Source organism: Urocitellus parryii, chromosome 16 (genome assembly GCF_045843805.1).
Source record: "Urocitellus parryii isolate mUroPar1 chromosome 16, mUroPar1.hap1, whole genome shotgun sequence".
Lineage (NCBI taxonomy): Eukaryota > Metazoa > Chordata > Mammalia > Rodentia > Sciuridae > Urocitellus > Urocitellus parryii.
In genome coordinates, this window is record NC_135546.1 from 4,872,791 (window position 1) to 5,161,148 (window position 288,358).

Here is a 288,358-nt window from a genome sequence, read left to right on the forward strand (position 1 = left end):
AATGGATTAGAGAGACCTGGCATGGAAATGAGGAACCATTTCCAGATTTCAGGCCAGACATATGGAGACTCTTACTCAAACAATGAGAGTAAAGAGGAAATATGGGGGGAGGAGTTGCCAGGCATCCAGAAGGCAATGATTTCAAGATAACCTGGTGGTGACATGAGCACGGGATATTGACATGGAGGGATCTATCAGGGATATGGAAGGGAGCGTCATGTACTCCAAGAGCAGGGAAGGGACAGTCAAGAAGTTGTTTTCAGTTGGAGATGCCCATGGACCAGCCAAGAGTGGGTCTCAGAAGTACACAGCCTCTCTCTCTACATCTGAGGTTCAGAAAAGTTGACTGAACTTCAAACCATGGTAGTCATTGATGTCTGCAGAGGAAAGAGCAGAGCAGCTAGGCTTTCAAGTCAAAGGCTTGGGGACAGGACCAAAGAGATAGGAATCCCTGAGGAAAGACTTTTCTGTCCAGCCCTGGAACTTCCTTTTAAAAAATGATTGTCTGGTTCTCATCTATGAGTACCAATACAATAAGCTTAGTTTTACGGTTGTCTTGGGCTATACCTTGAAACCAAGAGAAATAAAGAGAATGGATTTCCATTTAGCTCTGACCAGATGACTGAGAGCAGGCTAGATAAGGAGGCTAAACTCAACAGGATCAATAATCAAAACAAACACTAGCTCAATTTTGCTTTGGAGAATATAATTTTTTTTACTCAAATTGCTTGGCATCCCAGTGAATAATTTTTTAGCATATCTGTATAAAAAATGTCTCTGATTGTAGCAACAATCAGCATTACAGCAATGTCATAACCTAATCAGTTTGTTCCAAGGATCTCATTGGCAGAGCTATAAATTCTATCTATGGAAACAGGAACCTCATGGTAATTCAAAGCCATAAGCAAAATTCTCAGACTATCAACCCAACACCAAAACAATCCATTTCATGCTAAGAAATCATTCTACATCATGTATATGTACACAGACCTCATTTTCTCTTGTATGTCCTAGTCTGTGAGGGATCCTATCCTTTGTCTCAGGGTGAGGACAGTCTCAACAAAATCATGTTAGGAACAGAGTATGTTAATGTAAATTGCTGAACTGACCACAGCTAAAGAACATGTTTCTCCACTATGGAAAATAATTTTCCTTATACCTTAATATACTAGAGATATACTATTCACCACCTATGATAATAAATTATTTGCAGTGCAATATAATTTAATTCTTAACATTTTCAGAGTCAGTCATTATATATATATATATATACACATATATATGTGTGTGTGTGTGTGTGTGTATAAAGAAACTCATAAATATAACATATATACATATTATGTAATTATAACAAATATACATTTAGTAGCTAAGTTGTATTATATATAGAATACATAGTTGCATATTTAAATTTTCAAGTGAAGGTTAATCCAGCTGCTGAGAATCATTTCAGATACCTGAACCATATGAGGTATGAACCCCAACCAGAGTCCCTCATAATAAAACTGTGGATATTTTTCAGAATCATTGTTATCTTCACAAAAATTTCACAATCTCATGAGATTTCACAAAATTCATGACAATTGTTTATCCCTGAAGGAACTGAAGATTTAAATTAAGAACCAAAATCAAAATCTGAAAGGCCACCTCCAAAAATGCTTTAGTGCCTGGCCTTTGGTATGTGGAACTTAGGTAGCTTGGTCTCCCAATATAGAATCATTTTCTCAGACTGACAACTACTGAGAAATACATCAACGTGTTCAGCAGCAGCAGCAGCAGCAGCTACTTGCAGTGAAATACTTGTCTTTAAAAATGATCGGTTCTCCCAGATCTTCACTTCATTTTCCAACTGTAAATTATTCAGGAAAAGCATCACCCATGCAATTCTAATAAATCCCACGGACTATTTCTCACTGTATTTATATGAGAATGTAAAAATCACCACCTTCTCTCTCTTTTGAGTCCAGATAAAATATAGCAATGCTGCTGAAAACTTGTATTAAAGCACTGGAGCTATGTTTCCAAGAATAATCAAGAAATATTCAAATACAGTCTCTTTGTACATCCGCAAAGCTGATTAACAGCCTAGCTTCCATTTGCAAGCCAATAGGAACGGCTAGTCTATCCACACACATGACAGACCTCAGAGTGTGAGTCTAACCTGTTCCCAGGTAGAAATCCTGCCACTCACTGTGTGCATATTATTTTAATGCACAGCTCTTCCTTGATAAGTGCTGGGTCATAAAAGGAGAATTATATTGGAAATTTCATATGGAGTTATGTCATGCTATGAAGGGGGCTTGGATAAGGTTTCCCATCTATCCAGGGGTGAAGGGTGTAACTTAGTGAAAAACCTGGATATTAACGCCTCCTATATCAGGATCCAAGAGCCTCGGCTATGAATGAAAATTTCACTGAGAGTCTAAAATGTTTTTCTCAGAAGATACTGGGAGAAAAACACACGCAGACATGCTAACATGGTTAGAATCTTTTGTTTTTATGTTTTGATTAGTGAATTATACTTGAAATAATAGTGGGGTTCATTTTGATGACTGATGCATGCACAGAATATCATGTTATGGTTTGGAGATGAGGTGTCCTCGCAAAGCTCACCTGTGAGACAGTGCAAGAAGGTTCAGAGGAGAAATGACTGGGTTGTAAGAGTCTTAATCCAATTAGTGATTTAATCCCCTGATAGGGATTAACTGAGTGGTAACTGAAGTGGTAGGTGTGGCTGGAGGAGGTGGGCATTGGGGTGTGGCCTTGGGTATATTCTGTATCTGGAGGGTAGACTCTTCCTCTTTCTGTCTCCTGATCACAATGTGAGATGCTTCCCTCTGCCACTCTCTCCTGCCATGATGTCCTGACTCACCTGGAGCCCTAAGGAATGGAAACGGCCTTCTATGGACTGAGATCTCTGAAACTGTGAGCACCCTAGTACACTTTTCCTCCTTTAAAATTGTGCTGGTCAGATCTTCTAGTCACAGCAGCAAAGAAGCCGACTAAAATGTATCATTGGCTCCACTCCTGTCCCCAGCATTTTCCCTTGCCCTCTCCCTCCCTCCCCCTAGTCTCCTTTCTTTACTCAACTGGTCCTCCTATATATTAATTGCTCTTTTTTTTCCATTGCTTTTATAGATATAAAGGTGGAATTCACTGAGGCATAGTCACAAGTATACATATAGAATTACATATAGAATTTGGTCACTTTAGTTCCATTGTCCCTCCCTTTTCCAGTCCCTCCTCCTTCCCCTTCCAACTCCTTCCTCTGCTCTACTGATTGCCCTTTATTTTCATAGGATCCCCCCCCCTCTCTCTTTTTATTTCTCTCTACCTTCTGCATAGGAGGAAATTCATTCAAACTTTGGTTTTCTAAGTCTGGCTTATTTCACTTAGTATTATGTTGTCCAGTTCCATTAATTTATCAAAAAATGTCATAATTTTAGTCTTCTTTATGGCTTAGTAATACTCCACCAGAAAAAAAAAATATATATATATATATAAATCACATTTTCTTTATCCATTCATCTATTGAAGGTCATCTACATTGGTTCCATAGATTAGCTATTATGAATTGTGCTGCTATGAACATTGATGTGGTTGTGTCTCTGTGGCATGCTGATTTTAAATTTTAAATTCTAAATTTAATGTTTAAATCAAACATTAAGGTCCTTTCCACTTGGCTGGAGATTGATGAACTGATTGGCAGCACCTCCTACATGACTCTTAACATGGCCTGGCTCTCCCTCTCCCCTTCAGAAGTAGTTCAGGCCTAAAGTCCTCAAATGCAAGTGGGCATGGTAGGGGTCCAGGTGGGGACCAAGGGCACAGGAGGGACCATCAGTAAGTTTGGGTTAGTGTGGAGGGTCGCCTGCTAGCAATGTCAGAGTTAAGCACACTGTGGAAGACTCACATTGGAGCCCACCAGGGTGTGCAGGCCATTCATGTGGAGGACAGTCTATCCGAGGGTACCTGAGCTTAAGCAGGGTACATGCAGGACTGTGTGACTACTTCACTCTACTGTCTTCTTTTTTTTTTTTTTTGAGTTTTTACTGTAAATTAATTTATCAATAAAACGGTGTTAAATAAGCGAAGTGTTAGTGGGTTGAAGGCTTTTTAAAACTCAGAAAAGAAATAAGGGAAACAGTGGAGTAATGAACCAGAAGAATGACTCTAAGGAAACAGTGACAATATGTACAAAAATGTTCTTTTGGGGACAAACTCATTGTCATCAGTAGATGTAATACTGGGGATCAAACCCTGGCCTTGTGTGTGCTAGGCAAGTACTCCACCACTGAGCTACATCTTCACCCCTGATTTTATTACCTTGTATATCTGATATATACCAATAAACGGTTACAAATTTAGCAGTGAAACATTGGGGGTGTCTCCTCATGGAATATTGGCCAAATAGATTAGTTCCTTTTTGCTGGCTCTTCTGTACTTATTTTTTTTTTTAATTTTTATTAATTTTTTTAGTCATACATGACAGTAGAATGCATTTTGATATATAATACATACATGGAATGTACATACATCAATCATATTGTCTATTCTATTCTGCTGCCCTTCCTATCCTCCCTACTCCTCCCCTCCTCTCCCATCCTTTCTCTCTATCCAATCTAATGTGACACACTTTTTTTTTCTTTTTCTCATTACAACATCATATATGTATTCTGTATAACAATGAGGTTCTCCTTCCATCTTCTGTGCAACTCCCCTTCTCCCTCTTTTTCCCTCCCACCTCTCTTCTCTATTTAGTGGTAGTCTTCTTCACTCTACTGTCTTCTGACAAATGAGTCCGTAGAGTTCTCTCACACCTGGTAGACACTCAGTTTTAAAAGCCCAAGTATAAGGCCTAACATGCCCACCTGGAGATTGGCTATTTATCACCCTATACAAGGTGAATGCACAGGATAAATCAGACTAACTTACAATGATGGAGGTAGTGGATCCTCCTTAAAACACAGAGGAGTAAATTACCCCATTTAATGGAGCTAGATCAGGAAAAGGAGGAATGGGTGCTACAGCCAACAGGAACCCAGATATATGGTAAGCTGTGTGACAAATACATGTTTTGGTCTACAATTACACAGCAACTCAATATACAGACATCATAAGACCAATTTCAAACAAACATACAAAGCTTAAAGACATTACTTATTGCAACCTTGGGCAAGTATATCACAAGATTACATATCTTTGTCTAATTTCAAGTCCCCAAACCTAAATAAAATAAAAAATAGTCCCTTGAGGATAGTAGCCTCTTTGATAATGGTTCTACTCTCAAACTTATATTATTATAAGTGCCATATTAAGAAGCCAAGTGTTTTCTTAGGCATTGGGCTGCTACTGTCCTCCTAATGATGACAACTCATACATTTTATATGTCAGATGACTTAAATTGCTCTGTCATTTTTTCTGGCTTTAGTTTGGGATGTCTTAATTACTCAGGTGGCCACTGAGCTTTGACTACCTGTTGCCCATTTACCTTCAGAAGAGGGAGATTTGCTACTGGTCCTAGCAGCAGTCTTCAACATAGGGCTACTTAAATCTCCATTTCTCACTGTGGAAGTTTCTAGACTGACCATGTAGTAGGAATTCATGTTAGAAACCTGTTCACATGTCACCTTGTGGTAACATATTTTAAGGGGAGTATTTTCCTCCTTTGGGCAGTACCAAATTTGGAGGAATTTCCATGTTTTCTGGGCCATACTTATTTTGAATTCACCCTTACATGGATAGTTTAATATGTTGGAGTCCCAATGATAAGAGGATCTTTGATTTGACTTTCCCAATTTGACTCAGCCTTAGAATTCCCCCCGCCCCGCCCCAATACTTAGCCTCTATACCGAGAAATGTCAAAAAACATTATAGTTGGGACAACTGTGATTTGCATATGCCCTCCAGGCAAAAGCTGGCTTCCTGTTCAGTCTATTCTGTTTCTTTCCATGACTCTACTATTGGCCTCAGCTTGGTGTTTTCTTGCTAGACTACATATGCATTTCTTTACTTCTGTTTATTTTTTATTCTTTTCAACAGAAGGGTTGGTTCTAGCTCATCTGCCACATTGCTCGAAACTGAACCCAGAAGGATCCGTTTTACCTTATTTGTTTCTTGAGCTAAAATCTGAAGTTGATAGCAGACATTGCTAAAATTAATTTAAGGGAAAAGGATTAGAGATGACGTGGATCATCCTAAAATTTACACTTGAAGAAGAAATTTAGGCTTACAGGCGCCTCTCCTTCTTCATGTATATTTCCTTTTTATTGAATGAAGATCAATGCTTTTGTTTTCATATTTTTAGGAACTAATGATTTATTGACAGGCCCAGATGGAGACATATATTTCCTGCTAGCTTTGAGACTAAAAGACTCTGAAACTGACAGTTTCTGAGATGTTGCAGTCTCTCTGGATTACAGTTGCAACCCATTTGTGACATGAAGAAAGAAAGTTGTGTGTTTCTTATCACTACTTAATTATGCACAGGAGCAGGCCATGGATGTGACAATGAAGTCACACAGAAGGCAGTTCCGGGGCTGGAATCTCATTTGTAACCATCTCTTGAGTGTACTGATTTTAAATCAGTGCCTCGCTCCACAACAGATCCTCTCCTACTTGTAATTCAGGTGTCACTTGGTCTCAGCAAGACCTGAACCAAAGTTGGTAATGCTTATTATGTTAAAAATTACGGATGCCACTTGGAAAAATTAAACTGTTAATTTAAATATGCCTTATTTAATGTGGTGCTCCAGATTATCACAGATACTTGACAGGTGTAAGAGGGATTGAGTCACTTGTTTTAGAAAATCAGTGAGTGGAAAACAGCTTCCGTTGTAGTCTTTTATGTAATTACCTTGCAACTCACTGAAAAAATACATTGGCATGTAACGTGAGTGACTCCACAGTGTATTTTGACTTTTCCTTGCTTTGTATGAAATATAGTTTCTAAATAATTACATAATCAAATCTTCTTTCAGCCCTGATAAAAGTAAGAAACAAATTTCCTCTTATTTGGTTAAGTCCTGATAAGACCAGAAGGGATTGACATGTGGCAAATGCACAAATGTTTGATACTGAATTTCACAGAAATACTGAACCTCATTTTAGAGGGTCTAGTGATTGGTTTTAAGATGAAACTCACATTAAATAATTACATAAAATTATTTTTAGAGTAATGGCAATGTCCAACACAGTACTGATCATATAACAACACTAAAATTCAATCACCTATGTGGTGAATAAATCAATGAATCACTGGATGAATATACTATATAATGGATTGATAATTTTCAAATATCTTAATAAATATCTAATAGCATATAATCCTTAATTCTATTGAGTCATCAAGCATTCTGGTTCCAGTGAAAGCCTTTAGACTGGCGCAATCCATGTGCACAATTCGGAGACTTAAATGTATTTTTCTCTCCTGGGTAAGGAATTTTGCTTACATGAGATCCTTAAAGTGTCTGAGATGAATGCAGGTTAAATATCACTCATCTTCAGCAAGAGTGGATTTATTATTTTGGATCAAGGTATTTCTCTGGACGTGATGGTCTTACTAACCAGAACAATAAGAGAAAAGATATTCTGACAGTACCAAGTATGAGTATCTCAAAGCAAAAGAAGTACTAATATATTCAAATGCTGTACTTTATAATATAACAAAACCTCACAAAACTCCCCAAGTACTAGACAGACTTTCTTCTGCCTCCCTTACCAGCTGTTTTTCCTAGTTCCTATATTTCTCCTCAGAGTTGTACCTCCTATATAGAAGGTGGTCAAATTTTGTTGTGTGAATGAGCTAAAATTCAAAGGAACATTGCCTTTTTTTTTTAATTCCAGAAAACATTAAAAAGGTAAAAAGTAAAATTCAAGAGGTAGACTTCTTGGTTACAGTTCAACAACTTAGTCATCTATCATTATAAAGACTTAATAACCTTAGAGAAGAATATATAAATTCGATATCTTCTAAAAATGTCAAGCTATACACATTTTATACTGGAGTTATTGTGTATGCTCAGAATTTGGATATATTCTTAAAGACTACACCCAGCAATCTCTGTTAACAATTTTTTAAGCTCTTCCTGGGGTATGGTGAAAAATATGAAGAATCTTGGCAAAACCGCTCTGTATTTATAACATCAGTGATGTTCCATTTAGGTTAGAAATCAGAACTTGAATAATACCCTTGTTTGCTGTTTTACATGTTTTCATCCATACAAAGTAAAGCTGAGAGTCACATGCTGTATTTCCTTCATCCATCAAAAATGAAGTATGTGCTCTGATCAGTATGTTGAAGAGCATATGTATAGCAATGGAGTTTTCCCTCAACAGGGGACCACAGAGAAATCAGGCCTATGATGTACGTTGCCTTCTCAAAGGTTTAAATACAAATTATTGGACAATTGTAAAAATCAAAATTAAGAGTTAACAATGAGCAATTTTTTATTTGTTAAGTTCCTAATCAAGACGTAGGCATAGTCTGTACTAATTTTGTTTTTGTTTCTGTTTTTTGGTACCAAGGATGGGACCCAGGGGTGCTCAACCACTGAGCCACATCCTCAGCCCTCTATTGTTGTTATTATTTTTGAGACAGAGTTTTGCTAAACTGCTTAGGCCCTCACTAAGTTTATGAGGCTGTATTCAAACTCACAATGCTTCTACCTCAGCCTCCTGAGCCACTGGGATTACAGGAGTGTGTCACCATACCCAGCTGTTGAGAGAACATTAATAACCAAGGATGCTAATGCTTCTCATTAAAGACATATCGAAATAAAAACTACACCTTGGGGAAATGGTTATCCTGGTAAAACGTGGCTGAGAATATACTGTTATAACCATTTTGGAATGCTTTGTAGCAATTCCTATCAAAATAAAGATGTTGGGGCTGGGGATGTGGCTCAGTGGTAAAACACTTGCCTAGCATGTGTGAGGCCTTGAGTTTGATCCCCAGCACTGCCAAAAAAAATAAATAAATAAAAAATAAAGATGTCTGCCTTTTGACCTTGCAATCTCATTATTCTGGAACATTTGCCTATAGATATGCATAGATACTAACTAGGACACTTACAAAAGTGATGCTTTTCATAGGGAGGGGAACAAGACAAATTATTACAGTTATTTGATGTTTAGGATTACAGAGAAGTGATGGTTTTTAAATTTCCTGTGAATTTAAAAAACTTATATAGCATCTAGGATGGTGTCCAGTAAGATTAGTGTAATTCTTCAAAGGCTCAGAAACTGCTACAGCACCTTATCCACACAACATCAATAAATACATCTGATCAAGCCATTCTAGCTCAAATGTAAGCTCTCAACCTATTAATAATCACCACACAGTAATGGCGGAGGGCAGACATTGGTGTTCAATGTCAAATATCTGATTACTTATCTAATATCTCAACCTAATATCTAATATCTAATAGCTCAACCTAATCTCCCCCCCACTTTTTTTTTTTTTTAAAAAAAGCAGGTATAACAGCACCAAACTCAGGTGGATATTTTATGCAATTGTTCCAACATCAGGGATGGGGTAAATGGCCATCTTCATCTGTACATCCCTGTAAAGTAGTGTACTCCAAATATTATTATTATTATTATTTTTTTTGGAATAAATTATTGTCTTCATTTTGTCGGGTAGCAACAATGCCCAAGGTAACATTGCCTGTGATAGTCCTATGTTTCACATTATAAAGTAGAATTATTTTATAATATTTTAATACTAATGCTGAAAATTCCTAATTGAAGTATAGAACTAAATACTAGTCATATTGCACCAGATAGTAATAATGCTACCAAAGGACAGAGTTGTTAGTAACTACCTATTTTTTTAAAAAATATACCCACATACACTAGAACATATCACATGCCTACTGTGGTGTAATTCCAGAACTATCATAGGTTATTGAATTAAAAGCTAAAATTCCTTCCTTTCTCCTCAACTAAAAACATGTATTGTACTGGGTGTATTTCTGAGGTATATGCAACCATTGACTAATGGGATTTACATTTTAAAAAAGAAAATGCATAACTTGCTTTGCAAATTGACTTTCATATTCAAACATTTTGGTTTTGATGAAGTATAGATGTCAACTAGCCAACATTTTTGTGACTGTATAATCTCAGAAGTGACAGAGACCCTGTTTTTACTTAGATCAGGAACTGTCCAATTTTTTTTTTCTTTCTGTGAGGGACAAAAAAAACAAAAAAACTTTCAACTTTAAAGCCCTCTGTTGGAACTATTTAGTTCTGCCATTGAAGCACAAATGTAAACAAATGGCCATGGATGTGTGCCAATAAAACTTTATCTACAAAAAGTAAATGGTGGGCCACGTTGTGTGAGGGCCACAGTTTTCTGAGTTTTGCTTTATATTACATTTTATCGCCCAAAACTAGAGCCATAGCTTTCGAAGCCAGACAGTATTTAAATAAATTTTACAATCTTGGGCAAACTCATGCAAATGAGAGATTTTATGCATGATCTTTAATTTTTAAAGGCACACAATTGTCAAATGGTGAGTTAACCACTGTTGTAGGGCAAATGAAAGGCATCTTGGATACAACTGATCCCCATAGGCTGAAGTCTATTAGAGAGAGTTACTTTATAAAAAGAGAAATGCCACATTAGTTATTCTTCATTAAGTGAAAAAACAAAAGCTGCTTAGGAAATATTAAAAGCACGTGGAGATTGAGTGAAAAGAGAAATAGATGAGCTATGGCAACAAAAAGAACCATTTCAGTGCATTTTATTGATCATTAACCTTTTGCTTTGGGAGGCATTTGAAAACAACACAGAAGTATGTTATTGGGTTTGGCATGAAATCTCTAATGATGCTTGAGAATACATGCTCCAAATGCCAAAGGTCGCTTGTGGAATTGCATATTGGCAGATATAATATTTTTGACATAGTGTTATATAGAAGTGAAAGGGCAGTAAGCTATTACTTCTACATGTAATGCTGACTTGTGGAACTTTTTTGGTATTTAGTCAAGTTAAAACTGAATGTGGTTCAATAGTATGCTGCCCTTCTCTTTGCCAGACACCATCAGATAAAACTTTTGATAAAATGTCAATGTCACAGACAGAAATCTTACCAAGTAAGCTTTCTAAAATGTTAAGATTAGTTTAAATCACTATTTTAATGACTGTTCAATACTTTGCCAAAATAAACTGGTATGGATGGTTGGTTGAAAATTGGGGAATTTCAGAAACCAGCACCTCCCGCAACCCTCTGGGTTTTACTCATTCTGTGACTGCAAATGCCTAACCTATCTCTATGAGTGGGATCTTCATTATTAGAAAGATTAGGATAAGCCAGGCACAGTGGCCTACACCTGTAATCTCAGCAGCTCAGGAGACTGAGGCAGGAGGATCTTGAGTTCAAAGCCAGCCTTAGCATTTAGTGAAGCACTAAGCAACTCAGTGAGACCCTGTCTCTAAATAAAGTGCAAACTAAGGTTGGGGATTGTGGCTCAGTAGTCTAGCGCCCCTGAGTTCAATCCCCAGTAACTCCCTGCCAAAAAAAGATTAGGATAAATTTATTGAGCCTATTTTTTTCCAAAACAAAAAAAGTCTGCTAATAAATTAGAAGAACTTGAAAAATCTACAAAATTCAATAGGACCATGCACCTTTTATATATAACCAAAAAGCACTGGTATGCTGAAAAATACTACCAGTCTTAGAAACACTACACAGTTAAAAACTCATCTGGGTTTCCTAAGGTGCTATGATTTGGAACATAATTTGATACTGCCTTTTTAAGATAAACTCAATTTAAAAAATTAAGCTTTGTAGGTATTTTATCTTATAATGAGGGTAAAAATGAACATTAGAACAAAAATAATTAATTTGCTTAAAGAGCAAGATGCATTTCTGGATTTTTGTTGACACTGGTATACAATTTATCTGAAGAGAATATGCTAATCACTTGTGGTACAAATAAAAAGACCAAGAACCCAAGGAAAGAAAAAATTGGGTTATTCTATAGGGAATTTTTTTGGAATGATCTAAAATGTGTTGTCCTTTGAGTTTTACTTTGGATCATTAAGCAAAAACAAGAGGAAAACAATTTTAACAGTCACGCTTTATTTCTGTCTTCTCATTTCTTCCATCAAATTCTTTAATATAACACTAAACTGAACCCCCATTCTGGAAAGTGACTTCATTCCTGTCCATCACAGTTTCTTCACTTGAGCCCTGCCCAGAACAGGTTCCCCGCGGAACGATCACAAGAAACCCCTGGCAGGTCTCCCCAACTCAATCCATGTGCCAATAGGCAGCCAGGAGGATGTTTTTAAAACGCCAATTACGTCGGGCACAGTGGCACGCACCTATAATCCCAGCAGCTTGGGAGGCTGTGGCAGGAGGATTTAGAGTTCCAAGCCAGCATCAGCAAATTTAGCAAGGCCCTAAGCAACACAGCGAGACCCTGTATCTACATAAAAATATTTTTTAAAAAGGCTGGGGATGTATCTAAATGCCCCTGGTTCAATCCCTGGTGCCAAAAAAAAAAAAAAAAATTACCATTCTGCATAAAATGTTATATTGCTTCCTGTTTCATTGGGCCATAAAACCCAACTTCTTTCTCATAGTCTGTAAGGCCCTAGACACTCTCTGGATTCTCATCTATTTAATCTGGTCTATTTTCCCCATCCAATCTTTATTCTTGCCTCAAAGCCTTTGTGTTGATAAGTCAGCTTCTATTTAGAGACTCTCTCTCTCTCTCTCTCTCTCTCTCTCTCTCTCTCTCTCTCTCTGGTACTAGGGATTGAACCCAGGAGTGCTTAACCACTAAGCCACATCCCCACCTCTCTTTTATATTTTATTTAGAGACCAAGTCTTGCTAAGTTACTTAGGGCCTACTAAGTTACTGAGGCTGGCACTGAACTTTCAATCCTCCTGCCTCAGCCTCCCAAGTTGCTAAGCATAAGTCCTTCTTTCCTCCTATTGCCCACACATCCATTTGTTTCCTTCCCTGTCTGGTGTTTTCAATTCATCTTCAGCTCACTGGCCTCCTGCCTCCTACTCCTCACAGAACAGAAGCTCTGTGAGGACACAGCTATAGTTTCCCTGGCTAAGGGCTACATTCCAGCCCCAGCATGAAGAGCCATATAATAGACACAGGAGGCACACTCAAGAGGAATAAGACAATAACATAAATCACACACACAAACACTAGATGTTGCATTACGTCCCATGTCCCCATTAAGCATTTCTTTTAAATATACTATTTTTAGTGGGAGAGTACATATAGATGGACAAGGTAAGGAAAATATGGCAATCATCCAAGAGGAAAGGAAAAAAAACAAACTATTGTTTATGTTAAGAAAGTCTAGGCGAGTTGAAGAACAGAATGATTTAGTTTACACAACTGATTTCCTGTCCCCAAATTCAATAGGAGCCTGATCTGAAGCACCCTGCAGCACAAGGTCAAGTCACTGTGAATCACGACTGTTTATTGAACTCCTGTGTATGCACACTGCACTTGGATTGTGACCTCATTCTCATAACAACCTTATTGAGTAGCTGGGATGGTTACAGTCTCATTTTTACATATTAGGGAATCTAGCGTCTTTTATCCCAATAGGCATTAGACACAAGAACACTTCAGCAAATCGTCTGGGCTGATGAGAGAAGGCATGGCACATTTAACCCCCACTGTGCTTGATCACTTGTGATTCTGAGTTCAGCGTCTGTCTTTGACTGGAGGAAAAGAGAAACTCTGCAGTGTTTGGTTAATTAAGAGAATAGACATTTCATGTCTTTTCCCATGATTCATGCATGGATGTCAGCTAGAAGGGAATAGGAATAAGGAGATTACCTCTGATTGAAAGATGGAAGAAAATGATCCGGAACTCCCATTCTCGGATTCATTTTAATAATGCTTTTATTTATTGATTGCCTACCAATTACCAAGCTGCATGCAATATGCCAAAAACACAAAGCCCAAAGCAAACAAATGAATTCCCTGCCCTAGAGACACTGGCTGTTATGTGAGTAGACAAGTAAACCAATAATAAACAAACTCTTGTAACTCCTGTAAGTGATGGTATTTATGGAACTCTTTTCAAGATTCAGACACATACCCAATTTCTAAGTAAATAAAGTAGTTTGAAATAAGCCAGCGTCAGATGCTTTTATAAGCCAGTAGCAAAATGTTAAAGGCACACTTCATTGAAAAAATAAACACTACCCATCTTAGGATATGGATATGTAACAGAAAAGATTTTTTTTAACTTGGAAATAGGAAAATACATAATACTGTGAAGGAAGAAAATATATCTTATTAAGGGTTCATTATGTAAACCTCTCACGCTTCCCCAATTCATATCATATTGTTATTTATTTTAGACATGAAGCTGTCATATTAATGCTTTCTTTGTCATCCCAAACCTCACCCATGATTGTCTAGAATCAATTCCTAAGTACCAATGACAGATTGTTCTGAAGTTTGCATTCCCAAAAGGTTTACCCTTTTCCAGAAAACTATCTAAACTATCTATCTATGATTTTCAATAATTTTTAAGGATGAAATTAGATTCTAGACTAGACAGCTATCCAATGCCCAGTGTATCTACAGAATATATTTGACAGTCATTTGTCTTGCAAGTTAAGTGATATTTTTATACTGACAATTTTTTTAATCACAGCTTTATAGTTACATAATAGTAGTTGGGTTCATCCCAACAAAATCATGCCTGCCTGGAATTTGAATTCAGTTCATGATTCTCCCTCCTGTCCTCTTCCCCTCCCCTGTTTTCTTTACTCTGTTAACTTCCTTTTCCTCTGCTTATTTATATTTGGTTGGCACATTTTACTTATAAACGTGAAGTATACTTACAAATGCACAGAAAATGGTTGTTTAAGAATTCATTCCATGTTGCCTCCCCTTTCCCATTCCTCCACTCTGCCTCTCTGCCTCCTACCAGATTACTGATCTTCCCTGTATCTTAATGTTATCCTGTCCTTCCCCCTCCTCTCCTTCATTTTACTCCAGCTTCCCTATATGAGAGAAAACATTCAACCTTTGAGTTTCTGAGTTTGGTTATTTCACCTAGCCAGGTAGTCTCCATTTCCATCCATTTACAAGCAAATGCCACAAATTCAATCTTTATGGTAAATGAGAAGTCCATTGTGTATCTCCACCACATTTTCTTAATCCATTCATCTATTGAACATCAACTGGGTTGATTCCATAATTTAGCTATTGTGAGGTAGCTGTATTGCTCTCGCATACTGATTTTAGGGTTTCGCTTCTTTTTAAATACCAACGAATGGGGAGCTGTCATATGGTAGTTCCACCCCGATTTTTTGAGGAATTTCCCTACTTCTTTCCTAGTGGTTATACTAGTTTACAGTCTCACCAACAATGTACAATTGTACATTTTTCCCCACATTCTCCCCACAATGTGCTATTGTTTGTATTCTTGATCATTGCCATTCTGAATGGAGGTGAAATCTTAACGTAGTTTGATTTGCATTCCCCTGAGGGCTAGAGATGTTGACTTTTTTTTTCATAAATTTTATTGGCCATTTGTGTTTAATCTTTGAGAAGTTTCTATTTAGTTCTTTTGCCTATTTATTGACTGGGTTACTTCTGTATTTTTTGGTGTTCAGTTTTTTGAGTTCTTTGTGTATTCTGGATATTAGTCCCCTGTCAGAGGAGTAGCCAACCCAGATTTTGTCCTGTTCAGCAGGCTCTTTTCACAACTCTCATTCTGTGCAGACGGTTTTTAGTTTGATGGCACCCCACTTACTGATTCTTGGTTTTATTTCTTATGCTCTGGGGGTCTTGTTAAGGAAGTGGTGCCTGCATCTCTATGTTGGAGTGTTAACCCTATATTTTCTTCTAGCAGATGCAAGGTTTTGGGTCTAATTCCTCATCTTTGTTCCATTTTGAGTTTTGTGCAGGGTAAGAGATACGGATCTAGTTTCATTTTTTTTTTTTCCTACATATAGCTGTTCAGTTTTCTCTCAACACCAGTTGATGAATAGGAGGTCTTCTCTCCCACATAGATTTTTGGCACCTTTGTCAAGTATCGCATGAGTGTAGGTTTTGTGTTCTATTCTGTTACATTGGTCTTCAGGTCTGTTTTGGTGACCCTACCATGCTGCTTTTTTTTTTTAAATCTTTTTTTTTTTTTTTCCACTACAGGTCTGTGATATAATTTCAGACCAGGTACTGCTTCTCTGTACCTGTTCGGATTCCTTTGGCTATTCTTGGGTCACTTCTGCATGGACTTAAGGAATTTTTTTTTTTTTTTTTTTCCTAGTTTTGTGAAGAATGTCACTTATTTGGTAGGGGACTGCATGGCATCTGCCTAGTGCTTTTGCTGATGTAAATTCTACCTCCCAAGCCCCAGGGCGTCTTCCCACCTGCGAAGGGCTGGGATTTCTGGGCCGAGGAGGGCTCCCACCGGCCACCCCCCCCCCCGGGACTCCTGGGGGACCCCTGGGGACCCCTGGGGACCCCTGGGGCCTGCTTTCCTAAGCCCCTTCCCCAGAGGCCCCCGCCCGCCTCAGCCTGGCTCCAGGGAGGTCTGGGCCGCGCTGGCCTCTGGTCCCCTGCCCTCTCGCTGCCCGCCCTGGCTCCTCTGCGGGCTCCGGGCCCCTCGCCGGCCCCTGGGCCTCTCTGGCTTATTTTCATTTATTATTATTATTATTATTATTATTATGTTTTAGTCGTAAAAGGGCCCGATACCTCATTTATTTTTCTCGGTGCTGAGGTGGACGGGCCGGCGAGCGCTCACTGAGCTCACCTCACCACGAGCCACGCCCCGGCCCCTCCGTCGGTGTTTTTTTTTTGTTGTTGTTGTTGTTTATTTATTTGTTTGTTTGTTTTACCATTTAGGACGTTTCTGTCAGGTTCCTTGGCCACTCACCTGGCTGAGGTGCAGTTTTCTCCTCAGCCAGCGGCGGCCGCTGAGGAGCCCCAGCCCGCTTCCTCCCGCCGCTCCAGCATCTTTCTCCCTCGGTGGGGGGTGGGGGTGGGGTGGGGGCTGCGCGCGCATGCGTGCGCTTGTGCGCTGGGGGATCGAAGCCCAGGCTGGGTGCAAGCTGCGTGCACACCTCCCAGCCCTGGTTACGTCCCAGCCCAGCCCTCACATTATTTTTAATGATCACAACAACCAAGGCAGGAGCATCTCAGCTCCATTTTATAGGCCAGGAAAAGAAACGTAAAGTGATTAAATTTATGTGGAAGCATGAAAAAAAAAAAAAAAAAAAAAAACCCTGAAATAGCCAAAGCTGTTTTGAGTACTAAGAAGGAAACAGGAGGTATCAAAATACCTGATTTCAAAACACAGTCTAAATATGAAGTGATCCAAACAGCGGGGGACCGGCACAAAGGACACAAAGACGGAAGCGATGGAATAGCCCAGAAGTCAACCACACATCCGCAGAGGGCTGACTTTTGACAAAGCTGCTGAATAGAAGCATTGGACAAAGATCTTCACGGGAAAGGAGTTGCAGGCTTGAAGAGCTGGATATGTTTAACCTGATTTGAACACTACCTAATATATTCTCCTGTTACCATTGCATCCTACCTCATTAATACATTCAATTCATATATATGGCTTTGTATCTGATAAAAATATATTTACCAAAAACAGGGTTTTAAAATTACCCTCACTTTTGTTGTTAGGGAGCACCAGTCTCTTGATAGGTTTTAATAACAAATTATCTTACCTGTGCATTCAAGTCCAAAACGCTGTAAAATATTTGTATCACGGGGAAAGAAATAAGGAAGAAAGAAATTCGGCAACTTACTCTAAGTGCTCCAGGCAGTTGAGTGACAGTTCCAGAACTTACTTGCTGGCTGGCTGATTCCAAAGCCCAGAATCATTTCTCAAACTCTCTTCTATCATAACTTCAAGAGGGCACTTTATATATAACATACCAAGAGGAGACTGCAGACCTCAAAGCGCTGCATAACTTCCTTCCTACCAACCCTGTTGCTCAGATCTGGAAAATCTTTGCCTGGCAAGTTCCTGTCTGCGGTGTGTCACAGGCAGCTTCATGGGAGGATGCTAAGTTCCAGTGTCTATGCTTACCCAGGAGACTCCACCACCTTGAGCAACACCTGTAGCCTGTTACCTGCTTTTAAAGAGCACGGGGGTTGCAAACAGGATTCCTTCTGTGATACCTAATGAATCTCATGGGTGAACATAGGGAGCTGTGCATTAAAAAAAAAAATTCTCTTTGACTTCTGCAGAAGGTAAATGCCAGTTGAAAGTGAGTGACATATTTTCAATCACTAGTACATTGGAAAATAGACTTACCACTCATTCTCCCCTTATCCTTCACTTGAGAAGGTTCAAATCTTGACTCATGCCCATTATTCTCTCCTTGTTGAGATTTACTTTATTACAGTGAATTGAATCTTTCAAAGTATGGAATGAGGCAATTATATTTTTGCACACCAACCCCATTCTTTATGCGTTTTATAGCATTTTCCCTTACAGAAGAGGAGAATTACAAGGAGAAGCTGGCGTTCTTTTACACAAAAAGGGCCTAGTCAGAGGCTGCACAGAGGCAGCTGTTGAATTGCTGAAGGAGGAGGCTAAAGACGTTGGCCTTTGCAGCTTCTATGCCTGGGGCGGGGGGGGGGGGGCTTCTCTGTCCCTCGTGGGTGGTGGTCCCAGCAGTTTGAGGGAGTCTGTCCCAGGTAAGAGCACAAGAACAGCAAGGTCTTCTTAAAAGGGGCCTCTGTGAGGTGCTCTCCAAAGGCTTCAAGCGACTAGATCCTTTTCCTCAATCTCATTCCTCTGTGCCAAGACTGTTAATGCTCCCAGGTCATCAGGCTTTCAGGACTAATGTACAGGACTTCTCTGTGGACTAGACCAGCCCTTCCAGGTCGAGTGGCGCTTGTTTAGCTCAATTACTATAATTTATGAGGCACATATCGAGTTATATGTTGGCTCTATTTACTTAAAAGCAGAGGCATTCTTAAAGCACAAGTAAAGCTTTTAGTTTCCTATTCATCATTTTTCTGGGTCACATTGCTGGTCTTGTCGGTGGCCACATCATGAGCTATGGCCGTCTGGGTGCTGCCTTGAGGGACGAAGGACAACAAGCTGGAGAGGCTGAGTTCTGGGCATGCTCCCACCCCTGTGTTAGAAGCTATGGAAACACCATCTCCGTCTTCCCAAACACCAGTATCTTCTGCACTTTTATTACTGAAGGTAGCTCCCCGAGAGGAACTCCATCATTAGTTCCTAGTTCACCTGCAACTTAGGATGATGGAATGGAACGTGCTTTAAGGGAGATACTTCAATGGTTGGTCTTTAAAGACTCATCCAGAATTTAAACCTTAACAATAATGACAATGATGTTATTAACTTACTAGAGTGTGTTCTTGATTACCCATGAGACAATGATAAATCAGCTCAGGTGACAGTCTTACAAGACAGGTCTGTCCATTAGTGCCATTTCAGAGATGAAGATTCTTTCCTTGTAGGGATTCACCTACTTGCTTATGGTCACACACTTATGGAAGGACATGATTAGGATTCTAACTAGACATCTGGAAACAACTGTTATTAACCACTGGGACCCACTGCCTTGACAAATCTGTTGACTTCCTCAGTACAGATGGTCTGTTTGCCACTGTTTCCAATATGGTATATAATAACTCTTCTTCTCCAATTGATCAACATTTATAATCTCCAGGGCCAGCAAGGGAGACAAGAAAAAAGTGAAGAAAATAGGAGAGGGTAAGAAGAAATGGTGAGAAATTTACTGGTTTCATTCCACAAGTAGGTACTGAGCCCATGAAGATGAACTTTGTACCAGGAGAGTACTGTGCCTCAGACAGAGACCCTAGTGAGTGCATCTTGGTGTCATCCTCCAATGTCGTCTTGGGTGGAAAGCCGTTTTTACCTGGATACTTTGGAAATGCCAATGCAGTGATGACATCGCAATGGGGTTTCCATGAGATGCACTCCTTATTAGCTGGCATCTGTCACATTCTACTGTCTGATGCCAAAGTACATCTGCTAATTTGCCATCCTTATCATTTCCCTGTTTTTCTTTTGAAATTTCCAAGGTAATACCCAATTATACAGTATCTAGTTCTTTTTCTTTCCCACTTACTAATGATCAAGGCTCTAAGATAATTTCAACAGGCAGAGAGCGGGAGTAAAGAATGAACACTGACGAATAAGAGAAGCATTCTTCTCTTACAAGTTTAATTCTCTTATCAGTGCATTAATTCTGTGCAAGTTCACAAGGTAATTACTTCCTCCATGTAAGCAAGACATGTTAAATTAGGGCACTGGGTTTACATTTGAACAGCAGATAAACCTAACAGTTTAAATGAGCGGTGTTCCAATCTGTTTACATATTTTCTTTAGAAAGAATGGTACAATTTACTAATTGCTAATTTTGTAATTGCTGTTGTGAGTTGATTACCTCCAATATTTGCTGAAATGTATCCAAATTACAATGAATAATAACAGGGCAATTTTCAGTTTTTAAAAGGATAAAATACTTTAGAAAAAAAAACCCAATTAGGATTCATTTTAATAAAAATGCTGGCATTATAAGAGTACAAAATGGCAGGGGGGATTTAAAATTTAAAAAAAAATTGATACAGTCCTCTCATTTTAACATTTTCTTTATGTTTGTTATACTGTTTGGTTTTCATTGGAAATGGAGAATTTTTTTGAAAAACAGCAGAAGCCATCTCCAAAATGTTTTTTAAATGTATAATGAAAACTGAGGATACCCAAGTTCCCTAATTTGAACTGTGATCCATAATAGAAGACAAAGTACACCACAAATTCATCCTGAAGATTCTTACTTAGAGTCTATAGCTTATGGATTTGATTTCAAGAGGGACTAACAGCCTACCCATGTTAAGAGCTTATGGGTTGCACCAAATCTTCTTTGAACCCCATTTTACTATGATCTTCACTTAATCTTCCTCAGCCTGTTTCTTGCTGTGTACAATGGGCTATGAGAACCTCCCCAGTGAGATCAGAGGCAGATAACTTAGCACAGGTAAAGGCTTAGCTCTGAGTCTGGCACACACAGTACAAATATGTTACTTAACATTATCAACCTTGCATCTTAACAAAAAAAAAAAAATAATCTGATCCCAGAATCGCTTTACTCCATCCTCTAGAAATTCTTGGAATCACAGCTCTCTTCTCGGTAAACAGACATTGAAGGAGAGCTCAAAAGAGTAAAGTAAAACCAGGTTCTGCCATCCTTGTTGCTCATTTCCTATTGGTGGGAAGAATGAGGCTGAGCTCCAGTGCACAGACTTGCTCATCTCATTCCATTTCCTACCTCCCAGCCCAGTAAGAGGAAGGGTCCATAATTTCAATTCATTGGCTAAAGATCTCATGACCACATGAGTGTAACATTACCATGGTCCCCATTCTGCATGTAGGGAAAGTGAAGCTCAGAGAAGCAAAGAAACTTGTATAAGGTTGCACAATCAGGACTGGTGAAGTTGTTACCACGATCCAGGAAGCATGACTCAGGCTGAACTTGTGATTTTGCATGTCCATCAGCCCTGGACAGGACTGGAGATATCCTGTCTGCATATTTTCTAATTATTTCCCCTTCAACAGGTAGATAAATGTACCCATTGCAACTCTCCTTAAATTTAAACACACACACACACACACACACACACACACACACACACACACACCCCCCTACAGTTTCCTCACTGGATTCTACACAAATTCAATCCTCAAGAAAGAAAATGATTGAATTAGAATTTTAGTTATCATTCTCCTTATATTAAAAATAACATTTAGAATGCTTACTGATTAAAAACTAAAATCTTTTTACAGTACTAAAATCAATGTTATAGTACTATAACATTGATACCAAAGAGACAGTCTGTGAACAGTGTCATGAATTGATAACAATTTGAGGAAAAAACTGTTTCATTAAAGAAAAAAAAGAAATTAGATATCTTAACTATATAAAGTAAATTTTATTCTTTCTTTCTCTTCACCTTACAGCTGAAATAGAGATCACTGTTCCAAATTGCTCATTTTACTGAATCAGTAGGGTATAAAATAATTAAACGATGTTAAAAGATGAAAAGTTAATGCTGGTTGAAAATACAAGAAAGGATAGCATCAGTGTAGCTATTATAGTTTGTTATGATTTAGATACAAGATGTCTCCCCCAAAACTCATATGTGAGACAATGCAAGAATGTTCAGAGGTGAAATGATGAGATTATGAGAGCTGTAACCTTGTCAGTGCATCAATCCACTTGAATGGATTAATTGGGTGGTGACTGTAGATAGGTAGGATACAGCTGGAGGAGATGGGTCACAGGGCACACCCTTGGGGTTTATGTTTTATCCCTTTTGAATAGAGCTTCCTGGTTGTTCTGAGCTGCTTGCCTATTCCATTGTCTTCCGCCATGATGTTCTGCCTCACTTCAGTTCACACCTATGGAGTCCACCCACCTTAGACTAAATCTCTGAAACCTTGAGCCAAAATAAACTTTTCCTTCTCTAAGTTGTTCTTACCAGATCTTTAGGTCACAGCAACAAAATGCTTTTCCAGGTAGTTATTCTTCTTTTACCACAATGAATAATGCAGGAGCACTTGAAGGTTATAAATTTTATTAGAATAATAGAAAATAATACATACAGATAACCATAGGATACACACACAGGAATTTAAAGATCAATTTCATCCTTTTCAATATGAAACAATGTCCAAATCTCATGGAGATATACTGCTAGAAATAACACGGAACAAGAGTCATCATCTTGAAAATGAAAAGTATAGGAGCATATTATAGGAATTACTAGATAATAAAAAGGTACAACTCCATTACATGTAGAATAAAATACAAGTATTGGAGAACGTTTCCCCACTTTTTGACTGGAAATAACAATGGTCATATGAAATCTACTCGTCATTCAGATTTTTTTCTAGATATATACAGTATATACAGACACTACAGAGAAAGTTATACTTTTCTCCTTTGTATATAATGAGTTTATCTTAAATGTAATCTAAATATAAAATGGTATCAGAAGTTTGCTAATTTGTAATCTTTCTTGAACGATGAACTGTTTGTTGGTTTTAAATTCTGATATCTCTGGAAAGACGAACAAGTTATAGCAAAATGTGAAATTGGTAGGAAAGAGGTAAAAAAAAACCTGATTTTGAATGACTAACACTCATCTGCTGATTTTCATATATTCTTTACATATTGCTATGAAGCCGTGTCTCCAACGATGCTTTGAAAACCACATATTGAAAGACTGAGTCATACACATCAAAGCCAGCAACATCGCTGTGGTTCTATTACCAATTTAACTCAGGAACTAAAATGCCTGCCTGACTCACTGCAATAGGCAGTGAGATTTCATTAAAAAAAAAAAAAATCTCCGCCATCCAAAAGAGAGAGGGTCCTTTAATGGAATCAGAAATTGGAAAGGAAGAATCTTGTGGATTTTGTTTAACATTTGGGTTGACATTCAGGGTGCTACTTATTTTCTCCACTGCATTTTAATAAAGCCTGAAAGTTTATTCTCAGGTGTGAAGAAAACAATTCCTGTTCTAGTTTTGTTTTAAATTTTGAGAAAGGATAAAATGTGCTTATTTCCGTTTTCTATCATTGAAGGAAAAAGCATACTGGAATGCATGTTTAGAAAATGACTTTCAAATGCTCAGGGAAATTCATGCCAGTATTTCGCAAAGGGACATGGCATTTGGGGTGACAAAGCCCTTTCGTGGGTCCTTCTTTATCTTTTAACCATTAATTCATGGGGCAGAGGCAGATCAGATGGTTATTATTACCTCCACATTTTGTAGATGAATAATTGAGAGGTACAGAGAGCAGAGTTATTTCTAAAGTCTCACAGCCATTTAGTAGTGAGTACACTGAACCAGGTCACCCTCCTCTGCTCCAGAGCAGCATTTTCCAAAAACACTCCTGAATCATAAACACCACCCCCTTCCAGCAGGGTAAGTGTTTAAATGCATTTTTTAACCTGTGGGGTTTAAATCATTTAAATCTTTAAAATGATACTTATTAACTCTTCAAACATTGCTTTCATAACTGGAAAAGAGTTTTTGGAATAAATGAAGAGTTTTCCAATGCAAATAAGAAACTGTGTGTGTGTGTGTGTGTGTGTGTGTGTGTGTGTCAGGGCGGAGGTTTTTATCCATAGGCAGTGCTTAAACTCATAGCTTAAGAACATTTGTATCAAAAGTTTGCAGTATGTAACATGTAAATTCCTTTGGTTTATCAAGTAAATATTAAGGCATTTCAGATTCCTCTAAAAGGATTTACTGTTGTTTTATTATACTCTTATTTTGCCTATAATGAAGTAGAAAGTTAAAAACACAAAGTTGGAAAAAAAACATGCATAATCACTGTGTTTCATGAGAGCACTTATTATGGTAACCAATGAACTTTTCAGTAAATAATAAAAAAGAATAAATATCACCACAGGGCATTTACAAGGAAAAACAGTACCATAGGTATATAACTTGACAAGGGGTGAACATTCGAGATGGCTGATGTGGATCCTCTTGCATCCATATCTGTCAAAGATGATAAATAGCTCATTAAGAAGGACTATACCTCTGATAAGTAGATGCTGATCCATAGTCGGCGGGGGGGGGGGCATGGGAAAAATGGAGGAACTGTGATTGGGCCAAGGGGAGGGAGGGTAGGGATGGTGCATGGGGGCAGGAAAGATGGTGGAATGAGATGGACATCATTACCCTAGGTACATGTATTACTGCACATATGGTGAGATGCTACATCATGTACAACCAGAGAAATGAAAAGTTGTGCTGCAATTGTATACAATGGATCAAATTGCATTCTGCTGTCAAATAGACTTCATTAGAATAAATAAAAAAATAAAGGAGGACTGTATTAACAGGTAGTCAGGGTGGTAGAGAATGCATGCATATGTCCTCCCGAAAATCACACATTGACATCCTAGCTCCAGTGTTGTGACATTAGGAAATGAGCTCTTGACAACTGACACAGAACTAGCTGCATCTTGACATAAGAGTTCCTAGCCTCCAGAACCGTGAAAAGTTAAACTTCTGTAGTTATAAGACACCCTGTCCAGGGTGTATTCTTACAGCATTCTGAAGGACTAAGATGCAGACAAAAGTGATGCGTTTCCTGTCAAAATCAAATCACGGCATGAACCTAACCTGGGACTACAAGTCCTTATTTTATCTATCAGTGCAACACATAGGTGTTACCAAGGGTATCCATAAAACACCAACGTGTTTAGGATTTCTTAAATGAATCTACACTTTGTTTATCTAGTATTATTTAACTTTAATTGAAATTGAAAAAAATCCAAGTTACTCATTTTGCCATTAATGATACCTGATCACAGATAATTTCAGATAACTTGATGGTTTAATGAAAGAAAACGTCATTGGATAAATGTCTGGAAAATCTACTTGTTTCTATTTTATGCAGATGAATTATTGTACTTAATACAAGACATCATCTTTTAAAATGCAATCGATGAAAGCTCCATTTTCAGAGACGGCCTTGTGCAGGCACTGGTCTGTGCAAGCTCAGCAAGTCTACAGACGTCAGACGAAAAGGCTGCTCTTGACTCAGCAGCCTGAAAATGCCACGGTGGCGACTGTCCCTGCAAAAGCACAGAAGCTGCTTCTTCGAACAGAGCTCCTCTGTCCAAGCTGTCATGCTAACTCAGACACCCTGCACAATGCAAGAAGCAAGGAGCATTCCCTACTGTAAAGCCTCAGCAAATAACAATTAGCAACCTGATTCCTGTTTGGGTCTCCTGAAGCACACACAGATATACAAATCTCTGCAGTCTGAAATAGTTGTTTACATACTTATTTACAGACAGGTAGCCCCCATTTTCTTATTACTTTTAGTTCAAGTGTGGCCGGTTATGATTTCATAGAAAGAGAGAATTCCTGCAAGGGTTGATCTCTCCCATTTTCTTCAGTCATTTTCTTTTTCAAGATTAAAGAAACTTGCTTCAGTCTTGGTCACCTGCTACTATATAGACTAAACCACAGTCAATAAATGAAAACAGGGAACAAAGTTATTTACGTCACTGAGGATTGTAGAGTAGACTATGAAGACAGGGTAGGCTCCGTGTTACTTAAATTGAGGCCTGAAAACTCCAGACACAGGATTTCAAAGTGAAGATACAAGTTCTCTTCCATGGTCACTGATCAAAATATGTATGCTGGGGTTTGTTCCTCTTCACTCTAAAAGTCTACTTTCTTTCTTTTTTTAAAAAATATTTTTTAGTTGTCAATGAACCTTTATTCTTTCTATCATCTATCTATCTATCTATCTATCTATCTATCTATCTATCTATCTATCTATCTATCTATCTATCTATCTATCTATCTACAGTGCTGAGAATGGAACCCAGTGCCTCAACACATGCCAGGCAAGTTCTCTTACCACTGAACATAACCCCAGCCCCCTAAAAGTGTACTTTTGGTGGTGAAATAGCTTTCATTAGGATTTTAAGAGGAAAGAGCATGAAATTCTTCTGAAACTTGGAACAGATTTCTTTAAAAATGTCATCTTTTTTTTGTGTGGCACGTGTAAAAGTTTCATGACTTTGCCAATGCTAATTTTCCTACTGAAAGAATTGATAAGATCCATCTATAATTTTTAGGAGGCACACAACTGGAATATCAGAGGTCTTAAAAACAGGGCATGGGGTCAGGCTTGCCCATGAGAACTGCTTTGGGAATTCTATTCTAGGCAATCTACAGGTGCATTAAATAAGGGAAATAATTCAAATGAATGAAGTTTTTAACTACTTTTCCATGTCTTTCCTTTCTGTGCTCATATTTTTCCCTGTTCTGCACCACTCTAGAGGTTTTCTTCCTGGTTTTACTTGCTCATGTTGCAAAATCACCTTGTGTTCACATGAAGGGCATGCTGGGAGGAAAGGGTGGGTGGAGGGAGGGGCAGTGGCTGATGGGCTCCTGGTGGCTAACAACACTGATGCAGGTCAAGGGGAAGCTGAGTCCAACCAACTTACTGGTTATTCTTGGAATCCTGATCTGCTCACTGCTGGTGCCATCCCCTCCATCTGTGGTGGCCTTGACTTCAATAATGTAGTCCTCTTGAAAGGGCAGCACAAGTTCAGCTGAAGTTTTGTTTGTGTTCAGCACTTGCACGCTATTTTGACTGCTAGTCCTATAGAATACCTAAAACGCATGAACAAATACACTTCATTCTTACATTACCTTCTTTTACTTTCTTCACATACTCTCGTTGCTCTGAAATTATTTTTGTCATTCTCTCCACAACAGAATACAAAAACACATTCCCAGCTCCATGCATAGGTCTTGGATTATGGATTAGCAGACACTAGGATCATTATGCTCTCAAAATCAAGGAGGTGGGGAAGAGCAGCTTTCTCCCCTGGAGGAGTTTAGCTGGAAATACAGAAAGCTGAATAACACAATGCACAAACATCGTGTCCACAATTCCCATGTGAGCAGCATTATTTCATGTAAGTCTATACTTAACAATTCAGAGAGTTTGGTAGTATATCCTTTTATGAAAAACTTGATGTTCATGTTAAAATTAGATTACTGAAATGATATCAAAATTTTTAAAGATTTGCAAAGTATAAGTGAAAAAGGAAAAATACAGTGTTGCAAATGATTCAACTTACTTTATAGCCGGTTACTTCTGATTCATTCTCCATTGCTTTTACTTGCTCCCAATTAAGTAACACTTTAGTGTCTGTAGCATTCCAAACCACATTCCCAGGAGGCTGACTGGGAGCTTGCAATGCAAAAAGGAGAAATTAAAACTGATTTGAGCATGGAGTACTGTTTTACATGGAGCAGATACATGCCGAGCACCAAGGCAACTGCAGGGACTCTCCGGTAAGGCATGGTATGTAGATGGAATCAGGAAAAAGAAAAATTAACAGAATAGAAAAACTTCCTTTACAAGGGGCATTTCAATTAAACTGTGGGAAATCGCATGTTATCATATTCAACACATACTTTATTTATTTTACTTTAATTTTTTGGTACCAGGGGTTGAACCCAGGGGCGCTTCACCAGTGAGCCATATCCCCATCTCCTGATTTTATTTTTTATCTTGAGACAAAGTCTCATTTAGTTGCTTAGGACCTCTCTAAGTTGCTCAGGCTTTGAACTTGCAATCTTCCTGCTGCAGCCTCCCAAGCTGCTGGGACTACAGGCTTTTGCCACCACACCTGGCTTAACACATACTTTAAGGATTTAATGCACTTGAAGTCTCCCAGAAGACAAACTGACAATACAGAGACGCAAGTTCCTTTATCCACCACTAGAGGGATGCTTGTGGGTGAGCCAGGAAAGGCAGGCATTTGGACTTGTTTTGACACACAGAGAGGCTGAGAGAAATTGCCAAAGGAGCAGATTAAAGTCACACGAAATGAAGTGTGGATGATTTTCAAGCCAGTGTTGTAAGATGAGATGGGCAAAATGAGAGGCAATCAAAAATAAGAATTACTTAGATTTATTCTCGTGAAGTAATAGCTACACATGTGAAAAATTGCCACAGAGAATCCATATTTTAAAGTCTTTTTTCTGAGTTCAAATCAATTTTTGAGAAAAATAAGGCAAAACACTAAAAATTTAATGAGAATTCCATTAGAGGATTAATGAAACTCTCATAGGTTTATAAACATGGACCCACAGCTTAGCAACCCTGGAGAGGAAATTGGTTCTGGGGGACTCGGGTGGACATGGTCAGAAGCACTCCCTAATATGGATGGATGGGACATTAGGGATTCAGTTCCTTGTCAATCAAAAAACAGCAAACATATTACTCATTTTTCAACAGCATCACAACTGCCCAAAACATGCTGAAATATCTTATTCTTGTGGATTTAAGCACAGAATGTGATTTGGTTAACTGAATTTGTAATGGGAAAGTGATATAAACAATTACCTCTCCAGAGGAATTTCTAAACATCATTGACTCATGCCAGGATGGAAATACAGCTGGACTTACAGATGGGAAAAGCTCTCATGTGCAGTTATGTGGCTAATAACACCGTTCAAGACTGTCCTCCTGGTGGGTTCTTTGGTTGATTGTGTCCTCTTTAACACTGTTCTGTTGCCTTTAAATTTTTGTGATGTGATACTAACAGATCAGCTCAGATTGTCTACACTGCAATGCTGTGATAAGACATCTGTAAGAATGTATATGGGCAATTGCTTAGGACTGAAATACTAGAGAGAATGTTCTGGTTGCCCAGTCCAGATGCTATGAACCCACACTTGTTAGAACACTTTCCCAGCGCCTGTGATTCCCTGTGGCTGACAGCACCTTAAAAGGACAGCTTGATTTGAAAACATCCTTCATTCAGCATGGTTTGGCCTACCAAAATATGGGTGCTTACAGGTTATAGAGAGTTTGAGTAATTTTGGGTAAATACACTGACCCCCAACAGCAGGCTGGCAGAACATATGACTGAAAATTGGGATTTGTCTTGTGTGAGTCCCAAAATAGATGACTTGAATGAGTTCAGCCTGAAATGAATACTCTTTGATATGACAAAAAGAAAAAAAAATCTGAAAAATGAAAGAGGAAAAATAGAGGGTTTCAAAGCTCTTTTCAAATCATATCAGTGTTTCCTGAGCACCAGAGAAACATGTTCTATTTTGACCATTTTAATATTTTTGAAAAATGCACTTGTTTAAAAGCATAAACATTTATTTCAGCCTCATTCTAAACATTAACATTCACATAATAATGAGCTGGATGTGCTAGTTACATTGTTTGATAGTATTTAAAGTAAATTAGACTAATATTTCACTTAGAATTTTGTAATCACATGAATAATCATCTGCCTTATTATGACAGGGAAGAATGACACTATGTGGGAGATTCTGGGCCAGATGAACTTTCTTCCATTTTCAAGATTCCATTGTTGCTAGTAACAAACGCATAGTAAATGTCCATAATGTGTTAGGAATTCCAGAATGTTCTTTTTTAAAATTTCCTGCATTGTCATGGTGCCTATTTGTAAAACTCAGAGTTAATAAACAAAGATGCATACTTGTCACTCATGTTCATTTACAACAATGAAAAGGTTAACACAATCATTTTCACAATCTATCAGCACATGAATGGATAAACAAAAAGGGGGCTATATGCATATGCCTTTAAAAGGAATGAAGATCTAGGCATGGTGGCCCATGCCTGTAATCCCAGTGGCTTCAGATGCTGAGACAGGAGGACTGAAGATTCAAAGCCAATCTCAGCAACTCAGCAAGGCTATAAGCAACCTATTGAGAACCAGTCTCAAAAAAAAAAAAAAAAGTAGGAAGGGTTGGGGATGTTGCTCAGTGGGTAAGTACCCCAGGGTTTAATCCCTGGTACCAAAAAACAAAAACAAAACAAAAGGAATGACATCATGACATGTGCTATAACATGGATGGACCTGGAAGACATTATGTTAGGTGAGATAAGCCAATCATACAAAGAAATACTGTGTGATTCTGTTTATATGTGATAACATGGAATAGTAAAATTCAGAGATGGAAAGTAGGATGGCAGTTGCCCGGAGCTGGGGAAGGGAATGGAGCCTGGTCTCATGGATGGAGAGCTTCAGTTCTGTGTAGTGGAGAAGGTCTTGACCATCTCACACAGCTGCATCAGTGCCCTTCACCCTATTTTAACCCTATTGCAAATGTGCATTAAAAAATGGCCAAGATGGTAAATTCCAACTTATGAATATACTTCAGTACAATGAAAAATTTTAACACACTCCTAAGATAGTTAACTAGGAAGGGGTGTTATGTGGATTCAAAACAGCTCTGTTTAATTCTGGACCCTGATGACCTTATGCTTTTCTACCTGGCATTAGGTGGGGCTGTGGGGCTCCTGCTGCCCTCTCTGGGGAGAGGACGCACCACCCTGCTCCTTGGCATCATGGGGACTTCAGGCTTCATTACCGGATATGCTTCCACCAGTGAAATATGAGCAAATAAGAAACAGGTGGTTTCAATGAGGGAGTTTTAAGAAAAACGTGGCTGGCCTTTCTTCTTTCTGTTTTTTTTTTTTGGTGCTGGGAACTGAACTGGCCTTTCTTCTTTCTGCCATGAGACCAGCACATCAGTGAGGGTGGCTGTTCCTGCAGTCTGGGTCATGGAGTAAAGATGGAACAGATCAGGTCTGAATCTCACTCATGATCAACATTTGGTGACTAGTAGGAAAGAGACACTCTTTTAGTTGTAAGCCACTGAGGAGTGGGGACCTGTAGAATTGCACTGAACTGGCCCTATGTGACTGATACGGCCAGTAGGCTATAGAGCTTTGAAGGTGCACTGTGAACTTCAAAGGCACAGAGCAGGTGTGAAGTGGGAATGGGCAGGGGATCTCGACAGTGCATCCCTCCTAAGACTTCTCATTTTACTGTTCTATTCTGTGCAGAAACACAACCCAGAAGAGGCTGACTCAATTCCAAATGTTTTGGGGCCTAACTCGATGTGTGGTCTACATTTTGAATGTTTTTGGGAATTATTTGTCAACAATCATATCCTATAGATTTTTTTTCTCTGTCAGTTCAATTTCTATTATTGGCAGTATGCTAAGACAGAAAATGTGGCAACAAATGAATTTATTTTGTATAAAGGCAGCATCTCCTAAGATTTGTAGAATAACACTGAGTGGCAGGCTATAAGATTATGTGGATACTTTTAAATGTTACATAACAAAATAGTTTTATCTTGGAGGGTTTTTCTTAGGTCCTCTGGGTTGACTGTCACTCCTCAATATCAGCCCTATCAATTTACTTATTCTGTAAACTCAGCCTGCAAAAAGTGGCCACTATGATATTTCTAAGACCGAATAAAGTGAGGATTATAAGACATTCCTACAATAGGAAAATGACTAAATAATTTGTGGGGTGTTATCACAAAAGAATAAGATATAGTACTATGATACACAGGTAACTAAATACACAGCATAATCTTCAAGAGATGTTTTGTGTAAGAGAAATAATCCATGGAACACAAGTCTGAGAGGAAAAGACAAATTATTTTAATGATTTTATTTCTGCACAATAGGATAGGATTGTGGGTGATTTTATTTTCTCCCCCACCAAAATTTTCTATAGTAAATATGTTTTCCTCCATATAATAAAAAATAGAGGTTGTTCATCTGAAGAACATTGTTGTGTGGAGTTTTCAGGGATAATGTCTCCATACTGGTGACTGTACCTGGCATTTCCTTTAAAAATATGGGATTTCAAGAACATATGCTTGCAGAGATTAATTATACAAAACTCAGTATGTTTCTCAGCTCCTTCTCTTGGACACCTGATGGTAATAAGATGACTTTCATGAAAGGGAATGCTGTCAGCAGTAGCTGAAAAATACACTCGGCACGGACTTCCCTTGAGATGATCATCAACATTAGTAAGCAAGCTGCCCAAAAATGTGGCACTGGGCAGAAATCAAGTAATCAAAAGCTACTTTCTGTCCAACAGGGAGAAAGATTAATTTCAGAATCACTTAAAGTATTATAAATGGACTTAAATCTTTGGATCACAGGAAATGGATACCACGTTTTGAAACAGAAACATCTACTTTATGACTCATCCAAAACTCAGAAACTAAGATTCCCACTCTCCCCAGAGTGTTCGGATGATAGAAAACAGTCCTTAAGGTTCTGGTAGGAATATTGCTACCCTGAAGAGGGAACTAAACTAAACTGATTCCACCAGGAAGAGAAACAGACCTGGAGAGAGTCACTGTTGAACAGATACTCATTGGGCAGCAGCTCTGATTACTTGGGAGAACTCAGGAGTTAAATAATGATCAAACCTGGCAATGTCTATGCCTCATGGAGATGAGACTCCAGCAAAGGGGGGGGGCAGCAATCAGATGACCACATGCAAGATGTGGTATGCACGTGGCTCTAAGTGGTGCCCCAGAACATAGCAGGATAAGGGGATATCAGGAGACGCAGGGCTGCTGATTAAATATGGACTCAGGGGGCACTGAGGACATACTGCAGGGAGGGCCTAAGAGAGGTAGGAGTGTCTCCTGGCCATCTGGACAGCAAAGGTCAAGGACCCGCAGGAAAAGTGGAATGGCAAGTGGGCTCAGGAGAAAATGAGCAGGAACAGGAAGTGGGGGACAGATTGTGGAAGACCTTTTTGGGTATTTTAAGGATTTATATAAAGAGTGGACGGAAAGGGACTGGAGGGGTCTGAGCAACAGTGTGACACCTTTAGGATCACTCTGACCCAGGGCAGAACATCTGGACAGTAAAGGCCAATACCCTGATCCATGGGAGAGATGGGGTAGTGTGTTCTAGGGTGAATGCAGTAAGTGGTAGATTCTCAGCAAATTTAAAGTCAGATACTGCATCCATTGTAGGGTATGAGAGAAAGAGCATTAATGACGACTGGGATCCACTGGCCCAAGGGACTGAAATAATGGGGGTTGCTTTTGCTGAAATTGTAGAAGACACAGGTTTGTAAAGGCTGGGAGTGCAATCGAGAGCTCAATTTAAGAAATGTTCAATTTGAGATCTTATTAGATAATTCTTGAGGATGTCCAGGGCCTGGATCCATCCACATTGACAACCACAGTTACCTCTTGAATTTTCGGTTATGCAAAGCAAAATATTGGTCCTACAGATTCTTTCTTGTGAATTCTGGATGTGAAACTCTGACAAAGTCTCCTTTTAGAAAGTAACGACATTTCACCATTTTGAAGCCATCTGCCACTATTCCTCATCAGCCTCACTGATGACGATGTTGTCAAGAGCTCACTCTCTGGGTTGCATATGACAGAAACACAACTTAGATTACTTCAAGAGGCTAATCAATGTTAACTTAAAAATGCTTTTAAAAAGCCCAAGTATTTGGATATCAAAAAAATTAAGTGTTTAATGGAAGCTACAGTACTTTCCTTGAGAATCCTTGTGTTATTTTACGTTAATCAGAAATATCACCTATGCTCTGTGCTGATATAAGCCTTGCATATAGAATTCCAGGATTCTGAGTAGGTGACAGTTGCACCTTGGAAGCAAGGTGGTAAAAGGCTGCAGTGTGTGTTCCGAATTTGCAATGTGTCGACAAGAAGAAGCTCATCCGATTAATGATAGTACTTCCAGGTTGACCTAGGTTTTGAGGATTCATCCACTCAGCCTTTCCACAGATAATGAGTGCTAGGTTTGGACTGGTGAGTGAGTTTGGAAGGACTCTTTCCCTTCAAAGGTGACACATCGAAGGGGGAGAAAGAGAGCAAGTGAAAAAAAAAATGCCATCTTAATTCTTTATGCACCAGGGATACAGATCATTTTCTTCCTAATAATATTCACAAGCGCATTACTATAATTCTTAAACAGGATTCAGAGCTGGACCATGTCAAAGGTTAGGATGATTAGTAGAAATAGTTTTAAAAGAGTCGGTTTTACTTCTACTTTGGCACATGTTTGAACAATTGTTAACATAAAATTTAGAAATTAAATGTACAGTTTAATATGCCCAGGGATTTTAATGATCTTTTATGGATTTCCCACACATTGTAGCAAACTTTTCCTTAATAACATCTGCAGGTCACCATGTAGAGTGTAGGCAAATTGAAGCACCAGGAGGGCATAATTTTGAAGAGATTTTATTCAGTTGTTGAAATTCCTATCAGAGGACTGATCTGTCAGCACAGAAACCCTGTCTATCTGTGATTACCTTACCAAGCTCCTAAGCACAGAGCAAACTCAAAATAGATACTAGCACCACATGAGTCATGAATATTTTAATCATATGGTTAGAGGAGTGGTTAAGAGTGTTTTTGGGTCTGTATGGCTGTCCTGCCACTTTCTCTGCTATTTCTGTAAAGTCATCTAGCCCTTTGTGCCACAGCCCTTTCATCTCTAGAGTGAGGATCCTCACCACTTCCAAGCCATGCAGTCACTGTGAGAATTAAGAATCAATACAGGAAAAGTACTTGGAACTGTGACTGGAAATTGCTCACTAAGTATTAGTCATTCATAGTATAATTATCATTATCACTATTACAGACAAATTTCTACTTTAAATTGGTTATTTATATGCTATATCTAAATTATAAAAGGTTTTTTCCTTTTTGCAATTTTATTTCATTCATTGTATGTTATTGTTACATTCTCACTAACTTATAATCGGCCTCTTCCTTTGTGAACTGTCTTCCCAATTCACTGTTTTTCACCAATTCCATCATGACATTAAACCATCTTGTTCGACCATATTTCCCAATGAGTAATCACATCGATTATCAAGTCTGAAGAAAGAGCTCAACAAAGCTGTCTGCATACATCTTCACAATCAGAATTTCAATATATAAATAATGGTGTATTTATATGTTTTACTAATTCAGAACTGTTACTGGGAAAGACAAACATATTTAGTAAAAAGTTGTAAATACAGAACATTTTCAGTGTATGTATTTCCAAACCAATGTTCTCCTTTTTTCTAAGAGCAGCCACAGGATATGCATGATATTGGTTAGCCTTCCCTCATGATTGCCATATGAGCTGTTGCTTATGAAGGTACTAAAATGTTTTGTTGCTAAACTTTTGCTCTGTGATATTCATTATGCTGGTAAGCTACCAGCCATGCTCTTTTCCCCCTTATACATAATGCAAAGATAAATGTGCAAACTTCCCTGATAAAATTGATGCTTATTTATTAACATCATCTAAAGCAGTAGGATTATGTTTATATATATATTTTAAACTATCAATAACAATGCTGGCCCATTATATCCAACTTCATGTAATTAAAGTTGTTAGACATTTTAGCCAGTAAATGTATGCTTTCAAATAAATTTGGAAATAATATATGAACGAAAGTAAGAAGGAACTGAGCATGGACAGCTTGGCTCATGAATGCTCTCAGTCATTTTTGGCTATAAAAGAATAAACAGCACACTCATATAGGTGCGCTGTGATAGAGCAGCAATAAGACACCATGATCAGCTGGGCATCATGAGAACATTCCAACTGAAATTTCCGTGGGACACTCCAAAATGTAAACCGATGATTTCTCATAGGCTACTTAAATCATAACTGCTCATTACTGCAGGTGAGTTTACCTGTGAACACACAGCCAACAGAAACTCAGCTTTGAAGGTGACACAGCTATCTCTGATTCAGTTTTCAAAGTATCAATATCTACGTGTGCACCAGAATCTCCTGAGCATGACCTGTTAAAAGTATACTGCCATCTTTTGAATAATGTGAGAAAGAAAATTAAAGAACGAAGAAAAAAAATACCACTTCCAAGTCGTTGGCATTAAGCTTATTTCTGCTTATCAATAACACCCAAGATTTGAGGGAACTAAAATTTAATGGAAATGAGCCCATTGAAATGCATCCCATTTAAAAAGAACAGTGCACCATAAGATTTTTCAAAAGGTGCTTATTCATTTTCATATGGAGCTTCCATGTAAATATTCAGGGCTATCATGAAGACTAGACTATGTGGGGCTTGAGTAAGGGTTTGGACCAGGTTTATATCACTCAGTGGGATTAATGATCTAACTAGTCCACTGAAAATGCTGAAGGATGCCATCATTTTTAATACAGACTATTTTCCTAGATATTCAAAAGGTGGGAAAATACATACGGGTTTTCTTGGTGGTCGCGTTAACTGTGGCACTGAAGGGGCCGGTGCCTGCACTGTTGTATGCCCGGACAGCCGCGTAATAGGCAAGGTTGCTCTTCAGTCCCCGGAGCCTGGCTGAGGTCTCGTTTCCGGCCACTCTCACCTTGCTTGAGGACTCCTGCTCTTCCCCACTGACCCAGTACCGCACCTGGTGAGGAAGATGCACCAGATGAGAAGGCTGGACCCAGCACCACCTTCCTCATTCTGTGGTTTTCATTAAAATGAGGACTGCGATTTACTTTCTTCTTTATTTGACAAATACTTCCAGAGGACCTACTTGTGCCAGGTGCTGCATTAGGCTCTGTGGCACAGTAGTGTACACACAGGAAAGGAACCCTAGGAGGAGAATGAGGACAAACATGTACACAGACAGAGCAGATAAATTCAGAGTGCTGAGCATGATCAGACTACGATATCACAGTGGAAGAAGGAAGGGGAAATCTGCCTGCCTTCTCAACCCTTAACCAACTGAGCCCAAGGTCAAGTCCAGAACACTGGCAGAAAGGCATGAACTCTATGGACAGCTGAGGTTCCTTCCTAGAAGAAAGTGAACTGTCAGAGGAAAACATTATTAGATTGACTGTCCTGCAGTGCCAGCCACTGTCAGGTGACTAACAGTGCACGCAGAGCTGCACCCCAGAGGGAGTAAAAGCAGTTAAAAGGGCTGATTTTCAATAGGAATGGGTATTAAAATATTTTTCATATATTATCCTGGGCCATGCAAAGTGATCTTAGACATACCAGGACATATAAAGAACTCAAAATACTTAACACCAACCAACCAAGCAACCAATCAATAAATGGGCTAAGGACCTGAATAGACACTTCTCAGAAGAAGATATGCATTCAATCAACAAATATAGGAAAAAATGTTCAACATGTCTTGTAATTAGAGAAATGCAAATCAAAACTACTCTAACATTTCATCTTATTCCAGTCAGAATGGCAGCTATTAAGAATACAGAAAACAATAGTGTTGGCGAGGATGTGGGGGAAAAGGCACACTCATACATTGCTGGTGGGACTGCAAGTTGGTGCAACCCATCTGGAAAGCAGTATGGAGATTCCTTAGAAAATGTGGAATGGAACCACCATTTGACCCAGCTATCCCACTCCTTGGTTTATACCCAAAGGACTTAAAAACAGCATACTATAGGGACACAGCCATATCAATGTTTATGGCAGCACAATTCACAATAGCTAAATTGTGGAACCAAACCAGATTCCCTTCAATAGATGAATGAAGAAAGAAACTGTGGTATATATACCCAATGGAATATTACACAACATTAAAAGAGAATAAAATTGTGGCATTTGCAGGTAACTGGATGGAGTTGGAGAATATCATGCTAAGTGAGGTAAGCCAATCCCAAAAAACCTAAGGCTAAATGTTCTAATAAGTGGATTCTGATCCATAACAGGGAGGGGAAGGCATGGGAAAAATGGAGGAACTTTGGTCCTGCAAAAGGGAGAGAGGGTAGGGATGGTGCATGGGGGCAGGAAAGATGGTGGAATGAGATGAACATCATTACCCTAGGTACATGTATGACTGCACATATGGTGTGATGCTACATGGTGTACAACCAGAGAAATGAAAAGTTGTGCTGCAATTGTGGACAATGAATCAAAATGCCTTCTGCTGTCATTTATACCTGATTAAAATAAATTAATTAATTAAGAGAAAGATATACAAACATATGGTGAAAAAATATGAATATAAGAGAATATTTGCTGAAGGGAGGAAAAAGGTAGAGAATAAAATAAAAATACATTTTTAAGTACTTACAATTCACACTATAAAGTATTTTACTATAAAGTTTTGTGTGCTTTCTTTTTTTTGAACATACAGATTATCTATAAGTAAACAAAGCAAAAACAAAAATTTATGCAAATAAATGGTTTAGGAAAGTGTACATATTCTTTGTGTAGATAAGATCTGGTATTACCATCTGCTGATCTAAAGCAGGGGCCACATAGTTAACACGACAGCAGATCTACCAGGTTCTCACAAGGGCATAAGCACATTTCTTACTTTTATAAATATAGACAATCTCTGCACTCTCTCTCTTCTTCTTCTCTCTCTCTCTCTCTCTCTCTCTCTCTCTCCTTTTTTTTTTTTTTTTTTTGGTGTTGGGGATTGAACTCAGGGACACTCAACCAGTGAGCCACATCCCAAGCCCTATTTTGTATTTTATTTAGAGACAGGGTCTCACTAAGTTGCCAAGTGCCTTGTAGTCCCTAAGTCTGGCTCTGAACTGGCGATCTTCCTGCCTCAGCCTCCCGAGCTGCTGGGACTACAGGTGTGCCCACCACGCCCAGCTCTACTCTCTTCATTGAAGTATATGGCCACCTTGTTCTGGCCTTTATGTTTTACTGTTGAAGGCAAAATATAAAAATAGGAAATAATTATTATAACTTATACAACTAAAAAGCAATTTGAGCTCAATGAAACTGGCAATAATTGATTCTGAGTGCACAGAATGTTGGAAATGGTAAAGGCTTGTGACCACAAGAAACAAAAACAAAAACTTAAAGACTAAGAACATAGCTCAGTGGCCAAAAAGGAAAAAAGAAGAAAGAAAAAGGAAAGGAAAGAAGGCTTAAGGGACTGGGAAGCTGGACATAGGACAGAGCAGATTTTTAATAATGGAGCTACTCAGCTTTGCCTGATTGGAGGAGGATAGACTTTCTATTTAATTAATTAATTATTTTTTTTTTAAAAAAGCAGAGTTCTAATTTTCATGTAAAATGTCCTAAATTTAGGGTTGGCTCAAAACCAATACTGTGTTGATCAAACAAAATGTGCTTATGGGCCACAGCTGATTACAAGTGTCAGTCCTCTGTACAAAACACACTACAACTTATTCTCTCTTAAAACACCACTGGGTGAGTGTTAAGGTCCTAAATGATAAGTGAAAGCAAATTATATATTGTGCTAGATCAAAATCTCCCTATGTATGTGCACATGGAAGGATAAGCACCCTTATATCCACACAAAATGCTGATCTTATGGATGCATTTATGTGAATTTCTCTCAGAGAAGGGTTATTAGTTTTAATAAGAATCTCAAAGGGAGGACGTGAGCCCAAACAAATAGCATTGAAGTGGATACATGGTTTCTTTTCTAACGCCATAGCCAAATAGCCTGTTAATGGATACTAAAAGCTTTTATATATGGTAGACTCACCCAGAGAAAACATTGTGTGTTGTTAGGTCTAGATGAGCCCTAAATGATAAGAAGGTTTCCCTGCTCCTAAGAGCATTGTCTAGTTACTAACTAAGAATGATACAGATCAATAATTATAATAAAATGTACCAGACACAAAACCTGAAGCTTGGGATAGAGCACAGATGGGGGTAGCATATAAGTATGACTGTAAGACGGCAGCAGGGAGGATTCAGGCGGTAAAATCAGGGCCGCCCAAGCTTCCCGCCCCTGTCAGGTTCCAGTGCCAGGGTTGTTCCTTTTCTGATATATCAAACTGGTCGAACACAAGTTGCCTAAGAAAATGTTCTTAGGAGACTGATTTAAAGAAGACATAAAAATAATTTATAATTGGTAATGTGGAATCTCTTTTTATAAATCCGTTTATAGAAAGTACTTGAAAGTTCTTGATAGCGGCATGTTTTAAAGTACTTTAACCAATCTCCATGCATCAGAAGGAGAGCTTTATTTTTAGATCTTAGTTGCTGAGAGGTATTAGAAACATTTAGACACAGAGAAAAATTGTGACAAAGTTGAACATGATACTAGTTAGTGAAGACTGATTATATAATCTTCTTAAACAGCTTTCTTTAAAGAGCTGAATAAATATTCATGTAACTAAAACATAAGGAAACAGAGACGTGCCACTAATATTGCCAATTTTCTGAAAGAATTCCATTATGTTCCAAGAAATTTTGTTCAAAAATGCTTCTATAAGGCTAGATCATTTTTTTTAATAAGGTGGAATAGTTAAAAAAGAAATAAGAAAGACAAATATCCCATTTTCCTCTCAGTTGTGTTCTGGATTTAAATAATAAAAGTACTCCAACTGAGAGAAGAGAATATTTCTATGCTAATTTGGATTTTTATGGGCACAATCACAATACAGGGATGGGGAAGGAAAGATGTCTATGTTGGAGGAACAAACTTTGAAAATGTAATTGTGCAGAAAAGGGTGAATATAAAGTTGACAGAATATGAAGGTGGCATCTGCAAAGGATGACCAGAGAGATGCACATTACCAAACACAAGACACACCCTGTTAATAAAACAGCCAGTGTAGATACTACTAGAGGCAGGCCAGCTAAACACACTGATGAGTAATGGATTATAAAATAACTATACCTAAAATGTCCAAGTCTGTTTGACAAGAGATTGAATCTATTATGCAAGAATAGGAGATAAAGAAAAAAGATCAGCCCAATTTGAAAAACAATAAGTAGGATTTGTAGATCTGAAAAAAATGCAATGATTAAAAAATTAAGGAAATCAGTAATAAGAATAAAGCTATAGACTAATGGTGGAAGGGTGAATTAATGAGCCCAGGACATAGCCTGAATAAAGAAATGAAAATTACCAAAGTGAAGCTGTGGCATTGAGAACAGAATGCAAAGTTCCAAACAGAGTTCCCAAAGGAGAGATGAAGGAAAAGGCAACGCTCAGAGGAAAAAATGGCTGAGATCTTCCCAGAGCTGAAGATATGGGCATTTTCATGGTGCAATCTCTGAATTTAGTGAGGGAACAATAAAAGGCACAGGAGAGGTTGGTTAAGACTGCCTTGGGTTCTCAACCATGCTTCATCCCTAAGAATCTGATCCAGTCTGCTTCTCTGAGCCGTTCCGGAGCCCCTGAGTTGGGGGTTTGCAGGTGAGGCTGGGGCCTGGGAGGGAAGGACTTCATTTCCTGACAGAGTAGACAGCAATAATGCAGGCCGTGATGGGCAGGGGCCTCTAGGTTCTGGTCATTACTGCTGACAGTGGACCTGTACACACAGCTGTCCCCCTGATCCATGGGTTTTCCCTCTGTGGTCTCAGCTGCCCTCTTTCAAAATGGGCAAGAAGGGTAACAACATACACAAAGATACTTTGAGAGACTACTTTCATAAAATCTTTATTATAGTATATTGTTATAGTTGTTTTATTTTATTATTAATTATTGCCATTAATCTCTTTATTGTGCCAAATTTACAAGTTGAACTTTACTGTTTGTGGTTTCAGGCAACCACTGGGGGTCCTGGATCATGTCTCCTATGGATGAATGGTGGCTAGGGATAGAACCCTCCATATTGTGGAATTACTAAATGACTTAAACGGCTTCAGTCTTAACAGTTTAAAAATATTTCCCTCCTCTGACCATGGAGATCCACCAAACTCAGTATTCAAGTTCTCAAATTTTCTGCATCTACAAACACTGGTAATGCAATTTTCTGATGAGATAATATGGTATTTTTTTTCCTTCAGAAAAATAAAACCATTTCACAAGTCAATATATTTTTATCTGGATAAATAAACAGAAACAAACTTGAAGAATGTCAAAACTAAAAATATAATTTCAGTTTCTGTGAGTAATTTGGTTATTCCCAAAACTAATGTTCCTGCTCCAAGTACTCCTTAATATCCCTGCATCAGATCTTTCATTTAATTTAAACATAAAATGAAATATAGTTTATAAAACTAATGTATTTAAAAGTAGAACCTTTTTTTAGGCTTGAAGGAAACAGGTATTAAGTTGGAAATATTCTTTTAATAGACTAAAATAATTGTATGTGTATTTACAGATTTCTAGAGAGATGAACACTTTAACTTAGCTATTAGATTGGGCACATTTAAATCAGCAGAAGCCAGAGGGGGAAATGCATTTGAATGTCTTTTAGGGAGATAAGTCCAGGTCTGTCCTCCCTCTGCCCTCAGCCCGGGGGGAGAGGTATTGTGTATGTCCTTGCCCTCTGACTTCTCTTTGGGTTTAATCAGTAGGACTCAGGAGAGACTGGGATGTTTACTCCCCCCCATTTATAGTGCTGTGCCAGGGTTTAGTAGGGACCTTCTAACAAAGAACCCAGCAGCACATGGGCAGTGAGGGTCATTCCCAGAATCTCCCACAGAGTGAAGCCTGCTACACACTGGACTCTCTCCTCTCTGCTTGTCTCCATGGTATTGGAAACCACTCCTGCTGCATCACCAAGCTTCTGTCCCTCCCAAGGTCTGCCTTTTATTCAGCTAAACACATTTTACTTTTTTGATATTGATGTAAGAATATCTCAACTGTCTGTATCCAATTTTCCTATGTATATTCAACTCATGCCACAGTGAATTGAACTCACTGCAAGACAGCAGGAGATGAGACCCCGGGCACATAGCTTTTCTTCAAGTGGAATTTCATATCCTCAAAAGAAAAAAAAAAGGTACTCAAATATTTAACATCTTTTTCTATTTTGATTAAAATATTAGGCCCTGTGCATATTCCATACAGCTGTGGGAACAGGAGGCTGGAGGAAGGCATCTAGAAAGTTTTGGTTTGGCATTCTGATATATTACATTTCTTAAGTTCCTCTGCCACACTTAAAAAATAATCCTATGCGGTTCCCCCCAAATATGCAACTCTTACTATTTTGCAAATGTTGACTTGTTTCATTTGCTTATTAAATTTGTTCTTCCCAAGGTTTATTCTTTCTTCATGTTTGACTTTTATTACCATGTAGTAATGGTACATATTTAGGGAGTGCAGCATTATACTCCAATGCCTGCATGTACCTCACATAGATCAATCAGAGTAATTATCTTTTCCATCTTGTTATCATTTCTTTTTGTTTGGAACCTTGGAGTTCTTCATAGAAACAGCGAATAGATTATTGTGAACCAGAGTTTATTTTTTTCAAAGCACAAAACGACTTTAAAGCCATTCCAGGTAGGAACTCTAGCGCTCTCTCCTCTTGGTGCCCACTCTCCATGAACTTAATGGCTCTGGATCCTCTTTTGCGGGTCTGCCTCTCTTATTCCTATCCAAAAGGGCACCAGGAAAGATCTGAGCCTGAGTTTAAAGGCACAGCAGATGAAATAAATTGGAGTCTAGGGAAATGAGCTCAACTACTGGTTGGTCAAATCAGAAAGAAAATTAGTCTAGATGCTAATGATGATGTGTGCTCAGCATGTTGTGAGGCACACGATCAACTCACGCCAAGATGAGAGAAAGGCAGGAGATATTAACGATTTTAAAGCCAAACTGGGAAAACTGCAACCCACAAAGTTAGCCACAGGACTGATAATTAAATACTCTGCTAAGTCATTTATTTTTCTAGGTTAATTTTTAAATTATTACTGAAACGAACAAAAGACATATTTTTAACTTGGTGGAATTATATAAATTATTTGAGATGTTTTTCTATTTAGTACATCTTTCTCTTAGCTTGTTGTCTTTCTCTTCATATATTCTACCAAGCACTTGGGGAAGAAATTTTTAATCCTTGTTTTTCCTTTCAATACAGTGTACATGTTATATTTGGATATTTTGTCTGCTACTCTTTATACAAATAGATAATATGTGATAGATAATAAGTGATGCATTTTTTTAAAAAAAGTATTTATTTTTTAGTTGTAGTTGGACATAATAACTTTATTTCACTTATTTATTTTTATGTGGTGCTGAGAGTCGAACCCAGGGTCTCCCATGTGCAAGGTGAGTGCTCTACTGCTGAGCCACAATCCCAGCCCCAAGATGCGATGCATTTTAACCCATAATTGATACCAAGAAAAGTTCCATTTCCTTCTCATCTTTTGCCTCCGACCCTAGTGGCAACAGGCATGAGAGCCACTCGGGGAGTGTATTTTCCTTGTGAAAAGTAGAAAGTATTCTTCTGCTCTTTGCTGCTTTTAAGTTTTCTTTTTCTTTCAATGAAATCTCACCCTCAAGCCCAATATCTAAACAGAAAAAAAGCAGAAGCTGCAAGTCTCTCAGGGTGGTTTTAACAATGGCTGCTTTATCTCTTGCAATTCTCAAATGATGCTATGAGTTATGGACGACTGTTACTCTATTCTAACTGAGCCTTGGAGAGCTTTAATAACTTGCTTAAGAACATGCAGCAGTGAGATAGCAAAGCCCAAACTTCATTTTTTCCATCAACACATAGTTTGTGCATGTCACTCATGTGCCAGATATTGGTCTATGAACTTGGGAGATATCATTAAACAAACACACAGAGTCCCTGTCCCTTGTGGAATTTATATAGTAACCTACTAGTTTTGAATGCAGAACTGTCTAATTCCAAAATGGTAGAGCCTTAACTAGAAAATATGAGTTTCCACTAGCATTCTTTGATGTTCTTCAGTCAAATACTCTTTCCTGACATGGCTAAGAGATACCATTCCATTTTCATATAGAATATTTTTACCTTGATGAGTCCTTATCAGTTTAAATCGATACGGAAAAAAAATTAGCATCTCTTTGCCCTCATGCTCTCCATTAACTACCATCAACTCTCAAGACCCCTACAATGCGTATAAGCCCATAGTTCTCTCCTTCATTTCTCTCCAGTATTTCACAAGGTACAACCAGATTGGGGATATGATCCTGCCATTGTGGCTCATAAAGGGCAATTATCCATAGTGGGCACGTGTCTCAGTCCAACTCCTTCACTGAGGAGAATCACATGTGTTCATTTCTTTAAATTCCCTTTTCTCTTTCACATGAGAGATCACACTGGACCCTTGACTTTCTAGATCTGGCTCATTTCACTTCGCACGATATTCTCCAGTTCCATCCATCTACCAGAAAATGCTGTAATTTCAATCTTCTTTAAGGCTGAGTACTCCATTGAATATGTATTCCACATTCTCCTTATCCATTCATTTGCTGATGGACACCTGGGCTGCTGCCATGTCTTGTCTGTTATGAATCAAACTACTATAAACGTTAATGTGGCTGTATCATTAGAGTATACTGATTTTAGTTCTTTTGGATAAATACCAAGGAGTGGGATATCTGGGTCACATGATGGATCTATTCCTAGTTTATTGAGAAATCTCCATACTGCTTTCCAAATTGGTTAGTAGTAATTTGTAGTGCTACTGACGATATATGAGTGTACCTTTCCCCCACATCCTTGCCAGCATTTATTATTTGTATTCTTGATGATTGCCACTCTAATTGGAGTGAGATGAATTCTCAATGTAGTTTTGATTTTCATTTCTCTGCTTGTTAAGATGTTGAACATTCTTAATATTTTTCATATTTTCATATTGTTAGCCATTTGCATTTCTTCTGAGAAATGTCTGTTTAGTCAATTTTCCCATTTTTTGATTGGGTCATTCCTTTTTTTTTTCTGGTGTTAAGTTTTTTGAGTTATTTATATATTTTTGTTATTAATCCCATGTTAGAGAAGTAGCTGGCAAAGACTTTCTCCCACCTCTCCATGTTTTTAGTTACTTCCTTTGCCATACAGAAGTCTATGTCTCATCCTGCACAAAAATCCACTCAAAGTGGAATAAAGACTTAGGAATAAGACAGGAACAATGCAACTTCCAGAAGAAAACACACAGTCAACACTCTACAATATGTGTACAGGCATTCATTTCGTTAATAAGATTCCCAAAGCTCAAGAAACAAAGCCAAGAACCAACAACTGGGAGCTCAATTTCAATTACAAATTCAGGTATTGCCCCTGAATGGCCTGTATGCAGAGTCTCACTGCTCCAGTGCTGTCTCTGTTTCATTTGATAATATTTATTCAGACCAATGCTATGTGGTTGTAGGGAACAGAAACTCGCTTGAAGCTGCTCAGATAGAAAGGGGGTTCACTGTCAAGAAGGACAAAGCACTATGAAAAAGGATGTAAGAAGTCCACTTGAGAATTGGGCAGTTGTCAAAGAGCTCTTCTATTTTACTCTTCTAAGGTTGTAGGGACCTTGTTTCTCTCCTTGTGAGGGTGAAGTGGGGAGATATCTGCTCTATCTCATCTTTGCAGACCTACTTTTTCATACATGCCAATGGCCAAAGAAGTGTGAACTTGGCTACAAATCTGACATATGACCACATGACCCTCACTAACTATAACCTCTGTATTCCTTACTTAAATATCTCACACAAGAATCTGACTGGGTCAGCTCACTGTGCAGACCAGTTGACTTTGATCACGTGGTCACTGGGATACAACCACTGGAGACTGTATTGGGGAGTGGTGGGGTACGTGGCTGTGTCATGCTAATATGGCTATGTTAGTCTGCCACTGAATCAGCAGTTACACATGAGGGCAGTTTCCTAAGAAGCCAGCAGTGGGTGGTGGGGATGAAGTCACAACCATGACCTCTATAACAGCATTGCTAGATAAATCTTAAAATGTGTTTATCTTACCACTTCCTAATTCCACTGTTCCCTATGAAATATGGGGTCCGGTTCAAGGAGTTCCTCTTACATTCAAAGCCATCTGTGACCTGCTCTCCTATGCCTTGGTGGGCATCATCTTCAGTGTAACCTTGGTTTTGTACGCAGCCTCTACTCCTTTACTCCTCCAAAATGCTGTGCTCAATCTGGAATGTTCTCAGTATACCTCTACATTCATTTCCTTTCCCTCCAAAGTCCTGGTTAAACCTTCCTACCATCTGGAAGTCTGTAAAGCCTGGTCATCCTTCTTCCTCAAACACTTCTTGCTCAGGTGAACTATTCCTACTTTATTATATTAGGTCTTATGATGCCCTCTCTTTTGGATATTTCATCTTATTTCACCATACATCAAGGTCTCTGGAAACACAAGTTATATTATGGGCAGCTGAATTCTCTAGAATTCAGAAGAGAATCTCACAACCAAGGACAGAAGACCATAGCCAGAGGAAGGTTACTTTCTACTGACATAGCCATCCAATGAATAAGACCACAGCCTTTCAATCTCACCCTCGGTTTTCAGTCAATCCATCATAAGATCTGGCTGACAGTGCCCCTGACTGCCTTTCATACTCACTGTTTTGTTCCTTTTCCATCCGGACTAAGGTGGTACTCATGCCCCTGGCAGGGTTAAATCAGGTATGTACTAATAATCAGATGGCACAATGTGTGGGTAAGAAAAGAGCAACCCAGAAAAGAATTCATATAAGCTGTCATTGTTCAGAAGAAGTTTTAGTGAAAGAAGCAAAGTAGCGTGGTAACATACAAACACAAGTCAGTTTACCTCATAGCCAAGCAAATGTCCATTGCTCAACTTCCAAGGAATGGTGTTCCACAAAACTTCAATTTCTGAAGAAGACAGGCTATGGGCAGAGACTTCAGATGGGGCCATTGTAGGCTCTGTTTAGGAATAGAAATTGAAAAACAATGAACATTTCTGCAGTTGATTAAAACAATCCTTTGACGTCCTTATTTTTGAGAAAGCACTTTAACGTAAGTGAAACTTTTATAATCATCCTATAAAAATATCTGAAAACATGCACCATGTCTTGAAAACACAGACACTGATCTATTGCTGAGGACGAGGTGGCCACAGTGCCACAGGGGTTTTCCTTGCTCAGCGCCCACAGCAACCTGTACCTTCCTCCCTTGCACCTCTTTCTCAGTATTTTCTTCTTCCCTCTGTTCTCTCTACCCCTTTTTCCCCTCTCTTTCACCCCACACCAGCTGCTTGGGAACTCCTATACTACTTTCTTATTTTGGTCAAACAAAGTCAAAGTCAAGTTCAAGTAAAGTTCATTTACTCAGCAAGCACTGAGTGCCTAATTCCACACAAGGGGCAGTGTGAATTTGGATACTGACTCTTTTGATGGAGTAGGTAGACATGCCCATGTGATCTCCAGTAAGGACACCCCCTTATAATGAATATTTTTGGGGAATTCATGGGAATATCATAAGGCTCAATGATAAAGTCTTCCTCTGATTCACTGAAATGTCTGAGTGTATTTCCAACAAGCCCCTCATTTTTTTCTTAGGCGACTAAATATCTTTCTTATGTGTGAACAGACAGCCCTTTGACCAACTCCTCAGAGTGATAAGGATGATTCAGGAGAAGGGAGGTGAGGGGCACAAGAATGGGCCAAAGGCTGAGTCTGTTCCCACTTCCCAGAGCCAGTTCTCAGGCCCTAGATGCTGAGGGCAGACAGTGTCTGAAGTCCCTCCACTGGCTAATTTCCATCACTTCCCAGACCCACAACCTGCCCTTGTAATTCCTGGAAGCTCTTGGAAATGGGGTCTGGTTATGAACGCAAGACTCTTTCTTTTGCAAAGATGCCTATAATACCTGTTTTTATCCTTTTCAGAACTCAATGGGAAATGAGAAGACAAGAATAAGGGTGGCTGTCCTCCGTCCTCAGAAATATGGAGTCTATTTTTAGGAATGACAACTGTGGACCTTTTTCTTTTTTTCAATTTACTGCCAGTTCTGAGGTTAGGAGAGACACTGGGATATACTGCATGAGCTCAGAATGCTTAAGACCAATGGCCCTGGGTTAAAATCCTGGCTCTTTCTACATGAGTTTTGGCAGATTTATTCATCTCTTTCATCAAGCTTTCATTTCCTAATTTGTAGATGGGAGACTTTTCATTTGAAAATTCTAATTAGGTAACTCCTGGCAGATGGCAACCATGCAATACAGGTTTGCCCCTGACATCTTTGTTAGGTGGAACCACATGAGGTGGCCAATATTCAGTTGCTGTCATCTATAAAATGGTGGTTTGCTATCATTTTCTAGAGTGATCTTGAGATGTCTCAGAATGTGGAGCAGATTTAAAAGGAGAGCAGAATGACTCAATGGTTTTCTAGTGAAGTGTGTGTGTACACAGCAGAATGATACAATTAGGCCAGAGTGACAGGTACTCATATCCCTCAAAGGTTCACATTGTACATCTCTTGGATGGCATCTTGGCCCTTGCTTTCCGTCTTGCTAATGTCCTTTTCTCAGTTGCATAAACCACAACAGAACTTTGGACTAGTGTAGCTTCCAGGGACTATTTTATTCTTCAACCAAGAAAAACAGGGTTGCAACCAATTGTTAGATCCTCTGTCTCTTGAGTCTTACACTTCAAGTCAGTTATGGTTGATCTTTATGACCTGCCCTGGGGACATAACCCCAAGTTTGATTACTGTTGACTTGAGGAAAAAAAAATACCCCTAATGCCACAGAGAATTTTCTAGTCAGGTTTGAGCACAACTAGCTTATTTATATACAAACTTGTTTCCCGCACCTTCTTCTGCAGAGAACACTGTTGTCACTGGGCTAAATGGGCCTTCACCTCTGTTATTATAGACACCCACTTTGACTTCATAGGGTGAAAATGGCATGATACTTTCGTTCCTGAAGACGTATCTTGGGGTGTCAGGGGATGTCACCACTGTCTGGATCCAGTTGGTAACCCCAAGAGGGCGGAAAGCAACCACATACCCAAAACCTTCACCATTCTGCAGCTCTTCAGGGACTGGCTGTAAAGAAAATGCACAGTCTGTCACCTTTAAAGACAAGGGCATAGCAAAGTGATGAGTCCTCATCCTTAGTGTTTCCTATGAATTATCAAATAATAACCTTCACCGTATCAAGTCAGAGATTTTAAAAAGAAGAGGAACACCAGGGGCACATTTAATTCAGCTGATTTTTAAGAGACATATAATACTCCTTAACAGGCACCCAGGTACTGAGCTAGATTTCTCAGTGATTATTTGACATATGAGTGTCTTTAAGTCCACGTCTGGGTTTCTAATAACCCATACTTTGAGTATAACATACTAGATATTTTAAGTCAAATAAAAATGATGAAATCCCTAGTGTTGGTTTTATGGAAAGAAATCACACCTTGATACAGTGATTAAGTACAAAGGAGCAAAAAAAAAAAAAAAAGAAAAGAAAAGAAAAGCAAAAGAAAGTAAATACAGCTTACTGAACTCAAAGCTGCATGGACTCATGCCAAAAATTTTATTGGCATTTATCACAAGCTCATGATGCTTTATTTGTTTGTTAACATATTCAATTAATATAAATAAATTTAGTGCTAGTCCTCCCATTTCATACATATTAATTATATTTTCTCCCTAACTTAACATAAACAAAGGATAAAAGATGGTCAGGAAAGAAATACAGACTCAAGCACCTGTGGGGATGTGTGACATCATCAGCAGGACATTCCAGGAATGCAGGGAGAGCACTGAGGGAACCTCAAGAGTCAGCAGCCAGGAGTTGACTCTCACCCTCTGTTTAGCAGCCAGGTGTCCATGTACAAATTACTATCTTTGTGCCTCAGTGTTTTAATATATAAATGTTCCAAGAATGAAATAAGAAAACTTTTGCAAAATGACAGGAACAGTGATTAGCACTGAAATATTTGCTACCGGTGCTACCAGCAGTGGCAACAGCGGTACCATTATCAGCAGCAATAGCAATGCCAGCATCAGAACCCACATCACAAGCACCACTGATAGTACCACCATTACCACCAACACAGGCACCACAATTCCCAGCACCAGTCACCAGCACTGGAGACATGAGAACCAGTAGCACCTGTTCCATCAACAGTACCAACACCAAAACAACAATCTACACCACCAGTACCAGCACCTCCAGCAGCGGCACCTCTGCCACCAGCTGTATCACCAGCACCATGAAAATGAGCACACACACCATCAGCACCATCAGCACCAACACCAGAATAACTACATCTGCACCACCAGTGCCACCATGAATACCTGTGTTCCCAGCACCACTACTAGCACCTGTGCCACTAAACCCACCACCAAAAGAACCAGTACCAATTGCACCACTACTACAACCACTACCACCACCACCGCCCACATCACCAGTCCATCCCTAGCACCACTGTCACCAACCCTATGACTCTCGGCAGCATTAGCAGCACCGCCTCCATAAGCACCAACAACAGTGCCAGGCCCACCAGCAGCAGCAGCAGGGTAGGAGCCAGCAGCAGCCAAAGCTATCTCATTGGTAGCAGGACCACCAGCATCAGCATCACCAATAGCACCAGCACCAGAAGCACCACCACCTGTGCCACCTCCAGCATGGGTGTTATTGGTAGATCCAGCCCCAGTCCATTCCCCCAGCAACACCTCCATTAGCATCACCAGCACTACCGCTATGACCGCCATCAGTACTATTATAATAGTATTGTGAGCACCATCACCACCAGGACCATTCCTCCAGCACTACTAATGCCACCAGCTCAAGGACCAGCACTACCATGGCAACAGCATCATGTTCAGTACCACCAATAGCGCTGACACCATTACTAGTATCAGCAGCATCAGAATCTGCACCACCGGTATCAGTATACTCTTTGCATCAGGAACATCACTATAAGCACCATCACCAGCATCACCAGCATCACCAGCATTGCCAGCACCATCACCAACATTATTACTAGGACTTGTACCAGTACCACTACCACCAGAACCACCAGTGCTACCAGCACTAGCGTCAACTATAGCATCCTTAGCAGGAGCACCATCAGTACCAGCCCTGCAGCACCACTACCAGCATGGACACCACCCAGGAGGCCACAAGGATCATGAAAATAGGAGCACTCTGACGAGGGAAGTGCTGCCCAGACACTTACATCCCAGGTGATCACCAGTTCAGACCGGCTTCCGCCTCCTCCACTGACTTCAGAGGGAGGCACTTCTGGAACTGTGTGGGTCAGAGAGAAAGAGATGAAACCCTCTTTGCATGTAGCAATATTTATCCAAAAGAAGACTCATTGTTGCTTTTGAAATACATGAAGGAGCTTCATCATTGACACACTACACACACACACACACACACACACACACACACACACACACGTGTGTATATATCCCATATGTATACATTCACAGATGCCTTAGGTAACGACGTAATGTATATTGCATGAAATTATAAAATATTTTGGGTGAGGTCAGCAGATGATTTTATTTTACCTGAAATTATAAAACATTTAAAACCTCTCAAGAGGTAATAAAAATGAAACTTATTTGAGAGGGACATTGTGACTGGTGTGAAGGCTAATAAAATATGGAAAATGGATTCACCAGGGACGCTGGGAAACCACTCCAGCATGAACCCTGAACTGTGGCTATTCCAAGCAGAGACATGAGTCTCAGGACAACAGTGGCTTTATGGAGGAAGGATATAGACTGGGACCCTCCCATCCTGGTAGGAGGTATTTATAAACCTCAGGCAGGCATCGACTTTCACACTTCTGCTGAGAACTTTCCTTTAGTAAACTCAATGACACAGCTAGCATATAAATTCTTTGAAGGTGGGTCTTTGTCATGCCCATAGCTGTATCTGCAAAGTCTGCAAAGTGCTGAGCACACAGTAGACACTCCTGAATACGTGTGGTGTGAACAAATGAGTAGGCTGTAGGCAGGCACCGGCCCCCATGTCTCCTAGTACCTGCCACACGTACCACGTGCACTGTGCCAATCAAACAGCATCTCTAAAATGTTGAGACGTATCCTTTGACTTTATCTTGACTTAGTAAGCTCTAAAGTGACATGCTTGCTGTTTCAAATATTCTATTAGTTAATATTAATTAATATGCAGATTATGAAAAGGAAAGTTTATGTCCCCTCAGCTGTCTCAATAACGTGATGCTGGGTATGCATTCCACTTCTAAGTCTTAAAATTAGGATAATTTTAGGATCATAAAGCCATTTAGATTAATAGTTACCTTACATGAAAATTAATAACAATAATTCTTACTTAATTGAACAGTTGAGAAGCCAAAATATAATACCCATCAATTGTTTGAGCTCGTGTGTGTTCACTGAGCTCGGTGATAGAATGAGATTTCCTAGCAGCAAAAATTCCAAATGCCATTGTTTTGCCAATTTGTCAATGTTTGTTTTAAATGAAAACAGCTCTTCCCTGCTAACAGGGTAACGATGTCAGATAGTAATTATAACCTTAAATGACAAAAATGTATTCACTCAACATGCACTAATGATGGTCTAGGAGGGACTGAACTCCTGGAAATGTCATACAACATCAGAGTCACTTACATGGGTTGACTAAAGCCATATGGCAGATTTCATTAGAAAAGTCAGATAATTATGACACTGCATTATGGATATGGAGTCCCCACTGGCCTGGAGACCAGGGCCAAGGGAACTGGAGATGCACACCCAGGGACATCTCTTCACCCATTACTCAGAAAACAGAAACACTAACCTGCCTCTTCAGTTCTTACTTTTTCTGAGGGTAAACTGGGTTCTCCACCTCCGATTTTGTTACTGGCTACAACCCGAAATTCGTATTCCACCCAGGGGTTTAACTCCACTACGGTAGCTGTGTGTGTTTTCCCATCGATGACCTCAGGCACTACAAAGGAACAGTTCAGAGTTGTCAGAGTCTGTGGTGCCCAGCAAGGCCTCGAAATCCATTCCTAAGCAGGGACAGTGGCTGCCTCTCCCCTTACCTGTTGTGACAGTTTGCCAGCCCACAGAGAAAGGTGTCCTTGCTTGGATAGCGTAGGAGATAACTGGGCTGTGGTTGTCTGTGCCTTCCTTCCAAGACAGCTGGGCTGTGGTATCTGTGATTTCTTCTACCTTCACATTTCCTGGTGGTCCAGGTGAACCTAAAGAAGGAGAGTACACATACCACTGTCACCCACTTCCACCAAAGTGAAGAGTATGTCCCGTGACCACTTCAGTACCTCCATGCGGTCCCCGTTTAGAAAGTGCTTAGTGACAAAGGCCAGGTACCTAGTAAGAATATCCCCTGACACACATTTCCATCGTTAGGTCTTAAATCTGGATAGAAGGACATAATCCCCCATGCTCCATTGTGACTGTATATAGGATTCCTGTTCTTTCCAAATGCAGTGCCCCTGGCTTTTTGGATAGACTGACTTTCCCTGAAACCCAGTGGTTTATATTACCTCTGTAGTTCTCAGCTTGTTATCTAGTGATGTTTTAATTCATGATTCACTCTGGTCATTTTCCAGCCCAATAGCAATAGTACACTGGATAGTAGCTTAGGTTGGAAAATTTTCTCAGGAATCATGAATAAATAATCCTGATTCTCTTAGAAGGACATACACACATTTGCACACACACACACACACACGATATTCTCTCTCCTATTTAATCCATATGCTGATTGATGGCATGCACAAGAACATATCAGCTTGGCAGCCATCCCCGTCACAGTGAGAGCTATTTGAAGGGCAGAGTCAAGAATCTTGTTTCTCTGAATTGACACTCATCTGAATTGTCGTATTTGCTGGCAGAGGGAGGACTCAAATCAACACTATAATTTGCATGTTCATATTCCCTCTCATCACAGCTCTTCCTCCAGTAAGGAATGATCAGCTAAGATGTGAAGGTAGGAAATCCAGGAGGCGTTCCTGTTACCTCTCACTATGAGCTCGGCGGCAGAGGAGACACTGTCCACTCCCGTGTGCACCATGCAGACGTACTTCCCACTGTGTGTCAGCTGGATGTTTCTGATCATTAGATCACCTGAGGAACTCTGTTGGGAAAACCGGTGATGGACACACCATTATTTTTAAAACACAAAGAATTTTAGAGACTATGGCCCAGAAACACATGGCGACGGAATCTGTATTTAGAGTAAAAACTAAAGTGGGACTAGACAGAGGATGCAATAAGGGAATGAACAGAAATAACACCAAGTTAAAAACCATACATGACTGCAGATAAATATTTCTGCAGACAAATAAATGACTAGCTTTCCCCAGGGGCATTTATGGTTTCAAAAATAAATGAGGGCAGAGATTATAGTCTCAGAGTCTATTTACTTCCACCAGGGTGACACTTCTTTTTATATCCACCGCTCAGCATCAGCTCAACTGTTTTCTCTGGTTCCAACCCCACTGCAATTATCTGCCTGAGAAGAAGCAGAAACCATTTAGGTATCTAGTGGGAGATAAATGCAGCGCGACACAAGGATTACCACAGTTGAACACTGTTCTAAACACATTGGAGCTCAAAAAGACTAATGCCATTTAATTCCTCAGCTGCAAAACTTTAGGAACAGTCAGAATGAACCCCCTCAATAAGAAGAAATGGAAACATTTTAAACCTTAAAAATATCAGCTATCCATAAAGACATTTGTGGGTGTCCCCCAGCGCCAATTAACGGAGCAAATATATTTCTAAATGCTCAACTTTAAATGGTCTTCATTTAAAGAGAATATAAAATCATGTTCATAAAATGACTAACTGCAGGTCGGTTTCATGCATTAGTAAAAATATGGATTGAAATAAAATAATTTGGAAAAGCAAAGCCCTTTGAAAAAGATTAGCAGTTGATGCCTGACCTGGTATAGGACACAGCAGCATTTATCTTGTTAATTAAAAGCATAGCTTTCCTCTTGGGTTTTCCTAGAATATGTTGAAAAGGGGATCTGTTATCCTATTTTTAGGTAATTTCCTAAAACCACCTACAGGGTACTTCCTTCCATATTGCTCCCTTTCCTGAGGATTCTTAATGGGCCACAGATTCTCTGTTGGTTGGATCATATGGCTTTGGACGGAACTTCTTGAGCACTGGGAGAGACCAGATGTGTGCTGATTGATGGCCACAATTAAAAGATAATCCTGAAACTGTGGAGTTTGCAGATTTTACTTTCCACACTCTGAACTTACTTCTTTTCCTCCCTCCCTCTTTCTCCTCAGGGTTATTTAGAAATTTATTCCCAGGATGAAACCCTCAATGCTTGCTGACCTTTACAGGTTTTCTGAGTTCCATATAGTCACAGGAGGGTGATTATCATTTCTATAGAAATCTTTAATTTTCAGTAAAAAAAACTGTTGATGATAAATGCCGCCAAGACATTGGGGATGAGGCTGTTATTCTCCCTACCTTTATTTGCTTACTTTGAAAACAGTTGGGTAAAAGAGAATTATAATAGGGCTCTCCCGAGTCTTTAGATATCTGCATGTACCATTTAAGCACACCGCTGGTCTTGTCTCTTGAAGGAGTAATGGAGAGTTTGGTATCAGGATGTGACTTCAGGTATTGATAGCGGGAGAGACAGAAATGCTCAGCCAGGTCACAGAAATCAATCTATCTTCCTAAAGAAATGTAGGCTTACGTTAAGAGGACACACCATTTCTAAGTATACAAGTGTACCACAGTGAACCTCACCATCATGTACGCCACAAGAAATTAATTTTAAAAAATAAGATAAAATAACTATGGGTAAATGACGGAAAGATCAATAGAGAGACGGGGGTGGGGAGAAGGAAGGGGAAGGAGAGATACTGGTGCCTCAATTAGAACAAAATATATTCCATGCTTGTATAATTATGTCAAAATGGATTCTACTGTAATGCATAACAAAAAGGAACCAATAATAAAATTGAATTAAATCTAAAAAAATGTTGGAAAAAGAAGCAATTAACCAAGATATGTAGACAATGGGAGCCATTGATTTTTTTTTTTTAGCACCAAAATGTTGTTGAAGTAGATAGATATGTAAATGGAAAGTAGAATTTAATTTTTGCCAGTTCAGTAACATGTATTTATATTGTACTTTTCTGGCCCTTTCTATCTCCAACTCATCTATTGTCTTAATGCATCATCGCTTCATAGAAGCAAGATTCACCTTAACAGAGGTTTACCCAATCCTGCTTAAGCCTTCAAGGGCTAAGACCTGTCTGACACATGACCTTTGTTATCCATGATGTAAACCCAACTCAGGGTAACAAGGAATGTAAATGTGAGGCAGATTCCATCTGCAAACCTGGGAAGTTCAACTCAGGTCAAAGGACATCACGTGGCACACCATGTGTGGAGAGCTGTAAAGCAACAGAGATGAATGTTTTCAAATTCTGCTGACAGTGTGGAACCAGAGCTCCTACTCCTGCTGCTGGGAGGAGTGTGAATGGAGAACCATCCAGAAGTCTCCACTAAGGCACAAAATAAGCATCATCTATCACCCATTATTTCACCCATAGGAATGGACTTATCCTGCAGAAATGTGTGTGTGCATCGACCACAGACATAACACAGCTGAAAACCAGAGGACTCAATGTCTGTCTTGGTAAAACTCATCAATAAATAAGTGGTATAATCATTTACGGAAATACTATTGGGACATTAAAATGACAAAACTATGTACATAGATCTATGTAGCTGCATCTAAACAACACAAAGGATACAAACCAGAGAGAAAAGAGGATATTGGTCTAATCTCACCACCCGAGAGAAGGGAGCTGTGGTTACCTGGGAAGGAATAAGTACTCTGGATTGAAGCATCATGGGGGATTCTAAAGTGCAGATCATGCTCCATGTGTTCCTCATGTGAAAATCCACTGGGCTACTTGGCAGGCACACATTATCCCATCATTTCTTATCAGGATACAACTATTTCCAGACATTAAAAAAAAAAAATTCCAAAAGGAAGATTCACTGATAGCAAACCCAACTCTTTTCCACATCAGGTTGTCACTCTTGGAGAATGTAGTTGTTTATTGGGTAGCTGGGATAAAGCGGGTGGGACAAGACTGCCTGGGAAAATCTAAGTAAGATTTGTCAAAATGTAGTAAACCAGTAGGTCTCCTCTAAATAGGTTTCTCAATATATTTATTAATGAGATAGCATAATAGATATATCTAGAGACATTTTTCTTTAGAGTATAAAGCAATTCAAATAAAGGAGATTATAACACTAATAACCTTCAATAAATTGTTAGGCACACCAATAATTGTTTGAGTGAAAAACAGCTTGGTGTTTCCTCTCTGTTAAATTAGTCTGTAGTATTTTCCTAAGTATTCTTCCCCTCCCCTCCCTCCTTGAATAGAATGGACCACATAGGCAAGATGGGGGGCAGGGGGTCAAGTTTTTACTTTCATTTTCTTTCATCCTAATTTTCTTTAAAACTTCCCTCTAAAAACCTCCCCCAAGCCATGCAATTCTAAGTTTTCTAGAAAGCAAGCCATTTTTCTAAGCTGCAGGCCAGAGGTTTACTCAAAATAGGAGATCTGAGCCACAGACAAGGTCTATTCCAATGATTCATACAGAAACTTATACAGCAGGAGAAAAATCCCTCAGTGATACAAATTTGAGTTCCTTCTTAAAAGAACTACCTTTTTAAAAATAAGATAATTCATTCAAAAACTATTTATTAAGCAACTACTACACTTCAGTTGCTGGGTATACAATGATGAGGGGAGAAAAAAAACAGTCCTTATATTCACTGAGCTGACAGCTGAGAGAGGCAGTCATCAAACAATGACATAAAACAATGTCAAATTACAGTGTAACTTAAGATCAGAGAACACAGAAGAGTCTATGGTTTTCGAGGGTTTCAGTGAATGGACCGATGGGCCCAGATATGCGCTGTAAGCAGAAGTCTTGGAAAAGAGGGTGAAGTGGTGTACCCGGGCACATATCCACATGCAAAGCACTTGAGGACACAATCAATTTGTTTGACTCAAGAAGGGTAGGGTAGTGGGCTGGAGATGTGGCTCAAGCGGTAGCGCGCTTGCCTGGCATGCGTGCGGCCCGGGTTCGATCCTCAGCACCACATACCAACAAAGATGTTGTGTCCACTGAGAAGTAGAAAATAAATATTAAAAATTCTCTCTCTCTCTCTCTCTCTCTCTCTCTCTCTCTCTCTCTCTCTCTCCCACTCTCACTCTCTCTTTAAAAAAAAAAAAAAAAGAAGGGTAGGGTAGTGGCACACACCTGTAATCCCAGCGGCCCAGGAGGCAGAGGCAAGAGGATCATAAATTGGAGGCCAGCCTCAGTGACTCAGTGAAAACTTAAGGAACTTAGTGAAACTTTGTCTCAAAATTTAACAAGTGTTTGTGTGTGGGGTGGAGCATTGCAGATGTAGTTCTGTGGTTAAGCATCACTGGATTCAATCCCCACTACCAGGGGGAACAGGGGGGTTGCTAAATGGGTTTCAGGAATAGGGATGTCAGGAATGTAGTTAATCTACAAACTCTTTATCTGTCCCCCAAAATTAAAAGTTCACTATAGCCAACATCAAATGCATATTTACATCAAAATGACAGTAATTTTTTTTTCCTTTTTGGGCTAATTTTATAATTTCTAAGTTTGGCTAGAATCATTTACCCTTTTTTTTTCCATGCTGGGGATTGAACCCAGAGCCTTAAACACACTAAGCACACACTCTACCACTGAGCCACATGCCCAAGCCCTAGAATCACTTCCTTATTGAAGTATTTGTTCACCTAGTCATACACATTTCTTTTAGGAAAAAAAAATACATATTTTTGAAACATGCTACAGGTACAAGCAGCAAACAGATTTATAAGCCAAATCATCTTTGACATAAATGTTAAGGGAAAATGTAGCATGTATTGAATTAAACAGAAGAGGATCTTATTAACTTTTCCCCTGTATTTTCTGAGGTGATGACACTAATGAAATTTGGGATGCAATTTAAAAGCCACTCTGCACTGAAAGGCAAGCAGTATGTGATGTGATAACCCATGCCAGGAGAAAGTAAATGAGCAGCAGATCATCACTAATTACAGGCAGGCTCGAAGCACTGTGGTGTCTGCCATGTGCTAAGAACCGAGGTGCAGTGCAAACTTCGGAATCGGGGAACGTCTTCTATGTTGCCAGCAGAGCCTCAACTTTGAGTGAGACAGATTATCACAAATACTAATTCCTTAGTAAGCACTCTCGATATAAATGCTGCCACTGGACTGCCAAGAAGCATAATTTCCCAGTATAAGGGAAAAAAAATACATTTTGATGGCTATTTGGAAGGCAAGGTTGACTAGGTGGGCCTCTTCCTTTTTATCACTTTATGCAGCCTGTGACTGCAGAGCCACCCAAATTAATCATCGGTCCCTTCACAGGCCTGCTTTCCAAACCCTGACACCGCATGTAAATCACACCCAGGTGCCTTGAAAGCAATCGACCTATAGGTTCCTCCTGGAATCTGGTTGGTGCTTTCCTCTGTGAAGGTCCCCAAAGGAACTGGTGGTGACATGACTCGCCTCTGCATTTATGACCAAGCAAATTAAACCTTGCCCCCACTCGCCCTGGACAGCCTCCTCAGGGTCACCTTCCTTACACACATACTCGGCTCAGGCAAGGAAGAGAAAACGTAGGCAGCCACTGAAGCATGGAAACAGGACCAAGCTGGGACATGGTGTTACTTTTTCTTACTAACAGTGGTTACAATCACTTGGTTGTCTGAACAGGTGATATTTAAGGCAGGTAAATGCCATCTGTTCATATCAGAATTTGCTCGACTTTCTTTTCTTTTCTTTTTTTGGCAGAGGGAGGTACTGGGGATTGAACTCAGGGGCACTTGACCACTGAGCCATATCCCCAGCTTTATTTTGTATTTTATTTACAGACAGGGTCTTTCTGACTTGCTTAACGCCTGGGATTTTGCTGAGGCTGGCTTTGAACTCACAATCCTTGGGTCTCCAAAGTGCTGGGATTATAGGTGTGCCCCACTGAGCTGGGCTAAGAATTTGCTCAACTTTCTTTGGGAGGGGATGTCCTGGTGTGCCTCACTAGAAGTTGGTGATGTCAAGATGCCTTTACCAGAGACTTTAACTCATTGTTTTCTACACTTTGGTCACTACAGTTACATTTACAGCTTTATATGACACTTCCTATGAATGGAAATTCTGTTATTCACTTGATGTTTTCTTAAACTGGTTAACTTTCTTTAATTAATATGGAAACAGGGAAAAAGTATATTTTTGACCTAAATGGGAGTTTGCTCACCAAAATAAGTTAATGGCAGAAATGAACACAGTGAGTAGAAAAAAAATATGAATGGACACTGTCCAAGATAATGTACATGGACAGCAGCTGAATGGTGTTAAAGTCCCTGAGCCAGAGACCTTTGCTCTGCTAATTAAAAAAGGAGATTAGCAAGTGATAGACACTGTTATCAACAAACTCAACACTATAGTTAGCCATTATTCTGAACTTAAACTCATGATTGAAAAAAAAATTGAAAATGGATGGTTTATATGTCCTAATTATTTAGAGCTGCATATCTAGGACCTAAATCCTATCATTCTCAATGCTGGTTGTGCTATAAATTTACCTGAGGAATCTTTAAAAAGTACCAGAAAAGCCTAGACCACATCCCAGGACAATTAAGTTAGAATGAACTGGAAACAGGAGACCCTCTAGGTGACTCTAATCAGCTGTTAGGGTGCAAAGCTCATTAAACTTCCTGGAATTTGACGTTCCTAATCTTCATTCCTCTTGGAAATAGAAGGCTTACAATAACCACTCTGATGTCCCCCAACTCTGAAATGCTATAATAAATAAATTAATGAAATAATTATTAGGCTGGACTGAACATTGCTGGACACAGGCTGACAACAGCACTCCTATACAGAGTGTCCTCCTGGGAGGGAGGCATGAAAACTAGCGTTTGTGAAGCAGGCAGTGTGTGTCAGGTTGGGGCCAACTCCCTTGACATTGCCTTGTTTGCTGTGCTCATTGTAATTTAGAAATAATCACCCAAGTCACTCAACAGTGATAAATTTCTATAAATGCATATAGAAACTTACTATTACTCAACCTGTACCACTCTAGGATTCCTGTTGATGGATGTGACGATTCTGGCATATTCCAAGTCAAGGAGCTTATCTTGGAGAGTAAATTAACTCAGGGATCAAATCTCACTGTTTTGTTTTTCCCTATAGTGAATGAACAAGTGCACTGAAAGCAGATCTGTCCCTTGTAGAATGGTACGGTTGTGTGGAAGAAAGGGTCTATTGATGTAAAGGAATAAAAAGCTATTTTCTCATGGCCACATAAACAAATTGTGCTGAGTTCCTTAGGTTTACTTCTGGTACCAATTCATTTTGCTATGTAATCGTTTACCCCCCAATTTAGTGGCTTAAATAACAAACACTTATTGTGCTCAGGAAACAGCAGAGAGGAGTGGAGCCAGCTCCTTACTGCTGCATAGCTCCTTGGGGAGGTGAACCTGGGGACTGGCAAGCTCATCCACAAGACTGGCAACTTGGGGTTGGCTGTTGGCTGGGGACCCTGGTTCCTCTTAAGGTGAATCCCTGCACACTCTACTTTGGCTTCCTCATAGTATAGTGGCTCAGTTTCAGAGCCATTGTGCTAATGGAACCAGTAGAAGAGCATGTGTTTTGGGGAGTTAGCCTCGGGAATCCGATGGCATTGATCATGGGGTTCTTTATTAGTCAGGGAAGTCACAAAGATCTTCTGGGTTTCAACAGGGGAGGAATGGCTTTATTGCAGGTGGAGAGGTGTTTGTCAAAGTCATGCTATAAGGAGAACTCATTGGATAAAGCATGCTGTGGCCACCATCTTTGGAAAACACAATCTGCCTCACCAAAGGTTCCTTCCACACCTGCCATACAGCCAGTGCTTGGGACAGCTGATCCACAGGGACCACAGAAACAGGTTTCCATACCTTCTACTATAGCTTTGGGGTCTCTCACATGGAGATCTGAGGGAGAAAAAGTTGTAACTTGTGGGTATGTACTTGCCAAGAGTCACCCTTGTGGGCTGGCCTGAACTGAATGTGCCAAGAACCTAAAATAGGTTAAAAAAAAAAAAAAGAAAGAAAAGCAAAACCCTAGACTAGACACCCTTTCTTTTATGTCAGAAGCCTGTATATGGACCAGATAAAGGACTCCCAAGGGCTCAAAGAGAATAAAATTATACCCTCTCCCAGGAGAGTTGCTCCCAAAGAGATCACAGTGTTTTCCTTACAATTGCAGTCGATTATATTCCAGCCATTTTCCAGATATTTCAGAAGTATAGATTTTTCATCTCCAAGTCATATTGAAAAAGATAAAATAGGAAAGACTAGGTTTGATATTAAATGTAACTATCAATAGACTTTTTTATGATAAAGAACATGATCTAAATTTTAAGGTTGATATAAGAAAAAGGGATTGTAAAATGAGAGTGTTTCTATAATAATAATTTTTTTTGTTGTTAAAAACCAACCACTTAAAATTTCTGGTGTTGGAGTCTAAATTTTTAAATCACCCCAACTGATCTATTCATTCTTCACTTGCATGTCTATGTTCTAATCAATTAAATGGGTATAATTAAATATCACATCTTACACAGTTCAATGATTTTCTAAATTAGAACATAAAATATAAGCCAGCCTGATTTAAAAATGGGCCAGTCACTCTGACTTCTGGTGTCCAGTCACCACATAAGGAATTTAGAAGTTGCCACTCTGTCTTAACAACAGGTAAAAATCTAAACACACTTAAAAAATTAATTCTTCTTAGCTACAGCAAGGAAATATGGTCACAGGGCCGACTGTGTCCCTCAACACTGGAGACGTAACTGGGCAGATGCAGAGATCCACATATAGAAGGCTCCCTGGAAACCTCTGCTGGAGTAGGAAACCTGAGCTGTTACTGACAACCTGCTGGACGGGCTGAGGGGATAGCTCTGGGGACCCAGTCATAGAGGGGTCCCCACAACCTCAGCGTTACCTCCAAGTCTACTAAGTCCTTGTAGTAAATACTGGAGAAAAATTCCACGTGGTTCTGGCAGAAGCAGGGGAAAGGAACATCCCAGACTGTTCTACTCTCCTTTACAAGGTCTGCCTTTAGGAGCAAGTAGCCAGCTTGGTCTGATCAGAGGCTAACCTACTAGGGGGAGAAAATATCAAACTCCACCTCCTCCAGCCATCCTGTCCCATGTTAAGAGGGGAGGAAATGGAAAAGAACAAGAGAAGTTTAGAGTCTAGGGGTGCAGGCTCACATAAAAGATGGAGCCCTCCCTCCCATATACCTCGGGTCCATTGGTCTCTTATTAAAGGCCTATTGACCTCATTGCCATTTCCTAGTACATCATATGTGCCTTTCATCAAAGTTACAGGCACACAAAAAGGCAGAAATCCAACCAAACAACAAAATAAGGTTTGAACAGGCAAAACAATCAGGGTAGGAGTGTTGGTATGATCAGACTAGGAATTGAAAAACATGATAAATATTAAGTGCTCCAGTGGGGAAATAATAACCACAGGTGAACACAGGAATTTCCAAGCAAACCAATGGAGATGTCCGGAAAAAATGAGAAAGAAGTAGATGCCAGATGAGATCATCGAGAACACAGACAATGACAAGTGCTGGCGAGGATGAGGGGAAAAGCACACTCAGATTGTTGGTGGGACGGCAAGTTAGCGCCATCGCTTTGCAAAGTAGTATGGAGATTCCTCCAAAGACTAGAAATGGACCACCATGTGGCTCAGCTGCTGAGGAATGGAACCACTGTGTGACCCGGCTGCCCCACTCCTTGGTGTTTATCCAAAAGATCTCAAATCAGACACTGCAGTGATACAGCCATTTCTTTTTTTTTTAACTAAATTTTTAATATTAAATTATTGAACTATGCAATTTTGTCTTTTACATTTTTTTTCTTTTTTTAAATTTTTATTTATTTTTTTAGTCATACATGACAGTAGAATGCATTTTGACATATAATACATACATGGGAATGTACATACATCAATCAAATTGTCTATTCTATTCTGCTGCCCTTCCTATCCTCCCTACTCCTCCCCTCCTCTCCCATCCTTTCCCTCTATCCAATCTAATGTGACACACCTTTTTCTTCTTTTTCTCATCACAACATCATATATGTATTCTGTATAACAATGAGGTTTTCCTTCCATCTTCTGTGCAACTCCCCTTCTCCCTCTTTTTCCCTCCCACCTCTCTTCCCTATTTAGTGGTAGTCTTATTCTCATGCTCTTCCTCCCTATCCCATTTTGAGTCACCCCCCTTATATCAGAGATGACATTTGGCATTTGTTTTTTAGGGATTGGCTAACTTCATTTAGCATAATCTGCTCTAATGCCATCCATTTGCCTGCAAATGCCATGATTTTATTATGCCATTTCAAAGTTCACAGTGGCACAATTCACAGTAGCCAAGTTATTGAATCAGCCAGATTAATGGGTCAAGAAAATATGATAGATATATAGACAATGAAGTTGTATTTAGCCTTGAAGAAGAATGAAATTATGGCATTTCCTGGTCAATGGATGAAAATAGGTACATCATGCTAAGTGAAATAAGCCGGATTCAGAAAGTCAAGGTTTGAATACTTTTCTGTAGGTGTGGAAGCAAGAGCAAAATAAAGGGGGGGGGAGATGGAGGTGGATCTCATAAAAGCAGAGGGAAGATCAGCAGAGTAGAGGAAGGAGATTGAGGGGGAAGAAGGAGGAGGGATGGGAAAGGGAGGAAATGTGGAATGAAACTGACCAAATATGATGTGTGCATGTACGAATACAGCACAGTGAATTCTACTTCTATGTATATCTATAAAGCACCAATTAATAAAACATAAATAAATAACTAGAAGGACCTGTAGAGTGTAGCAAGGGAAATGGGGAGGCAGGAACGGAGGGGCAGAGTAAGCCCTGGGCACTGAAATGGAGCCAATTATATTCCATACACGAATGTTTATGTGGAAATGGTCCCCAATATTATGTGCAACTATAATGCACTAATATAAATATTAAGTAAAAAAGAATCTCCAGAGACTAAAACACTGTAACAGAAGTGGAGAAACCTTTTAATGGGCTCATTAAAGGAGAAACCCAGCTGAGCGAAAACCTCTAAGCCCGAGGACATGACAATAGGAGTTTAAAATCACAAATGGACTGAAAGGAAACAGAACCATTTCCAAAGACTGTGGCACAATTACCACAGGTGCAGAGTATGTGGAATGGAAATAGCAGAAGGAGAAAAATGTGTGAAGGTACAGAAAAAATAATATGTGTTTGATATGAGAATTTCCTCAAATAAATTTCAGACACCGAATCGCAGATGCTTTGTAAAGGACAGCCCCAAGCAGGACAAATGCAAAAACCCAAACACACCAAAGTATGACTGGGCATATCCCATCCCAATGTTAGAAACCACAAATGAAGAAGAGCGAGTTATCTAAAGCACTGAGAGAGAAGCACTGCTCTTCAGAAGGACTCTTGCAGCTAGTGAAATTATTCTTCAGAAATGAAGGAGCAAAGACTCTTGGGACAGAAAAAAAAAAAAAAAAAAAGGAGACCTGGGCATGGTGGCACACGCCTGCAATCCCAGTGGCTCAGGAAGCTGAGGCAGGAGGATTGAGAATTCAAAGCCATCCTCAGCAACTCAGTGAGGCAGTAAGCGACTCAGTGATACCCTGTTTCTAAATAAAATACAAAATAGGGATGTGGCTCAGTGGTTGAGTGCCCTGGGTTCAATCCCTGGTACCCCCCACCCCTGAAAAGAAATTGGAGAATAGGGTTTCAGGAGACTGGCCTTGCAACAAAGGCTAGAAGTTCTTGAGAGGGAAGGAGAGATGTATATCAGTCAGAATTCTGAATGTACAAAAAGACAGGAAGAGTGCCAGAGAAGGGGTCAGTGGAGGTCATACAAACCCTTACTTTCTTCTTCTTACTAATTTATTAACAAATAATACTTTGCACAAACTGACAGAGACCATGTATTAGACTCGACTAGGTGTGTGTATGTGTGTGTGTGTGTGTGTGTGTGTGTGTGCGCGCGTGCCCGCGTAGTGGTGCTTTTGTGTGCTCCTGCGTAAGTAAAATGAATGGCAATGACACAGAAAAAGAAAGGGAAAATACTAGTTTTTTTTTTTAAATCATAAGGCACTTGTGTTATTAGATTTTATTATTAGGTACCTTTATTATAAGCACTACCTATGAAATGAACTTGAAAATGACCTCAAAGCACTCTGGAAATGGACTTGGATTAGTTATGTCTGTACATTGCAAACTTTAGGTCTATCACTTAGAAAAAAGATGCAGCATAATTGATATGTTGGTATGGGTCCTAGTCTGCCTGGGTTTATTTCTGAAGATCTGAAGACTAAGAAATTCAAGGTCAGGGTGTCTGGAGAGTGCTTTCTTTCAGATTCTTTGATGGTGCCTCTCTCTATATCCTCCAGTGGTAGAAGAAACCAGGGGTGTCTCTTGGGCAGTAAACTCATCCCACTCAGGAGGGCTCTGTTCCTGTAATCTCACCACCTCCTCACCTCCCAGACCACCACTGTAGGAGTTAGATGTTTCAACACAAAAATTTCAGAGGAGAAAACAAATATTTGTCCCTTTAGCAACATGTTAAGAAATAAGGAATATGGAATCCTAAAATATGCTCAATTAAGACCATGAAATTCGTATAATGTCTAAAAAACTAAAAAAAAAGAACAACTAACAAAATAGTGAGAAGTATGGTAGATATTAATTCAGCTATGTGAGTAAGGACTTTGAACAGCATAGTCTAAATGCATTCATTAGAAGACAGAGATTTTCAAAGTAGCTAAAAGCTAGACCCAACTGTATATTCTCTACTAGGAAATATACCTTCAATATAAAGATACATAGAAATTAAAAGGAATCATGAAATATATGTTGTGTTAATGGTGATGAAAGAATAAAATAGTCACTACAGTAAATTCAGTCAGAGCAGAAGAGAAAAGTCATCAGAAAGCCCAGGGAATGTTATCAGTGCTGACATGGACCACTACCTAATGATAAAGGGCCCAGAGTGTAAGCAGATATAGTAACCCCTAATGTATGTGTGCCTAACAAAAAATATGTAGCAAAAACTGAGAGAATACTTGGACAAAAGAGATAATATGGACAGATCCAGCAGGCAGAAGTTCAGAAGGACCTGTTGAACTACAAAGCAGTACCAACTGAATGGATATAATGGCACCTAGATGCTACCTCACCCACCAACAGCAGATAATACCTTCTACTCCAGTTCAAATGTAATATTAACCAGGACAGATCATATCTGGGTCTTCAAACATACCTCACTAGTGTTAACAGCATAGAAATCAGACAACATTTGCTTTCAGACTATAATGTAATTAAACTAGAAAGCAATAATGGAAAGATCCCCCAATTCTTGGAGATTAAATAACACACTTCTACATAACAAATGGGTCAATGTAAAAAAAAATCTCAAGAGACATTATTAAAAAATATTCTGAAATAAATGCAAAAGAAAATAGAACTTATCAAAATTTGTGGGATGTAGTGAGAACATTGCTTTGAGGGAAATTGATAGCACTGACTGCACATGTCAGAAAAGAAGAAAGATCTACGATCAATAATGTAAGCTTCCACCTTAAAAAACTAGAAAATGAAGAGCAAATTAAATCCAAAGCAAGCAGAATAAAAGAAACAAACATAAGAGCAAAAACCAGTGAAGTTGAAAACAGGAAGTCAGTGGAGAAAATCAACAAAACCAAAAGTTGGTTCTTGGAAAAGATCAATAAAATCAATACGCCTCTAGCCAACCTAACTATGAAAAAAAAAAAGAAAAGAGGAAATACACAAATTATTACTATCATGTATGAAAGAGAGGCCATCACTAAAAACATCATGGACATAAAAGGATAATAAAATAATATTACAAACAACTCTCATCTATCAATTTGATACTTTAGATGAAATGGACCAATTCCTTGAAAAATGTGACCTGCCAAAATTTACCCAGGAATAAACAGACAATCTGAATAGGTATACATCTATTTACAAAATCAAATCAATAATTAACAATCTTACCAAGCAGAAAGTGTCAGGTGCAAATAGGTTCATTGACAAATTTCAACAAACATTTAATTAAGAAAGTGTAGCAATTCTCTACAATCTCTTCCAAAAGATCCATGAAGAAGACATACTTCCTAACACATTCTAGGAGGTCAACATTACCCTAATAACAACCAGACAAACATACTAAAATGAAACTACATAACACCAATATTCTTTATGAACTTAGATACAAAATCCCTTAGTATCAGCAAATCGAATTAAACAATGAATTTAAAAATTGTACACCATAACCAAGTGGACTTTGTGTCAAATACGCAAGACTGGCTTAACATTTAAAAATCTACTTATGGGTAATCCATCCAGTAGTTAAATGAAGAGGAAAACAACAGATGTAAACAGAAAAAGCATTTGACAAAAATCTGCACCTATTCATGATTATAGTCATCAATAAACTAGGGTTACAGGAGAATCCCTACACCTTGATAAAGAATATCCACAAACAACCCACAACTTAAAATGCTTTATGACATAAAACTCCCAAGTTCTGAGACCAGGAACAAAGCAAGACTGGCTCTTTTTCAACATCATATTGAAAGTCCTAGCTAATAAAATAAGACAAGAAATGGAAATTTAAAAATATACAGACAGGGAAGTAGAAAATGCAAATTTGTTTATGTGATCATCTCTGTATGAGATCTGAAAGAATCAAAAGGAAATCAGAACTAACAAGTAACATAGGAGGTAAGGTTGATATTCAAAGTCCAGTTATTTTCCCAAATACCAGCAATGTACAAATGGGATCTGAAATGAAAACATACTACCATTTACACCAACACCCAAAATACTGAAATACTTATGTTAAAATCTAACAAAATATGTAAAAAATCTAGGTGGGAAAGTGCAAGTCTGATGGAAAAAACAAAAGAACCCAATAAGCTGAGAGAGATTCTATGTTCATGGATAGGAAGACTTGAAAAATATACACATTTGGGATAGTTGACATCCTGGTTCTAAAATTCCAATGTCAAGACAAAAACCCACAACACCCCACTCAATACTGAAGAGAAACAAAGCTGGAACATGGAGACACCCAAATTCAATACTAACATTAAGGCTACAAAAATCAAGAAAGGATGGTCATGGTGAAAAGGACAGACAAATCTGCGCCACAGATGAGAGAGCCCAGAAATAACTCACAAATTCAGTCAACTGATATTTGACAAAGAAGCAAATGACAGCCTCTTCACAATATGGTCCTAGAAAAACTTGATATTCACATGAAAACAGCAAATCCAGACACAGACTCTGTACTCTGCACAAAAATAAAATCAATAGGAGTTGCACTCTTAAATGTAAAATGAAAATCTTATTATAAAAGTCCTAGACTGTCATACAGGGGAGAAACCTAGATGATCCTGGGTATGGTAAAGGTTTTATAGACACAATACCACAAGCCCAATCCATGAAAGAAGCAACCGAAAAGCTAGTCTTCATTAAAATGAAAAAAAAACTTCTGCTCTCTGCATGATGTCAAAAAATGAGAAGGCAAGTCACAGACTGGGAGAAAGATCTCACCAAAGACACTTCTGATGAAGGACCTTTATACAAAATGTACAAAGAATCCTGAAAACTCAACAATAAGAAAATGAATAATACAATTAAAAAGTGGACAAAAGACCTAAACAGACATTTCACTAAATATATGCAAATGGCAAGCAAATATATGAGCATATGTGCAACATCCATTCCTCATTAGGGAATTGTGAATTGAAACATCAGTGAAGTATCACTACAATTCAGAAAACTAACACCAAATGCAGGAGAAGGCATGCAGTAGCAGGAATCCCCACTCACTGATAATGGGAATGCAAAATGGAACAGCCATTCAGAAGGCATTTTACCTATTCCTTATAAACCTATTCTTATCATAGGATCCAGCATTTGCACTTCTTGGTATTTACCCAAATAAATTGAAAACTTATGTCCTTGCAAGGTAAAGGACAAGTACAGGGGACTGAGATGGAGAAAACTATGTTATATACATTTATAAATATGGCAAATGAACCCAACTGTTTTGCATCACTACCAAACATTAAAGAACAAAAATAAATCTTAAAAAAAAACCCCACACATGGATGTTTACAGCTGCTTTATTCAGATTTGCCAAAACTCAGAAGCAATGAAGATATTCTTCAGCAGATGAGTGGATAAATAACTGGGGTACACCTGGAGAATGGGAAATTATTTTGCACTAAGAAGAAATGAGCTGGCAAGCCATGAAGGACGAGGCATGGAGGAATCTTAAATGCCTGTAATTAAGTGAAGGATGCCAACCTGAAAAGACTAGATAGTACATGATTCCAACTGCATGATGTAGTTGCCAGGGGTTAGAGGGATGAACAGGCAATTTTGTGAGGCAGGAAATGATCAGTACATATTGGAATTGGTGTGTAAATGAAAGATTTCCTGCTGTGCTCCGAAAAGAAAGCTGTCCAATGGATATCTGAAACAGATGAGATGGAAGTCTGATCTACGCAAATGTAAAATTCATTACTTGGTCTTTAGGAAAAATAAAAACACACCAAAAAATTTTACCCCCCCCAAAAAAAACAACAAAATAAATTTCTGTGTAGCTAAGGTTGTTTTAATGCAATAGGTATTTTGCTTTTGTAACTTTTGAAAGTAATTCTCTATTTCTAGATTTTTAAAAATCAGCCACCTTCTATATAATCAGGCAATTTTGTGTGTGTGTGTGTGTGTGTGTGTGTGTGCGCGCGCATGTACATGAGAGTACGTATGTGAATCTCTCTCTTTGGGGGGAAAAAGCTATTTTTTTCTCCCTTCTGTCTGAAAGAGCAATCTTGCATTTCATTAGAGGTAGTATTAACTGTAGCACTTGGAGGACTCAGTGATAATGCTAAATACTCCCCTAGTATCCAAATCACTAATAAGCAACTGGGGAGATTTTTGATCTCTGAGAAATGAGAAGTTGGCAATAAGGTATTGTTTTTCAACCATCTGTCTAGTAAAACTTTAAAAAGAAAAATCAAGGAAAAACCCCTGTGCAGAAAAGAACACAGGGGAGCCACCACTCATGGGAGTAGGAAATGCAGAAGCTTTTCTGGAGAACAATTCAAAGCAGTCCTACCATCCTAACAATAGGAGCTAACCTGCACTGTTCTTAGAACCTTCTATATACCTCTGAATAAAACAGTATTATCTCCTCAGTTTCACAGATGAGAAATCTGAGCCAACAGAATTGATGATCAATAGCATATAGGAGAATGAAATAGCTTCCAAAAGCTGGCTCTCCACTTTGGTCTTTAACAAGGAGTCTATTCGCGTGTAACTCTAATCTGGCCGGGCAGTTCTCTACCTGAATAGACACCCCCAGAACCACAGAACTATCTACAAGGGTCAATAACCTTCTTTAAAATACTATTAACTATTTTTATCCTCATTTCTTGTTCTAAAAATCCTCAGAATAATTTAAACTGAAATAAGATTGGTTCATTTACTTAACCTGAGATCAGATTTAAAGCCACAGAGAAATCTGAGAAAAATTGAAATCTGACAATATATACCTGTTTTGTTTAATCTAAGAATCTTGAAATTTTAATGCTTCTTTCCCTGTTTCTCATTAATCATTCACTTGTATTAAGAAAGTATTGTAGTTCATTTAGGCCTCATCAACTTCTTGTGTAAATGATTAACAGTCATATTATTTCTCTTTTGAGGGAAGTTTTTATCCTTCCTATTATGCTTTCTAATGGGTTGTTGTTGATACATAAATAAATAAACTATTACATTTTGCATAGTTACTTTGTACTGAACATGGCAGATGACTGAATTTTGATTAGTTTTTTAAATATTATAGTTGATACTATTGGGTATGATACTAATATCATTATGTCCTCAAATAATTGTAATTTTGTTTCCTTATTTCAAAGGCTACCTTTTATTTATGTTTATACCTTATTAAATTCATGTAGACATCTCTAAATGACTTTATTCATGACATTTGTAAAAATCCCTGTTTTATTGCTGAGTTAAGTAAAAGTATTTTTACTATTTTCCCTTAAAGATAATTTTGAAATAGAGAGAAATAATCTTCTTATACCTATTTTAATATGAACTTAAAGCTCAGTAATGGTTATTAATTTTACTGAATATCTGATAAGAAAATCATGAACTACTTTATGAGATATATCAATATAGACATATGTATATTTCCTGGGACAACTAGTAGCTTATGGAGGCCTGTTCCTTTAATATAAAGTTTTTCTGAACTGGTAAAATTTCACTTAGGTTTTCATAATATATTCATGGAATTTTTTACATTTACTGATTTATTTACTATCTTCCCAGGATATGTCCTCAAGAATATGCTAGCCTTACAAAGTAAATGGAAAAAAAATTAACTTTTTATATTGTCAAAAGTACATAATATAAACATTTGTCTGTTTCTTTAAAAGTTAAAAAAAGAATCAGTAAAATTATCTAGCTCTAGTGAATATGTAATTTTAATTTTTTAATTTACATATGAAGCAGAATGCATTACAATTCATATTACACATACAGAGCACAATTGTTCATATCTCTGGATGTATACAAAGTATATTCACACCAATTCACGTCTTCATATATGCACTTTGGATAATGAAGTCCATCTCATTCCATCATCATTTTTAACCTCATGCCTTCTCCCTTCCCCTCCCATCCCTCTGCCCTATCTAGAGTTCATCTATTACTCCCCTGCTCTCCTTCCCTACCCCACCATGAATCAGTCTCTTTATATCAGAGAGAACACTCAGCATTTGTTTTTTGGGGATTGGCTAACTTAGCATCATCTTCTCTAAGTCCATCCATTTACCTGCAATGCCATGGTTTTATTCTCTTTTATTGCTGGGTAATATTCCATAGTGTATATATGCCACACTTTTTTTATCCATTCGTCTGCTGAAGGGCATCTAGGTTGGTTCCACAGTTTAGCTATTGTGAATCGTGTTGCTATAAACATTGATGTGGCTGTGTCCCTGTAGTATACTGTTTCTAAGTCTTTTAGGTATAGACCGTGGAGAGGGATAACTGGGTCAAATGGTGGTTCCATTATCAGTTTTTATAAATGGGATGGATTCAAACTAAAAAGTTTCTTCTCAGCAAAAGAAACAATTTGTGAAGTGAATAGAGAGCCTACATCTTGGGAGCAAATCTTTACCCCTTGCACATCAGACAGAGCACTAATCTCTAGGGTATATAAAGAACTCAAAAAGCTAAACACCCCAAAACCATTTAATCAATGAATGGGCCAAGGACCTGAACATACAACTCTCAGAAGATGATATACAATCAATCAACAAATATATGAAAAAAATGCTCATCATCTCTAGCAATTAGAGAAATACAAATCAAATTTATTGTAAGGTTTCATCTCACTCCAGTCAAAATGGCAGCTGTTAAGAACACAAAGAACAGTAAGTGCTGGTGAGGATGTGGGGGAAAATGTGCACTTATACACTGCTGGTGGGACTGCAAACTGGTGCAGCTACTGTGGAAAGCAATTTGGAGATTTTAATTTTAATTTTTAATAAACATTTATATTTTGATAATTTATATTTTCCCAGAAATTCTCCAACTAATTGGATTGTCACATATAAAACTTAAACAGAAAATCCTCTGATCTAATGTTTCTTTCTTGTCTGTTATATTCTCTTTCTCACACCTAACTTTACTATTTTTTCTTTGATATTTCCAAGATGTTATCTTATGCTTTTTGAGATCATATCAATTCCATCTCCTTTCCATGCAATTGTTTCTTAATTTCTGTTACTTAAATTTTACAAAGTTGTAAAAAAAATGAAAATGAATGTACATTGTCCTTTGGAAGGAAAAATTGTTCATGTGTATCTGTTGCTTCAATTAATGGTAGCATCAAATTGTCCTTTTATAACATTGGGCCAATTGATCTTCTGGTGTTTGAAAGAAAAGCTCTCAAAATGTACCCAAGAGTATTGTCTCTCATTATTTCTTCCCTTTAATCTTATCTACTTTAATGGTATATTATTTATGGCATTGTGGTTTCTGATTATTATAACTTCATGGTATGGACAAAATTTTTCAAAATACATTTATTCTCTTTCTGCCCTTTAGGTTTGCCATGCATTATTCTTTGTTTGAAATTAGCATTCGTTTCTCTCTTTTGTTGCATTTGCCTGATAAATATTTGCACATCTCTTCATTTACAGTTTTCCCTTGATAGTCTGATTTTTATTGTAACTCTGCTGTTTTTATGGGTCTTAGTATAATACGTTACACAGTGCTTGGTTTGTCTCTTGCTTATCTTGTTGTAAATTCAAATTTATTTTACAGGGTTTCCACTAGGGGTGGATATGGACCATTCATCTTAATAAATACCACACATGAGAAACACAGTTCTGGGAAAACAACTGTACTCAAAGCAGAGACTGTGTCTCTGCATGTGTGGTTGAGAAAATGCTGAGATAGGGAACCAAGCATCAAGTGTTTTTACATTTGCTGTTTCTGACTGGAATTGGGGAACCCTTATCTTCACCCCCAGAAGCAGTATGGGAGGTAATGTGCTTTGTGGAAGTGTCTGTAACATGAGTAATAACAGCATCTCTAGTAAATCCAATTTTGTGGGCTGATTACTGGGAACATTTTCTTAACGGTCTTTCTAGATCAGCTAACACCTTTAACTTGGACAAGATATAAAACTTACAGTATGACTAAGGGATATATTTAAAAACTCAAAGTGACACAAAAGTGCCACAGATGCATATTTAAAATCTACAAGTGATCTTTTACCTGGTTTTGTATAGTAAAGAATGGCTGGGTTTAAAATTTAAGTTCTTGCACACAAACGGTTCAAGCCAAAGTGACCACATTGTATTATCACACACCATTTATCATCTTCAAAGATATTCCTCTCTACAACTGAGAGCTAGAAAATACTTCAAGCATCAAGCTTGCGAGTAGCTGCTGTAACTGGAGTGAGACTGTGTTGCCTGTGGAAATCAATCAAATTGAAGTGAGCCAGTTAAGTGAATGGCGGATTGTCACTGCTAAAATTCTTACTACTTCCAGTGACTTCTTTCCACACACATTCTAATTCATCACAGATCCCATCCCACAAGTGATGGGAAAAGCACACAGCGTGGATTCTGACATTCTTCATTGCTAAAGCACCTACACAATCCAAGGATTCTCAGAGCATACACAGTGAACTCCTCATGTGTTTGGGTTTGAATGCTTTTATCCACAGTGAGCTCCTATCACAAAAAGAATCTTATACCTATAATTTAGCTGATTAAGCACATCAAAAATATCTTTGAATATCCCTAAATTCAGACTTCAATTGCCAGGTCCCAGGTGTTTAGATAACAGCCAATGATGTTCTTCTATTTCTCTTATTAAACTTTGGACAATTACTTCCCTTTTCCTACTTGTGGAAAATAAGCTGTATTTAAAGTAGGAAAAGAAAGATGTTACATAGGTGTAAATAATGGAATCTCTTTTTCTCCCCCCACCCCCTGCAGACTGAGTACATACGATGGCTGGTTAAATACAGGATATATACAGGATATTACCATATCTGTATTGCTTGACCTGAGTCTCTTATTCCACTTTGCATATGGCACACTGCACATGTGCTAATATATACATTCTCTGCATAGAGAATGCTATAGGGACATATGTAGATATTGGCAAACAGTAGAGAAAGCTGCATTCCAGAGACCAGTGTGTACCGGATCTCAGAAAGGAGAGAGCAAGGCAAATACAAACACTATTGTGAAAAGAGATCAGATAATAAGGAACATAGACTCAGGAGATCCGCTTACCCACAGGCATCTTTCAGTAGGCAACAGTGCTCTAGAACTCTGGTGCCTCTGAACACAAATCCCACTTCTTGAATCACCCACACCAAACCTTTAAAGACATGCTTAGCACACAGTCCTGCTTAAGTGGAAGCCTTTGGCTGCTGATTTAATTAAAGGACTTCAGCATGTCCCATGGGCACAGGCTGAAGCACTTCTTTGGACCTAGACTTCTCCTTTGTGCCAATTTTCTATAGATACTTGGTTTTAATAAGCTTTTCTGAATATATAATTCTGACCTTGCAGAAACCTGTGACTAGTATTGTCAAACTCCTTTGGCACAAAGCACAAGTCTAACTAATACATCTGGTCTAAATTATTGGAGCTTTCTGAATTTATGAATTTTTTCCCCTAAAAGATATGTGCTTCCAAAAATGAATAAGTAATGAATACCTAGTATAGTCCCAAAGACAACTGACTGAATTGGTTCAGAGTGGGGGATTTTCTATAACCTAAACCACCCCTCCATTTCAAAAACTTGGCTCTTACTATCTACCTGTCTGGGTAACTTCTTCACTCAACAGCTTCTTTGCTCACATTTTACTATTTTGGAAAACAAGGAATATATCTATGAACATACTGGGAAATAAAGGCAAGCAGACTATCTAGGGATTAATGTGCACGCTGCAATGAATACAGAATCAGAGGGCGAGAGCTGTTATATAATTCCCTTCTCATGCAATAGAAAACAGATTTACTTAATTGCTTGTGCTTAAGGGCAATGTCATCTTGCATGGCTTACTGTTTTATACTGATGGGAGAATATTAAGTTACTAATGGCACAAGTCTATAAAAAAATTCATAGGCCATGAACTAGCATGTTAGAGAAGGAACAGAATTGGCAAGCAATGGCACTAATTTATGAAATTCCACGTTTCAGATGCTTGACTCTTCACAGAGATGATTTTATGCTTTCTGTGAAGCCCATCAGTGCCATGTAAATCAGGAGAGTTAAATTACATTATCAACCCCAATGTTCTTAACTACACGTTCCTCTTCTAGAGAGCAACTATCGAGTTCAGCTTTTGAGCCTCTCTTTGTGGCTGTGGGATGCATGTTACAGACAAACTGCTTTGGATATTCAGTCTTGCAATACACATTTATGCTGAGGGCCATTACCAAGAAGGTATTGACGCATCGTAATCCTTGCCAGTGTACCCCATGTTAAATGGACTTGCCTTGGAAATTTGCTGAGACCTTGTTTGTGTGCTTTTGTAAGATGACCCTGCTCAAGGTGATCGAGGGTGGATCCAGGTTTGAGGAAGTATCCTGCAGGTTTGAGGAAGTATCCCAGTCCTTGGGTTTAGGGTGTTCCCGGTTTAAGGCGTTTCCCGGTTTAAGAATATGTGTTTTAGGGAAGTTGAGGTTGAAGATTATGGCTGCTGGGATTAGGGTGTTCCTGCTGCTTGTTCCTGTTGAGTTCTCGTGAGATTAAAATGGGATTTGGAAAAAGCCTCGTGGAGTAGGATTTGGGATCGGACATATTGGAATTGCCCCTGAACGTGTGTGGAGGCTGGTGTGAGATCGGGAATAAAGAATTGCTGTTTGAACCTACAAAGCTGTGTGGTGGCTCGTGATTCTGTGCCAAGCCGAGACATTGGCACTTGGCATTTGGCACATTTATTCAGCATTAAATAAGACAGAGAGTGCCATATTGGATGGAACTTCTGGGCCTGTGCAGCATAACTACACTTCTGACTCCTCCATGGTCTCATAACCTTCTTTCCCCTGTGTGTCTGCATCTCTCTGTGCCTCTGTCTACAGAGCCTTCTTTTTATAGGGACACCAGTTATGCAGAAGACCTCAGATTGATTTTACTAAATTATTTTTGCAATAACCTCTTATTTCCAAATAAGGGTCATATTACGAGGCATTGGGCATTAGGAGTTTAAAACATATGAGAGAGGACACCCTCAAATTCCTAGCATCATCGTTAAAACTGTGTAATATCCTGATATGTTAATATACCTGTATAGGCATATACATATATTTAATAAGGTGTTGCCACATGAATGTATTTGAATTGACCCTGATATGGTTTTCTGCTTCAGTGGATGCCTACACGGTAAATGCATAAGGACAAACCCAGGCTTGACATCTCCATACAGTAGGAAGTTTCCGAGTCAAGGCACTAAGATGGCAGGTTGGCTGGCCCTGCTATCCTAAAGTTACACACATGCAGCCAGTCGATGGTCAGCCTTGGAGGCTCACCAACACTGAGCCATTATCCAAGTGCCAATTTTTCCTTGAGATCTGTGACTTTTATTTATTTATTTATTTTTAACATGGAATCCTCACCAATGAGGGGGCACAATGGAATGGAACCCTGAAGAAGACACACAGATCTGGGCTTGAAGTTTCACCAGTAACCAGATAAGGGACTCTAACAAAGTTTTTGTATTTTTCAAGTCCTCAATTTGTACACCTGTACAATGAAGAGTCTTATGCTGTTATCCAGAACAGCTACCAGGAACACTGGGGCGGGGCACTCAGATTAAATACTTATCAAATGTGATTTACCCCCAGTCCATCATAATATGACCTGTTCGAACTAAACACCTGTGTGAGAGTAATTTCCATGTCCTGGGATACTAACCACAACCTCTCATGAAGAATAGCATTTAGTATAAGTGTGACATGCATCAGTTTTAATTAAAATTACAGGTTGAAGTAAATGTGCTCAATTTCTGGTAATTACACAAACAAAATTAGATCAAAACAGAATTGAGACATCAGATTCACTCATTTCATATGCATTTCTAGGGCATCACCTATGGGCCTGATGGGTTTTTTTAAAGGCCACGTGTTACAGACTTGAGCAATAGAAAAAGGATGACAAAAATGTCATGACTTACCCCACCAACTTTCTCAAAGTGAGATCCATCTTTCTTAAAATCCGTGAGGGCCCCGTTGAAATACCAGGTGAACATAATGTCTAACATCGGATCGTGTTGTGCCTGGCAGGGCAAAATGACGCTTTCACCCACAGAAACGTCCATGTTAGATGGCGCCAGCGTTATCCTAGTTGGTTCTAATAGGGAGATAATTCATAAGTAAAACTTTAGCATTCCTGTTGTGATGAAAGCAATTTGTACAGGTAAATTCTTCATCCACCTTAGAGTGTGTGCTTTTATATGCTTAGGTGTACACACACATCTATGCAATGAAAAGTCTCCATGGTTAAAATAGATGTTTTAATGTAGTCCTATAATACATTTCATGGGATCCACCAAATCTTGTGAAAATAATTAGCATATCTGAGTTTACAGGTTATAAAAGTTTAAGATGAAAGTCACCAGTAAGCAAGAGTTATAATAAGACTGAAAAATCCATTTCAACTTAGTTTTATGGTTTTGTGAAATATAGTGGGAGAAACAGAAACTACGGTGTTTTCACCAACTTTCAATGACTAAAAAACACATTAACATCAAAATTCAAATAGACTCAAACCTTTGATGTGTACGTGGATGTGAAAAGCTTAGAATAAGCGCAACGGGAGGGCACTCTGCTAAAATGTTAACTGATGTCGTTTTTTCCCCCAGTGGAAATGTCCGTGGCACATTCTGCCTGCCCTTACCATGTACCTTCCATCTTTTCTGAATTAAATTTCCTTGCTCCAATTTTCCCAGTGCCATTCCCCTTGATGTTACACCATGTGGCAGCAAATGTCTTCAAAAGTCACTTGCATATGTAGTCTGTACTTGCTTGATTAAATAGCCTCTTTAACTCAGTAGTTGGGCATAGGTCTCCCTGACCAACCTGTTCTCATCAAGGTTCCCTGCTATGAGACCCAATGATAAAGTCTTGGTCTCATTATTTGAGCCTCTAAGCTCTGTCACACTTGATCGCTGGTTCTCCCTCGTACTCTTTCCTCAGCTGGGTTTTGGGACATCACGTTCCTGCAGTTTTATTTACTGTCCTGGTCACTCCTTTTCTGCATCTCTCTTTATGGTCTCGCTTCTGCTCCTATATTTCTTAATGTACAATGAATGTGTCAAGCTCAGTCCTTTTTAAAATCCTTTTTAAGGTGATCTCAGATGGTGTCTTGGCTTCAAGTCCTCATCTATATGCCAACAACTGTGAAAGGTATCTCTTCATCTTTGATTTACCCAAGTCCAAGGTCATCTATCCAACCACCTACTCACTGTCTCCACTTAGGTGTCAGTCACCATTAGTTCCCATAGAGTACATTGTAGGATTAAATTCTTAACTCTTTTGAATTAAGGCAGAGCAGAGTACAATGCTTTGGCTGATGAAATATATGTAGGAGTTACATGCAGCAGCGACAGGCAGAATTCTGCAGGAACTAATAGGTAATGTGATGTGTCTCCTTCCTGTTCTGTGGTGACGTGCACTGTCCCAGATGGTGGAGACACTGGGGGTCTTTGTTCCTGAATGAGGAAGCAATGCTGACTCACTGAGGACTTGCAGTATGCATGAAAAATGAAGCCAGGCTATTTTAATCCACTGAGATTTTGGCAAATCTCTGATCTGCTTTACAGGGAAAGATCCTAACGATATTCTAAACATCCAAACTATGCTCATGCTCTTCTTTCACCCCAAAGCTTTGAAACCCACAGCCTGAGCCATCTCAGCTGTTCTTCCATTTTTTCCATTTGTTCACCACACACCCTGCAATCCCTCCTGACACCTTTCTGAGACCTCAAATCCAATTTGTAAACATCTCTTTCAGAATATATGCAGAATCTTATCCCATCCCATCAGCTCCTCAGCTACCAATCTCATATGGATCATCATCACCTCCTGTTGGTTAATAGCCATGGGCTCCTGAGACTTTGAAAAGCAGCTAGAGTCACCCTTTCACATCATCTTATTTCTCTGATGAAAACCTTGCAGTAGTTCCACTTTTCAATCCAAGTGAAAACTGAAGTCTTAGTAAGATCTACAATTGGTCCACATAACTGCACCCTAGAAATCTCCTGGTAAACTCCTTTATCTCCCTGGAGTCTTTGTACCAAAATTTCCATCTCATGTATCTTGATTCATGCTCTAACTCATCTTTCTTCATATATTCTCTTTACTTTCTCAATTGTTTGCAATATGTTTCCTTCTAATGATCTCCTTATTTCTTCTTCCTAATTTTCATTTCTCTATCTTGGGCAGAATGTAAGAAGGATGACTACAGATTCTGTTTCAATGTTTCCACTGATCCAGCTCAAACAATGGGTACATAATAGGTGCTCAATTTTTTTCCTGAATGGACAAATGAACAAAATTAACCCCAAACTTAAATCTTATCGATATCAACAGTTATTTGATGAGCTTGAGCATCTCCAGAAAAGACCAATGAAAAAGAGAGCACACCTAAAAGATCTGACCCAATAGGAGAACATAAAATAAAAGGAGATTATCAGCATATGCCATTTTCCCATCATCCCAGCACAGTAGCCAAGGTACCCCCCCCATGTCCACTGTGCTGTGCTATAGAAGTATACAGTGTCATGTTCTTGACCATCACTTGTTAAAAACACAAGCGCAAACACAGTTTCTACCTTCACAATGTACCACATTTTGTGGAAAACACATGGCCAGTTTCTTTAAACATAATAGTAATATATGTCATGAAACGCACCTCTGATAAACCCATCTTGACGAAACACACGCACCTGTGACTACCAACTGTGTGGTCCCGTTGGCTTTCCCAAACTGGTTTTCTGCTGTGCAGGTATAGGTTCCTGAGTCAGCCTTTGTCACGTTGTCTATTTTGAGTCCTCCATCTTTTAAAAAAGAAAATCTAAAGGAAACGTACATTTGATCAATAAATGTGTAATAGTAACTTTTTTTTGAAAAAATAAATAGTAATTTTTTTTTCAGAATTTATTATCTTATGCTAATACTGTTAAGGCCTGATAAACTAAGCCTTGGCCTTTTAGGAATAAAGAAAATGAAAAGAAAACATGCACAGATACACAGAGTTGAATAAGAAAAGATGCTCTACCAAATTGAACTTTGCATGTTTTTATGCAGCATTGCTAAACAGCATTACTTAACATTGCACCTAATTTGTAAATGCCTTTATCAAATAAGTGTGAAATGTTTTCCAAAAATATATATTGTGGTAGATTATTCATGGGGTAGCCTTGTAAGTTTTCAGAAAATAAATAAGGGAATGACCTCATTTCCCTTAAATTTGAAAAAAATATATGAAAACCAAGAAACCTGCTTGTCTTTCACTATGAACTTGGAAAGTCACAATTGACTTAATAAAAATTCAAGTTTTGTAAAACATAAAAATTGTGTGGTCACCTATGAGCTATTGTAAAGATTCTGAAAACTTTGATTAATATTACTTTTAAGTTTTTGGGCATCCATTTGAAACACTTAAAGCTTTAGCATCTTACTAATTGATCAAGGAAATATTATAAGTGTCTTATATGCAACAGGCACTCAGAAAGTCCCTGGGTTTTTTTTTTTATCTATAGATAAAAAGTCTCCATCTTTGTGGAAATAACAGTCTACTAGAATCACAGACATTAAGCCACTAAGTAAACGTGAAAAGTTCAGAGATTTGAGAAGTATTCTGAAGGAGAGAGAGAGGGTGAAGGAGAATTACTTTATGTGAACTTCCAAGGTAGGGGGTTTCAGAAGTCCTCTTAGAAGGGGAGTCACTTGCACCAAGAAAGAACAAGATAGGATTAACATCTCTCATCCGTCTGATCCTTGTACCTTTGTTGCCCAACTTGTCTACTCATGATTATATTCTCTCTCTTTGAATTCCTAAAATCATTATATCTAAACTATCTACTGACAACTGAGAAGGGCTTTTATCTTTTGTGATTCATATTCTTAATGCATGAGTGTTGCATTTATGCAAATGGATGGCAAACTTCTTAAAAAGCTTTGGAGCCCCAGTGTCAGAATGGTTAATACATGTTTCCACTTTTTGGGCCACCCAGTAGAAGAGCCAGGTAAGATGACAAGGACATTAGAATAGAATGGAGGATATCAACTCAGGCTTTAAATATTATCTTATTTGTTGCAAGATTTTTAGATGTGTAACATCATTATGACTACAGAGTCACAAAACAAGTCACTGTGAGTAGAGTTTATGTATCAAATAATATAGGCAGTATTGATTTTGTATGGTTTTGAATAGCCTGGTGATTTACTTTCATTTGCATCCTCCTACCTTTTCTTGAGTAAAGAGGTCCAGGGAAAATTAGCACCAATACACAGGGGCTGTTCATGATACTGGACCCTGAGGAGAGCTATCCATGAATGTTTGCTAGTCATGTGTTATTTTTCTTAACTACATCAAGGTAGGTTAAAAACAAGAGTTTGGGATATTTGGCCTACTAAGAAAATCAAGGAACAAGAATATTGTATTTCAAATTGGGGAAATTAGATTAAAAAAAAACTTAAAAATTCCAAGAATTTTCCTAGGAATCAATAGAAAAGTACATTGTATTTGATTTCCTTCATGAACTGTGATTATTTGTTTGGTATAAAATAAAAGCCCATTTTTGTCTCAAAAAGGTAATCAAAGAACTTTACAAAAAATATCTTTATATCTTAGTCTCCCAGAGAGCACAGACTTTTTTTTTTAAATTAGTATGCAATAATAACTGAATTCCCTGAAGAGTAGAAAGATGCATGAAAATTTAAGATATTGAAGTATGGATCAGGAATTTTGAGAACCATGGGGAGTAAACAAACGTAAGTATAAATCATGCCTCTCTCCCTCCACCTGCCCAATCCTTGCTGAGACTTTCCACTCTGGTAGCACATTGACTGTAGGAAGAAGACTATGTCCTCAATCTGAAAACTTAGAAATGACTTACCTAAAGCACAGATAAAATTACTAATTACTATTACTATGAAAGAAAAAGCCAACATAGAGGGAGAGGTAAAAGATAAAAAGAGAAACTAATTGAGGAAAAGAGAGTGATGGGATATCTGATAGAGAAACTCCTTGGAAGAAAGAGAAAGTGTAATCAAGGACACTGCTCCCAGCACATTCTAGTTGCTGATCCCATCAGTAAAATTTGGGGGCCATGACACACAAAGAGAATATCACTTGATCCAAAACACTGCTCTCCAAATGTCACCCATGAAAAGAAAATGAGGATTTGCTGGAGACTTTAAATATGTAAAGAAAGGAAGCTGGCCAATGATATCAGAAGGTTAGGAAGACATTTAAATGGCAGAGGCAAACTCATCTGGTTTGAATGACAGGAAGGGGACAGAACTGGAAACTGGATGAACTAGTAAGCTTTCAAACAAAGACAAAAAAATGCCTCCTGTTGACTGATCAGATGTTGAGCTTTCATTTATAGCTTCTGATCTTGATATCACAAAAGTAAGGTAGGAAATTACAGTTATCTCTTCATGTTATGAATTAGTAAATTTCCACTAAAAATAAGAAATTATTTGGAATATTGGGAGAACAAGAAGTCCTTCATTGTATTAACTCAAGTTAAAATTGGGCAAATCTGTCTTCATGGCCATGTTGACATGAGGCACAACTTCATAGGCCAGGACTAACATCTTAGGAATCACGAGAGGACTTGAAAACAAACATAATGACTCTCAAAGAATGTAAACTCTGTGTGTATCATAAAAATTGAGCTAATTGGTTATTTTCTTCCTAAATTGGTTCTTCCAGTAAGTTCTAAAAGGCCCACAGGGCATTTTGCACAACATAAAAATAAACAATATTCAGTAAATGGATGAAGTAATTGTTTCTCAACAGAAAACCTTCAATAAGCCAAGCTTCCCTACAGAGATTTGAAGTGAAAATTTTATACCACTTCACTATAAATGAAATTGCTTTCTAAGCTTTCTGGGAACAGGTTTTTCTGCAAACAGAGCTGAAAATATAGATAACAATGAGAGACTCTAGTCTTGGCACAGAAGGTTAAATAAAGATTTCTGAGATTAACATTCAGAAACATGGTACTCCAGTTTGCTTTGAGTAATGGGCAATTTAAATCACTGTGGCATTTTAACTTCTTGATCAGTTTCATAATATACCTTTATGTGTAATTTTTATTGGCCTTTCCTGTTGTAGCAAGAGGTTAATTATTTCCCTTAACTTTATGCAGTCTGCGGATGGTTTGGGATAAGTCAACGTAATTGCTCTAAGCTGCTCTAATGATCCATGCTATAATTCAGTGATGGCATTGAATTTATGACTTTTAAAAAACACTGTTTGCTCAGAAAGTATAGTGTTGTCTAGGCAACGCTGACCTGTGCTTTAGGATGGCATTTAAGCATCCGTAATAACAGTGTGTTCCAGAACATGAAAAGTATGGGGTGCTCCATATACAAAACAGGGTGTTTGAAGATACTGTTTTCCCTTTGCCTGTGTTCTGAATATGATGGCAACTTATTCAACTCGGATTTAACAAACACACTGCCACTCCTCCTTTACTCAGGAAGTACACCTCAGCAGAGATGAGACCGCATGAAGTCGAACTGATTACTGCTGTACAGAAAATTGACAATGCTATTTTGGGTAGTGTCTTCTGAGCATGTATTCTAAGGGCTGTTTGCATACAATTAGCTCCAAGAGAAAAGCACTCACCATGCATATGCTAGATAATGACAGTCAAGGAAAGGAACTATGTATTGATGAAACGGAGACAAAATAAACACCAGAGAAAAAGACAGGGTATCTTCTCACCTACAGCTACTCTCACACCTACAAGTTTGGCAGAAGCACTGCCCCCCCCTGCAGTTCAAAGATAACCTGCAGACAGTGTTTAGAAAAATAATACTAAATTTTCATTCTTTCTGGTCTTTCATCTTATAAATCCAACAGTGTTGGTTTAGTGATCATTAGTCAGACAATCTACTAGGAAAAGAGAAGCAGAAGGGGAAAGAGTCAACTGTTAATGATCATATCTTTGAGGAAGGCAGCGGTGTAATCAGAAGTGGCCCTGTAGTTTTGCCAGACACACATGTTCCATGGAGCAGGCACCTGAAGTCCTAGAGTAGATGGAGATTGGCTTCACTCTGCAGCTGGGGAAACACTGAATTCAGACCAACAGACATGCCTTCATATTCGTAAGGATGGAACGAACAATAAAAGGTCATTTGCTTCACTTCAATTCAGTCTTTCTAAATGTATATTATCAGGTCAAATATATCTGGAGCTAAATGAATTTATATGAAAGTGACAAAAATTTTCTCTCTAGAGGACTCAAATCTGTAGGGAAAAAAAAGGACCTTTATAGAGGATATCCAGTCTAAATGATTATATTCAATTGTGCACTTAATTCATTCATGAGGCCCAGGCAATAATTCATTTGAAATATTTGCATCTGCAAACAAAAGAATATCCACAAAAATCACAAATACTCAAATATTAAATGATAATACAAACAAATAAAAATCCCAGACAAATAAGATAAATGATGGTTGATGGCTTATATATTGAAAGAAAACTTCAAAGAGTATAATAATTAAGACTCAGAGGGTCCCCACCCTGGGCTCTCTTCTTCTCTGCTCCCTGATTCAAATTAATGAAAACCCAAACCATCTACTTTATTGCTTATATTACAGAAAAAATGATGCAAAACGCTTCAGTGAGCAACCATGGGCTCCTGACACCTCATCCCAGAATGTGGTAGACTCGACTTCATTGGTACTTGTGAAAAACCACGGGTGCTACCCTTACAGGTAGGCCCAACTATGTAATAAACAGAACAGCAGGACATGCATCCCCACCCACCTGGCAGATACCAAATAGAGAATAGGGAGGGGATCCATTATGCTAGGATCTTCCACAGAAATTCAGGAGCCAGACAATTCCCTAGAAAGGAGTTGGAGAAAGACCCAGATGATACTCTAATGAGTGTTCTCCTCCTTACAGAGTAGAAACCCTAGAAAGGAAGTCAATTCCAACAATAAAACTGAAGTGCAAAAGACTTATGAATGTGCATAGGAGGAATTTCATCAACTCAAGGGTTATAGAGGATGCTGAATTATTTTTGTGGACCCAAAATGATTTTTTTTGTGTGTGGGGGAGCAACACTGATCTTCCTTTGGGAAGTCTTAGGAGGGCTATAAATCATGGAAGCCTGTCTTATCCTAGCTGAGGGAAGTCTGGTGAGTTACTTTACTAGGCACCAGTTACCTGGAGAATTTGTTAACTTAGCAGTTGTTGGGTCTACTGCCAGATTAGGCTGGAGATGACCCAAGGATTTGCTTTTCTAATAATTCCCCAGTGTATCTGGTGGAGTTGAAGTGGGGACCACACTCTGAGAAGCAGTATTCCTCACTATGGTCATTGGACTATCCATCTTCAAACTATGTGCCAAAAAGTCAAATATGATAAATTTGTTCATTCCAGAACTGGGCCTGAAAAGACAGCATAATGGCAGCCTCCAAGATTTCTGGAGCCATCCAGTATCACACCTATTCCCAAGTCAGGCTCTGTAACTTGTCTAACCATTCTGTTTAATATCCTTCAGTCAATTCTTTGAAAGAGTTCATAAATTTCTCAAGGAAGCATGCTACCAAGAATTGGTATTTTGCACACACTATTTTTTCCATAAACATTTATTTTCTCAACAAAAATAAATGGTACTGAAACAATCTTCTATGTAGAAAGGACAAGGCTTAATCATAAATTAAGGGCAACCAACAAACACCTATCTTGTTGTTCAGTTCATGAAAGACAGAACAGTTATGCCCCAATGCTCCAGTTCCAAGGTTATCCTCCTTTATAGATATTCATCAATATTCAAGTCATCATTTGAAAATTCATTCAGCATTACTAACCATTCTAGGGCATAAAACTTGTTTTAGCACTTGAAGATTCTTGAGGTCACTCTCTATAGAACAAATGTGTGTGCACACACAACAAAAGTTCTGATACAAGTGAGGATGGAGAAGATCTTCTACGATTCTCCGGGCATCAGGCTGGGACCTCTTGCTAGCAATTCAACTCACCCAATGATTCAGAAGTATGTTTGGAATTTTTGTCTTAGATCCTCTAGTGCTAGCCTTTCTAGAAGTGCCTTACAGAGAGACTTTTTTCCTATGATGACTGTTGCACATTTGAGAGTTTGTTCTTTATAAATCATCTTGCCCAAAAATAGAGTGCTAATGTTGCATAACTCAAGTACACAGGTCTAGACTCATACATCTGTCTACCCTATGGAGTTGGTTCCAATCAGTTTTCCAAGAGAAATCTCAAAAATGACAACCTGAACTTTCTGGATCCTCTTCCATGCAGAGAAGCACTAACAGCCTATTCAGTCACAGGTCCTGGGGAGCCACCACATTTTTAGTAAGAGGATAGAAACTTCAATACTAACCTAATTGACTTTTAAGCATTTGACTTTATATCTTCACAGCAGAACTTCCTATGTTCTCCAAATTTTTGATGCTGAACACACACTTGAACTTATTAAAAATATGCACATTTAAAAAAATCACACAAAGGTAGCTAAAAGAAACATGACTCATCTTCTCTTCCAGAGGCTTGAGTCTTCCCCCCAGCTGCCTTTTCTTTTGCAGCATTAGTGATTGAACCCAGTGGCTTGCATAAGCTAGGCAAATGCTCTGCCACGAAGATATGTCCCCAGTCCCTGGAATGTTTTTTTTTTTAAAAAACTGATAGTTCTCTCTGGACTGGGAGAAGAAAATTAATTGGTTCAATTTTGTTTTAAGGATGTTTTGCCTTTCTTGGTTCTTATGTGTATCCATTAGATTTGGATTCACATGTATGCATTTCTTGGTCTATTGAGAGTTGTATATCTCCTCATCAAATGGTTTTATTGCATTCTATGGATACTGTTTGTTAATGAGCAGTATTTTTCTCCTTTCATTTGTTGGCACAAAGTTCTAGGTCCAAATTGTGGACCTCCACTAAGAAGTACAACTGCTGGCACATATTCTATAAATGAACCTCACACATTCATTCTGCAGCACATTTCTGAACCTGTGGTATGAAACATGCTCTGCTATAAGCAATAAAGATTCCCTGGTAAGGATTTTTGATACCCTAATGTAACTCACATTTAAGTCAATTAGCAATCTGGCACATCTTTTCTCTCCAAATTTTCCTCTCAATGTTTGGTCTGTGGGTACTTTCACAAACTGTCTCAAATACTTTGGAAGAAGACATGATACAAGTAAATAACATAAACAAGAAGACACAGAGTGATTAAAACCAGGGGGAAGTAATAAAGAAATAATAAATATATTGACGTATAAGAATTTTCAATTATCTAAATTAGAAAAACATAAGATTTAAGTCAAACTTGAAAGTACTATGATTTTTTCCAATTAAGTCAATGAATAAACACTGTGAAAAATTCAGTGCCTAAACATATCTTCACACTAAAATTGAAGGTATTTATTTGTCTGGCATTTAAATGTAAAAGGTCAGAAAATCAGCTCTTCCTTTTTTAGGAATAGAATTTTTTATATATTCTACCTTAATTTACAGACTTTTTCCCAGGATTTTAGATTTTAAAAGAGTCAAATACTCTCATCTTCCCACAGAAACTGCCCTAGCAATGAAATCTGCATTAGGACAGAATTAGAAAATCCACAAATAAGATCACAAAGTAAAAAACAGGTCACAGAGCAAAATGATTTTTTTTTTTTTTAGTTTTCTAGGCAGTGAGAAGTTGACCTAAGTATACTAACTTGGTAGAACTTTCATAATAGATGAAAAGCTAGAATAACTTCCCTTTAAGCATCAGAATATAGAAGGTAGCAATCATCATGACCACTCTACCTGATAACTTCCTTGTATAGAAATGCTATGGCAATTATATCTTATCCAACCATCTGAGCATCCATCCATCCATCCATCCATCCACCTACCCACCCATCCACTCATCCATTCATCTACCATCCATCTGCCTACTAACTATCCACCTATCCATCTACCCACACACCCAAACTTTCATCCACCCACCCATATATCCACTCATCCATTCATTCACCATCCATTCACCCATCATCCATCCATCCATCATCTATCTACGTATCCAATCACTTCTTCTGTGAAAGGCTTCCAGAAGGGGAGAAAATACTATAACTGAACTGTCCATATTTTAGATAGGAGATCTCAAGGATAGAAATCTATTTTAAAATCAATTTTATATATTTTGCAGGAATAGTTGAACAAATTAAATTTTAAAAAATTATAGATATGTTTAATGCATGGCACATTGCTCAAGAGAGGATAAAAATCTTCAGCAAGTATTTGTTGAGTACTTATAAAGCACTACAAATTTTTGAAAACTATGAGTAAGAAATAGATCCTATTCTTTAGAGACTTCTATTTTAATGGCCAAGGGGGATCCATGTAATTCATGCACCATTAACCATAAGTGTGATTATTACATATAAAAATTTACATCTGAGGAACATATTCATCCAGTTCTACCTCCCTAATATATCCTCTTCTCCATTTCTACTATCTAACTCTAAATATTTCTCCAGTTACCCTGAGTGGTCTCCTAATCAGATTCATTGCTTTCCTCCTTTTTCTATTCAAACCACTCTCCACACTGCAGCCAGAGTTATTTTTTAATCAGATTATGTTACTCTTGCTTTCACAGCTTAAATGATTTCACATTCCATTTAAAATAAAATCTAACATTTTTGCCAAGTCTTCAACGACGTTCATCTGTGGGATTTAATGTTTTTTAACTCCCCCCAATCCCATGGCACTTCGGTGTCACTGCCCTTCCTCCTGATTAGTTTTCTATTAAAAAATTACTTCATTAATAAGGCCTTTTTCAAATACACTATATAATCATTCTTTTCATTTCTTTAATGTCTAAAGAAATGATCTCTTTTAGCTTACTTATATTTGGTCTCTTCCTTATGCAAAACCCATGAAGAAGAGGGCATGTCTTTCTAATTCATCCTCTATCCTCAGAGCCAAAAACAATGCAATGCACATGGTCCGTGTTTCAGACTGCACTTCCCAAACATGGCTACCCTGTTCTCCAACCCATGGAATTTTCCTGGTGTGTTAGTCAGCTTTTCATCACTTTGACAAATACCTGAGAGGAACAACTTAAAAGGGGGAAAACGGGGGAAAAGTTTATTTTGGCTCATAATTTTCCAAAGATTTTTGCCTATGGTAGGCAGGCCTCATAGGACAGATTATCATGGCAGTCAGTCATGTTGGAGGAAAGCTGCTTAGCAAACTGAAGCCAGGAAGCACAGAGAAAGAGGTGAGAGAAAAGGGACCAGGACAAGATACAGTTCCCATGGACATATTCCCAGTGACCTACTTCTTCCAACCATGCCCCATCTGTAGCTATCTGTAGCTATATCTGTAGCTATCAATGGATTAAACCATGGATGAAATCAGAATCCTTGTGGTCTAATCACTCAACTCTGAACATCACTGCACTGGGGATAAAGCCTTTACCATGATTCCTTGGGGGATACCTCATATCCAAGCCATCTTGCTTTTGCTCCTCTAAGAAGTCCACTAGTAGCTGTGTGCAGCAGCCCACACTTGTAATCACAGATACTTGGGAGGTTAACCTGGAGAATCACAATTTCTAGATCAGCCTGGGAAAAGTAATGGGACCCAGTCTTAAAACAGAATTTTTAAAAAATGGGTTTCTGGTTATGTAACTCAGTGAGGTATGCTTGCCTAGCATGCATGAGACCCTGGGTTCAATCTCCAGTACATAAAAAAGTCCACCAGCAGATAAATACATTAGTCTTACAAAAGAAGAAAATCCATTCATTTGCAACAACATGGATGAACCTGCAGGACCTGCTAAGAGAAATAGTCCTGACACAGAAAGACAAATATCGTATGACATTGCTTACATGTAGAATTTTAAAAAGTCAGCAGGACAGTATTTGCCAGGGGTTGGAGAGTAAGAAAACTGGGGAGATGTTGCTTAATGAATATAAAGGCTCAGTTATGTAGTATGAATAAATTCTGAAAGTCTAATGTGCAGCATGGTGATTATAGCTAATAACTTTCTGCTGTAAACTTGAAATCTAGAAAGAGAGTTGATCTTAACTGCTTTCATATGCATTAAAAATGGTACTTATGTGGGGTGATGGATATGTTAATTAGCTTGATAGCAGCAGTCATTTCCCAGTGTGTGTCAAAACATTACCTTGTATTCTTTAAATATATACAACCTTTACTTGTCAAGTATAACTCAAGAAAGCCCCGGAAAGGAATAAAAAAAGGGAGTCCAGCTCCTCTCTCTTTGATCTTTGGAACCAATGGAATGCAGAGAAATGGCACTGGGTCTTGGGAGTTTGGATTGTAAGTGTTTATCAAAAGGGCATGTGGAATCAGCTTGGTCCCCAGGTATTGGGAGCTGGTAGAACCAGTAGGATGGGGAGCCTTGGGGGAGGTCTTTTGGTAGATGAGGATGGTCTTCAAAGGGGATCGGGGAGGATCTGGCTCTCCTCCCCTCTTTGCCTTCCTAACTCTAAGGAGAGTGGTTTTGCTTTAAACATGCTGCCATTATAAAGTGCTGCCTCACCAAAGGCCCTAAACAATGGGTGATGATTGACAGAAACTTCTAAAACTGTGGGACACAATGAACCTTTTCTCTTTATATGTTGATCTTTCAACCATTTGCTACAAATAAGAAATCATCTCAGGGGCCTAGATGATTGGGCTTCCATCTTGCTACTGTGAATCCTCACTTTTCATGCCTGTGGCTGCTCAAGGAATCATTCTGACTCCTGAAAGGGCACCCCTTTGGGAGGAAACCCCTAATAGCTGTGTATAGAGATCTCAAGGAGAGGTCTTGGGACAGTAGGAGGAGAGAGAAAGGTCTCTCTGAGAAGCGTCTTCTGGTTTCTCTTGCCCTAGCCCCGACTGAGATAGCCTGAGCATGCACCATCCAGCCCACTGCAGTGTTCCTGGACTTCTGACCCATAGAAACCCTGAGAGATGATAAAATGGCTGTTCTATCACACCATTAAGCCTCCAGGTTATTTGTTATGCAGCAAACATTAGTGGGAGCAGTGGATGCTAAATGAATATTTGAGTAGTGAATGAAGGTTGACATGAACAAAGATGTATGGCAGAGGAGCTGGGAACACAGGATGGATAAGGCAAGGGTTGTGCCAGAATTCAGGTGCGACTGTATTCTGCAGGAACTGCCAATTCCCTGGTGGGATAACTGATATGACAGACATGAGGGAGTCACCAAGGCAAAACAGAAAGAGCAGTTATGGCTGCCCACTGTGCTTCAGGAAGAGTGCTGTTGGCAGGTAAGACCAAGCCAGACCTTGAGACATGAGTTGGAGTTTTCTAGGTTGAGAAGAAAATAAACTCAAGCCAGAGGAAATTGTAAGAGCATACATGAAGAATGTAAAGGGAAATTTCCTTCTTTGTCCTTTAAGAGTTATTGAAAAGACAATGGTGTATCCTCTACTACCTCTATACTGATGGTGCCAAAGAGTCAGTATGCTTAGTTTAAGGGAAAGCTCCTGTTTCTTCCTATTGCAAACTTGTTAGCAGAAAAATATGCAAAAGTGGTATGCAACGATATTTTGGTTTTATACAATTCACTAAAACACACACATATAGTACATATATAATATACATATATATTATATATATATACACACACACACACAAACACAGACACACACACATATAATTATATATGTAATTTTGAGTGAGAGCAGAAATAAGGAGAATGGATTGGGCTGTGGACAAGTATACACTGGCTTTAGGGTTTGGGTGAGACATGCAGTATGACTAAAAATTCTGTTCTGAGACTGTGCATGGGAAGATCCTTCAAATAAATAAAACATTTGAGTTGGGCATGGATATCAATTAATTTACCCAGTTCTTGCAACAAACTGGATTGAAGTGTATTCTGAAGGCTGATTCAGATTCATTAATCAGCTTTCCCTCACCAAAATTATAACATTGACAAAGTTCCCAACTTTCATAAATCATCAAAAACAAATCTGGAAGCTCAATTTAAGAAACACTTGGTCATCTGCAAAGTTTAGTTGATATACTTTCAGAGACCATTTGTCACTGATGTCTTTAACATGATATTTATGTGGAATTCACTTACTGAAGAAGGTTTGAATAATATAAAAGAGATTATTGTGCTATAAAGAAAGGCACAAGCTGTCCTTTCCATTCAGCTACTCTGAAGGTGTCTGACACTACAAAAAAAAAAATCAATCAGGTTAAAAATAGTATCAAAGGCATCAGGTACTTATTTTTGAGGACCTATGTAGAAGCTAGGGACTTTCCAAACACTATTATTATCTTTCCACTGAGTGGAAGAAATGGGGCAGGGGTAGTACTACCTAATTTGTCCAAAGGAACCCATGTGTTTCTCTGCTTGTTGGATACAACCAATTTCATTTGGCCACCTATTGCCAAGAGCATATGCTAAGCAAGTGGTACCAACAGGCTTACTAACCCTGCAAGTCAAGGATTTTTACATAAGGAAACCAAAACTCAGGGCCTATGTAACTTTTCTAAACCACAAAGTTTGGTAGGCAGCAGACCCAAGATGTGACCCATTTGATGTGTTGCTCCTTGTACCTGCTAAAGTTAAATAAAGAAGCCACTGAAACTTAATATTTAACTTCATGTGACACAGATGATTAACATAAAGTATAATGCATGCCAGTTAGGTATGACTGATTCATGTAAATAATGATTCAAATGCACTGAAACTTTAGCTACCCTGCAGTTAATGCAGAAGCTGTGCAGGAACATGCTGGGGTGGTGGATGGGTACAGTGGAGAGAATGTGATTTCACAGAATACTTTCTGTGAGTCTCAGCCCACTTCCAAACCCTTGGATAGCAATGACTTCACTTGCACGTGCTCTTAATCTTCTCATGGAGAATGGGAGTTATGAGGCTAATGTGCAGCCCACAAAAAGCATGGGTGATGTGGAGGTGCAGGTTGGGAAACCAGACCCGGAAGAAGGTTCTTCTCCACACTCTGAGACTCTTGCACACATTTACCCTGGAATCTCCATTGTCCCTTTAAACTTACTCCAGCATTCACCTCTTGGAAGGAGAGGGATGAGTGTCTAGGGGAAAGATCTCAAGTCAGGCTCTCCAGATTTTGTGATCAGGAGAGATGATCTTGACCACTGACACAACTGGAATACGGGCATAGATAAGAGGCCTCATTTCTTAACTAAGCAATGCTTTCTGTGTAGATGAAACTTCCCCTTCTCTTTTGCTGTGCTCCCTTTCATGTCACTTCCTGTGAGGTGTCCCTCCTGGAGGAACACTCTCCCAGGACCCAGGGCTGAGACAGAATCTTTTCTCTGTGCTTCTTACTGGTGGATACGCAGCTGCTTCATGGACAAGACAGCAGTTTCCAGTGTCCTCTGCCTGTCCTAGTTCATTCATGCTGTCCTGAAGGCAGTACTAACAGTACCATCTTCCCTTTGAAAATGTCCCAATTTGTAGAACAAATTATATGGTCACCTTAATCATAAAATCTAACAATCCTGGTCATTGGCTTAGTTTTCCACATTCCACACCCACTGTAGGCTCCTTGAGGGATCCTGGTATTTCTCATTCATCTATGCATTACCAGTGGGGTCCATGGTCCCCAGAACTGCATAATGATATCACAAACTAGTGGACAGATGGAGGACTCTCCCTCCAAGTAGAGGACAGGAATGTCAATGACTAATCAGCTAATGTACAGTACCTTAAAGCAGCAGCATGGTTCATATTAAAGAAAATCCTCCCCTGTGTTTAAAAGTTCAAGAGTTAGAAATGAACTTGGAGGCAAGCATTCAGAAGTACAGGCTTAGAAGAGACCTCAGGTGTAGCCAAGTGAAGAAACTGAAGCTCACTGAGCACCCACATGGGCCGGAGAGCTGCTCTCTAGATGGGTACACATGGGTGAAGGGGAAGGGGACAGAGTCAGGCTCTTGGATGAAGAGGCCCTGGAAGTCTCCTGGGAAGGGACCAGCATTGAAGAGCAGGAAGGAAAAGGGACTCCATTGTGATTAGAGGAGCCAGGGATCCAGAAAGAAGAGGAAGGGTGGATACAGAAACTATCTGGCCAAGATGGTGGTCAAGGGGCGGTACCAGCTGACTACCTGCTGGAGAGTAACAGACCTCCCAGGTACATCGTCACCAAAGCTTTAAGGTCATGACAGAGATGCCAAGTGGTCCCAGCTCTGTCACAATTATCCTGGTTCCTGGAAAATGTTTAGATTCTCCATTGGTGAATCATTCAAGGTATCTCGGATGAACAAGTAGCTATCTAGGAGAACATCTCTTGAGCTTCTAAACTGCTAGATGGACCTACTCATGGAAGCAGGATGAAATGGATGTAAAATTTCATGCATGTCAAGCATAATTTATATACAATGTTCAAGTCACTCTTTAGGTACAGTTCTGTGAGTTCTTACAAAAACAAGCAGTCACGAACATAACTGCCATCACAATCAAGGGTTAGAACAGCTTTCTCTCCCTGGAAGCTTCCTCTGCCCCTGACTCTCCCTCCTCACCCACACCCAGCCTCCACCAAGCAGTAATTACTCTTCTCTGTCACGAAATCTGAGCTTTCTCCGGGACCTTCATATAAATGGAATCAACAGCATAAAATACTAACTGCATTTTGAAGCCAGTTCCCAACTAGACACAAAACATGCATCAAGAATTTACTAATGCATTTTGAAAATGCTACCTAGATTATGGCTACTCAAATTTTGAGGAAAAAATCTTCGCTACTTCTTTGAAAAGCACATAAATTTCTATAGTATTAAATGCTGCATAGAATATCTAAAACAATTTTAGTGTGTTTAATTAGATGTAATGGGCCACTCTTTGACTTTCATTTGAACTGAGGCTATTGCAATAAAATATTTACTATTATAAGCAATAACATTGAAATGAAAGCCCTCATTTTTAAAAATAATTGGCTAATGTGTTTTAAGTACCAGTGAGTGGCAAAGAAAAGCTAACCATTCTCTAAAATATGCCAACTGGCTATTTCTTCTCCCAAGCCAGGCCTATTCATATTCCCAAGAGTCATTTTCAATTTTCGTTTCCTTAAAGGAGACAAAAGATCCAATTTTAATTTGACTCTTTTTTTTTTATTTGAAAACACACGAATTCAAGTGAATAAGTGAATGGAGTTGCATTAAAACAGCAACACCTGGTGAAATATTAGCAGATGTTCAGGAGGCCAGACATTTTTTGTTTATTCAGAAAGATGCTTCCTGCAGGGAAGAAAAAAATGCAGCAATGTAACTCAATAAGGGAAGATGCAAACACAAAGGGAAAAAAAATCCAAAAATGATCTTTGCTCAATCCTGAATGCTAGAAATTTCAGATTATTTAATAATCAATTACTAACTGAACTTGCAAAAAAACAGGTCTCTCTAGTTAAAACCTGAGTGTGCAGTGCTTCAGGGGTACAATGCATACTTTAAGCCACTTAGTGGCATCTACCTTCCAACACAACCACACACTGACTGCCATCTCCACGTTTGTGATGCCTGCAGCCCTAACTCCCAAGTTCCACATTCACTAAGCCCCCACCCTGCACAAAGGTGATGATATGGTAGGTGTGTGTATGGATGGATGGAGACACACACAGTTCACTTTTCAACATGCAATTTAAAAATCATCCAATCCCAAATGGAGCTCAGCATATTTAGCCCTACTCCCTCATCTCTGGGGAGGTTCTCTGTCACAATGAATGGGTCCACCACAATGCCTGATGCCCAAGTCAGAAATCCAGGAATCACCCCCATGCCCAGCTCTCTCTCAAGTCTAATCAGTGAGCGGGTCCTATAGCATTAAGCTCTTCTCAGACTCCTAGAAAATCCATTCCCACCTCCATTGGTTAGCTCTGTCTGTTCTGCTCTCGTATGCAGGCTGGTGGAGGGCTGCTCACTGGGGTTCCACCTACTCCAATATACCCACTGCTGCCCTGGTCCCCGTTCTCCAACATAAATTTGATTTGATAAGCCAGCTGCTACCTTTATTTTATTCTGTTGACTTTATCCTGTGCCTGGCCTTTGTGCTTTGCACATGCTATTTCTTTGGCCTGGAGAATTCTTCTCCCAAGAACCCCAGGATCTTTCCAGTCTTCTCCAGAATGCTTGTGCAGATGTCCACCTTGCATATCCAGAACCTTGCAAACTGAATTTTACTGTAACCGTCCTGTGCTACCAGGCTGTACATTGAAAAGTTGCACACGATGGTGTGGCCTTCTCTGACAGAAAGCAAATACCTAGTGCCTGGCCCATGAAGTAGGTACTCAAATAATTTCCAAATGAATGCACAGAAACATAATTCCAAGAGCTCAGGACTCACTGTTTGCACTATATGCCCTGTTTGTCTATTCAGAACAGCATTTCCAGGACCTGATGGGCAGGAACCCTTGTTGCAACAGAACTCACATCGTCTCCATACTTGAGAGCAACAACCCTTGTTTCTCCAAAGCAATTCAGGAATGTAAGTGACTCACTGACTTAGATCCAATTTCCATGGCTGATTTGTAATTTCAAAACTGTTGTTGTGCTGATATAAAAACTTTAAAAACAGGTGGATTATAGTCACTCAGGTGTATTATGTGACTTACATAAGAATTAATTATATATAGTACATATATAATTACATAATTCATAAAAAAATGTCAATATATACTATATTTTATGTATTAAATGATTATATATATATATATATATATATATATATATATATATATATATATATATAAAAATCAGTTTCTACAGACACTTTTCCTGTCTTCCAGGACCTGTCATCTGGCAGGGAAGACAGGTTAAATAAGTAATTAAAATAAAGGTGTGATGTATTACTGATAAGAAGTATGGATATTAAAGCCAGGATTCTGGTCAATGATTATAACGTTCAAAGAAATTGAAAGTAGTCTTCCTCATTTATGTTGATTAAATATTATAGAGAATACTTCTAAGAGAATAGTGTTTAGTGTTTTAAGCTCCATGTAGAATTTTGATCTCATCTCTGCTGTTCACTACCTTTTAGACAAAAAATTTGAACTTCTTGTATTGCTTCTCCCGCATACAAAAAAGAATCATGTTGTCTCTTCCTTATTTTTAGCAAATAGATATAAAGATGAATTTACATCATATATATTTTTTCATTTTTAGATAATGGTGCTACATAGATGGGATTTTATTCCTTTCCTCAAATCTATTTTTATACTAAAATTGAAAATTATTTTTCTAATTCTACTTTTTAAAGGCATGTGGCTATTTTTTTAGCTTTTAAGGTGATATCTGGACATTTCTCATAAAAAAAGTAATTGCAAAAGTCCTTTCTTGTCAATCTCGTGACATGGAACAATTGTGAGGTGGGTTGTATGCATATAAAGATGTTTAAGCAGAGTTTATTGATTGTAAATAAAATAGCTTAATTTTTTTAAAAAAAGACATGATTTTAAAGGTTTTTTTCTTATTAGTTCATTACAGTTTTACGTAATATTGGGGTTCATTCTGACACAATCATAAAGCATGGGATTAAGTGGCTCTGATTGGACCCCAGTGCTTCCCTTTCCCTCTCCCCTCCTCCCTCCCCCTGTTCCCCTTCCTTTACAATCCTGGTCATTCTTCTATTTCCTTGCAGATTTTTTTTTAAATTCCTGTCTTATGGTTAGAAACAAAGGCAGCACTCACTGTGGTATGTTCACTGTGTACCCAGGTTTGATCAGATTCCTTCTGCAGTTCTCACCCTCCCCGTCCTTACTTCCTTTCCTTCAATCCTTACCTCTGTTCCACTATCTCTCATCTATTTTCAAGGAACTTCCCCCACCAAAAAAGGACATATTCAAACTTTGTTTTTTTTTTTTTTAATCTGACTTAGGCTTTGAATGATACTATAGATAGTAGAATGTTTACTTAATCAAAATGCATTTTTCTCTCAATAGCCACTCAGTTATATGGCTTCCCACTGATTGTATATCTCTTATTCATTGAAGAATCCAAGTTTGCCTATCAAAATAATTAACTAATGAGAGAAAAATCAAATGAATTTCAAATCTTATTATAAATAACTCAAACATTTTACCAAAAATTTTATCTCCCTTTCTATTCTCAAATGCATCAACGAATTCACTTGTCCCCCAATGAATTCACTTGTCCCCTGAAAGAGACTAGAAACAGCCTTTATAAGTTGGAGCAGCCCAACGCTGAACCACCACAGCAAATCTAGCATTTGATGAGCTCCCCTGATTTGGCTGGAGCCTCAGTCCAAGTCAAGAGGGAAAGACAGGGGGCTTCCAAGCCAAGGGAAGGCTGCAGCCCACTCTGCTTGCCCCTGAACTTGGAGAAGAGTCAGATCTGCATATTGTTCTATAATTGCTTCTAGCAGTCTTCTCCCTGAGCATCGAGGCCCTGGCTCGTCAATGCTTTTGCTGTCTAAGAGACAGAAACGAATTCAAACCATAGTTCTGGGAAGGACTGCAGCTCTTTGGACCGTCTCCTTAAACACATTTCTTACTCCTCACTTTACCTTCCGATCTGAACAATCTCCTTATTATGTGCAGCAGAGATGCTAGACATACAGAATGCTAAGTGGAGGGATAGTCAGCCCGAAGGGGCAGAGAACTATTTGTCCTTAGCAGGGACACTGCTGCAGTGGCAAGCACGTCCCCCTTTCTCCTGGAAAATGTACTCCTAGTTCTTCATTGGGCCATTTCCTTCCAAGGGGGAAAAAAAAAAAAAACAAACTTCCCAGCTTCTCTTGCTATTCAGTACAGCAGGGAACTAATTTACTAATTGATGATCAATAAGGTATAAGGGAAAATGCTATATGGGATTTCAGAGAAGTCTCTTAAAATAGAGAAAGTATACCTATTTCTATCATCCTCCTTGTGTTTGCCTGGGATGTCAGTGCGAGGTTGGAGCTCAGGCAGTCTTCTTGGTTCACGAGGTGAGGATGGTGGCAGAGCATGAGGGCAGGTGCATGTGTGTGAACCTGAGTCGAGGCAGACCTGATGTCTACCTTCAGAGAGACCAACGGACCACTGAACTCCTAAACAACACTCAAGAAACTCCCTTTTTCAGCCAGTGTTACTTTCAACACTTTATTTGTAGCATAACCTCATCCTTAATGATCAATGTATCTACAAATGTCATCATGCTAAAGGTTTATATTATACAACTAGGTGAGGCTCAGAATTACTGTCTATATTTAACAGATGAAAAAAACTAAGGATTGTACATGTCCAAGTCAGAAATTCCAGTTTAGACTCCGGAACTTACAACATCCCTGTACATTGTGGGAGTGAATCTCTCCTTTATGCCTTTAGCTAATGTTAGAGTCTGTAAATCTCTTAATCTTTTTAAAATCCCCTTTTAAAATTAAGATTAAAACCTCTGCCTACTCTGTATACTACTGTGAGGACAAGTGGCTTTATTGTTGTGTAACCCACAGAGTCCCGGGGAAATAATCGCTCTCTAATTCATGTATGCAATCAAACTACTAAAATGTCCCCACAACATAGTTAGCGATTGTTCAGAAGACTTAACTTCTAGCACAGTCCAAAGGAACTGGTTTATACTGTCCTATCAAAACCAGTTTACAAAATCAAACTCCAAGTAATTAGCTTCCTGTTTTAGCAATCTCTTCTGTGTGGCACACACTGGGCTGGACTGGGTCTACCTACTTGGGTCCCAGTTTTTCCTTGTCCCCCTGTGCTTGCCTTTTAAGGACAGTGTCTGCTGTCAAGGAATGGTGGCATTGTGCATGCTGTGGGGTACTGACTCAGGAAAATCTCTCTGGGCCCATAATCTACAAGCAGTTCAACTGGGTTGCCTGTAAGAGGACTTTGCAATTTTAGAAAAAGGATCTGAGTAAGTTGTCCTGAGGTTCTATTGCTTGTTTTTTTTTTTTTTTTTTCTTCTTCTCATTTTCAAAAGTAATCACTGGGAGTTGCTTCAGCACTTGAGATCACCTATAAGATCCTGCAATCCTGTATAAACAGTGAGGCTGAAAAGGCTCAGTGGTTTCACCCTAGAGTCAAACAGGCGCAGACTGTCAATCAGAGAAGACTAAAGAATCACTTTAGCAAATCACACAATCCTTCTAAGCTCCAGTTTTCTCCTTAGCTGCAGAGATGTTTCAAGGAGGTAATTTGTGTGCTTAGTTTCCTGTTGCTGGTGTAATGATTTACTGAAAACTCTGGGGCCTACACTCAGGAAAATGTATTCTCAAATGTTCTGGAGGTCAGAAGTCCAGTCTAGTTCTCAGTGGGCCAATATCAAGGTGTTAGCAGAGCCTAGCTCCTTCCCAAAGCTCTAGAACCTTCTGTGCTCCTTGGGACTATTGGTAGAATACAGTCCCTGGAGGTCATGAGATCAAGGCCCTGTTCCTGTGCCAACAGTGCCTACTACAACCTACAATCCAGCCACACGCACAATGGTCCTTTTTGTTCCTCCCATCTGTCTGGGATCATCACATCTTTGAACATCACATCTCCTTGGCCATCCTTCTGTCCTCCTCTTCCTCCTTTAAGGACTCAGGTGAGTTTGGACCCATACAACTAACTCAAGTTAATCTTTCTATCTGAAAGCTTACCTTTTACCACTTGCTGTAACATAGCCACGTGGTTTCAACCTATGGACATGGGCCCTTCAGGGTTGTTATTGTGCTATCGCAAGCTGGGAGCACAGTATCTGGCAGATAGTAAGTACTTAATAAATAGTAATAACGGCTAGGACATATGCTTATTCTCTGCCAGGGATTGATCTCAGTGCTTTATGAATATTTATGCAGTTTGTCCATATAATCTTCTCAACATGAGGCATACACTGTCATCATTTCCACTAACAAATGAGGCCCAGAAAGATGGGGTCACTTCACTGAGCTAGTAAAAGGCAGAAGGAAAATGCAAGGCCAGGCCCTGGGGCTCTTGAATTATGCTTTTAACTCAGCTCATTCTACCTCTTCATTTCAATGCTATTATACAAACCAGTAAGCCTTGGCTGAAAGGAAACACCCGTGTTGTGTATGATTCGGCCCAGGGGCCAGTAGCATGTGTGTGCGCGCGCGCGCGTGTGTGTGTGTGTGTGTGTGTGTGTATCTCTGCATGTTCTGCATGATGCTGCCTTGCTTCTGGGGCTGGCATTCCTTTACCTTCTGGTTGGTTCTCCCCAGAGGACTGGGGAAGAAACCCCTTGCTACAAGACTGGCTTCTATATGGGGAGAAATTAGATGAGGGTTTGTCTGTTTTCAGACTCCACCAACGTGCGACTGTCACCATGAGAGTATCAGAGAACAAAACTACCACTGTGCTGATTCTTGAACACCTCCTGGCCCACTGAGATGCTATGGTACTGAGGCTCATGTGGAAGACCTGCTGTGACCTTATGGAATATGAAAAGGAATATGAAAAGGAAGTCGGCGGCCACTTGTGTGGACAAGAGAATACCTTTCTTGCTCTTGCACCACTGTGTCCCCCTTCTTCCAGAAAGACAGCGCCCTGGGGGAGGCCCTGGGTTTACAGTCCAGGCTCACCAGACTGCCCACCTGGGCCTGAACCAACTTCTTCATGGGATTCTTTGAAAAATCCGGAGCAGAGGCTGAAAAGAATGAAAGAAGAGAGAGAATGAGAGATCATCGATTTAATGAGCACTGGATCATGTTTTTAACTTCCTGTAAATCTGAAAGGTTGACAGTACAGCCGTGTTTAGATTTAACGTGACAGGCATGATGTTGGCACCAGATTTATTTGATTTATGGTGCACCACTCACGGGGGTTCACTGTTAAAAAAGAAATGTGTGCTATGGTGTTTGGGGCAGGCCTTAAATCTTGAAACAATTACTTTATGTAGGAATTTTTAATGTTGACTGTAAAGGCTTTAAAATAGCTCACTGAACTAAAGGAGATCACTTAGTACAGAAAAATTTTAAAAGCTCATCCCATGAAGATGGGGTTAGGACTTATCTCTGGTGACTTCCAGAGCACAGCACTTGGATAACCATTTGTGCAGAGGCAGTCTTGTACACTGTACAAGTGCTGGCAGCCTCTCTGTCCTCTGTCCACCAAATGCTAACATCACACAAGGGCCCCATCCCTCCCCCTACTTACAACCACCAATACTATCTCCAGGCATTTCCAAATACACTTTGGAGCAAGACTGTATTCTGTTGAAAGCCGATGCACTACCCCATCAGGGCCTTGTTACCCTCTGGCCATAAGGATTGGTCAGTGATAAGCAGATAGATGCATATGACTCAAATCAGGCTACCTGAGGCCACTGACCGCAGGGCTAGTGTTTGAGCTTAAGCTATTAAGAAAGCCATCATTTTTTTCCCCATGGATTGACTATGATAATAAACTCAATTTCTTGGGAAACTTCACATGGAACCCAATACCAATGATGATATTTGCACCCTAGATCAAGTTAGGCTGAAATCTGCAGTCTCCATTTAAATTGCATAGACTGATGAACTCCTTCTTCCTCCCCCTTTCATTCCCTCCCTCTACCTCCCTTCCTTCTTTCCTTGCCTATTTTATGCTATACCATAACAGGATAAAATGTTGAATTTTCCATCATTTGCAATTTTAGTGTCCTTTGGGAAAATTGTCCTAAACATGATAAAACATATCATTTCTCCTCTTATATCTTGTGCAACAAGAAGAAAAGAATTCATAATTCAGTTAGTGAAACCTTGGCTAATTAAGGCTTCAGTATGTCCAGTATTGTACGAGAATAAAGACAAAAGAAACCTCTTTGCAATCAAATGGTACTGATTCCAATTTCGGTATTTGCTTTGATGGCCCATCAGCAGGAAAGGCCCAGATCACTTTTGCTTTAAGAAGCATTCCTTCACCACAAACCTGGAGCTGGACAGAGATGGGTCAGGCCAACACTTTCTTCTTTCTGTGGATTTACTTCAACTTTTGGTTTCTAATTTTGTCCCTCATTACTACTTTTCCTTAGAAATCATTCAAATGCATGCTTTGGTTAGAAACCCTGAATAATCATGTTTGACACTCTAAGTGTTACTAGATGCAGGAATCCAATATGTAAAGCACATATTTCAGTTTCTGGCAAGAAGGGAGGATTCAAGAACAATGAAGAGCAGAGAAAATTGGTCTTACCAACAACCTTGAGTTCAGCACTGGAATAGACGAGGCCATGTTTGTTTTCTGCGATACACTGGAACATGCCAGAATCAGTCACATTTAAGTTTGATATTGTAAGGGCACCGTTTTCTATCTGTATTCTCTCCTAGACAATAACAAAAATGTCTTGCGCATGAGCAAAATTTTAGAAGAAAAAAATGAGCACTACTCACTATCATTTCAATCAGACACAACACGTCTACCTTTTTCTCAGTGTATTAATCGGGCTCACCTGAAATTGAACCTTTTCCTTCTTTGAAAGTTGAGAGACACACTGGAAATATGAATAAGCATCATATAGCCCCAAAGTACATTAGTAAAATAAATAATAAAGCCAGAAGTAAAATATGGAAGTCCTTTTATTTTTAACCCATGTTAAAGTTTCAGACTTTAAAGGATGTTCCATTGCATCAACTGAAAAGATTTTCACTACAATTTTTTAAAAACCATGTGAGTTGGAAAATTATAAATTTATTGTATAAAAAGTGTTCTTGAAAACACACATATTTACCACGGTTTTTTTTTAAAGAAGTATGGATAATTATGTCTAGAAATGCAAAGGAACATAATTGGCTGAGTAAAAAAAAAAAAAAAAAACAGCCAAGATTACATAGCTAGAGAGCAAAGGTGAATCAGAAAATCAGTGCTCGGGTAACAGGGCAACCAAGTAATAGATATAACAATTATTCTCCAGAGGCCATACAAGTTGAAATACAGAAAAACTTTCTCTATTTGATTAAAGGAAGACCTTCTCTGGTTTCAGTACCAAAACCATAGTGTATTATTTTATAGACTAAGTTCACAAAACCACAAATCACCCTTAGCCAATGAAAATATGCAAAGTTGCAAATATCTTCTCATTGGCAGACTGGGTACTTGACTGGGTTATTATTCTCCATTCATTCCACTCCTGAGATACAAAGGAAAAGAGTGAAAACCACCAGTCCCTTTTGGTAGTGGGAACTAGAGAAAGCATTCAGGTAACACAGAGCAGGCTGAGGGCAGAAGGACAGGCAGGCTCTCTTACCTCAAGCACCAGGGCATCTCCATTCTTCAACCACCGGTAGGAGGGCTTGGGCTTTCCACTTGCCCGACATTCCCAGTAAAGACTCTCCTCCACAGCCATTTCCACGTCTTTTATGAGCTGAACCAAATGAGGCTTTGCTGTAAAGCAAACAGCAAATAAAAAATAAAAGCCTTATCCAGGTAAGTATAAATGAATATTAGGCTCCAGGTATCAGATTAAAGTGACCAGGAAGACAGAATCATATTTAATCCACTAAGTATCTACTGAGTAGATGTATAAAATTTGAAGATGGATGCTGCGATCTCTCATTCCCTAAGCCAAATTCATTAAGCTTCTAATTCAGTTTTCCAAACTCTTTGATCTGTATGATATTCTTCAGGTGTCTTTTAATAGAGAGTAATGCAGGTACACAAAGTTGATTTTTTTTCAAGTGTATTTCTGAATTATGAGATCACAAGTGATGACAACTTAATAAGTGATTGACGGTAAAATGCTGGTCTTCATTAGGAACTAAATATTAATTTTCATAGGAAAAAATTTCTATAACTGAGTAAAACAATTCCCATCAAGTTAGAAATAACTCATAATTAAATACAAACCAGTGAACATCTCAGGAACCTCTGAGTGAATTAAAATGAAACAGCAAAAGATGGATAAATTGGTTTCACTTGAATCATATGATATTTTTACCGGAAAGAGAAGAAACTGATGCAGCTTAAATTATGTATGCAAATCAGTTGGATCGAGTAGATTAATCATTTCCATTTATGTTTTACAAGGTATTTGGAAATTCTTTTTACAGATGAAAGCAATGTGCCACTTGCCATGGAAGCCACTCAATATACACAGTGTATTCCGCCAAGTCTCAGCTTGCAATCTAGATCCCAAACTGGGAGGTGAGATGTCTTACTGGTTTCACGTTGCATTATGCATGCGATGTGTACTGTGGACTCGTATTTGCATTCCCCATATGGAAGAACAGTTTATCTATTTCTATTTAATTGCGACCATGGGAAGATTTGTCTCTCCATTTCTATCTCATAAAATTGCTTTTTTGTAAATGAAATTGAAATGAAACTAGTGCTATTTAGCTTTTACCAAAAATGTACCACCCTAAGTTTTTCCTTGTTTATTTTTTGTTGTTTTGTTTTTGTTTTTTATCTGTTTTATATAAAACTACTTGCCCAATATGAAGTATAGTTCAGTCCAAAATCACTGCTCTCTACTTTATATTACAACACGTTTTCCTTTTTCAGGAATTACCATGCTGAAATGGAATGAGATCTCAAATAAACTCATGGGTAAGATTTTGATGGAGATTTGAGTTTCCAGCAAAAATTTCCAAGCAATGTCCATATTAGTATTCTTCTTCTCCAAATGGGAGGATCATTTGCTGGACCAAGCCAACCATGGGATCATAACTGTCATATTAATCACAGTTTCCTCCTTTATCCATCACATGAGATCCAAATATTTTATCAGACCACGTTTTACATGAAATATTAGAACAGACAGAGAACTACATGGCATTTATTGAATGCACAATCTTAGTCTTCTAAAATGGAAACTTCCATAAAACTCTCTATGTCTTTAATTCATGATTTATTTCTTAGGTACATATCATATTATCTATAAAACAGACTAAAGCAAGAGTCTACCTTCTTTATGAAGTACAGCAGATGCTATTGGTTTTCTATTGTGCATTATTTTCTTCTTTTTCTTACTTCTAAAATAACCTCATGTTTTCATTCTCTCTCTGCTCACCTTTCCCATAAACCCCAAGGAAACTCCACCTTCCACTGTGTTCCAGAAGGAGGATCTTACATTAGTTTCCCTTACAGTGACTGCTTTATGGGTAAACATGCAGCCAAAGGGATCTGAGGAGCAGGTGGCTAGACACCTCATCCCTCCCGCCACTGGACTGCTCCTCACTGTTGGTGGCCATTTTGGATTATAGCAGATGCCAACTTGTGGAAAAAGGAAAAGGACAAATGAGGAGAGAAAAGTAAAAATAAGAGACTGAGCCACAGTCTGATGACAAATTCCTGTTTCCCATCATCTGAGACATATAGTGCTTTATGACTGAGGCAGGGATTCTGCTACAGAGGGGTAAAGACACTACTGAAACATGAAGACAGCTGGACTTTGCTGTGCACTCTCTCCACGGTCACTTCTTTTCCTGGGAGGAAGGAAAAAAAGACACTAGCCTACGTAGGAACAAAGGTGACTTCCTTTGTGGGGGCCTTTGAGCTGTACAGCCATGTGAGTTAAGTGCTCATCTTCTCCTTACCACCTCCACCATTCCCACGTTGTCCCACCAACTGAGACCTGGACACCTGAGATGCTTCCCTCCATACCCAACTCCTTGTGTCAAAGAAGAGACAATCACAAGACAGAAGGACTTGCGCTACCAGTTCAGGTCTGTGTTTCATCTCTGACAGATCATAAAAGCTCAGGGCAACATAGCAAGTATGGATCTCGTCAGAGCTGTTGCTTTCACAGGCTTCAGATTTTTGATGGGGACCTGAGAAGCCCTACCATTTCAGTAACTGTCTGTGTACCCCGCTCGTCCCTGTAACATCCCCATGTGCTAACCAGGTGGGCACTGCACACTGCTTCAGTTCTCAGTTTCCAAAACAAATAGACCATAATGCAATTTGCCTTTCACAAAATTGGTGAGTGCGCACTAGTTTTTACAATGTCTCTAATGATTAAATTGCAAATTCGTATTCAATGAGCTTACATTTATACGTATTTTACAGATGCAATTTGTAAAATCATGTATTTATACTTTCTAAATCATATTTTCATCAAAACCAAGGGGCTTGTATTTTTTTAAAACAAAAGGAAATTGGAAATGAATTTTGAAAAGAAAAAGACAATCTAATTTTCCTCCAAAGAGACTCCATATAAGGGTAACATTATTATTCTTTCCTTATCCAAATTGAGCAGTACATCAAATAAATGTGATTACAAATTAAAGGCAGCAAATAGAGTACAAATACATTATTGTACAGGACCAAATAATACTGATAAACTCAACAAGATTCTGAGTTTATTTGGATTCTCTGATACAGTAATTGTAATTCTTCCCAGTAGGCAATTTTTTCTGCTTAGAAAAAGACAAGAAAGAAAGATATAAAACCTCCTTTCATAGAGAAGAGAGCAGACAGAAAGGAGATCTCTCTCTAATGTATTAAGGGTATGAAAGGTCATTCTTAAAAAAGTATGAAATACTTCATTACCATATGAATTATTTTAAAATGCAAAGGGAATAAATATCCAACCTATTGCATATTTTTATTTCTTTTTAATTCCTTCCTGCCATGACAGATGTCCATCCTCACTGAGCAGAATAAGAAAGAATAAAATGCAGAACAAGTTAAAAATGGAGATTCTGCTACAATCTCCCCACAATTTGCAAATCCAATTTGCCCAGGCCAGGGATGCTCACCATAGTAGGTGAGACGCCCTCTGGCCACATTTTTTCCTCGTGAATTCTCAGCGATGCATTCATAGGAGCCTGCATCTTCCTGCTGGAAGGTAGGGATTTCAAGCACACCATTGAACTTCCTCAATTTGATTTTGCTGGGGAAAGGCATCCCATCACTTCTTCTCCAGTTAATCTGGGGTACAGGGCTAAGAAGAAAATCATCAATTGGTTTGCTATTGTCTGGAAGCCTTTTGGACTTGAAAAAAAGAAAGCTTTGGTTAAGATAGATCCAAAGTGGTGGGTTTCAAATGCATAACATTCCAGTTTTCACTTACGCACATGAGGCCAAAAGATTTAACCCTTGAAGTTGATATTTTAACAAAAATAGACTGCATTTTTCTTGACTAAATTCATGATCTACAGGAAAAAACAAAAAACGAAGCCTAAAATATATAATACAACAAATGGACACAAGAAAGAACACCATTTTAGTTCATGAAATTAGGCAGGCATAGTAATTTTCTCCAAATCATCTTGAAAATTTCAAATTACATTATATATGTATACTATATATGCATATTTTTTCCTGCATTATTTCCTTCCTTCTAAATGTAAGTAATTTTTAGAAGTAAAGGGAAGCCTATCACAATCCACCCCAATCTCCTACAGCAACCCAGTGGTAGAGCACACAGACGAACATAACAAAACTTACTTTCCAAGGGCAAAACATTCCAATTTCACAGTTGAACCTTTAGCTGCCGGGAGAGTTTCTGGAAACTGAACTTCAATTTTGGGCTCGTATTCACCCATCACACCTGTGAATCCAGAATATTAAGTTAATAGTGCTGCCTTTGAAATTGCCTTGTTTTCTTAAATGAAACTTTATTTTGCTCCATGGGGAACTAGCTTTTTGTGGTGATTTAAGTTACTCACTGGTGCTAACCTGGCTCAAACATGCAACATTAATAAGCACTTAAGAACTTGGAATTCTCAGATTCATAAGTATTTACAAGTTGTCCCATTACAGGGAACACCGTGCATTTTATACTGTAGAAAATGGGAGGTTTCTGTCACTCTGTATTCAATGTGGACATTTGTAGTCAAACTGAAATAAACAATGAATGCATTGAGACTTCCTGAAACTTCCTAAGGAACAAAAATTATAGTGGAAAATTTACTTCATGGAACCCCAGTAGCATAGACACCAACCTTAAACTTATTAAATGGATCCCTGGAGTCAAGAAATAGTGACTTAATAAACAGGAGAGGTCAAACTCAATTTTAAGGGCCTGGAAGGTGTTTCCATACTGTGTGTTCTGGCATTGTACCCTATTAGATGTGACTTAGTTAAAATGGGTCCCTAGCTAAGGGGCAGCAAATCTGCTCCCACTGCTGCTCACAGACTCTTAAAACAGCAGCCATGGAGGTGTTGATGAAGCAGATTTTTAATTTTGTTTTTCAGTGATGCCTTTTAATCTCTAAAAAAATACTCAGCACTTTAGGAACCTCCAGTGGGCAAGTCAGAGCAGGTGACTTCCTGGGCTTGATGGGAGCAAAACCTGGGTCCCAGCTCTGGGTCCTCAGGCCTGCTTCAGTGCTCCCCTGCTGCCATCTTGAAATTCTTCATGATCTTTAAATGAGGAACCCCTGTTCCATTTGGCAGTGGTCTATGAAAGCTATGGAGGAGGTCCTGAGTAAGGATTATGTAAAGGACCTAGGGTTTATGTAATTATTTCTGTCACCTACTCATCAATAATCTTTGCCCCCTCTGAGTGATAATTTTTCCAGATATATTTCTCACTTTTCCTAGCTTGCTTCTGCCTGTAGTCAGGACCCTATTTGCAGTCAGAGGACACTGAAACATTTCCTACCATCAGAGCGCAGCATCAGGGGAGTGGGGGAGCCCAGCACTCTGGCATGCGTCACCATATTTGTCACTACGCAGGTGTAATTCCCCACATCAGATGGCTCCACCTTGGCAATGTAGAGGTGCCCTGTCTCTTGAGAGACGAATCTCCGACTATCTTCTTCAACAAATGATGGATATTCATTGAAGATCCAAGCATAGGATAGTTCTAACAAAAGTTGGGGGAGAGAGAAATAAATTCCATGATTAAAGTCAGTTTCTCACAGGAGACCTGAAATATACAAAATTACCTTCGCTTCAAAGGCATGCTGGGTGGTTTTGCTGTGGTACCAGAAGAGAAAGAGATGAAATGATTCTGCATTCCTTCTCTGCTATGATGGAAACAGTTGATCAGCATCCTCTGGGAGCCATGGTATTGCTCTCAGCACCACCTCTACTCCACAGGCCTCCTAACCAGCCTCTGACCTGGGTCTTCCTCCCTTTTAGCCTGTACTTCTGTACTGTGCATTCTATGCTATTTCAAAATTACCAACAGAATCAAGGCAATTCTGACATCAATCTTTGCACAACTTTCTATCTTCTTGGGAATAATGCATAATTGCTTAACCTCAGTGGGAGTCCCTTCAGGGCCAAGTCCCTGCTCAAAGTCTCTCAAAGCCTCTCTTTTTGTTTCCTTCACTTTCAACATTGTTATTGTTTGGATGTGCAGTGCCCTCCCAAAACTCCTAACTTAATGCAGAAATATTCAGATGTAAAATGACCAGATTGTCAGAGCTGCAATCTTAACCATCCATCTTACTTTTGATGGACTGATTGGGTGGTCACTAGGCAGGAGGGGTAGGGCTAGAGGAGGTTAGTCGCTGGGGTATGTTGTGGAAGAGTATATCTTCTTGCAGTAGGTTCCCCCTGCCCTCTCTCAGCTTCCTGGCTACCATGAAAAGAGCAGAACCTCTCCATCAAGTTCTGCCCATCTCAGGCTCAGAGCAGCCTCTAAAACTGTGAGTCAAAATTAACTTTCACCTCCTCTAAGTTGTTCTTGTCAGATATTTTGATCACAGTGACAGACACCTGATTAACAAACACCAAACCACAGTCTGCTGACTTCCACAGGGTCTGCAAAATTTCTCTCCAACGTCAGGAATCAACTCCTCAAGGAAGATTTCCTTAAAGGTCCTTATCTCAGTTGGGCTCCTATATAGGGCAACCCAAGGCATCTTTCAGGGAATGCATTTATCACCCAAGAAGTCATGATCTATTTACTTATCTGTCTTCCTATCATGTGATTAACAAGTAATGCTAATTTTACTCCAACTGTTTCTCTTTCTCCTCAAATTAGGAGTGGAAGTCAGTCATCAGGCTTCATTTCCAAGTTCTTGAAGCATCCAAAGGCATTTAATAAGTCCTTGATCAACACTTGTTAATTAAGGATGAATTCATGCTACTGACTATGCAAGTAAAGTCTGCTATGAGTGTTTCCATGAACTTCAGGGCCTATGAAAAGCAACTTTATGCAGAAGAGCTCTTGTTCTCTGCAATAACAGGGGCTAAATAATACCATGCTGCTTGGTTCTAGTTGGCTGAGATCGTTCAGATGCCAGTGGGTATTGAAGCACAGTAGCTGTGCATGGCTCCTGGACTCCTACTTCTCTGCTCGATTTTTTTTTTTAACAGTTGTATTGATCTTACCGTATTGGTTAAATAATTTAATGTTTTCTTGAAAACATTAAATTATTGGAAAATAGGTACAAATAAAAATAACTAATAAGTGACAAGTTCAAAGGCATTTAATGTAACATTTCGATGGTTAAAGATCTTTGAATGTGGTAGGGTTAGGGACAGGAAACCATTATACAGATCAGACAGGGCCAATGTGTGTGATTTGGAGGAGAACTAGAATAAGTCGAAGCAGAGTGACAGGTGACAGTCTTGCATGACTAAAGAACAAACCTGGAAGGACAAGAGAACTCTCAGCAAAAAAGGAATAAAAGCACTGCAGGTACAGCCTAGGGCATGTGAAAGGCCAAAATGGAGAAAGCTTGCCAAGAACTTGGAAATGAAGACTGACGACTGACTTCCACTCCCAAGGCAAACATAAATGCTCGGTGTCTCCCAAGATCAGCCAATGAGCCGCGAAAGGAACGCTCAGAAATCTAGTTTTAAGGTTGAACTGATTTTTCAGTCATGTTAGTAAAGCATGTTTCATGAAGGTCTAATGAGTCAGGCGCTAGGTTGTGAAATATGAAGTTGTCTACTGAGTTGTATGAAAATAAAATGTGTTGCAAGCCTCCACCCAGAAGTTACTCTCACGCCTAAACTGATTCCTATTTAACCACCGTTACAACAGTACTGAATGAACAATAAAGACAAATAATGCTGATAGAGTAGGCTGAATTTATTCTATAACTGTTAAAACTAGCAGCTATTGTTATCTATAGCCCTCTGGGGTCTTTCTGCTGCTCTCAGTATCCAGACCTATGTAACATCCCCAATGCCCACAGCCTCACCATGCTTGAAGGGAGGCAAGGGAATGTGCTCTTCTTCCCAAAGTGTTCTGTATGTGAAATCAATATGGCTGCCCTCTCTCTTTCCTGAGGCAGCCAGAAACTTCTATGGCTCCCCAACATGGAACACTTTTACTGGGCATTTGGATTAAGAAGTCAACTTATTAAACTAATTTATGTTAAAATGAGAACAGGTGATGGAGAGAACTCACAATCTGCAGCAGAAAATTCTGGTAAATTCATACAAGAGAACATCAGAGAGCAACGAGAATACAGGGACAATAGCTTTGTGCAACAAATAACCCAAATGTAATTTTAACTGAAAATATTCAACATTAAAACAATATATGTAAGACTATATTTATAGGCTTTCTTTTAATTCTAAAATTAATATTGGTAATATTTAAATGCTGTTAAAGTGTTCTATTATTATAGAGATTATGATGGTTTTGTCTATATGACATAGGAATGGTTGTTAGGAAAAATAGAATGAAGAAATCACATTAAAATCATTTTGAGTTGTTCCCTAAGTGCGCATGAATCCATAAATATGGAAAAAATCCAGGAGATGACTCTGGCAGACAGAGATGTTCCACTCGGTTGTCATTTTAGGAGAACCCACCACATAGAACACAGTTGACCCCAGCCTTTGCCTGCAGTCCTGTGGGGGGTGGCCACGCACCCCCAGGGTAGCGCAGAGCTTTCTGACTGGCACAGGATTTCTCCAACTGGCAGCTGTGGCTCGAGCACCCCATCACCATGGCCATGGTGTTCTCAGAGCTGGGCAGCAGTCTTTCTTCCTGTAAGGCTTTCCTCCTCTTTCTTTGTACACAGATATGGGAACCCAGTATCTGTGAACTTAGCCTGTTTCTGTGCTGTCCCCCTCACCCTTCACAGGTACTTCTCCAGTATTTTATTTTTTTCTCTTCAAGTCTGATCTTTTAACTGCATTATGACTTCTGCTTTTAGGGAATCGAGGAGATAAAGGTTGCTGAAATTGAGTCACAGACTCTTCTGTACTTGGAATGTCCCTCCCTTTGGATCTGCAGGAAATGTCCATCTGCAATGACTTCCTTTCCTAGGGATCACTTCCTCTCTTCACTTTCACCAAATTGATCCCCTGTGCTCACCCTAGGCTCTCCAAATATGCACAGCCTGACCTGACTGACAGATAGACCTTGCCCTTCAGACAAGGGAGGGTCATAGGCAACCCAGTCCGCAGTAGCATCCACTGACCCTGTCCGGATGCCCCACCACAGGAAGAAGAAAACAATTCTCCATTTATGGGGCCCTCACCACTGTGGTGAAGCCCCAAACCTCCCACATAACTTGAAAGAGCTGCTGAATAATAAAATGGTCTTCCTCTGTAACAGCCTCAGAAAACCAAGGCAGTAAAGATCCTCAAATGGGATGAAGAAAAACTAACATGATTTTCAGGAAAGATCAGGAGAAGAAACAGCAGAAACAGGAAGAGGAGAGGAGCACTGGGGCTAGAAGCGGTCATGCTGAAATTCGAATCTGAGACGGAGGCAGGAAAGCAGAAGTATGCCCTTGGAGTGCTGGGAACAATGAGGTAAACGTTTGAGAGAGAGTTTGGGCCTAATGCTGGTGTGGCAAACACAGTATCTGCCCCAGAAGTCCACATCCTATCCCTGAAACCTGGGAACCTGTAACCTGGCACAGCAAGAGGAACATTGCAAATGGAATTAAAATAAGGAGGTTGAGATGGGAAGATTGTCTTAGACTTCATGGGAGGGTCAAATGTGATACTAAGGGTCCTTAAAGAGAAAGGCGGGGTGTTTAAGGCCAAAGAAAAAAAGATGTACAGAAAGAAGTAGGCGAGGGAGTCAGAGAGAGGCATCTCAAATGTTGTGACCTGGGACTGAAGACAATGGGAAAAACTGAAAGTGGCCTATGGAGGCCAGAAAAGACCAGGGTCTAAATCTCCAAAAGGAGAGTGGCCCTGCCACCTCCGGACACCTCGATGTTAGTGCCATTCACCCCTGTTGGACCTCTCTTCTCCAAAAGTGTAACACAATAATTGTGAGTTTTTATAAGTGACTAAGTTTACAGTAATTGGTTACAGTAATGACAGGAAACTAACATAAATGATACCAGCTAATAACAATTGAGAATTTATAATGTGCGACATACCACGCTAAATGCTCTAGATAAAATTTACAAAGGAAAACAAATGAGCAGAGACAAAAAAAAACTGGAGGAAGCCTGTATTGGGAAAGCCCAACGCAGAAGCAAGCAAGATCAATGTAATGCAGGGAGGGAGTATCAGAGTATTCAAAAAGAGGCAGATAGATGTCAAACTACAGCAGTTCAAACCAAATGAATTAGTGATTATTTTTTTTTTACAGAACTTCAGACCCTTAAAGACTCATGGAAGAGAATCAAATCTGCATTTAATATGGTTTTGTGTCATGAGAGGTCTGCAAAAATTTGTAGCACCTACCTTTGTTTATAGACTTTGTCTTTGAGATGGAATGAAACATAACTTTTATGTCTTAGATCTGCACTAACTTTTCATTTATTGCCTGCATGAGAATGTTAAAATATATAGGGCCTCACTCTAAAAGCAGTTGAGAACTGTGTGATATATTGCATTCTGAATAAAGTAAAAAGTATCTGTTATAATACTATCAGAGTTTACTTATCATAAAAATCTGCATTTGCAATAAATGTTAATTGTATACTGCAATGGAAAATATATATCACTTCAGCATTCTTTGGAGGTTTTTCAGGATCATTTTATGTACTATGATAAATAAAAAGCTGTAATAAAAATGGTAATTTTATATACTCAAATGAGCTAGACTTTACAGAACCTTTCACAACCTCTTGAGTAAATCGTAAGCACATTATGCCAAAACAACATGGCCAGTGGGCTCTCTATTAACAATGCTATGTGAATATTAGGAATATGAAATATTTTTTATTAGCTAAGAGGATTTACCGATCAAAGTCATAAATTAGGAAAATAAAGTACTGACAATCTACTTTGTAAAAGTAATATGTGATGAATGATTTCAGTTCTCTGGCCACACTCCTACTCAGGTCACTCAAATATAAAACCAGTCAGTTTAACATGAAATATGTCACTCTAGTGTTTACCTGCAGAAATATTAATACACATGCTGCTGGCACTTAAGGGTTTATTTCTAGTTCCATTATAAAATTCCATTATGAGGGAGATTTAATCCTTTGCCCAGGCATTTTCTAGAAGAAATTCTGTCAAACAAAATTGCAGTTTGGCAAAATTGTAAAAGTCACTTGGGCCATCTTCTGTGGTGCCAACTGGGAAGTCTGACCTACTTTAAAACAAGACATATTTAAAAGTGTGTGCAGGTCTGCCTGATGTCAGTCAAGATTCTTGTCACTCACATAGCTGGGAAGAGAATTCTGCTCCAGTGCTTACAGATGACACTTCCTGGGCAGAAGGTCTGTTGCAGTACATATTCAACAAGCTAAAACACCATGATGGAAAATGGGAGATGACTGAAGGTTTGAAGGACAAATGGCCAGTGGTCAGGAAGACGTCTATACTGAAGGGTGCAATGTAGCTGGCCTGCTAACGTGCCAGGGGGTCCTTTCAAAACCTGTTTTATAAATGGTTACTTTGGAGGCAAGATGACCATAGAGAATGGGTTGCTAGTTCAGACTATAAACATCTACCAAATCCATTCTGATCTGGAGTGCCTCTAAGTCGGACTTGTGTGGGTGCTAAGATAAAGAGAACCATGAAAGGAACCGGATTTCCTTTCTTCCTTCTTCCTCACGGCTGGTGTGCACTGGTATGGCCAGGGGTCAAGACTAGACTCTTGCCTCCTTTGTAAACAAAGCATTTTGAAGCAAACTCACATGCGTTCAATCACTCTGGTCTGCCTGTGGCTCCTTGCATGCCATGACTGCAGAATTGAGCAGCTGCGGCACGGACTACATGGTGGGTAAAGCTTTCAATATTTATCTGACCTTTCAAGAACTTTTCTGACCCCACTCCAGGTCAGTGTTATCTAAAGACCAAGTTAAGAGCCTGGCAATGTCCTTGCTGTCCTCCGTTACCATACCAGCTCTTTTTGTCGGCGATCATGTTGTCCTGACTCCCTCAGGGAGCTCCTGCGCGTCCCCTGACATGGGAGTACTCCACAACTCCAGTCTCTGTCTCTTGTTTTAGTGACAGCCTTACTGAGCACACGTGGGCCATTCCACAAGGTCACAGACCCATCCAGTAGAGGATGCAGTATTCTGACACACTCTGTTACCACCATTTTTAGTCCCACCCTTGTCTTTTAGGATTGTAGTGTTTTCTGTGGGTGCCAGCCTCATCCATCCTCCTCTGACTCTCCAAGACACCGCCATCCCTTGTCTTTCTTTTAAATGCTTCCTGCAGGAGGCTTTGCTCTTAACAAGTGACTCCACCGTTTTCCTGGTCCCATAAGGATCTAGCAGCATCTTTGGGATGATCAAGTGAAGCTCTTTCCTCCATATTTGTTAGTGTGGAATCACAGAGAGCACGTCTAAAACCATTTTATGTATTTGTGTGCGTACATGAATTCTTTTTCTCATAAAGGATTTATTTATTTTAAATTAACTTTCCTTTTCTAATCACCAGGTCAAGTTATATGGGTAGGATTGAGCCTGCCCTTCCCTCTTTCTCCAAGGAGATCTCAAGATGAGGTGTTGGACGTTTGGGCCATACTCAGTGACTCTCAAAGCATGATGTTCAACAACGGCTTGGAATAAATGAGGAAGACAAGCAAAACCACTGCAAGGCATTTAGTTCCTTCCACAAGCTGCCCAAGAAATATAGCAATTGCCAAAGAAGAGACTTTAATTGTTCACAGGGAAAAATGAGAGCTGACCAGATCGACACAGAGTTACTGTGATGCTTTATGAAGACCTGGCAATGCCCTCAGGTCACAGACCCAGCAATTACCATAATCCCCAGCCTATACATAGATGGACTTGGTGTAAAGGGAGGGGACTTCAGAAGAGAACCCCAAATGATAATAGTGGCATTTAATATAGAACACACTTTGTATTTTTTTCTATGCTTCCTCACCTTTGTTATAAAAATGCACCTTTTCCAAAGAATTCAGATTCAGTGAAAAACGGGTTAAAGCAATCTGAGAGGAGCTCCAAACCAACACAATGCAGGAGACTAGAAGTTTTGTTGCCAATAGCTGCCTGAACACTCAAATGAAGCATTCTGCGGTGGCACATGGTGCACCTGGCATGCGCCATCTGACATGCATGTTGGTATGCACATCTCACATATTCACTAGAGCGCTGTCTGGCTGGCACCTATACTTTCTTCTGTACTTATAGAGAACAATGGATGACTTTTTATAACTTCAGTGACAGTAAATAACATTTTCTTTTTAAGTAGAGTCCAGGAGAAAGTAAAGAATCTTACAGCTCATGGGAGTGCTAATTGGAGCCAATTATAATTTGATTGACCTGCCTTGCTATTAAAATGATATGCAAAATTTACACTGCCCTTGCAAAATGGAAATTTTCTTCAGAACAAGCTAACGAGAGGAAGCCCACCCTTTAATGAATCCAGAGGTGGTACTTTTGGGCTATAATTCCCACATCAACCCTCACAAGCTAATTCTGGAGAGAGGCTGTAGAGGGCTGCAAATGATACAAAAGAACCCTGTAGATGGGGAAAATGTGCAATAAAATAACTGAAGTAATTAAGGACTAGGGAATAAAGGAACAGCATCACAATAACTGTCCATTCCTCATTAGGTCTCATTTTCTTTTATGAAAATTTAAACTCTTTTTAAGAAATGTCATGGGGCTCAACTGTACTCTTGCTGTGTGGCTGATTTTTTAAAGGCAGAATAAAATGTCCATTTTCAGCGGTAAATAAAAATGAGGTCATTAGCAGAGGATGAAGTCACCCTGCCACATTGTCTTCTTACCAGGGATAATAAATGACCCCTTAGGACGTTGGAGAAATTTATGATTTATTCCTGTCTTGCTTACACCCATGTATACACCCACATGGAGCATTGGCCCTCGCTATCAGTTGCACATCAAACCTTTCATCAAAGCAAATTTAGCACCATTTTAAAAGGAAGCTCCATTTTTCTGATCTAAATTTTCCAAATGACTAGATAAATAAAAGGTGATGGTTTCATTGTCAATTACACTATGGAAACAGTGCAAAAGCACCTGACTTTTAAGAAATAGTGGCTATTTAATATTTGATTAGAAAAGGGCAAGCAATTAAGCCTGAATATCTGAAATAAACATGGGAATGAGGAAAAGCAATACCCAAATAAATCAATAATCAAAAGTAATTCCTGTGTGTCCTCCTACTTAGGAGGGCTCTGTCAATGCTAATTTCTTTGGACTCAAAAGATAGGCTGGAGATTTCACACAGCATTGAGTTCAAGTCAGATACAGAAGGCACTTAACAGGCTCTGAGAAAAGTGGTAGAAAACAGACTTGGAAAATCAGCATTTGTGCTACCTCAAGGTCTCTGCTTCTTATGCAAAGTAATAAATATGTACTCTTACACACGCATTGGTTCCTGCCCCCACAGTTTCTAGGCCTCCACTGTCTCCACTATGCAGAGGTATAAGGAAAGATCTATATCTATCTCACCATTGCACTGTAGAAATTCCTTGCAAAGTCTAGGAAACAATGACAGCAGCACTTTCTGCAGTTTTAATAATTCAGCCCTAAGAAAAGGCTACTGGTGTTAAACAGGATATGTGTGCATGTGTGTGACCATTCAATTTCAAATTTCTCAGAAATGTCTTATTTGTATTGTGTTTGAACCTTATGGGAACTTTTCAGCTCTTTAATTTTAATTGACAATAACTATATATTTTTAAATGAGATATGACATGATTTTCCATAGAGGTATATAATGTGAAATGGTTAAATCAAGCTGATTACCGTATCTATTAGATCACTATCATACTTATCATAATTTATAAGTATCATAGTTATCATTAGTAAAAGTACCATATACTAAATATTTCATGGTGAGAACATTTAAAATCTATTCTTTGGGCAACTCTGAATTGTAAGATACCTTATTTTTAACAATGCAATAGATCTCAAAATCATAATCCTCTGTCTAATGGAATGAAACTTCTCTCCCTTCGACCAACCTGCCCATTCCCCTGTTTCACATGTGGTAACCCACCATTCTACTCTCTGCTCCTATAATTTCTATTTTTTTAGATTCTACATATTACTGAGATCATGCAGACTTTGTCTGACTGTGCATGGCTTATTTCACTTAGCATAAGGTCCTCCAGTTCTGAACATTCAGTTGCAAATGACAGAATTCACTTCTTCTTAAAGACCGAATGTTATTCCTTTGTGTATACATACCACATTTTCTGGTCCCTCTACCAGTTGAAGGGTGGATTCCATATCCTGGTCCTTGTGAAAGATGCTGCCATGGACATGGGAAGGTACCTCTGTCTCCAGAAACGGTCTCATGCTCATCTTTGATTGCAACTATTTACTACACTGACCAACCAGCATATTGATAAACTCCTCATACTGCTATTACTTTACATTAGATGCCTTTTTATTAATTTCTCCCTCTTTATCATACACCATAATCAATGTAAAGAGTATTTTCTGGACAAGGAAAGATTCATGACTAAAGGAATGAATCTTTGTAGCATACTCACAACTTCTATTTTCTTTTGGGGAAAAAAAGAAAAATGAAAGAAATCAATTCAATTAGTAAATACAAATGTTGCTATAGTTCAGGGACAACTGTAAATAGAATCATCATACTTAATTAAATATTTGGATTGGTTTAAAAGAGTATTCTCCTTTATAACCACTAAGAGCTACTTTATAACGATTGAGAGTAACCCAGTCTCTCTTCCACTATTTGCATTGATCAGGAACAAGGAACAGTTAGATGAAACTTAACTAGAAAATAATATGTTTCTTTTATTCTATCCACACCTTTTATTTATGAGCCTCTTGAAAATGATGGCTGTTTATATCACATGAGATTCTTTAATGTTTTTCTGATCTAAAATTGATTTCTACTAGTAGTTGTCTACTCCAGAAAGTTAAAAGGGCTTTCCTTATCTCTATTTATCAAAATTCCCCCTTATAGTTTACTAATATGCCATTTTCAGTAACAGACCAATATGTTGTGTTAGCCAATAAAGGCATATAAGTAAGAATGGGTGGCATTTGGAGGTGGGCTGTGACCAGGCAACATTGTAACTACATGGTTTTGTATAAGGCAACACTGTAACCATGGGATTCTCTAATGCTGGGTCCCTGCATTGCACAAATCTCAGGTGACTGTTTCTGGCTAATGGATTAGTGACCTTTCTACTCAATTCTCAAGGAGAAAACTATTCTGATTCATGCTCTAATGCAAAAAAAAAGAAAAAAAGAAAAGAAAGAAAAGAAAAGAAAATATAATGCTTCAGTATGATTTGTAAACTGTAGAGCAAGTGTCCATTGAGGTAGGTAGAGAAAAAAAGAAAGAAAGAAAGAAAGAAAGAAAGAAAGAAAGAAAGAAAGAGAGAGAAAAGAATTCAACTTAAAATAGGCAGCTGAGCTCATTTTGTCCCAGGCAAAAAGGTTTCAAAATTCATGCCATAACTCTCAATTGTTAAAAAGGGAATGGCCTTTTAAAGTGACCTGAATATTTAATATAATTTAAGTATTGTGGTTCCATTTACAGTTGACCCTAAATTGAAGTAGTTTATATTTAGTAATTCAATTAATTCCTGTCATTTGCATTCCCCCCACAAAAAGAAACAACTTAAAATAGAATGTAAAAACACCTGTGCTTTTCTTTAAAAAATTTTTTTGTCGACTCCAAATATATTTACCTGAAACAATACCAAGAAAGAAAGAAAGAAAAAGAACAAAGAAAAGAAAATCAATGTAACCACCTGCTCCTTCTTTCAGACATTTCTCTATAAGGCAATTCTAATAAAGGAAGCAGGCCCATTTGTGAAAAGAAAAACCATCATGCAAGTCATTTTCAACCAACAAGATGCAAAGTTTTTCTATCAAGAAAAAAAATAAGTAGACCTGCAGTTGAAGAGCAAAGGGCTCTACCTTGATCAAAGGCAAGAATCAGTTACCTAGGAATTCTGAACTGTTTGACATAAATGTTTACTGTTCCTCTTCCCCATGGAGGAATAGTAAACTTCATTCTATCAACTACTAATTCAATAGTGCACCTTCAATATATTTTCCCTCATGATACTGTATTTCTCTTTTCCATAAATTCATAAGAAATAAGTTGTTCTGCTGATTTCCCTTGTTTCCTTTCATTGTTTTCTTTAATATGATGTCAGGTGACATAAATATCTCTATTTTTTTTTTTTTTTTGCCAATTACAGTCAGGCAGTCGCTGGTCTACAGCATGTGACAACATTGCCTCTATTTTAGTTGCACTGTCAAACTCAAATCCTCTGCTACAGAGAGTTTTCCCATCTTCTAGAGATCCTGTTGTTAAGGACCCTGAGAATTTTAACTGCCACACTGGTTTTGTATTGTATTTTATTTCAACAACATATCTTCTGGGCAATTTATGAGCAAGTTAATTTCTTTCACCTCTTTATTTTATTAATTCAATTAGCTGACCCTCATCTGGCAGGCAATGAACTTCATAACTTCACCTTGAGTGTGTTAAACATTTAGACTACATGTTTCTCATCTAGTGACCTCATACCTATGTATCATTTCTAATGCTCATTGACACATGCTTGGGCTTTGCTAACAATAATAAATGTATTGCTTCTCTGAAGAGAAAGATTTTCAAACTTAAATTAATGAAACTTTTCTTGCACCAATTTGTTCTTCAGAGGAAATATGCAAAAAGGTAATGGGAATAGTCTCAGCAACAAGGATTTGGTCATCAACCCAAGGTGGCAAAATGACCATGAATGGAGGCAGGGAGAAAGAACAGTCTCCTTTGGGCTCCTGTAAGACATAAAAGGAAGTGCTCCACAACTTAACCAGGAAAACCAGCAAAGATAATGCCAAGTAAGAGAAATCCAGAGGATACAAATATTGTGAGAAAGAGAGAGAGGATTGGAAGAGCTAGTCCTGAGGGCCAACATGCATGGTGCGCATTCACTGGGGACTGTGGAACTGCCAAAGGACTGGAAATCCAGTGTATGGAGGATCCATATACAAGCTGTAACTGATGGCGAGATGGAATGCTCATGTGTCCTGTAATATACACTGAGCACTTGCTATTTAAAATGTGTGAATTGTACTACAAATAGCAAAACCATGCCATGAGTTAAAAGGTACTAAATCCAGCATATCCTTTGTAAACCATATATGTTCTCTCTGAAAAAATACAAAACATCCATGGCTAGGGGTTTAGCTCAGTGGGAGAACATATACTTAATATGTCAGAGTCATTCCACTGTATGAGTTACTCAGCTTGATCCCCAGTCAATCAGTAGCAACAATAAAAAAATTAAAAAGAAAAATAACTAGCATTGAGTACCAATTGTGACCCAGATGATAAAATTCTTAATTTATACATATTAACTTCTTATTACTCACCAAAGTACATGTATTATCACCCCACTTCACAAATGAGGTAACTAATATAATGGTGGATGGCCATGCAACATAGTAGAGGATTTAAACCTAGGAAGCCTGGGTCAGACCATGAACCCGCACAGAGCTGACTTCTCCACATAGTCACACATTCATGTGAACAATAATAAAATTTTGACACTTCAAATGAATTCATCAACTCAGAAAGGTTGGTGACAACTGGTGTTTAAGATCTTCTATATCTACTCCTTCAAAGAGTCAATCTACTTTATTATTTTTTTATTTATTGGTTCTTTTTAGTTATACATGCCAGCAGAATCCACCTTGATATAATTCTACAAGCATGGAACCTTTCTTATTCTAGTCAGAGTCCCATTCTTATGGATGTACATGATGGTGGGATTCGCTGTGTTGTTTTCATGTATGTACATGGGAAAACTATGTCGGAGTCATTCCACTGTCTTTCCTTTGCCTATTTCCTTCCCCCCTTCCTTCCCTCCATCCCCCATTGTCTAATCCACGGCACTTCTATTCTTCCCCCTGCTTATTTTGGGTTACCTTCCACATGTTAGTCTCCTTTAAATGTATTACTTCTTATAAAATAGTCTGGAGTCATGGTGAAAGTACAGCTATTGGTCATATAAAAACTAAAATTAAAAACAATCATAAAAATCACGACTAGAATCCAACTTTGGTTCTGGGACCTGCTAGGTGGGCAGGTCAGGGCAAGTGTCTCTTCCACTTTATGCTCCAGTTTCCTTGTTTGCAAAGTCAAGATAATAGTAAAAATGCCTGTCAGACTGGCTTATTGTATGGATTAAATAATACATTATGATTGTCCCTCAAGATCTTCAGGGACTGTTTTCAGGATCCCTGCAGATACCAAAATGAGCAAATGCTAAAGACCCTTATATAAAAGGGTGTGGCATTTGCATATGACCTTTGCATACTCTATTCTATCCCTTAAATGAAATCATCTATATTTATGATATCTAGTATAATGTAAATGTCTTCTAAATAATTGCAATAATATATGGGTACTCCTTGCCTAAGATGGGGTTATGTCACTATAAAAAACCAAAACCAACAACTAGAAATACCATAGGTCAAAATTCTGATAACCTCCTGGACATTAGCAACAGAGTGCAGGGTCAAGTCTTGGTAGTTTACTCTCGTGATTGAGTTGCTGACTGAGAGCTGCACCTGGCTGCCACTACCCAGCACTGAGAGAGGATTGTACTACATAGGGCATTCACTCATCCAAGGTAATAGCAAAATTCAAAATTTGAAGTACAGTTTCTTCGGAGGGCATATGGCTCAAAAAACTGTATGTGAAACTATCCATCAGTGCATCAGAGACCGTCTGTATTGTTTAGGGGATAGTAACAAAAACACCTGCAATGTTCAGAACAGACATTTTTTTAGGAATGTATCTGATCCATGGTCAGTTGACTCTTGCAGAAGTAGAACTCTGGGGTGCAGAGGGCTGCCTTTCCCTGCAGTGTCCATTCAGACACACTTAAGAAAAATGGTGTTAAACAGATGTTCCAGGGTTATGGCTTTGCTTGCATGTCTGTCCTGTTTAACTTCCTCAACCAGAATCCTAAGAGGAAGTCAAGCATTCCACCTGCAGATGTCGTGGGAGAAGCAGGAAGGCAGGGCGGAATAACACACAAGGGCAGTAACCAACCCTCCCAATCCCACCAGAGCAGATCCTGCAGGCAAGAGGGCAGGCAACCACCAGGGACCTCAGGATGCTGATATCAAGGTGGCTTTCTGTGCTCTGTTGGCAGTGAGATGCTCCACAGTGATGAGGTGTGGAGGCTCCTGTGACTCTCAAGACCAAGCAGGGCGAGGCATGGAGTGTTGTTTTCTAACAGTATTTTGGTTTCACTCAGATAAACGCTATTGGATGCATAACAACGATTATATGTAAAATAGCTGAAGGTGGCTATGGTCAGAGTAGACTTTCATCAAAACAACTAACCAAACAGCTGTGCACAGATAGGTCAAAATAAAAGAATTGTGTAAGGGGGGGAAAACAGAAATAAAATTTTTCTTCTCAGGAGAACAGAAGCCAAGATTTTTTTCTGGAAAAAAAATCTTCTCTACCCTGAATAGAAAGTGAAAAGGGCTGAACTTTGATATTGAGAGATATTAAAAATGCAGGGATGACAAAACACAGCATCCTTTCTGCTAAATTAGAGTGACAGTGTGGCGTGCGTAGCACAGGCAGGGTTCACAGTACAGGTGGCAGAGCGGGAGCAGGGAGTGGGTCTGCCTCTCTGCACGGTGGCGGACCCGGCAGCGATCGGGATTCTATTTTGAACTCGCTTTTGGAAAGATTTCCAAATGGGAACAATCACTTCTAAATGTCAGTTGACTGTCTCTAATCTTAAATCGTGGAAGCACCTCGTCACACCCCTGAGAGGACAGGGGGCACTGGCTTTGCCTCTGAAATCAGAACAGCTGCTCATTAAATGCTCATCCCTGAGCTCTTTGTTTTTTGGTGGGATTCAGATATTCAGTGAGAATGAGAAAAAGGTCCCCGTTCCACTTAACTTCTGAACCTTGAAGATGACACATGGCACGAGGTAGGATAAGAGACTTCATTTGTATTTAACATTCTGGCATCATACGTATAAAATGGGACCCTGATAATTAGAAATGCCCTTTGCTTTACTTTTGCTTGATGAACTCTCAGCCTGGGGTTAATGGGAGATGTGGAAAGGTGGGTGTTGGGTTCCTGGGAGTCCCATGGCTAACGGCAGAGGCTGGATGGTCTAATGGGGCCTCTCTGTAGAACCCCAGAGCCCATAGCAGTGCCAGGAGGACTTCTGAAAAAGTCACTCAGACAAAATCACCTGACTCCTTCTCAAAAGGTGGGTGCCTAACAGGCAGTGAAAAGAATTCAAAGTTAACCCTGACATTTCAAAGGGACATTAATTTAAATAAGTGTCTTCATTGTAAATGCTGAGAACCTAATGCGTTAGATGCTTTGGGGGTACATAAAACATCCTCAAATATTAATTAAAAAATTCTTATGATACCAATTGAGAGGCTGTCAAATCATTTATTTTAGAATCCAACTATTTTAAAATATGAGTCTAAAACTAGCTATAAAGCAAATTACAGCATATGAATTCTCAAAGACATTTATGACTGCTCAATATGAAAAAACACCCTAAGATATAGATAAAATAGTTCTGGGAAATGAGTAATGTTTTTATTCTTATTAAAAAGAAGAAGAAGAAGAAAAGAAAACCCTCCCTAGCAGTTAAAACATAAAATGAACTTTGGCAATTACATTTATTTTTAATAAGGTTTCCGTATAGGTGAGATTCCAAGGGTCAGCTAAGAAAGAGTCTTTGAACACACAATCTGTCCTTTCTTTGGAGAGCATCCCACAAAATTGCCATCAGGTACTCAGACAAGCGAAAATTGACTGGCCCTTTACAATCTCAGCAAAGAAAGTGCTGGTGGTCCACATGGTGGGTTGTCCTGGATACAGTCAGAGAACTCAGATTTGATAAGGGCTCAGCCAGCCAGCTCACTGGACTTTCCTTTTTTCATCTCTACGTTAGTTACCACATTTTACTTTAATTATTGAAGCGAATTCCTGCTGTTTTGTGTATTAGAGATCAATATGTGTACTCTTGGCATTTGTCCGACAAGACTGATTAATTTTTTAGTTTGGATGCACACTGTCAACATGCAGCTTCAACTGACTTTGTGTGCAAATTACTGATGGGAGAAATGGAGGCTAATATTTTAAATAAAATTTTAATTATTAGAAACGACTCACTTATCTCTCAAATACTATAGATTTTGGTAGACATTTATAGACAGCTTTATGAAACTGCTTCTGCATTTGTCAAAAGACTAAATCAAATTAAATCTCACCGATAGCATCAGTAAATTTAACAAGTTGGATTAATTTTGGAAGCTATTTTAACACAGGGATCAATAACCAGGAGGTTTTTCTGCTTCCATGAAAGAAATCAGGTGTTCCTGCTTTCTCCTGGCTAGGTCATGCTGGATTCTGATAAAGACCTAATAAAAATTATTTTATATAAACTAACATGATAAATAAAAATAACTTGCAAAGGGATGTGATTTTTGTGCTTTACATGCTTGCTTTTACGTATACTGGGAAGACTATTCAATAGTAGTAAAAATGACAACAATAATAGTTGAAGTAGGTACAGCGACAGTTCACAGTTCATCTGCTACATTATTAACGTTACTTCCCAGCCTCCCAAGACACAGGGTACGATATCTCTACTTTGTGTCAACTCCATACTATAGACAGGAGCACTGGGGCCTATAAAGAGTAAGTAAGACCTTACTCATTCAAGTAGGGGAAGCAAAATCTGCTCCCAGTCAGATTCCTAAATCCTACTCTTCACAGCTACACAGTTCTGTATCTACTGACTCAGTCTTTCTGTTGTTTTTCTTTCTCTTGCTTAAACCCAAGATCTTTTCCATATGCCAAAGAAAAAGAGTCTGAATATTCTGATACCAAACCCAATGCATTGGAAGCAAGCTTCCTTATTCTCTCTGAAATAAATAATGAGCTCCTGAAAGACATAATTAAGATTCCTGGGAACATGCACAATAATCATTTGCAGGAGTCAACACTAAACCTTTGCCTTTCTTTAGATGTCCTATTTTTAAATTGATCCCCTACTCACATGCCTCCTTCACCTCTCATTGTAGTTAAAAGTTACAGGGAATTACATGCAATGATCTTCAAAAACTACTGTGTGAACTATAGAGAACAAAAATGGCATTTATTAGCCAAGCGATCTCATTAAGGAGCCTGACTCCAACAGTTGACTCCCAGCTCTAAGAGACCTGGATTCCCAAGACCTGCAGCACTTGACCTGGGGTGGAACTGGGGCACAGAATGTAAGCTTTTGTTAAAGGGTTTGACTATATGTACAGAAGACAAATGTTAAACAATTCTAACGGCATGCCATTTTATACTTTATCTCTGCTGAGAGTCTGCTTTTTTTTTTTTTTTTTTTTTGAAGAAAAGCCTGTTTCATGACAGAATAATTGGCTGCAATTCCACAGTTCTCTATGTCAATGTTCCTCCATCTATAGGCCCCAGAAAGCTTTGAGCTGTACTGGGGGGAAAAAAATCAAGAAATAGACATAAACCATTTGGAAGCTCCACAACACAGTCTCAAAGATAGGCATCGGAGAACAAGCAGAAAAGCAGAAAGAATCAGGGACAGAAAGCACTCCTTCCCTGGAGAAGTGTGCCTTGTCATCTCGCTGGCAAAACAGCCACAGCCTGCCAGGCAAATGGGGCCGGCCCCACATCCTCCCTAGCTGACAGTATCCACCCACCATATGTTCGTCAAATACCTGCTTTACACTCAGCTTTCTCAACACAAACTCCACCATTGTAAGGGTGGCAATGGAACTGCAAGAAAAGTCAGATTCAGCAGTGCTCAGACAAATGGGCATATGGAACCGGGCAAGCAGGATTATGATATGAAGGTTAATTTAGGTGAAAAGGTACAATTAAAAAGGCATCACGTAACTCCGAAAGTCTTTTCTTCTACATTTATTAGTTTCTCTTCCACGACTCTATTCATCAAGGTGTAAAAGGAACCCATTCCTGGCTGTGAATTACCAAAGAGGTGTTTCACCAGAGGAATTAAATGCTTAACAGCCCGTAATGTGAATAAAGGCGTTTTAATAATTTTGAATTTGGCAGCACAGTAAAACATTATGATCACCTTGAGATTTATAGGGAAGTTAGCCACCTTGCTCGAAGGGAATAAGCTCCACCTGAATACCTGTGCTTTGCCTATATAATTCTTTCCTAAAATGCCAATTTTTCAGATTAAAGAAGATAAGAGATACTATGGACATACAATGGCTGACCATGTGGACACTGTAAATACTCGCTTATCATGTGAGGAGATAGCAACAAGCATTACTCAGGAGCGTGGGCTTTGCTCTGGTTCTTGTTTATCAGCTATGTGTCCTGGAGCTGGGTACTAATACTGAGGTGGTGCCCCAACTGTAAAATGGAAAAAATCATGGGGCCCCTGTGACCATTAAATATGTAATTCATGCAAAGGGCATTACTGTAGCAGGTACTAAATGCTCAATAAATGCCAAATGTCATTATTATAATTATTCTTTCATACTTTCATATTTTTTTCTAGTTTGGGAATTGAAATTTTTTTTCTTTTTTTCCCACATTTTCATTGGTGCATCATAGTTTTACATAACGATGCCATTTGCCGTTAACATATTCGTACATGCACAAGATGTAACAATATGCTTTGGCCAATATCACTCTCTAGCAGTTCCCCCCTCCCTCCCCACCTTCTACCCCTGGTCCCTTTCTTCTGTTGATCTCCCTTTGATTTTCATGAATTGAGACACTGTCATCTCAATTCTACAAGAATTTATACGTGACTTCACCCCTGTGCAGAGAAAGGCTCTTGGATGAAAAGGAGTGGGAAAAGGAAGGAAGAAAGAATCAGGAGGAAGTGGAAATGAAGGATGCGGGAGAAATGAAGAAAACTTAAAGGAAAGATGGGAGAGCATGTAAACCAGACTCGAGAACGTCAAGTGCTGAATGTCAAGTGCTTCTGCGAAGACAAAGGGGCACACTTAGGCAAAGAGGGGTCCTGATAATTGGAGGTGGCAGGATGAGGGCAGGCTCAGGTCCCCTCACACTTCCTCCCGCCCTCCCCCTCCTCCCACTCCTCCCTCTCCTCTCCTCCTCTCCTTTCCCTTCTTCCTTTCATTCTACCAGCAAACATTTGTTCAGGAGCCATGAAACCCTTAGATCACCTTTAAAAGAATGTCTATAAAACATCTCAATGACAAAAGTCCAAAAGATTGGACATTAGGGAGAAAGGATATTGTGTAGCAGAACAAAAACAGAGAGCATGCAGTGCGAGTTACACATGCGTACAAAAGATGAGCAAAAACGGAGGAGCCCTCTTCCAGCAGCTGGAGGTGGCGTGTTGATGGACAGTCGCACACCTACTTACATTCGAAATGTACCAAATGATATCGGTGCTATAAAGAGTCTTCAGAAATAGACTTGGGCAGGGTAGTCTGGCACAGGATTCATCTTTTAAACTTCTGAATGGAGTTTTAGCATTCCCCTGTGTTAAATGGACAGCTTGGTGGGTTTTTACACAGTAGCACCCATGAGACCATCACTGAGATCAAGAGCCTAGCAATTTGGTTCCTGTATTTTGGAACTGTATTATATATCTTATGCTCTATTGTGATCTTTAAAAACCAGGTGACGATCTAGCCAGGCTGTACCTTTGATCTGTGGCTTCTAACCACTGGGATCTATTATGTACATCAACCACAACCATTTGACTTCTCCTCCATCCTACTAGTAGACTCCAAATTTATTTCCAAATTCCCAACAGTTCAAACACTGAAAGGAATGTCTTCAAACATGAATCTTTACCCAACTATGTGAAAGCTTCCTTGTTCTAATGCAGGACCATCAGCAGAACATCTCACTAACCAATGCCAGTGTGCATTCCACAACGCACATCCCTCATATCCCTAAGTATTCCCCACCACCAGTGCAGATCTGATTGTTGTAGTTAAAATCTGTATGCTTTGCCATTCCATAATTTAATTAAAAAGAAAAAAAAAACAAAAAGAAATCAACTCACGTGCTTTTAAAACTTTTTGATTTCCTCCTTTTTTTTTTTTTGGTACCAGGGATTGAACCCAGGGGTGCTTAACCACTAAGCAACCTCCCCCCAATTTGTTTTTAAACAGGGTCTTGCTAAGTTGCTTAGTGCCTCACTAGATTGCTGAGGCCAGCTTTGAACTTTGATCCTTCTGCTTCAGCCTCAGGAGCCACCGGGATTATAGGCATGATCCATGTAGCCCAGCTTGAATTCCTTCTCTTAAATTTAGTGTTACTTCCTTGACACATTTTCCAAAATGTGTGGCTCTCCCTTTCTTAATGATTTGCAAAGAGATGTTATCAGGAGTAACACTGAAATGGAGATGTGATTATCAGGAAAGAATAAATTCTCCAAAATCTGGGAGTTCTAAACTGTGGAACAGCTAGAACAAAGGTACTCAGGCAGGACAGAGTCTGCCCAGGGGAAGGAAGAGTCAACAGGGCTAGTGTGACTGGAACTTGGTGCAAAATATGGAAAGGGTTACACATGAGGTCAGAGAGCAAGGAAAAGCCAGAAAAAAACTCCATGATTCAAAATCTGCCAGACAGTGTAAGGTTGACCTGTTTCATTTGCAATATTTGCTACTGTTGAATCTGACTGTTTACCATCCATCAATGGATCAACAATGACAAGCACAACAGCAGCTGATATACATCTGAGAGCTTAACAGCAATAAAGTAGATCAATGATTGTGACTCAGAGTACTTGGAGTGTCATAAAAGTACATTCTACAAAAATCTCAATAACAAAAAAGTAGCCGATGCAGATATTAAGCAGAGGGGATATTATGCAGCAGAGCAAGACACTTGGCTGAGAGACCTCAGAAAACTGCTTATTCCTCATGGGAAAGTCTAAAAAGAATGATAATAATAAACTTATCTAATTAGAGCAGTCTGTGGAGATGCTCATCTCAATTTAATAAAGAAATGAGCCAATACAAGGTGAGGGATTTTGAGATTTAAATTTATGGACAAAAGTGTTCTTCTCAATTATTAAGTCAAAAACTCAAAGGTTAGTAAGTTAATAGCTATAAAATTGAAGGAGAAATAAAGACTACATTTGATTAGTGAAACTATTATGTAGTAAGTCTCAATAAAATACAAACACTTCCAAGATGTTAATTAAGCATATAGCAACAGAAAGATGTGATTTTGAAACACTATGTTATAAGGCTATTAGAAAAAACAAAAATAGAAGATTTAATTTTAAATCCAGTAGAATACTTAATTTTTAAATCCCATCATGGCAGAGAATCTGTCTGTTGTTAGGTGACATGAAGGATGCACTTTTTATTGGGACATGTGACCTTCTCCATTTGTCTGTGGTTAACAGTTAAAAGTTATTATGAAGATGATGGTGGTGGCGGCCATCAGAATTTTCCATGAAAAGAAAGGACAATAAAGACTAAGGAAAGTATATTTATATTTTTCTGAATATATATGAAAATTTGTAAATATTAAAGGAAAGTTAATCCCACTTTGTAAATTTGCTTGATTTTAAGAAGCCTGTGAGGAAATAACAAAGCTAAACAAAGGCTAGTTTTAAAGCCTTTGTGATAAATGTTGAAACAACCATTACAAAAAAGAAAACCATTAACTTCTTTTGACTCTCAGTGGCTCTTAATTTTAAAAGAAGATGAATTTTTTTCATTGCTCTTTGTTAGGCAGCCATGAAGATAATAATTTTATGAGCATGGAATTGCTTTGAACTCATAGAAAAGAAGATTGTACAAATACAGTAAGCTTGTTTTTTTCACATAAATAAATATACAGAAAATGTTAAATGTGCAAGGAAAATGAAATACACAACACATTAAAACAAAATCAAATAATATAAATTGATACAATGATATTTTTAAAGATGTAATTAACTGGATGCCCTGAGAAGTCCTGATTGGAAATTTGCGTGTATAGGCCAGGAGTATTTATTTAGTTCCTGCCCAGTGTTTCCATTATTTTCTATGTCTTCTGCCAGACCCTAAGCCTCACTGGACCAGAACAATTCTATCTCTGTGACATCAAAGTGTGCTGGAGTACGAGCTCAGAATGCAGGATTCAGGCAATCAAGCCATCCTTACCCAGCCAGCAGCTGCCTGTTACTGCTGTGTGTGCACCTGCACATGCGTGTGCACATGGACACACATGCACACCCCAAAGAGACACCGAGACCACAGCAAGACAGAAAGATAGATTAGAATGTAGCTTCCAATAATTATATATTAATAAAGCATTCATTTTAGTACCTAGCACTAAGCAAGGTAATTATATTAGTGCTTTTTAAAAACATAGGGTCTAGCCATCTGGGCCTTCCTAGCTATCAAAATGCCAACCTTTTGGCAAGTTATTTTAGTATTGTGAACCTGGATCTCCTTATCAACAATCTTCTTAATCCACATGATTTCCATCCCCCCCAGGAGTAAAATGTGAAATTGATCAAAGAAGTATTCAGTATGCAGGTTTTCAAAAAAATACTTTTGCCACATCGTTTCTGTATTAATTCAATTACACTATTTAAATGAGTATTTCAAATTTTGTTCTTAGTTTACTTTTATTATTATAAACTATCTTAAAAATGGAAGTCCCACAGTCAGAATGGCAGTGAAGACATTGGCTAACGGTGAGAACTGTTAACACCCAGTGTCCCTTGTACACATCTGGATCCATCACTTGTCACGGGGCTGAGAGGTATCTCCTGGAAGCCTCTGGCCCTCACTAGACAAGGAGCAACATAGGCAAAGCTAGGTCTAACCCATTATTGTATCCTTATGGCAACACAGAATTCATGTAAAGTCAGGCTTGCTTAATTAAATGAACTACTTATGCTAAAGGGATAAAAAAAAAAAAAGTCATGATCCATCTGCTTATGCCTGGCTGTATTCTACAAATAAAATGGTGAGCCAATTTTGGATAGAGATTTATAACTGGGTCTTAAAATCATTAAAAGTAAATTTCTGAATGATGTGTCTAATTAAAATTTGTCAGTAAACTTTATGCAAACGAAAGATTTTCTAGATAAACAGGAGGCTCTTTCTTCTTCTTCAAAGATCCCATTACTTTTTCTTTTAACTTCCTCATTCGTTTATCTTCAAACAGGAGGTGTTCATCATAATCTCCATTTAACAGATGGGAACACTGAAGTTCAGAGCTGCTAATAAATTGCTTTCTCAGGAAACAGCAGCATCCCAGTCGGGTCACGGTGGAAGTCTCCCATCTTCCATTACTCTTTCAATTAGAATCTGCTTTCGAGTCATTAACACATTTGTTTTAGCCTGCAAAATAAGCCTCCTTTGTAGCGTTCCAGAGTGGGAAATTTCCACCTAAGAAAGACTTATTTCGGCAGATTTTGTATGAACTTGAAATCACAGGCCATGGTGAAAACGCTGTGCTCCTTGGGTTTAAAGGTGTCATTGTGATCAACAATTCCCAGCAACTATGGCAACAAGACACCTCTAGCTGTTTACTTTTAAGGTTCTATAGGATTATTTATGGATTAAGGTTACTATAACATTGTATAAAGTGAATTTTACAAATGAGAAAATAAAAATTCTGAATATGTAGTTTTGTAAATCAGTGCTAGTAATTTCCTTGGGTTATGTAGTTATATATGAACATTTCTGCTCTTGGGAAACAAGAACCTGGCAATAACTAGGATGCTTTATGGATTAATTTGCACACAAAAGGACCATTTACCATAGCATTTTTGTTTGTTTAAATGTGTGAATCAGTGTTCAACATCAGTTAAACAGAAACCAAAGGCAAGATTGTCCCTGTATTTGAGTTTCAAAATAAAGAGCATACTCATGATTTTCACTTGTTTTATTAAAGATATTAATGCCTGTGTAAGAAGAGAAGGAAGAAAAACCGAAGAGGAAGACACTGTGACCTTGGAGTAGAGAAATGCTTCTGAACAGATATGTGACATGTGCCTGGCTTCTAGGAAAAAAACTTGGTTGTTAATGAAAATGTCCAAAGAGAGGTCTAATGCTTTTGGGTTCCAGGACTTAACAAGGTCCAATTTAAATTTACCCTTGAGACACAAATACTCACAAGACAAGTGTTTCTTGAACCAAAACATTAATTGTTCATACTCAATGCCATTTCAAACTATTCTTACTGTAACTCAACAATTTTTCATAAAAGTAAGGGTACAATATGAAAAGAATTAGAAGACAGCACTCCTCTGGTTGAATTGACATACTGTATACTCATATTCTCATTGATTCATCTTTCTCCCTATACCTGCACCCTCCACCCAGAGTTATTGAAACTAAGTACATCAAGGGTCCACATAAACATTAAAAATGGTATTCCTGAGAATTGCTCTCAAATGTACAAGACACTTTTCTTAGTAAACCAAGTCTGGGAATGTGACTAAACTCCTGTAGCATTAGCCTTAAGCATTCTGGTGTGATGGGGGAAACTGATGTCAGGAGTGCTGACAGAAGCCCTGGTGTTGGAGAGCTGTGTGGCTGCTTCCCCACCCTCTCTTGTCCCCCATTCTCTCCTGTCCCCACACCCCTAACTCTCTGCTACTCAGCAAGCCATTTTTCCAGAGCAGACATTTTTCTAACCATTCTCATCTTTCCATAGCAATCAAATTTTTACCTCTGCAGGCATTTGAAGCTGAGTTTTAGGCAGTAACTCTGGCTGGGAAACACTAAAGCACAAAGCCCACGTTCTCAGAGTCAATTCTGCAAAGGATCCAGGGTCTTTCATGTTGCTTAGACTGGAGGGTGAGCTCCTGAAGAGCAGAGCCTGGGAGACCTGAGCCCTGGGGTTCACACAGCACATCTTCCTGGGGCATCCATATCACCATGTGGAGACATTAAAGGGTAAAATGCAAAAGCTGTACGAATCTTCAAAGTAAGGGAGGAGGCTTCAAAGGAAACTCAGGTTTATGGTTGCTGTCCTGTGGGTATGTTCCACATCCCCTAAGGTCTGTTGTTCTCTTCCTCCTCTTAACGAAAGATACAGAAACACTGATCAAGGCCTGGGTATGGAACTATGTCATGAACAGATGAGGTTTCTGATAATCTAGCTGGAGCCTTTAATAACAGGTTATTTTCCCCTATTAACAGCCCTCCAAATGAAATCTCACCTGAGCCCAGAGCAGTTTCAATCTTCAGAACTGACCACCTTCCTCCTGTTTTATTCAGAAGCATCCCTTTTTATTTTCCTATTACATTGCAAACTATACCTGAAATTTATCTTTATGACAAAAACCTACTCTAGTACATTACCTTGAACCAAGTGGGGAGCCAAAAGCATCACAAGAATTCAGTGGGATCCTGGCATCTCTTTATTGAGCACTTGCTATAAACTAAGTGTCATTCCCAGACCTAAGGACACAGAGCTGAAAAATGTAGCAAAGCCCTAACTCAAGCAGAGGTAGATTCTCATTGCTGTGGTAAAGGATGGCAATTTTTAAAATCTTCAAAATGAATAAGCAATGAAATGAAAGGAAATGAAAAATACTACTAAGAAAATAAACCAACCCAGGTGATGTGCTGTATCTGAGAGATTGGGAGGAGGGGGTGCTTTAGATGGAATGCTCAGGGAAGGGGCCATGTCTGCTAAGCCTGAAAGGCAAGGAGTGAGGAGGTAGATCTCTGAGGCAGAAGGAAAGCCAACACAGAGTCCTTAGCCTGATTTCTAGAAGGAACAATAGGGCATGAGCCTGGGTAAACTATAGAAGGGGATAATGGAGAGAGGACATTGTTATGGTTTAGATATGCGGTGTTCCCAGGAAGCTCATGTGGGAGATAATGCAGGAATATTCAGACGTGAAATAATCAGTTGATGACAGCTGCAACCTAACTGGTGGATTAACCCATTTGTTAGACTATTAATCTGAATGGCTTAATGGGGGGTAACTACAAGCAGGCAGAGCATAACTAGAAGAAGTATGTCACTGGCCATCTGCCCTTGGGGGATTATTATATTATCCCTGTCACCTTGTAGTCAAGTTCTCTCTGCTGCCCAGCTACCGTGAACTGAAAGATTTCCTACCCCACACTCTTCTACTATGATGTTCTGCCTCATCTCAGATCTAGAGCAATGGAGCCTGCCAACCATGGACTGAAACTTAGAAACCATGAACCCCAAATAAACTTCTCCACTAAGTTGTTCTTGTGAGGTATTTCAGTCACAGCAACTCAAAAGCTTACTTATACAGATGCTAGCAGGCACTAGATGGAGACTAGTTGTTTTAAGCTTTATGGGCAAAGTAAGAAATTTGGCTTTGACTTTTCTCTGATAAGCAGCTGCTCAATTGTTGTAGGCAAGAGAGCAATGAGACAGGTTCTGATGGTGTGGAAGGCTGCTGCAGGAGGAGGCTAGAGAGGAAACAGATAACCAGACAGGAGCCACCTCCAGTGACCAAGACTGATGGTTTCAAGGAGCCTTAGTGAGTTGTAAAGATGAGCAACATTTAATTAAGAACTGTGGGAAGAACATGAGGAGAAACTGGAAGAGAGAAGAACACACCTCAGATGTGATATTACATATCAAGACACCTGGGAAAGGTCAGGAAGCACCAAGTGATTAAACCCACAAACCATATGAAGCAAATTTATCACCTTAGGTCTCTTTTTTTGAGGAATAATTCAATCCCAACCTGACCTAGCCTGGGATTTCATCTGCAATCTATGAAACCTGGGAAGCAATCTATGATCAATATTTAAAATTTCCAATCTGTAATTTTATAGAGTATTTACCATTATTAAATGGTTAAAGCAAAACAGGAGCCTGTTTGAAAACAGGATATTTCTGGGCCTCTGGATATACTCTGACCTCCTGTATTTTTCTTGTTAGTCATTAAACTAATTAATCCAGAGCAGCTGAATTAAAATTCCTCTTCTGGTTTTCTTTTTCTCTCTTATCTCTGGGCTCCTGGATACTCCCTGTTCTGCCTCCTCAGGGTTTCCATTATCAGGGACTGGCCCCTCCTTATCACATAAAGTAAACTTTTAACTTGCTTCCTCCTCCCTGTGGCCTCCCCTCTTCTGACCTCATGTACCCTTATGCTCATGCTCTTGTCTTACATATGGCCCTCTCTACATCTGCCTCTTAAAATCGCAGAGTAATTTGAGAAATGTGAATCAAAACTAAGATTTCATTCTCACTCCAGTCAGAATGGCAGCTATGAAAAATACAAACAACAATAGGTGTTGGCGAGGATGTGGGGGGAAAGGCACATTCATACATTGCTGATGGGACAGAAAATTGGTGCGACCACTATGGAAAGCAGTATGGAGATTCCTTGGAAAACTTGGAATGGAACAACCATTTGACCCAGGTGTCCCACTCCTCCGTCTATACCCAAGAGACTTAAAATCAGCACACTACAGTGACACAGACACATCAATGTTTATAGCAGCTCAATTCACAATAGCTAAACTGTGGAAGCAACCTAGATGCCCTTCAATAGATGAATGGATAAAGAAACTGTGGTACATATACACAGTGGAATATTACTCAGCATTAAAAGAGAATAAAATTATGGCATTTGCAGGTAAATGGTCAGAGTTGGACAATATCAAGCTAAGTGAAGTAAGCCAATCCACAGGATAAATTTTCTCGCTGTAAGAAGATGCTGATTCATAATGGGAAGGGGGGGACATGGGAAAAATGGAGGAACTTTGGGCAAAGGGAAGGGAGGGTAGGGAGGGGGCATGGGGGCAGAAAAGATGGTGGAATGAGATGGACATCATTACCCAGGTACATGTATGACTGCACACATGGTGTGAAGCTACATCATGTACAACCAGAGAAATGAAAAGTTGTGCTGCAATTGTGTATAATTAATCAAAATGCATTCTGCTGTCATATATACCTAATTAAAATAAATTAATTAATAAAAATGCAGAGTAATGCTGAATGATCTATTCCATAGAAATCCCCCTCCCAGAGCAGAACTTTGAATACTGGAAACACACAAAACAAATGTACAAAATAACCAATGACATGAATTGCTAGGCTAACTGATCTCCTTAGAGTTCAGGGTCCTGTTCAGCAAGTGCCAGGAGATCAGGGCTGTTCTTTCTTCACCAATCTGGTTGAAAGAAAATTTGCAAACATTCACTAGCTAAGCAAATACTTTCTCAGGCTTAGCAATGTGCTGGGCATTTCATCACACTGGAGAAGCGGAGGAAAGGAGGGTGGCAGCCAAGTCTTCTCTGGGTCCCTGACCCTGGGATGAACCACTTACATTCCAATCTCCTTTCCACTATGAAGCTACCTTTAGTTCCCAACAGAATGTTTGTCTCCATTTCAGAAAAATCTTCAAATAAAAATATTTTTCCATGCAAAATTCAACATGTCCTTAGTATCACTCAAGAGACAACAATCTATATAGGTAGAAAGGTTAGAGACATCAAGACATCTGATTTTAAGTATGATCCTACCATATATAGTAAGATTTGGTCCAAATCAATTGACCTGTGGTGGTCTCATTGTCCTCATGTAAAGAAATAAGACTAGATTTTTCTATTGGGTGTTTCATGCTCAGCACCCTACTAAGAAGATTATAAAATAAAGTATGTAGCTTACTCCATGGTCACTGATACAGTTTTTTTTTTTTTGGGGGGGGGGGTTGGGGGTGGCTATAGAAACATTTTGGAATGAAGAAAAAGAAGTGAAAGAACAGATGGATTAGACAAAAATGGTTCATATGCCAATTGTAGAAAGATCACTACCAGTCTTGGCTAATTGTGCTCTTGAAGTAAAATCACACACACACAATGTTTCACAATAGTCCAAACTACAGACTAAACTTCATGATCAAAGATTCTCATCACAGCCCTAGAATAGCAGGATTACAACTGGATTGACCAACAATAGGAAAAGGAAGAATGAAAGGCCACTCCTGTAAACATGAAGAGCATCTATCAGGACTATGGAAGGTAGTATCCTTGGTGATAAAAGCAATGGAATTATCTTCAGAGATCATTCAAAAATGACTCTTACTGCATTTTCTAAGAATTGATGGGAGGCATGCAACAATTCTCTAAAACTAAATGTCCCATAGACTTGTAAATGAATATGGAAAAATAGTATTTTTGTATAATAGTCACAATCATTTAAAAGCAATATGTAAATGGATATCTTTCACAAAAGAAATCTGTAGTTTAATGCATAAAGAAACTGCAATTGGCTGGGAAATGTTAAGACTTCATGTAAAGATATAAATCACATTCATGAATGTGAAATTTCAGTATTATAAAGACATCAATATTCAAACAACATACAAATAATAGAAATTAAAAATCTTGAAATTTTTAAAATGATTCTGATTTGCATTTAGAAAGTGAATGTATTTGATATATAACATACATATACATGAGTATATGTAGACATGTGTTTATTTGCAAAATAAGCTGTATAATAATATAATAACTTTCCATAAAATTGCTAAAACAAAATGAAATTAAAACAGGCAGAGCATGTAAATATAGTAAGGCTGTCAGAAAAGAATAATAAGACAGAATAAAGCAATACAAAACTGATTCTTGTATGTATTTAAGTATTTGTTAATCTACCAAATATTATCTGAATGAAGTAGCTTTTTTCAGGGGTATCAGGGATTGAACTCAGGGGCACTCGACCATTGAGCCACATCCCCAGCCTATTTTGTATTTTATTTAGAGACAGGGTCTCACTGAGTTGCTTAGCACCTCGCCATTGCTAAGACTGGTTTGGAACTTGCGATCCTCCTTTCTCAGCCTTCAGAGTTGCTAGGATTACAGGTGTGCGCAACCACACCTGGCATGAAGTGGCATTTAAGAGAAATAAGAGAAACAGTTGATTGAAGAATATTGGGGTAACTAGTTATCCATTTGGCAAATATGACAAGTTCCTCCACTTAAATTTAAAATTTTAATTTGAAAATTTTAACAATAGTTAATATTTGTTAAGCCACTACTAGGGGACAAGTGCTCTGTTAATAAGCTCTTATGAACACATGCATGATCATACACTATCTGTATAGCAACCCTGTTGGAGGATGACACATCTATTTTACACACATGAAGAATGTGTATATTCCCAGAGCAACACAGCTAGTGTGGACAGATCCAGGATTGGAACTCAGATCTGTGGACTCCTGGGATCTATCTAGGTTTTTTTCTTTTTTTCCTTTTTCTTTTTGACAGATAAATACAAATACAAAAGTTTTTAAATAAATAAAATACATTTTATTTTAAATATAAGTGCTAAAAGAAGCACACAGATGAATGTTTTCAATGTAGGGATACATGGTTGGCTTTATCAACCATGACAGCAACCACATATCTAAGAGATATAACTGTGTAGAATTTTCATACATCAAAGGCAAAACCAGAAAATAAAAATAAAACCAACTAAATATAATATCAAAAGGTGAAAAATAAGAAAAAATATGAACTGTACATGGTCATCAAAATAGTGTCTTAAAAGATAAGGAATGATTGAAGGGTATTATTTTCATAGTTCAGTTATTTCTTTTTACAAAGAAAGATTGTTTATAAGGTGTTTTCACTAACATTGGCAAGTGCTTTAGTTATAATGATAAAGTGCAAATTTATTTGCACAGGGATCCTTGATTATGGGGAAAATGTACACAAGAGAAGAGAGAGAATAAATAGAGCAGAATGATGGTTGTTTTGGCACTGGGAAAATATGATTTTATCTTTGTTGTTTAAACTTGCTTAATTTTCCCAATGTTCTAGAGTAAGCATCAGTGCTATTATCATCTGAAGAAACCACCGGGGACTTCTCCTTTTTAACTGTCTCTGAGGGGAGGGCTCGGGCTTGCTGTGAATCCTGCCTTCTCTGTCTTCTCAGGCTACCTGTAAGCAGTGGGGGTAGAGGTGGGTAAACACTTCCTCCACCCATGTGCAATTTCCCTTCATCCAGGCAGTTTTCTGTCTTAGCAAATCTATAATTCCACCAAGAAAGAAAAGAAACTACATATGTTTGTGCCTGTGCACATTTACCCAACGGACACAGTGAAACATAAATAACAGCTACATTATCTCTTATTGCTTGTAATTATTTTGTTTCTGCCAGAGGAAGAAAACAATAATGAAAAGATAAATAGAAGGATTTCAGCAGAAACATACACTTATTAATTCTTTTAAGAACTAAAATGACAACTCTGCTTTGTTTATTATAGCAGACCTTGAAAATTATACAAAGGAATAAAGGAAAAATACAAATTCTCCTGCTCAGCACCTTATTCTCAAAACACAGGATTTATGGAAGGAAGTCACACGATGGAAGGCACCCTGAATTCTCAGTTTAGTTCTAATTTCAGTTTCAGTACTAGAACTAGACTTTGTCCACTCTTTTGTTTAATGTCATGCTTAAGATAGAGCAACGTGGGACCTTGGTAAAACAACTAAATGAAGGCTTTACATTATCTCTGAGCACTACAAGAATCACCACTAGAAAATATAAAGGTACTGGTAGAACAGAGACATGCCCAGTGTCTAGCAGAAGATCCAGAACTCCTGGGTCCCTCCAAAGCGTCTTAAAATAATGTTGAGAAAATACCAATAAATAAATGTTTGTGACACAGCAGGACCCCTCATTGCGTGGACTCAAAGGCATCTCATTTTGAAGCAGGATAATAAGGTGTCCACATTTAAGAGAAACATACTGTCCTTCCTCTGTGAACAAGCAGCTCATTTGCAGAAGCCACACACACAACAGGCTCTCATGACCACAGGTGGCTGTGGGCAACGTGGTGGGTCTCCAAATAACCTTTGATCGGTTATTTTCCCTGCTTAGCCATAATGGTCCAGGTAACTGTTGGCATCCTACAGTCAGCTTACAACTCAGGATAGGTAGGACCTTGAGAGGTCATCAACAATGTTTCAATAAATTGTGCTCCGCTCCAGGAAGAAGTCAACTTCAAGATAATGTGCTTCAAAGGAAATTAATTTCCCACTGGTCTTACAACTTTGTGTTGTAAAAATCCCGGGATTTAAGACTAGGAATAGGGCTGAGGTGCTTTTGGAAATGTCTTAAACTAGTGTTTAAGAAAAGGAAAAAAAACTGTTAGAACATGGAGTTGTGAACCTTTCATAAAAGGTTTGCGTTGAATTAATCTTTATCCCTGGATTACCTCCATGATACAGCAACAGTGGTTGGTTTTTAAAAGGAACCACAGAAATAGGAAAACAAGAAATTCTCAGCAGTTAGTTTATGTTTTCTTTCTCTTAACTGCTGTTAGATCTGGAAGAGTCTTTGTCTTAGAGGGAACACGCCTGAGCCTGAAGGGCTCTCTGTGTAACTCTGCTGCACATGCATTTCCAAACCAGGCCAGGCTGTGAGGGCCATTCTCAACTACAACCTATCTAGATCCCAGCCCCCAAGGTGTGGCAGTGATTGTGTTGAGCCTTTATACTCAGATGTGGTGTTCTCCAGAAAACACCTCAGGCTTTCCATGTGGAACCTTGCATGCAGCTTTGTGAGGGACACCTCTTCTTGCTCTAAGGCACCTCTTCCTTCTCCAAGGCTCCCTACAGTGGGTGCTCTTGCACTCTTCCCTTCCAAAATAATTTCCATAGTCCATCTCTCCTTTCATCTTGCACTGAGGATTTCATTGAGAACACTTGGAGACTGTTTCCTCCTTGTTGTCATAGACTTTTTCTGGGACTAAGATGAGTGTCATTGTTGTTTTAGGCAACTTTTTGCTGCTATAATCAAAAAACCTGACAAAAACAATTTTAGGAGGACAAGTTTGTTTTAGGGCCTACAGTGTTCAGGGGTCTCAGTCCATAGATAGCTGGCTCCATTCCTTGAGGCTCGAGGTAAGGCAGGATATCATGGAGGAAGAGAGGGGCAGAGAGAAGCAGGTCAGGACATGGCCACCAAAATCCAGAGAGAGTGCCCCATTTCAATAAGGACAAAATATAAATACCAAAGATATGTCCCCAAGGACCCACCTCCTTTAGTCACACCCCACCTGCCTCCAGTTACCACCAAGGTAGTCCCTGTCAGGGGATTAATGCACTGATTGGGCTAAAGCTCTCATAACCCAATCATTTCACCTCTAAACCTTCCTCCATTAACTCACATATGAGCTTTTGGAGATACCTCACATCTAACCCATAACAACTGTCCATGTAGTTCTCAGCCCTGTTAAATTTGTTCAATTTCAAGGGCAAATGTTCTCTATTCCTTTTGCTAATGATCTACATACAGCTCAGAAGAAGTAGTTTTCCAGGATACAAATTCAAGGACCCTGCTTACATACACATATGCATGTACTCCCTATGTTAGGGTCCTTATCAGGAGATCTTATCATAGTCCTAGTAAAGCAAATGAGGAGGTCACTAGCCTGGGGCTGTCTCTATAGCTTGAGTTTCAATCAAACTGAACTTGGAAATATTTCTTGTAACCAACTAAAAGTGCAACAAACAAAAGTCCCAGCCATTCACAAATAGCCAACCAGCTTATTGATTACACAGTTAGACACCTCCGACTGGACCGCATCCAAATAGATCAAATGCTTCATCACACCACACCCAATTTAGGCAAACACCTAGCTTAGCCAACCCAATGACATTTCTACTTAAAAGCCACTAGAGTACAAGTCTCTGAACCTCTTTGGGGTTTTGAGGGCTATTGTATTCATGAATCATTCCTGGCTCAAATAAAGTCTGTTGAATTCATTTTGTCTAAAGTTTTAATTTTAACAAGTCTGAAAACCTAATTCCTACTCAAATTTGATCTATAATAAGTCCTTGATTATGTGTATAAAAATGTTCACTGGGTGAGGTGACACACTTTTGTATTCCCAGTGGCTCAGGAGGCTGAGGCAGAAGAATCGCAAGTTCAAGGCCAGCCTCTGTAACTTAGCAAGGCCCTAAGCAAATTAGGTAGACCCTGCCTCAAAATTAAAATAAATAAATAAATAGGCCTGGGGTTGTGGCTCAGTGGTAGAGTGGCCCTGAGTTTCAATCTCTAGTGCCAAACAAAACAAACCAACAAAAAACTGAAAGTTCAAAACAATATGCTGAGATACTGTTCCTTGAGCAACGCATTCTTTGGTATTAAATCTTCTATATACCATTTCTGAGAATTACAGGTTATCTATTTAATGCTTACTTCCTTTTGCAAAAAATAAAAAAAATAACAAAAACAAAATGTCCATTCTATGCTTGTTTTAAGTTCTGCCAATATGGAGCCATTCAGCTATCCACTCAGCTCTAAATTCCATCAACACTTTCAACTTCCTAGAAAATCCCATGATGGGATTATGATGTTCCGATCATGATGATTTGCCTTTGGCAAACCCTCATTTCCTTCAGTTTAGCTCCAGGTTCTTGTTGATGCTTCCTATCTTGGAGTATGTATTTTCAATATACCTCACCAGGAATCAAAAGAAGTGGTGAATTCCACCTTCTGTGGAATGCAGGATGAACACTGCCTTTACAGAGGGAATGGTGCTACTCCTACATGCCTAGGAAGATCCAGGATATCTCAGCTGTCCCCTCTGGGTGTTATGCCCCTCCTTAGGCATCGCTACCTTTTTCTAATAGTCCACAATTTGACTGATTATCTATTGCCGAGAACAAAATCCATTCATGTGTGGCTCAGGATGCTTCATCATCTGCCTACTTCACTTAAGACAATAAATCTGAGACTCAAAATTCCAGCTACAGACCCCAAAATAACTTTCACAGATTTCTAGTACTGGATTAAGAAAACTCATACAAAATCTGTGTTGCTGCCTTGGGAAAAACAAAATATATCACATGAGTATCTTAAGTGGTTGGTAATATTAAGTGTGTGCCAAGAATTAACATTTCATGTTTACACCAGATGTCAGGTAGAGTTGTTCTCTCACAGAGCTGTCAAAAAACATAACACAGAGAGAAAAGGGCAAAGATTCCTGGGGGAGGTTAGCAGTGCTTAAAGGTTATAATGATTGAAAACACTGCTTAAGGTCTACATCTATCACCACTTCAGGTGTCATTTCCTATCTCAAGTGGAAACAGAATAGACCTTCTTCAGAGGTTTGTGGAAGGCTATATGTTTTGGCAATAGAGTTAAAAACACGCATGGCTACTGGCACCAGCCAGAATGGGTCCCCCTTCATCTGAAGATCAGTGATTATAAATGATGGATGGACTGGTTCCCCTACCAGAAAACACCAGCCTGTTGTTATGACTAGAACAGATGTCATGTCATCCACACATAATTAATTGAATTTACAAAATGCCAGAAGTATATTAACTAGTCAAAGCAAACCTTTAATTTTCTTCCCCAGATTTCATACTGATATAATGAAGAAACTACCCACTAAATATCAAGAAGTCTACAGCCAGGCTGACTCTGAACAAATTCAGGCCAATACCACCTCATTTGCTCAAAGAAAATGTAAGAAGAGAGACCCCTCCTTTCCTCCCTCCTGGTCTCTGATTTCCCTTCTTTCTTTGCCTCCCTTCCTCCCTCCTTCCTTCTTTCCATCCATCTTTTCTTTCTCTTTGCAATGTGTCAGTACAGGATTTCATCTTTAATGAATATTCATATGGAAGTGCATTTACATATTTGAAGAGGAAGTTGTAGCTATTAGAAGGCTGTATACAAAGCCATTCCTAAACATCATTCTTCAACAGAGCACTCAGTAGGGAGTATATCCAACTTCAAGCAAGGTCAACATTTCCTAAAGGGAGCATCTCAGAATATTTGGTCCTGTGGGATGTTCCCTGAACACAGGGCTCTCTTCTCAAGTAAGTTTGGGAAATGCTGTGTGCTAGATTCCTCCTCTTGCGCATGTGAAGTTAGGATTAAAGGACTCTGGTAGCAAATGTTTCTTTCATTTGCTTTCCTCCACATTTATGAAAACATTTTTTAAAAATCACACTCATACTTTTCTATTATGCTTAAAACCTCTGCACAGGAACACACTGAAAATGCCACTTAGTGTGAGAGTGAACTCTGAAAATAACACTTCGATACAACCACAAATCTACAACAGAAAATGCGGAGCCCGCGCTGGCAGCTGAGTCTTAATGTTTACTAATTGTATCTACTGTATCAATCCGCCCATCCAAGAGTCCTGTCAGGGAGGCAGTAAGCTTACTGGTTTATGCAATGCAATCAGTAAATGAGTGATGGTACAGAAGGCCTGCAGCATGCTGCGAAAGAATTCAAAAGGAAATTTAAAAGCAGTAAGAGGAGTGTTCTGCAAAAGTGTAATATTTCCTAGTATGACGATGTCACCAAAAACATACAGTTTGTAACAAAAAGGGGTAAGAGACCCTCAAACTTTCCAGATTTACATAAAAATGGGCATTTGGGAAAATCAGTAGTTTGCTTGTAGCTGCAACAGAAGGATTCAGTACTATCCTACTTATTGTGCTTTTGGGGGGGCATCTTCACTAGAATGGGCTTTAGCTGACACCTGTCATTCATTTTTGAGGTTTACCTCTTTCCAGATAATATCAATCCCCAGCATTCCCGAGTTGGGGTGTATATTTAATGGACTCACTCATTATACACCTACAACTCTGCTGTGTTTAGCTGACTGGTTTGCCTCACACTGGGGACATAAAACATTTGCTAAAGAAAGGCAATAATGCAAACTAGATAAGAAGGGGAGATGCTTAATTACCTCAGAAAAGTATGTAAAGCAAATATGGAAAACTCCAGAATGGAGATGCTACTTTGAAATGCTGCAGGCCTCCAAGAGCCCATGAGGAGCGGCTTTAATTAGCCTTGTTTGGGATCATTTTATGTACTGCTGAACATAATAAAGGTGAATTTTTAAAGACTACAAATCATACCCTGTCTCTAAGATTTGTGTTCCCTTGGATTATGGTAGGAGTGGGGCTTATTCAATTTTTTTTTCATTTGGATTACTTGAATGTCCTTGAAAAGAACTTTGAAAATTTTGCTGACACAGATTTTCTTGTTTTTCTTCTGAAACTGTACAAGGTACTTTCTCTGTGGCAATCATCAGTGGGGGCCAAGCATCACCTTCACTCCTTGGGTGTGGCATGCAGGGGACCATCATCCTTCCCAGGCTGGGGGAGGGTGCCATTTATCATTATAACACATTGTAATTATTTCAATGTTTTCTTCTTGGTAAAGGTACAATATGATAAACTAGCTATTGTTTCTAGATCTCTATCAAATGGGGAAGAACTCACAGATGAGTGCAAAGTTCAGAGCAGGAAAAAAAATGAGAGAACATGATAAATCATAGTACTATTAAGAATTATTTTTTTCTTCTTCTCTATGTATGACAGGATGGGTTTTGGTTCATTTGATTAGCACTGGCCATGATATTTGTTCTGTAAATGGAATGAGGTAGAAAACTACAGATATATAATTATACACATATATATATGTATATGCTCACATATATATGTACACACATCTAATATATATATAATTATATATTACGTGTGAATTATATAATATATATATATAATATGTATTATGTGTCATACATAAATTATATAGCTTACATTTGATATGGGTAAATTATATATTTGTGAACAGAATAAAACACTGAATTTTCTCTGTATCATTTAAACAGTATGTCCTCATTAGAAACAACTTGTTTCCAAAACAAAGATGTCACATGGAAAACAGTTCCTCAAGGCTACAAGAACACGAAATAACCTTCATTATCATGAAACACTGAGGCTTTAGAGTCATTTGTTACTGCAACATAACGTAGTAAATGTTGACAGATACACAGCAAATTTCATATAAATGGTGGAAAATGTGTCTCTGTGGTTAATGGGCAAAGTGTGTCTGTGTCTAATGAACTTAACTTAAAGGGATATTAGGAATAAAGCCATGGTAAGAATTGTGGCCTGGAAATGGGAAATATATGTGACAAAAAATTTAATGAATTCAAATAAGAACTGCATTTTCTATTTTTTTAATGCAAGTAAAGTAAATGATGCTATTCAAGAGAGTCAGCTATGTTGCCAGAAAAATAATTGCCCAAGCCTCAAAACCGCCTTCCCCATTCATTTGAATCACTCAGCTGGCCCTGCAGACTCTGAAACTAGAGAGCTGACTACCACAAAGCTCTGTGAATCAGTTCAGAGACAGTCTGGAAGTCTCCCTGAAAGCTGCACATATGACCCCCTTTATAGTTTCTTACCTTTAAATCCTGCTATTTATTTCAATGTCCAACTTACTAATTTTAATGCAGAAAAACACATTGCAAATAAGAGATGAGTCTAACCAGAAAGGTTATTACCAATTTTGAAACTCATTTCTATAAGATTAATCTGGGGTTTACTCTAGAAAGAGACTCCCCCCTATACCCCCCTCTAGGATTCAACACTCAGACACGGACACACAATGACCACAACAACCACAATAAACAAATTCAAGTACTCCTGCACAAAGTGCCAAGCAGGACCTGTGAGTATCAAAATCTAGGCAAACTTAGCCAGGTGCCAAGAGGGGTAACTGTGAGCATCCACAAACACAGCAAATGCAGGGTGCCCACCCCTGCTCCACACCTGGGAAGGGGGAAGAGAGTCAGGGTGCCCTGTGATGCGCAGCTAGGCACACCAGCTATGCTGCTCCTCTGCTTTGCAAGGCAGTAGGGTTCATGAAGAAAAAGTGCTGCTGAGATAGGGACCACCCAGCTTGTCGATCAGTGAGCATCACTGTTCTGTATAAACCAAGAATCCATTCCCCTTTTTGAGTTTAAAATGTCCCATTTAATAAAATTCACCCACTAAAATACTTGGACTCTTACACTTGCTCCAGCATATATCTCTATCCTTTCAAACATTCAAATATGTATGACTTAAAGATAAAGTGAGACTCAAAGAGCACCGGAATCAAAAACCCCCTGGATCAGGAATAAAGAAGTAGATTCCCAGGAAAGCTGCCACTCTGTGGAGTTGGAATCTCTGGGAGTAGGACAGTGCAATCTAAATTTTACAAAAGTGCTCTAACTCCACTTGGTAAAATGGCTGACAGAGATTGCAAAGCACTGGCCTTAAGGCACAGGACAATGTCATGTGTTTCTTTGGTTCCCAAAGGACTTATTTATAAAAGCACAGATCTACGTCACAGTGGCAGAGATGTATTCTGCCAACAAGTTTCCACTGCCCCCTTGGCACAGGGTGGATTCCATTTCCTCATATCTTTGGCTCTCAGATGGGAACTTGTGACCAGGGACAAGACCACAGTAGGTTTAGAAACAGATTTTTGGAATCTCACTGAAAAACACACCATGCACAGGACCCCCTTTACAGTTGAGAACCTTTAAATCCTGGTATCATTTCAAGTCTAACGTGCTAAACTTAATAAGAAAACCATGTAGTAAATAAAATCTGGGTCCAACAAGGAAGGGGATCAATTTTGAAACTCCAGTCCTACTAGATTAAATTGGGTTTAACTCTACATAGCCACACCCCCTTGGGATGCAACACCTAATAACAGTGACAACCACAATCAACAAATTCACACCATCCTTGGGAGAGATGCCAAGCAGAGCCTGAGGTGCTCAGAAGCTTTGCAAATCTATCCAAGAGAGGTGTCCGGTCCTGTGTCCACAACAAGGACATTTGAGGATACTTGGGTGATATGTGGCCGCCAGCCCTACTCCATAAAAACCACAGCTCACCCTTTTCCCTCTGCCAGCTTGATGGAGTCAGAAAGATCAATCTTGGAAGTTATGCGTCCCAGTAGAAGAGCAAAGTGAAAGGAGCTACAGTCTTTTGGTCAGAAACACTCAACTTGAACTGACCTGAGCGAGAAACAGCACTTGGTGTGAGTGAGCTACACACATTTTCAGGTTTCTTGGTTGCAGCCGCTGGTGTTATCTTACTTAAAACACAAAGTGCACATGCACATAGTTTGAGAACAAAGCAACCAACACTTTTGCTCTTCTCTTTGTTAGTGCACAGATTAATTTTTAGGCTCCAATTAGTGGTGATACTACCATGTTTTTCTGCCTGATGATAAACAATGAATAATCATCCTCGGGTTTTTTTTTTATTTCTTTTTTTTTTTTTTTTCCTGGAGTGTGTCAGAAAACAAAGCCTTTACCAGATCTGATTTGCACTAAATTCACAACCTAATTTTTACCTAGAGGAGAAAACATCTGTCAAGCTCTGCCATTTTAAAGTAAATGCTTGCTGAAGCTCTGTCTCTGTTGCATGAATTTAAACTCCCAAGCTTCCACATGTAATTTTCTTGATGGGCTTAAGGCTCTGTCTGACTTTTGTCTGGGGGTGGATGGAATGAGAGGAAGGAGTACTCTGCTGTCTTTCGAGTGGGAGAAAATGATTTTCTCATCATACCATGGCAGACCATTTAGGGCATCTGAGAGTGGATTGGGAAGAAAAGGCCTGAAGCATGGCTACTGGGATAAAAAAATGTGAGGGATGGCTGGTGGCATCTCTGATCTTTGGGAGAAGTTCACCCATGGACTTAAAGTGTGAGCAGTAGTGAATGAATCCATAGTTTCTTCAAATTGTCTTCCATGACCCCGACTCTCTCCAGGGCTATGTGTGATGTATCAAAAAAAGGATGCTGGGATAGCCCATGGGGCAGCTGTCAAATGTGTAGCTTTTGTGACTTTTTTTTCTTCCTATTCTCCATAGCTTGGTTTCATTCACACTACATGTACACATAGATAGATACACACACACACATACACACACACACACACACACACACACACACACACAGTGGTGTAGCCGTAATCATAATGCCCATTGCAGAAGATATAAACCTTTGCTTGCAAGAAACAGAAGCTTAAGTAAAGGCGGGATTGCAATATCTGGATGCAGGCAGGCAGGGCTCTATCTCTGCTCCCTGAACAACAGCTTTCCCAGCTGCCTACTGCACATGATAAGAAGGAACAGCTTAGAGTCCCCCAATTCAAAATTACAGACTCTCAGGTCAAGTACCAAGATCCCTGGAGAAAACATCTGATTGGCCCAGCTTGTGGCAGGTATATCCCTTGGGCCAATCAGTGGAAGTGAGATGAAACAGGGTACCTGCAAGCTCTACTTGTGCCTGTGACGAGGGAGCCCCAGGGAAGGTCCATCACTGATGCTCCCACAGTTTGGACACCTCAAAGGCAGCCCTATCCTCCATCTCTGAACATAACTGTCCTGTTACAAAGCAATCAAGTCTTCACCTTCAACCACAGAGAATCCAAGAAGCAGAGAAACCAAGCCATTTGCTAGAATCATGTTTTCCAAAGTGGTAAAACATTTCCAGGCAAGACAGTCCCCTGAGGTGCAGGCAGGAGGAGAATCTTCATAGATTTACTTCTATATAGTTTTAATTTGTACCCTTCCAAAGGGTAAATATTTCTAAACTTGCAGTATATTTCTATCTATGTAGATAAACCATGTATTTCAAACAATTCACATGAATTACCTTCTTAAATTCTCTCAAAGATAGCAGAAGGCTAGGCGCTATGGCCTTCCCCCATTACAGAAAGAAACAGATACAGAGTTTAGGCTACCTGCCTCAAATTCCACAGGTAATAATGCTAGGTTCAAGATTGGAATTCAAGTGTAATAGCTCTGCTGATAACATCTATGGTGTGTGTGTGTGTGTGTGTGTGTGTTGAATGATGCTTAAAAATGTTTTAGTTATACCATCAGGAAGATTTGAAGAGCCCAGTTCTAGAGGCTGAAAAATGTGTAACCTTTAAAAAAAATGCAAAACTTAAGAGTGTGAGCATAAGAAAATAGTTCATATTTTTCATCACAAAGCAATGGACCTAGACCTGAAGACCACATCTGGTGCTTTGTGAGTTTGCAGGAATCACAGCACTGCCCTGAACCTCAGCTGGTCAACACAGAATGAGAGTGCTTTTTCTCTCCTTGCATAAACCCAGTACCACTAAAAATTGCACCTATTATTATCATTCCAGAGCTATTGGGTTAGTTACCAGCAAACACCTGTCCTGTTCCCTAGAGGGGCAGAAGTCCCTACAAATAGGGAATCACCTAATTATCTTTCAATTTACAGCAAAGTCAGCTCAGTTTTTCACCTGGGGAGTGGTTTTTGATGAAACTGAACAAACACTGATTTGAAAATATTCCTATAAAGTTTATCACAGCAATGCTCTCAGATTTTTCTCTCTATTTAACATCAAGCTTATCCAAGTGAAGGGTCATATTTATGATGGTAAGATGTACAATACCTTCCACACATCAGTGGTTACTTATTGGCTGCATGAACAAATTAATGCATGAATAAAATGAATGGATAGATGGATGGACAGAGTGATGGATGAATAGACAGATGGAGAAAAGGCAGGCAGGAAGACATGCAAGATGAGTATTTTTAATTCACGTTTTCCACATTCCAGCAATTCGAGAAACTCAGGATTATTCACCTTCATTCTCCACTATGAAGTGGCTGAGCATCCATTAGGATTATCCATTACAATGACCACTTCTTTCAGAGACCTAAACATATCCTAGTCATCTATACAATAGTGCCTGAGGTTTATGCACAATTGATTCAGAACATATGTGTCTCAATGCACTATTAATCCACTAATATTTTAGACTCTAGAAAACGTTAACAGTTACATAAGCATTGACATATATTCAAAACACAGTTTTGCAATTGTGATATATTGTTCATTCAGTCTATAGATGGATTCTCTAATTCTGCCATGGCCTGTTAAATTAACTCTAGTTAGAAGCAATATAATAGAAACAATGCTTTGAGATACAGATGCTAATTCCTCCATAACCTACAGTTTTAGTTTTTGCAGCTGTGACCAAAAGACCTGACAAGAACAATTAGAACAGGACAACTGGTTCATGGTTTCTGTTGATGATCAGCCAACTCCATAGTGCTGGGTCCAAGATAAGGTACAACATCATGGCTGAAGGGCCAGGTGGAGGAAAGCTGCTCAGGCTCAGGACATGGCAATTAGGAAGTGGAGTGAACTCCATTCATCATGGACAAAATACATACTTCAAAGGCACACCCTTAGTGACCTGCCTCATCCAGCCACACCCCACCTGCCTATGGTCACCACCCAATTAATTCATATCAGTAAATTAATGAACTTATTAGGTTAAGGCTCTCATAACCCAATCATTTCACCTCTGAACTCCCTTGCATTGTCTTACACATGAGCTTCTGGGGATACTTCATGTCGAAACCATAACACTTACCAATCACCTACTTCTTCATATCATCTTAACAGTATGGATGTATGAGAGATGCTATGCTATCACTTGTGGGCATTCTGCCTTGTGGAGATGGAAGCCACTGGGTTCTTGGAGAAAGAGTCCACCCTTGACCACTGAGGCAAGTGCGATGGGAGTCATGAAGGTCATTCTGCTTGGGAACACAGTATATATTCTTGACTTCAGAAGTTTGAAAAGGTGGCAGGTGCAGTGGCACATGCCTGTAATCCCAGCAGCCTGGGAGGCAGAGGCAGGAGGATCATGACTTCAAAGTCAGCCTCAGCAAGTTAGCAAGGCCTTAAGCAACTTAGAAAGACCCTGTCTCAAAAAAGGCCAGCTAGGGATGTGGCTTAGTGGTTAAGCTCCTCTGGGTTCAGTCCCTGATATTAAAAAAAAAAAAAAAAGTTTGAAAAGAACTTCCACTGTAAGTTTGAGTGGATTCCAAGCAAAATGTAGGGAAGTGTAGTTCAAGGGAAACTGAGTTCTCCTAATACTAGGTGATGTCAAAATTATACATTACACTATTCTAGGATGTTATTGTTTAGATTCATAATCACATTTAACACTAGGCAAATACCTCAGTGCCCTGTAGGTCTACAGCTACTGGAAACATTTTTTACAGACATGAAAATTCTTATTTGGTCCCATCTAAGCCATCTGAGATGACTTCTGGTTTTTTTGGTCTCTTCATCTTGGGGGAAAAATAATAAAATAATAATAAAGATGTTGGTAGAGAGGGTGTAAATCCCATGCCATCTGCTTATGTTGCTAACAGTTTTCACCTCGGTCACACCAGGATTTACAAAGCAATTTTTAGCATCGAGGGGCTCCAGCCTCTACTACCTGCTATTTGACATCTCACGTTCTTCTTTTCACGTCCTGAGGGTGATGTGGTTGTAGGCAGATGGCAGGGTACAGGGCTAAATTTTCAAGAAGATGCATGTAGCACAGATGTGGGAAACTGGCTCAGGCACCAAAGTGGCTTGTTGATTAAACTCAAGGGCAGCCTTCAAAGCAGAGCGTATCCTCTCTCTGAATACATTTTACCAACCATCACTGGGTAAAATAGAACTCTTTATTAAAATGTGTGTATAGAATAACTTGATTAACCTATGAATTCCTCTAATTAGTATTCATCACGAGGTGACCATGAATTAGTCTTGTGACCTTTTTATAATAGGGTAATTTTTCTCATGCATTTGAATTTCTAATGATTTTGTGATGCTATCAGGAATTGCACTGTAAGTACACTAATTGACAGTTTTCACACTATTGGTAACTGAATTAATAATTAAACTACAGGTAACCTGTATCCAGTTCCTTATTTCTGGTTTGTCAAGTCCTGGTTTCCCGAATAATTTTGGAATACCATTTCCTCTTACAGAGTTGACGATGAATAGGAAGTGGCAGAAAAACATGACAGAATGAATGGCAGATAAAAATCCTCTCAGGGACAATCAGCTGTGGATGCACTATCTGCAGACACCAAGGAAAGATTCCCAAATTCCTCCTACCATGAAATAAGTTCTCCTCTTATGGCATCAGATAGATTGAGACTGCTCTTGATTTGTAAAGTAGCACAGGTACTGCTGATTTTTATAAATTATCTGCATCCAATATTTAACAGAATTTGAATAATGTATACAAGTTCCCTACTTTGGGATACTTATTTAGTCTCTTTCTATGTCTATCTCCCTAATTTATTTAGGGAAAAAAACTGCTGGTTCTTTTTTCTTTCTCTTCTTCTTTTCAAGAAAAAGAAAGTTACAGATTTATTTCACCAAAAGAAGAGATTTTAATACAATTTTATTTTGGCTAATAATAGAAAGAAAACTAGAACTCAATGCAAAACAAAAAAGCAGTCAGTGCTGTCTATTACTAAATAGTGTAGCAGTAGTTATTATAGATCATGTTGCTGGATATAGGAAAATATAAAACCAAAACCAAACACAAACAAAAATCTCAATTGTTGATTCTAACCCCACAACCTCTAAATCCGCAAGTGAGAGATACTTTTCTCATGTGGGACCCTCACAACCCCTCAAGTGTTCCCTGCACGGAGCTGGCAGAAAGAACATGGTGGGGGTAGAAGAAAGCTGTGTAGCATATATGACATCGTTCATAACTGGAAGCTGTATAGCACATGTAACCATGTTCCTTTATGCCTTTCAAAGAAATTCCACAGCTCTGGATGAATCTACAAATGCTAGCCAAGTGCTTCGCCACTGAGCTGAACCTCTAGGCCTTTTTTGTTTTTATTTTGAGACAGGGTCTCCCTGTCTGCTCAGATTGGCCTCCAACTTGTGATCCTCGTGTCTTCATCTTCTGAGTGGCAGAGATGACAGGTATGCACCACAGAGCCCAGCACCACTGTTTCTTTATATCTTGGTATTTCCATCTCATTGTGACTATGAAAACAGAAGCATGACCACAGAGATATTGGAGAAATCACAGCTTTTTGAGAAAGAAAAACACCAAACTGTTGGCGAATCCCATCTCTACCTGTTAGTGTTGTGCAATTTAATTTCAAAATCCGAAAATCAGTTCTTGACAAAGTTTTATGTAGTCTATGATACCTAAGCCAAATCCAAGTTGGAGACTGTGTTTGCATTCATATCACACCTAGCTGTGGGTTAAAATCATGATCCCTTTTATATTTGGGACTTTGGGGCCATCATTAAAAGAGCATCTGTGTCCCTTTAGCCCTGGGACTTAGAAAGGAAAAAAAAAAGATATGATTTTTAGGAGATGGTAAAAATATACAAGTGGGATGGACACCTGGGACATCTCCAAACAAGGAAATAAATCAGGATGGAGAGCATCTTGAGAATGTGTGCCAAGCTTGAGGGGTCAGGGGGCAGTGGGATGACACCCTCAGTAAAGACTGTATTTTGGTCCTGATGTGCCACATGTCGTATAATGTAAAGGCTGAGAAAAGAGCCAAGGAAGAAAAAAGGCTGAGAGGGCAGAGGGAGTTACAGGAAAATCATTATGGGCTTCATAAAACAGAACAGGCAGGTTAGGGTCTTGCTTCTCGGAGTGCCTGTGAACCAGGAGTGTCAGCTTCCCAGGACAGTCTGTTAGAAATAAAGGATCTCAGACACCACCTCAGACCGGCTTACTCAAACCTGCATTGTATCAAGCCCTGAGTCAATTCATTCGTACTGAACATCTCAGGAGCAGTGGGCCAGAGCACGCCAGAGTTAAGCTTTGGTTGAATTCAGGGGACAGTTCTGTGAACGTGATGTCTCAAGTGCTTCTGCAAACAATGGGCTTAGTATTAAAGTGAAATTGTTCACTCTGCTGTCTCCAGTGTGAAAGGACAGACACCAATAACTTGGAATAGGGTTGCTTCTCTGAGGACTTCTTGCCTCATCACTTAGAAAATAGCTATAGGGATAGTTCAGAGCTTCCATACTGGAAACAGTCCTGGTCAGGAGCTGATCACCAAGCTTCTAGTTTCACCTACTCACAGCTCTGTGTTCCACTGGAGTCTACTTCCTGCTCTGAGCTTCACTTTGCAAACCCCCATATTGCAGCCCTAAGCAAAAGTGGGGAGGCTTTGAGCTGAGACTGATCTCCTGTCTCATAAATCATTCCTGAGCAGGAAATTTAGGATCAAGGCATTATCCTTGTCTGAGGGCTCACTGCCTTGACACCTCCAGTACTGAGCTTCCAGATAACCTTAGATTGGTACTCATCCTGGTCCTCTGTATTCTTTTAACGAATCTCACTAGCAGATCATTTCCACAGAGGACTAGCACACTTCTTATATCTATGCAGCACTCAGAGACAGAGCAGTGCTATTACTCTTGTGATCCTCATTGTCACCACCATCATCATCATCATCATCATCACCACCACCAGCACCATCACCCACCACGCTTACTCAGTTAGGCCACTCGAACAGGAAACATGACAGATGAATAAAATATGGTCACATCTTTAGGAATCACAATAACAAGTTGAAACATTTTTAACCATACAGAAAGGACCACAGAGAAACAAGGAACATGGAGTAACTAAAGATAACACAAAATGGCCAAGACAGAAGAGTCAAAGCATGTCCTGCAGGGGCTGTGGGAGTTTGTGAGGAGAGAACCCAGTGAACCCCAGCAAGGCAAGAGCTCTCTGAAAGCGTTTCTTGCCTGAATTGATAAACCCCGGAGACTCCACCACAGGAGCTCCCAACCTGACTCAAACCTTGCCTTCTGAAAGTCCCACAGTCATTCTTGCAGGGATGAAGCAAGGCGATTCCAGCTGTTAGAGACAGAACTCACTTTGATCTCAATGTGCCTTTACCTTTCCAGTTGGCACCCAGGGCATTTTGGTTGCTAGATGCCGATACCTTGGGAAATGGAGTTTCCTGTAGATTTTCAACAAAACATTTATAACTGTCCAAATCTAAAAGAGGATTCATTTATTCATTTCATGAGTGCATTCACTATTCAATTGATATTTACTGACTGCCAGTAATAAATGAGCTTTGTGTAATTGTACAAAGCAACTGCTGACATAGGCCTGTCCTCCAGTTGCTCATAAGACAATGTGTAATGACCTTGGATGCGAATTGTGAGCATTCAGCATGAGGGAGATTGGATCAATGAGAATCACATTTTTTTTTGCATCTAAATCTGCCCCTAAAGCCTTCGTACTTTTCCTGTACAATCTAGCTTGGGGGAAGGTATGCTTTTGGCTTTTGCTACTGGTTCTCTCCTGCATGTTCCAAGTTCTTAAGGGTGAATATGCCACATCTGGGAAGATGTCTTTCCTTTTCTATCCATCATCTAACTAGACTTCCACAGTCACCCCATGCAAGTGCTTTAAAAGTGAACAGACAGCCATGTGGAACCTCTAAAGGCAGAGGTAAATCAGGATGCCATTACATAGGAGAGCTGGGCTTGACCAACATTTTCCAGTTTGGTAACATTAGAAAAGATTCTTCTTTTGCACCATGATTCATCCAACAGCTTTTCAAAAACACATTCACTATTCACTCTGCACATGCTAAGTCCAACAAAAGCTTCTTCCTTTTGTAACAATGGGTATATACAATCATAAACTTACTGAACTAAGATCACTCAGCCAGAGGCTTAAATTGGGTCAATTTTTCTAAATCTCTCCATGGAAAAGATTATCCAGCTATTATTTTCTGATGCTTTGGATCAATATGATTTTAAATTATTTTGATACTTTCTAGGTGTCCCTCTAGTCATCTTTATTTCTATCTAACATATCTCCCTGTCTCTTTTCTCATAATAAAATCATTCTTTTCTACTAGAAACTGCTTTTTTTTTCTCATTCTAATGCTCACTAGTAGGTGGAGCCCATCTGTTCCTAAGCTGCATGGATGATCCCATGGAGAAGGCTCAATCGATGAGTCTCAGGAGCCACTGAGAAACATCTAGTTCATTAGGGTCATCAGTATTAAGGATGGGAAGAGACTGCAGGAGCCAGATGCCACCTTTGTCTCCAGAAGAAATGCACAGGAGAAAGTATCGAACACAGAGAAAGAAGAGCCAAGAAGAGCAGAGAACAAAAATAGTCTGTGGGATTGGTTGGACCCTGGATCTAGCACATTGGACTCTCAAGAGCAGATGCTTGAAAAGAATTTGGAAGAAAAGCTTTTAATCAATGATGAAACCTGAGAATGAGAGCATGCAGAAGCAGAATGGAGGAGACAAAGAAACTGAATTGTGATGTGGTCCATCAGAGACCTGGCCATCATACAGGAGGGGTGAATTGAATATTTGCCATCAGAATTTCCTAGCATCAATCAAAAATGGCTTACCTGTCACATCCCCCTTATTGAGATACCAGATGCCAGCTGAAGGGGTGACCACAGGCGAGCGGCTCTGTATGCTAAGAGCTGTAGGCCATCACTGCCCCCCACTGTCCCCCACAGCACAGCAGCAGGTCCTTCAGGTGGCACAGATCTTTGTACACCATACACACAGAGCTACTGGAGGCCACCTGACAGTCCAGTTATGTGAGCCAGTAAACCCCCCAATTTCTTGACCCCAGTTACATTTATCTGCCATCAAAAGACCCTATGCTTACCTCAAAGTTAAAGCTGCTCTGGACCTTCAAGAATTCTGGAAAAACCTATACTACTATTGTGGACTAGGGAAGCTGAGACCCATGCCAGCCAACATGGTGGAAATCCTGTTACCTGAGCCCCAACCCGCAGATTTTACATGGTCAGTTAATGAAGATGGGAGATGTGTGTATAATTAGGAGGAGAGTTTAAGATCAAAATCAATAAACAAAATAAAATAAAATCCATAGTACTTCCACTTGAATAAGCTTCACCATGAAGAAGGTTTTTCTCAGTCTCATCTTTGGTCAGAATGATCTTCCCTAACTTACTCATCTCTCTGTGATTCTCATCCTCTCAATAACAGAATGTGTTTATTTCTCGGAGAACAGTGATTTATACATTAATAATGCCCTCTTTGTTCCCACAAGTGACCATGTTCACAACAGTAAGCAGGAGAGGAAAATCAAACCAGCACTCCAGGCACATACTGGGGAGCTAATTAAATTATTTTCATATGTGCTAAAGTTCATTTTCACCCTGGGTAGAGATGCTGTTTAGCTTCTGAATTTCTAGCAGTACATTTCAATTTATATCAATGTCCTTTAGACCAGTGTTATTTCAATTTATACCAATGTAGCATAAAATTTGCAGTTCTAGCAGTCCAATGAAAATTATGTGAATGTGCACACATATATCATACTTATGTGTACATAATACAGATATCGGAGATGCAGGGCACATACTCTGTGATTGGTGCCATCCTCTGTGTTTGTTGCATGAATATGTGTGTGAGGGAGGGAAGGAGGATGATCGCTAGTAAAAACTTCAATCAGTATCATGGTCTAAAGCTAATAATAATAATGGTGCAAGAATAAAGTATTATTCAGCACTGTTGTATAATCAAAATGGATTTGATCTCTCATGCCTTTGAGACCCTGCCTGTTAGGATGTGTAAATTGAGTTTACAAACTTCTCTAGATGGACTATCTTTTGTAGACTGTCTCACATTCTTACTCAGTTGACAGAATCTAAGGCTCGGGTTAGCAGGTTTCTCAGGGTAATTTACAGAAGCAATAACACTGTGGCTGCTGCAGGCCTTGCCCTGAAACTTAGCAAATAACAAAAGCAGAAGCAGGGCGCTACTTACCACCCGAGTGTGGCGGGGGCCCGCAGAGAAGGACGACGCCCTGGCCTTCGCGCACTGACACTGCACTTCTCATTTTGGTTTTAAAATTTTCAAGATCTGATTCGAAAACAAACAAACAAAAAAACTGAATTTCAGGGAAAAAAAGAAAAGAAAATTCAATTTTTCATTCCAAAATGTTCCTGTCTTTTGGAAAACAATTTTGAAGCCTCTTCTCAGGAGCCTCTAGAGGAGAATATTTGCCTTCAGGAAGAAAAACAGGATTTTGATTTCTTTATTATGGCTTCTAGGAAACCAGCAACTCAATATGAATATACAGCCATCAAGCTCACATACTGGGTTAGCATCAAGACAGTGCCCACTATCCAAAAAGCAAAGTACAGGTGAAAATGATAACACAATTCAAGGGAAGAAATGAAGTATCCTCCCCCAACAATATACAGACTAAGATTTCCACATCTGCTTAGTGACCCACCAGGCCAGGAAGAATTTTGGCTTCATCTTGTCACAATGACCAAATTATTCCTGAATTTGTCCCCTGAAATACTGGATCATAAACAGTTCAGGTAAACTTTATTCTACCTATTGTCATTGTTATTTACAAAGAGATCTTAAAATGTTCAGTTGGGGGAGCATGCCCTCTCTGTTGCATGTCCTAGAGGGTTTTGTGAAAGATATATCTCACTGGAAAATAACTCAAAGTATAACAGTGAATTTGATCCACATAATCATTTTTATTTATAGTTATAATATGAACTCTTTTTATTATCCCCAGTAATTTTTTTCAAGTGTTTAATAAAGTTTTTAATCAAATGCAAATACTATTTTTATTTAACAGTGGTCATTTTTTAGAAAACATTGAATTTCTCCCAATGATAACCCAGGACAGCAAATACTGATTCATACTTTCCATCTTAAATTATAGAGAGAGAAATTCTATTGCCTCATTTTAAAAAAGTTTAAGTCTATGGGGGAAAAAGGAAGAAAGCTTTACCATTTCTCCAAACTCTAATTTAAAAAAAGAATACTTGTAAATTACACAGTTAAGGTACTCTGTGATGTCACTTGCTATATTGGAACCACTGCTCTGTCAATTTCTGAAAGAACATATTTACTCGTAGCTCTTAAGGGTTGATATGAACTGCCTAAGTGGTGGCCACACCAAGAAAGGCACGGCATGCATTTTAGAATACAACTTGGAGAACTTTGAATTTTCTTTGAAGAGCATAAAAAAGCAAACTAATTATCTCCAAATTGACAAAACCACAATTTGGAGATCTATAAATATCTTACGCACCATAAATCAGCACATCACAGGGAAATAAGAAGGCCTATGCATTCCAATATATTGGGTATGGAAAAAAATAGTATTAAATTGCTAGGTCATAATCATGGAGTACAGCAATTCAGCAAAACTCCTATGGGTGCCCAGAAAAGAAGCAAGGAGAGTATTTACTTTAATCAGAGATTACCTGAAGAAGTGATATGACACCACAGCATGGAAACATCTTAAATCTATAACTGAAACACAACATTCTTAAAACACAGAGGCTCATGAAGAAAAACTGAGTTGGAATTGAAGACTTGGACTGTTAGAATGTTCCATAAGGGTAAACTAAGGAAGCTTATCATGTAAGAAGCTAGCCTATTCATGAAAAACTAATTTCCAAAGATTACTTTTCTTGCAACTGAATATGTATCCTCATTGCTTTTTTTTCCTGCCCAAATCCTCATTGCCTACTGCTATGGAATTTCACATTGTGAAAGTTTGCCATCACGGATTTCAGATAGAATGTGGGGGGAAAAAAGTTCTAGATAAACCAAGAATGTTTCCTCAAAAGGTAAATATCTTTTGCCTAGGGACAAATATTGAATGGCACAGATCTGTCACTGGTCTAAACACTATACTGACACATGAGAGGCCAAGGTACATTGTTTAGGACACCTGATACAGCCAGCCCCATAAGACATCAACATCAAGGATGGCAAAGAAAACTAATTACAGTGGTTCCAACATGCCTAGCAGGGCTTTGTTGACTGCAAAGCACTGTGATTATAGTGGATTTGTTTTTTTCTATATAGCAGCATCTCCTGACATCTTATTTTTCTCAAAGCATGGTCCACAGACCACCTGCATCATTATTATGTACAATTCTTATTAAAAATGCAAGTATCCAAAAACCACTCAAAAATAGTGAGTTAGGGTGCCTGGGAGTTAAATCCAGAGATATGAATTTTAATAAGCTCATCAGCTGCACCATAACCACACCAAATATCATTTTGTGGTTTCCCATTAAGACATATGAGGGTCAATCCAGATTAAGTACATTAGACTGTACCTCAAATTTTTTGCAATGTATGAAATTGCCTCTGAGATGGGCAATCTGTTTTTAAGCACCAGCTGAGCACTGAGGACAGAAAGAAAAGTGGTCACTTATTAACCAGGCCTTTACTGAGCCTGCTGAACTTCAGCCTACTGGGTGCCAGGTTTTCAAGGTGTCAACGGGGGCTCCCTTGCAAGGAGAGCCCTGCTTGGCTAGAGGAAGACTTGAGCCAAGAACTGTATTTTAAATGGCACCTGCTGCAATGGGGCTCAGTTCCCAGAGGGATGGACACTTCACCAGGAGTGAAAGATGCTTGGAAGAGCAGAGGTTGGCAGGGAAATGGAGGGTGAAGGTGTCAAGGAGAGTGCCGTGGTAACTCAAGTTTTAACCTGTATTTCCTTGGCTGCTGATCCTGCTGAACATCAGTTCATGTGCTTGTGTTCCAGCCAAGTACCCTCTGCTACCAAACAGCTACTTGCATCATGTGCTCACCTTCCACTTGGATAACATGTTTGTTTGTATTGTCACTATTTAGTTTTGAGGGATTTTACACATTCTAGATGCTTTTCCTTCACCAAATAAGTGGTTTGCACGTATTTTCTCAGTGCAAAGCAGAGACATAAAGGGACACATATGTCCTAGTCAATGTATATGAAGATTTTGTCACTTTTGTTGAAACATCTGGGACCATGAGGGAAAGACATAGTAAGTATCTAAAAAGTTTCAAACCATCCCTACGGGCAAATTAGATGTGTAACTTGAGTGAAAATCAACCTGTAAATGGTCAAAATTTGACAGAATTGTATCAGAAAGAGTTCTGCAACAATTTCATGAAAAACTATAAATAAATGAATAGATGGAAGACCTGTAGAGTAGAGGAAGGGGAACTGGGGGAGGGAGGAGATGAGGGAATGGGGTAGCACCAGGGACAAAAGAGGAGTCAATTATACTCCATGTATATAGAAACTCTACATCATCTAACTACGATGCACTAATAAAAAATTTAAATGAAAAAGGTATTTACTGGCTAGAAACTTCTCAATGTTTTTCTCCATGCCTTATCAATGACGGCAAATACTGCCATTATCCTGAAAACTCTAATTATGCAGAATTTGAAAACAAACTCGATAAAGAGCATCTACAAAGAACTACAACTATCATCATATTTAATAGCAAAAGAATGAAAAGTTTTCTCCTAATACCAGAAACAATGAGGATGCCCATTCTGGCCACTTGTCAACATGTAGTTTTAGAAGCTATAACCACTGCGATAACAGGGGACGTGGGGCAGGAAGCATGTAGCTTGGAAAGAATTAAACTACTCTTATCTAAGTTGGCATGATGGTCTAAAGAGAAAACCTGAAGAAATTTGAGAAAAAAAAAAAAAAACACCTCATAGTTAAGTAAATCAAAGGATATATAATTTCTATATGTTCACAATGAATATTCAGAAATCAAAGTTAAAAATTCAAAAACACACTTGTTCTAAGTAAAATACTGATTTATGCAAATAATAAAGCAAGTAAAGGATCGTCATACTAAAATGGACATTATGCTGATAAAAAGAAAGGAAAAAACACACCACCACCACCACCACCACAGAGGACTAAACAAATTGTCATCGTTTTGATTTGAGGTGCTCCTGTATTCATGCAGAATTGTTTGTAGGTAAAATGATTGAACTGGGAGTGCTGTGACCTCATCAATCCATCTTGGTTTGAAGGGACTGACTGGGGTGACTGTAGGCAGGTGGGGTGCAGTGGGAGGAGGTGGGTTACTGCGGGTGTGCCCTGGAAGGGTACTTCATCCTTTGGGCTCCTCTCTGTGTCTCTCTCGTAAAGTATTTTGGTCACAGTGATGTACAAGCTGACTACAACAGATGTGGAAAGACATATTTATAGATTATTAAACTCTGCATAGCTGCCAAGTCACCTCAAGTTAGACATGCTTTAATGTAATTCCTATTAAAATCCAAGCAAGTTGCTTTTTTAAAAACGTATTTTGTACACACACAAGCTCATTATGAGATTAATTTGTAAAAAGTAAATGCCATAGAAACTATAGTAGCTAAAAAGTATCCTGACTCGGAAGAATGCAGTGGAAAGACCCACTCTACCTGACATTAAGGCTTCTCACACAGCTACAGAAATCAAGACAAGGTGGCATTGGTAGACAGAGAGATATGTAGATTTTTACAACAAGACACAAAATGCAGACATAAACCTATACAAACATGTCAAACTTATTTTTGAAAAGCTACAAAGTAATTTTGATAGAAGGGCAGCCTGTCAATAAGAGTTACAGAAGAAATTGCACAATTGCAGTTTAAAAAAAAAATGAACTTTGACCTAAATGTCACTTAGAAACACAAATTAACTCAATATTGATCATGAACCACAATGTAAAATATGGAAGCACAGAACTTTTACAGGATTTTAGAGAATAATATAGAACGTCTTTGGCATTTAGAAACTGGTAGAGTTTTTCAATGTGACACCAAATGACGGCTTACAAAAACAAAAATTAGTAAACTGGATCTCAACAAAACTAAAGGCTTTTGCTTAGTGAAACTCCACATGAAGAGGATGAAAAGCAAGCTACAGATTGGGAGAAAATGTTTAAAAAACAGCTGTTCAATAAAGAAAGAATATCTAAAATAAGTGAGGCCTCTCAAAACTCCATAGTGAAACCCACCATGGCATGGTCATAGATGCACGTAGCATAATCTCATTAGTTCCATTCCAGGGTTCCTCCCTTTTTCCATCCATCCTTCCTTCCCCTCAATTCTCTTCCTCTACTCTACTGATAACCCTTCTATATTCAGGGAATCGCCCCACCGCATTTTTTCCCTTATTTTGGTCTAGCTTCCGCATGTGACAGAAAACGTTTGCCCTTTGAGTCTCTGAGTCTGTCTTATTTCACTTACCATAATGTTCTCCAGTTCCCTTCACACCCCAGCAAATGCCACAATTTCACTTTCTTTTGTTATGGCTGAGTAAGACTCTATTGTGAATATAAACCACATTTCCTTAATCCATTCATCTACCTGTAGGCAACCTGAGCTGGTTCCATGGCTTTGCTTTTGTGAATTGTGCTATTATAAACATTGATGCAGCTGTGTTGCTATAGTGTAGTGACTTCAATTCTTATGGATAATTGCCAAGGAGGGAGACAGCGGGGTCACATGGTGACTATTTCCAGTCTTTTAAGGAACCTCCATACTGTTTTCTAAAGTGGTTTTGGTAGTCCTATCAACAATGTATGAGTGTACATTTCCTTTCACATCTTTGCCAGCATTTATTATTTATATTCTTAATAACTGTCCTTCTAACTAGAGTGAGATGAAATCTCAATGTAGTTTTGACTTATATTTCCCTGATGGATAGACATATTGAGCATTTATTTTTTATATATTTGTTAGCCAATTTGCATCCTTTCTTTTGAGAAGTGTCTCCTTAATTCTTTTGCCTATATATTGATTGGAGTCCTTTTTCTTTTTGGTGCTAAGTTTTTGAGTTCCTTGTATATTCTCAATATTAATTCCCCGTCAGAGAAGCAGCTGGTGAAGACCTTCTCCATTCCTGTAGGCTCCCTTTACTTTCTTTTTCTTTGTTGTGTGGCTTTTAATTTAATGCCATCCCAGATTTTATTTCATGCAATCATGATAATGTAAAAATGAAACAACACATATGTATACTACATATTCTGATGATACACTAATAAAAACATTACATAGAGACATAAATCCCCAGAGAGAACTACGTACTTTACTCTTAGGTTCAATGAAAAATGGACAGCCATGTAGAAATGACTGGATAAAAGTGGCATTATCAAAAGTTAATAAACTCGGGTCTGGGGCTGTGGCTCAGCGGTAGAGCGCTCACCTATTATGTGCAAGGCCCTGGGTTCAATCCTCAGCACCAGGCACACAAAAATAAATAAATAAATAAATAAATAAATAAATAAATAAATAGATAAAAGATATTGTATTCAACTACAACTAAAAAGTAAAAATTTTTTTAAAAAGGTAATAAACTCGGGAGATCCATCAAGGCCTGGTTTTTCATTTTGTTTGTTTGTTTGTTTTTGATATTCCTTGGTCTCTCCATGTAACAAAATTTCTCCCTGGTTTTGGGGAAAGTCTCCCTAAAATGAGGGTCCCAAGGAGAAGGTGAGAGAGTAGCAACTCTAGGTTTCATGGCTGGTTTGGGGGAGAGGACTTCTAATTCACATGCACAGCCTTGGGGAAGAGGAATTGTGGTTTCTTTGACTCACTTCAGGGGACAAAAATGGGGCAGGAGACAGGACGTCAAAAGAAGGTTTGAGAGACCCTGTTTCTGAGGCCCTTCCAATGTCCTTCGTTTCAAAGCACTCTGCGTGCTAAGGCAGCATGGTACATCCTTTGAGGTATTTTGATCTCAGGAAATACGTTTTGAAAATGTTCCTAGCAATTTTCAGATGTCACATGTTTTAATACCGTATGATGTATCCTCCTCAATGCACAATGTTCATGGATAAGGAACAGCCTGTTGGTTTTCATATTTGTATAAAATGTCACATCATCTTATCATCAAAGACTCCACTATATTAACAGCTCTGTTTGACAACTCCTTATTGCATTTTTCATGTTTCTATACAGAACAAAACAAAAATGTGCTACTGCTACAGGTTTTATCTCACACATGCGTATCAGGTCTCCATGAATGTTTTCCATGTGAAGAAATAAGATACCTAATCTTTCAAGTAAATAAGTCTTAAAATAGAACCAATATATGTCATGTAAAGTAGTCTTAAAATAAAGGAAAAAGAATTCAGAGTCATTCAAATGCTTTCAAAAATACTACAGGCCTCTGTTACATAAAAGGATATGTCTTTGAAAATAGGAAGAAAATCTGTAGAGGAAAAGGGGAGAGGAATGGGGGGAGGGAAGAGGAGGGAAGAGAGAAGGGAAAAGAGAGGCTCTAGGGGGAAAACTGAACAAATTATAGTATGTGCAAGTATGAAGATATCACAATGAAGCCCCATATTATGTATAATTACAATGTACCAATAAAAGGTTGATTTAAAAAAACTCAACCGTGTAAAACATTCTACACAATTAGAAAATGAGCAAAAGATGTGAACAGATATTTCACTGTAGAGGACACACGTGTATGAAGATTCCCAATGTTGTCAGGCATCAGGGAAATACAAACTAAAACCATAATGTATTATAACTGTGCACCTCCCCATACAGCTCAAGTTAAAAACAGTGACATTACCAAGTCCTGCAGAAGATGGGGATAAAGTGAGCAATTCAGATGTGGCTAATGTGAGGGTAAATGCTAGAGGTACTCTGTAAACCAATTTGGAAATTTCTTAAAGAAGTAATGACACAACCACCAAAGGACCCAGAAAGTGCATATTTGGGAATTTATCCCAGGGAAATGAAAATTACATTTCCATCTGAGAACCTATACACAAACATCCACATGTCTTTATTTGTAGTATTCGCAGTAACAACCCAGATGTCCTTCAATGGATGAATGACCAAACAGAGGTGCCTGCACACCAGGGAATATTATTCAGTAATTAAAAAGGAATGAGCTACTGACACAGTCGATCTTTGTAATGATCAGAGAGATTAGTAGCTAGTAGATTACTAGTCAGTAATAAAAAGCAATGAAATATCGATACACTCCACCTCCTGGAACAAAGAGAAAGATTAACAACTGCTCATCTGTCTTCTATTTCTGAAATTTTGTAAGTCGATATCTGTAGAATCCCTCAGTTGCCAGTGTTCAGGGAAGGTGGAGGCAGGACGTGGAGCAGTTATCAAAGGGCACAGGAGGGAGCCTTGTGAGAATGCAGCGGCTCTCCACCTTGACGGTGACTCCGGAGACACGCTTCCACACAGTTGGTAAAACTACATGGAACTAAATACACACACGAGGACGTGGAAACTGAGCAAACACAGACAAGTTCCCCTCTACATATTTCCTTTCACTTTCTTTTCTCTTGCCCTACACCACCTCCAGGCTGCGGGTAGCTCCCGGGATTCTCTTTCTGTCCATCAGCTGGGCTGGGCTGTGCTTCTCTAAAACAGCTTGAAGGTCCCCGCACAAGAAGCGAACAGTGTCTGCCAAGCAGCCGCCAGAGGGTTGAGCAGCACCCTGAGGCAAGGGTACCACCTCTGATGGCAGCCCTCTGAAGACTCACAACATGGTTTCAAGATATAATAAGCCTGTACCTGAATCTGTGCATTTCCAATATTGGGCCAGATTTCCAATGCCCACTCAAGCCCTGTACTTTCAGGTTGTGCTCCCCACCCCAAAGGGAGCAAGACCACAGGGGTCCCCCAGGGCAAATGGAGAAAGAAGGTGACATGCCGGTCCGCAGTCATCTGACATTCACACGCTCACTTTGGGGTCCAATTTCTACATCTCATCAGTGTTGGTTTCTCCTGTGGGTCATTCTAGGCAGACAAAGGCTATGGGAGCAAGTATAACTCTGAATTAAAATAGCCACAAAAGTGGGTATTATTTCCCAACAAGTAAGTTTTGGGAAACCCGGGTTAAGCCAAGCTTAATAAGTTTCTTTTTTAAAAAAAAATATTTATTTTTTAGAAGTAGTTGGACACAATACCTTATTTTGTTTATTTATTTTTATGTCATGCTGAGGATTGAACCCAGGGCCTCACACATGCTAGACGAGCGCTCTACCGCTGAGCCACAATCCCAGCCCCTAAATAAATTTCTTTAAACAGAAAAACAGTCACCTTAGTAGAAAGTAGGCTCTGATAAGGTCTGAAAAAGTGGGAGGGATACTATAAAGTGTTCTAAACATAATTGATGAAATTCTTCTTTGGTGTGGAGCATTTGATGGGAAGCCCTGGCCAAGGCTATATTTGCAACTGGCACATAAATGTTTTAGAAATCTGGTAATAAGAGACTACATAGTAAAACAAACATTTTCCACCTAAAAGGATTAAAATGAAACATAAAAGTGACCATATGCCAGAAATTGCAGCCAGAAGACTAAATGCACCAATTAAAATTTTAAAATGTAGACCTCTTTCTGAAAATACCTAGTGATCACCTACAATCAGAGAATGAAGAGCTAATGGAATCATTAGCACTGAAAATTACATGTGGGTTTTACTTCTTGTCCAATACAATCGTGTTTGATCTTTTAAGGTGAAATGCTACCTTTTCAATTAAAATGCAAAATATTACTCAGTTGTGATAAGCCAAACACAGATATAGGCGATGTCATGGTCTTCCATATGTAAGGCCTTAAATGTCTTTAATGTTGATATTCTTAAGGATTGGTAGTTAAATCATTACCCAAGCAGTGTCAACGATAAGATTACCTTAGAAAGAAACAGGTCACTTCCATTAATTCAATAGCTTGGCATGGCCATGTAAAAGCTCAAAGAAACTCTCAATCAACACCTCCTAAAATCAATAAAATCAGGTCTGTAATGTAAAGTGTTCACCTCCATCTCTCTAGTATCAGATGCTACAAATGAAAAATAATCTCTGGTAATGATTCAGTCTTATAACTAGGGGTAAAATTTTCAATTAGTTAACCAACCTTATTAAAGTATGCCTTCTGCAAAAGGAAACAAACCCAGTTCACTGACCACAAGCTTTCTTAGTATCTTCTGACAGTGTTGGGATGTCCTAGGTTCAATCCTCAGCGCAGCTTCCCTAAAGAAGTTTTAAGAATCTTACTTGAAAGATGGAGTTTCGAGTCTTAGAATATTTATAGACAGGTCACCGACAGACACCAACAGCAGAAGGTTTTCATGGGAGGCAATAATTCTCTCATAACCTCCTGATTTTTTTCCCACGTTAACATGCATGGAAACATATACCTGCACTGGATCACCAAAAATGTCTACCGCAACAATTTTTTTTTGAACTTAGGAGCTGGCCTTTTTAGAAGTTTTACAAAGGATGTATACTGTAAGTCTCTAAGCACAGACTAAAATATTTCCTAATTTCTTGTCCAATATAATCATGTTTGATCTTTTAAGGTGAAGTGCTACCTTTTCAATTAAAATGCAAAATACTACCAGTTGTTATAAGCCTAAGATTATTTAGGAAATAGAAAAGTGTCAAAGAAGATATCAACATCCTTAGGGAATGCTGTTTTGTTGTTGTTGTTGTTGTTTTGGTTTGATTTGGGTTGCCCACCCGCCAAGGATCATTATAGTTTATACAGTAGTTGGGTTCATTTTGACAAATTCACACTTGCCTGAAGTTTGATTTACTTCCTGTTCCATGCCACTCCCCTTTCCCTCCCTTTTCCTTCTCCTTCCTCTATACTGATCTTTTTTCACTCTTGGTTTGTTTTTGATTGTCGTTTTGTACACATACACAGAGGTGGAATTCATGATGGTATATTTGCACATGCCCAGAGGGATTTTCTTAAATTCCTTCTGCATTTTCCTCTCTTCCCCATCCTACCTCCTTCCCTCTTGATCACTTTGTGCTCCACTGATCTTCCCTACATCTTCATGACATCCGATCACCCCACCTCCATTTTTCCCTTATTTTACTCTAGCTTCCATATGTGAGAGAAAACATTCAACCCTTGATGTTCTGAGTCTGGCTCACTTCACTTAGCATGGTTTCTCCATTTAAATATAACTCCAGAAACTTCAGCAGAAGGCATGAACTCTAAGCAGCATATCCTACAAGACCTTTGTACACAGGAGTTCCGCAGCTAAGCTTCAGCTCCATATCCTGTGAACCCTGTTTCGTGTCCACTCAAAATTCATTTGTTGAAACTGAATCCCCAATGACATCTGGTGAGTGATTATGTCACAATGGATTAAGATTAGTGGAACCCCCATGGTGGGATTAGTGCCCTTATAAAACAGATTAAGAGGTCTGTTTACCATCATGGGAGGCCACTGTGAGAAGGCACCATCTTTGAAGAAGAGAGTGAGCCCTTAGCAGGCACTAAGTCTGCAGATGTTACATCTTGGACATCATAGCCTACAGATTCACAAGAAGTAAACCCATGGGGTTTATGAATTACACAGTCTAAAGTATTTTTTGGTAGCAGAGTAAGAATGTGGTGCAATTCCATTGCTCCTGAACCTCTGTCAGCCACATAAATAGAAGCAGCAACTAACAACTTGGGTTTCCCCAAACACAATAGATGAGTTCAATTACACATTATGCACATGGTGTTCCTGATCCTTCGTGGACATAGAACACTTTCACGCATCTTCAAAACCAGTTTGGCCACATCCTTCCTTGAAATCCTTGACACCTTCATTCTTTCACCACTGTACTTTCTACATTTTCATATGTTCCCACCTGGGGATATCACTTTCATGGGTCAGATATCATTGTCATCTGCATATCTCTAGACTATTGTTTACTCCTTGGCACGTCATCAATGGATGTTTGAAATGAGTTCAATTGTCTGTGCATCCATTATCTCATTTTCTTGGGGTTCTCCATGGCAGGTCTTCCTGCCAAAGGTCAGCCATTCGGTCTGTGTTGCAAGCTGGCTACCTTTAGTGAGGCATAGGAAAGGAACGCAGCAATGGTAACAGGGACTCTCTGCCTTAAGCTGAGATGACACAGATCTTCATGATGGGAGACATGTCACCTGAACACTCTGCTTTTCATCTATAAAGTGGGGATAATACCTGCCCTCTGAACTTCACAGGGATTTCTCAGAAAGGATTCTTAGCATGGCAGATCTGAAAGTCTCTTGAAAAAAGAAGCAAGTGTTCAAGGGCAAGATGGAGGATGCATCCCTCATGATGGGAGTAGAGGTTCTTTGCTCCTTTGAGTTTCTGGTTTCACAACTCTGTTTACAATCTTTCACTTCTCCTTCACATCATTTTGTTTTGTTTTCTGAGACTGAGTCTCCAAACGTTACTCAGGATGGCCCAGAGCTCCCAGGTCTGAGCAAAACTTGAGCCTTAGCCTCGTGAGTAGCTAGGACTAAAGGCTCATGCCATTGTGCCCTGCTCTTTTTCCCAATTTTTATATAGGCACAAATTATTCCATGGTAAAAACATAACATACCTTCCAATGATCTTCATACTCAGCTTTTCTTCTGCATCCCAAGCCCAGATACATGATTGTCTCTATTTCCTTCAACTTGTTAACTTGACTTGAACTCCAGTCTGTCCTCTGGAGTCAGACAAGAGTTATAATCCCAATCTGACACTCTTCAGCTATTTGATCCAGGGCAGACAACTTCACTTGTTGATCTACAGTTCTCCCTACCTCTAAATTAAGTATAATAATATCAATTATTTCTGCTATTATTGTGAGGAAGAAATAATTTATGCAAATTATGTAAAATAATACTTACTATATACATGCTCAAAAAGTAAAAGTTGCTATTATTTTTCCTTACATTTTTCTTGAAACTTCACCAAGCACAAAATTCTACTACCATGTCCCTGTCAATGATGTATCCATTAAAATTTTAATTTATAACATGCATTTTCTGAATCCTTCTAGACATTCTTGGAATGCCTAATTGGCATCTCACATTCAGGAGTTCAGTTTGGTTGTCCACAGTGACCCCTGTAATTCAATTATTCTTCTAATTTACATCTTTCTGCTATTTTCTCCAAGAATACTATGTCCAATTTGTCACTTGTTTCCTACATTCACTCAGTGAATTAAATTTGATCCTGTTAATTGTTCTGCAAATTCCAGCCTCCTTTTTCCCTTTCCTAATTTCTTACTATTACTATAATAATTTTACAAGAATTATTTCATTCAGCATGTATTAAGCATATGGCCCCAGTTCACCTTTTATAACTTAGCATTCCTGGTTATTCATGAGAATATACTTCTTCAGCATGAACAAAATGAGTATGTGAAGGAATAATAGATAGTTGGATTTCCTAGGCATTCTGGTCAAATTATTTAGAATTTATCTTACCTAATTTTCAAAAAAGCTCTATTATAAAGGTATTGTTTTTCCATTTTCCAAGAGCACTGTGGCTAGAAGATCTTACAGAATTTGAGGGAGTTGATCCAGTTAGTGGTGGAGCCAACTCACACTCAGCATTTCTTGTGTTTATACTATTGTGTTAATCAGCTTTTCATTGCTATTACCAAAATTCCTGACAAGAACAACTTAGAGGACAAAAAGTTTATTTGGGGCTCACATTAAAGGTCTCAGTGCATGGTTGGCCAACTCCATTGCTCAGGGCTAGAGGTGAGGCAGAACATCATGGTGGACAGTTGTTGGGAGGACAGTTGTTCACTTCATGTCAACCAGGAAGGAGAGAAAAAGAGTAGGGGGCAGGGAAGAAGGGGGACTTCATTTTCCAGGGACAAAACATAAACCCCAAAGTCATGTCCCCAATGACCTAGTTCCTTTAGCCACATCCTACCTGCATACAGTTACCATCCAATATGGTAGTCCTTTCAAATTATTATCCAGCAAAAGAATTAATGCACCAATTAAGTTTTATCTCTCATGATATAATCATGTCACTTCTGAATATGCCTACATTGTCTTGAACGTGACCTTTCAGGGGACACCTCTTTATAAACCATAACAACTACACAATCAGGCCACTAAATCTCTGAGCTGGTCTCCCCACCTTGCTTCTTAATCTCCTATCCCATCCGTCTATCTTCAACCCACACAACTGAGGTCAGGGTCTGTCATAAAATACATCCTCAGTTTTCAACACTTGCTAAAAATAATTCAAATTCATACTCCACTGCCTAGATGATAAACTTTGCATTCCTGTCTAACATTCATTCAACCACTCAACAGCTGTGCACATGAAGTAGGCACTGGAGTTCTAGGTACTTGCACGAGAAAGCATGGCTCCCACCTTGAGTGTTTCTAAGTCTAACACTTTGCTTATGCCTGCCTCCTCTTCTCTCAACTAAGGTTGAGTATATTTATCTCCAAGGTCTAGTTAAAAATAATCTTCCTATGTGAAGGAAGAACATTCTGAACATTCTGCATGCACATAGTAATTGCATTTCAGATTGCTCAGCTCAGCAACACTAAGGGTGAGGGCAGGGACCTCCTCCATCTCTTCATGTGGACTTGAGCTGACCTCCTATTGAGCCTGCTCAGTACCCCTGGTCTTAACCTAATCAGCTTATCCACCCCAATAGGATACTCTCAGTTACCTCTGGTAGGTACTCTCTAGCTAGCATGCCCTCTGCTTCCATTTATTATGTATTTATTATGCTGCTAACATTCTCACTGAAATTAAGTTACTAGAGCAATACTAGAATAGGTGATGAAATGTAGATTTGAACAGAAAAGGATCTGTTTATATAAAAACAAATTTAGAGGCTTTTGAAAAACCCAATGAAGAAAATTCACCCTTCCTTTCTTTAAAACTAATGTTAAAATAAATGGAATAGAGTGAGCATACAACATAAAAGCTTAGAGAAAACAACATTTTTTCCACAAAAAAACCCTTTATTCTATTTATTCTATTTCTGCACCCAGATGACATCAGAAATATTTTTTAAATTATCACTCAAATGCAAAGAAAAACAATAATTGGAAATTGTGGAGAAGTCATAATGGGTGTAGTTTATACAAATAGCACAATTATCTCCTACTGTCTAACCCTTACTCAGGAAAGCATGCTTGGCAGAGTAAAAACAAACAGAAACAAAAAAAACACACACACAAAGTTGTATATTCAAAGCAAAATTAAAAATCATCCCTGTCTTAAAAGAATTTTTCAAAAAAGAGTCTAATTATTGGTTCTGATTACAACAAATAAGAAAGCCCTCTGTCGGCAGCACAGAGTAAATGCTAGCTCACAAAATCAAATCAGAGACTGAGCAATACTTTAATTTGTTACTCTTGGCAGGTCTGCTCTTGTAATAAGCCTGCTGTAAGAAAAACGAAACACAAAATAAATCAGGATTGTGGATATTAATTACTCTTATAATACCAAAATTTAAAACATGAACAGTTAAGGTAAAATGCATAGTAAAATAAATCATCACTTTATTTGAGATATTTCTTCTCATACTTCATATACACAAAAAAGTTCTAGTTTTGTTAGCAAAACCACCTTTTTCCTCCATTTTTCTTGGCAAAAGTGGGAACCATTTTCCATTTCTTTTAAACAAAGATCTCCAGGCACAGGTAATGTTTGCAGTAATTCATAAAATCTCAGTGAAAGCTACATTTTAAAAGTTAGTGGCATATGCCTATAATCCCAGCAATTCAGGAGCCTAAGGCAGGAAGATATGGCTCAGTCTTAAAGTGGCCCTAGGGTAAATTCCCAGTATCAACAAATAAAAAAAATAAAGTAAAATAAAATAAAAGTCAGTTTAATTTTAGTGGGCAACAGGAAAAAGAAAAACAGTATTCTTGCACAAAACGTTTTGAAGACAGCTGCATTTTACAGACTTTTGAAGAAAGTCATGTTTCCAAAACGGATCCCAGTTCTGTAATCACACAGTAGGATACTAAGAGAAGTTGTAAAGACTGGTTCTTCAGAGATTACTTTGCCCTTTCACTTAGTAACAACTGCTTGCCATTTCAGAAATAAAGAAGTCATATAAAATGACAGTATTCTGAAGTGGGAACCAATCATACCATTTCAGTGCAGTTATCTTAATTATGTTCTCAGATATCTTTAAAAAGCTTTTTACTAGACTAGATTAAAATGGCTTTTGATGATGCCTTGATCAAAGGATTTGAAGTTAGACAGCAGTCAGTGGTAAGATCCACCATGAACTCTAGTTTTATCATTTTATACAAATTTCTCAGACTCTTTCTATCAGGTTTTTATTGAAATGATGCAGACATTTTAACCAGTGTTGGAAGCTGGCGGAGAGAATTAAATGAGAAAATAAATGCAAAATTCTTGGAATACATTTGATGATCATTAAATTTTAGCAGGCAGCTTCACCTGTCCAGGCAGCAATAAGCCTAGCATCTCCTACTAGTCACATCTATCCAGATTTGTCATTCAAGTCCAGCTAAATAAATCTATTTTTCTCCTTTGAAGTCTGCAACAATGTTTTACTCAGCTTTTCCATCACTGTGACCAAAAGATCAGACAGAAATAGTGAGAGGCAGAAAAGTTTATTTGGGGTTCATGGTTTCAGAGGTCTGGGTCCACAGATAGCCAACTCCATAGCTCTGGGCCCAAGATGAGGGAGAATATCATGGCAGAGAAGTGTGTCATGGAACAAAACAGCTCAGAATATGGCCACCAGGAGACCAAGAGAGAGAAAGCTCAGCTTGCCAAGGACAAAACATAAACCCTAAAGGCATGTCCCTGTGACCTACCTCCTCCAGCCATTCCCTACCTGCTTACTTTACCACCTGGTTAATCCATTCAAGTGGATTAAGCTAAGGCTGTCAGAACCCAATCAGGTCACCTATGAACTGTCTCACACAGGAGGAGTCTTTGGTGGTCATCTGACATCAAAACCATAACAAGCAACACCAGTTTATCTGTGCTGATCCTCTTATGTTTTAACAGCACATCTCTCTCTTGCCAAGAGCACCATAATTTCTATTCCTTCTCTCCTGCAATAAGTACACTAGTTGCTAAATAGTGTTTGTTGAATTCAAAATGTGAAGCAAGTTTTAAAGCTCCTGATGTGATGTTGTCCATCTGTGGTTGGCTGAGGGTCTCAGTCACTGAGACCTATAGAAATTCCATGGAAGAGCTGCCTGTCATTCACACGTGAGTTTAGCAAATGGCTAGAAGACAGCAGAGTAGAACTTTACTTCAATCCATCACAGAAATAATGAAACTAAAAATAAATTATCAAAATTTGGTAATTCCCCTAACTCTGCACAAAAAAATAGTCAAACACAGAACCTTTACCCTCCCCTGACTTGCCAACAGGCAGTTCTTTTTTCTTTTTTAATGCTTCACTCTTTTTTTTTAAGAGAGAGTGAGAGAGGAGAGAGAGAGAGAGAGAGAGAGAGAGAGAGAGAGAGAGAGAGAGAGAGAGAGAATTTTTTAATATTTATTTTTTAGTTCTCGCCGGACACAACATCTTTGTTGGTATGTGGTGCTGAGGATCGAACCCGGGCCGCACGCATGCCAGGGGAGCGTGCTACTGCTTGAGCCACATCCCCAGCCCCCAATGCTTCACTCTTACAGCACTTTTCCACACTAATGGCACAGCTCACAGGTGGTGAGCAATGCTATAGGCTGATGTTGAAAAAGCTCCTTATTTCAGGAGGATAACCCAATTAGACATGCTTTTCACTTTAATTATATGATCATTTCATCCCCAAATTTCATTGAAATAAGAGGGAGAGGTACAGCGAAGATTATTTTATGAACAATCTGAAAGAGAAGACTTCCCTAATTGAAGCAAAATAGGATGACATTTTAAAGCATCAATAATGACATCAGTGTACAACGAGCACCTAGAATTGCACACATTATCTTATGATACTCAAAAAAGGAATACTGTGAGAAAGACAATCTAGATATTGTTATTCCCTACCTTTACCTGATCCAATCAGGGGCAAGAGAGGGAAGATCTTGCTAATGTCACCCTCCTGGTAGTTGGAGAGTCAGGCAGACAGAACATTCTCTGACTTCTAAGGTGGGGAAGAAGCATCACCAACATGGATCAAGGTATACACTTCTGCCTCCTTTACCGTCTTGGAAACTTTACCTAAGAAGGAGTGAACGGATGGTACTGGTCCTACTGTCAGGTTACATGTGGGTGTGCTTCTTTCCATCACACAGTTGCCGTTCAACAAGTCTTGCAAGTGCCCACAGGGTGAGTGACAGGCATGCATCTTGCCCTCCTGAATCTGGCCAGCTGGTTTCCTGTCTCCTGGTGAACAGTTTCCTTTCTCAACAACTAGGGTTAATACATGCCCCCCCCCCCCCGCCGCCACCTTGATTTGATCTAAAGAGCCAGGACAATGGTCAATGAAAGACCTTCCAGAACATAAGCAACATACTTCAGTGTAGTGGGTTCCCATCACTTCTACAGCCCTGTGTATCTTCAAGTTTCTTCCAAGTCATTGCACAGTATTACATGAGGTACTTATTAATTATTAACTTAGTACCCACTTCCACCACTAGAATATAAGCCTCATAAGACCATAAACATTTTTTTCTGAAACACACAGAACAGAATTTTGTGTTGAAAGATGAATTATTAGGTAATTTCAATGAGAGATTTCATTTGTTTACAATCCTACCTTAACCTACACACACACACACACACACACACACACACACACACACCTTATATCCACTGGTATGAGACAAATAATATCTTAGATGACCACCCTGTGTTCTTGGTTTCTGTTCTTCTGCTGCAGATCTCTTGAACATTAATTTAAAGCTTACAAAGCAAACAGCTAGAAGACAGGACTCCCACAGAATGAAATTGTGGAATATAAGAAAACAATATGTATACCCCCGACTTTAACACTGAGTCAGAACTACTGTGTCACAGATCTCAATTTCAAAATTTTATGAACAGGCAGATGTATGTAATTTATGATTTACAGGGAATAATTGAAATGGTATTTTTGTTTGACTTCTTGCTATTTTTCATGAAGTAAGCTTTTAAAAAACATTTAACCTACAAACCAAAAAATAAAAACACCTACTATCAAGATATTTAAGAAAATAAAGTATTATATCTTGTCATTGAAACACCATTTCCTAATATAAACTAAAGCAAAATAGATGGGTATAAATATTATGATAGCCTGCAGTTGCCATGGAAACATCACTATCAGTATACTTGTGAATATGCAGTTGCCTCTGTTTCTCGAGCTAAGCAAACACACACAGAGTCCTACCACTTGTTTCCCTTATAAGTTATTTCCAAGATCCAAAATAAGCAAAGACAAGAGTGCAATTTTGTACTTCAGAAATGCATTATACACGATAGTAGGTGACGCATGGATCCATTAGTCCTAGCAGAACCCCCACTTTGGTACTTCAGAAGCCCTTTGAAAGGGTCTGTTTAAAATTTTTTTAAAGCACAAAAATGTATACAAATCAGAAAGTAATCAGAGCCACTGTGTGCTGATGCAGAAGGTAAAACAGGGCAGATCTAAATATATTTGAGTTGGAATAAATGTGCCAACTTATTCACTGGAGTGCATTACTCTTTTGGATCTGCTTGTTTACTGAAACTGTCAGAAACCATTAAACTAGAGAAAAAACACTTCATCAATCCTATAATGTTGTTCTTAAAATAAATTCGTTTTTTGCATTGAGATATGATAAATCAGATGACTATTGTCACAGAAAATACTTTGCTACATGTATACATTCTATAAGCTGGCCTTTAAACACTGAGATCTCTAGATCCCTGTTCTGGATTTCATTTTTTTTTTTTTTTATATCTTGGATAATAAGGTCTGAGGCTTTATGGCTAACCATATTAGATGGGAAGAGGGTTTCTCTATTTAGCCATTTAGCCCAAATTTGACTTCTGAAACATTCCTTTGATAAACAAAAATCAAATCTTTCCATGACAAGATCACAAGGTGGCCTTGTGAAAACACACACACACACACACACACACACACACACACACACACACACCAGTTTCACACCCCAGGTGCTCAGAGCTATCTGTACTCAGCATGACCACCACCAAGAATCAGTCTGTTCTCTGCTGGGTAAATACACTTAATTTCTTCTTTCTTTTCCTAGTTGAAGGACCATCACTGAACCTGCCAGGCTTTCTTGCACTTTCACAGTGTCTAATTCTGCAAATATTCTTCCTTTCTCATTTCTATCTTAAAAATAGTCTATTCTGTTTTAAAGTGTTTTTTTTCCAAAAAATGTCTGTTTCAAGAAAGTCTTCTCCAAACCAAAGAAATAATTATTTCCCATTAAGTTTATCATTTCTTCCCCATCCCCAAATTTCCACACATAAAACCAACACCTAATTTTTTCTCTTAGAGGCATTCCTCAATTCCTTCTCTTATTTCTACAATCCTAATTCACACCCTCTTCCCTGCACAGAGAAAAGGCTCAACTGAAAATCCCATCCCTGGGTGACGCACAAGTGTGGCAGCAATACTAACAAGTGACATTTAACTGAGTCACACTGAGTTTTGGCACTCCCCGAAGCTGCTGCAAGAACTAACTCACAGCATGACCCTCATAGCAACCTGGGAGGAGGGACTCCTGTTTTTCCCTGTTATGGAGATGAAGAAACTGAGGCAAGTGATGGCAGGTGACCCGTTCAAAGCTAAGAAGTGATGGAACTGGACCCCAGGCTCTTGCGGCTGGCTCCACAGCCCATGCTCCCAACAAATGTGGATTCAGTATCTGCCTCCAATGGGGACATGGCACATCAGGGCAGCTCCCTGTGGGAATCTTGAGTCTGCAACTGGACATTGGGTTTGATCAGAAAGTCAAGTGGAAGGCCTTTGTAGAAAAGGGCAGGAACTCCAACCTCAGGGAGGCCAAAAGTAGCTCTAGAGAGAAGGTCCCAGGTTTGCAGGAGAAAAGAAATCCACAGAACAAACAGCTCACCAGAGCCAGTGTGCCTGGTTCAGGGCTTGGCAGTGGGAAGCCTTAAGTCAGTAGCCCTTGCTCCTGTAGAACCCTGCCCTCCTGTGATCCACGCCATCAGCCATGGACAGGACAGTCCCTTGCATGCAAGTCTAGCCATGCTCCTCTCCTCCTCCAAGGCTTTCAGGTTCCCTAAACATGAGGCCAAATTCTTTTGCATGTTCTATGGAGTCTCGTGGAGTCTAAGCCCTGTTCATCCCTGCCTAGTTACCTGTTTCCCATGACTTGCTCTATACTTCATCCAGACAGAATTCTCTCAGTTGCACATGGTACACCACTGTCTGTTTTTCAGGCCTTCCTTTGTCCACGCCTTCCATTTGGCCCATTCCTTTTAGCCCTTCAAATCTCAGCCTAGATGCTACTCTTCCTAGGAGGTCTTTGTTAATAGATCCCTCATCATAGGATTAGCTGAGGGCCTAGAAGTACTACCTGGGCTTCCTGAGGGCTGATTGGTACATGGTGGGTGGTGTGTAAACATTTCAGTCCTTTACTGGGGGGTGAAAATATCCTAAACAGATACAGCCAGGGGGAGCGTGAGGCCTAGGGAACCAGGGCCACTCAGTAATGAAGACCTGGCCATTTCTCCACTGGCTGTGCAGACTACAGAGGGCTGGAGAAGTAGGTGTCCTATGGGAGCCAGGTGTCCCAAGTCTCTTCCTAAAACCTCCCACCTGTGTGACAACAGACACTGTGGAATCACAAGCTTTGAGGTCATGGTGTGCTTCTCTGGACTTTCCTATATTAGAAGATGGTAAACACTCTAGTTTACAGCAAATATCCTTTCCCTGGATTTCCCCTTCTCCAACGGGCATTTTAAACTAGATTTGGCAAAGCTTCATTTCCAACTGTCCTGAGTTTTGATAGATTTCTAGGTAAACCACTTTAATTAAGGTGCTTTCAGCAAAAACTTAAATTTTCTCAATTACAAACCTGTCAGGTGTTTGCTGAATACGACATGTTCCTTTGCTGCTCAATTAAAGGATGGCATCAACCATTTTTAAAAACTCTTAATTAAAATCCACAAATGGATAAGGTTAGCACATATTAAATATGAACGATTATGAATATTTTTACATCGGTACCCAACTATCTTTCTAAGGCATGTCAGCAGAAATCCTAAGATTAAAAAGAGGAAAAAACATGTAGACCAGAACAATTAAGGACAGCCATCGTCTGGAGCTGGCAAACATAACCACTGGAGTATGTGACGTCTAAGTGGGGATTGTAGTATTGCTCCAAGGTGAAAACTGTGTTCTGTGTGCTTGATGTCATGGGAGGCATTCATGACATTTAATGCACTAATAATATGCTTCAGTCCGGAGGGAAAACGACGAGTGCAATGCGACCCTTTCTAAAATGTCATAGTTCTCTGGCAGTAACATGGAAACACCAAAACTACTCTTGTTTTATGAATACCTTCTATTAGAACCAATGAAATTAAATAGAAATGTTTTAATAAGAAATATGCTTAACTGTGACAGTAAGTAAAAGAAGCCTGACTCAAGAATAATGCTGAAGATAATGTATTTCGTGCAGCCTCTCAATGGGTATTGCCCAGGAGAGGGTGACAAAAATGAAGGATTCTCCTCAGTAATGCTAGGAGAAAAGATGGGCTCCATTATTAAGAAACACAGGATGAGATAGGGCCCTGCCCTGGCATTGGCAAACCTTCTTTGGTGCTTTAAGTAACAGATATGGAAGTTTAGTAATTTGCTTAAATTATTATTATTAATATTTTTTGGCACAAATGAAACCAAAGTGAGGGCTGCCAAGTAGGGTTGCACTGTTCGTGTACTGCACCACTCGGGGCTCTACTTCACATGGATCACCAACCATGTCAATGGCACCCTCAGGACATGGGCAGTATCCAACCATCTCTTTTTAGAGGCAAATCTTCATAGATCTGATCTTTTCACCACCAACACTAACTCCAAAAGTTTGTGTCTACCTCAAAGGTAAGTAAATGTCAGAATCAAAAATCTGTTCCCCTGTCAACCCCTACAGGAAAAACCAACCACCCCCTGTCAAGCCTGCAAGGCTCACATACCTGACTGAGTGCTGTGGGTCCTTTTGGTGTAGAGTCAGAACTGGACTCAAGCTCATGGGATATTCTGCTTAACAGCACTGTGACTTGGGGCTGGCTGTTTACTTGCTCTGTGACTCAGTTTCCTCATCTATAACTTGGGAATAATAGTTGCCTGAACAACCTTGGGAGGTTTCTGACAAGAATCAACAATAAAAATAGCTGACGTGGACGTCTATGTTCCAAGCGCTGCCCTGCTGTGTGGCATTATGCAGCAGAAGACAGATGTATTTATATTTGTAGACAGACCTACCTTTATGTTTACTTATATTGTCAGGAACATCTTACAATGCAATTCTGCTAAGTTGCTGTGTGTGTGCACAGATGTTTTTTATTAAATATTAATAATGCAAACTTTGAGTTGACCTGTCTAGTATTGTGGTCACTGCAACAGGTGGCTTCTGAGTCCCTGAAATGTGGTTAGTCTAGATTGAGATGGGCTATACCGATAAAACATGTAATGGAATTTGAAGACTTAACATGGTGGGGGAAAGAACAAAATATATTGGTAATAATTTTTTATTGATTACATGTTGAAATAATATTTTTTATAAAATACATTAAGTAATCATGTTTTTTGCTTTTTGCTTTTTTAAAATGTGGCTACCAGAAAATTTTAAATGACGTATGTGACCTTACATTGTATTTCTACTGCCGGCGACATATTTTGCATCTGTAAGCGAAAACATTCATACTGAATTTCTAGAGATCAGGGACAGATGGTACACAGCCTTGACATACAAACCTACGGACTTGTATTCCCAGAGCTTGCCAATCCTAACATGAGTGTACCATGCCAGTTCACATTCTATGCAAATGAGATGCAAGGAAGGTGGAAAGTTCTGACGGCCATTTTCCTTCTTTGGTTTGTGATTTCTCTTGGGTGCATGCTCATCAGGCTCTGGCAGTGCACACACGGCTTTTCCATGGGTGTCAGGAGGAGCATCTGACGTCAAGACTAAGGGAGCCAACAGGGATGATGCAGTACTTCAGGGAGACTCCCACTGGAGGCCACCTCCCTGTGTCAGGCTGGGAAGTGAGGAGAAGGAAGTGTTCCAGAACCCGGAAGGTCATCTGAGCACCTGTACTGTTAGGAGTGGCCACCTCCAGTATGGGAGTGCTAGACCAAACACAGAGCCCCAGCAAAAGGAGCCAGGGAGTAAACACCCTGCCTTTTCACCTTCCAACTCGCCAACTTCCAATCGCTACCTCTCATTAGCCCAAACCGCCCAAAGCCAGAAAGGCAAGAGAGCCCTCTCACGTAATCCACAGGGCTCTCTGAGAGCATATGGCAGGATGTAAGGTGGGCTTGAAGGACAAGGTGGATGGAAGACATGTAGCACATCATTCTGAAAGACAGACAGGGTTGTCAACTAGGAATAAAGGAACCAATGGTTTACATGGAAAATAAGACTCACTAAGAGATTCTCCAAACACATCGAAGCATATTTATTTGAAGGATCTTGCTTTTATTTTGTGTTTTCAGGGATGCCATGGCAATGGTCTCAGCACCTGCTCATTATCAGGTTCTAGACTGACCACTAACTATCTCCCATAGTTCAAACCACTGAACATGCTGATGGTAGTGTCTTAAGGCGGGGAGTCATTAGGGACCCCTGTTCTAAGTTACTAACAGCAGAAGCAAAAATCCTCCGGTCCCCAAATTAAATAGCTTTAATTACAAATATGTAAGTTTTTAATAAAAAGATGAAAACAATAGTAATAGATGGATATTTTTTTCGGCTACTGGGGGCATAACTCATTCTGGCAGGCCCATAAGGACACAGCCCAGCCAAGAACTAGATGATCCATGTGGACCATCACCTGATGTGATTTTATGGATGGGCACTCAGCTGGGAACATCTGCTGGACCATTTTCCAGACTGCAGCTTTGTCTTCTATGTCACACCAGGCAGAAGTCTCCAGTTTGTCACCACTTTCTCCTGTGCTTACTAGATATGAGTCCTCGACCATCTAGAGATAGGGAACCTTTCTGTCTTTTCCTGGGCTATTCCATGACCCATATCATTTAGATGAGGGTGAACCTTGTGTCCGTGGAGAACGGAAAACAACTCTGACTTCCCCCCGGCTTGCTTCTGTCTATTCTGAACACGTATTTTGTGCCATGCACGTGGCCATACAAGACACAATAAATTCCTTTGACCAATAATAGTCAAAACAGAAGAAGTTGATACCATGCCACTAAAATGAGTAGGAAATTTGTCATGGCCTAGAAATAAAAGAGACTGTAGTGATATAAAAACTAACTCTTTGGCCTGGGATGTGGTTCACTGGTGACGAGCTGCCTTGGCAAGCCTGAGGCCCTGGGCTTGATCCCCAGCACCAAAAACAAAATAAGACCTCTTTATTCATCCTCATTCTCCAGTATGTATAATTTATCCTTTTAGCTCATGTCACGAGAAAGCAAGCCACATAGTTGAATCTGACAAATGTGTAGAGTGTGTAGACCATAATAACACACGCTCTCAAGTCGGAATGCCACTTGCTAGCCTGAGGAACTCATCAATTATTTAGCTGTCATACACATACCTATGGTTTCCCAACAATAAAACAAGAGAACAAATAGAGCCTCCATTGATGGGGTTGTTGAAAAGATTAAATGTCATCTACAGGGCAGAATAAACACTAAATACTCGCTATTATATTAAAGTATTTCAAATAGAAATATCTTTCATGGTCACATTCAGAGAAATGGCCTCGAGGTCAACCAACACAGTCTGTTTTGTGATGACTTTTGGCAAACACAGCTGATTTTCTCTCTCTCTGACGTCTACCACTGTACAGCACATGGGTACACCTTGCCTGGCCCCAAAGGAAACTCTGCTTCATCTGGTAAGTGTCTGTGCTTCCTACAGCAAAGAGGACAATTTATAAACCAACATGTTCCCGTTTGGGTTTTAGCGATCAGGACACTTCCCAGCTGTTAGGATTAATGCCTCCCAGGTGCTTTAATCCTTTTAAATGATCTCCTTGTTTTTTTATCTGCACTTGTCCTATTTTATATTAATTTCCTTCTGTAAGCCAACTCAAGTCTTTTCAGAAGCCACTAAGTATAAATCATGAAGAAATATCTACGAATAACATAATAAAAATTAAAGCAGATTCTTTGTGGCTTCGGATTGTGCCTGCTTTGGGGCCATTTCATTGCCAACTGACATCCTGCCACAAGAGAGATGAAGTAAGAGAAAAAGACAGAAAATTAAATTAATCATTTCTAGAGGAGGTTGTGAGTCTGGAGTAAATCACACGACCACAGTAAGAAGTCTAAATCTCAATTATTTATAGAGTCTTTTAGACTACTGCACTTTTGTCATTTCTGCTCATTAAATTAAAAGCAATCATTTCTGATAAAGAGAAGAGGACAATGTGTTTTGGTCTATAGGAATAAGAAGGGGTTCAACTTTCAAATGAAGGATCTTGGGCTCTACTCCTAAAAAAGGCTCTTGATTCTGCAAATGGGGAAGGGATTCTAGATTTATTAAACAGAAAGCCTGTATAGAACATAGATAACAAAAATATAAAATAGGTAAGTCAGGCCAGGAATCTGAGCACCACAGTTTTTTGGGTTTGTTTGTTTTGTTTTTGGTACTAGATATTGGACCAAGGGATGACCCTTGCCACATCCCCAGCCTTATCTATCTATCTATCTATCTATCTATCTATCTATCTATCTATCTATCTATCTATTTTGAGACAAGTTCTCTCTAAGTTGCTTAGGGCCTCACTATGTCACTGACGCTGGCTTTGAACTTGCAATCCTCCTGCCTCAGCCTCCAAGCCGCTGGGATTACAGGCGTGCACCACCGCACCTGGCAAGAACCACAGTTTTTAAAGTCTGCAGAAAGAGGCAGCCTAGATGATAGGCAGTAACCCTGTGTGACACCTTAGCCTTCATTAAGATGTAAGCCTGTGTTGACTGAACTCACCTCAGTTCTGAGATTTACCAAAAGGCATTTGGAATTAATTGTTTTTCTATCAAATATTCAAAATAAATAGTTGAATAACTCATTATACAGTAAGCCAAAAAAATATTTATCTAGGACCCTCACCTTTAGAGGAATATTCTTGGAATTTTATCACTAAATGAAATAAATGTCTGCATGTTCAGGATACATAGGTGATTTAATTACACATTTCTGAAAGGAACATGTTAAAGTGAATATCTTATTTTCTTAATAATTTGTTGTGATTGTACGTAGTTATGTAATCACTTCACAGAGAGATAATGAAACATGCTGGGCCTATTCTTTCCGAATTCTAGCTGAATAATGAAAATAGTTCTTCTCTTCCCAGCCTTGCAAAAATTAACTTGCTTAAGTTTGTGAAATATAGTAGCTTTCAATAAGTAGCATCTCTTCTTTGGTAGGAAGGTTGTATATTCTGCTTTGTAAATATTTGAAATATTTTACAAGTAATAGTGCTTTTAAAATAAAAACAAAACAACTATTTTACAGTTACAAGGCATACAAGCAAATCTCATGAAAAATATCCTCACATATACTAAGAAAAATCTCACCTATTATTGGTGGAAATTTCTATCAGTATCACTTTGAAAAGCATTTTGACAAATTTCTCTCTGTCTCAATATAAGGTTTGTAGACACAGCATATTTTTTTAAAAAATGGAAATAGTCTAAATGATTCTTAGTAGAAACCACTGTAAAGAACATAGTTTAAAATAGAGGTACATGACTGTAATCCCAGGAACTCAGGTGCCTGAGGCAGGAGGATCACAAGTTCAAAGCCAGCCTTAGCAATGAACAATGTGGGAATAATCATTACCCAAGGATCAGGAATAATGAAGCACCCCAAAACTTTCAGGCTGAGAGGACATAAGAGATAAGGCTTCAGTCATGTCCAGTGGTGAACATCTGACCCTGGGCAGTTGTACAACTCCTTCCCAGCATCCTGAAACCTCGTGAGACCAGATCTAACTCTCTCGAGTCTGCAAGCTGTGGTTCCCATTAAAGCAAAGCAATCCAGGCCTACAGAGAGCTCCAGGAACATCTCATCCCTAACTTCCTTTCTTTCTTCCCCCAAGTTTCCTTGCTCTTGTCCTCCCCGAGCCCTCTAAGCACTGATATCCATGCATCCCTTAATCTACCCAGTCTCTTTACCAGGAGTCAGCTGGCTACCCTATACACACCAAACTAAATCCTTGATAAGCAAGTGATGTCCCCCTCACCACCACCTGTGGATTTTGCCTTTAAAACTTGCCAAAACCTGGAAGACCCTGGAGCAAATATTAAAAACTGACAGAATCTGTGTTTTCCCTAGCTGGAACTCTGATTGACCCAATTAAACTCTGTGTGTGCCTCAGTTTCCCTTAAAGCCAGGTACCAGGCATACAGGAGCAGCTGCCTGGTGATGTAAGGTATGGGGAGAGCAAGAGACACCCTATGCATTTTACATCTTCAATGGTTTACATAGGCACATACTAATTTTTAAATGAAGATCTACTGAAAAAAGGGAAAGAACTGCAATTTAGAAATATTCAACTTTAATTCATTTTCAACTGATTTACCCAACCACTATTATTTTCCTAGGCCAGCGGCATCTGACTTCAAAGGCAATAAAAGAGCATACACTCTAAAATTTGGGGGACCCCAAATCCAGCTTCATTTCAACAGTTTTTGGCAACACATTTGGATGATGTTACACTACTGCATTCAGCATGAGGGGGAAAGATGTGAAAAGGATGTTTCTTTTGGAGCAGTAAAGCACAAGGCTAAAATAGGAACTTAAGGTCAGCATGTGGGAGCAGCATAAAAAACAGGAAGATAATCTGCTCATTTAGCACTGGGTGGTACTTGCTGGAGAAACACCTGCTATTCACATGGGGCTCCTAGGTGGAAACTAAATTGTCTCACACAGTTGGGCTGTTGAGCATTGCTTTAAATAGGAAGCCACTGACTGGTAAGGAGCTCACTGTAGCTAATTCACATTTTCAGTAAAATTAAGAAAAAAAAATTGTGATGTTTTCGTGTTAGGCCTTTTAAAACTTTCTTGGCACATGTTTCATCTAGCTGAGAGTTTGAAATGTTCCTTTTATATTGTAATAGCAAATTACTGATAATATTCTCAAGGGAAAAATCAAATCTATTTACCATGCTTTTTATACATACCCTATATAACAATAAAGCAAATAAATAACTCTAAGGGCCAATGAATATAAAGGTTATAAAACTTCTTCCATAAAATGTTAATGATAGAATTTATTTCAGTATCATTTCAATGATATTAAAAAGTTTTATGATTAAAACTTTTAAGATTACGTTATAAAAATTAATTATATTATAAAAATTAATATTCTCATTAATGGTCTATTTTATGTTAACAGTATCAAAATATGACAATTTGTAGAGTTCTTAGAGAGAAAAATTTATATAACTGACTTGGGTGAAATAAAAAAAATCAGAAATGGCCTACAAGTATAAGAAAAAATGTTCAACACCCTTAGCAATCAGGGAAATGCAAATCAAAACTACACTAAGATTTAATCTCACCTCAGAATGGAAATCATCATGAATAAAAATAATGATAACTGCTGGTGAGGATGTAGGGGAAAAGTTGTGCTCCTAAACTGTTGGTGGGACTGAAAATTAGTACAACTAATTTAGAAGCATTATGGAGATTCCTCAAGTCTAGGAATGAAACAACCATATGATCTGGCTAGCCCACTCCTTGGTATATATCCAAAAGATCTAAAATCAGCATACTACAGTGGTATAGCCACTTCAATGTTTGTAGCAGCTCAAATCACAATAGCCAAGTTGTGGAAACCTCAGTGTCCATCAAGAGACAAACGGATATAGAAATTCGATATATGTACACAACAGAGTTTCCCACAACCAACAAAAAGAAAGGAATCATGTCATTTTCTGGTAAATGGATGGAACAGGAGAAAGTCATGCTAAATGAAACAAGCCAGACTTAGAAAGTCAAGGATCAAATGTTTTCTCTCATGTGGAAGCCAGAGAGAAAGAAGGAAACAAAAAGTAATCTCTCCGGAAAACAGAAGGGAGATCAGTAGAGTAGTTCTGGGGACAGAAGGGGAGGGGGGAGAGGAGGCAAAGCAGCAGAACAGGGGATTAAAATGGATAAAATTTATTATTATAATTATGATGCACTGAAATATTTGAAAATCTACTATAACTTTAGGGAGAATGTATAGTTAACATATACAATTAAAATATAAATGTCAAAGATAAAAAAATGAACATTCATGGTATTTTCCATTATTCATTAGCAGAAGACAGGAATTGTATTTTTGGTTCCATTTACAGCCTGCCAGAAGTTCCCTGAAACAATGCTTTAAGTACATTTTCTATGTCTATGTCCCGATCCATATATGGCATGAATTTCCAAGTTCAACTCCCAAATCCAATCATATTCCCTTTCTTTCCAGTTTTGGGTATCCTTCTTTGTCATCTCCAGGATCTCTCTATGATAAATAAAAACATTTTGCAAACTATAAAAGTCCACTTAAGAAAGAACAGCAATTAAAAAGTGGATTGTTTGCAAAAGTCTTGCATAGTCTAAATGGACAATATTCTACAGGAAAACATTTTTCCACTAAGACAAAATTTTAGATGTCAGAGACACACAGCAGACAGTCACAGCCTCTGATTTAAAGGTAAGTGGACAGGGTTTCAGTTTATAATTTATCCTTCAATATGTTCACAAGGCAAATTACCTCACTCTGCAAGACCCAGTATTCTCAAGAGTAAAGCATCACTAACAGAATAATAACATTTATCTCCAAAAGGTTAAACAATGTCATGCTCAAAACATCCCTCTAAAAAGACTCCCAATATTCAGATTTTAAACGGTGTTTGTGCCACAGAGGATAAGATGCTATAGAGCCAGTGTGCCTGTTCTTTTAAAATGATAAAGGCAATGAAAAATGCTTCCTCTGATTTCTTATGTTTTACATTTCACATTTGTAAAGGAAACCTGAAAGACTATGAAGTACTGTACATTTTTAAATATCTTACCTTATTTAAAAAAAATATTTGCAGGATCACAAGGACCAACCAATTAATACATGGAGATACACAAATTAGAGCTAAGAAACTTAAAATGTAAACATAGAAATAACAAATACATAGAGTCTATAATTTTATAAAGTTCTATAGACTTATATTCAGGTCACAGATTTTATACTGTTTCTGAGCTTTCTAACAATCATCAAGGCTACATGCATTTGGTTAACTAAGTAATTCACAATGCCCAGAAAGGTAAGTTGGTTGGTTTAAATTACAAAGGGGAAACAAGCTTGCAGTGGTGGTGACTGCTGTAATTCTAGCACCTCAGGAGACTGATGCAGGAGGATCACAAGATCAAAACCAGCCTCAGCAACTTAGTGAGGACTTAAGCTATTTACTGAGATCCTGTCTCAAAATAAATAAAAAGGGGCTGAGGATGTGACTCAGTGGTGAAGCATCCCTGGGTTCAATCCCCAGTGCAGAAAACAAAACAAAACAAAATGAAACAATAACAACAATAAAAAACCACACTTACAAATAAAGAAACAAAAGTGAAACGACAATATCTGATAACTACAACAAGAACAAAAGGAGTCCTATGTTCACATAAAGAGTATTCCATTAGTATAAAGAGGACCATCCAATACACACCTGCTATGGCATCTTCTGCGTTGGCTAATGAGCTTATCCTGGAGCTGGACAATATAATTTATTATGTACACCAAGGCACACTTGAACATGAAAATTGTTACTGATGAGGTATGACCAGTTGCAGACTGAGATTTCCAGGCAAATCAGGACAAATGGCCCCCATTGGTGAATCTATTAGTAACTCTATGGAAACTATAGAAGGGAAGAGCTGGTATTGGATGAGTCCAGGTATACAAATTTCTACTGCAGTAATATTTCCTTTTCCATTTTTAATTAGCAATTCAAATTCAGAAAACTAATAAGACCATCAATAATAAAAGCAGCTTACATTTTTCAAGACTTTTTGTGTGCTTGGGGCTAACGGTTTCAGGGGTTGTCAACCTATGGCCCAAGGGCCAAATCTATCCTGTGGCATGTTTTTGTCTAGCCTGAGAGCTAATAATAAATTTTATATTTGAAGTGGCTGGAAAAAATCAACAGAAGAATAACATTTCATGACATGTGGAAAGTACTGAAAAAATGTCAATGCCTACAAACAAAGCTTTATTGGAACAGTTGCACCCATTTGTCTATAAGTTTCGTTTGTGGCTGCTCTCAGACCTCCAAAGCAGACTAAGTAGTCGTAGATAATCTAGACAGGTTGCAAAGAAATCAGACTCCAAAAGCCATGCACTGTATGGTTTCATTTCTATGACCTCCCAGAAAAGGGATAACAACAGAGAGAGAGGAGAACAATGGTTGCCAAGGGTAAGGAGGTAATGCAGGGTAAGGATGACTATAATTAGGTGGCAGGATATATTTTGGGGGCCATGGCCTGTGTCTTCACTAGGTCACTGACTCATTTTCCAACCCTGAAATCTGGGCACCACCTGTGTGGATCTTACCATAGTTAATCAAGAAAACAAGAACAAAACAGGTGTGTTTGGTTCCAAACTCCACAGCCACACAGACTCAATACAGCTTTCTCTCCTCCGAGTTCTCTTCTCTTCCAGCCAGAAGCTGCACCCCATGTGCAGATTCCTAGGCTCAACTGAGGTATTCTTAAAGACGAGGGTTTTCTCCTTAATCTCTGTAAATTCTAGGGTTCAACATCAGACTTCTTTCAGGCATCTGAAAGTCCTAAGATGGCTACCAGTCCTACCACTAAGCCTTAGGACATGCAATTCCTTCTGCTGAAAATCTCTAGCCCTGACTTTGCACTTCCATCCCAACTCATAATTACTCAGTTACAAGTTGTCTTTGACCTTTAAGATAGTTCTCCAAAATGCCACCAACAAGTTGAACCTTTCCTCTTTTAACTCCCATCACACAGTTAAGTACATTTCATAAATTCTGGTTTTTATGTTTTTTTAATGATGTACTTTAAAGAAAATTCAAACCCTCATTATTATATCTCACTTTATTTCCAATAGATGTAACTTTTCCCCCTTTACATAACAACTTTACCAGTATCACAGGGTATTAGGCAATATTTCCTTCCAGTTTCTACAAGGTCTTTTCTTCTTCTTTCCATGTTTCTTCACAGAGCAAATGTTGTCTAATGTTTTTTGGGGGTTCCAATTTATATATTTTTTCCTTCTATGGATTGTGCCAAGTCTAAAAACTCTAGCCCTGGATTCCAGAGATTTTCTCTTTTCTCCAGAATTTTTTTATACTTAATTCATTGACTTTTATACAGATTCTATGAAGGCCATGGAAACTATATCCTAATGAAAAAACATACTTGGGATAAACATAAGAAAATATGGAGAGAGAGATGTCTTAATCCTAGAAAATATGACTTTTAAAAAGATTTTATTACAATCAAGCCTTGTCCCCTCATCTATCACGACAATTTTGGAAAGGTGGATTTTTATTTGTTTTTGTGGTTTTATATTTTCACATTTTACATTTTAAATCATGGTCCATTTTTCAGATAATTTGAATACAAAGTATGAGATTTTGGCCAAGGTTAAATGTTTACCTATAGATGACAAATTGCTCCAGAACCTTCATTTGAAAAAGTTAGCCTTCCTTCAGTGAATTTCCTTAAGATCTCTGTCAAAACCCAATTGAGAATTTCCATTTCTGGATTCTCTGTTCTACTACTTGAATCTACTTCTCCACTAATAGAAAGGTCCTTATTACTGTAGGTATACTGTAATCTCCAACATCAAATATGGTGGTTCCTCACACTTTATTGTCAAAGTTGCTTTGGTTATTTTAGGGTCTGTGACTTTTATATAAACATAAGGTTTTCAATACATGAAAACAAAATAAATCAATAAAAAAACTTCACTGGGATTTGGTTAGGAAAAACACTGACCCTGTATATCAGTTTGGAAAGAACTGAAATCATTCTATATTAAGTCTTATAATCCATGAACATGGTATGCCTCTCCATTTACTTGGTCTTCTTTGATTCCTTTCATCAACATTATATAATTTTCAGCATAAAAATCCCTGTACATGTTTGGTTAAGTGCAGGCTTAAGTATTAAATTTTGAGCAATTGTAATTAGTATCATGTTTCTAATTTTGGTTTCTACCAGTTCATTACTGTCCTGTAAAAACATGGCTGTTTGTGTTGAGCTTATATCCTGTGGTCTGATAAACTTGATTTGTTCTAGAGTTGCTTTTCTAAGATTTAAAAGGTGTCATCCAAAATATAGAGATAGTGTTCTTACTTTCCAGTATATATGCTTTTCTTTTCCTTGCTCTATTGCAGTGGCTAGATTTTCCAGTAGAATTGTAAATAAGAAAAAAAAATGTGAGGATGGGCATTCATGTATTTTTTCCAATCTTACAGGGAAACTATTCAGTTTTTCACATTTATATATAATATTAACTGTAGGATTTTTGGAAATGCTGTTATTAAGTTGAGATAATTCACCTATATTGCAAAATTGAAGAGAGATTTTATCATTGTTGGATTTTTATCAAATGCTATTTCTGTGTCAAATGACATGATCAAGTAATTTTTCTTCTTTAACTTATTGATATAGTATGCTATCCTGATTTGACTTTCAAATATTTTGCAAATTTGCATTTCTAGGATAGACCTAATTTGAAAAAACTGTGTTTTCATGATTAATGCTTTACATACTTTGTAGAATGTTTTGCTAATAATCTATTGATTATTTTTGCATTTAAATTAATAAGATATATTGTTAAATAATTTTCTTTTTTCTAATGACACTGGTTAAAGTTAATATTGTATTTAGAAAATGGTCTGGGAAGTATCCTTTCCTGTTTTATTTCCTGGAAAATGAATTGTAAAATTGGTGTATATTATTTGTTAATTATTTGTTACAATCTCTAAAAAGAGAGTTTTGGAGTTTTTTTGGGGGGGGTATGGCAGGTGGAGCTTTCTAATTATGATTTTAATTTCCTTAATGATAAGGTGTTATTCTGATTATCTATTTCATTTCATTTCATTTTGGTATTTTTTTAATTTCAAGGAATCAGTCCATTTATGTAGTGTTGAATTTATGAGTGTAAAGTTATTAGTATTCCCTTATTATTTGTTAATAGTTGCAGGATCTGCTGTTTTACTTTTGATAGTTGTGGCTTATGTCTTCTTTCTTTTTATTTTTAATTAGTCATACCAGAAGTTTGTCAATTTTATTGAATTTTTTTCCAAAAACAATGCTTTTAATTCATTAATTTTTCCTACTGTTTTCCTATTTTCAATTCCATTGATTTCTGTTCTTTTTATAGGTAATGGTATTTTTTTCTTATTTTATAATATCTGTAAATTTCAGAAGATTAATTAGGATATATCTTGGAGGTGATGTCTTTTTATGATTTGCTCAGCTTCAATCTCATTGTGTATTTCACCAGATTTGGGGAGTTTTCAGCCATTATATGTTTGAACACTCCTCTGGTCCCACTTGTTTCTGAACAATAACAGTTTAATTTTCAGAGACTTCAAATTGTTATTTTGGTCAGATTAGCTTATCTAGTAGGGCTCCTTCTGGTCCCTGCTGGAGCTGCCTGAGGGAGAAGGGGATGGCACATGGGCACTGGTGTCTCTTGTTGAGGTGAAGGGAAGTCTGGAACCTCATTTCCCCCAACTCCTTATGGGCTTTAGTAGAATTTCTCCTGCCTCTTGGGGTTAAGAAGCCCCCCTCAGATTGGCACTGTGGTAAGATTCTTCTACCAGTTTGTCTCTTGCCAGGATGCCTCCCGGAAGGGGAAAAAGAGCCACAGAAATCCTGGCCCAGGCTGTGTGGTTATGGGTCCCCCTTGTCAACTCCGCCCACCCACCCAGAGAGCATCTTGACAGAGCAGAAAGCTCTCAGGACTGGTGGGGAAGCAGAATATTTTCCCAGGCTGATTAATTCTGGTGAAGTTCCCTATCAATCCCCATTTGTCACTGTCACATGATGTTGTCACAGGGACTCCAGTTGAACCTGAGAGACTGATGAGTTCTTTGGGCTACTTTCTGTCACTAGGTTGGGAGTCTGAACATGTCTTTTCTGTGACGCGTTTTTCCATAGGATGAGGAGGCTGTCAAACATCCCACAGCTGTTCTTCCACTCATGGCTTCAAAAATACCTTTGCCATCTTCCTACCATGTTTTCCTCTGGTTGCTTCTTGCACTATTTTCAGGGTTTCTAGTTCTGCTAAACAGGAAGATATGAATGTAAACCATTTATTTAGGCTGAAAGATATTTTGTGTTATGGTTTAGATCTTTTGGTGTCCCTCTAAAGGTCATGTGGGAGAAAAAACAAGAAAGTTTACAGGTGAAATGATTGGGTTATGAGGGCATTAACCTAACCATATCTGTCACCAATGTCAACTTGACGCTTTCCCCACTGCCTCTCTCCTTTTCAATAGTTAGAGTGTAATTCATTCCCCCTTGTATTGGCCCACTTCCTAGGCTGAAAGCACCCTGATTCATCTGTGATCCCTCTATTATCCTTAAGATAAAGCTGAGCCTTCCCAAAGGAAAGCTGACATGCTCTCAAATGGAGGAAGAGCAAGCATCTCCAGTGAGAAGCCTCGCATCTCCTTCCCCTCTTTGTTAAGCTCTGCCTATTCGGAGCTTCCTTAATTCCTTCAAATTGTTCCTTGTGGATGGGTCTGTCTCCTGTGAAAGTGTGGGCCAATTAAAGGCACAGAGCATGCCTTTATGTCTCTCATACCCAGCACAGTAACCAGCACTTAGATCTTGTTCAATAAAGGAAAATTAATTTAAATAACAAACCATCAAATGAGCTCTGTAATCACTGGTTCAGTGAAAATCTATAACAACTCTGATCTGTTAAGCGTTTGATTTCTACAATGTCTAGACATTGATAACTTTTGTGTGTGTGTCTATTTTCTGAGATATGCACAGAAACCTTATAATTCTGGGGTATGTTTCTTTTGTCTCTCCCATAGACCTTAATATTTGAATACCTGAAAAATGACTGATACCTACCTTCAATACAAATAGACATGAATTCCTGTTATTAAATGAAAGTGGAAGATTAAAAGTTTGCTATGCAGGTAATAGGATTCAGGGAAGATAGCAGAGGGAGGGGGTGTACCTGCCTTGGCCCCCCACAGTTAGAATCTGAGGCTTCCTCTCTCATTACTCCCTTTCTGAATGCCACTCTGAAGGACTAATTGGTTTTCTGGATTCCAGATTTCCAACACAAGATGTCAAATGAGTTTGCACCTCATACAGACATATCTCACAGCAGGGACAGGGCTATCTCACAAACATTATATGATTCCAGCTTAACACTATTCTGGCTGGTTTGCTGGTCAGTCATTTAAGGAAACTTGAAAGACATGTCTTTTGTTGTTATGGTTTTGTCCCCAGGTCAACATCTCCTGGAGAGCCAGCCTGTCTAGCTCAGGCCGTTACGTTTTTCTCTAATGGACCAATGCTGTGGTCTAAATAATCTTATATCTTGTCCGCCAACAGCTTTAAATCAATCCGTATTACACAACGGTTGAATGTGAAAACAAAAATCCACAGGGGAAACAAATGTTCTTTGTAGCCCAAAACAGATGTATCTGGTTCCACTGTTCCTGTTACATTCGAAGCAGATAAAATTTGCAAACATGTTTCTTGAGAACACTCCAACCATGGTAGGTGCCTGTGAAACTTAGCTGTACCTTAGATGTTTTCTGTAGTGCTTTTTCTCTGGAGTCTAACAGTGCAATAGTTAAGTCTGGACTTCGCAACGAAAAACACAAAAGACTTTGGAATAGGCCATTCTCTTGATAGCTGTGTGACCTCATAGAGCTGCTTGGGGCATTAGATGAGGTGACCATGTGAAGGGTTTTATTAGCACTGTGCTTGGTCCACAAGAACTGCTCAACAAATACTGTTTACTTATACCATATCTCAAAAATCCATCTATAAAAACATAAAATCTGTGTTTTCAGTAAGCAATACTTGACATTTTCAACTGAACATGTTATGTATAGGAGCCAAATAAACTTGGTGATGGAACCCATCCTAACTTTTTGGGTTCTGGTTTCTTTCTTGCTGTAATACTCGATGATACATGCAGATAAACAAGTAGCAAAGTAGAAAAACAGTGCTAAGGCAGGAGAGGAGGGGAAGACGGAGGAGGAAAACCAGCAGAAGGGCATTATGAGAGCTCAAAATCCAGTTGCCAAAGCCCGTAGGTCCTCCACCTCCCTGCAGGAGGTCCATCAAAAACATTTAAGTCAAGATCCCCTGGACCCAGAGGATGGGGTATGAATGAGGACTACTCAGGAAACAAAAATCCACATAACATAGCAAATCTATATTAGACTTGAGAACAAAATCAACAGGATTCCAGCCAGGAGTATACGCATCTGGTTTTATTATTTCTATTCTGTTTGATCCTGTCGGACTTCACAAACAGACGTCTCCTAAGAGCCCTTTGAAAATGTCAGGTTCCCATTAAAACTAATTGGATCTGAAATGCGTTACACAGCACCGAGGACAGCCCTGGTGCACAGTAGGCCCTCAGTAACAGGAAACCAGCCTCCAAAATGATCTTCCCTCAGGCATGGAGCTCCATTCTGGCAATACAAAGAATATTAAATGAGCCCACACAGAGTGCTAAGTATTGTGAGCACTGGCTGAAGGAAGAAAAACATCAAGACAGGCCTTAACATTGCTGTTTTACACTTGCAAGTCAGTAAGGAGCCTGGGGACTGGTACATGGTTTAAGGAAAAAAATAGAAACAAAAAGTCTACCCAGTAAAATGTTAAAACAAAAAAAAAAAAAAAAGAAAGAAAAAAAATGGAGACAACTGTATCACAGACTCAATTCACTAACCAGCACTGAAGTGAGCTTCCCCTTGTGGACTTTCCAGAAGTAAAACTCCAGAAAGCACTAAAAGGGATGGCTGTTCAAAGGCATTACATGCCTCCATACAGCTGCTGAGGAGCCACCTTTGTGAGCAACCTACAGATGCATTTCTCTGGAGAGAATGGCTATAGTGCATTCCTGTGATTGTGGGATCCACCCCTCTTCCAGGCATCAGCACCTCAACCTTGAGGTCACTCCTTCCCTTACCCCTGTCAGTGCCTAAGGACCAACTGCTGTCAACTACTGAGAGGGCTGGTCCAGGAATGGGCGGGTCTCCCGCTCTACTGGTTAAGCGATGCTCCTGGAATTTGAAAAAGAAATTCCTATCTCCTGAGATGGCTGTGTGTGAGAGCCATCAACTGCCACCTCCTGCCATCCAGTAGATGGAGGCAGCTCCAGAAGGAATCCAACAGAGAGGACAACAGTGATGGGGAAACACAAAGGCCTCAGTGAACCCCTGGATCCAGCCAGAACTGCAGTTAGCTTACCCAGGACTTTTTGGCTTCAGGCATCAACACTATTTTAGAGCATAATCTGGTTCTGATTTGAGTTTCTATCATTTGTCACCAAAAAAAATAAAAAATTCCAAATTCAAACCAGTGGAGGAGCTTAAACAGACACAGAGAGATAGGGCAGAAGGAGAGATATATGGACGACACAAATGAGTCCATCGAGAGGAACAAAATCAACAGGATTCCAGCCAGGAGTATAATACGCATCTGGGACTGAGGCCCTACTCCACACAAAGGATTCTGAGTTCCTGACAACACTAAATATGGTGTTAGAAAAACCAGGCATAAAATGTCAATAGAAGAGATAATCATGGTCAAGAAGGAAGAAAACCCTGATAATGGAATTTCGAGCAATTTCCAAAATATTATGCTGAAAATACAACTGCATTAGGAGACAGACCTCTTTTGATGGTGGAGGAAAACTGGGCCATGAATCAATACAGGTCTTCTCACTGGCACCAAATCTAATGGAAGCCTGAGCCCAGGTAAGTTGCCAAGGAGGTAAAGGTATCTAAATAGCATGTTGAACAAGACAGCTTGCAAAACACATTGCCTGGTGGACAACCTAAAGCTTCAAGTATATTTTCAGGGAACATTTTCAATGTACTCATTAAAACAAACCTAATCAGTGGAGATGGCAATTACAAAAAAAAAAAAAAAAGTGAACTCGGTGATTAGGAAGTCATGATCAAGATATTAAGAATAAAAGATAACTGCAAAAGAAATGAATGCATCTACTGACTTTAAATCATGACACGTTAGTAGTGTTCCTTGGTACACAGGAATAAAAACTTAGTGGGGGGGCTGGGGATGTGGCTCAAGCGGTAGCGCGCTCGCCTGGCATGCGTGCGGCCCGGGTTCCATCCTCAGCACCACATACCAACAAAGATGTTGTGTCCGCCGAGAACGAAAAAATAAATATTAAAAATTCTCTCTCTCTCTCTCCTCTCTCACTCTCTCTTTAAAATAAATAAATAAATAAAATAAAGGTACATCAACAACTAAAAAAAAAAAAAAATTAAAAAAAAAAAAAAAGAAAACTTAGTGGGAAAGTGACAGACAGTATTGTTAAGCACAATCCACACATATAAAGAAGAACAATTGATTACTGCTCACTGTAGAATATTTTCATCAATAACTAGACCAAATGAAATAACTCAAGTGATGAAATATTCCATTTTCTAAAACCCTATCTTTGGGGACTTGGAAATTTGAGTCCCCAAATATAATTTACAGCAAACACAATTTTGAAAATAGATGCACTATACTCTTGAGTAGCAATTTTTTTATTTTGTTTTGTTACAGAGAATTAGGGCAGACAACTCACACACACACACACAAAAAAAGCAACAGTGATACTGGATCTCTTTTGCAAATGAAATCTTCCTAAAACCAATGGGTAAAGGTGAGACACCCTGCCAAATGTAGAATTAGAGCAAGATGTAGGGTTCAATGCCATACTTCTATCAAAACTATTATGAATTTTAAAGCCTTAGTTCCAAATCTAATGAAAATATGGGGAGGGGACCTTTCAAAGGAGATCATTACTCTGAAAATTACCGGATTTCGGTATGTTTTTAAAGACATTTTCCAACATTTGCAAAATAGAATCACAGCAGTATAATGGATAAGCATTAAACTAGGACTCAATTAAATGGATGTTCACATAGAAGAAGAAATTACAGAATATTTTTAGCATACTACAGCAGGATAATACAACCACCTAAAAATTATGGCCCACGATACACTATAAACCACCACACACATATAATAGAGCTTTATCTGAAATTAAAGGGTTGGGTTCAATTCTGGCCTTTTTACAAGCCATTTGATTTTAACTTTGTACCTGCTACCCAGGCAGCTGCTCCCTCTCCAGGAGAACCTTTCTTTCACAGACAAGCCATAGCAGTTCTGCTATAGACAAGAAATTGCTTTTAGAGTACTTAAGAAGTGACAAAAAAAAAAAAAATCTCAACTGAACAGTAATAAAGGAACACTCCTACAGTGACCAAAAAAAGAAAGAACCAAAACAACAGGTGGATGGTTTCTAAGCAAGAATCTTTCTGAGACTCAAGAAAATAAAACGAACCTGTCTTGGGAAGCATTCAATACACTTCTACTATAAGGGCATGATGTTGAAACAGGAGAAAGAATATGGAAGAACACTGGTTAATCCATGAGTCAAATGGGCAATGGTGCTGCCGAGCTCGGGACGTTTTTCCAGTCTCTGGGATGTTGGACTCCACTAAGATGGGGTTCGCAGGACTGTGGTTTTATCTAATTGCAGTCAGTTGGAAAAATATCAGATCTGCTTCATAGAAAACTAAGCATCTTTTTTCTTTGGTCCTTGCAATGGTGCATACATGGTTTTGTATCCTAAAACAGCACTAAGTGGATGTTAAAATAAAATGCTATTGATATCTCAAGCAAAACCTGGAACCTGGAAGTTTCCCAGGACCCATAACTGAAAGAAAGGAAAGGGGGGAATATAATACCACGGTTACCTACAAAGCAAGATCTATTTTTTTTAAATGAAACAGACTGGAAAAAAATGTAACTATCATTATAAGAAATGTTTTAGATGTCAGACTGCTGGCATGTCAGGATCAGAATCAGGAGACTAACTGAACGAATTTTATATAAAATACAGCAATCACCATCCATCCATGGGAATGGCCCACTGTAAGACCAATACTTTATTCTTAGAATTAGCTGACTATGTTTTTAACAGTGGCATTAGCTAACACTACTTCTATGAAGACAGAACCCTAACTGAGAAAAAAGCAAAAAACACACTAAATCAAGCACTCGGATTCCATGAACACCACTCCAGCTCAACACAGGCGTAGCAAGGCTTCTAGACTCTCGAGAGCCACAACCTGTGGTTACAGCAAACAAGGGCTCCTGCTAATGATCAACATCGGAAGGCACGTGACAGATGAGCCTCCTTCAGATGACAGATTCTGGAGGCACATAAACATTACCTTCCAAACGATAAATTATGCCGTCTTACAGAAATAGAGTTTCCAAGCCTGTCATTTAGGTGTTAGTTTCAACAAGGAGTGTTTGAAGGGGGAAATGCAAGAGGATTCTGAGGCCATCATTGTGCTGTGTCATTTGTCAAATACTAAATAACAACCAAAAAAGAAGATAGGGTGAAGGAGGAGGGGAAAGAGAGAGGAGGAGGAGGGAGAGGAAGGAGGAGGGGAGAGGGGGGAGGAAGAAAGGGAGAGAAGGCAGAGAGAGGAGGGACCAGGAAGGAGGCAGAGCTAGGGGAAGAAGGAGGGAGAGGAAGGGGGAGGGAGAAAAGGGAGGAGGGAGGAGGGGGAGGAGAGGAAAGAGGAAGAAAGAGGAGGAGGAGGAGAAGGAGAAAGGAGGAGGAGAGGCAGGAGGGAGAAGGGAAGGAAGAGGAAAGAAGATGAGGGAGAGGAAGGAGGGAGAAGGAAGGAGAAAGAGAAATAGAAAAAATATTTAACCAAAACTCTCAGTTGTTTCAAATTCAGAATGAACTTAAATCAGCTTCATTCTCCTATAAAAATTCCATGTGATCAGCAGATTATTTCATTTTAGTCCTACTAGATTTCTGTCAATTTGAAGATACTCCTTGTCAGTGTCCAAATGTCTACAAGACTCCAGAGATTTAAAGAGATGCATCTAGTATTAAAAACAAACAAACAAAAAAAAACCTCTGCAACTCAATAATAGAAAGAAAATAACCCAATAAAGGATGGTCAAAGGATCTGAACAGATATTTCTCCAGAGCACACACACCCACTTTGACCATTATAATAACTGACAAAGGCTGACTAAGTGTGAAGGAGTTGGAACCATCAAACACAGCTGGTAGAAGAGTCACTTTGAGCAGTGAGTTTTGGAAACAGGCTGACTGTGCCTGAGGATTACATAGGACTTGGCCATTCCACTTCAGGTAAGTACCAATGGAAATGTAAAGCTGGTCCACACAACCAGGCAGCATGGCACACAACTGGGATCCCAGCAACCCAGAAGGCTGAGGCAGGAGGATTGGAAGTTCAAGGCTATCCTGGCGATCTAGCAAACCCCTCTCAAAATAAAGAAAGGGCTGGGGATATAGCTCAGTGATAGAGTATCACAGAAATTGCCCCCCAAAATACCACCAAAGTATGTCCATGCAAAAATTTGTAAACAAATTTCCTAGCAGCATTTTTTACAATGGTCAAAAAGTGGAATGACCCTAATGATCATCAACTAATGAACAGATAAACAGCATTTGGTATGTTCAAACAGTGGAATAACAATTTTAATCTCAACAATAAAAAGAAATGAGATACTGATACATGCTTCAACATGGACAAATCTCAAAAGGATTATGCTAAGTGATGTGGTTTGGATGTGAGGTGTCCTCCTAAAGCCCCTGTAGTAATGCAGGAATATTCAGGGTGAAATGATTGGGTTGTGAGAGTGTAACCTATTTGGTCCTTCCCAATCTGAATATACTAATTGGGAGGTGACTGTAGGCAGGTAGGGTGTGGCTGGAGGAGGTGGGTCACTGGGGGTGTTCCCTGGCAGGGAACATCGTGCCTGCTGCTACTTTCTGATGTTTTCTTTCTCTCTCTCTCTCTCTCTCTCTCTCTCTCTCTCTCTCTCTCTCTCTCTCTCTCTCTCTCTCCTTCCCAGTTGCTCTGAACAGAGCATCATGTCCTTCCACCATGATGTTCTGCCTTATCTTGGGCCCAAAGTAATGGAGTTGGTCAACCATACATTGACCCTCTAAACGGTGATCCCAAAATGAAATTTTCCTCCTCTCAGTTGTTCTTATCAGTTATTTTTGTCACAGTAAAGAAACTCTGACTATACACTAAGCGAAAGACAATCATAAAACACAACTGTATAATCCCATTTACACAAAATGCCCACAATAGGCAAGTCTGTAGAGTTAGAAAATAGATTAGTGGTTTCCAGGGACTAGGGTGGGGGAATGGAGAGTTATTGCTAATGGGCCCAGTTTCTTTGGGGAATGATGAAAACATTATAAAATTCAATGTAGTGGTGGTAGTGGTACAACTTTTTGAACATACTAGAAACAAGGGAATTGTAGGCTCTAAATGGGAAATTCTATAACATATGAATTATATATTGAAACTGTTATAAAAATATCTGAACATGTCCTCCCCTGTCCCAGCTTGCCATGCCCCCAGCTATGAGCAGGACCATTGTTAAATATACAATGTTTATGCTGCAAATAAAATAGCTGTCTCCTCCGTGCAGGACAGCCAACCCTTCTCCCACCCATGCTGTGGTCAGACCTGTGCCAGCCTACCTCCCTGAAAAAAGAAGGGTAGAGTCCAACCAGGACCCTCAGGAAGGACACACACTACAGTGCTAGCTGATGGGCCATTCTGCATCAGCCCAGGTGGAAGGCACATCTCTCAGGTTCTCTGTAGGTGACGCCTTCCGATCAGTATACTTCTTAACAAACACAACAATGTTCACACACTACCCCAATCCTCTTCCCTCCCTGCCCCCGAGAAGAGTTCCTGGCCTTCTAATGTTGCCTATCATGATGAACCACAGGACCATCCACCCAGTTCTATGATAAAAACACTCCACATTCCTCACATCGACTCCATTACCACTTTCTATCATTTTTATTCTCAATATTTGTGAAACCTGTTCCCTAACAAGCATCAACTCCAAGAATGAAGAGATTCATTTCCCAGTCTCCTGCTCATCTCCCCACCTGCATTCCTGATCCCTTCTAACTGCCACACAGCAATTCCTCTATCATTACAAATCGAAACACTCATTCTGTTTGCTAGCTGAAGGGCTTGGAAGAAGATGGCTGAAGTGAAATTGAACGACCTCGCCTGTGACCACCTCTGCAAACTCATCTAAGGCTATTTTCTCCTTCTTTGGCTACACCAGAGCAAAATTTATTATTAAGGTCTAGATCATGGCAGAGACAGTCTCCTCCCATTTTCTTTTATTTATTATTTATTTTGTACTGGTCATTGAACCCAGGTATGCTGCACCACTGAGCTACATCTCAGCATTTTATTTATTTATTTATTTATTTATTTATTTATTTATCTATCTATTTATTTATTTATTTAGAGACAGGATCTCAGGCTGGCCTTGAACTTGCAATCGTCCTGTTCAGTATCCCCAGGAGCTGGAATTACCAGCATGAGCCACCACACCAGGTTCACCTCAATTTCTTTAATGTTAAAGAAAAAAACAGAACTTTAGAATTTTAGATGGTTTAAGGGAAATAGAAAGATCTTGGTTATTTTAAAGGGTCTCTCATAGTTCATATGTATTTGTGTGTTAATCTAGTGAAATCCTCTTCCCTACCAGACCCCAAGCTCCATGAAAATGGGATGCTCAGGCTCTTATACAGTGTGTGGTGAACAGAAAAACTCTCACTGAATGCTCACTGAAGAAAAGCACCAACCCTCACCTGGAGTCTCCATAAGCTCCTACTATGGCTCACTCTTTCCATTAGGACTCGACAGTGAATATGCTTTCCCTAAGTCTTTAGACACACCATTAGGATTGCACTGCTTGTTGATTATGGATCATGCTGCAGTCCTAGAAGGATGAGGTGGAAGATATCAAGTCCAACTCAACCTCAAGGGTTTAGATAATGCTCCACTGGCTGGGATCTCTAGGCCACTGGATATTCAAGGATGGAAATTTACATCATGGTTTCAGGAGAAAACAGACTAGGAATACTGGAATTAATCTGAACCTGTTGGCTCTATGAACGGTCTACTCCATTGCATGCTTCATATATGTACACCTCAAGGATGTGAGAGGAGGTGGGTACACACACAAACCCCAGAAGGAACTTAATACCTGCCAGTGGAATGAATTCCTCAGCCAAGTTTCTCATAACACAGAACCTTCAATATTACTGTGACCTCATGATTATCCTAAGATATCTGCAGCTATCTTACAAACATGGCTTTGGAACATGATCTTTGGAACATGATTCCAAAAGCAAATGACTAATTCATTCTACTTCTAGGGAAAAGCATAAAATACAAAGGCTAAAGAAGTTACTGAACTTGACTTCTGCAGAATCTTAGTTTTAAAAACTGACAACCTTCCTATGTGGCTGGGTTGCAAAGTACTGCATTTAATTTAAAAAGTTTTATTTTTTAATTTAGAAAGCTTGTAAAGTACTAATGACACACTCATATGTAGCCTTTTGTTTTAATCTCAACTTCATTTTTGACAGCTAGAGTACTACCGATTTAAGCTTCATCAAAGTCACCTGTGTTCAAGGATGAACTCTGTGTTTTTGGCCATGCTCACTTATTTATGAGAAGGATCACTGCCTGTAACTCACAGCCACCTAGGCTCACATTATTTATGATGCCATTTTAGCTAATTAGTCTTTGGTAACTTTTCTTTTCAAGTAATAGCCAGCCACGGTGGGATTCACCCTTAAAAATCTCTGCATTTGTTTTGTTTCTCTCCAAACTTTGTTTCCCAAGCCTCCGTGTGCTTTTAAATACTATAATCTAATAAAAGCAAATAACATGCTATGCCTTTACTTGATGTGGAGAAGAAATGCTTTGTAGGGCACTGTGATCCATTTCTGTTTCACATAAAAATATTACCAATGGCCAGAGAAACAGGGTAGGAGAAAAAGTGGAAAGAGCACCCTGGGCTCAGCAGACGCTATCTTACATGGTCTGCTAGAGAGGAAAGCAGAGGTCCCCAGGCTCTAATGCAATCCTTCTCATTTCATTGTGGGGTCTGCTCTCAACAAAGTGGTCAGAGACCTCTACCTGGTGATACTAGGGTTGTAGCTGGCCTCCAGAGTTATCCTGTTTAAATGCAGAAAGAGTTGGCTTTTATAAAATGTAAATTTAGTCTCCAATGTTTAAAAAGTCAAGACATTTCAGGTCAAGACCAGATGCTTGCTTTATATCAAGAAAATGACCACCTTTATATCAAGAAAGTTCCCACAATTTCATTATTTCATCTACTGAACAGACAGCAAATGAGCATCTCTTAAATTCCAGGACCTAGGAATATGACAATGGACCACAAAGACTTTCAATCTTGCAAAGGAGAAAAAAATAATGTGTGTGTGTGTGTGTGTATAAAATAAAACAAAAAATATATGGACCCTGCTGGAAGAGAAGAGTGGGAAGAGATGGAAAATCACATATAGAGGCAGGACATGGCCATGGGAACCAAGATCATATGTGAAATTTCTTCTCGTTCTTAGGTGAAAGCATTAGAGGTTCTGATCAGGAAGGAATGGACTTGTCTGGCACAAAATTAAAGGAACCATGCTGACTGCTGGGGTAGAGACCAGAAGACTCCAGGGGTGGGGGTACTGGAAAGGGGATGATCAGAAGGGCTACTACTGCAGGGGAAGTGAGAGGCAAGACTGCCTCCCACACAGTGGTGGCTGTGAAGAGAGTGAAAAGTGGTCAGATTCTAGGTACAGTGTGAAGACAAAAGTGGTAAGATCAATTGATGAGAGCCCTGTGGAATATAAGAGAAAGACGGAACTCAGCGGTGACCTAGAGGATTGAATCTGAACAACACACACACACAAAATTTATCTCTCACCAAAGCAGAAAACTCCAGATGTGGGAGAGATATGAGAAAAATCAAAGTTATGATTTGGAAAGAGAAGCTAGAGATACCTACAGACATCAAGAGAGTTGGAGCTGGCCTAATATTAGTTGAGAAGGGGATTCAGGAAGTACACATGGAGAGGTAATCAAATGTTAAAAAATGGACAGTTGAGTAGAACAGGACGAATAAGTAGGGAAAGTTTTCTAATACACTAAACTCATGAATTCCAGGGCTTAGGCTGGGTTTGCCGGGCAGTACGATGTGGGTGTGAAACACCATAGAATCAGCTTGTAATTCACCCATGTGGAAATGGGAGATAAGGTCTTCAGCTAGGAAATGGGCATTTGGAATTAAGAACTTCTGCACACATCCCACATCCCTGAAAGTCTGTGCTCATGGTCACACCAGCTGTGGACCCGAAGGAGGACTAGACATGTTTGTCCATCTCTTTCTCCTTATAATGAATTTATAAAGGGGTAGAAAAAGTACAGTGGATGCCTAATTCATGAAAAGTACTAAAATTTCAATGTTCAATGTTGTTTTCTAGGCATACATACCTAAGAGAAACTCAGCTTCTTACATGAAGATAATCACAACTTCTCTTTGGTATATATGAACTGCCAGCACCACTACTGTTTCACAGAATGGGTCTAGAACTTACTAATCTACTTTGCAGCTATCTGTTTTTGATATGCAACAAATTTGTTGTGCTTTATTAACATTGCTGGTAAGTTTGTGGAATTTGAATTCTTCTATCATTTTTTAGCTATTTTATATGCCTTATTATATTTTTGTTACTTCAGATGATAATATTAGTAAATGAGGCAAAGTTTATGTAAGCAATAAGGAGTAGTAGACTCCTAGATGGACCAGAGAAATAATTATATAATTAAGTAACATAAGGGTAACTTGAACGAAAACAACAGTCAATCTAATAACCAAGACAGCTACAAAATCACTACTGGAACATGATACATACAGTGTGAATATACTGAACAAAGGAATGATTTGTGTCTAGAATATATAAAAAGTGCCCTTTTCTCTAATATATTTAGTGCCACATTGATCACATATTTGTGTTTGGTTGGTATGGGTATAGCTGGTGGCTTTTAGCCAAATTCATTGTGACTTCACTTTTTAAAACAATCCTCAAGTAAGTGTTGAAGTGCTATCTAGTGTTCTTATATGCAAAAAGGCTGTCATGTGACCAATGGAGAAAATACAGGTATTAGATAAGCTTCATTCAGGCATGGGTTACAATATGATTGGCCAAGAATTCATTATCAATGAATCAATAATAGATAATTAATAGTGTCTTTAAGCAGAAATGCACATTATATATATTTTGGTTGATAAGAATGCTGTGTGAGGTTCATGGAAACCTAGCCCTGTGTTCCACTGGGCTCAAGGGCTCACTGTTTCTTAATTCCAGTGTTAGAAATGACCTTATAGAATAGAACTAACAGTTCTGTACATGTGGGGCCACATTGAGCCCGATACATGACATAAAATGGTTTCCAGTTTGGTTATATCCTTGAGGTTTAGATGAAAAAATATTACAACTCTTAACCTAAAATAAGATATAAAAACAATATTTCAAATACAAAGCCTCTAAAATTAAAAAAATAAATAGATGTTAAAAACTCAATAGAAGTTTTCTAAGAAAGGTTTGAATTTACCTACCAACAGGTAGGGGTAAATGTCAATAAAAGGAAATTTGAGTAGGCTTGGAAGTCAATGTGGAGGTGAGAGGAATAATCCAATCTGGGTTGCTCAAGATAAAAGTAAAAATATGAATGAAATAGGAACAGAAAACTAAGGAAAGCATACAAAATCACTGTTATGGTTTAGATATTAGATGTCCCCAAAAAAACTTGTGTGTGAGACAATGTAACAAAGTTTAGAGGTGAAATGACTTGGATATAAGAGGCTTAACTCAATCAGTGCATTAATCAGCTGATAGGAATTGGCTGGGTGGTACCTGTAGGAAGGTAAGTTGTAGCATGAGAAGTTGGGTCTCTGGAGGTATGCACTTGGGTTTATATTTTGTCCATATGAGGGGAGCTGAGTGTCTCTCGGCTTCCTGATGCATTGGTTGAGCTACTTTCCTCTGCCACAATCTTCTGCCATGATGTGCTGCCATACCTACTAGAGACACCAATGAAGCCAGCTGTCTACAGACTGAGAACTCTGAAACTATGAGCACCAAATAAACTTTTCCTCCCTTAAACTGTTCTTGTTAGGTCTTTTGGTCACACAGTGAAGAAAAGCTTACTGAGCAAAAATTGGTACGGAGAAACAGGATCCTGGCTGTGACTAATCTAAACATGTGATTTAGAAACTTTTGGAGCTTTCTGGAAATTGTGGGAGGAATTTTCAAAAGTTTACAGATGCAAGATAGAAAATCTTTAGAATGTCATACGCAGAGCTTAATGTGCAATTATGTTGGGTACTCAGAAGATCAGATTGCTAATAGGAATGCAGACAGTAAAGAATAGGTTCATGAGGTTTCAGAGAAGAAAAACAACTCTTCTGAAAATTGGACTACAGGTCATCATATTATATTCTGGCTAAAACACTGTCTACATTTTGCCAGTGTTCTGAGACTTTCTGTGAGGCTGAATTTAAAGGTGATGGACTAATTTATCTGGCAGAGGAAATTTCAAGACAGCAGAGCCTTTATGGGGTGGTACGGGTATAGCTGATGGCTTTTAGCCAAATTCATTGTGATAATCAGGAGAGACAAGAAAAGAAAAAAAGATTTTTTAAAAACTTGCAATTTGGGCAGAAAATAGCAAGCAAAACTGGGGCTAAGGAAGGTGTGGTTGTTAACGACATTGCAGCCATTAAATAAATCCTAAATACTTCATCAAGAAATACTATTAAATATGACTTGAAAGCATCTCAGGAATTGGCAAGACCACATCCATCTCAGGTTCAAGAGTATAAAAGTAAAAATTCCTTTGAGAAGAGACCAGTGGGGCACTCTGCTTGCACAGGGGTACCTAAGAAGCTGTTTTACCATGCTCAGCTGCTCAGGTACTCATAAGTTGCTGCAACTAAGGTCTCTGGATATTTGACTACTTATTGAAATGGTGGCAGAACTTGGCCATTTAGTGCTGGTTCTTCAGGAATCCAGTATACTGCAGTTGGAGGGTGATGGAGGCTTCCACTGAGATTTCAAAAGAGGTTCTGGGGAGGCAAGGCAAAGTACCCCAAGGTTGAAGAAACTGTGGACATTCCTAATAGGGCAAGGTGTGGAAAAGTGGGAAGGAAGCCAAAGCTGCAGAGGAGACCCTCAAGATTAAAAGATGCCAGTAATGTGGAATGTCTGCAGAAGAAAGCTATAGGAATTGAGCAGAGGTAAGACAAGAGAAGGGCCATATTGGTTGCAAAGCCATAGTGGGTGGTACTAAAAAAAAAAGTCCTTTGAAGAGAATATCAGGATGCCACTAATCCTAGATGCTAGACACAGAGCTATAGAATCCAATTGCCCAGTTGGATTTTGGTCTTTTGTCTCATCCCTTCTTTCAATGCCTTAATTTCTCCCTTGTAAAAGAAAAATGGATAGTATGTGCCTTACTAGTGGATATATGCAACATGTTTTGGATTTTTTTTTATAGGTGCTCTCATTGAGAGTTTGCCTTGAGTCTCAAAGGAGACTTTGAATTTGGACTTAAGGAAATCCTAGAACTGTTAAGACTGTGCACACTCTTGGAAATGGAGTAGATGAATTTTGCATTGTGAAATGGACATGAGTTTTTGGGGACCAGTGGCAAACTGTTATGGCTTAGATATGAGGTGTCCTCTAAAAGCTCATTTGTGAGATGAAGAAAATTAGTTTAGAGGTGAAATGATTGGGTTGAGAGAATCTTAAACTAATCAGTAGATTAGTGTGAAAGGATTAGCTGGGTGGTAACCATAGCCAGGGTGGGCATGCCTTTGAGGTATATATTTTGTCCCTTTTGAGTTGAACTCTCTCCTTCTCCCTCTCTCTGTTTCCTGGTGCAGTGCCTTGAGCCACTTGCCTATACTACACTCTTCTGCCTTAATGCTCTGCCTCTCATTAGGCCCAGAGCTTGGGGCTGGTTGTCTATAAACTGAGACCTCTGAAACTATGAGCACCAAAATAAACATTTCCTCCTCTAATTGTCCTTCTCAGGTCTTTTGATCACAGCAACAAAATAGCTGACTAAAATACTCTCCCATTACTAAAGGACTCCTATGTCGAAACTACAGGACAACAAAAGTAATGACAGTAGGCTAAACAAAATTAGATTCATAGAAAACCAAGTCACTGTGACACTGAAGAACACTAAAGTCAAAAATAGGATCCAACAAGCTTTTCTGGAGAAAAACAAGATCCTCTGTACAAGATACCATGAGCCAAAATGGCATTAGATTTCTCAAGAGCAACACTGGAATACAGACAAGCGTGTTCAAAAAAACTAAAGGAAAAGATTTTGACAGAGTATTCAGATAAAGCCACATATTTCAGTCAAGTCTACTAGCATAAAAATTTTAGGATACATGATCTACAACAACTGTATACATTATATATCTCTTGGTAGCATAGTTGAAGACCTGGTACTCTAAAATGGTACTTCCAGGAAAGAGTAAAACAATGAACACAGTTTTAAGAAGATACACATGGCACAGATAATGCAGGGATCCTTAGTGATGTAGAAGGGAGAACCCAAAGGGATAGATCCCCTGATATGCAAGAAGACCAACCCAGGCTGGAGCACTCCAAATAACTCTAGAACATACTTCCCCAAGAAGGTGAAACTGATAGAATGAGTGAGGCATCTGTATCTGATAGGAGATTCAGAAAAGTGGCCAACATTTTGCCTGCTTTTAGTATCAGACAATAGCAAAACCAGGAAGTAAAAAAGTATAACAAGATTACTAATTTGGGGGGAAAGAAAAATTGTTCATGAAAAAAATAAATAATCATTTGCCACCAAATTCAGCTCTGAATATCAGTTACAGAGTTCTAGTAATGCCATCACTGAATATATTGACCTAACTGAAATTACAGTCCAATAAAATCTTATAATAACATGGTCTAAGATGACACATATGAATCCACTAACCATCAGCATCAGCCTTCTTCCTAATCCCCGGCTTCAGACACAGAGGCTGCAGTTTTATCTTCCGTGGAGGTCTGGATAGAAAAGCAGAGGCTTATAGTTACTTGGGCAAGTCCAGGCACAGCCAGGGGCACATATTGGGCTGCTAACTGCTTTTAATTTTGTACTTTTGTGAGAGTAATGACTGAAACATGCTGTTTTTCTTAAACTTCATAACAATGCAACCCCATGCTGCTAAGGTGGCAAGAGAAGGTCAGCCTCAGGTGCTGGAGCCAAGGGTCAGTCTAAAACATGACAAGGTCACAACCAAAACATGACCCAGGAAGTGGCGACATCAGCAAGTTATTTAGAAACACGAAGGCAAATATCAAAGCAAACAGGCAAAAAAGCTAAAAGGAGCTTACTCCAGAAAAGGAAAAATAGAAAGGATACAGGCAAAAGTCTAACATTTCCCTGAAAAATTACAAGCTCTGTAGGAGTGTGAACAAACTATCATTTCTGATGTAAAAGAAAAACAAGAACATAAAAGGAACAACAACAATCATGTCTAATCATAGGGTTAAGAAATTTAACACAGCATTGGACAACAACAGAATAGGATCCTGGAGGTGGGCAATATGGTTTAAAATATAAAATCCTTATTGCTGGAGATAAGGAATACTAAAATTTCTGGGCCAACTCCTATAAGAAAAAGAGTGTATGCAATCTTCAACATTTTGAAGGGAAAAGAAATTCTCATTCAATATAGATATAGGGAAGAAAAAAAACAAAAATCAGAATAAAATTGCAATATTAATATATTAACATTTAAAATATAAGGCAAAGTAATTTATTAAATAGAGAATTACTGAATATTGACAAAAATATTCTAAATTTTTATAGATCAATAATATGCTAAATACATACAGCAAAATGTACAGCAATAAAGGCACAAACAGAATTTCACCATCATTGAGGTAGAAATAGATAAGGTTAATAAATTATGCACCAGTAATGACAAAAGGACTTGAACATAATGATTAGAAGGTATAATTCCATGAACATACAAAGAAAAATGTGCCCAGTATTTGGATAATACACATGATTCCAAGCACATGAATCATTAAAAAATGCTGGGTCACAAAGCAAGTAAGAAAAATTTCCAGTAGTAACAGCTTCAAAATGTACTGTGTGGTCAATGGTTGCAGCTTAGAAATCACAAACAAGGGCTAATGAAAATGTGTTCGAAAATTTTAGATTATGTATCTGATGAACTCAGATGTACCAAAGAGAAATGATAACACAATTATTACATTTATAGATGTGAAACAATAAACTTACTATATGTCGAACTCACTGCAAACAGCCAAAATGGTGTTCTCTGGGAAATTTAAAATCATACGTATTTATATTAGAATCGAAAAAAGTTGGGAAAAAAATGAACTAATCCCCACACAACTTAACTGGAAACAGAATAAGAAAATAAACCAAGAACTGGGAAAGAACAGTAAAGGTAGAAGTAAAATAAATGAATAAAGTATAAAGGTTCACATGATCAAGTTCTAAGAAAAAAAATTGATGTTGAAAGAGTTCCAAAATAATATCCATAATGGAACAGGAGATGGCCATTTACAGCCAAATTGAGAAAAAAATATATAAAATGTTTTTGAATAATTTTTGTCCATACATTAAAAAACATAAATAAAATTCCTAAAAATATTAAACCTGTCAAAAAGAAATAGTATGATTAATCCTATAGCTACTCAATAAATTTAACTATTAATTAAAAAGTTTCCTCCAGGAAAACTCTAGGCCCACATGTTTTTATGCTTGTGTTCTATATCTTCTTCAAGGAATAGCAAATTCCACCATTTCTCAATGTTTTCTAGGGATAGGAAAATAAGGAATATTCTTTAAATCACTTTTAGAGGTGCATATAACTTTTATACCAAAGCCAGAAAAGTAGAGATGAGAAAATGAAAATCTCCTCCATTACTGATCTGCAGAAGTGTTTTACAAAACACTAACAGATAATATCCAAGACATTAAAAATTACATAACAGCCTATGTGACTAGCCCAAGTACAAGGCCACTTCATACTGGAAAGTTCAAACTATATCAACAGATAAAGGAGAAAAGCCGCATATATATTTTAGTAAACGCAGGTAATACAGCATGAAGGAATAAAGCATCCATGATTAAAATTAAACTAGCTGATAAATTCCCGATAAAGGGTATCTATATAGCGGGCCAGACATCGCTTTACACAGGGAAAGCTGCATTGCACTTATTCTCATTAAAATCAAGAGCAGAACAGGGAAGTCTACTCCCGTATGTGGAATCAACACGCTAGGTCAGAGAAAGAGCCATACCGTTAAGTTAGATACACCAAGGGAACAGTGGTCGGCAAGGAACTGAAAACTGTCATTATTAGCAAATAATATTCTGCAAGCAGAAAAGTGCAGAGAAGCTTGAGAAAGGGAGCACACATTGTGTTCCAATTGGTAAAAAGCAGAACCTTCAATCAATTCAGCTGCTATAGAAAATGAACATCTTGAAATAAAGGAAATGGTATCCATTCCAGTGATTAAAGAAAGACTGAAGCATGAGAAGCAAAGCGCCAACACTTTATTTATTTATTTATTTTTAGTAATGGGGATTGAACCCAGGGGCACTTTACCCCTGAGCCAAATCTCAACCGACTGGGTTTTGTTTTGTGATAGAGTCTCACTGAGTTGCTAAGGGCCCTGATAAATTGCTAAAGCTTGACTTGAACTTGTGATATTCCTGCTTCAGCCTCCTGAGTTGCTGGGATTACTAGCATGTGCCACCAGGCACAGCAACACCAACACATTTATTAGTAAATTTAGGAGAATGAATTTTCCATTTTACAATGAGGAAGATGGATTTTAAAGAATTCAGAAGAGAACATAACCCATAAAGAAAATGGCTGATAATTTAACCTAAAATAAAAATTAAGAACATCACTTCATTTGACAGCATTGGAGAAAACTAATTAGCTATTAACAATCCAAAGATAATTTATAACATATGTAAATGACAAACGATTTATGCAGAACATACAGAGAACATCAATCATTAAAAAGACAGGCATCCAGTATGAAAGTATATACATAATAGAAAAACAATCAATGAAGAAATATATGAAAAGGAGCTTGACTTCATTGAAACCACAGAAACACAATTTAAAAAACACAATGAAATTCAGTTCTGTAATGTATCTGATTTGGTCAAATTAAAAAATAAGAGAACAGCAAGTTTGGCAAGGCTGCAGATTGACAGATATTCCAAAGCATAATTCTGAAGAAAAAATAGTTATGTGCATATTGTTTAAGAAATTTTAAAAGTAGCTGGCTATGGTGGCACACACATGTAATCCCAGCAGCTCAGGAAGCTGAGGCAGGAGGATTGCAAGTTTAAGGCCAGCTTTAGCAACTTTAGTGAGTCAGACATAAGCGACTTAGTGAGACCCTGTGTCAAAATAAAAAGGGTTGGGGATACAGCTCAGTGATTAAGCACCTCTGGGTTCAATTTTCAAAAGAAAAAAAAAACCCAAGAAATTAAAAAACTTCAAATGATTTTATGTGTTGCTCAGAATATGTTCATATGTAGTCAAAACTTCTTAAAAACACATGGAAGTAAAACACATTTAACTACAACACTGAATATCTATGGAGAAAGGGAATCTCACCAGGATAAGGTACTTCAATTGTTTTAAATTTTGAAATAATAAACGGTAGCTACTTAGACATCCCTTTAAGTTCCTCCATATCGTTTAGACCTCTGATATAAGCCATGATTTAAAACATATATTGCACCTCAGAAATGGTCAAAATAAAAATATTTTCATCAGGAACTACAAGACATTCAGGATTAAGAGAAAAGTAGATATTAGAAAGCAAGGACACTGGGGCTTCCAAAGGCAACTCTTTAAGCTTTCTGCCGCTAGAATTAAGAAGTGGACAAAAACATTATCCCAGTAAATTAAAAAAGCACCCAAAATTACATCCATGTAACATAACAGCAAATAATTGAGACAATGTCTACAACTCAGTCACTGAATCATTTTACATCTCTCTTCCTTCTGAAAATTGTTCTACCCTAAATCTATGAAAAAGGACTGAGTGTCTATGGAAAGCAGGCATCTTAAACTATGGGATTTTCACAATCATTTTAGGACCAAAACTATCTTCAAGCAACTAAAAAATTGAGATTATTACACACACACACACACACACACACATATTGCATTTTCATGAGCATTAAAAGTGGTGCACTAAACATATTTTCATTTACTCATTCATTCATGAACTACACAGAAGTGCTTTCTCTGTGGCAGATACAAACAAAGAAGTATTGCTAAGCATACAAACATGACACAGTCTGGAGGGGAGACACAGCTATATTGAAAAATTAGAGAGAACATTTTTCAATGACAACACTTTACCATCCATTTGCCTGCAGCAAAGACAGCCAAGATTCTCTGAACTGGAGTCGTGAGCATCCTACTAACACAAGAGCCTCTATCCTTATTTCCTCTCCAGTTAATGTATTACATTCTTTCAGGTTACCAAAACAAAGCAATGTTTTTCTCTAACAGTTATAAAATATCTTCTAATCATTTGCCACTTTCTTTGGGGACTTTATCAGGAATCTAAACCCCAGCCATATTAATTAAATAAAAAATTTGGAACCTTTTCAGTTTAATGTAGTCCCGGGTAAGAATACTCAATATCCCTTCTTAAAACTTTCAAATAAATCTCTTAGTAGAACACTAAGAAATTTAAAACAATACCAAAGAATCTCACAATACACCAAGACTGCTAAGCAATCTAGCTCAAAGCACAGGGGGAAATAAACAGTGTAAGCCACAGGAGAACAGAGTGACAGAAAGCCCCAGGGCTCAATGGCACATCCTAGGTTTGTAAAAGAGGGACTTCCCAATAAAGGCAGGGAGATATTTTATATTTTGAACCTCTCTCATTCCACTTGTCTTGATCTGGTGCACCCTCACCCAGAAAGTCAAGGACACAAATAAGCAAGGAAAATGACTTTTTTTGGGACAGGTGAAAGTGACCCACTAAGAATTCTATTTTCCTACATTTTTTTTTTTCTGCCTGTGCCAACAATGAGAGGCCCATAACTAGGGATGTGTTTGCAGAGAGTAACCTGGAAGACAGGATACTGTATCCCTCTGGGACAAAAAGCATATTTGCTTTCTTCTTTCTGTAAAAGAGGTAGATTCTCCCTACTCACTGTTCTTCAGCTATGGGAATACCATCCACCACAGCCATGCTGAATCTCCCCACCACAGCCACGCTGAATCTCCTCTTGTGTGGACAAGAGGAATGAAATCAAATTGCTGAAATTCATGGTGTTTGAGGTTGTGAGAGTAACAAAGTCCTTTGTCTCTGACCCAGGACTCTCATGTCTTCCCTTGCATCCACAAAAAAGTTACTAAGTATCTTACAGATGAGGATGCTTGTTAAAATCTTATCATGGACTCAACAATTTCATGTTGCTTTGCCTATAAAGTGCTGTCCAAGAACCAGGGACAGACTGTAGATGGTGCAATATAATTTTAGAGGTATTTTCAATTCAGACCATAGTCTCCAGAAGGGCCGACTGAGGACAAATCCATAAGTTAATTACACTCCCTCAAATACTATAGGATGTAAGAATTTTGAGTAGAAACATACCACTACACAAAGGGTGCACTTGCTGAAGTGCTCCTGGAAACAGAAAGGAGCCTGGGAACTGGCTCTTCTTTCTAGAGATCAATGTAAATGTTCTAGCATCTACGGGGCAGAATGTAGGGCCAGGAGAATCCACCTAAACCACCTGGTGACAGACCCTGAGTTTGGACACCATCTGTTGAAAAGTCTCAGACATAAAAATGGAAGCAGCAAATGGAAGTAGTGGAGAAAGAATATTCAAGAGAATAATCATTATCTTAAAAGAATACAGAAAGATGTGGCTTCTATGGATCCAGAACAGAAACTGATAGGAAAGAGAAGACTGAGAGGAAAATAATTCCAAACAAAGGACAAGAACTATCTAATACATAGATGACAACTGACTTTTTAAAATACACATGAACCAAACTAAAAGATATAAAAGGAGGAAACATCCTTAAATTATATACAAAATGTCCAATTATCACAAGAGAAATTTCCAAGTTCTAAGCAATGCAAGTTAAATAGATATAAATTTAGCTATGTGCTGGAAATAGATCTGTTTTCAGCTGAACACATGAAGAAAAAGTAATCCTACCATGTCCAACTGAGTGAACCTAAAAATATAGTGGTGGTGGTGAGCTTAGCAGGGAACTGTGCTTAGTGTGGCCACCTTCTATCAAGCAACTGACTGCAGAAGACAACTGGACAGTACCTTAGGAAGTCTCCAATTAAACAAGTAGTTTCAACATGTATCACCAACCAAAACCCACCTTCATGTTTAAGACAAAAGGATGACATTCTTAAAAAGAAAAGCATGAAACATATTTGAATTTTTATACAGAATATATTAAATGTTATAAATGTTTAAATATGGACTAAGAAATGAATTAAGGCAAAACTGGAAAGAGGTCTGGTGGTTAGCGCTGAAGATTTTGGCAAAATTCTGTTTGAAAACTATATACACATATGTTACTATTCATGAAGAGAATATTTCTATATATACAGATACATACACGTATGTATATATTACATGTATTTCACTATATACAGGTGCATACATGCATATATACCACATTACACAATATATGTATAGATAACATGTATATTAAATGACATAATTTAAAAATAAATAATCACAGAAATACAAGAATGCAAAGTATACACTAAGGATGAATGGATCTAAACTCTTTAAAATGGAAAAACACTGAAAAAAACCCTAAACTTAAATTTCTCTATTTATGAAATAAAACACTTTGTTAATCTCAAATATAACAGATTGCATAACATAAACACTACCTATAGCTTTCAAAATACCCAGAAAATATACAGGTTAAAAAACAACAATGACTTATGCATATGGGGGTGGGACGAGGGGAAACAAAGGAAGAAGCAAGTCAGTATGGAATGGAATGGCTGGACAAACTGACCAGGGCTGTTATGAAAAGAGCCAAGCAGCGGGCCTGCCTTAAGTAGCACATCATTAATTTAATAATGGCTTGTGAGGGGAGCTGAGACAGAACACTACCACAGTGCTGGAACACATACATTCCAATTTCAGAACTAGAGAGGTACGAAGAGCTAAAAGAAATCCAAGTACCAAAGTCATGGTGATGTGCATGATATACAAAATAGAAAACAAATGAGAAGAGAAACAAAAAGTAGAAAATAGACAAATATTAAGACTAAACTGAGCCTCTGGTCTCAATTCCTAACTCTGTGGAGGAAGAATATGATTTTTCTTAATGTGGGTCACCTCCTCAAGGGGGTTCAATTAACATGACCTCTCCAGGCTAGGACTTAGGGGAGCTTGTGCTGAGGGTCCTTTTTTGCAATTCCCCAAAGGAGGTCAAAAATATATCACCACATACGTCATTTTCTTCTTTTTCCCACTGTTTTTTCTTCCTTAATGTTTCCAGGTTTGCAAGATATGTTTGTAATTTAAATGATCTGCCCAGTAAGGACCACGCCTGACTATTCTATCACATTCTTTCCAGGATGGAGCAGCTGTTCCATCTAGGATTCTTAACTGCCTTGTTTTGCATTCTCTAATTGGAACTCATACAAAATAGTAATAAAGGAGTCACATATACACACACGTTTTAAGATCTACTTCGCACATGTCATAGAAGTCGAAAGAATCACATTGAGCTATTTTCTCAATCTATTTTTTGAACCAATAGAATTGACACATTGTTATTAAAATTCAAAATTAAGTTAAATACTTTTAAATACCCATTTTACAAGATGTGTGAACATAAACTTACAGGCAAACTGGAGTTTAGCTTCTCTGCTGACAATCGTCCCAAGTGAATTTGTAGCAAAACACTGGTAACTTCCTGTATCCCAGTTTCTGTTGGGATTAAGAACCACAAGATTTCCTCCATTCAACTTGTAACGATGTTCCAGACTCATATCAATATCACTGCCATTCAGCTGCCATCTGCAAAACAAATGTTAATTTTTTTGTCCTATTAGCATTTTTAAATTTAAAAGACTCTCCATCATAAAACCCAATTTACACATTATCCCCCTTATAAATGAAAGGTAAAGTGTACATTCTTCCAGTGTTACATAATTGAAGAGCAAATGTGTCCATACAATTATCAGAAACAGAAGGTTAAAGTCCCAAACAAAGGACAAGAAATTAGCCTCTAAAAGTTAAAGATTTTTAAAGGTTTCCTGAAGAGGTGAGAATAATTTAGTTTCTTCACTAGTGGGAGAAATTGGCTAGGTCTGTATAAGCAAAGATAAAGTAGAAAGTTAGGTAATTATCTGAGACACTTCAAGCCAATTTCAAGCTGAGGATGAACCAGGGAAAGAGGACATTTCTTTGATTTATCTGGACTGACTAAGCACATTTAATAAATTAATTGGATAAGTGTTCAACTATCCATTTCAATTTGTCTGGGTAAACACCTGTTCCAAGGCATTCTACACTTTTCTAATCCATCACAGTGCTTTTTACAAAATGGTACACTGTGGTAAAACACCCTAAACAGCACCCAGGGGGTCCCAGACAGTCCAGGCACTACCCTCAGAGAAACAGTAATCAACAAGAAGCCAAACAGAAAAAGGCAAAGAGAGAAGAAAGTTGTTTCCTTTAAATGAGTTTTTAAGTGAAAAAATGGGAGTTTTAAAACAGTATATATACTTGACACCTCAAAGGTTTCATCTTTAAAAGTCATCTCCCACAATCTCAAGAACATATTTATTATTATGAATTAAGGTACCCACCTCCAGTATAACCCAATTCATATAATAAATCACACTGTCATCAGTTCCATAAATTTTAGCACATTGCAACAATCATTTCAATTGCTCTTCATTTAAATATTGAGATTGTTGAAATAATGTCCAACTTGCTAGACAAGAATTTCTATATACCAGTTGTTGAGCTGTTAGCTGTTCCCAAAACTATTGACTGTGTCAGGAATGCTGCTCCTTTGAATTCTTGCTCAGAGTTCTTCAATTATTGCTCTAAATATTCTTTTATCATTTAGTCACTTTCTTAAAACCAAAGCTTTTGTGTGTGTGTGTATGTTTCTTTTTGTATTCACATACAAGTTCACCAGGTCTAAGGCAACAAATCTAATGAACAGAAAAATGAAAGTAAGGAAAAAAAAACTTGAAAGACCCAATTCTTTTCATGTGAACTTAAAAGAAAAATATATATATACAAAAATACAAAAAGCAGTAGCCTCCTTCTCATTTTTGGCAGAACTCAGATTCAGTTTTTTGTAGAGTTTCCCCATACGATTCTTCCCAAGGGCAAGTCCATATTTGCATGAGCATTCTGGTTCATTTTATTTTACTGAGAATTATACTCTACACTTAGAGTCTTGAAGTTGAACCATGAGCTTTTATGAACTCTCTCCTATTTCTCCTCCTCAAGTCCTAGAACTCCAGAAACTCAGACAAGGAAGTAAAGAAAAACTGTCAAGTGCATTATCTGGACATCCTGATCCTCTGTTACACAAGAGGGCCTGCAGATCTGCAACAGTGGCATCTCCTACTTTGCTGGTCTCTACCTTAGTCTCTACCTGTGTCTACAGAATCTGTGTTTTAATGAGATAATGCATATTCAACTTTGGGAAGAACTATTCCGCACCTTGGGCAACATGTGCTACGACTATACAGTAGACACCAGGGTGAAAGAGTGCTCCCTCTCCAGTCAGCCACTTTCATAGTCAACAAATCTTCCTTCCTCTAATTCAGTGAAAATACATTTACTGAATGCTTCCATGTCAGGAACTATTCAAAGTTCTCAAATCATGGTAAAACCTGTCCCCCTCCATGGAGCTAACATTTTTAGAGACATTTTTCCAAGATTCTTAGTTCCTGACCCAACCTCTGATTCCACCTGGTAGAGTCTTTAGCCCTAGCTGAGCCTTTCATGAAACAGCCTAACAAAAATAAAGGGGCCTGGGGCTGGGGCTCAGTGGTAGAACACTTGTTTAGCATATGTAAGGCACTGGATTCCATCCTGAGAGAGGGGGGGTGAAGGAAGGCACTGTGCCCATCTACAAAATAGAAAATAAATAAAAGAAAGGGGATCCAGATGCAATCCAAGTGCCCATTGGTCTATCTGTGTTTCTCACTTATCACCAGCTGCATGTCCATGAGCCCATTTCTCAGCTCCCCTTAATCTAAATTATTAAAAAGGAATGAAGACAATCCCATCTTTCCCATAGGGTTGTTCTACAGATTTACTTAGACAATGCATGCAAGGCTCTCAGCCCAGTGCTGCCACAGATAGGCAATGGGTGAACGCCTCTGTTAGTGCTGCAGGTGGCCCCAGTGACAACCGCAAACCCCACTGCCCCTTTGCTTTGCTTCTATTTTATTCCCAAGAAGCACATATTGGTTAAATGTCACCTGCTCCATTCAATACTTCTGGCCATTCCCCCTCATGGGGATCAGATGGCGTTTTCCCCATATGGTGAGTCTGCATTTGTATCTTCTCTGAGAATTTAGCAAAGGAAGAGGCAAACACACGCTGGGCCTGACCTTTAAAGAATAAATCTGACAGCAAATCACAAGTGAGTGGGTTTAATTTTTAAAGTGTAAATGGTGTGTCAGATACTAAGTGACTCAATGCTTGAGTGAGAAAATCTCCTCTAAACTCAAGTCAAGAAAGATACAGTTAATTTCACATCCTTCTGAATGGAAGACCCCAGTGACAGAGGGTGCTTGTGCTTTCTGTGCCTGCAAAATGCAGTTTGTTTAGGAGAAAAAAATGCATTTCAGAGAATGAGCTAGAATGGGCCTGACTAAGCACTTCTGATGGCTTCATTTGAAAATGGTGTTTTTGTGTTTAGCTAATGAATAATAAAGGCACAGGAGCTATATAGAAAATTGAAAGGGATAAATAAAAATATGGAGAAGCACTTCTTCTTGCCTACTTAATACTTGAAAGATTTAAGGGATCACAAACTATGTGGGAAAATACTTTATTTCAGCAAAGTATCTAAGATCTAAAAGCTATCATCCCAAAGTTTAAAATAAAGAACCAAAATGGAAAAGATTTGTTCCATAAAGCATAAAACACGTCTCACTTCTTTTAGCTCAGTTTTCATCATATAGACACAATCACCAGATTATTTGTGATATGAAAAGGCAAAATTTCTTCTCTTTTAAATGTTCTACTACTCCAAAAGCACTGGTGCATTTGTTTTAGCAAACCCTTCAGAGTTAAGATGTCCCTGAGCTCTCTTTAGGAATGTTAATTTTAACAAAAGTAAAATAATTATTTTTATCTTTCCTAAAACTATTCATCATTAAGTGGAACTCATCCCCAGGTGATATAAAATATCTCAATATCTTATTAAATATTGATTGTTTTTCCTCTTGCTGAAAATACATGAATTCAAAAGTTCTCTTTGTTAAAATTCCAAAATGTGTATGTATTCTCTGGGCCTGTACTTCCAAAGGTAATTTTATCCTGGAAAGTAAAATAGTGTGCCTGTATTCCTAAGGCAAAATATTCGTAGCTAGACTCAATTTCTAAATATGTCTCATTATCTTCTTCTGTATAAAAAAATCTTCTGTAAAACTGAAACATACACAGTTCCTTCTTTGACAGTATGGGTTTAATAAATCTGCTAATTATTCTTATTTACTTTGCTGGAAATTATAATCCAACTGTTCAGGCTTTGAAAGCACAACAATCAATATTAAGTGTGACAGGTAAATGGCACACTCAGGTCATAAATCTGGAAAGCTTTTAGAAATAGAAGTTGGCTTTCACTTTTGTGCATTCATAATCCTTTGTACATCTTAGAGGTTTCTACTTTTACCAAGGAATGGCAAAGTGTAGGATGAACTCTAACCATCAGACCGCCATCTTTCTGGAATGTGAAAATTATTTAAAACTTCATAAATATATATTTGCATACCCAAATTTTATTCAGGAAGGCTTAAAGCCAATGATCAGAAGCAAAGGCTCTTGGGGCTATACACACCAGCATTTCAATCACATAACATCTGTGTTGCACTAGAGAAGCAGGCTAACCTTGTAGCTTCAGTTCAGTGGTAAATGTCATGAGATTAAGCACCTTCGCATAATCATCATGTAACACTCTCCATTGGTCTTATGAATTCATTGTCAGACTTCAGAGTTCAAATGCTTGTCGTACATGAATTAGGATTTGCTTTTAGAATCCACAAGTGCATATTTCACAAGCAATGGCGTCTCAGTCTATGAGCTCTCATCCCCGTAAACTGGTTTGTGTGGAGGTTCCATGGCAATGTGTGTCTGGATCAATAACTGGATAGCAAATACTTAGAGTACTAGCATTAGATATCCTGGTCTGCAGGTCTACAGGAGGACCTACACAATTGATGTCCACGTTCACATTTGTCACATCCTCTACATAAGTGGGATGCTGGCTGGGAATGTGAAGTGAAAAAGAAAACTGGGCCAAGCCTAATACAATAGAAGGGTAAAGTCTAGTAAAGATTTCCACCTAAAAAGAACGCAAACACAATTTCTTTAAAATGACTGCATGTCCATGGGCCAACAGGTTTTAAATCTTGAATATAAAGCACAAGGTGCCTGATATAGAAGATATTTCAAAACTGGTAGTTACTACTCCTAAATGATGAAAATGATAACTGCTACTTCCAGGAAATAAATTAAAAACATAAACTAAGGGTATACGAATCACTGCCATCAGACACAAAGAACAAGCTGAAACACCCACAGAGACTGGATGAATGTGTATGTAAACACAAATTCATGTATAATGAATTCAATCAGCATAAAAGTCTAAATTTTCAGAGCTCAAAGGGACTTATCTTAGAATAGGGGCTACTGGGGATTAAACACTGGGGACTTAAAAACTGAGCCACTTTCCCAGCCCTTTCTTTTATATTTTATTTAGAGACAGGGTCTTGCTGAGTTGCTTAGGGCCTTGCTAAACTGCTGAGGCTTCTTTTGAACTTGTGATCCTCTTGCCTCAGCCCAGAGCCACTGGGATTAGAGGTGTACATCACCGTGGCCAGCTAAAGGGGCTTTTCAAAGCATATAAGTCCCGGTGAATGGTGATTTTCAATAACTGCAGGATGTCTACCATTAGCTTCCTGAATGAGATGATTACTTTTTCCTCTACCTAGGCATAACTAATTTCACACAGTCTTTACTCACTGAAGTCATCCAGTCAATAAATAATATCAAAATGGGGAATTTCATTTACTTGACTAGTTATTAATTTTTCACCATTCAGTTGTAATTAGATATGGCAATCTCTTACACAAAACCACACTAGTATGGAATAACAACAATGAATACAAACACAGATATATTTTGTTGTCAGTATTATTTAAGTCACCAAGCTCTAAAGTGAGTCTTTTCACTTGAACTTGGTGAAACACAATTAGGGAACATCACCCTTTGAAACTGAAATGAACAAAACTGAAAATAAATTGAATGACTTCGGGTGGTTTAAAAAAATAATCTCAAGATGTGATTCAACTCGCGGTTGATTGTATAAAGTTATTGTCCTTCAGGATATCTATTCTACCACACAAAAGCTGGTCAGGAAGATGGAAGAAGGAGAAATAACATTATGAAGAAAAACAAATCTCACACTTTAGACCTCAAGACAAAACAAAACAAAAAGAAGTAAATAACACTTAAGTCTTTGGGGAGCTAGGGTTGGGTTGTGGAAATATGCCCACCCTTAACATTCGTTCAATCAACAGGCAATACTTTAGTTGGGGTTTGACAGGAAAATTAGGAATTTAATCACAGAAGCAATTTGTGGTTTTAGATGCAGCTTTCAAGTTAATAAGCAAATGCATTTGTGTTCAAATGCAATGTTTGTTAATATGTTTACTGAAGTGATGAGAATAATTGCAGCCCTTGAAAGAATGAATGTCTGAATTTGCATATTCAATACTTTATCCAAAAATAACTAGTTAGGCTTCAGCACTAATTACTGAAGATATAAATGAGTTAAGTTGCAATGCTGTGTTTTTTTTTTAAATCTGTTTTATGACATTTATTCTCATTTCTCACTGACTGATAAATTTTGTAAAATTATTATGTATACACACATATGTGCTTGTGTGTATATATACATAATATGTGTGTGTATATATATATATGTATATATACACATATGTATAAATATTTCATGCAGCTACACTATATGAAAAACAACTCTCACTTTACATGGTTATAACCTAGTGCAAATCTGTCAAGGATCGTCTTTAAATGATTCCAAGCAGAGTTCCTGAAAATGATTGCTCTTTTTGCCGACTGCATTCATTTTTATCTTTGCTTGGTAGCAGCTTATTCACAGTTCTTTGAAAATGCCTCTTCTTAAATGACTCTGGTCCTGCCAGTCAGAACCTTCCATGCCTCAGGCCTTATCAGTTGGCTTAGGAGAGAAAGGGAGGGGTTAGAGGGGAGGGGAGGGGAAAGTATTGAGGAATTAAATTGACCAAATGATGTCATGTGCATTCAGAAGTGTGTAACAATGAATGCCACTATTACATATAATTTGATGCAGTGATAAAAATAAAGTAAAATTATATGAGAAAATGTTAAGTGTAACAAAAAGACTGTGAATGTGATATTTGTGTTTGATCGATATGATTATATCCTGTCTCCTCACCCCACTGTAAAAACACAAGAAAGAAGAAGAACAACAACAAAATAACATGATTTATTGTACGACAACCTTTAATGTCTAAAACCTAACCTTTACATTTCTGCTGGGTATTGATTGCTGACAGTATTAGCTGTGTTTTTGTCTCACATTTTTCTGATATGATCCAGGGCTTTTGAAGACACTAACAGGAAAAATGACCTCTTTTCACCAGTGGAGATTATGGGAGGATGTAAGGGACCTGGAGTTCTAGGCAGCGATGATCTTGGACACCTGCAGAAAACCTGTCTTGAAATGAGCCAACAGAGAGGACTCAATCCCAACTCTGTCTTCCAGAATAAACTATTCAGTACTTCTGACCTTCTGATCCTCCAGGACATTCTTGACTCCTGAAATATGGTCCAGTCCCCAAGTCCTTATTTTTTTTTTCGATGCTATGGACTGAGCAGTCTCTAGTGAAAGTACTTGTAACATAAGGATGAGGGGCGCACTGACATCACCTTTAGGAGAGTTACGGCCTATCTGGTCATGGCAGAGCTTGTTTCAGTACTGGTTGGATGGGGTGCAATGGCCAGGTCCGTGCTTGGGCAGGTCATCCAGTGCTGAGGGCGCTAAGGCTTTCTGGAAGAGATGACACTGCAGCTGAGTTTGAAACACCCTCCCCGTACAGGTTGTCATCTGCTGTTTGCCTCAGGAACTGTAAATACTGTTTATTTTTTACAATCATCCCAGTCGTGTCAATGTTTCTTTGCTCTCAGTGGCTGTTTGGGAGTGTGGGGGTGGTGTGCAGAAGCTGGAGAAGTCGGGATACTGAAATAAGATGAGCCTCAGGATGAGGCAGAGAACTGGACTGAGAGCTGACTGAAGGATTATGTTTCATTAAGGGCTAAGAGAATTTTCAGGAGCAATAACTGTTATTTGCCTGAGGCCATAAAAGTAAAATAACTGTGATAACAGATCTTACATGGTGATAAAAAAAATGTAAGAACAAGTTGGCCAGTAATCAAAATTATGCTTAAAAATGTTATTCTGTATTATGTGATGTTATGATACATGAAACACACTAGGTAGCATATAAGCCATATATGTTACATGTATTATACAGCAAGTATGTACTATATATTCTATATATGGAATATATATAACACATATGTAGAATTTATAGTATCAACATAGTACACAGATAAAACAGAATGAAATATAAAGTACAATGTATAGTACTCTGTGTGTATGTGTGTGGGTGTGTGTATAAAAGAAATAAATTCAGACCTCCCTTCCTTCCATCCATTCCTGGTTCCTTCCATCCACTCTTGGAATAACACATGGTGAGCAGAAATTGATGTATTCTTTTTATTTTTCTTGTTATACTGAATTGTTTTAGTTGACTCTTACCAATTTAAACTTGTGTAGGATGTGATTCCAGGATATGAACCATGTTTAAGAAAACTGAGGCCAGAAAATATCTCAATTTGCAGCCATATTTTGCTCTTACAACTTGACTATCTAAGATTCTTCACTCTGCACTTAATAAAACAGTTTACTTATTCTCTAAAGCTGGATGAAAATGAGATTCTGGTCACTTTTTTATAGATAGAAAAAAATGGAAGAATATTTGAAGGGAAGTGCTATGGGTCCAGAGGTTGATCTAGGGCAGCAGTGTCCAATAGAACATTCTAGAAGTATTAGACATGTCTATCTGTGCCATCCAATAGGATAGCTATGAGCCATGTATACCTACCAATCACCTCAAACAAGGTTGCTGTGACTGAAGAAGTGAGTTTTTAATTAATTTTAATACAACTTATTAAAAACTAAATGTCTAAAAGGGCCACATGTGGCTATGGAACATCATAGTGGACAGAAAGCACCAAAGTCTTATGTTACACTAAAATTGGAAAGCTTGGAACCCATCTGAGCCACATTAAACCTTAGGACTTATTTCCTTCATCGTATTTTATGTCTAAATAGAAAAGCAGAGTTAACACTAAAAGCTGAGAGTCTCTGGATGGTAGCAAGGGGCCGTTTCTGAGAAGCAGCAGGACCACAGGACAGGCTTGTGACTGAACACTGAACGTGGGCATTTCCTATCTGCACAGCTTGTCTATCCTTTAGGCGGGCCAACCTCATTCACATTTATGACTCTCCTGCTCCCTGATTGGTACTTATGTATTCTACCCCAGCTCAGCTGAAATGTGAGGTCCCTCTACATGCTGAATAGCATCAGCGGAAGGAACCACAGATCCTTCCATTTGGGGTCTTTCAACAAAGGCCAGGCATTTCTAATCCCCTGCAAAATAGGAGAAAAAATTCTTTTTAGAAAAAGTATTCATCCTTCCTCAGGGTAACCTCTTTCAGCACCCCCAGCAGTTTCTATGAGACTGAACATTAATTAACCTTTAAATACAGGCTTTTGGGCTCAGGCAGAGAAATGTGAGAGAAGGAATAAAATTCTCAATTAAACCCTAAGATGAGTCATTTCTCTTGAGAATGTCTGAACTTTTAGATTTCTAATATGGCCAATTAAGTGTTCTTTTTGCCCAATGGGAAAATAACAAAGACAAGATCTCTCATGAGACAAGTCAGCCTCAGTCTCTAAGATGGGCTCTGGATTTTCAAAGGATGTTCTTTTGTAAGACTCTTAAACTTTATTCTGAATCTTTGGAAGCATGTTTGGATTGCTTTTAACAAATGCTTTCATGTGAATCCCTAAGTTCCCTCCTGGGATGGCTACCTATCCATCTTTCTATATTTCTCTCTGTTTATTTTTATAAACAAATATAAAAAAAATCTTTTCTCTGACTTCATAAAAAATTCCTCATATTCTTCTTTCTTAGGTTATTTGCTATTATATGTTTATACTATTTATCTGAAGGATAGTAAAAATATGAATAAACAAGTATATCTTCTTTTGGAAAATGTAAACATAATATAGAATACTACCTAGAGGACTATTAAATGGAAAAGTTAAAAAAATAATATAGAATACTATCTACTTGACTCTTAAATGGAAAAGCTAAAAAAATAAAATAAAATAAAATAAAAAGCTAGCCAAAAACAAAGGTGTCATCTAAATAGATAAAGCTACAATACAACCATATTCTATACCCACTTACGGCCTTACTGCACTGACACCATCTATCTCTTATAAAGGTAACATGAATAGCAAAGAGTTGTTTTCTGTTCTAAGAAAGCCTAACATCTATCAGAATGAAAAGAGTTTTGCTTATGCTTTCAAGGTCTCAGTTTCTAGTGATCATAGTGCTTTAGTTTAAATCAAATTTTACATCGGTTAGACATCTTAACAAGAAAACCTTTAAAGCTACAATTGACAGCGTCCACTCTGTTTGGCTACAAGTGGATGGTTTTAAAACACCCAGAATGTTAAATTTCCTCATTAATCAGACTTAAAATGAAAAAATCAATCTGAGTCACATGTACTCTAGCCTCAGTTACAGATTTTGTTTAAATTAAAACAGATGGATGTCAAGATGTTATCCCAGGATGTATGATGACACGGAAGTGTGCACATGTAAAACCTCTTCATCAACATTTTACACACCCAAGCAATGCATTTGAACACCCACACTGTGTGCGACAATAAATACCTGGTCTGCACACACACCATCACAACGAAAGCTATTTCTAGATTTCGAAGCTCAAGACATCTGGCTAGCTGCTCAAACTATTCACACACAATTAGTCCACTCATTAGAAATGCATTCCTATATGATTAAGTCTTGTACCCTGTCAGTTTTTCATCTGAACCCATTTATCCCCAAAATGTTCATAAGATGAATGTCATGAAATGCAATTTTAGTGACAAGTGAACAAGCACCCACACCTGAGTCATTTGCACGGGTCCTTTATCATATTTAGAGTCACATCTATGAGAACAATCTTCCATTGAAAAGAAAAAACAAATATGCATTTGAAGGTATCAGAATGCCTTAGAAAAATGCTGGAGAAAATATTTCCAGGACAGTGTTTTGTTAAATCAATCTGTTCACCTTCTACAAAAAGAAGAAATATTTACCAATATAATATGGGCATACATCTGCTTAATTTAACTAGCTCTAAAATATGGTTTCTTTCTTCTCCTCTCTCTCTCTCTCTCTCTCTCTCTCTCTCTCTCTCTCTATCTCTATCTCTATCTCTCTCTCATCAGCTCCTCTTTTCTTATTTCTCTAGGGAGAAGCAGAATCATAGGAAAACCTTTCTCTCACCTTTGCCAATTCAGACCAGTAACCTGGAATTCTAAGGTTTACTTTGTTGGAAATACACAGGAGATGCTCATTAAGTATGCTGTTGAATATTTCAGAAGGAAACTGACCTTGATTAATTCCAGAAGCAACCTTCTCACCCATTCCTGACCCAATTTAACAATGAGCAACAGAAGTTCCATGAGATCTAGAGGAATCCTATGAATCTCCAGAGCTTTACCCATACAGGATTAAGTCGGCTTGCTCTGCTTGTTCTGGGGTGGGGAGTACCCATCAAAAGAATAGTTCAACCGAGTTTTGAAGGGGACACTGGTAGCACCTCCAGTACCTGCTGTCCCTAAGACATCCTGGCTGTATTTTGCAGTTCCTTACATCAAAGCTGTAACATTCTCTTTATAAATAATGGATTTCTTCATTTAAGTGGGTTTCCTTAGGTCCCTCGAAAAGTAAAAATCAATTATCTTTTGTCATTTAGTCAAAAATATATCCATTCCATCCAAATAACCCACCATCATCTCCAAAATGCTAATATTTTTATCTTAAGGTGATGATAATCAATTCTCTTTTTGTCTTTCCTTTTACCTTTCTGTGATGCTTGAAGGTTTCCAGTGAAGTTATCATTTATGTCTTTTATTTTTTTTTTAATTTTTTAGTTGTAGTTGGACACAATATCTTTATTTATTTTTATGTGGTGCTGAGGATCGAACCCAGTGCCTCACATGTGCGAGGCGGGCGCTCTGCCACTGAGCTACAGCCCCAGCCCCTATTTATGTCTTTTAAATGTAGATTTTAACATGATAAAAACTAACAAATAGAATATACTTACGCTCCATGAATAATTAAAATGGTTTATTAACTACATATTTATTCTTTCTCATTGAATATATCTCCAAATCTATGCCCAATAAAATGGTGGAAGGAGGGATACTGAAATATTTTTTAACTATGATTTTAAATTATCTTTAAAACTGAATTTTACTCCCAAAACAGATGTGTTCCTAATGATGACATAGAAATTCAAGCTTATAAATTAAATTGCACTATAAATAAATGAAGAAGCACTGCATGTTTAAGAGATCCTACTGTGTTCTTTAATTGATAAATCTTACCATAAGGTGAACAATCAAATTACACACATATGGATTCAAATGTTCATGTAATCAGACGGGTGAAACATGTCATACAATTGCAGCTTCCCATACTACTTCCGACTCACAGCATAAATACATGCAAGCAACAAAATTCACAATTGCTACATTTGTTTTTCATTTGCATTTTGAAACTTTTCACCGTACCTGTAATGAGGTGATGGGTTGCCTCTTGCTTCACAATTTAAAGTTATTTTTGTATCCTCTGAACCAACAGGGAAAATGCTGTTGCTGGGCTCTTTGATAAAGACAGGGCCTTGCAGGAGAAGCTCACCTATGTGGGTGGGAGAAATAAAAATAATCACAGTAATAAGTAGAAGGTATTGGAAGGCTGTATCCTGGAATTGAAGAAGACCAGCAACTGGTGCTTGCTCTTCAAAACCAAAAAATCAGGCAGTTTCCGTCTGCACCCAGAGTCCCATGCTCTGCAGGTACTGGTTTGTTAAGGAGCCTCAGACAAACCCTCTTAACAGTGCAGAGACACCTCCAAGAAAAAAAATGCATGTTGAAAACATCAACATATTAATAATATGACTTCAAACTATAAATAAGGCTGTAGCAATTACTTTTTATAACAAGAAACTATATCTAAGTGTTCTTTGGGGAATATACCATTACAAGACTATGTATAACCCTCCTTGTAAAAAAAAAAAAAAGTTCAAAATCATTTGGACACTTGGGTATCATTTTTCTTATATAATCTGCTGGGCATGCAAATCTTGAGGTTGACCATGTTATTTTTGCCATACTGAATGAAAACCAATATGTGGTGGAATTTCCATTTCATTACTAGCAAGTTAAACAAAAGGATATAACACTAAGCAAATGCCTTTCAAAAACAGTTCCTACTACAATAAGGAGAATTTGAACATCCTCAAGAGAATTTCCACATAAACACAAGAACCAAACATCTCTCCACTGTACTGAGTTTGCAGAGGAACGAGATAATGCCTTCACCAAATGCTTATGCTAAGGCAGTTGTATAATCATCACCAGAACATTTCTGAAAACAAACAAATTCACAGGCGAAAAGGAAAAAAAATGCTCTTTACTTTCCTTTCATGGACTGCTCAGCAAAATCGCAGAGGAGTTTATACTGAAGCAGAGAGTGAATAAAATGAGTAAACAGTAACAGAGAAGGAAGGCCCATGAATAGTGAGACAAAGAAAATGAGATCAACAGCCTCTAAGGCCCCAGAACTATGAACTTATATTTGTGCTACTTCAAACAGCAGAAACATGAATAAAAATACTTATCACCACCACATCCATGATAAGGTGACAATATGATAATCAGAATAATCCAAGATAGTCTGAAAAGAGCAACAGATATCCAGATATGTCCTCCAGTCTTTAGCACGTTCCTTGAAGTTAGTGCAATTTGGCCTTGCCCTAACTCAGGTTTTTGGCCTTGACTTCAAGGAGGTAATTTATGTCACATTTGATTGGCATCTTTGTTTAAAGCAGGGATGGCCACACTGGGTCTTATGCTGGGACCAGCTAAACCCAGCAGTAGTCTTGGGAGGAGGATTGGTTACCTAGACATGCCAGTCTTCTGTTTATGGACAGAGACTGGGGATCCCAGGGTATCTACTGCACTGAAGACTGAGTTCAACCACTGTGCAATCCATCTGTGATACCCCCATAGCACAGCACCACTGAATACCGGGAACATCAAGCTCAGCAAGCTTCCCTGGATGCCGAAACAGCTGGTGTATTGTCACACATCAGTGCAGGGAGGGTAACAGGTCCTGAGGATGACACAAGGCTAGCAATGTGCATTCTCTAGGCCCTGCCCTGTGTGTCTCTTCCTTGGGCTAATTTTAGTATAGATCATTTCCCTGAATAATAGTGAGCATAATAGCTTTCAGTGCATCCCATCAGTCCTTTTAGCAACTTATCCAAGTTCAGGGTGGTCTGGGCTCCTCCCCCACTGACTCAAAGTGGCTATCAGAACTGAGGGCAGGTTTCAAAGTCCAGCTGTCTCAGAGCACTCTTCCCTGTGACCCCACCACACATGGATCCCCACGTGTGTACCCCACCTGCAGAAGGCAGCTGGCTAGCTTCCAGAGCCCCTGTGCTTGACCTTGACCATGAAGGAAAATGAGACAAGGAAAAAGCGCTCACTTTTCCCATGTATGAAACAATGCACTTCAGAAGAAATGGATTTTAAAATACCCACTAATGGAAAAGGACTGCTACTGTCGTTTTCTCAGTTTCTCCATCCTCAACCAGCTTACCACATAGACAAGAAAAATAAACGAGTTAATTCTTTTCACGGAGTTTGTCAATTTAATTGAAAATGCTACTGATGTCTGTTTGTAAATATGTTGAACATGGCAGCTTTTTCTGAACATTCTCCTATCATGATAACTTCTGATTTATATATTTTATTCATTTATGAGATGGCATGGAATTATCTTTTTGACAAACATTCATAAATGTTAGATTTACAGCAACAGCAGATTGACATAATGCGAAAAATTGGAAATGATAGATAAGATAGGAAAAGAAATCAACAGGAGAAAAATGAAGGACAGATAAGAAAGGGTGTTTTAAATGAACGAGACAAAGCTTTTTTTTTTTTTTTTTTTTTTTTTTTCTGAACGAGGCATGATGGCATATGCCTCTAATCCCAAATGTGGGAGGCTGAGGCAGGAGAATCACAAGTTCAAAGCCTGTCTCAGCAACTTAGCAAGAACCTCTTTCAAAACAAAAAGTAAAATAAAATGGGCTGGGGATGTGACTCAGTGGTAGGGCACCCCTGGGTTCAATCCCGAAATTAAAATATATATATATATATATATATATATATATATATATATATATATATATATATATATATATATATATATATATATACACACACACACACACACACACACACACACACATAAAAACTTTTTTACAAGTGACCACAATAAAAATCCCAATGTTCACCTTGTCATCATCTAATAAAAGTCACATCTCAAGTAATGCTCCATTTCTCCTCCAGATATCACTATTAATTTTAGATCAAGAGGTGAAGTAACGAGAAACATGGTTTCTGAGCCCTTCTGAGAGAATTGTGACAAGAGCTAATTTGCTAACCTTTGTAGAGTGTTCTGCAGGTGTGGCCCCATCCTAAGCAACCACTCTCTTTGCCTCCTTGACCAGGGTAACCCCGGGCCATGCTGTCTGTGTCTCCTCCTCAGTCACACTGACTTTCTTGACACCTCTGAGCTTGCATGGGTGGTTTCCTTCTTTTTAATCCTTCAGAATTTAGCATAAATGTCATCTTCTCTACTAAAACATGACAATCCCTATCTGAAGTCATTACTCATGCGTTTCCACCAGTCACACATCCAAGTCCAACTCATAGTTCCGCTGGATCTCCACATACAAACACCATACACATGGGTACCCATGGTGCTGTCTTACAATACCTCAACTTGACAGCTTTCAACTTTACACTGGTGTCAAAGCAGTGTGCGTTCAGCAGAAAGCATGCTTGGAACTATAAATTCCATTCTTTCCATGGCCAGGGATGTGTGAAGCAACCCTCTCTCATGACGACGCTGAGCAGCCATAGAAAGCCCCATAATCCCCAGGATCACAAGAGGAAGCAGCTGACAGTCTGTTCCACAGTGCACCTGTTGCTAAGCCAGAATGCTAGGTAAGTGAGGTGAATCTAGTTGTGATTCATAGTACTTTCAACTCACAATGGGTTTATCAGGACCTAATCCCATATGGCATAAGTTGAGGGGCAGGTGAATACATGTTATTTATTGCTCTCATTCCTTGGAGTATCCCCAGCTCTTAGAGCATGGTAGATATTCAACATTTTTCTACTATTTAACCAAATAAGATAAATGAAACACAATAATTCTACAAAACACAGATATTATTTTTAACCTGGTCATTGATAAAGCTAAGATTTTAATTCCTGGACTTAACCTCCTACCTTATATGTAATTTGGCCTCCACAGAAGTGGGACACAGAGATTAAACAGCCCGAACATGGTAACAGTTTTTTGATAAGATATGTGGAATCAGTCCTAGGGTTCATATTCCTGGTTTGTTTCCCTTTCCACTAATCCACACCACACTAAATACAGTTAGAGGGGAAAATTAGCCATCAGCCTGCGTTTTCAAAGCCAGCGTTTCCCAATGACACTGAAGTTAACAGCCCATGAGGCACATATTCACCAACTCTGAAATTTACAGCTCCTGGAGGCTCTCAGGCTATCTGCAAGCACTTGGGAGCCTCCAATGAGTCTTAAAAAGTAAGTACAAATTAATAATCAAAGGTGTCAGGCTAGTCCGTGCTTTATGCTCGAAAAAAAGACAAAAGCCACTCAGTCTTGCTAGAACCAGAATAAAATAGGTGTTCAGAGATGCTGGGGCATAATGTTCTAGTCTCTTGTCAGCAATATAAACTTAAAGAGAATACATTCTGAAGTCTTCACTAATCTGAAAGAAATCGTCCAATATTTTCTTCAGAAAGAATTTTGATCCTCAAAAGGGGAGAATCTTGGCAATTCACACACATATTCATAACCAGCAAAAAGGAGTGTGAGTGAGGACAGAAGGGCCCCCCTGACTAACCAAAGGGATACCATGCAACATTCAGATGGATACTAAGTGTCACTTTTTGTGACAGGGGCATTTTTTTTGATATGCTATCCTGGCTCCAAAGCTCCATTTTAAGTTTACGACTAAAAATAAAGGGTATATAACATTTCCAAACAGGACTAATAAGTCCCCAAATCCAATCCTAAGGTGTTATTTTTTTTCCCCAAACACCCACAAGCAACTAGGAATAACTGCCTTTGAATGCAAGTACAAGCTTTATGGGCTCCTGAGGTAATGCCATGTAAAAGATCAAACTGTGGCCAATCAATTCTAATGGTCACATGCCGTACAATTTTCATGAAGACTGACAGAGATGTAGACAAGGGATTTCAGGCTGTAGCAATGCTTTTACTAAAATAAATAGAATTCCTAAAAGACAAGTGATGTCATCTCTGAAATTCCTAGGGAAACAGACAGCCCATCTTACTTTCCCTTGCCGATTTACATCCTAACTGCATCAGAAAAAAACAACCGTGCATTTTGCAAAGAAGAGGACAAATTCTAAAAGGCAAGGTAATGTCACTGAAGATGATTTTCTCCAGAAAGTGGTTCTAGAATGGAATACAGATGTCAGAACTAAACAGAAGGAGCACTAGCTTGAGTTAAAGAAAGCAAAATAAATATTCTGCCAAAGAGACGAGATCTGTACTCCAGACCCAACCATTCCACCCCAAATAATTCTTAAATGCAGAAACATTTTAAAATCATATGACATCATCATTTTTGGCATTAGTGGTATAAAGCCAGAAAATCCCAAGAGGAGGAGGAGGAGGAGGAGGAGGAGGAGGAGGAGGAGGAGGAGGAGGGAGGAGGAGGAGGAGGAAGAGGAAGGAGGAGGAGGAGGAAGAGGAAGGGGAGGAGGAGGAGATGACGCTTATATTCTTATTTGCTTATATTCTTCCAAAGTTAGGGAATGATAAAGTGTTCAGTCCTGGAAAGACTCATTTCTTTAGCCTTATTTGAATGTCAGACACTCGAGGCATGTTGAAAGCTGGCCATGGTGGACACAGTTGTCCACTCCCTGTCTGCTGCCTGCTCTTACTTATATCCTCCAGAGCCTTCTTTGGCTACACAGACTGGAAGTGTTCCCAGAACACTCCACAGCTCTTGACTGGGAACAGAGAAGGCAGGGGAGAAATTGCCAAAGAGTGTTCAGTAATCTGTTAGGGCTACCCAAACAAAGTAGCACAAAGCTAGAGTCTGTATCAAGAATGGATTACAGTTCTGGAGGATGAAAATCTGAAATCTAGGTATCAGCAGGGTGGATTTCTTCTAAGGGCCAGGAAGGAAGATCTGTTCTCGATCTATCTCCTGGGCTTGGAGACAGCCAACTTCTCTGCGTCTCTTCAGGCTATCTTCCCTCCATGCCCTTCCCCCTTTTATAATCACACCAGTCCCAATGGATTCAGGTGCACCCTAATGATCATATCTTCACTAATTACTTTGGCAATGATCCTTTTTCCAAATAAGGTCATATTTTGAAGTACTTATAATTGTCACTTCAGTATTTTAATTATGAACTAAGGGGTGGAATATATACAGATATATTACACTCCTCATATATACATATATACATACACACACAGTTCCTAATTGGATGTCATATATTACATTTTACATATTTATGTTATATATGTAATATATATTAGATATAGATTATATAGTAAAATATATTATATGTAGGTTATATATATGATATCACAGAAAAGCCAACCCAAAGACCTTTGAGTTCATGAATCAAGATGGGAAGGAACTGGTAATTGAGCATAACTCCAAACATCCTGGGTTAGAAAAATATGCCTCTAGTGCTTATCTGCCATCTGCAGGCAAAAGTTGTACTGTAGGCAACAACTTAGAAAAATGGGGGGGAAGCAATATAGCATATTTAGGATGAGAAAAGAAAATAAAATGCTTACTGGGAATAATCAATTTATCTGTTTCCTACACCCAGAAATGTTACTCAAAAATTAGGTTAAAAGAAAAAGAAGAGCTGGACTGGTCATGGCTCCATGGTAGAGCACTTGCCCAGTATGTGTGAGGCCCTGGGTTCTATCTTCAGCACCACATAACAAGAAAAAAAAGTTACAAAAAAAGAAAAAGATGCTAGAGCCTGGCACACACCTGGACAATAGAAAGAGGTAATGCTTCAAGTTGCTAAATTAATAGTTCAAGGTATGTTTTTCCCCAGCCTGCACTTCCTACTTTGTCCAAAAACAGAGAGAAACCACATGGGGAAGGGCATTTGATAATGAGGCAATCAGAACTGAAAAGGACCAGTTAAGCTTCACAGAGCCTAAAAATAAATATTCAAACAACACTGTGCTCCTTCCTGGAATGACAGAGACCTTTCAGAGTGTGATGAATCTGTACCAAGAATTACATAAATCCTTTAATTACAACTTGTAAAGGAAAAGAAAAAAAAAGCTCATGCCCCATACACATCTGTTTATAGAAGGGTTTTCATACAGAGGAAATATCTGGATTTTCCTTTGCTTCAGTAAAGTAATAGCAGATGTTGATGAAAAGTTTGATCTATTCTACTGGACTGATTAATATTCAATCTATACTGCATTTCAGTAAACAGACATAGGAGAACTTCTCATAATGCATGCTATTTTATGTTCACATTTTTAATCTAATGGCAGTATTTCTTTTTTCTTTCCTAGTTGTTTCTTTCTTTCCTAGTTATTTATTTATTTATTTTTATGTGGTGCTGAGAACTGAACCCAGTGCATCACACACATTAGATCAGTTCTCTACCACTGAGCTATAACCCCAGCCCATAATGGCTATATTTCTGGTGGTTGAAATGTTTACAATTGAATGAAGAGGTTAATCCATTCACAGTTACACTGCAGGAAATAAGCAGTGCCTTGGGTGAAAAACAGTCTGAGAGGAGATGGGTGGAAGTTTTTGCAGATTAACATGTTTTCATGAGACTTTGTGGCTTTATTCAAATTTGTGCTATTGTCTTATAAATTTGAGCTCTCATGATTTGAACCTGCCTAATGTCCTTTCATAAATCCTAGCTCATTGCTGTACCTTTCTTGCTGGATGGTTCCTTAGCAATTCTACTCAGTACAGAAAAAAGAAAAAAAGAAAAAGAAAAACATTAGCATGTTATTTTGAGTTACAGTGTATGATGTGTACAACACACCAAGAGAATACGATCCATTGTCTATTTATTTGAAAAGAAAACACACTTAAATTCCCAATTTTATTACACCGAGTTTCATTGAGCATGATTGAACTGTACAAATTTACATGGTTCTCACCAATGATAGGGAAACTAGTTCATTAATCAACTCCTTTTGAAATATTTCTTTAGTACACTGCTCTCCAAGGTTCTAAAAGAGATGATTATAACTGTGGTTTCTATTCTTTGCCAAAGAGTTTGGGTCAAGGCTCTTTGGGCTCAGACACACTTCCCTTCATGTGTTTAAGAAAGAATGTTTCATATCAAACTCTTATTCAAGGCTATTGTTTCTATGAAAACATAATTATACAATAAAGAATTCCTATTATAAATTGGTGGTAATGGAGAGGATAAGAAGCGATTCTATCTGGTGACTGAATTTTGCTGTAATTTTGCAGCTGTAATCTCATTCAGTAGAAAAAGGCTGTCTTTCCCTACCCCTGCCTCATTCAGGAGAGGCCAGTGTTGTTTGTCCAGATCTGAGTGTATAAAGTACCACTGACCTCCCTCTTCCCAAGCAAGGATCCTGTACTTGCACTTCTAGACTACTGTGGCGGGGGGTGTTAAGCTGGGATAGGCAGAAGGATCCAAGAAGCAGGACACAGAGCACAATCTTTCCCAAAATATCATCTGGAGTAGGGGTGTATCAGAACTGCTTAGACTTACATTTTTCATGACATAAAATTTAAAAAAATACTTTTCAATCACTACAGACACTACATGCATGTGTATATGATTACACATTCAGCTGATAAAAATGCTTCTTGAAATAACACCAATCTTGCTGCTTGCTGGACCTCAGCACATCATTTCTTTCCATCATATTCTACTGTATTCTATTCTATCAAATCTGCTTTATCCTATTTGATTGGTTAATTTCACCAAAAACTACTATTCTAACATAATCTCCAATCAATAGGTTCTTAACTTTGTTTTAATGACCCTAGTATAAAAGCATCCCTCCCCTGCCACCTGTATCCAAGATTATTATTTTTTAGGGGAATGGGGGATAACTTGAAGCTATTTCCTTCATGTTCTTCACAAACATAACCAATCTTGACAATGAAGGAACAAAAATAAAATCACCTTCAAAATGGAAAGAGCATTATGATTGGTCCCAAGATGTAGTACAGACAAGAAACCCATCTCCACATGTGCTGACCTGCGACATCCTCTGTGGTATCAAGGAGCAGAGAAGCAATACTGAACATTCTTATAATGTTGGCCAATGAGGACCCTTACTTTATCTCATCTTGAAATATGTTGGTTCTTAATGCTATACAGTGTGGAAAAAGAGTCTCTCTTCCTGGTGTAAACTTGGTTAGCAAACGTGTACATCTCCCCAAATGAACAACCACCTGTACAGCGAAAATAGACACTGACTCCTGTGCCTGTGCTGGACACTGTGTATATTGAATCCTGAATTCTAAGTGAATGTCAAATCCTTGGAGTAAGAAAGCAGTGTTCAATTTTAGCTTTTGCTGTTTTCCTTGATATTGGCGCAGATGATAGGTAAGCGATTCCCAGAGCTGGAAAGGACGAGGTAAATGGAAGCTCTATATACTTTCCACCTCAGGAGAACCATCTGGTCATGTGCACGGGCAGCAGACATCCATGCAGGGGACGTGAGGAAGTTGCTCCCTGCTCTTCCAGAAATCCTTCCTGGCTTCCAGCACCTAGATGGAATCTTCCCCACACTGCATTCTTAGGAAAACATGGATTTCACTCAGCACAGTATCTTTGTTTTACTATATATTGCTTTTGATTTTTTTTCCACTCCTACTCCCCTATCCCTGGGCTTTAAACTTTCAGAAGATAGTAAACACACATTTCTACTCTAAGCACTTATAGCATATTTTGTAGGTTAGAAAATTTAGTAAATTAGCATCACACTAGAAATCAATCATCTCTCTCTCTTTCTCTCTCTCTCTCTCTCTCTCTCTCTCTCTCTCTCTCTCTCTCTAATAGTTTCTGAATCCAGAGGCACTTTACTACTGAGCCACATCTCCAGCCCTTTTTTATTTTGAGACAGGGTCTTTCTAAGTTTCTTAGGGCCTCACTAATTTCCTGAGGCTGGTTTTGAACTTGAGATCCTCCTGCTGCAGCCTCCCAACTCTCTGAGATGACAGGCTTGCACCACCATGCCCAGCAAAACAGAAAATCAATCTTTCTTTCCCCATGTTTATTCACAGGACAGCCTAAGCAGATACCCTATCTCTAATTGTAAAACAGTCACCCAGGTATAAAATAATTAATTATATAAAAATATCAACTTATGATAGAAGCTAATTCAGGGACTACAACCATGGTTCTTAGGAAACATCCCCACTATGTCCTTGCAGAGGCACCTACTGTCATTAGGTGGCTATCTCTATTTTGGCATTTTGAGGCTCTACTCACCCCCACCCCAGCCACTCTCTTCTGAGTTCTATAAACATGGTACTACATAGGAGTAGCTTCGCTAACACACAAACATAAATAGCACTTTTAAGGGCAATGCACTCCACTGAAAATCTATTGCAGAACTTCTGAGTGCTGAAGCAAGACCATGTATCTAGGTTTTAATGATGTGCAGGAAAGTACCAGCTGTCTCAGCCATTAAAACAAAACATCACCAAGAAGGGCATGCATCTGCCAGGCTGGTCCATTCCAGGGATCTCAAAGAAAGTTTGCTGTGGTTAAAGTTATTTTCAGGGTAATGATCATTTGCATAGACCTTGCAAAATATGCAAAAATCTCCAAGAAGTCATTTACACAAACTGGGGATTTAGTTAACAAGTAACTGATGTGTGATTCTGACTTTAGGCTCAGTCTTCTTATGTCAGAATAAAATGTAAGCATGTACCTCAGTTGCCTGCTGGCTTCCTGGGACCCTCCACAATTCGTTTTTTTTTTTTTTTTCTAATCAGTTACACATGACAGTAGAATGTTCTTTGGTTTGTTGTACACAAATGAAGCATCATTTTTCACTTCTCTGGTTGGACACAAAGTAGAGTACACATCACATCATTCGTGTAACCATGCATGTACCTAGGGTAATGATGTCTGTCTCATTCCACTACCTTTCCTACCCCTGCACCTTCGTCCCTCCTTCCCCTCCTCTTTGCCCAGTCCAAAGTTCCTCCACTCCTCCCATGCCACACCCCATTATTGATCACCATCCACTTATCAGAGAAAACATTTGGCCTTTGGTTTTTTTGGGATTGGCTTACTTCACTTAGCATGATATTCTCCAGATCCATCCATTTACCTGCAAAGGAATGATTTTTATTCTCTTTTAATGCTGAGTAATATTCCACTGTGCATATATACCACAGTGTCTTTATCCATTCATCTGTTGAAGGTCCCCTAAGTTGCTTCCACAGTTAACTATCGTGAACTGAGCTGCTCTGAACATTGGTGACACTCCACACTCTGATTCTCTATTTCAGGGTAGGAGCTCTGTTTGTTTTTCAGATGGGACCTGAACTTGATTGTCTTTTCAGGGTTTTGCAAATCCAAAATAATACTGTGATTATACGAAACAAGGAAGACTTATCGGAGATGCTTGGAGATCGTGGTTTGCAGAGGTGGGCTGCTGGGCTACCTCTCTCAAGAAGGCTTCCATGTGGACCACAAAATGGTCAGAAGGGGAAGAACAAAGTAGAACAACTTCCCTTAAGCAATCAGGTTTCAAAATATAAAGATATCAGGCATGGAGGCTAATTTCATCTTTTTAAAAACAACTAATGAAAGGTCCAGCTGTCCTCAACTCAGCAGTGTGGACTGTAGTCTCCATTGTCACCGATCACAGCCCCACATGGAACAAGACATTCCTGGCTGTCAGTCAGCAGGGCACTCACAATTACTTTAAAAATAACTTTATTTATCAAGTAAGTTATCTTGGATTGATTTATGCCATTTTTCTTCCTCAAATGATTTTTCCCTTTATCCTTCAAGGCACAAAGTCTGTTTTGATAGTCTAGCCAAAAATAATCCCACTTTATCAGAAATTCAATTTAGTACATTGAATTATACATCTCCTAAAGCATCTGTATTTTGAATGCAAGTTGCTTCCTGTTCCTTAGCCTAGGTCCTTTGTGTTTCTTCAGAGAACATTGCAAAAGACCTTGCAAATGGTAACATGATAACTGCCTGAGGAAAAAATGATCTTAAAAAACATGTACTTTTTAAAATTAAAGCATCTTAATTTTACAGAATGGTTTTCATTATGGCATCCCTGTGCATGCAAATAACATATTTCAATCATATCTTCACCAACATTTCAGTATTTTGTTGTTGTTGTTTTTGTATTCTTGGCAAAGGCCATTCTGACTGGGCTAAGATGAAATCTCAAGGTAGTGGTGATTTGCACTTTTCCTGATAGCTAATGACATTGAACATCTTTCCACATAATTATTGGCTGTTCATACTTCTTCATTTAAGAAATGTCTGTCCAGTTCAACTGCCCATTTATTGATGGGACTGTTTATTAAAACATGTATTGATGCTTTAAGACGTGGGTTGAAAAATTAAGGCCCCTGAGCCAAATCTGACCAACTTCAGCTTTTGGACAATCAAAAGAATAATATTTCATGAGACTTAAACATTGCTTGGCATTGAAGTTTTAACATCTCTAAATAAAGTCTCACTGCACTGAGGCCACACTTGCTGTTTGCCTGTTATCCATGGTTGCTCTCACCCTGCAGTGATAAAGTTGAGTAGTTATGAGGGGACTACATGGCCTACAAAGACAAAAGCATCTACTATGTAGCTCCTTTTGAAAAAGTTTGCTAATGGCTGCATTAGGAAGGACCACATTGACTAGAAACCAAAGTAAGTTTGGTGAAAAATAGATAAGACTTTTCCCCATAATATCTCCATATTGCTTTAGAGAGATCATTCAAGCTGTAAGCCACTGAACTCTCTACTGCTAATATGCAATGATATCAACAGTATAAGTTTTCAATGTGTGATTAGCAGTATTTTTTTTCAGTGTAGCAGTGGTGCAATAAATGACATTCAACATTATGATTGTATATTTTTTGCTTAGCCTTGCATCAAAATTTTAATTACATCCAAATGACCAAAAGCAATTTATGATAAAGTTGTCTAACAAATGTCTTTATCCATTACAGCTCTTTGTCTACATGGCAGGAGAAAATAGTGCAGAATTGTCCTTTCTTCATAGTGGTTATAAACACTAGTACCTGCATTCAATCATCTGGTTTGAACATATACTTCCAAGTGTTATGCCTAAGACAAAAGGTACCTATTTATCTACAGAATCTCTATGATGCCCACTGTATGAATCTCTTTGAGGAATGTTACCCAGCAAGTATTTACTCTCCACCACATTTTCAAATAATTACCCACCCAAGTTGTATCAGTGGGAAACACAACAACATGAGCAGCAAAGAGCTTTCCAAAACCCCACAGGCAGAAAGAAGACATATCACATTACTTTATATTGTTGTTTTCTGAATGCTCATTTTCTCTCTTCTCGCATAATAGGAATAATGGCCACAGCACTGAGTATTATCAATTCACTTGGCTGCATAATTAAGGGGAAAAATCATTTGTGGCCCTAAATACACTGCAGTAAATATGATCTCTTAACGAAAAAATAGATGTTCACTGAGAATCCCATGCAGTATACAGTTCAACAGTCAATGCTTCGTAATTACTTACATAATTATATGCTGATTACCATTTCTTTATATTTGTGCAAATGTTTGAACTTAAATACTTCTTGTGTATGTACACACCCACACTAACACTCATGAATTAGAAGGAAAAGTTATGTTTTCCTATACAAAGTCAGGCACAGTATCATCTAGCAAACTAAAAAAGCTGGCAGCTCTACTTCAAAGACAGAAAGCTCATATAAAAATACAAATTTTGTCATATACCTTTAAAACTCCCTGGATGGCATATCCAGATTGAAAATATTCTCAGGAGAAGGAATCTAGGATGCCATGTAGAACAAGCAAACGCTACTCCTAGTATTTATGTGTTCATCCAATGATACTTACTAATTAGTGCCCTCATTTCCCTTGGTGACAGCAAACAATGCCACACAGCAGTAACATGCCCCAAAATGGCAGCAGCCTTCACCCACCTCCGTGTATGTGAAGATTAGAGAAGCAAATAATGTTCACACCATTGAAATAATGGATGCATTACCAACCAGAGCCATTCAAAATGGCAGCCTGCATAATCCATTCCTCCAGCTCAGCAGATTCCAGGAAGCTGAGCAGGTAAACAAACTGGACAGAATCATCAAGTTCAGAGAATAGGGTTTCATGGTTCAACCCCACAACAGTCCTCAGACCCAGCCCTTCGGTTCTCTCTTGGCCACCTTCCACAGAGATACTGGGTATTCAATGGCCATGCAATGGGTCCCTGGAATGAGCAGCTTCCCCCACAATACCTTGTAAGTTCACTCCCCACAAGCTGGAGTCCAGCTCATCCTGGGTACACGGAGTCCTCCCCATCCCCTTCCTCTGCCTTTTAACTTATTTATTTATTTATTTTTACTAAAATTGTCCTCTTAATTAAAAGGAACACACTATCTAGAGTTTAAGTGACAGGTGAGGATATTAGTTTTGTTCCAGGGATCTTATAAATAAGCAAAGTAAGCCCGATGGTAAAAAGAGACACAAATAAGTCAAAGACCAAGATAAGAGCTTGATACCTTAGCTGCCAGGTGAAAGGTGGAAGAAGTCAATAAGTCTAATGGCCAGCCAGGGGTACAGGATGCTCTTTTTTTTTCTGGAAACATCAAGTTATTTTAATTTTCTTTCTAAACAATAAATATCAACAATAAAGTATGCCCCCAAAGCATCATGCTTCACATTCAAATGTTTTCCCCACACTCATAGAATGCTGATCAAAGATTTCATAATCACCCATGTTGCAATCTTGCCCATCTGCATGGAATTTCATGTGACTGGTACTATCACAAGGAGGCAAAACTGCATAAGGGAACGTCCAATGCAAGGGCAGTGATTATAAGCTCCAACCACAGGTCAACAGTTTCATAGGCTGATAAATGAATAAATAAACAGCATGTTGAATAATATTTATTTGTATCTTAATGCACTAATGAAGCCTAACCATTTTCCATTTCTGCAATCACTGTCCAGTCTCCTTTTCACTGAACCCTCAAAGAAATTACAATGCATTCCTTATGGACATTTTTAGCTGATCTTATGCCAAAACAAACAAACAAAAAACTGGAAATCACTTGAAAATCAGCAAGTTCCAGTACAATATCTGGATTAAATCTCTCCTTGCCACAGTTGGCAAATAAAAACTCTAAAAGCTGTTTAATAATGTGACACTGCTTTCAAATGATGGAAAGTCACATCACAAAAGATAAACAGACTCTATCTTCTTTCATTGCACCTTCCAATTACACACCCCCATATTTATATACATAATGATGCTGGCAGAATCTGATTGTTCCCCACTGTACACTGTTCTCATAGAACAATTTTCAATTCAAAATTTCTCCATCTAAAATAGCACCCAGTACTATGCATGTAAGCACAGAGTTCTGTCACCTGACATTGTCTCAAACTTACTTAATTTCAAGGGAAGCAACATACAGAGACGTGAACAGCGATTGCATCTGTGCTTCTCATCCGTAGGAATAAAAGGAGGCACACGGAAGACGGGACACACTGATAAAGCAAGAGCTCTGTGCACTGCCACTTCTCAAATTAAAGTGTTTATCAGTGTTTCAGTGAGAGTTGCTTCAACTGCCTACATGACCCCTAGGAATAGACCTTTTCTTGCATTCAGGCTCTGAGTTCATGGAAATGGGGATGGAGATGGGTGTGTGGAGGGCTGGAGGATAGCATAGGAATACCTGAGCAGGCTTTTCCACTGTCAGGGGCTCTGCAATTTATGTTAAGCAAGAAGAAATAAATAAAGCTCACAGGAATTAGAAGACAGTGTGTGGGAGATGGACCCTGCATAGTTGAGAATTATAGAAAACCACAAATAAAACACCCTGCACAATATCTGCCACTGAGGAGTGGCATGCAACAGTGCTCACTATTTCTGTGCAAACTTCCAGACATTAACTGTCAACTGATAATCATGAAGGAAAGTCCTATTTTCACATTGGTAAGCATGTTCACAAAGTCAAACTCAAATTGTCTGCAAGATGGCAGAGACATTGCATAAAGGAAACACAAATTGTATTTAAGGACCTGTTCTCCCAAACTCTAGATGATAGGAGAGCTGAATCAGCAAGGAGTACTTGAAGCAGGATCCTGTGACCGCACTCATTCCACTACTCATTCCAGGAAAACAGTGTCTAGTCCTCAAGAAGGAAAGACACAGCCGATCAACACAAGAGCCACAGCTAGAGCCTGTCAACCATCACCATCATACAGAGAGTCTGACCCTCTCAGCCACTGGGGCTCTGGGGATGGTCATTCCTGGCCAGCTGCTAACAACACAGCCCTGAGCTTTCTCACTTAGGAGCACCTCTGAGGAAAGAAGAAGATTCCTTTGCACAGCTAACCTCCTAGCTAACCTCCTAGGGAAATGTGTGCTTTTGTACATCCACTTAAAGCCATTCACCTGGACAACATTTAGAGATAAAATATTCAGAAACATTTTTGGTAACCACCCTTTCCTTCGATGTCCCCAGTGCACAGTTGCCACATGGACACACCCATCTCCTCACACTCTTCAGCATCACACCCTCCCTCCCCTCGGAGGCATCAAGGAGGAACCATCTGATGCCTGTGGAAGTATCAAGAACGCACCTTGCTCACAGAGCCTTAGTGCAGCTGAAAGCCCCCTGAACCGAAATTTAGGCAATCTAGAGAAACTCCCTACTAGGCCCAAAACTGGCTGTGGGACTCAGAACAAGCTCCTGGAAATGCTTTAGACCACACTGCTCCTGTTTCTATCAAGGGCAGGTCTGATATACATGCAGAGATGCACATATGAATGGGTGTGCAAATAAGTAAGTCTATTATATCCAAGTACTATGGTCCCCTATGCACTTTCTTTCTTTCTTAACAGATACTTCTTCCTGAGGTTCAACTCTCTAGTAATTCAGGGCTTGCTGATCAAAAGCCCCAGCAGCTTTTTCTCAGACTCTCCCTACTTCCTCTTCTTTCTCCTGAAATGCACCCTCAGACTTCCACCTTGCCTGCACTGACTTGGAGATGCTCACACATCTCTGCTCAGCCCCTCTCTGCCTCTCTGCTCACCATGGGTTCTGAGCTTCATCCTTTCAAACAATACTCCAACTTCACCCCTAAGCAGTCCTGCTAGTAGCTGTCACATAAAAGGCCTCTCCACCTTGATCACATGCCGTGGTACCCAGAGACACTGGCACTGATAATGATTCCAACTCTTTGGTTTCCGAAGTCTCCTAGATCCTATCATTCAGAGGAATCTCATATGCTGTCCTCAACCATCTCTTCTCCACACTGGGCGACACCATCCAATTGTTTGTCATTTCTTTCAGTTCTGACTCCATGATTCTCTTCATCTCCAATGTTCTCTTTTTCACTCCAACTGTCATACTTTGGGGATGTCAGTAACATTTCACTTGACCTATTTCATTTCTTCATTCCAGATGTGGAACATGTGGAAAAACTTAAACACAGCATGTGATATATCATTATATAGCATATAAGAAAATAATTAGAATAATTGTAGCATCCGTTAATATAGAACAATGTATGTCCTCACACTACTGAAAACTTGGGACTTAATGGGTTAATATATGGCCATATCTCCCAAGCAAGTCTCCCTGCCAGCTTTTCTTGCTTCCACTCCATCCTCCAAATCAACCTCTTGAAGCAATGGTTTCCTAGCAAAGCTTAGATGGCAACATTCCTGGCCTATCCATCTTTGAGCCAAACTTTTCTTCTACATTTCTCTATACCATTTCTCTTCGTGCATTCTCAGAGCATGGTGTCTAGACCTATAATGTCCAATAAACATAGGATGCAAGACACATTTAAGTTTCCCAGTCACAAAACAGAAAAATGATACAGGTGAAATTAATGTCAATCACATAGTGTGGATAACCCTAAATATTAAAATCTTATTAACTCAACACGCAATCATTATGAAAATTTTAATAATATATTTTCCATTCTTTTTCTCAATGTAACTTTGAAATCATAGGTGTAAAATACACGTAGGGAAAATATCTGTTTTAACATCTCAAGTGCTGTGTAGACACCTAGAGCCACTGGCTACTACACTGGACCATGCAGAATTAGTAAACACAGCTGGGATTTGCCACCCAGCACCACTTAATAAATGCATATGGCTTCAGACAAAGTCAGAACCTTTCTGCTCCTCAGTTTCCTCCTGTAGAGTGACGTCATCTACTGTACAGGGTTGCTGTGAGAACCAAAGGTGTGCATATTCATGCATGAACCTGGAGGACATCCATGCTAAGTGGAATAAACAGGCACAGAAAGACAAATGCCACATGAGATCAATTGCACATAGAATCTAAAACATCAAACTCTTAGAAGTGGAGGGTGGAAGAGGCGGGGAGTACAGGAATGGAAAATGAGGACCAAACAACATGATGTTTCAGTTTGGGGTCACATTTCCAAAGATCTCTGTTAGAGCACACTGAGTACAGCTGCACACATGAAAATCACTAAGAAAGTGCATTTTAAATGTTCTCACCACACACACACACACACACACACACACACACACAATTAAAAGAACAGTATATGAGGTGATGAATGTTAATTAGCTTAATTTAATCACTCTGCAATCTGAGTGCACACACTTACCAAAACATCTCATTGTATACTGTAATATGTACAATGTTTATTTGTCATTAAAAATAGTATTTTAAAATTAAGATTAAATTTGACAGACTCTGATGAATTTCTTGAGCCAGGTTAGACATGCGAGTTTTATTATATATGTTAGTTGTTGTCATTATTAACCAAGGTGTTCTATCTTGCTATTCAGAAGTAGAAACCATCCCTGAGTTATGCCTCTGGCCCATTCTCTTGAATTATGTCCAGGTTTAACATAATGGCACGTTCCTAGGCTGTGGACCAGGCTGACTTGTGGATTTACACTGTGTTTTCCTTGTGTTGCTGGGCACTGAAGCCAGGGCTTCATTCATGCCAGGCAAGCACTCTGCCACTGGGTACACCCTTGGCTCCACAGATAGGTTTTTGAATTCCAGCTTAAATCCTTTAGGTACATGAATTTTAGGAAGTTCCTTAACTTGAAGAATCTCAGTCTCTCCTTTGCAAAAGAAAGTTAAGAATAATAGTGCAAGGCTCACAGGATCACTGAAGGAATTAGCAGTATCGTTCAGGCAGGTCCCTTAACTTGTGCTTCGTATATGGTAAATACTTGAGAAACGTTCAGTACAATTATTATTTTAGGGCCCATCTCAAATGCTGCCTCTCTGTGAATTTTTTTTTGTCTTCATCTGTACAACTGCCTACTCAGAACTTCCATGCAACAATTTCTACATTTTTCTTAAACTAGAATCTTGCATCCGGTATTTTCTCCTTTCATTGCTTTGGTGCAGCTTCCTCCTCCACACCACTTAACCAGGGCCCCACACAAAGCACATGCTCCATATCAGCCTACTCCAAGGCTCCTCAGAAAAAATATCCTGAGCTACAAGGCACAGGATGCACCAGACAGAAGAAGGAAAAGAGGCAGGAAGGAGGAGCCAGGCTGGGTGAGCACTGAGAGAACCAAGATCACAGCTGCCTGAGGAAAGGATGGTGGGAAGAAGGAGAAGGACCAGGGCACTCCAACACAGCACAAACTTTGCTTTGCCTTATCTTAAAGACGTGCTTGAAGGATTCGAGTTACTGATCAATATCAGAACTGCTTTTGTTGAGGCTTGTAGAGATGAGTGCATGAGTGTGGGCGTGTTTGTGTGTGCATTCATGTTTATCTTGCACTCAAAGTTTCCCACTGTTCTGGAGGTATAACTTAAGACTGCATCCTCACATAGCAGGAACCCAGTCCATTTAGCTCTGCTAATGCAGCTCACTCATGGAAAGGCACAGGGGTATTTAAAAACACTTTTATGTGATGAGTACTTTAAGGCAGCTTAACACTTAGGCAATAGTCAATTAAAGTGGTTTGAATGAGCACTTTATTTTCAGGAGTCAGTGAAGTAATTATTAGATACTTTTGAGACAATAGCTACTCTAAGTGCCAAATAAAATGGTAGGTTTTACTTAAGCATATGTTTTTGGTATTCTAATTATGCTTCTCTTTTCTTTTGGTACTGGGGATTGAACCCAGGGGCACTTTACCACTGAAGTACATCCTCAGCACCGCACTATTTTTTTTTTTTTTTGAGAGAGGATCTTGCTAAACTACTGAGTCTTGAACTTTGATCCTCCTGCCTCAGCCTCCAGAGTTCCTGGGATTATAGGTGTGCACCACCATGTCCAGCTTCTATTTTAACTTCTAATACATCTTTCCCTGACGTCCTTCTTGGTCACCATTAATCTTACAAAACATCCAATATGTGAAGTTATCAATGATCAAGGTTATAAGAACAAAACACATCAACAATGCTTGCATCTTTCAATGGTTCTCATACACATCCTATGATAAACTGTCAAGATGTAAATGGGATAAACGAAAAGCAATTCAAGATTTAGGCTGCTCCTGTGGCGGGGATGATCTGAAATAAGTTTACCTGTAAAAACAGGGAGGATGTCAAGTTTTATAAGCAGCAATCAGTGACATCTCCATTTCACCAGTATCAATGCTATCAAATCATATTACACTGTGCACAAATACTGGAGAAGAAATGACAGTCATTTGAGTTTATATCAACAGCTTTCTTCAAGTGCCACATCTGACACCACAAACTCAAACAGTTCCAATCTATTCTGAGATTAGCCACGGTCCAACAGAACACTCCATCGTTTTCTCAGTGATTGCAAGAGTGTGTCATTAAAACCAGTTAAAACATTTGTCAAGTTCGGGAAGAACTTGAAAAGTTTATTTTACTTTCAAAGCAGTCCTTCATCATGGTCTGGATGGAACACTCGAATAGTAGCTCACTCATGGTAAGACCACAGGGAAGCGGACGAATGCTCTGACTGAGGGCACCTGCAGATGGGCATGAGTTGGCTCAATCTGCATGGACACACTCTGCAACTACTAGCATTGGAACCAGCAGAATTTAGATTGTCAAACTGCAGCCCAGACGTGTGGCCACTGCACATGTTGTGCATGACTAAATAGGTAAGGCTAAGGGAAACCAAAGTTCACATGCGGTGGTCATGCACTTTAGCCTCAATTATAATATGGACAATTGTTAAGAAGGATTTAATGAAGATGATCAAAATCATCTCATAGGGCACAGTTATAATAGGTTTACAGAAAGAGACAAAGACCCACATGGACATTCTGACTCCTGAACTAGGCAAATATATGGTTCAGGGGTACATGTCATTCTGCAGAATAAAAAGTGGGCCAAATTTGGGGATGGAGAAATTTATGTCTCTTTATCTGCCAAGAGGGAACCAGATCAGTAAATGTCAGCAAGTATTTCTTTGATCTCTCTGATCCACATCATAGAATTAGCTTTACCCTCAGGCTGGTCTCCCTGGTGTCTGTAGGATGGCTACTAGTAGCAAGAGGGACTTCAGAATACCTCACTCAGATCACCAAGACAGAGCACTTGTCCTCCAAACTCTGAACCAAAATCCTTGAGCCAATCAAACCTTATGGCCAAAAATAAAATGTCATGACTGGTTTTGGCCAGTTACTAGCACAAATGGAATGGCTCATATTGGACCACTGGAGTTCTGCATTGGGTCAATGTCTCCCAGTCAACATGGCTGCAATATAGACACTGGAGACACTACCATAATATCCACACACACACACAAAAGTTGACAACAACACAACCTCCTTTCCAGGACTAATCCCTTCTAGAATTAATGGCTACTTACTTTGATGTGCAATTCCAAAGTATCATCAAATTATCACTAGACAAAAGGATAGGGACTGTTCACTACAATTTTATGAGAACTTGGTGAAATGAGAAGACTTCACAACTTTTGCAGAAATAAGGCATTTTCCTTATGATGTTTTTAACTAGACATCAAAAATGACTATAGTTTTCCATGAGAATTTCATTTTCCAATAGAGTTGTATTTTCTTGTCTATTCCCAATAGACCACTGAAACTAGAAACTGAATATACTACAGAATGTTTTGAGTGTCCACGTACATTGATTAAATAATTTCCCATAACTCAACAAGAAAGGATACCAATCTTGAACTCATCCCACAAAATATTCTGTACCTAAAAGAAATGCATGCTTAGGAAGTGTTTATAACTTTCCATGTGCAATCAAAAAGTCCCTATTATCTTAATTAATCTGATTTCCCACTGGAAAGTAGAGGTTAGCAAACATGTGCAAGATGGGCAGGTTTCTGTTTTATAAATGTCTTGAATCAATACTACCCAACAGAAATGCAAGCCATGCACTATATGAAATTTCCTAGTAGTCATGTGCAAGAAGCTTAAAAAAAGGTTAATTTTGACAACATTTTAATTTAACCTAATATATCTAAAATATTGTTGTTTCAACACTGAATCTATACAAAGGTTGTAATAATTTAAATTCTCTTCTTTTTTGGGTAAGCATTTGATATACCATGTACATTTTACCCTTAGAGAATGTGGAACTCTAGAACAGCCACATTTTATATCCTTAATAACCATGTGCAGCTGGTGGGTCTCATGTTAGATAGAAAACATCTAGATGATCTAATACAGTTAAGTAATTAACTTGTAGCTAATTAAGTAGTAAAACAAAATTCTCCTTGGATCCTTGATGAAACTTACTTAGCCTGTGGCTTAAACCCATGACTTTATTTTGCAAAAGTAACTATTCAAGAAGCAACCTCAACTTAACTGAGGAAAAGTACCTTGATTTCAGAGATAAATACAAGGTGTGAGCCAAGCAAATTGACTGGGAAGGTTCCTTAAACTCTTAGAGATGGCTTCCTAAAACAGAGAACAAGTAATGCACTTTCTACTTAATTACCATTTATCTATTTATTTTTATGGCAGTGGGGATTGAACAGAGGGGTGCTCTACCACTGAGCTACATCCCCAATCCTTTTCATTTTTTTTTTTTTATTTTGAGAGAGGGTCTTTATTAGTTGCAGGGGGCCTCACTATATAGCTGAGGCTGGCCTTGAACTTGCAATCCTCCTGCCTCAGCCTCTGGAGTTGCTGGGAGGAGAGTTCATGGCCTAAGAGATGCTTTTTTCACAGTGGCTGGCACACAGCACATGAGCTTCCCTTCATTCATGCCATAATTGAGTCATTTTGGTGTCATTACTGTGTTCTGTGTCAGCAGAGATCCTTCCTTTTCTGTCATCTTACCAGGATCCTGGAGAGCTCTCTATTCTCTCTCTGCCGTCTACCTAGGTCTCTGGCCCCTCAAAATTCTTGACAGCAACTCAGTAAGAAATACATGTAACATCAAGAGGCCATGCAAAAGTACTAAAGCATGAGTTCCAGAAGTCTGGGATGTTGTTTGTTTTGTTCACTTCTATAGCCCAAATGCCCAGACGTGCTCAGTAGAGACAGTATTTATACTACTAAGATAGCAGTGGACTCTAATAAATTTTAATTCAACCTTGTTTAATTCTAGTTTATCTATTACAATAAAAAATACTGGTCTTGGGCTAGGGTTGTAGTTCAGAGGTAGAGCACTTGCCTAGCACATGTGAGGCACTGGATTTGATCCTCAGCCCCACATCAGTAAGCAAGTAAATAACTCAATCAATCAATCAATCAATCAATCAATAAATAATTTTTGTGTCCATCTACCCCATATACATATATATATATATATATATATATATATATATATATATATATACATTTTAAAAAATATTGGTCTTGATCCACTAAATTGACTTTTTTTTAACCTACTATTGGGTAGTGACCTTTACTTTGGAAAGCACTCTTATGCACGCTCCTACATGTGTGGACAGAGGTGACTAACTCTAAACACAGATTGACATAGAGCCTTGCAGTCCTCCTCCACCCCTCCCTTCCTCTCACACCCCACACTGGTTCACCAAAAATGCTCAGAGTTTGGCCTTCAAAATTTGACCACCAACTCTGCTACCACCCTGGACTCTGCCACCAGCACCCGTTACCTGATTTTAGCGACAATGTCCATCTAGAATCTCTGTTGGCTCACACGCCGTTCTACAAATGATCTGCAACATGGCAGCCAGTAACACCTTGCCATAGGTCCAATCCTTTTTTATTTATTTGTTCTAAATAGTTAAACATGACAGCACAATGCATTTCAATTCATTGTACACAAATGGAGTACAACTTTTCATTTCTCTGGTTGTACATGATGTAGAGTTGCACCACATGTGCAGTCATATGTGTACTTAGGGTAATGATGTCCATCTCATTCCTCTATCTTTCCTGTCCCCATGCCTCCTCCCTTGCCTCCCCTTTGCCCAAAGTTTCTCCATTATTCCCATTCCCGCTCCCCCCCCCCCCATTATGGATCCACATCCAGCCTTTGGTTTCTTGGGATTGGCTCACATCACTTAGCATGATATTCTCCAACTCCATCCATTTACCTGAAAATGCATAGGTCAAATCTTATCACCTCTATGCTCAAACCACACTATAGTTCCTAGAAGAAGGCAGAGTGCAAGTTCAAAACATATTCATTGGTTAACCATCTTCTGTATTTTTGCGGTGTCCATTTCTACCTTTCCTCTTGGCTCTTTCACATCCCATCCGAGTTAAACCATGGCAGCCTTCCTGTCTTTGTGGAACATTTAGCATGTCACATGCTAGAACCTTGGAATCTGCCTTGTGTTCTTTCCTAGATATCCATAGGGTCAACTTCTTCACCTGTCAATCTTTGTTCAAATGCTTTGCTCAAATATCACCTTTTAATGAATATTAGGTAGCTAGCCAGCCATAAAAGGGTGAGCATGAAAGGACAATAAATGGTGACTGAAAGCCACAGGGAGCCTTTTCTGTTAGGTCAGCGTGTGGAAGATGGGGGCTTGGTATGTCAAAACCTCCCCCAGCCATAGTTACTTCCCTGGAGAAAAGCCTTTGTTTCAAGATCACATCACACCTACCAGGTAGCCTGCACCCTCCCTCAGCACTCAAACTCCCAAAGCCCCAACCACCCTGGCAACTATAGCAACACTCTTGCAAAGAAAGTTTGCTGAAGGCTATCCAAAGGGTAATTAACCGATTAAGGGGGCAGGAAATTAAAGCAAAAACAATTTCTTCTGTGAGCACCACACCATCCTCTCCTGGAGGAGGTCTACACAGGTCCTATGCTTTCAGTGAAGAAGCAGAAGGTGGACTTGAACAGGACTCTAGAAACTTTCCTGGGACCCCCAGTAAAACTGGAGGGTGAGGGGGAGCACTGTTGCTCTGCTCCCTCATCTATCTAAGAGGACCCGTTCTTCCTTGAGAATGACCCCTTTCCTCTTTCTTCTTATCCTTTCTAGTACACTCATGCCCTGTTATTGGGTGGGACATATCTGAAATCTTTCTGGCCCAAATGCAAGAACCCAGGGTGAAGGGGGCCTTTGAGCTGCCTCCGATTCTCCACAGGTCTGGGGTCTGTAACAATAAATCCCACTCTAATGACCTTATTTAAAACTGTAACCACCTCCCAAGACTCCACATTCCCATCCCATTCTGCTCCCCACTCTCATAGCACTGGGGTCTTCTAGCTCAATGCCACTGTCAACCCCAATGTGACAGAATAAAAATCCCACAGGGACAAAGGTCACCATTCATTTTCTGTTCTGAAAACAATGCCTGGCAGATACTTAATAATTATTTAACATAAAAAGGTTTAAGGATTTAAAAATGAGAATTAGAGTGTTTTACATATGACAAATTGTAAGTAGTGCATTACTTAAGAGAATTGGCAAATTCCAAAATAATTATGGAGTAGAATTTGGCTCTTTGACCCAATTTTTAAAACAGTAGAGACATATGCTGTGCTCAATACACTAAATGCTAGTCTTGCATATACAAAATTTAGCATTTTTGTTTGGTTTTGTTTAGTTTGGTTTGGTTTGGGTACTGGGATTGAACTCAGGGTTGCTTAGCCACTGAGCCACATCCCTAGACCATTTTTATTTTCTATTTTGAGACAGGGTCTCTGTAAGTTGCTTAGTAAACCTAGCCTTTTTGAGCCAAAAGATAGTCAAATGCATTACAAGACAAATTCTTGGCTGGGAATTATTATTTCCCTCTTTATTACAGGGGAAACCTGAAAGACAAAACAATAAAGGAAATGGAATGAAAAATACACAAAATAATGGGCATGAAAAACCTTAAATCTGAGAAAACACAAATGATCAAGCATTTGGTTTCACTGATTGAGTACATATCTTTTTCTAAGCACTGCTAACTGAATTTGTACCATGTATCTGATTTGCTTTTGTTCATATCTAAGATTACAGGATATGGCCTAAACCATGAACAGATTTTACTTTCAATACATAAAATGGCCCAATATTTGTTTATAAAATATCACATTCAGAAGCCAGATTTTATTCTAAATTTTACACTGATCCAGAAAGAGGAAGAACATTCCATATATAAGGCACAGTATGCAATCAATACACTTTTTAAAAAATTGGTCAAAGGAGCTAAATTCTTCTCCATAATATCATTATGCAGACTGCCACTTCCCTAAGTGACATACTGTTGTACATAAACTAATCCAATTATCCTTTATAAACTTTTAAAGGATTTTTATCACCATATCTAGAGATAGTTTAATGACATCTTCACATTTTAGCATCACGGACACTGGTTTTTCTTACAATTTCTCCATAAGTATGTAAAGCATTTCTCAAAATTGATGAAACACTACAATTTGCACAAGGTATAAAATTACAACTAAAAATCTTTAACATTTGAAAATCTGGTCTCATTCTCTTTCTCCACATTGTATGCCATTTTCATAGAATTTCTTCTTTTCAGCATATTGGGAAATTTCAAGTTTGCTTTATGTATCATAAAGAATAATATTGCTGGGGCTGGAGATACAGCTCAGTTGGTAGAGTGCTTGCTTCGCATGCACAAAGTCCTGGGTTCAATCCCCAGCACCACAAAAAAAAATTATTGGGACAGTATATTATCATATTTGGCTCTCTGCTAAAACAGAAACAAATTCAAAACTTTGTAAACAAAGAAAATAATTCAAGAAATTAATATTTTTTTAGTTTTGGGTACCTATATAATTATAGATATATATAGATATATATAGCTTCTCCAAAGCTCAGCTGAAAAGATAGAGTAATTAAATAATTCCTCCTTTTTTTCCCTAGTCCTAGATAAGCATCAAAGAATTTGTTTTAGAAACCCAATGGAGGCAGCTCAGTGAAAACCTGCAAGAACTGTAAAAGCATTTATTTTTAAAGTTAGAAGGTTGAACCTGAAGTCCATGATTGATTGTAACTCTTTGCCATTATTAAAATTTAAATATTAGAAGAAAGTGTGAATTTTGACAGAGCCCAGAATTCTACTGGAGCATTCCTGTATGGAAATGCCATGTGTTTACCTGAAAATTCCCTTTGGCCCACTTTTCACCCATTTCCTCCTCTTACAAAGAAACGGAAAACTGGCAGGAGGGGTTTTGTTTCCTTAGATACCATAAAGAAATTGTGCTTATGTGGAAAATTGATCTTATAAGATGAGTGCTGATTTTTTTTTTTAGGGGTTAGAGATACTTTCTATAAGTTACTTTCAAATAGATGACCCAAGTAAAAAATAAGAGGGAAAATACACATACATATACATACAGATAAAACCAAGTACAATAAAAAGAGAGATGAGAGTTCAATCAAAATGGCCTATAGGTGGGTATTAATTGTACTATCCCTTCAACTTTTTAGGAGCTAAAGAATTTTTACAATAAAAAGGAAGAAAAATAATAAAATTTTATATATATATATATATATATACACACACACACACACACACACACACACACACACTATTATTTTTTTAAATAACCATTAAATAACCATTCTCTTACCCAGTCACTCCGCATAACAGAATAAAATGAAGAAAAGCAGAAGGAATGCATAAAATGATTTATAGTAGTTGCTTTTGCTTTTGTATGCTTTTCTTATTCCTTGTACTTTCTTGGAAATTTCAAATTTTCCAAAAATTAAAGAAGAAAACTAGATATCTTCATTATGTGCTGTAAGAGAAACAGCACTATTTCTAAGATTTGAAATGTAAATACTAGCACACTTTAAAACTGAAATTCTCCCTTATACAGTGGAGCTTACATTGTATGTTCCTTTTGAAAATAAAAAATAACAACCATAAATTAAAATTTTCAAATTTTAGTGGTCATGTTCATAATACCAAGTAGAATTTGACATATCCCTGTTATCAACTATCATTGCATTTGGTATGGGAATAAACCTTCTTGCTGAAATTAAGGAGAAGGGCAGTGATAACCCAATTATCAGAGAAAGGATTTTAAATTTTCTTTCTGGACAAAAAAAAAAAAAGATTTGTTTTTCTTTTCTTTACTTTGTGGAAATTTAACTTTAAGATTTAAAATTGTTGAGGCAGATAACAGGAGAATAATTGCAACCCCAACTCAGGAAAGAGAGCTTATTGTTACCTCCTAAGCAGCCAATGAATGAAAGCAGGAGCAGCTGTTTCCATGACAACATCATCTTTAATTGCCAAAAGCAAGAGTAACTCTTGTCCAGTCTCTGATGAATAGAAGGCTTTGTCTTCAGGTAAATCCTTTAATCTGTAAAATATATGTACAAAGAAGTTAGACTTTTAAAAACCAGCTCCTTCAAAAAAAGGGATTTTCTTCTTTGCTTTAAACCACATCATTCATAGGCACTCAAAATCCTCAGATAAAACAAATCTTTTTTTGATACGAAGTAGAGGATGCTTGAAATGTAGATACTTAAAAAGTGGTTTACGTAATTGATTGGCAGTTGGAAACAGCTTCATAGAAAGAAAATTTTGCCAATACTAAAATATTAACTATTAATCTATTAAATATTAAAACCATTGCTTGATAATAATTGCTACAAATAAAATATTAATCTGAAATTCAAATTTTTCTCATTTTCTCTAATGAACACATTTTAGTAAAACTAAAAGAATCAAATAAGCAGATATCTTGAAACAAGGCTTTTCATGAGTTTATGAATTCCTAATAAGGCACACAAATTATTAACAGCATTATCAATGTCCATCTTAAGACTATGTTTTTCAGAGACAACCACAGAAAGCTCCCAATTATATATGCTGCATTAAATAGATAAAAAAATATGCTAATGGTAGAAATTATTCCATCTAAGACTTGCAAATGAAACCTTTTCTGTTTTGTTTTGCTTTCTTGAATTTTCATAAACTTGACTATCCTGTTAAAAGGAAATAATCATGTGAAAAGGCCTGTGTCATTTTCAGTGGCCCCTTGAAACTTGTTATGATGCATGGTTAATGACCACGTCAGCCAAATACACACACCCAAAACCAGACTGTCTGCTCTCCAGTGCTGAAACTCAGCTGGTTCCATGCAGGGAAATTAAGGACATTAAAGTCTGCCACTTAAGCAAGCAAAGTGTACCATTCTCTGAGTCAGCAGCTATTACTGACTGGGCTATTTGGTTGTCACTGGGCCAAAAGAAAAAAAGAAAGAAAGAAAAAAATCTCAGGTTCCTTCAAACAGGGTCTCTCCATAGCTGGTTTCTTACATGTGGGGTTCTCAATCAGATGTTAAATGTGTTCCCAATAATATCAAGAGTAAAAATATTGTGACTTGCATTGTGTACTCAATGCATTAAATCAGTCACTCTCACCTTAGTTTTCTTCTTGTGCAGTGCAATGTACTATATGGTCTTGAGAGGGAAATTAGAGGGATATTGCAGCCAGGATGCCAGAAATTAGGCATAACAACCACTGGTTATGTGGGAACCTGGGCTGAGTAGAAATACAACAGAGAATGTCTCTTATTAGAACTGTAATTTGTAAACTGACACCAAGATGAGATCTTTAACTGTCTCTCACTACCCCATGACTACAAATTACAGGTATCTTGATTTGAGATGCCCTAACACAAACACTACAAAAATAAATTCAAGTGCAAGTTGTTTACTTAGGAAGTAAAGGATTCAACAATTTGGGAATGGAGGAGGGAAACACAGAAAGGAAGATGGAAGAGAGATGAAGCCACCTTGCGCTGTGGGTGACTGGAGTGTATTCAAACTAGTGAGATCCTGGAAGTCCAGCCCATGTAGAACACACGTGTCAGAGTTTACCAAGAGTACTGTTGCCAAGTGGCAAGGGAACAGAGGTATTTATACATCACTGCCATCAGAATTGTTAATTACCCAACCCTCTGACCTCTTATAGGGGCAGCAAGTATTTCCAGAAATGTCAGCAAAAGAAATGGCCGTGCTCAGTGCTGGACCAGGTATATGCAATGAAGTAACAGAGGCAAGAAGATATGAGAGGAGCAGCACATGGAGTCCTGCTACACTGTTCATATGAAAATGAGACTTTAAAAAGCCATCTTCAGTAACATCAGGTCCAAGTGAGTGATAGCTAAAATCATTGATTATTTCCTTTTAACCAGGATAGTCAAGTTTATATACTTAAATAAATTTAAGTATATAATCAGCCAATCACTCAAGTGTCTCCAGTGGGTGATTCCCCCCACTTGGATAAAGATTCTCAGATTCTCATTCCTTTACTTCTGCTCAGTCAGTGAAATATCTTGTGTCCATGATTATTTTCTAGTATGAATCCAAATGATAAGGAAAATCATTGTAGATCAGATTGAAGCTACAACTGCCATCCATAATCCCCTTCTAGTCATGCATATAAGGTAACTGTAGTTAGAAATCAGGAGAGTGGGGGCTGGGGTTCTGGCTTGGTGGTAGAGCACTTGCCTACCATGTGTGAGCACTGCTCAGCACCACCATACAAATATATATTAAAATAAAGGTATGGTGTCCATCTACAACTAAAAAATTTTTTTAAAAGAAATTAGGATGGATGACAGATAAAATAATCAAAAGTTTCCTTTTAATTGCCAAATAAAACATAAAGTCAACTAATCACAAAACCCTTGAGAAACATGAGATACATTGATGAGATACATGATATATTAAAGATCCATGAGAAATTAGGAAATGATAGAAACACATAAAATTCTGGGGACAATAGATGAGACTCAACCACTGGAAAGAGTTGAAAAGAATATGCACTGAACTGGTATTTCCTGCCTTGAAAAAGGTATAGCTAACCAGTTTACAAACTAAACTGTCTCTAAATAATATTATCACAAAGTAATAAGCATTAAAAAAAAAGGCAGTTGGGGATTTCAGGGGAAAAGAGACAATTCTATAAAGAATCCTGGAGTTACATTGCTCTTAAATCATTATCTTCATCATATCATTACCACCATGATCACTATCATTATCACCATCACCACAATCATCATCACCATCATCAACACCACCCAAATCATCATCAACATCACCACCATCACTATCATTATCACTATGATCATCAAGTAAATAAATGACATTTTCCTCTATATCATACAGAAAATAAAATATGTGGTCAACATTCTCATAAAGTAATAGTAAGTAAAATGGTATAAACTCTCAGAATAAGAAACAAATAATTAGACTGACAAATCTCTGAAGATGGGACCACAGTTCACTTAATGTTTCATACATCCTTGTTCATAGTAAAAATTCATGCCATGCCATTTTTATTCCTAGAAATAAGGAATAAGTCAACATAGGAGATTTTAATCTGCATCCTGGACCTACAATGAATGGGAAGTTCTCACACTGGAACCAAAAGATAAGCTACCTCATGGGATTCAGAGACCATTTAAAAATTACTTTGGGGAAGTATATAAGAAAGCAAAAGGAAGGAACAGCTTGCAATAGTGTATCCAAGGCAAGAGGCATGCCAGTTACATTTACAAAGTATAAATATGTATTCAAGGAAGTTCTAAAGTCATTTGAAAATATATTCATTCAATAAATTATTGAGCACCTCTTAGATGCTGGAATTGTAACTGTGAAGGGAGATGGAGATGCTGATGAGGCTGTCAGAGGGCAGATGGATGACCCCTAAACTCCTGGAGCATATATAAAAGTGGGGGTGACACTTTCTTCAAATGTTAACAAAGTATATGTAAAGTGCTCGTTTGAAAAATCACAAGGCAGGGCAGAAGTTTCACACCAATTTTATACTAACCCCCCAAATTCAGAAAAATCAGAAACTATATAATAGTAGAGAAATTATCTGATTTAAGAAATATGTGAATTCCCATATATTCTAATGTTCTTACACATGCACATGCACATGCACATGCACACATTTATACTATATAAAATTTCGAGATTAAAAAAAAACCTCAGGAAGCCTATGTTTTAAAATTGAGCTGCTTATTTTTAATCAATGTTAAAGTAGGGCATTGACTTTATAAATAATGAAGGCAATTAATATAATCACAACTTGACTTCTGAGCAATGCCAAGTATCATAATGGAGAAAGGGGACACATGTTAAAGCTCTTCCCACTTCTAAAGTCACCAAGCTAAAATAAATACAAAGAAAGCTACTGAAGCAAGACAAATACAAATCAAAATGTCATATGCTATAATAAGAATATTCTTTTATTCAGAGAAATGTTTTAAACCAAAGAAAAAAAATAGATACACCCTTTAGAATGTTCCCTGCTAATAGACATTTGCATTTGAGGGCTAAAGCATAATATATTCACAACACATTTTTCATGGAGGTCTTTAAATAGCCCCCAAATTTAGTACATATTGACAACTGTAATTCTTAATGTCAGCTGAGCTAAAAAATGCTAGACCTTGGATTCAAAACAACACTGCTCTAAATAGTTTTCCTGGTTGCTTTAAAAGAAGGAAGAGACCATTTGTGGCTTTTGTCATATACTTTACAAAATTGCTACTAAGCCCCCGGATCATGAAATATTGATGCATATTTATTATTTTAAATGCACAGAGACAGCTTGGAATGTAGTCTTGGCAAATGTTCAGAGTTCAGTCTCTTTATGTGGACAAAGTTTAGGTGTAAGAATAAGCTGTCTTCGTTTCCATCAGAGTAACAAACACCTAACAAATATTTTGTTTCCAGCAACAGTGTTGTCTAAAAGGATAACTTAGCAGACCAGCACCTCTCATATACCCACGAAAAGTGACCTCCGACTTCCATGTTTTACACATAAATTCTATTTCTGAACATATATGATTTCTAGTTCTCATCAAAAATACAAGCTGATACTTCTCTGGTAGTAAAATGGTCCAATATTAGCAGATAAAGGTTTGTTTTCCATGGTTGTTACAGGGTGAGTCTCCTAGAACTTACTAATTCACTACCATGGTGTGTGACCAAATATCATGATTTTCAGCTAATGACTTTCCTGGCTTGATGGGACTAAACACCCTGCCAGATTGGAAATCAGGCAGCCTATTCCCACTCTGTTTTCATTCACAGTCATAATCACGCACCCATCCCTTCACAATCTGCACATCTTCCAGAAATGGAATTCATCCACTCTGCATACTAACTCTGCCTCTTTCCTGCTGCAACCAGCCTGGCAGAGGATGAAGTCTGCATAAACCCTGGGCTCCAAGGGCAAGAGTCTGGACAACTTCACTCGTCTGCCCAAAGTGTCCCCCAGGGAAGGAGAAGGGAGAATATGACCCGTGCAGTTTGATGCATTGAGTTTATAGTAGCACCGTGGCATAGAGGCCAGTGCCAGCTAGAAGTCATCTCATGCTCCTGTGCACAGCTACAGCCCCGTGTCTTCCCTCCAGTGACGCTTTGTCAATTTCGACACCTTCCATTACAGTTATTTAGACCATGGCTTCTCTCACCAACTAGATGACAATTTGCAAGAAATAGTAATGCATAACCTTTTGTGGGTTAAGCTCCTCCATCAGCCCAATCTGCAGACCCACCTACCTCACTAGATCCAACACACCTGGATAGACACGGGCTAACTTTTGTATACATGATTTGCTTTATTGCACTGGAAAATAACTTATCTTACACACACATAATATGTTTATATATGGGCATGTGTTTTAGTCAGCTGTTTTTGCTGCTGTGACCAAAAGACATGACAAGAACAATTTTAGAAAAGAGTTTATTTGGGGCTGTTTCAGAGTTCTCATTCCACAGACAGCTGGCTTCATTACTCTGGGCCTGAGGTGAGGCAGAACATCACGGCAGAAGAGTGTGATAGAAGGGACTGGGGAGGTGGCTCAGTGGTCAAGTGTCCCTGTGTTTAATCCCTGGTACCGCACCCTCCCGCCCAAAGAAAAAAAAAACAACACCATAAGAGTATGATAGAGGAAAGAAGCTCAGGACCAGAAAGCCCAGGGGAGGGGGGCTCTTCAACAGAACAAATTATATACCCAAGGGCAGGCCCTCATTGACCCAGCTCCTTCTGCTACACCCCACCTGCCTACAGTTATCACCCAGTTAATCCCTATCAGTGAATTAAGGCATTGATCAGATTTAAACTCTTATAACCCAATGATTTCCCCTCTAAATGTTTTTCCATTGTCACACATGAGCTTTTGGGGGACACCACATATATAAACCATAAGAGCATGTATACATGTATGTGTGTGTATGTGTGCCTGACTGTTATTTCTTCTTTTTTCATGCAGAAATTAACATAAACTTGATGAAAGATCAAATAAAGCTAAATTATGCAAAATTTCAAAGAGCAAATTCTGTTCAAAAACAAGTATTCTGAAAAGGCTACTGTTGAAAACCTTGACAAAGAGGCTGAAATATGAATTTGGTTTTCATCTGGCAAGGCTTGTCATTTCTGACATCCTGTTAGTTTCTGCCATTGGTCTTTCAGCCACCATTGCATGGAAGCAGGAGCAAAGACAAACAGAGGCCTCACTGTGTACACAGGATAGTAGGTGGGTCAGCTACATAAATATGGCAAGAATATGTGGGGGAACCTTGTATTGATTTCAGGGCCTCTTTGACATACAAGATCTTCTCTGACAAGACCAATGCCACTTACACAAGAAATTACAATCCCATGTTTCAACTGTTTCCACTTGTGTCATCCAGGTGTAAGCTGAAGGGAAACGACACAGGTACCAAATCATGCCAACCCAACACCTGCTTCAAAATATCAGACAGAATGTCAACACCTGACAGAAGGTTTGCTTCAGTTTTCTTGTTCTGCTTCCAACAAACTAGGCCATTACTCAGGCACACTGCTTGACAAAGGTCTCTCCACTCCTACTGAGCATGCAGCAATGACTCTCCAAGCATGTTTCAGGACACAACTTGTTTTAGAGCCAGTGTATGTTTTAATGAACAAGCAGGATTCTCAAATGGAACCTTCACCCCCCAAAAAAGGGGGCACTGATGTTCTACCAAGGTGGCCAAACCTCAGATGACTCTAAGTCGCATTTCCCTTGAAAAGAAACTTGAAGCAAATAAGGGGCCTAGACTTTTAGTCTTGCTATATTTGATGATGAAAGGAAAACTACTGAGCAAATTCCATAATGCATGCTCCTAACTTGACAATTTTCCAAATCAAACAGGGAACAGATTGAACAAACACAAAACTTCATCATTACAAATGTTGCCTGAATTTTTTCTTCTGTCTTATCCAATCAGGAATTATTCTAGATCTTATGACATGGTAATGAGGCAGAGGATCCCTCTCCCAACTCTGCATAACACCATTCTTGGCTAACATATGCTTATTTAAAAATTTAAAAATAGCTTAATAACATAGTATGATATAAATGCTTTTCTACAGAGACAATTTTGGCAATGCCTGGAAGAAGCTGCAATGATAGTATAATAATTGCTAATTTTTATGGAGTGCTTCTATGCAAGACACTGTTCCTAGTGATTTCCATAGCCTAACCCACTTAACCCACACAGTACAAAATTCGCACTTGATGGCCACCTTCACTTTTCCCATAAAGAAACACATGAAAGGGGTAACAGAATTTTTACTTACACATGATAGATACGAAATAGAAAGCTCAAGCAGTGGGATCATACATGATATCGTTTACATTTTAAAAGCCTGACTTTATGTAACTGGCCATTGGAACTACTCACAAAAGTGATAACTATACATTAACTTTCAGTAACCTCTGCCTAGGAAGGGGCCTTGATGTTTATGTCAAAGACTCTGCTGCTTGACTTTAAGCACAAGCACCACTGTAATGCTCCATCCCTGTGTTACATGTGAATTTACACGTTTGGGATGAATTAAAAATTTCTCAAATACCTAATAAGCCACAAATGTAAGATGATTGTAGCATGTACAAAATATGATAACTTTTGTTTGGAGATAAAAAAAATACACATATGTATTTATAAATGCACAGAAGAGCTCTGTTAGTATAATAGATCAAACTGTCCCTAGGATAACTGTGCACTTAGGAACAGGGAATAGAAATTAAAAATACTTCTAAGTATACATTTCTAATAAATTTTATTTTATATATACATATGCATATTTTAGTAATTTAGAACATTAACAAACTCTTAAAATATATCAATAATATAAAAATAATCTATATTCCAGATTAAATATTTTTCAATCACTACACTACTCAACTTGAAATGCTGAAATGTTTTTACTGTTATTTTTATCTATTTTAATAATTTTTATTAATGTATTATAGTTATACATAATATTGGGATTCATTTTGACAAAATTATGCAGGCATTGAATATAATTTGCTCCAATTCAGTCCCCATTACTTCTCTTCCTCTACTGATCTTTGTTCAATTTATTTATAGTATTTTTTTAAAGTCAGTGTACAATAAGTATCCATAAAGGTAAAATTTACTATGGCATATTTATGTATGTACATAGGATGGTTTGGTCAGTTTTAAGCCAATGTACTTCCCTTTTCTTGTCCTTTCTCCCTTCCCCTCAATCTCCTTCCTTTAGTCCAACGAGCTCTCTTATAGAAAATGTGTGTGTATATATATGCAATAGATATATATACAATATACATATATGCATATCTATATAGACATATAGATATGCAATCGAGTTTTATTCAATCATAAAGAAAAATGGCTGTTATGGTTTGGATGTGAGGTGTCCCCCAAAAGCATGTCTCAGAGGTTAAACTTTTCATTGCCTTGTATTTGGATGTCACAACATGGTTATTGGAATTCAAATATTTTGTTCAGTTATAAAAAGAATTTACTTATCTTTTGAATGGTTTACCAGTCTCATTCTAATACTTCTCTGAAACTCTTGGGAGGTTATGACCTTGGATGATCTTCCAATCTTTCTGCACAAGCATTTATAAAAGCACCTAGGGACAATGGCTTTCACCAACTTGTTCTTTTACATTTTCAGAGATAATCTGTACATTTATAAATCTGTGTCCTTTCATGTTTTTTGTTGTGGTGATTGCTTGTTTGTTTGTCTCCAAACAAGACATCACATTCCGCACATGCCATAGCATTCCTTACCGTTGTGGTTGAGCAGGTATTTGAGAAATTTTGATTTGATCTCAAATAGAGTTGCTATATACTTTTAAATTCATGCCTAACACAGGGACAGTGCATTTTAATTATGCATATGCTTAAAATCAAGCAGCCAAGTCATTTACATAATGTGAAATTAGTGTTCATGGTGGTAGAAAATACAAAGTGAAACATTTTTTAAAAGAAAAAAAGCAGTTCATTTCTAATATGATCATAAGTCAAAAATCTGTAAACAATACTATTGGAAACGTCAAGGAGAAAAATGTGAAGGGGCTGAAAAGTGCTCAAGAGGGCTTTTCAGCAGAGAAAAAAGCAGCTGTCACTGGGGCTCTCAATGCACACTAAGGCAGGCCACTCCACTCTGTCCCCGCTGACTGTGGGGATAGGCAAGGAAACCCAGGTTCACTGAGGGTCTACAGCATGCCAGCTGCAGACACAGAATCAGAATGTTTTCAAATAAATCTTTGCCATCAGGGCATTCAAACTCTCAAAAAGTACACTGAACCTTAGAAATAATTGTATTTCATTTTAATGAAAGATTCTGGGCCGGAGGACAGGGTGGTAGCAGAATGACCGAGGCATAGTTTCCCTGCAACACCTAAACACAACAGGCATTATGTTCAACAGGGAGACACCAGACAGAGATGGAGATGGAGATGGAGATGGAGAAGGGAGATGCCAAGTCCTGAAGGGAGACAACAGCCAAGTCATCTGTGTGGCTATGTCAGTCCCCCCCCCCCCCCGACACACACACACACACTGTGACCAAACTACCTAACAAGAACAAGTTAGAAGAGTAAAGGTTTAGAATTATTGGTTCTTGGGTGCCCAATTCCATTGCTCTGAGCCTGAGGTGAGGTAGAGCATCATGGTAGAAGAGCATGACAGGATAGTAGCTCAGTTCAGGTCAGCCAGGAAGCAGTGAGAGCAAGTACTAGAAGAACAAAGGTCAAAAATAATAGCCAAGTGCACATCTCCAGTGACCTGCTACCTCCAGCCATTTCCCACCTGCCTATAGTGACCACCCAGTAATTCATTCAATTATTCATCCATCAAATAGATCAATCCATTTATAAGGTTGCCATTTTTATAATCTAATCACTTCAATTGTAAACACTGCTACATTAGATATCATGTTGCTAACACATCAGCTTTTCAGGGGACACCTCATATCCAAACCCTAATGCAGTTTCTGAGGCTTGCTTAATCAGAGGTGGGGGATGCAGAGTAAAAGGTGTGAGGAAAGGACACCTTTAGAGAGAACTCTTCCTCAAGGGGAGAAAGGTGCACCCTGTAAGAGAAGTACTCTTAAAGGAGACCACAGGAAGTTGCATTTAGGGGATGCATTGTTCTCAGAGCACACAACCAATAAGGGCCAGAAGAAGCAGCATGGAGGACCGAAATTTGTGGAGGAAAGGGATCCTCAAGCATGTTATGAGCTCAGAACTCATGATATCTCCTGGGGGTCAGGTACACACAGGGGATCAGCTCTAGAGTGTGCCTGTCACACATCCTGGGCAGAGGAACCACGTAGCAGGAAAAGCAGACCTGACAAAGGGAGGCCGAGCCTCTCTGGACTTCTAGGGGCTGAGAAAGGAGAAAGCAACTAAACTAGGGGAGATGTTTCACCACATGAAAGGGATTGAGGGAGAAATGGTCTCCATGTTTGGAGACATCAAATGAACTCCTTGAAGACCTACTAGAAGAAAATGTCACTTCTGCACTTATGGCAAATCCAGAGACGAAGCCAGGATGCTAGGTCACTGTAAGAGGATCACTGAAGTAAAGCTTGCTGGTCTCTCTTCTCTTCCTTGTAAAACACCATGAAAGAGAGAAATCAGGAGATCAGGAGGAGAGGGTGGGATGCACCAAGTGAGAAAAGAAGCCACACACTCTTCAGCTCACTGTGGCTTCCCCTCTGTGGCAGCTGAGCACAAGGAGGAAAATTAACTCTACCCTGAAATCCAGCGCTAAGTCCTAAAAGTGCATGGGGCAGGACATTGTATGTTATTTGTTATTAAAATCGCATCCATTACCTAAGCATTATCAAATGTAGACCGGGAAAAGCTTCCCAAGGTTTCACTCAGGGGCAGGAGAAGAACTTCAGAGATGGAATGAATAGGGGGCAGTGACCAACCCTAAAGCTGCCTTTGGGTTCCATGTCATGAGGTGAGCTTCTTCAATGAATAATGAAGGGCAGCCAACGAAAAATACAGAGATGGCACAGGGATGAATTGGAATGTGTGGTGTCTGGAGTAACACTTAAAGGAAAGAAACAGCTCCCAGAGGAGACACATACACACATAGCAGCAAAATCTAGCATCAATAGTAATTTATGGGAGAGAAAAGGTGGTTGGTTAATGGAAACCCAGACAGCATGGGCTGAGACAGAAGACGGGAAATCCAGGGTTTGAGTTGTGAGCACAAGACAGAAAAGGGGCTTCTGAAAGGTGCAGTGGCTCTCCTGAGTGGCCCACACCATGAGCTGAGGGTGCAGACTGCTCTGCTCCTCAGGGGAGTGATGGGGAACATGCAAACCAACAGGATGTTAGGGCAAGAGCCCTGCATGCAAGGGTAGGGCACAATTCTGCAAAGTTGCCAAAAGTCTCTGAACTGGACCCTGAATACATGAATTTTATGGTAGATCAATTTTAAGCCAATAAAACTAAGGTCTTAAAAACAGAGAAAGAAAAAAGAAAAAGAATAGAATAGGAAGTTAGAGAAAGAACATTACGGTCTGCAAAATAAATGCTATTACCGAGATCCTTGGAGTCCTGGAAAGTGTGAGCCACTCTGTGGGAGGCAGCTGTGTGAGCAGAGGATGAGGACATCAAGACAGGGAGACTCAGCTATTCTTTCAAGAAGTTGAAATGGGAGCGATGGGAGAGGGATCAGAGATGGTGGTAGTGTTGATAGAGAGCCACTAGAAGACATTTTAAAGCTAAAAAATCCCTGTGCATATTTATAAAAGGGGGGGCAGATCAAAAGAGAGAAAGCAGGAGGTCTTTTCTAGAAAGGGGTTGTCTTCCTAGAGCTGACTGGCATGGTGATGGCTCTGTCTCATTTGAAGTCACATGCACAGGATCTCCCATAGGCCAAAAGGAAAGACAGGTGATTTTTCCCCCATTTCAGCCAACAGAGAAGCAATCCTGGGATACAGAACATTATCAGTTGACCTCTTTCTGAAACACTGTCAGGTCACTCTCTTTCTAGAGCACTTTCAAGGTGGCCTCTGTCTGGAATACTCTCAGGCTGGTTTCCAGCTCCCTGTCAGTGTCCCAAAATGAATCACAGAAATACTGTTAACAGGCCCAAGACCAGGCACCTAGCAGCTCCTGTATCTTGAAACTGTATTTTTATATTCATTGTAAAATTTTATATTCATTGTGAAATTACTCTATGAAACCATGGCATGATTTCATAGAGTCCCCCCCCAACACATTTTTTAAGAAAAACACTAAAAACCAATTGCAGAACATTGCCACTTGCCCTCCACTGTCTCATTATCCAGGGTGCCTACCCAGCCTCCATGTACCAAGCAAACACTCTCAAAGCACTCAGACACACTGAGCAACACTAATTGCCAAATATGAGAAGAATATATCCTTTACATAATTCCTTACACCCCCAGGTACCCACAGCACAATTCAGGTACAATGGGTTCTTGGTGGAAAATAATCAGAATGCTAAGTACTACATGAGTGCTGGGCTACAGTCTGAGTGCTTTGTAAATATGAACACAGGTTAGGCCATGAGGAAGGTTCCCTCACCATCTTATGTTTCATTTTTGTTATTGTTTAGGTAAAATTTGTGTACATTATGGTGGAGAAAGCTTGGCTACATAATTTTCTTTTTTAAAAATGTTTTGTTTTCATTGTAGTTGGACACGATACCTTTATTTTGTTTTTATGTGGTGCTGAGGATCGAACTCATTGCGCTGCATGTGCTAGGCAAGCGCTCTACTGCTGAGCCACAGCCCAGCCCTGGCTATATAATTTTCTAACACAAAATTTTAAAGTTTATTTTTATTATAAAAGAAAGCTCTTTCCATTGTACAGTAAAAACATAAACACAGAAACAAATATTCTAAGACAAACTCCTCCTTCATGGTTAAACATGGTGTGTATGTGAGTGTCTGTGTGTATGTGTGTAAAACACTGAACAAGTTACTTAAACCTCTCTGCACCATACATTACATTGTGAAACAGGAGTGGTCAATGTGCATGTAACCAATTTATTATAAGTAAGCTATGATTATACATTGAGAAAGCTCTTTGGCGTTCCAGTTGTGATAGTTATTGCTTTGATTTCCAAGAAATTAAATGTAATTGGCACCTTGTCTGGAGATGAATCAAAGGCTTAAAGTAGGAACTCAAACACAGGTCTCTAACTCATTTTAAAGTGACATGAACTGTTCAAGAGCTGCTTATATCTTTTCTAAAAACACTTGTTCAGCTTAACTGTGTTTTTTAAAGTTGCTTTATCACAGTGAATGGAGTGATTTTGACACTTTTTGGAAATGCTAATCATGGCTATGAATAGTTATTTGCTTAGAATTCACACCTATTAAGGGCTGAATCTAGGTGTATACAACATTCACTCTATCAACACAGAAGTGTAAATCTAAATTGGGGCAAACTGTGATAGCAGCTTGCATTGATAACCAGAGTATCAATTTCAGCTGAAGGGAGAGAGAGAAGGTGTTTGAACTCACTCCTCACACAGTCATGGGCCGGGCCGACATTTGCTTTCATACAAATAAGTAATGGTTCAGATAAAGCCCACAAAGCACAGTGGGAAAGATAGAGGGAGAAGTACAAACTGTCTGCCTGTATGGAATATTGTAGGATGGACAGGAGTCTAACATGCCAGGTAGGGAATCTCAAGCAGGGGAGAAAAGGCCTAGATCAGAAGTGCACCCACACCTCAGCCTCAGGCTACACCTTACTGCAAGAGCCCAGCATAGTCAGCATGACTTTCAGAAGACCCTGGATATCCTGAGATTTCTACCAGTTCTCTCCATTTTAAAATTATTTCAAGCAACTAATACAAACCAAAACTACTTGTGTCAACCAAAGAAAATACATCTGCAACTCAGACACAGTCCACATTGAAACCTCCAACCCAAAGGCATTTTCCCACTTAAAACTATGAACAACATAATAATCATTCCATCACAGCTGGAGAAATAGGCAACATTGTGCATTGGGAACACAATCTCTTCTTTTTACCATTTGGTTTTATCTTTTCATTTTGAGGGAAACATGGCAGTGAGAGAGTGAATAGGTGTCCACTACTTTCCAAAGAAGGAAATCTCTGCTATTTAGAAAATTCCATTTTATTGCACTTTATTCAAAGAAATGGTTCTCTGTAAACCATAAGTGTGTTTGTATGCATGAATCAAAACTAAAAAAATTTAAGAGTCCTCAAGACTATATGTCTATGGTCTGCCTCAAACCTTTTGACCCTAGTGTGCCAGACACATATTAACATTTTCTGTGTGTGCCAAGTGTAAAATATTATGAAAGCATGTGACTACTGGCAAGAAAATCTGAGGCCCTTAAGACAGACTTGGAGGAGGAATTACACATTCAGCTCAGGTGACCGTAATCAATGCAGTTTCATGTCCCCACATTCTAAGATTGACTGAATTTATGCAAAAGCCACATGCAGATTTGGAGGTAAAGCTTCAACTCTGAATACCGATGCTGTCACTTGAGTATCTGGAATTCTCCATGGACATACAGCTGATGATGGACATGTCTTGGAAATGGGCTTTATGAGGTCTGGTGGGTTCAGAACAGGGACTCTCCATGTGCCTGCTTCTCTGGACCCTTGGATAAAGCAGCAATATGTGGGAAGTTTGAATCCATATTTTGCTTTGGAGAACCAGAACAAGTCCCTTCCACTGAGCCTTCACATCTTAGAATAATACACAAACCACTGGAAGTTTTCACAAATACATATTCCAGTTTTCCCAATGTGCTCAGAATGTGAGGATATTAAAGAATCATGCAGGCTCTTTAGAGAAGAGCACCTGGCAGGGGCAGCAATGAGCTGCCAGGTACACTCCCCAGGGAAAAGGGGCAGCTACGGTTTTATTGTTTCATTATTTGTGTGTGTGTGTGTGTGTGTGTGTGTGTAGTATATTGTAGTTCTAGACAATAGTTGCAAGCCTATAGTCTAATTTTCCTCATAAGTTTTAGACTTGAAAAACAAACAAAGAAAAAAGCACAGGACTGGCCTAGGAAGACCTGCCTATAGACAAAACATGACCTCTAAGCTATGAATCTGAGGCCTTTGAGTAAAGCCTCTTGCAGTGAAATAAGGAGAACAGCAACAACAAAAGCCCTACTGAGGGACACATAAATACATTTCTGCCATGCTCACTTCTTGGCTAGTCATTTTCCTATGCACCCGACTGGAGGCCCCAAAGCCAATCACAGTGCCCAGGTCTGAGCAGACACTCACAGCAATATGTGCCAGATTAATGAACATCAGATTCTAGCCAGGAGTTGCCACACTTGGCTCCATATGAGACCATCTGGGGGGGTTCTACTGATCCCTTGATCCACTGAATCATAATTTCTAGGCACCAGGCCCAGAATTTGTTAAAAAAAAAAAAACTTTCCAAAGTTATTGTGCTGCAGGATTATCAACACATTCAGGAACCATGGGCTCAGACATAATGAGCTCCCAGGCCAGTCCTGGCTGTCAGTGACAAGACTGAATGGGATCTTCACCTCTGCAGAGGGCAACTTTATTAACTTGGGTTTTTTTTTTTTTTCCTGAATCTTCCCCTTTTCCTACTTCCTTGACTCCTCGCCTCAGGGATGGTTGAGACAGAAGGTAAAGTTGTTTCCCCAGATGAGCTGCTACCAGAAGCTACACCTTCCAAAAGAAAAAAAGCACTGAAAACACTGAGACAACAGACCCTCAGTGGGAAACACATTAACAAAGAGGAAGAATTTCCTTCAAGGATTAAAAAGGTATTTCCCAGGGATGGCGATCCATAGGGGAGAGCAAAATCCCAAGAGAAAATGGGTTCCTTGGAGCTTGGAAGCAAAAAGTCTTACAAGAAATTCCAAAACCCAAAATTAGGAAAGGAAATTTTAGAAGAGACACAAAGATGGAGACAATGTGGGCAGATGAATGAACCCTGGCCCCTCCTTCTAGATGGCTCATCTCACAATCCATTAACCCTGCCAAGACTGGGGAATAGGACTGGACACCTGGGCAAACAGAATGGGAATTGACCACACAAGGAAAAAAAATCTACCCTGAGTCCTAAAAATATAGGAAGCCCTCTGACCTGGTGAGCTGCTACTGCAACTCTTAACCCCCTCTACCCAGAGACTTTTTATATAAACTGGGGTGGGGGGGGGTGAGCCTTAGTTGGAAGCCTTTTGTACAGATTAATTAGTCACTGTGGAGTACTTGGGTAAGTGCAAAAGATTGCTTCTCGTTGTGGTTATATAATCTACTGATTTCACAGTTTGAAGGCAGAGTGATTTAAGGTTTTATCACAAACTCAGAAAGCCAGGAATGCTGAACATCCACTAAAATTCTCTCCTTATGTATTCCTCCTGAGCCCAATTATTTGCAGGGTCAGGGCTCTATTATTTTACTTAGCAAAATGGGTGCTTTGAGACATTTTCCAGGAACAACAAAAAGATAGATTCAGGTTCATGTAAGTCTTTCTGTCCATTTTGGAGATGCTCTGTTTTATTGGAGCATGGGTATTGGAGCAGAGGTTTATTATCACTGGGGCATTCTGAAGACCAACATATGTGATGCTATAAAGGACATACAGGATGTGTGGGCATCTGGGTGGTTTTCTTCCCTCAAGCAGGAGTGGAGTAAGAAATCAAACACAAAGCTGCTGTTTCTATAGGGACTAACAACTCAAAGCCAGAAGATTTGCAGCCAGAACCCAACCCCTGTCTTCACCATATTCTAGGATGATATTTAGTCCTGGTGTACATGGCTCGGCTGCACCAATGATGCACAGCCATGGCCAGTCCCAACTGGGTAGGAACATGCTCCTGAGTATCACCTGTGGTACATCAAAAATAGTTTAGTTGATTTTATGCCTTATACAGTAGAATATAAAAGTTTTTTCCCTAATTTTTTAAAAAAGAAAGTCTCACATTAATTTCAATAGATGCTAAGATGTCTTTCTGTGCTCACCCTCTCTCATAGATGGGGCTGAACATAAATATAAAGCACATCTGACTCAGAATGGATGGAAACCATGAGATGAAAACATCTAATGTGAAAGTTGGTGATTTGCTTTTAATAAAAGTATTGAGGACTGAATATTGATGCTAAGAAATGTTTTTCTTTAAGTATTCAAAGGCTAGTGCTGACAGTCATTTCTACCATTTGCTGATGATCTTGTGCCTAGCACTAAAATCATGCAATCCTCCCAAAGCCCAATGAAGGTCATATGATTATTCCTATTCATAGAGAAGGAATCTAAGGCTTAAAGTAGCCTACCCAGCTAACAACGAGTGGCCAGCACTACCATCCAGCGACTCTTACAACAGCAACAATTACATGCCCAATTTCTGGAGCTCCCATATGCTCCCCACACAAGATTAAAATAACAGCTCCCCAAGGGATGAGAAGAAAAGTAAGTACTTAATACAACATCAGCACTCAGGTGGGTGCACCACGGAATTCTGGTACTTCTATTTTGCTAAGTGTTACTTGTCTTTTTTTTTCCCCACTTTTGAGCTCCCTGAAATGTACTATGCTCCTTTAAGACACTGAGGAAAGGATAGAGAAAGTGAGGAAAGAACCAACATTTGGAAGTAAAATGAAAAGAATATGTAGCTACTATGAAAAAATATCCTAATGTAATAAAAACATAAAGGAATTATGTCCCATTTCCACCTTGTGTTTGTTCAGAGAGTGGCTCCATTTGCAGTGAAGAGCCGAAGATGAACTAGCAGAGAGTTTTCCAGAAGCACATACATAAAATCCAGACCTGCATGACCTGTCAGGCAGCACAGTCTATTATGGAAGTTTGGCTTCTACAAGGTTACTACTCCAGGGAACAATGTTTCTAAGAACCAGGAAAATGCATAGTTAGGGAAATACCACCTTCTCCCAGGACTGGCAGCCATCCATGTTGGAGGAAGTACATACCTGAAATAGAAAGTCAGACTTTTCAGCAGGCAATTCCTCTCTGATTTCTATTTCTGTATATACATATTTTTCCAAGATTTCTTTCATGGATTCTCCAGCATTGCTCTGTCATTAAATATAGTGGAAGAATGCACAGAAGTGAGAATATACAATAAGGAACACTTCTAGATTCTCAGATTCACTGAACTTCCCTTGCATGGTGTCTAAGATTAATACTTCCATCCTTAACTCATGTGTGGCTATGAACCCTAACTTGCTTATGAATGCCGCTGGCACTCAGAACACATTTTCTGTATTGTTATTCTCTCTCTCTCTCTCTCTCTCTCTCTCTCTCTATATATATATATATATATATATATATATATATATATATATATATATATATATATATATATATCTTCTCCAAGCAGATGATGGACACCTTAGCAATGTTACTAAAGTTTGCTGAGTATTTTCCACATGCAAGGCTTTACTGAATGCACTTTGTGTGGATTCATCAATTAATCTTCACACAAGTAGGCAGTGCCAACTGTCAGGTAAGGAATGCCAATTTGAAACACAAAGCAATTTGTACATGGCTAATTATGTGACACACTGGCAGAAGATCCCCAATACTCTAACTCCCTCCTTCTTTACACTGACTCCTATGGGTCAAAGACTGATTCTCTGTATCCAAACTTCATAATGCATCCTTAAGTCAAAGTATGCAGAGAATAAATAAGGAACCAAGTAGTCCATTTAGTTTAACAATGAGGCAACCATTCATTTTATTTTATATGCTCAGATCCACCAAGTAGTCCATTTAGTTTAACAATGAGGCAACCATTCATTTTATTTTATATGCTCAGATCCACCACGGTAGTATATTTCATGTATGTTTGCAATTGTGATAGGTAGTATATTTCATGTATGTTTGCAATTTTCCTTTGAAATATTTTAAGCTTTTAGTTTCAATTTAAGAAGAAATATGAACTCATTTCATAAAAGATGGAAAACCACAAAGAATTCCCAACATCATGGAAAATCTCATCATCTAAATAAAACTACTGGCAGAAATCAAAAAGTTAGAGAATGCCAGGTGTTGGTAAGCCAATGAATCAGAAAGAGCTGCCATATACTGACTGCAGGAGTCAATGTCCATCTGACTACCTGGGACAGCAATGTGTTGTCAGTTCATGACATGGAGGGTAAAGCAGTGGCTCTCCTGAATATACTAGATAAACTCTGGCTCGTGTGCACTATTCCACATGTACAGAAAGGATCATGGCAGTATCAGAGGTCAGAGCAAAAACATAAAACAAACTGATACCCTTCAACAAGGGAGTAGATACAGGAGCTGTGGAGGACCCAGGGGGTGGAATACCACAGAGCAGGGAGAATTAATGGTGTACACTTTACATATCCACACAATAAAACCTCAAAAATACAGTAAACTGCAAAAGTGCATTGCAGAACAGAAAGCCATTTATACAAAATACCCCCTCAATAAAATATTTAACAGGTATACAGAGTTACACAAATACATAGTAAAATCAAAGCAAAAACAAAATGAGTAAGTAAAATTGAAACAGCGGTACTTGAGGGATCAGGCAATGGAAATATGAACCCATCGTATAACAAATGAACTTTAAAGCCACTGAAAATGTCCTATTTTTTAAGTTATACAGTGGTCTCTTGAGTGTCCACTTGATTGTTTTTAATAAATTATGCACATGCAACATATATTCTTTTGTGTGCATGGAATATTTCACTCTAGAGGCAATTTTTCCCCCTAAACTCCATAAAACAAAAAATTCAGGCAAATTGGCTTATCTGACATGTCCAATCTCACAGCTTGTTCATAGCATTCTGAAAGGCAATATTGAAAATGTCATGTTATAGGCTACTGAGGAAAGAAGAGGGGCTTAATGACACACTGAAAATTGTTTAACATCGTCCTGTAGAGATTAGGAGCCACCAAGGCTTTGGAATAAAGATGGATTTAAAGAAGTGATTTAGGATAATTAACCAACTAGCAGCTTGCAAACTTATAAGAAGATAAAACAGAGCATTAAAAGAGTGAATTACTACTAGGAACAGTCTCCCATATTCACAAGTATTTGGTCTCTCTATGTGATATCTAAGGCTTGAGAATGCACATTTTTAAAACAGTTCTGAATGCAACTCTGATCCACATAGCTCTCTGAGAATCATGGAATGAGCTAGCATTAACTAGTGAGCTACAACGAATTAAGTACTATTGGGAAACATGCTGAATCAGTCACAATAAATCCAATGTGAGTGTGCCACAGGCATAGCCTTCAGTGTTGCTCTCTATGCAAGTCTTTCAATGATATAGTGCTTAAACAGTGCTCAAGAGTCACATATTTTGTTCCTATTTATTCCATTATATTCTTACCATTTAAAAAGTTCCCTTATGGCTTTATATTTTCTTTATAATATAAAACTACCTAATAAAATAATGAATTCTTGGTTTTATTATTTAAACAATAAGATTGCTGTCTAAAATTACATAAAAGTTTTAAGAATCCAGTATTGAACAAGCAGAAAATAAATGGGCTATGTGGAAAAGTGGGTCATAATCAGTCAAGATAAAAGGGAATCCATGGGCACTGAAGAAGACCATGAGATCAGAAAATGAGGTTGAAAACTAGCATATAATTCATGGCTTTGGAGTGTTAAAAAGGAGCATGGCTTTGGAATGTTAACCTCTGGTGGTAGAAGATATTCTGAAAATATTTCCAAAGTGATTAAGTCAAGGTAGGGATTTGGGGTTTAATGGCCTAGGCAAAGTGCAGATTTTAATACTTCTGTTTTCTCAGAAAAAGGATGTTAAAATGGAGAAGGAAGAAAATTGGTGCTCATAGGAAACAGGAAGTAACTGGAGAAAGCTACTATATTTCCATGTAAAAGGAATTAATTTAGTAGATCACATGTCATCCTACACATTAGACCTTCAATCTCATTTTGTAATTTTACCTAGAGTTACTCACCACATTCATATTTTACAAATAAGGGTTAATTTGTACTACTTCACCACCATCACCACCCCCACTACAAAAAGAAAAAAACCCTAAGGAACACTTTCATCATAGAAATTGCACAAATGTAGGCAACGTACAGACAAACGCTTACAGGGACAATGCTATACTTAGCAAAATTTCATAGTCCCATCCTTTCCAGTCTTTCTTTTCTTTTTTTTTACATCATTTTATTTGTTCTTTTTAGGTATACATGAAAGTAGAGTACATTTTGACATATTATACACATATGGAACATAACTTATTCTAATCAGGATCCCATTCTTGTGGTTGTACATGATGTGGAGTTTCAATGATTGTGCATTCATATATGAACACAGGAAAGCTGTGTCCAATTCATTCTCCTGTCTTACCTATTCCCATCTCCCTTCCCTTCCCTTCATGCCCCTTTGTCTAATCCAATGAACTTCTTCCCTCTCCCACCATTCTTCCAATCTTAATAGCTCACAGAAATGGCAAAACCAGGAAGATAAAATAAGACAATGCATGTGAAAGGAACCGACCACTGCAGCAATTTGGTGACTGGCTCAAAAGAATACTTTTCCATTTTCTCTAGATGAAAAGATGCCCAGGTACAAAGACTCTTGGAAGAACATACAAAGAATTACTTCGTCTCAAATGGATTTTAATCATAGTTGATTGACAAGTTCAAGTTAAACTTTCAATTTGCAACAGAGGAGTCTGTAGAGTCACTGAGGCTAAATTAATCAGGAACTCCAGGAATGCAGGAGTCAGAAAGAACACAAACTGATTTTTTCTATATTGATCACAGACCGCTAGGCAGAAAATAAATTGGGGGAATTGACATGGGAGGTTAAGCTGGCATCGTAAAGCAAAAGGCATCATAAGAATTTCTTCTCAATAATACATGACATGAACTAGCAACCTTATGATATGACATCATACCAAACTGCAAAAGAAGAGAAGAGGCCTGGCTTTGAGAAACTTTGGAGGTAGAAAGGAGACTTTAAGCATTTTCAGATAGTACTGTTAACCCCTTCACTGAACATAAGTCAGACTGTTTTGCTGCTACTGTTACATTTATACTGTAGCTTTTCAAACACTAGAATATTCAATGATTCATTTCACCCAAGAACTGCTGAACTTTCTCAGTTTCTAGTACTGAACACAGACAATCATCTGTTCTAAAGACTGCATTAATACTACCATGAAGACGCAGCTTCAACCATCTCCTGGAGAATCCCTTGGGGTGCTTCCTTTAAAACCCAATTTATTACAAAGCATCCTGGCCCTCATCCTTGGAGTGACTAACCAAAATGATTAGTATGAATTCAATAAATCTACATTTTATACAGGTATCTCTGTAAAGTGAGGATGAGAAGTAATGGGAAAATCCTGAAAAACAATTTTAAAGCAGAGAACAAGCAATCTTAAACAACAACAACAACAACAAAAAAAAAACCTATCACTCTACAATGCCACGTGCCCAGTGCCCAAAGCTCCAGGACATGGGTACTAGCAAGATGACGTTTAAAACACCTACTAGTTAACTAACCCAAGGGCTATTACCCCAAACTAAAATCAGGATGTCCATAATGTTTAAAATTTCTACCCAGAAATATAAAAGATGTCTCTCACTGCTGAAGTGATGCCGATTGAGGCTCCTCAATGATATTGAAATGAATTTCTGTAGTTTCCTTTTCTTTTTTTCTTTAGTTTTATTGATTTTAGTTTTTTCGATACACGACAGCGGAATGCATTACACTTCTTACTTCACATATAGAGTACAATTTTTCATATCTTTGTATATTGAGTATGTTCATGCCAATTCATGCCTTTATATGTGTACTTTGTTTTATTTTGTTCTTTGTTGTTTTTGCATTACAATTTTTATTACACAAATATACCACAATTTTTCATGTCTGTTTATATATAAAGTATGTTGACACCCAATTCGATTCTTCATACATATACTTTGTATAATGATGTCCATCACATTTCAGCATCCTTGCTAACTCCCTGCTCCCTCCCTTTCACCCCCACCCCTCTTCCCCATCTAGAATTCATCTATTCCTCCCATGCTGCTCTCCTTCCCTACTCCACTATGAGTCAGCCTCGTTATATCAGAGAAAACATTCAGCATTTGTTTTGGGGG

At 38.7% G+C, this 288,358-nt stretch overlaps 1 protein-coding gene across 1 annotated transcript; it reads right to left on the reverse strand.

Annotated features, from left to right (window-relative positions):
* Nucleotides 1-24,440: 24,440 nt before the first annotated feature.
* On the reverse strand, nt 24,441-237,396 carry Cntn3 (contactin 3). The gene is made up of 22 exons (XM_026392682.2): nt 237,378-237,396; nt 236,811-236,937; nt 224,447-224,622; nt 163,460-163,555; nt 112,379-112,582; nt 111,220-111,322; nt 110,529-110,713; nt 107,075-107,211; nt 106,024-106,153; nt 104,347-104,497; nt 82,611-82,738; nt 79,839-80,014; nt 54,939-55,056; nt 54,002-54,160; nt 53,755-53,904; nt 52,160-52,230; nt 49,787-50,021; nt 47,784-47,899; nt 36,607-36,793; nt 27,658-27,770; nt 27,016-27,184; nt 24,441-24,541 (listed from the first exon to the last, which is right to left on the reverse strand). The coding sequence occupies exons 1-22, from the start codon at nt 237,394-237,396 to the stop codon at nt 24,441-24,443; spliced, it is 3,051 nt and encodes a 1,016-aa protein (XP_026248467.2).
* Nucleotides 237,397-288,358: the final 50,962 nt, after the last annotated feature.

Excerpts from the sequence above, each read along its gene's own strand:
- Cntn3 (XM_026392682.2), bottom strand. Across the intron at positions 53,905-54,001 it reads CTGGCAAACTGTCACAACAG|TGCCTGAGGTCATCGATGGG; the intron begins GTAAGGGGAGAG and ends GTTCCTTTGTAG. Across the intron at positions 27,185-27,657 it reads CAGAAGTAACCGGCTATAAA|GTATTCTATAGGACTAGCAG; the intron begins GTAAGTTGAATC and ends CATGCGTTTTAG.